Source organism: Sus scrofa, chromosome 18 (assembly GCF_000003025.6).
Source record: "Sus scrofa isolate TJ Tabasco breed Duroc chromosome 18, Sscrofa11.1, whole genome shotgun sequence".
Lineage (NCBI taxonomy): Eukaryota > Metazoa > Chordata > Mammalia > Artiodactyla > Suidae > Sus > Sus scrofa.
In genome coordinates this window covers 6,052,657-6,309,174 of record NC_010460.4, presented here as the reverse complement: position 1 = coordinate 6,309,174, position 256,518 = coordinate 6,052,657, and the positions used below count along the sequence as shown (strand labels likewise).

Here is a 256,518-nt window from a genome sequence, read left to right as displayed (position 1 = left end):
GGAACCCATGCTGGAAATGGGCAGGATTCAGGGGAAACTCAAATCGATAACAAACAGGTCAAGGAACCGCGTTACATCTGAGCGACAGGACAAGTCAGTCAAATCTAAGGATGATGGGGAGACAGGCTTCTCACTGATGGAGGGGGATACGAACATGGAAAGGGTGAAAGCGGAATAAACCCTGAGGCCCTGAATGGGCATTGGAGCTCTGTGAACCCAGGGAGAGAACACGTATAAAGGACTTTGTCTGTGTCCCTCCTGCTGTCCCCACGGACTGGGCTGGAAGCAGTCACGCTCCAGTCAAGGACAGTTCACATCCAAATCCGGTTTCCACATAACCCTCTCCCTGAAAGGAACCAGGGCTTCTTGGAGGAATGGCGAATTCGACCCCTAGCCTGGGAAACTCCATATGCCACAAGAGCAGCCCTAAAAAAATTTTTTTAATGTATTTAATTTTTTATTTAAATTTTAAAATATTTTTAAAATAATATATACACAGGGAGAAAGATGGATAAAGCTTTGTTGTGTTTTTCGTCTTTTTTAGGGCCGCACCTGTGGCATATGGAGGTTCCCAGGCTAGGGGTCGAATCGGAGCTGTAGCCGCCGGCCTACACCAGAGCTGCAGCAGCAACACCGGTTCTGAGCCGCATCTGCAGCCTACACCACAGCTCACCACAACACCAGAGCCTTAACCCACTGAGCGAGGCCAGGTATCGAACCCGCAACCTCATGGTTCCTAGTTGGATTCGTGTCCACTGCACCACGATGGGAACTCCATATACCAATTATATCTTAATAAAACCGCTGAAAATTTAACATAAAAAAATAAAGGGATATGGTATGAACAAATCTTGTGATGAGGGCATTTTAACCAAGTCACAACTTCCCACATTCAAGAACTGCATCATAAGAAGGAAAATACTGCATCTAAGTAATTCAGTAGTAAGTGTTATACTAAAAATGATGAAGACCAAGAGAAAGAGAGGAAAACATTATTTCAAAATAAGAACACACAGGAGGAGTTGCCCTCATGGCTCAGTGGTTAACGAACCTGACTAGCATCCATGAGGATGCAAGTTCGATCCCTGGCTTCGCTCAGTGGGTTAAGGATCCAGATGCTGCGAGCCGTGGTGTATGTTGCAGAGATAGCTCGGATCCGAGTTGCTGTGGCTGTGGCATAGGCCGGCAGCAACAGCTCCAATTAGCCCCCTAGCCTGGGAATCTCCATTTGCCGCAGGCACAGCCCTAAAAAGACAAAAGACCAAAAAAAGAAAGAAAGAAAGAAAAGAAAAGGCAACATATTGAAAAGAAGAAAATATTTGCAAATCATGTATCTGATAAGGGGTTAATACTCAATGAATCAAGAGCTCAAACACCTTAACAGCAAAAAAACAAACAAACAAACAAAACCCATACTAAATCAAGGGTATATGTCACACTTTTTAAAAAGGAGGGCTCAAGCTGTCCCGGAGCTTTTTCCCTCGACATCTCCACGCTCTCCTTTCCTCAAGGATTTCCAGGCGCTGAAGACTGGTTTTTTCTGGGCTCCCCTTCTTTGCTCCTTTGGGGAGAAGCTGAGCTTTCCCGGCGCCGCCGCTGGCTGGGCGCTAGGTGGCGCTGCTGCTCCCTTAGCCTCTCCCCGCCCCCACAATACAAGGAGCGGAGGTGTCCTCACCACAAGAGGTTCCTCTGCCTTCCTGTTGTTTGCACCCCTGGGTCCAAATTCAAGGTCCAGACAGGTGCATCTGGGGAGGCCTGGGCGGGGTGGAACGCTACCGAGTGCCCAGATGCCGGCGTCTTCTCCAAAGCCCAGCATTCACATCGTATTCGTTTACTTCTTCCCCTCCTCTCCTCGGGGGTCCATTCCTCCTCCAGGACCTTTAAGGACGTGTGTTCAGCCGGTTCCCAAACCTCCTGGTTGTCTCGGCCCCCCTGGTGGTTCAGTCCTGAATGTGAAGAGACAGCAACACGTTCGCCAGAAAGAGCACCCGCCCCAAAGTATCCCTGACCCAGGAAGTTGCTGCGGGTGTGGCCAAAAAAAAAAATTTTTTTTTTTTTTAAGTACAACAGTCCTATTGTTGAAAGGAGAGAAGCACCAGGGAAAGAAGCACAGATCTGTTGAATTAGTGAGTTATTTTATTCACTAATAAATTAGAAATAGATTAGTTTCCTCTTGTCTGTAGTTGAAGTAAGAGAACCATCTCCAACTAGGGTAAGCATGACAGGAGACCGTATTGTCAGCCCAGGGGGCTGTCTCTGCATAACTGGCCATAACAAGAGAATGGGGATGGGGGGGAGGTGTGGGCGGGCCATGAACTATTTCTGGAATCTTGGTACCACACACACCATTACCCATCTCTCGGTCGGAGAAAGATAACCAGAGACAGGTGGGAATCACAGAAGTAGCTTTAGGAAGTGACAAGCTCAGAGTTCCCGTTGTGGCTCAGTGGGTTAAGGACCCAACTGGAATCCATGAGGATGCGGGTCGGATCCCTGGCCTCGCTCAGGGGGTTAAGGATCCGGCATTGCCACCCGCTGTGTCGTGCATCACAGATGTGGCTCAGATCTGGCGTTGCTGTGGCCGTGTGGTCAGGGGGCAGCTGCAGCTCCAAGTTGAACTGTTAGCCCAGGAACTTCCATAGTGGTTGTATCAGCTTACATTCCCACCAATAGTGCAGGAGGGTTCCCTTTTCTCCACACTGATGATTAAATAAAATAAAAAGAAGGAAAAAATGAAGTGACAGGCTCAACACTTTGGCTGCCATTCAAGAGGAACCCCCCCACCCTGCCCCCGGCCAATCAGACTTGGCCGTCAAACTCAGCAGGTAAACAAGGCGCAAGGAGAAGGCACAGAATCCTGCTTCCTCCCAGATCCCCCCGCTGCGCCAACTTTCTACTCCATTCTCCAGGGGGAGACAAGGGGAAAATTAATCTGCCCACAGGTACAGCTTGTTTCCCCCCGCCCCCCCCCACGCCCACCCCACCTCTCCTCCCAGGCTAGTGCCAAATCTGAGACAGTTTGGGCTTTAAAGGAGGCTCACAGAAGAGCCCTGCACCCCACCCCACCCCACCCCGACCCCTACCCCCACGCCTGCCTTCTGCTGTAGTCTCCCCTACAGGCATTGGGGCCACCCCCGGTTGACAGCTGCTGTGAACTTGCTGGCCTCTGCTGGTGTTCCTGCTTGCCTACACCTTCCCCCCGGACTCCAGAGAGGCAGGATTATTCTGGTGTTTCTGATATTCAAGGGATGTTAATTAAGCAAAGGTTTGCATTGTGCTTAACGGTCCAGAAACCTGGCTGAATAGCTTTTATTTTTACGGCAGTAAGAAGGTCACATCTTAACGCTTTCATCTTAACACCATCAAGACAAACTTGGGCAAAGCACTTTCATAACCACAAATACAAAGTGTAAAACATCAACAATTTTTATCCTAGCCCGTGGTTTTTTCACTTTGAGATTATCTGAACGGTGTTTCAAGCTGTGAAACTGCTAAGAGACAAAAGATGGCGCATGTCTCTTAAAAGGAAAAGGAAAATACCAAATCTTGCAGCACTAGAGGGAAAATCTACTCTCCTTAAACTGAAAAAGGAAATTCAATTCAGTGGAAAATAACTTCTGGGGAGTTCTCATCATGGCTTAGCAGTTACAAACCCACCGAGTATCCATGAGGTTGCAGGTTCGATCCCTGGCCTCGCTCAATGGGTTAAGGATCCTGTGTTGCTGTGGCTGTGGTGTAGGCCAGCAGCTGTAGCTCCTATTAGACCTCTAGCCTGGGAACCTCCCTATGCCACGGGTGTGGCCCAAAAAGTGAAAAAAAAAAACACAAAGAGTAGTTTGCACCCCAAGCCACAGCCATCTCTGCTTCCACACCAGAATTCCTGGCTGTGATCTGTGAGCGAGCCATGTTAGCAAGAGAGAAGGGTCAGCACGAGAGTGAAGCCCCAAGGACCTGGCTGCTGGTTCCCAACCGAGGGTCTGAGGCCCAGCAGGAAGCTCTGATAAGTTGGGTCACTGCAGGAAAAATTTATAGCCAAGAAGTAATTGAAAAGATTTTGTGTGTGTGTGTGTTTAGGGCCGCACCCCCAGCATATGGAGTGGGTTAAGGATCTGGCATTGCTGTGGCTGTGGTGTAAGCTGGCAGCTACAGCTCCTATTCGACCCCTAGCGTGGGAACCTCCGTATGCAGAGGGTGCGGCCCTAAAAAGACCAAAAAATAAATAACCAACAGTGGAGTCTGCTCTCAGTGTTATTAAGGCCCAGTGGACTCAGGTGTAGGAGACAAACCCTGGGGCGCTCAGCACAGAGTCCCCTGAAGTCAGGGACCTGGCGGCTGGGGTGACAGAGGCGCTTAGCAACAAGCAAGGCAGACATTCCAGAGACCAAGGTTATGGGAGGCATGTCGAGCCCTGCTTTGGGGACGGAGGGAGGAAGTGGGGTTCCCAGACCCAGCAGCCTGGAGGCTGGACCCCAGGGGCATCTGTCCGCAGCTGGAGACGGATGGTCGCCCCAATATCTCGGCAGGGCCTCCCGCCCTCAGACACAGCCACAGCCACAGGGCCTGTCCCCAGAGAGACAGAGGAGGGGAGGGTCCCAGGACCTGCCCAGCAGGTGGAAAAGCCTCCGTTTCCACTTGGCTCCTCATCCAGCTCAGACTGTTCGATAAACTGCCTCCTGCCACGTTGGCCCCCAAGAGGCGGGACCCATGGTGCTGAGACAGGAACGCCAAGGGGGGTGACCCGAAGTCCCATCTGTGGGGCTAACCTCCGGAAGGGGGATGCCTAGCCACACCCTCTGGGGAGGGCAGACTGATCTTCAGGGTCATTTTTGCCTATGATTTGCCTCCCAGGTGGCCCAGACAGGCCCACCGTCCTCTGGCAGCTCGCAGGTCCCAGAATATAGGGACAGCGACAGGGACACGCCAGGGCTGCCTGGAATGTGCTGTTGGGGGGGGTCCCCAGGAGGGGGACCCTTGTTAGACACCTGCCTCCCATCCCATCTGCACCTGGGAAGGCCTGGACCCTGGGGTGGGGCTGGGGAGTTGCTGTGCGTTTTCCCCGGGACAGGCCACAGTCCCAGCTGTGCTGGAGGAGATGCTGGCAGGCGCCCCCAGGCCAGGCTCCCCACCCAATCCGGACCCCAAAGGACCCCCCCCCCGCAAGAGAAGTGAACAGAGAGAACACGGGGGCTGACCCTGCCAGCCCCAGCTCCCCTCCTCCCCACAGCAGACAGACTGTTTTGTTTGTGGCTCTTCCACTTCCAGGTGGCGATGCAAATGCGACAACAGAGGGCGGACCAGACTAAACATAATAAGACCATGACGACACGGAAGCCTGGCGATCTAGGGAAACCAGAACCTGCTGCTTTGAGGGGTCTTTCAGGAATAGGCAGCAGTGTAGGGCCGCCTGGGTCAGAGAGAGCATTTTCCGGAAGGGGGGTGGGGGTGGGGCGGTACTATGACCACACCGAGGGTCCCCCTGTCTCAGGGCAGCGTCAACAGGTGCTAGGGTTTCTTTAAGAATTTTCTCATTTGTGGCGTTTCCATCATGGCTCGATGCTAACGAACCTGACCTGCATCCATGAGGACTCGAGTTCGATCCCTGGCCTCGATCAGTGGATTAAGGATGAAGCATTGCCGTGAGCTGTGGTGTAGGTCGCAGACGAGGCTCGGATCCCTCGTTGCTGTGGCTGTGGTGTAGGGCCGCTACAGCTCCTATTCGACCCCTAGCCTTCCCACTCTCTGAGTTCTGATCTCAGGGAAGCAGGACTCTAACCCCAGGGACCCGCAGGCAGGAGCACCCCCACCCCAGCCTCCTTGGGAGGTAGAGGGCCTGGGCCAGGCCAGCTCCACCAACAAACACCACCTGAGTTTGTGCAACTCACACACCTCTGAGATGTAGTTTCATCGGCCCTTAAATGACTGAGTTCCTTCCTGCCAGCCTGAGGCGCACGGCTCCTGCACTGGGGGGTGCTCTTCAGGCCCCCAAGATCTCATCTCCTCTTCCTGCTCTAGCTCCTCCACACAGGCTGCCCCCCTCATCCTGACCCTGGGGCTCCTCTATCTGCCCCCCCGGACTCCCCCGACTCCTCCCCCTACAGGTCCTGACTCCCACCACCCCTCCCCCTACGGGCCCTCCCCTGGGAAAGCCAAGGACCCTCATCAATCTGTGGAAGCCCATCGCTTCCCAGGTAACACCGACCGCCCCGCACAGCAGGTGTCTGTCTCATTCCTGCTCCTGGTTAAAGCTGGAGAAGAGTATCTTCCTGCGCTGGGACCCTGTGCTTCTCCCCCGAAGCCTCCGCTGTCTTGCCTTAGTGACATAGGGTCCCGCTTATCACACAGGCCAGGGCACGGACACAATGTCAGGGCTGGAAGATGTCCCAGGCCTCCTGTTTCAAATGCACCCCAGAAAGAGAAAGCGCGCACCGGTCACACACCGTCCGTGGCCAGACTGGGTGCAAACCTGTGTGCCCGAGTGCCAGGGGGTCTTTCCACCAAATCTCTACAGTTTCTAAACCTCCAAGGCTGGTTTTTGTGACTTGAGCTCTGTCTGCTCTGGACACGGTGGGCCGTTGGGGCTGGTAGCAGCAGTCAGCAGAAGGAAGCATTCATCAGCTCCCCCACACTTGGCCGGCGGCTGCAGCCACCACAAATCCATTAGCTGCCAGGTTAGGCTCCCTTGATGTTCATTTCCTGCTTGGAGAGCCAGTGAGTCATCTTCCTCTCGCTTCTCCTCGTCTAACTATTGCTCTGAAACCAGAGTCTGCAGAAGGAGAGGTCACATGGAATCCTTTATTTAGTACAGAAGTTCTCAGCCTGGGGGCGGGGCGCACGGAGCACGGGGAGCGAGAAACAGCCCCTGATGGTTCTGAGAACGCACCTGAGCCCGGACGCTCGGTGCAGCCAGGAATTCCTGGAGTTCTCAAAGGTCCGCTGACGCTCTGGATTTTGGAGCACTCATTTTGTCCGTTGGCTGAAAGATGACTTGGGGGTTGTGGTCAACTTCGTGAGCTGGGGTGCGCACGGCTGGTAGAAGCCCGGCAGCCCAGGAAAGCGTCCCCGCTTAAGCGCTTCGCCTGCTGTCTGCCGCATGTCCAGCAGGTGGCGCAGGACCCCTTAGCCGTCAGCTCCCAAGAGTTGTCCGGCAGGTGTTCACCTTGAACCCCGCAGAGACGGAAAATGCCCACGGGTGCAAGGCTATGGCTTAACCAAATAATGTTTCCATTGGGACTAAGTTCAGCCAAATTTAATAGAAAAATATAACAGCGACATTAGCAAGAAAATAGTTTTATTTGTTTCTATGTGAAAAGCAGCCCTGGGCTGGAGGAGGAGCTCCATGAAGACATATTCAGGGTGCAGCCTCCTTCCTTTTCAACAGCAGCCACCTAGGATATGGACCTGGGCTTCCTAGTCCAAAGTGACTGCTGGAGCTCCAGCCATCACATCTGAGTACCATGTGGAAGATAGAGTATGGCAGGAGGACAGCTGGGCCAGAGGGTCTGGCGGGGAGGTAAGGACTCAGACAGGATGTCGGCTTGAGCAGAAGCCCAGCGAAGAGAAACATCATGCTCTGCATTGGGAACTGCAAAGTTCCACATGGCTGGAGGAAGAGAAAAAGGTGGGACTTGCCATGTAAGACTCAGAGGGCCCTTGGGATTTCCTTGAGGCTGGAAGGCCCCAGCAGTGGGTGGAGGCAGTGGGATCCATGATTGTACAAGAGAACAACCAGGAGGGTGGGTTTAAGAGGAACCAAAGTGGAGGCAGAGAGACCCTTTACAACTCGGAAAGTATTCCTGCCCTCGAGACAGAAGACACTAAATCAGGGTGGGGGTGGGAGGGTTAGAACAAGAGGCAGATTCCAGAACAATCCAGGAAGTAAAGCCAGGTGTGGTGACAGGATGCAGAGAAGGAAGGAAAGGGAATAACCCTTGGGGCTTCGAGCCTGGGTGCAGAGATGGGTCAGCAACCCAGAGAGGGACCCCAGGGTGAGGAGGGGAGGAGAGGGGGGGGGCTGTTGTGATGAATGAGGAGGGGAGGTCAGGCCAAGGGCACACACGCCTAGAGCATGGACCCCTAGGCGGAGAAAGCCCAGCTTGGGGCAGGGGCAGCCTAGGGGAGACGGCAGGTGAGGAGGCTTTGGAGAGGGGCCAAAGTTGGAGCCTGAAGGCTGAGAAAATGAGAGACAGGAGAGAGACAGAGACACAGAGAGAGAGAGAGAGAGAGAGAGAGAAAGGGAAAGAGAAAGACAGAGAGGGAGACTGAGAGACAGACAGACAGAGACACAGACGGAGAGCCAGCGCACACCTGGGGAGGCAGGCTGAGCCCCCGCCCCCTCAAGGGGAGGCATCCTTTGCCGTCTTCCACCTGCCACCCTCCTCGTGGCGCCTCTCCCTTTAGCTCCTCATGACCACTCATATCTGCTGTTTTGCACTTCTCAGGACCATTTTGGTTGCAAGTGATAAAAACCCAGCCTGAATGAGGTTGAGGAAAAAGAGACAGGCTTTGAAAAGCCGTCGGGCATCACTCCCAGTGACGCTGGGCGAAAGGACCAGAACCTGGAGAAGGACCGACCCGCTGGGACCCAGGACTGGACGGCCGCCAGAGGCCACTGTCCAGACCTCCTGCCTGAGCCTCCCCGGCCGGAGTCCATTCTCACCAGAGGAGAGTTCCACGGGCGGGGGTCGAAGCCCGCCGCCTGAGAGGGAGTGGTGCGGTCCTCCAGGGCCCTTTGCACATTCCCCATGACACTTTTTGACCGGGATCCTTGGAGCGAGGGCAGTGGGCAGGAGCTGCAAGGAATCTGCGACTCACCCTCAACTTGATTGGGGTGAGAAAGGGCCGTGCCCGCCCAGAGGAGTGTGCCAGAAACCACGGACAAGACGTGTCAGCAGCCCTAAGTCAGCCGGTCCCCAGCAGGAGCCTCCTCCCCAGCTGAGGCTCCCCTCTCTCCCCTTCTCTGCCCTCTTTCTCCTCCCCCCTCCCCCGCCCACCCCCAACTCCCCGCCCCCCCACCCTTGGCCCAGGGCGTCCCCCTCCCTGCTCTTCCAGCCCCCTCTCCCTCTAGATTTCGAAGCCCTCCAATACTTTCCACATTTTTCTTCCACCGGGACAATGATGATCCCCATAGTTACCTGAGCCCAGAGCTAAACACAACTCTTATCTAAACTCAGGGTCTGGCCAGTGCCAAGCAGGACAGGGCTGTCACCTCCGGCTCCGGGCGCTCCGTGGCTCCCAAGGCCACCAAAGACAGCGGCATGCGCTCTCTTGGCAGCCTTGTCACAGCTGAGTCACCCTGAGTTTTTGTTTCCATAAAACACGTTTTAAAGTTTATAAAGGGAGTTCCCGTCGTGGCTCACTGGTTAACGAATCCGACTAGGAACCGTGAGGTTGCAGGTTTGATCCCTGGCCTCGCTCAGTGGGTTAAGGATCTGATGTTGCCGTGAGCTGTGGTGTAGGTCACAGACACGGCTCAGATCCCACGTTGCTGTGGCTGTGGTGTAGACCGGCAGCTACGACTCTCACTTGACCCCTTGCCTGGGAACTTCCTTATGCCGCAGGTGTGGCCCCCAAAAAAATAAATAAATAAAAATCATTAGTAAGAGAGAGTGGAACCAAGGCCTAGGATGTCTTGTCCCACAAGATATTAACGTAGTTTATAACAAGTGAACGGAAGAGGGCACAGAATCCTCTTTAGCTTTTTTCTTTTTTCGCTGCCCCACTGCATTTGGAGTTCTCAGACCAGGGATCAGAACCAAGCTGCTGGTGCGACCTATGCCCTATACCACAGCTGTGGCAACGCCAGATCTTTTCACCTGCTGTGCCAGGCCAGAGACGGAACCTGCACCTGGCACTGCAGAGATGCCAGGGATCCTGTTGCCCCAGAGCGGGACCTTCCTTACATCGCTTCCCTAGAAACCTTTGCACGCTCGCTGCTTGACGCTATCTCTGCGAGAGCTCAGAGGAGGCCCCCTTCTCAATTCCCCCAACGAGGACCGGAACAGTGCAGTCATTGTCATCAATCCACGTGGGCAGAAAGAACGGGTGCAGCCAGACTCCCTGGAGAAAAGCAGTGATGTGGCTGCAACCCCCGAGTGTCCGGCACCCGCCCCTCTCGGCATCTCCACTCCTGAGGGCAGAGACTGGGAGGTGGTGGGGCACCACCATGCCGGGCACAGGGGGACCTGCTCCGGGGAGGGGCTCATCACCACCGGGGGTGGCAGCCAATTATTCCGCGATGTGCCCTTCACTGGAAAATAGAGGGATTCGGTTCAGAAAATCCACGCGGACTATTGTGTCTCTTAGAAAGTGGACGCTTTCACGGGCTGCCTTATAAGCAGAGCCCAGGTTGAGCCTAGCTGGGACTATAAGGAGGGAAGCGCCTCTGAGAGTGGGTCCAGGAGGGGGGGTTGGGGCTCTATTCTCGGGCTAGGGCTGCCGGATCAAAGTACCTCGGACAGGGTGGTTGTACCACGGAGCTTTATTTCCTTACTTCTTCCATTGCAGAGGCTGGAAGTCCAAGATCAAGGTGTCACAGAGCTGACCTCTGAGGCTTCTCTGCCCGGAATTATGCCGTCCTCCCTCCGCGTCCTCACATGACCTTCCCTCTGCATGTGTCGTGTCCTAACTGCCTCTTTTTGTTTGTTTGTTTGTTGCCAGGCATGGGGCCGAATCAGAACTGCAGCTGCCAGCCTATGCCACAGCCACAGCAATGCCAGATCTGAGCCACATCTGTGACTTCTGTTGCAGTTTGTGGCAACGCCAGATCCTCAAACCCCTGAATGAGGCCAAGGATCCAGCTGGCATGCTGAGGGATACTAATCAGGTTCTTAACCCGCTGAGCCACAGCAGGAACTCCCAAACCTCCTCTTCTTATAAGGACACCAGCCATATTGGATTAGAACTCACCCATATGACCTCATGTTCTCTTTCTTTTTCTTTTCTTTTCTTTTTTTTTTTTTTTTTTTTTTTTTTTTTTTTTTTTTGGCCTTCACACAGCATGTGGAAGTTCCCAGGCCAGGGATTGAACTCATGCCACAGCAGCCACACGAGCTGCTGCAGTGACAACACCAGATCCTTAACCTGCTGCACCACAGAGAACTCCTGACCTCATTTTATCTGAATTACCGCTTTAAAGGCTCATCTCCAAATACAGTCACATTCTGAAGTACGAGGGGTCAGAGCTTCAACCTATTAATTTGGGGAGGGAGGGAGGAGGCACAATTCAACCCATAATAGGAGCTTAAGAAATGTGGTGGATACCAGCTTTCATGGAGCGTGTATTAGAGAAAAGGCAGGGATTAAAGCCCTAAGCTGTGTCAGGTCCACTGAAACTAGAGAGCTTAGACCTGCAGAACAAATCGGCAGAGAGCTGTAACCTTCTCCAGAATGACCTCGCAATGCAGGGATCACACAGTGGGAAGCAGTGTGGCCTGCAGGGCACCTGTGAGAGCCAGGCACGCTTGCAAAACCCTCAGAGCCAGCAGCCCACTCCTAGGGATTTTTTAAGAGATAATCAGAAAATTCTCAAAGATGCTTACCCAAGACGTTTTGCTACAGCCCTACACATAATATCAAAAATTAGGGTGTTCCCACTGTGGCTCAGAGGAAACGAACCCAATTAGCATCTCTGAGGATGCCTGGACCCACTCAGTGAGTTGAGGATCTGGCGTTGGCACAAGCTGCAGCCTAAGTTGCAGACGCTGCTCAGATCCCACCTTGCTGTGGCTGTGGTGTAGGCCAGCAGCTGCAGCTCCAATTCAACCCCTAGCCTGGGAACCTCAATATGCCGCAGGTGCAGCCCTAAAAACAAAACAAAAGGCAAAAAAAAAAAGATTTCAGAGTCCGGAGGACCCCCAATTCCTCCCCTGAGGGGTAACCAAAGGCCGAAACACTGCAGGCTGGTAAAGTCAGCGAGCCCAGGCCACTGGTGAGGGCCGTGGTGCCAATTGTTGTCAGCATCTCAAGATTACATCCTGCAAGGAGTGGCTGATGTAATGAGCAGGATGTAACCCACCCTTACCTCCTGCAAGGGTGGGTTTATGGAGTTGTTGATGACATAGAACCAATGGATGGAAAGTACAGGAAGACAGGTTTAGCCTAGTAACAGACAATGTCCAATAAAGGAGATTATGCTTCGTTCCGGTCAGAGGTCCATCCATCTGAGATTCATTTCCTGTGGATATGATGGAATAGTCCAAGGGTAAGGAATGTATATATAGCCCTAGCCCCAATTCTCTCCCACAGTTTTTCGTCTCTGTAAGCCTTTTCTTATTTCCTTCATTTCTCTGATATATTTAGCTATTTCTTGTAGAAACATCTTTCCCACTGCCAACCTCCCCTCCCTATCCTCTAGGTCATGACCCCAGGTCCTCCCCCGATCCTGGCCTGAGTCCAAAAGCTTGAAAAGCCCCTTTCCCGATATTCCCACTGAGGCAATGTTGGTTTGCATGAAAGGAATTGTGATGAGATAATAATTCGAAGGACAACGCAGACAGAAAGCTTAGCATGTTTAGGGAGTAAAGAGACCTGACATGCCGAAGACCCTATGCTCACCCAGTGTCCCTGTGCTGCCTTCTGTTTCCCAGCATCCTTTGCATTTAGGGGGAGCGGCGGACCCGTCTCCACCCCAGGGATGAGGAGCTGAGGTGTCCCTTCCAGCACCACAGGGTGCCAACTATAGAGATGCATGTTGAGAGGACAGAGCCAATAAGCAGAAGCTACTCAGTCCCTGTCACAGCATGAGCACAGCTGCCTGGGCTTTGCACTCACAAGAAATTAAGCCTCTGAGATTTTGGAGTTTGCCTGCTCTGGCAGCTACCATTGCTTAACCTAATGATCTGCCAAGCTTTTTCACACATCCTTTAAACTTCCAGAACTGCGTGTGGGGAGCTGAGAGGACTCCTATTTTGTGGATGCAGTAACTGAGGTTCTGAGACTTTTAAGTTGTATCTCCAAAGATAAATAACTGGCATGGATTGGAGCTCATATTTGAACCCAAATCTGTCTGAGGCCAAAGCAAATCTTTCCATCAGTGCCTTTCTTAAAAAAAGTGTCGTCCCACACGACATTGCAAATCAACTCCACTCCAATAAAATACACTTTTAAAAAAGACTGCAGTCCCAAACTGATTTTGTTTGTTAGGGATTTAGCCCCTCCCCGAAACCCAGCTCCACGTGGCCCTATTTCCACTGAGTGGGAAAAGTACAAGTTAACAAATTCCGATTTTTTAAGTTTACAAGGTTAATTTTTTCCCGCATGAAAGTGCTCTGGACCCTAACCGTCATAAACCTCCTGAAAATATCTGGTCCAGGAAAAACTTGCCTGCTGCAAATAATATTCAGAGCTATACAAAATGTACACAAAAGTCCTAGAGCATAAAAATGAAAGGATGGCAGATGAAAAGCAGTCATCACAAATGTGCTGGAATGAACAGATGAAAATTGTATCCAAATATTTTGCCATGAATTTTTTTAATTTAATGAAGCAACAGCTCAAGAAAGAGATGGTGGGGGGGGAACAGTAAGATATGAAAAGTGAGCTGGCAAACTTCAGAAAAGAATAAAATCAAAAATAAAATCATCGATGGGGAGAAAAGGGAACCCTCCTGCACTGTTGGTGGGAATGTAAGCTGCTACAACCACTACGGAGAATAGTATTGGAAGTATCTTCAAAAACTGTACATAGAACTACCATATGACCCAGCAATCCCACTCTTGGGCATACATCCGGACAAAACTCTACTTAAAAAAAAAACACATGCACCCACATGTTCATTACAGCACTATTCACAATAGCCAAGACATGGAAATAACCCAAATGTCCACTGATAGATGATTGGATCAGGAAGATGTGGTATATATACACAATGGAATACTACTCGGCCATAAAAAAGAACAAAATAACGCCATTTGCAGCAACATGGATGGAATTAGAGACCCTCATCCTGAGTGAGGTAAGTCAGAAAAAGAAAGACAAATACCATATGATATCACTTATAACTGGAATCTAATATACAGCATAAAGGAATCTTTCCAAAGGAAAGAAAATCATGGACTTGGAGAATAGACTTGTGGTTGCCAAGGGGGAAGGGGAGGGAGTGGGAGAGACTGGGAGCTTGGGGTCAATAGATGCAGAATGTTGCCTTCGGGATGGATGAGCAATGGGATCCTGCTGTGTAGCCCTGGGAACTCTGTCTAGTCACTTATGATGGAACACGTAATGTGAGAAAAAAGAATGTGTACATGTATGTGTAAGTGGGTCACCATGCTGTGCAGTAGAAAAAAATATATATGTAAATAAATGATAAAAATAAAAAATAGGAGTTCCCATCGTGGCTCAGTGGTTAACGAATCTGACTAGGAACCATGAGGTTCTGGGTTCGATCCCTGGCCTTGCTCAGTGGGTTGAGGATCTGGCGTTGCCGTGAGCTGTGGTGTAGGCTGCAGATGTGGTTCAGATCCCTCGTTGCTGTGGCTCTGGTGTAGGCCGGTGGCGACGGCTCTGATTTGACCCCTAGCCTGGGAACCTCCGTATGCTGCGGGAGTGGCCCAAGAAATGGCAAAAAGACAAAAAATAAAATAAAAAATAAGTAAATAAAAATAAATAAATAAAATCACCACAGAAAACGAAGATAAAACACGAAGCAGTGTAAGAGAAACTAGACATGGAAAAGGACACATAGGACATGAATCAGAAAGGAGAGCAGGACATGAATCCTGTCATGGCGCATCGGAAACAAATCTGACTAGAATCCACGAGGACGCAGGTTCGATCCCTGGCCTCGCTCAGTGGGTTAAGGATCCGGCCTTGCCATGAGCTGTGCTGTGGTTTGCAGATGCAGCTCAGATCTGGCGTGGCTGTGGCTGTGGCTGTGGTGTAGGCCATTGGCTACAGCTCTAATTGGACCCTTAGCCTGGGAACCTCCATATGCTGCAGGTGCAGCCCTAAAAAGACAAAGAAAAAAAAAAGACAAACAAAAGCAACAAAACAAATATCTAAATAAATACTTAATTTTTTATTTTAAAATTTTATACATTTATATATAATTTTAAATGTTTTAATTAAATAGTTAATAGATATCTAAATAATTCATTTGCATTTCCCTAATGAGATAAAACACTTTCTCGTGTTTATTGGCCATGTGACTTTCCTCTTTAGTAATGTGCCTGTTCTCTCCTTTTATCCGTTCTTCTATTGGTTTGTCTGCCTTTTTCTTACTGATTTATAGGGTTTCTTTGTGCACCCTAAATGTGAGTCTTTTGTAGGCTATAAGTACTGCAAATGCCTTCTTCCACTCTGTGGCTTAGCTTTTTACTCTCTTAAAGATTCTTTTTTTTTTTTTTTTTTTTTTGTCTTTTTGCTATTTCTTTGGGCCGCTCCTGCGGCATATGGAGGTTCCCAGGCTAGGGGTCGAATCGGAGCTGTAGCCACCCGCCTACGCCAGAGCCACAGCAACGTGGGATCCGAGCCGAGTCTGCAACCTACACCACAGCTCACGGCAACACCGGATCGTTAACCCACTGAGCAAGGGCAGGGACCGAACCCGCAACAGCAACCTGAGCTGCGGCCGACGGGTTCTTAATCCACTGCGCCACAGCGGGAACTCCATTGTCCTATTTTTTTTAAGCATAAAATCACTTCCTTGGTTAGAAGTAATCTGAAGTACAACACCGTCGTGATGAATAAGAGATTTGATAAGAAGTCCATGGATGCCGATGAAGACTTGGCAACCACTTTATAAACAGCCAGTCTGTGTGTTGAATCCCTTTCTGGTCCACGTCGCTAGAGGTGCTCCTTTGGTGTGCAGCTTAAGCCTGCCTGATACCCTCGATGGACAAAGGAACAGAGGGAAAGCAGACTAGACAGATCAAGTTACCAGATGAAGAGGAGAAATCAAAAGGAGAAAGACCAGAAGGGGAAGAAGAATGTGGGAAGATACACAGAGACAGAAATATGCTTACGAGAACAGACGCAAGTGCCCGAGGGATCCAAAAGCCCCATCCATTAGAGTCCCAGGGCGATGCTCCGTGTAAGAGTCAAACGAAGTCCGGCGGCATCCGGCCTGGGCGTGCTGGTGGCCATGGCAGGAGACTGAGTGACGACTTGCTGCTGATGTCGCAGTGAAGGGCTGACTTGTTCTGAGGTTGGTGGGAAGCTGGTAGGACGTCAGCCAACAACGAGACTGTTGAGAATGGGGAAGGCTAGCCTGGGACAGACTGGGCGATTGTGAGATTTCGGAGAATAAACAGCTAGCTCTACCAGAACAGGCGACCTCAGATCCCAAACATTCGACATGTGATTTCCAGCAGAGTTAAAGTTCCTGGAAAAGCTCTTCGAATCTTTTCAAAATGAGGCATAAAGGCAAAGGGCATATTAATCAGGCATAAGACCGTGTCAACAAGCTAGGCCATTTCGCCCATGTATTCGCTGGGAAGCAGCTGGAAATGCTCTGAAGACATAAAAACACTGCCCAGAAATGGTGAGTTGGAATGGAGTTGTTGTTGTTATTGTTTTTAAAAGAGACGGATGAAAAAAAAAGAAGAAGAAGAAAAGAAAAAATAAAAGAGATGGATGAGAGGTGGGCCTTGAGGTGAACAGAGAGGTACAGTTATAACAGTTCTATTTATAAGTCAGAAAAGTTCCTTGGGATATTTCTAGACTGCTGAGAATTTGGCTGACACCCCATGCAAGAGCTGGGACACTCAACTATGCACATCCAATTAATTAAATAACCAGTGCATCCACCTGAACTGGTGGATGTGACTGATTTACTTTGAGCTGCCAAGCAAGTGCCTGTGGGCGATGGAATAATGGCCCCAGACAGACAGAGAGAATTTATAGCCCTTGGCACCTATTCTGACTCCTTGCTTCCTTCCCCGCATGGGTGAAGGTTTCGGGCTTTTAAAAAGAAGCTCATTTGTAGGGATTCAACGGTCAGAAGAGGGAGCACAGAGCAGTTCTTTCTGGCTCCCCATTCACTGGGGCCAGAGATAGAGGCCTTCTCTTTGACAGCTTTTCAGGTCACAGACTTCCTAAGGATGGCAGAGGCCCCAGCCTCACGCAAAGTCCACGAGGCGACTCGCCCAGAGGAGACCTCCAAGGGCACAGCAGAGCCGCAAGAGGAGCCCGGAACCGATGAAGCACTTGTCTCCAAGGCCCTGGCTGAATCACGGCCACATGCTTCTCGCTTGATGAGGAGATAGGAAGACCTTAAATCTTCTGACTCCCTTCTTTGGGAGACGTTTTTATTTCTCATTACCCTAGAAATCCCATTATATCTTTATTTAGCCCAAGACTCTTGTACCGAGTGGAAGAGCACCCCCTAAATGTCCATGTGCACCTGTACCTGGGAATGTGGCTTTACTGGAAATAGGGTCTTTGCAGATGTCATCAGGGTAAGATGGGGTCATATTGGATCAGATGGACCCTAAGCCAATGACTGGTGACTTCAGGAGAAGAGACACAGACCCAGACCCAGAGAGAATGTCCCGTGAAGACAGAGGCAGAGCCAGGAACTCTGCAGCCACAGGCCAAGGATGGCAGCCACCAGAGCGAGAAGAGGCAAGAAGGATTCTTCCTTAGACCCTTCGGAGGGGGCGTGGCCTGCCAACACCTTCCCACTTCTGGCCTCCACAACTGGGGGAGAATGCATTTCTTTGGTTTTAAGCCAGCAAGCGTGTGGGACTTTGTTACAGAAGTCCTGGGATACTGAACACAACCCCTAATCCTTATTATGTTTGTTCAGTATGTGTCCTTTTAGACACATTGTCCTGGAGAGGACATTTCTAACACACAGGATACTGGGATCACTTGGTATTTCACTGGTACCCCCAGATACATACTTACACTTCAAATGTCTTTCTTTTTTTTTTTTTTTTTTTTTTTTTTTTTGTCTTTTTAGGGCCTCACTCGTGGCATATGGAAGTTCCCAGGCTAGGGACGGAATCGGAGCCATAGCTTCTGCCCTACGCTACAGCTCATTACCACTGAGCTTCGACGGGAACTCCTAAATTTTATTAATAATTTCAATTAATAAAATGTATGTGATGGGAGTTCCCGTCATGGAGCAGTGGAAATGAATCCAATTAGGAACCATGAGGTTGCAAGTTCAATGCCTGGCCTCGCTCAGTGGGTTAAGGTTCTGGCATTGCTGTGGCTGTGGTGTAGGCAGGCAGCTATAGCTCCGATTAGACCCCTAGCCTGGGAAGCTCCATATGCCTTGGGTGCGGCCCTAAAAAAAAAAAAAAGAAAGAAAATGTATGGGATGAATATACATGGCCCATATTTTTTGGCCACACCCACTGCATACAGAAATTCCCGTGGCAGGGATCAAACCCACGCCACAGCAGTGACCCTTAACCACTAGGCCACCAGGGAACACCGGCTCATCTTTTTTTTAACTTCCCCAAACCTCTTCATAAAAAGAGGATAGGAGTTAACCTCCATAGCAGGTTAAGGATCCAGTGTTTTCTCTGCGGCAGCTTGGGGTCTCTGCAGAGGCGCAGGTTCCATCCCTGGGCCCAGCACAGTGAGTTAAAGCATTGCCGCAGCTGTGGCTCAGATTCACTCTCTGGCCTGGGAGGTTCCATGGGCCGGAGGAGCAGCCATTAAAAAAAGAATAAAACAAAATAAAACAGAAGATATAATAGGCAATTAAAAATCTTAAAAGTCATAACTTGCCATCTTAATACTCAGCAAAGTCGAATTCAGGCCAAAGAAACAAAGTAAGACACTGCATAATTCTGAGTCTGCAGAGCGTAATGAAGATTTAGTGGTAATACTATGTAGGCATGCGATGACTTAGCAATAACTTTCACAAAGCAGAAACTGTGGGAGAGGACTGAAGAAATATACAGAATCACATTAAAAAAAAAAAAAAACCACAAGAAGTATTTAGAACATGTATCTCAAACCAGATGAGCCAGAGCTAGAGGAGATGCCTGAAGAAAGCTTAAAAACCCAAACCGTTAAGGTTGGTCTTATAGAGAAATTGATTGACAAGGGTGGGTGCTGTAATGTGGCACCCATTTTCCATCCGAAAGGAAAGATTTAATTCCCCAGCTACTGCAGGTGCCACCAGAAGATGGCCCTCGGCTGTCAGCCCTCTGGTAGGTCTATCCCAGCAGAAGAAAACTGCCTGGTCCAAGGTCGTACCTCCTCCCAGAGCAGCCCTCATCTAATGCTGGACAACGTGGAGGATAAACAGCCCTGCCCATGATCCCAACTCAGAGCATCTCTGAAGGACCTTCCCAGCTCCCGAGCCCCCTTTGGGCTTAGCTGGGTCCTCTGTCAAGATGGCTCAATTTGTCCCTCTGCCCAATCCTGCTTCCTTCCTGTCCAAATATCATTCTTTTTTTTTTTTGCTTTTAGGGCCGCATTCATGGCATATGGAAGTTCCCTGGTTAGGGGTCAAATAGGAGCTGTAGCTGCCGGCCTACACCACGGCCACAGCAACATGCGATCTGAGCCACATCTGCAACCTACATAGAGCCCATGGCAATGCCGGAACCTTAACCCACTAAGCAAGGCCAGGGATCAAACCCGAATCCTCATGGATACCCGTTGGATTCATTTCTGCAGCACCACAACGAGAACTCCCCAAGTATCATTCTTTAACGAAGGCCTTACAGGTTAGTCTGTCTCAGAGTGTGTTCCCGGAGAATTCAACTAGTGACAGAAACATACAACTTAAAAATACACTGAGTACAATTTCTCACCTGCCAAATTGGGCCCAAGGCCAAAAGTGTGACACCGTACTCCATTGGCAAGGCGAGAGGAAGAAGTGCTTCTCCATGACTGGTGGGAAATTTAGTAATCTTACACAATTACACAGGCAGTAACCTTTTGGGAACTTATCCCAAAGATAAGAGATGTGTGCCCAAGGCTGTTGGTTGTAGCACAACTTTGTAAGAACAGCAAAGGGCTGGAAACCCACGGCAACCAGGAAGGGAATGGTTCGGGACACAAAGCACATCCATGTGCTGGGGCCTGGGAGCCATGAAACAGAGTGACAGGTGTCTATTCCTACTAATATGGAAGCCCTCCAGATAATAAGTGAAAAAACAAGGGAGAGAAAAACGTGCTGGTAACCTTTCATCCACCTAAAAATAGAACTAGATAGACAGATACAGACAGACCTTTGCTTCCTTTTTAAAACCGTGGGAGTTTCCCTTGTGGCTCAGTAGTAACAAACGCAACTAGTATGCATGAGGACATGGGTTCGATCCCTGGCTTCACTCAGTGGGTTAAGGATCTGGCGCGGCTGTGGCTGTGGTGTGGGCCAGCAGCTGCTGCTCTGATTCAACCCCTAGGCTGGGACCATCCATATGTCAAGGGTGCAGCCCTAAAAAGATAGATAAATAAATAAATAAATACAAACCATGGAAGGGAGAGTTCTCATGGTGGCTCCGTGGGTTATGACCCCAACAAATATCCATGAGGATGCAGGTTCAATCCCTGACCTCGCTCAGTGGGTTAAGGACCCAGGGTTGCCATGGTGTAGACAGACAGCTGCAGCTGCAATTCGAACTAGCCTGGGAACTTCTATATGCCTCACGTGCAGCCCTAAAAAGGTAAATAAATAAATAATTTTTTTAAAAATTTTTAAATAAAAACCATGGAAGGAGGCACAAATATGCCTTAACGGTTATCAAGAGTAGAGGAAGGGAACAGGATAGAGGAGACAGAAGAGAAACTAGACATCTTTGAATGTACCCTGTTTGGTAAATTCAACCTCAGAATTAAACTTAAAAGGTAAGCCCTAGAAATGAAAAGGGAAATTATACAAATGAACCATAATTATGCAACATAACCACCAGTTGGTAATATAACCTCCCAAGAAGGAATTATTCCCAGTGACTTAAGCACCGTCATTTGACTCGATACCCCTAGGGGATACACTGTGAGGACAGAAAGAACTCCGAAAATATCACAAGCTGTTTCCTGTAATCGTATTGTTAGCTGCCGTGGTTCGTATTGTAACTCAGAGACTGCTGTGTGTGTGCACGTTGTGGGATAAAGCAAATGCATAATTAGAATCGGTACCATAAAGCGTCAGGACTTTGAGTGTGAGGAAAAAGGAGATAAAAATGTGAGATCCAGGAGGTGAAATTAAAACTCTATCGTTCTGAATAAGAATTAGTAATATCAGTATAAACACGCTCTACATTTTCTCTCTTAAAACTAATACATATTTCCAAGCTATGGCCCCTGAAAGGGCTCAAAAGCCATGACCAGTCTAGTGGCAATGAGCATCTCTGTCTGTAAATACATTTTCCATTAAAAAAAGAACCAGGATTCGGAGTTCTCACCATGTCACCACACAATGGGATCAGCGGCGTCTCTGCAGTGCCAGGACGTGGGTTCCATCCCCAGCCCAGTGCAATGGGTTAAAGGACTCAGTGTTACCACAACTGCAGCATAGGTTGCAACCATAGTTCAGATCTAATTCCTGGCCTGGGAACTCCATATGCCGCGGGATGACCACAAAAAAAAAAAAAAAAAAAAAGATTCACTGGAGGAATGGCTATTCCCAAGATCAAAACAGGAATGTACCCAATACTTTGTCTGGAACACCCTGTCAAGTCGTAAAACAAGGGAACTATCAAGACACCTAGGGTCGTGTCAAAATAACTCAGGAACCAACTGGAGTTAAGCTCCCAAAGATGGAAACATGTGACCATTAATTAATAACTACAAAAGATGCAGGCTCTGCTGTGGCCTTTCCTGCCTCCTCTGCTGAGAGACTTTCTCAGACGGCCCCTCACTTCATCTCAACTTCAGTCTCAGCCCCGTCTTCAAGGAATTTATAGTAGTGTTAGGAAGACAAGACTCGCACGCATTTCTGTTTTATCTTGCCAAAGGTGAAAAATGCCACCTTCTCCGCAATAGCAACCAGTAAAACATATCCTCAAAATAACTTGGCTTCTATCAGGTCTGTTTCATAATTTGTAACCCTTAACGAGAGCTTTTAAATTCTACTTGAAAATAGACTCACCGACATAGAAAACCAACTTATGGTTACCAAACGGGAAGGGATAAACTGGGAGTGTGGGATTAACATGTAATACATAATGTAACTTATAATACATATAAAATAGAAAAATAGCAGGAACTTACTGCATTGCACAGGGAACTATATTCAATATCTTGTAATAATGGATAATGGGAAAGAATACGTATATGTGGGTGCGTATAACTGAATCGCTTTGCTGAACACCTGAAATTAACACAACATCGTAAATCAACGATACTTCAGGTTTTTTTTAATTTACCAAAGAAAAAGATGTGAAGGAAAAAAAAAACGTAAAAAGAACAACTCCATCATTTATCATTCATTTCCAGACCTCTTTGCTCTCCCTCTGGCTCTCCGGAGAGCAGGTGGCTCTCCGGTCCACAACAGTGTGCCGGCTGGTCTAACTGGACCTTCCTGCTATGGCTGGTCCATTCTGCTGTGAACTAAAAATATTTGTGCCCCCCAAAATTCATATATTAACACCTAATCCTGGTGTTCCCTGATAGTTCAGGGGGTTAAGGGTTCAGCATTGTCATTGCCGTGGCTTGGGTGGCTGCTGTGGCATGGGCTTGATCCCTGATCTGGAAACTCCTGCATGCCATGGGTGTGGCCCCAAAATAAATTAATTAAATTTTAAAAAAAGAAATGGAAAATTAAAAAAAAAACCTAATCCCCAAAGTGATGACAGCGTTAGAATGGGGGGGGGCCTTTAGGAGGTGAGGGTGTCATAAGGGTGGAGCCCTCGTGAAGGGGGTTAGTGCCCTTGTGAAAGATGCCCCAAGAGCTCCCACACCCCTTCAGCCACCTGAGGACGGCCATCCATGAACCAGGAAGCAGGTCTCTCCAGGCAGAGCCTTGCTCCAGACTTCTCTGTCTTCAGAACTGTAAGAAATAAGGAGTTCCCGTCACAGCTCAGCAGGAACCTAACTAGGATCCATGAGGACGTGGGTTCGATTCCTGCCCTCAATCAGTGGGTTAGGGATCCAGCACTGCCGTGAGCTGTGGTGTGGGTCGCAGACCCGGCTTGGATCTGGCGTTGCTGTGGCTGTGGTTTAGGCCTGTGGCTACAGATCCAATTCAGCCCCCTAAAACCTCCATATGCCGCAGGTGCAGCCCTAAAAAAAAAAACAAAAAAAAAAACTGTGAAAAATAAATTTCTTTGTTTGCAAACCATCCGGTCTGTGGTGTGTCTGTTACAGCAGCCGGAACTAAGACGCCTCCGGCCCCCAGAAATCCTCCAGGTGCTGGAGTCTGAATGCCTGTTGTTCCCGCCTCTCACTCCCAGCCAGGCACCCTCACAGAGCCCCTGGAGCAGCAGTTCCTAGTGACCTGGCCCCACCCACAACTGTGCAGGTGCCATCGTGCCTCTGGGTATGACTTAGGTTGGATTGTCCTCAGACCGGTCCTACCTGAGGAGTCAGGGGGCTTCAGGAAAATGGGAACTTCCCAAGAGGGTCTTGGAAGGACTGAGAAGGCGGTCAGTGAGAAAGGCCCTGACGAGGAAGTGGCCGAGACCTTGGGACTGGGATGCCTGAGAGCAGCTTTGAGGTTGTTTCAGGGGCTGTGCGGAGAGATGACTTCCCCAGCGTTCACAGTGGCCCCCAACAGCTTGACTCATCATCCCCTACAGGCAGCGGCTTGTGGTTCACGGTGCTCTGGGATCATGAGGAGGGGGCAGTGTCCACCTTGAGTCAGGGGGGCTGGAAGACAGGTGGTAGCAGGCACAGGAGCTACCTACCACCCGCTCTGAGGACAGATGCCTGCAGGGACGCAAGTCCCAGGGGGGTTGGCCCAGAACAGAAGCCTCGCGCCTGAAGTCGCCCCAGAGACGTGGCGAGGGAACGGACACAGCCTACGCCCCTCAGGACAAGGCTCCAGCCGCTTCTCGGCATCCTAAGGGAAGGAGTCCCAGGGCGGGGGGATGCGGGGCAGCTGGATCACGGCACTGATCGCTGTTTAACCTCGTTCCTCACGCTCCTGTCACTAACCCTGAGAATAACACCTCTGTGGCCCCTCGGAGGCCCTCGTCAAGCCACACCTCCCTGCGTGACGGTTCACGGTCCAGGTGCCTAAGGCAGCCCTCTACGTCCATCTTGCCACCTGCTAGGAGTCTCAATCCACGGAGGCCTCTTCGGACTGTGAGCTCAGCTCCGTTTGACCTTCCTGGTGGCCTGAAGATCGAGTTCTCTCTGATCCCCCAGCTGTCATCGCCTGGCGGAGCAGACAGAGGAAGCAAAGCCGTGACATGTGGCTGCCTCGTGCCGCTGGCCCTGTCCAGACTGTTTCCCTAATGACGGATTCTCTTGCCAGTAAGCATCGAAGTCTTTTGCAGCCAGACCTTATGCTATTGCTAATTTTAAAATAATGGTAAGACAGTTGAGCTAAATTCTTCTGCTCTGGTTTCTAAGCGATGGCTCTTGCCAACTTCCAAGACACTCATAAGGTGTGATTAGAAAATAATGAAGCTAATTATTTAAACAAATGCCTCAGAATGCATTCTTTTTTTTTTTTTTTTGAAAGACCAAAGTTAACCAAAAAAAAAAAAAAGGCCTTGACCTGTACCTAGACTTTCAGAAAATAAAGTATCAGGAATCACTTTATTTTAAATACCCCTGGGACAAGAAAATCAAGATAAATTGAGGCTTTGTAGGGTCTAATAACATGCACTTATACGGCTCAAGAAGCCTGTGAAGGGTCAGTCTTTTACTAAATCTTCATTGATTTTTATACCAGCCACTCCTGTCTGATATTCGATTATCTAAAAATATTTCCAAATAATCACTTTGGAAGGCCCTATACTTCAAATTTGTTTTGACATTTTTTGAGCACTTGGATTGATTGTGTGCTTTGTATGGTCCCCGTGTTATCAGACCAGCAGGAGGCCTACGAGGAGACTGCCTCTTCCCATGTGAGCCTCATGGTGCCCCAAGCAGCCAAGTCCAGCCCCCTTCCTCTTCCACCAGACGAGCCACCCCCTGGGGGAAAGGGGAAAGACCTGAAGTTGGAACAGAAAGGCCCCAGGAGGAATTGATCTCAGCCAGGACATCAAACGACAAAAGAGCAGCCACACAGAGGGAGGCGAGCAGGAGCCTTCCAGGCCACAGCCAGTTGGGACCTAGAGATGAGGCAGCACATGCTGGCAAAGTGCCTGCCATGTCCCCAGCCTCACGAGAGAGGCCTGTCAGGGAGATGCCAAGATGAATGGGACTCTACAGAGAACAGTATGGAGGTTCCTTAAAAGACTCAAAACAGAACTACCGTATGATCCTGCAATCCCACTCCTGAGCATATATCCAGAGAAAACTCTAATTTGAAAAGATGCCTACACCCCTGTGTTCACTGCAGCACTATTTACAATAGCCAAGACATGGAAACAACCTAAATGTCCATCAACAGATGGATGGATAAAGAAGATGTGGTACATGTATATACACAGTGGAATATTACTCAGCCATGAAAAAGAATGAAATCATGCCATTTGCAGCAACATGGATGGCCCTAGACATTATCATACTAAGTGAAGTAAGTCAGAAAGAGAAAGACAAATGCCATATGATGTCACTTACATGTGAAATCTAAAAAAATGATGCAAATGGACTTCTTTACAAAATAAAAAGAGAGTCACAGACTATGAAAACAAACCCACTACTATATATAAAATAGATAACTCACAAGGACCTACTGTGTAACACAGGGAACTCTATTCACTATTCTGTAATGACCCATATGGGAAAAGAATCTGAAAAAGAATGGATTTGTGTATATGGAAAACTGAATCATGTTGCTGTACACCTCAAAGTAGCACAACATTGTAAATCAGCTATACTCCAATACAAAAGAAAATTTTTTTTAATTTTTAAAAAGATGAGCAGGAGTTCCCGTTATGACTCAGTGGATTAAAAACCCGACATAGGAGTTCCCGTCGTGGCGCAGTGGTTAACGAATCCGACTAGGAACCATGAGGTTGTGGGTTCGGTTCCTGCCCTTGCTCAGTGGGTTAAGGATCCGGCGTTGCCATGAGCTGTGGTGTAGGTTGCAGACGCGGCTCGGATCCCGCGTTGCTGTGGCTCTGGCGTAGGCCGGTGGCTACAGCTCTGATTCAACCCCTAGCCTGGGAATCTCCATATGCCGCGGGAGCAGCCCAAGAAATAGCAACAACAACAACAGACAAAAGACAAAAGACAAAAAAAAAAAAAAAAACGACATAGTACCCGGTCCAATCCCTGGCCTCACTCGGTGGGTTAAGGAGCCAGCATTGTCCCGAGCTGCAGCATAGGTCACACATGAGGCTCAGATCCCACATTGCTGTGGCTGTGGCATAGGCTGGTAGCTGTGGCTCCGATTTGACCCCTAGCCTGGAAACCTCCATATGCCACAGGTGCAGCCCTCAAAAGACAAAAAAAAATCTAAAATATTAACAAAGATGAGCAGTACTCAGCGGGTCCCCTTTCAAGGACAGGCAGGCTGTGTGGGGTGCTAGCAAAAGCCTGAGCCAAGTGCAAGAGAAGGTTTAGATCAACTGAGACACCTAGAGAGGTCCTCCTGGAGGAGGTGACATCTGAGCTCGGACTCAAAGGAGGGAAGGGTTTCTTCAGGCCACGAAGGACAGATTTACGAGAGGAGGGAGAGACAGGCAAAGGCAGTGAGAGCTCAAGCACAGTTAACAGAAGGTGATCTCGTGTCCCTGGAGTCTCAAACACGTGGCAGGAGGAGGTGTAAGGGCAGGTACATCTGGAAAGGAAGACAAGAACCCCCTGTGCCAAGAGAGCATGGAGGGCTTTGTTCTGCAGGCAGAGAAGGGAGCCGTCTGGGCACGCTCCAGTCTAGGTGCTCCTGCCATGTAGGCAGTGGGGTGGCACAGAGGGCCTGGCCCAGGACCTCCTCCTCTGCACTGTGGCAGAACCGACCCTGGAAAAGTCAGCAGGCCGCAGGGGCTCCTTCAAGAGGTATGGACAGGCAGGGACGTGCCATCTATTAGGGGACAAGCTTGCTGAGATGGGACGCAGAGGCAGGGGCTCCCCAAAGCTCGGGGGAGTGATAGCCAGCACAGGAGGTCCAGCTGTCCCCAGGATGCCCACCAGAAGAGATTCCAGCCCCAGAGGGCACCAGACAAGTTCCATAATCATAACTCAGAGCCAAGACCAATCTCCGTGCGCTGAGCCGAGCCAACAGAAGGGGGTGGAAGATGTCAACAGCGGGGACCAGCAACCACACTGCCGCGAGAATAATGCGCGCCACGAAGGATGGGCTCCATGTGACCCATGACTCCTATTTGTACCTGAAATGTGAGAGCTGCTGCTGCCTGGGCTGAGCAGCGGCAGGGTCCAGGTGAGGACAGGTGCGGGGGCAAACTTGCCTAAACCTCCGCACCACAAAGGGAATTTCCTGGTGATTTCTATTAAAAAAAAAAAAAAAGCGAGATGGACCTTAAAAGAACTGGCAACGCATGGGGAACAAAGGTGGTCTCTGGAGGAAAACAGCCTGAGGTGAGGCTGTGACCCCAGCTGGCCCACAGAAGGACCCCCCCCCAAACACACCTGAGAGCCTGCCCGGCCCCAATGAGGCAGCAGGACCCTGTGAGGTACAGCCAGCCCAGGGCTGGGGCCCCGCAATGGGCTCTATACAGACTTCGGCCTTGAGCAGACCCTGCCCAAGAACTTGATCCAGCCCAACAGAGGCACAGCTGCCGTTCACAGTGCCATTAATGTGCTGGGTGGAGCATGGTCCCCGAGAAGGGTGCGGCCACCTGGCCAGGGGAGGGGAGGGCCAGAGCGGGCATTGTCCCCAGAATGTGCTCTGAGGGTCACTGCAGCCCCTCCTGTTGCAGCCCAGAGCTGTGCACTGCCACCTGCCACCATCAGTCAGTCGCTGAGTCTTATTCTCCTCGCGTGGATTAGTGACACCCAGGCACCCACCTCTGTGGGTTGTTAGGGGTTAAATGACACAGCTGGGTGAGAGGAACCATCAGTAAAAGGAGCCACGGTGACCTTTGTCCCCTGCCCACCCTCAAATTTCAGTGGCAGCTCCTGGCAGGAACCTGGCACTGGTGTCCCAATGACACTGGACGCTCCTTCAACTAGACTGAGCGGACTGACCCCGGGCACCCAAGTGCTTCCATGGAGAACAAGCATTTAGAGGCTTCCCCTCTGCTGGCCCAGCCCCCACCCCGAGCCCAGATGTGTGCACCTGCCCACACCCACCCACACCCACCCACACACTCATCCCAGGCAGTGCCCTCACCTGGTGGCAGGTAGCCGCCTGTGAGGGTTACCATGGTGCCCCAGAGGAATAGCCAGTATCGAACCTGATACAAAGCCTAGAGGGTGTGGGCAGAGGCTTCCTCCCCCTCTCCTTCCCAGGCCCACAAACACCCAGCCTTGACTCTAGGGGTTTGACTCTCAGGGCTGGACCCCTAGCCCCTCCCACCCCCTCCCAGCACCCCCCAGCCTTCACCCTGAACAGAGCGGTGTGAAGTGGGGCCGAGCTCCCCGGATGAAGAGGCTGTAAGGTCAGGACGGATGGTAAGAGGGATGGAGACAGTGCCAGAGGGCAGGGTCTTGTCAGCACCTTGGCCCCAGTGTGCCAAAGGCAGAGAGCTCCATCTGTTCCTTCAGGTCTCACCATCAGCCTCCCCATGGCCTCTGCCTGTGTCCGCCGAGATGCTGATGAGATGCTGAGCTGACCCTGAATCTAGGGCATCCCCCCCTGCCAGCTAGACCCTCACACGCTATCCATCAGGAAGGTCTGAGTGTGAGCTCCCAAACCATGAACAGATGTGTGCTCACGCTCCTGTGTACACACACATACACATGTGGCGGAGCCTAACACGCAAAGACACCCGGGGTGTCCTCCTTCTCCCTGTCTTTATGTCCCATGCCTGTCTTCCAGGGCCTGGCCCCCAGGGCACACTGAACTCACAGAGGGACAGGGGCCCCCCTCCCTGGTCATGCCCTGGGGCTGAGGGATGGGCAGGGGAGCCAGGGCCCTGGTGCAGAAGCACGGGGAACTCCTCTCCCACTCAGGCTGGTGGCTCAGAGGTCAGGGTCTCCTCCTAACACCGCCCCATCCCAGGCACCAGGAGCAATGTTCGTCTTCAAAGCAAGGTCAGCACACCACCCCCAAGGCTCAGGGGTTGGAGGATTAAGGGGTCCTGGGAGCCTTGGGCAGCACGATTGCCTGCCCCCAGAACTGCCCACTGGCTCCTCCTGCTGGCTGGCAGCTGCCCTGCCTCGGCCACTGCACAGGGGCTCGTCTGGAAGGCTATGTGTGTACACAAGACCAGCACCTGTGCACACACTTGCACACACAAGGCCACCACCCTTGACTAGGCCCAGGGCATCTGTTCTGTCCTGTTCCTCCAATCACGGGAATGAGACACCCTGAAACTTCCACCCTCTTCAGGCAGCTCCTCTGGGTGAGGGTCACCCGGTGACCAAAGGACAGAGGTGACCAAGGTGAGGCCCATCTGCAGCCAGACACCAGGGGAGCTCTGGTCAGGGCTGAGAAAACCCACATGCCTGGAGACGCTTCCCTATGGGGACCCAATTATAGAGGGTCCGTGTGGGTCGGGGTTAAGGTCAAGATAAGGTGACGATGGGGTTTGGCCAATACAGCCTAAGGGTAAAGTCAGTGTGGGCTGGGTTCACAGACCATGTGAGGGACAGGAGCACAGCCGCATCACCAGTCAGCGTGGGGCCAGCTTCAGGGGCCAGTGTGCCACCCACTGGAGCACCACAACCCCAAGGGGCGGGACTCCAGGCCTGGCATCCCATCAGGACAACCTGTTTTCAGACCAGTCCAGGCGGCTCTCTGCTCCCCCAAATCCCAGACACTCAGAACCAGGGCCCTCCAGAGGCGAGAAGCCCTGGAGGTGTCAGCCCCCAAGGGGCATCCCCACTGCACGCACCCCACACCCAGAGCTGCCCCCGCAGGCCCTATGCACACAGACAGCCCAGCCCGGATTCCCGCGGAAAGGCCAGTGCACGTGACATTGAATGTGAACGTGGGATACGCTGTGCTGATGCTGCACCCTCCCAGCACCGCTGGAGTCTCCTCTGGATAATTATTTATTATTCATAGTCATCAGCATCTTCATTAATTATTCATATGATCCTTAATTATTATCCTTAACAATAAGAGCAGTAAATAGCAGAAAAGTCCTTGAGGTGCCTAAGGCCCAGGGCCGGGTGCCTCCGGGCAGTTAGACCAGCTACTGCCCCCGGGACAGTGGGGGGGGCCACAGACCCTCCAACCACGGCCCGGCCCTGCCCCTGCCCCCACACCGGGGCCCAGGGGACCACAGGAGAAGCTGGTCCCAAGGGCTGGGGGAGGCGCTGTGCCTTCCTGGTCCTCTCCCCTCCGCGGCCAGGGCCTCCTGGGCAGGGCCTCCACGGGGAGGGGCCCAGGCGGTGCGCTGAACCCTGGGTGAGCCACGTGTCCACACTGAGCAGCCCCACTAACTTCCCGGGTCTGAGCCGTGTCTGTGCAGGGGCTGGGAGGTGAGGGCCCCCAGCTGGCCCGGCAGGGAGAGGCGTCGAGCGGGGCCATCTTGGGGTAGCTCCTCGCACGCCATGAACTGGGAAACCTGCAAAGAAAACGGAGTGTGAGGAGCTCCCGTCGCGGCTCAGAGGTAACAAACCCAACTAGTATCCAGGAAGACGCAGGTTCGATCCCTGGCCCTGTTCAGTGGGTTAAGGATCTGGCGTTGCCGTGAGCTGTGGTGTAGGTCTCAGATGTGGCTCGGATGCACTGTTGCTGTGGCTGTGGTGTAGGCCGGCAGCTGCAGCTGATTCAACCCCTAACCTGGGCGCCTCCATATGCCGCAGATGCGGCCCTAAAAAAACCAAAGAGAAAAAAAAAAACGGAGTATGGGAAGCTCGGAGTGGAGGGGGGTCAGGTTCACAGGACAGAGAGGGTCTGGAGGCTCTGGGGACAGACAGAAAACGGCTGCAGGGGACAAGGAGAAGGGTCAAGGCAGGCAGAGCCGGTCTCCAACCACAAAAGGGAGGCCTGAGGCTGGCAGAGCAGAAACGCACTCCCTGTGGGCCAGAGCCAAACCCGACAGCTGGGGGCCCGGGAGCAGGTGCCCGAGGCTGGGAATAACCCGAGGCCAGAGCCGCTTCCCTCCCCAGGGTACACAGCAGCTGAATCCAAACCCAACCTGGAATAAGGAGCCCTGAGCTGGCACAGCTGGACAGAGAGAAATATGGTTCTGTCCTTCAATCTAGAAAGAACTCGGGGACCTAGAAACAGGCGGGCTGGCAGCCAGGCCTCGGAAGGCCAGGGAGAGCGCCAGGGCCGGCGGGAGGGGCTCTGTGGGTGCTGCCGAGTCTGCTGGGAGATCTCCGCGGGGGCGGCTGTGAAAGGAGACTGGCACATTCGCTGACGTGGGCCTGGTGTCTGCAAACAGGAGCAGGCAGCATATGGGAGGGGAGCAGATGCCAGGGGAAGGGGGAAGCAGATCCCCGCCACCTCCGGTCGCCAGAGGAGCCCCCTTCTTGGGGCCCAGTCCCAGCTGCCCTGTCAGGAGGCTGGGAACACACATGTCCACTCAGGAAGGGACAAAGGGCCACAGAGGCCCTTGTCCGGCAGAAGGGGAGTGATGCGGGCCGTAAGTGCTACCCTGGGGCTCAGCCAAAGCCTTCAGGACAACCCAGCAAAGTGCCGAGCGTGCGCGCTTTGGGTTGGCAGTAGAGCCAGACCCAGCGGGTGTCAGTCACAGCAGGGACCTGGGACCCTGTCGCAATGGCGCGCTGGCACATAGCACCCACCACCAGGCCTCGGGCTCAGCAGCCCCCTCACTCCCAGCCACGACACAGGCACCTGATCGGGCCATTCAGGTGACTCTGGGGGAGCGCATGCCACCCAGCCTGCCGGCCTCCCTGGCGCAGCTGTCTGGGGGCTCTGTTTCGGGGCTCCCCTGCCTTGCTCTGTGCTCACGGCTCCTGGATACAGCCTGGAGGAGGGCAGGAGGAGGGTGGGAGGAGGCTGGGGCCCAAGGCCAAGGGAAAAGGACAGCAAAGCAGGTCTGGGGTGGAAGCGGGGCAGAAGAGGCAGCGCCCCGGCTCGAGGAGCTTACCTGAGAAAGCGAGTCCAGGGTGAGGGTGGGGATGGGGCTGACGGGCAGCAGAGGGGACGTGGAGGCGGGGCCAGGCCCCGGGGTGGTCACAGCACTGTAGGCAGGGGGAACCAGTGTCATCTGCCTCTGCAGCAGCTGCAGGACGGTGGCCATGTCTGCACTCAGCCGGGTCTCCAGCCTGGGGCAAGAAGGAGGCGGGTGCCCTGGGTCTCAGGCAAGTGGAGACACCAGTGACTAGGACTTCGGGACCACCCTAGGGACAGCCAGCTGGTCAACCCCAGGCCCCCTCTTCATTCTAGGTGTGGCGGCCCCTGGCTCAGCTCTGAACACAAGGAGAGGATCAGGCTGCTGGACACACAGACAGGCCTAGACAGAGCAGACCCCACCTCCACCCTACAACACTGCTGGAAACCCGCAGCCCACACGCCCTACACCTACTGGCCCATCTCCCCAGACGTACGCAGCGAGGCCTCAGCTGGATCCCAGGGACCACCCTCACCTGTTGAGCTGCCTCTGGAGGGCATCCAGCCTGCTCTCCACGTCGCCCCGGGGCCGCCGGCCGGGGCTGGAAAGAGGGATGTTGAGGAGGCTGGGGGCGGGGGCAGGGGCAGGGCAGCGAGGCAGCTCCTGGTACTGGCGGCCCCGGCTGTCCCCCCAAAAGCTGAAGATGTTGGACACTCCTGAGAAGGCGCCTGGAGCCAAAGAGCTGGGTTGAGGCCGGGGCAGAGGCCACATCCCGTCCGCCCCGGGTGGCCCTCACCCTACCTGACAGTGGGTTACAAGTGTCGCTGCTCTTCTCCACGTCCTCGGTCAGGGGGTCCCCACCCGGCAGCTCTCCGGGGGGCCTGGGGCTGGAGAAGGGCACCAGGCGGAGGGGGCTGGAGCTGCGGCCTGGGCCCTCATCCTCACTGCTCTCGGGGCTGGAGGGGCCGCTGGACAGGCTCTCCCCCCACGGTCCCCCCTGCTGGCCCCGGCCACTCGGCCCTGCCCCCGCCCGGCTCGGCCCCAAGGCTGACACCTCCCCTGGCTGTTCCGGGTCTGTGGGAAACAGAGAACGGGCCTCAGAGTGGGCAGGAGGCACAGGAGGGGACAGGAGGGACAGGAGGGAGGGGAGGGGACCAGAGAAGGTCTGGAAGGTTTGCCCCATGTTTCTTCTGCTCCCTTCCCCCGCTTTCAAGAGGACCGAGGACTCCAAGGACGGGACCAGTGGTCTCTGCCCACTGGCTGCCCCAGCCCGGGCGGGGACACCGCTGGCGGGGCTCCCTGGCCCCAGGCGCCCCCCGTGCTGACCTCCTTGCCCCCCTCACCCCTGCGCGCAGCAAGACGCTGGGAGTTGAGGACCAAAGAAACCTGGGCAGGCCCTGCCCCGGGGGTGGAAGGGGGCTTCCTGGAAGAGGCCCTCCAGCGGGCCTGAAAGCGTGGACAGCGATCCGACATCTGGGTGAGGCGCGGGGCCCTGACGCTAGGGGCAGAAAGGCCTCCGGAGATGCCACATGGAGCAGAGCCGTCGACCCCACCTCCCCACCACCCCCGCCCACCTCTCACCTGGGCCCCGCCCTCGCCCCTCCCTTCCCCGCCCCTCCCCTCCCCCGCCTCACCCTTGTCCGTGCGCCTGCGGAAGGACAGCTTGCGCTTGCGTTGCCTGTTGAAGCCGCCCTCCAGCTCCGTGCTGCCGGGAGAGCCGGGGATCATGTTGGTCTGGAACCGAGAGTGGTGTCAGGGCCCTTCTGCGCCCTCCTGCCTTGCCGGGTCCACCCGGACTCTCTTATTAACAGAGAAGGTGGGGCTGGGCGTGCTCCCTCTGGGGCTGTGAGCTCTGCCCCAGGGCCAGGGCTGAGGCTGGGACTGTGGCATCCTGGTCTGCCCCAGATCCCATCTGACAGATGAGAGACAAGCCCAGAGAGAGGGTCGCCCAGGGAAGCGACAGGTGCATCCCGCCGCACTGCCCACTCACATCTCGCAGGTTGAAGGTGATCTCCAGGCTGGACCAGAAGTGGTCGGAGAACTCTGGGTACATGTCCAGCACCTCCAGCAGGTCGTCCCGGTGGATCTTGTGGAGGTCGCAGTAGGTGAGGGCCCGCACATCCCCGTTGGACTTCCCGGGCCGCGCGTACAGGTTCAGAGGCTCTCCAAAGATGTCGTTCTTCCCTGGAGGCCACCGAGAGGGGGGCTCAGCCCCTGGGTGACAACAGAGGCAGCAGGCGCCTGTCTTCGGGGCATTCTTACCTTGGTCACACCCAGCCAGGTCCCAGCCCCCAGGGCCAGGGAAGCACCAGCCAGCCCCGTCCTCCCCCCAGCTCCCAAAGGCAGGACGTGCAGTGCAGTGCCCTGGGGTACAGTGCGGGACCCTTGTGCCTCTCAGCTACTGGGCCAGCCGGCGGCAGATGCCCAGCTCGGCCCATGGCCCTGGCTTCCTTGGGTTCTAACTCCACTGGGAGCCCCCCTCAAAGCCCATGTCCCAGTCACCATCCTGACCAGTCACTGCACGCTCATAAACACTGTCCTTCAAGCTACAGATCACAACACAGTAGTGAATCGAGGACCAGCCTTTTGCTTACTGAAACAAAATAGGACGGCATAGCTTAGCACAAACCAGAATGTAGTAAGGAGACTGCTGTTTAGTGAAACTCCGGTTTCAGTTGTGTTTGGGAGTGTCTGTGGCATATGTGTGTGTGCCGAACTGAGAAATAAAAATCTAAAAAGGCCCACCGTGACACACCTGCCCTGGGCCAAAAGAAGGACAGGCAGAGGGCAGGCGGTCCCCAGGGCCCAGGCACACCTGCCCACCTGCCCACCTGCACAGGTAGGGCAGGAAGGAAGGGGTGAGGGATGGAGGCGGGCAGGACTCCCTGGGTTTTGGAGGGAAGGCCTGGTGGTATTGCCCGAGGCTGCGGGAACCACGTGGCCCTTAGTAAAATCAGCTGCATGACCTCCCTCCACTGCCCTCCTCAGAGCATCTGGATTTGGTCCTGTTTTAAGGAGCAAGAATGTCACTGTCCTCTTCTCTGAAGAGACCCCAGGGGGAAACAGGACCTGAGAACCCCCAGGGTTCAGCAGCCCAACCCCGTGCAGGGCTCCTCTCCACAGCCCCCTCGGAAGGCCTGAGCTCGGGTGAATTCAAGGAGCCCCAGGTCCCCGTGGGCATTCCCAGCTCCAGAGCCCCAACAGCCGTGTCCCTAGGGGGCTCGGATCTCTCCAGGCCGGGAAGGGCACTTCGGGCCCAGCTCCCGGTCCCTGCCGTACCCAGGATGGCCACGACGACGTCGCCCCGCAGGATCTCGATGGAGCCCCGGGAGATGAAGTAGAGGGCGGTGAGCAGGTCCCCGGCGTGCACCAGCGTGTCCCCCGGTGGCGCGTGCGTCGTCTTGAACTTCATGGCCAGGGCCCGCAGGCAGCCCTTGGTGGCCCCGCGGAAGGGCTTACAGTGCTGCAGCAGCGAGCGGTTCAGGTGCAGGCAGATGTCAGCCTGCAGGCACTCCGGGAAGCCCTTCAGCACCTGGGGGCGGGGGGCCGGCTCAGCACACCCTCTCCCGGGACCCCACTCGCACCCCCACCCGGAGATCCAGCAGGGATCTACCAGGGTGCCCACTCTAGCTCCCCCTCTTCTGGCTGGGCACCCCTGGGGACACCACCCCCCTGCTCTAACCTCCCAGTCCTTACATGCGTGAGGCCTGGAAACCGGCTCCTGCCTGGGGTTGTTGCAAAGCTTAAACACAACCACCTAGAGCCTGGTCTAGCACCTGCCCCCAAATGAGAGCTCTCCTGGGAAACAGGCTCCATGAGCAGCAGGAGGTGAGGGCCTCTCAGGGTCCTGCCCGGCACTAACTGGCACCACCTGCACGTGGAGCGTGACTCTGGCTGCCCCAAGGAGTTCCCGTCATCACCCTGCTCCCTCCAGTCCACCACCACCAGCCCACGGCCAAGCCCAGTGGCCTCACTGCATTCATGTCGATGCCGTTGGTGTAGGACCAGGCGTGCTGGAAATACTCCTCGAGGCGCTGGCGCAGCGGGTTGGGGATCTGGTGGAAGCGGATGAACTCCCGCACCCGGAGCATCTGCGTGTGGTAGCGGGCAGTGCCCGAGTACAGCCGCTGGATGATGGCCGACACGTTGCCGAAGATGCTGGCGTACATGAGGGCTGGGGGCGGGGTGGGTGGGGCCGTCAGCATCTGAGGGACCCCGCCCGCCCGTGCACCAGGTCAGTGACACACGCAGTCACGTCTCAGGGTAAGCACACACGCCAAGATGCACAAACGCGGAAGCCGGGGCACACGCGCCCCTCGGCTCCGCCTTGCGCCTCTACCTGCGTGTCCCGCCCCCAAATACCCCGTGATGGAGGCCCCCGGGGCCTCTGCGTCCCAGAGCCCCACTCGGGCCCCTCTAGCCCGCTCCCTCTCTTCGGACGAAGGCGCTTCCCAGACCCCGGGCCACGGGCTGGCCTCCTCGCCCGCCCCAGGGGCGCACTCACAGCCGATGAGCATGACACAGATGGAGAAGATCTTCTCGGAGTTGGTGTTGGGCGAGACATTGCCAAAGCCCACGCTGGTGAGGCTGCTGAAGGTGAAGTACAGGGCGGTGACGTACTTGTCCTTGATGGAGGGGCCGCCCAGGCCGCTGCTGTTGTAGGGCTTGCCGATCTGGTCGCCGAGGTTGTGCAGCCAGCCGATGTGGGAGTCCATGTTCGGCTGCTCCATGTTGCCGATGGCGTACCAGATGCAGGCCAGCCAGTGCGCGATGAGCGCGAAGGTGCACATGAGCAGGAAGAGCACGGCCGCCCCGTACTCCGAGTAGCGGTCCAGCTTCCTCGCCACGCGCACCAGCCGGAGCAGCCGTGCCGTCTTCAGCAGCCCGATCAGCTGTGGGGGGCGGGGGCGGGGGTTGGGGGGGAGGCGGCGATGTTCAGCGAGGGGGGCAAAGGAGGCGTGGGGGTGCTGCGGCTCTCCGGGGCGTAAGACCCTCGAAGACATCTCCCAGAACCTCCTCATCATAGAAGCACCTCCCACGCTGGGCCCAGCACAGAGCCCCATTAATCGCTCTGCGACAAAGGGCTCACGGTCCCCGTGGCGAGAGTGAGGAAACGGGGCCTCCGAGAGGGACCCCCACTCTCAGGGTCCTCGCCAGAGCGCCCACTAGCTTCAGAGCGCCCTCGTCTGAATTAGAAGACAGCGGCCACGCTGGACAGACGCCTTAGGGAAAGGCGAGGCCCTGCAACCAGCGAGGGGCTCATACGGATCAGGAAGCAGGCACGGGTCACCTGGGGCCTGGCCGTGCCCCTGCCGCCCTCCTTCTCGCGCCTTCCCCGCCGGCCCCGCCACCTCCCACCCGCTGCCCTCCCTTTGCCCCCGCCTCCTTGCCAGCCCACCTCCTCAGAGCCAGAGCCGAAGATGAGCAGGTCGAAGGGGATGGCGGCCACCATGTCGATGAGGAACCAGCCCTTGAAGTAGTGGACGGCGATGCGGCCGGGGTGGCTGACCACCTCCTCGTTGGCGTTGACGTAGGTGGTGCGGAAGTTGATGAGGATGTCCACGATGAACATGATGTCCACGATGAGGTCCACCACGGCCAGCGGCTGGCAGGCGTAGCCGCAGTCGGGCGCCTGGGAGCCCTCCTCCGTCTCCTTCAGCAGGAAGGCGGCCGAGTAGGGCGTGAAGACGGCCGTGTAGATGACCAGCAGCAGGATGAGCCAGTCCCACACGGCCTTGAAGGGGCTGTAGTGCAGGATGGTCCAGCGGTGGATGCGTGGCGCCTGCAGCTTGTACTCCGGCAGCACGTCGGCCCCCAGGGACAGGACCTGGGCGGGCAGGGAAGGTGGAGGTAAGAGCAGAGGCTGTCCAGCCGGGGACATGATGTCTGGGCAGGGGAGGCCAGGCCACGGGCCCTCCAGAGAAGAGGTCACGCAGAGTGAGGGGGGAGGCCCACCCCCAGCCAAGCGGCCAAGCCACTGAGCAGCCCTTGACCTGGGCACTATGGTTCCCCAGGTGGCACGGGACCTGGAGGGCTACCTGAGTGCAGGGACCGGGCAGTAGCCCGCCAGTACTGCCGGCACTGCCGACCCATGGCTGCGGGTATAACTCCCACTCTGCGATCCCACCCACCCCCCTAACCCCACCCAGACATCCCACCCACGCCACGGGCTCCATCCAGAAAATGCTCCAAGGATACAGCTCCCAGCCTGGGCAATGTAAATGGTGCTGGTCACTGCAGTTCCTGACCAGTCCCACTGCTGGTGGCCCAGAGACGAAGGGCCTAAATGTCCCTTCATGCCACTGGCCCAAGGATACCAGCCACCCAGACTCAGGCCCCTTGGCATCCAGGGGAGAGAGACCAAAACACCCGCTCCCCCCTCGGTACTCGCCCTGGCCCGGGGCAGCCGTTCAGCAGTGACCACCCAGCCCTTCACAGGCTGACCTTGCGTCCTGTTCCCCCTCCCCATCCCTCGGGCAGAGGCAGGCTCACCATCCAGACCAGGTGGCAGCAGCCAAACCCCTCTCTCCCCTCAAGCCGAACCACGAAGAGCTGAGGCCAGCTTTCCCTCGCTATCGTGGGAGCCTCATCTGTCCCCCTGCGGCCTCCACCTGTCCCCCCTTCCCCCCAGAATCCCCCAAACGCTCCCAGCCTGGCCGGTACTAGGGCCAGAGCTCACATCCTCAGGCCTCCGTGCTGGGAGGGCCATGGTGGGTGGAGCCTCAGAAACTCCTGTTCACATTCAAGCTGGGGATCCCTTGGAATCGCCCTCGCCAGATGGACTGTCTGGAGGACATCTCCCTAGAAGTAACTGGAAGCTGAGAGGGCCCTAATTAGGGGTGTGTCCACCCCACCAGGTGTGCACACGCACGTGTGTGCACACACACACACACACACGTGGGACAAGCCAGGGAAGTCAGACCTGGAGCCGCACACCTCATCTTACAGGGAGCCGGGCTCAGCTCTGCCACCCCCGTGCCACCGTCGGCCTGTGTGGGACCTCCCGTGACCTACGTCTCACAGAACAGGAAAGCTCATTTAAGCCAAACCCTGGGTCCTCCCCTGTGGCTGGGAAGGATGCCCCCCACCTGAACCCCAGCTTCAAGGAGCCCGAGAGCCAAGGCAGAGAGAGTTCAGGTGCCCGGTGATGGTGGCAGGGGTGGGATTCTTGGACTCAGCCCTGCACCACCACCAGCTCCCCCTCCACCTCCTCCCTGAGTCCCTGGCTCTCTGACAGAAGCCCCTGCTGGTAGAGAGGTGGCTCCCAGAAGGTGTCTACAGAATCATAAGCCTGGGCCACCAGCACCTCAGGCTGCCCAGAGGAGGTGAGCCAGGTGCCTGGCCCAGCCTGTCTTCCCCACTCACCCAGTGGCCTCTGACTCCCAGCCTCCTCAGGCTCCAACCCCAACCCCGGACCCCAGAGGCAGCCCACGCCTCCCTGGCCTGGCCCACTCCCAACACCCAGTGCTGGAGGGGCGGAGCCACAGTGCCTCCGTGCCAGGCCCGCTGCCACCCGCCCGCCGCTGGGGGAGGTGGGGTGGAGGCAGAGGCAGCTCCCCTCCTCCCCGGTCTCCCTGCCATCCTCTCCGGGCACCCATTTCACTCCTGTCCTCCTTCTCTACCTTTCGCATTTCAAGCTGGAAGACTGGGCCGTGGGAGCCCAAGGAGAGGGGAGGCCCTGGTAAGAAAAACCCTGTCCACCAAGGCCCAGCGGGCCTGAAGAGCAAGCTGGAGCCAAGGGTGGGATGAGCGGGACCAGAGCCCCCTTGGCACCCCAAACCATCCTGCATCTCAGAAGCCCCAGCCCCGGAGGAAGGGGGAGGGGCTGGGGGGTCACCTACCTCCTGGGCTACCAGGCTGGAGATGCGCACGGCCCGCCTCACCCGGCCTTTCCGGGCCCTGGGCTGCAGAGCCCCTGTCCTGCTCGCCTTGCCCGCTGGGGCCGCCATGGAGGACTTGGCTCCCCCCAGCCTGCCTGCCCTGGGGCCCGAGGAGGGCCCAGCCAGCGCCTCACCTGCACCCCAACAGCAGTTCCAGCCCAGTCTGCGCCCCAGAGACGGGCGGCCTGGCTCCCAGGGCAGCCTCTGGCAGGAAGCCCGGGTCGCTGGGGCTGGGCCTCAGGGCTGGGGTCACCCTGGCAGTGAGCGTGGACAGCAGCCCGCCTGGCTCGGGCTGCCCATGGTCCCCTGGTGCGGGCCCCGCTGCCCGGGTGCTGCGCTCTGCCCGCTGCCAGCCCAGCAGCGGCGCCGCGGTCGGAACCTCGGCTCCTCCGGGCGGCCCCTCCTCCTCCCAGGTCCCCACCCCCACCCCGCCACACTGGGCTCCCCCGCCCGGCCCGGCCCAGCCCGGCCCGAGGCCCCCTCCCCCGCGGCCGGCTCTGGGCTCCTGCAGCAGCCGCTCCCGCAGCCCGCGCCCCTCCCCCTCCCCCGGGCGGCCCGGGCCTGTCACCGCAGATTAATGGTCTCCCCGACACCCCCGCCCCGCCGGTCCAGTGCCCAGCCAGCCAGAGTCAGACAGATACCCAGAGATGGAGAGGCCTCCCGGTGACCAAAAAGCCAGGAACACACGCGCACGCTGACACACACCGACCCAAAAGCACAGACCGCAACACGACAGCACAAACCGTGGGCACAAGAGCAGGGCAGACGCCCGGCGGGGGGGGGGGGGGGGGGGGAAGGGCCCTCCAGGTGGAAACATGAGAGGCGGGGGCGGGAGAGGGTGAGGAGGAGGCTTCCAGATATGGGGCCTAGGGTGTGGAGGAACGTTCTGGAGTCAAGGCCAAGGGGCTGGAGACCTGGCAGGAACCCAGACAACCAGAGGCAGCAGCGGGAGCAGAGCCAGGAGGAGGGACGAGGAGGAGCAGACGGATGGCTCCCTCGCTCGGGCCAACTCTGTGGATGGGGCAGGAGGAGGCAACGGGGACAGAGGCGAGGCAGGTGTGGGGCAGGAGCCCCCCACCCCCAACACCCGGGTGTCCCTGGCTTCTCACCCTTAACCCTACCCCCACCCCCAAGGCCACGACAGGAAGGAGCTGGGATGGACCGGACAGTGCGGGCAGTGCAGACAATCCTGCTGCCAAGAGGGGGCAGAAGACCAGGCTGGCCTGGCCGCCAGGCAGTGGTGGGCACTGCCCCCCAAGGCTGGCAACCCTCTCCAGGGGTTCCTTCCCTCTGAATCTGTGCACCCGCACCATACCCTCCCCTCCCCACGTGCGAAGGCAACTCTCCTCTCCTGTGGAGACAGAGGCAACTCTAGGCCATCTTGGCCCTGGCCCTGGGTCCCCACCCTCTGCCTGGCTCATCACAGGGGCCTCGAAGAACCAGGACCGACCCCTGACCTTGGCCCCTGTGGCCACTTCTAATTTAAAGCCTCCTGTTGGACTGCCCCCCGCAACTGTCCTCACCACACCCTGCCAAGAGACCCTGCTGTGCCCCTTGGCTGCCTCCTCCCACCCACCCCGCCCCTCCCAGAAGTCCAGCCTCACCCACCCTGCCCTCCCTGAGCCTCATCAACCTGGCCTCTGTATCTGCCTCCTCCCCTCCATCTGATCTTCTCTGGGACCTCTCAGACTGTTCTCTCATCTCAGCTCTGAAACTCCTCCCCCAGGCCAGCCAGCACGCCTGCCACCTCCGGGAAGCCCTCACTGACGGCACCCCTCCACTGGGACTTCTGACCGCAGGCCACTCCCATCCCCTTCCAAGTTCCTCCCAGGTAAGCAGAGAGCCAGGGAGCTGGGCGCCTACCTGGGTGACCTTCTCAGTGACGTTATGGGTCCGCTCCTTTATCTTGGGGGCTATGATCTCCCGGTCACTGGTGGGCGAAGCCAGGAAGGGGTCGCCCTTGAGGTCCACAAAGTTGAGGGTGATTTGGGGAATCTTGCTAATGGTGCGGTAGCGCACGAGATCCGAATCTGATGTGGAGTTAAGCAGGCCACTGCGCAGGGGGTGCATGGCCCCTGGGGTGGAGGGGAAGAGAGATCAGGGAGGCAGGGGGTGGGGGCGGGTGGAGGAGCGGGGCTGTCAGGTCCCGGATGTAGAGCTAAGGCGGAGACAGGCCTTGCGTGAATGGACCATGGGGTTGAGCCAGTCAAGGAGGGCGGCTCCGGAGACAGGGGCAGAGTCACTGAGACACCAGGGAGGCTAGACCCCTCCCACTTTAAAGAAGCACAGAGTGACACACCGCTGTGATGCAACTTTGAGCTAAGGACGTTGGAGAGCCGCCATAAGGGTCTGTTCTAGGGTACTGGCAGCGGGCCAGAGGCCCAGGTGGTGGCAGGGACCCAGACTCCCTGCGGGCCTCCTTGCTCCAGGAGGGCCTGGGAGAGCCAGCTCCACGGACCACCACCGGCTCTGAGAGTGGAAGAACGCCATGGGATGAAGGCAGGTTTAATGGAGTAAAAGGCCACTTAATGGGATTAAATAAACGCTTAATGGGATTTCCATCTCCCAGGCCCACAGGACCGGCCGGAGAGGGAGGAAGCTGAGGTCCTGGAAGAGGCAGGCCTGCGAGAGGGGACTCGGGCCGGCCGGGCAGTCCTGGCAGGGGTGGGGCCGACCCTCACCGGTGCTGGCGTGGCGCGGTGGAGGGGGCAGCGCCCCAGCGCGCATGGCCTCGATGTCATCCGCCGACGAGGCGCGGCGCACGCTGGCGCAGCTCTCTCGGGAGCGCGTCCGAGCCAGGCTGCAGCTGGAGCCGGAGCCGTCGGGGTTGAGGCTGTGCGCCCGGGGCGACGGGTGCGGCCCGGGAGCGCAGGCGGGCGGTGAGCCGGAGCCCACGAGCGCGCGCCGCTCCTCCGCCGGCCCGATCCCGGCCACGTGGTTGTCCATGGCTGTCACCTCGTCCAGGGCCAGCGACTCACTGCTAGGCGCCGCGGGCGTCAGGTCCACGTCCACCACCACGGCCCCCGGGGCGCCTGCACTGCCCGCGCCACCCGGCCGCACCGGCGTCTCCCGGGCGGTCAAGGCCAGCAGCGCAGGCAGCTTCAAGCGGAAGGTCTTGGCGCGGCCTGCGGGGAGAGGGGAGACGCGGGGTCGCCAGCAACCCCGGAGAGGGCAAGGCTTAGGGGCAGTAGCCCCAGTCACCAAGAGGAGGAGGGAGGGAAAGCCAGAGAAAGTCCCCATAGATAGCCGGCAGCAGCCCTCCCGCCCTACTCCTACGCCCAGAACTCGTCTCCAACAAAGTCTTATCTAAAGTCTTATGACTCTGACAATAATAAACCGCCATTTCTTGAGCCTCATCACCAGCGAGCTCGGCAGAAACCATCTGGGACTCTCACAACTGCACGTGTGGGCATAGTTATCTCCATCTGAGACTTAAGGAAACGTCTGGGAGTTCCCGCCGTGGCTCAGTGGTTACTGAATCTGACTAGGAACCATGAGGTTTCGGGTTTGATCCCTGGCCTTGCTCAGTGGGTTAACGATCCAGCATTGCCGTGAGCTGTGGTGTAGGTGGCAGACGCGGCTCAGATCCCACGTTGCTGTGGCTCTGGCGTCGGCCGGCGGCTACAGCTCCGATTGGAACCCCTAGCCTGGGAAGCTCCACATGTCGTTGGAGCGGCTCAAGAAAAGGCAAAAAGACCCAAAAAAAAAAAAAAAAAAAAAAGGAAACGTCTGCATCCCTGGGTTCTGTGATTTGCTGGAGGTCACACAGTAAATGCCAGGAAATCTGGATGGAGGAGGGATGCCTCGGGTTCCCGCAGTACCCTGCCCCACCGCCGCCTCACAGATGGCGCCCGTGGAACTGGTAGGGCCAGCGGGATGTGGGGGGTTATTTATTTATTTACTTACTTCTGAAGCATGCAGAAGTTCAAGGGCCAGAGATCGAACCCACGCCACAGCAGCGCCTCCAGCCCCAGCAGTGACAATGCCAGATCCTTAACCCACTGAGCCACCAGGGAACTCCCAGGGCCAGCGTTATTAATTTTATTTTAGTGACTTTTGTTTTTCCATTATAGCTGGTTTACAGTGTTCTGTCAGTTTTCTGTACATGTATACATTCTAATGCTGTCATCTTCGAGCTTGAGACACCAAGAAGGGGTTTCTTTTGCTTTGATTCTGAGAGAACATTTACAATTAAATCCAAAAAGGCCATGGCGGGGGAGGAGGAGGTCTCTGCCTTTGAGTCTCGGGAGGATGAGGGGAGGCCTCCTGGCTCCAGCCACAGGGAACAATCCCCTCCCATCCTCTTCTCAATCAGCCACGGCCACAGCGGGGAGCTGCCAGTCCAGGATCGAGGACCAGAGGCAGAAACTTCACAGGGTTGAGTCCATGCGCAAGACACAGCTTTCTCATGAGCAGTGGGAGCCGCTCAGAAGTGGCCGGGGCCATCTGGGAAGGGCGCCTTCCCCATCCCTGGGGCTGGAGAGGCCCACTCCCAGGGGAATGCTGTGGCGGGAACCCAAGCAGCTGAAGCTACGAAACCCGTCGCGATCCTGCCCCCAAAGACCTGTGGATCCCGGCTCGAGCAGTCACCCCGCCCCACCTGTCCATCCTGAGCCAGAGGGCACCAGCTGTCTCCTCCGTGTCCTTTCCCCCATCTTTGCATCCCTTCCTACAGAGCATCGGCCTCGGGTAGCCTCAGGGCCCCAGGGAAGGGAAACCACGTATCCCTGCACCAGCTGGAGGCGCAGCTGCACTCACCTGGGGCCAGCCAGCTGGTGGGAGGGGCGCGGTGGTTGGTGTCACGGGCGGGGGACCCCACCATGTCCTTCTCCATCACCACCTCAAAGTTGAGGATGAACATGATGACAGCCCCATCTTCATTCTTCACGGGCACCACGTCCACCAGGCACAGGAAGCAGCTCCCTGTAGAGCAGAGACACGGGCCACCGTGATACCAGGCGGGATGGACCCCCGAACCTGAAGCGGCCTGTCCCCTTCTGCCCCTCCCCCAGGGCTCCTACACAAGGTCCCCCCCCAACACACACTTCTCGCCCAGTCCCGCCTCCTGCCGTGCACCTGCCAGCTTCTTCCCCAGTCAGCTGCCCCAGCTTTCCGCTCTCGAAGCTCTCCCCTGGCTCTGCTGGCCTTGTGTCTCCAGCCCTCTCTCCCCCCGCCACCCCCACCCCCGTGCATTTTCTCCTCCCACCGGCTTCTGCTCCTTTCTTCCTGCATTGTCTCATTTTTTCCCCCATCTTCTCACTGTATCTTTGTTTTTTCTCATGCAAGGCAGTGCAGCCTGGTGGTTAAGCCCACAGACTTTAGGCCCAGAAGCTCGGGGTTCAAATCCCAGCTCTGCTGCCCAGTCATTTCTGCGACTTTTTTCTTCTTCTTTTTTAATGGCCGCACCTGTAGCATGTGAAAGCTCCCTGGCCAGGGACTGAATCCAAGCCACAGCTCATAGCTGTGACATACACCACCGCTGCAGCAACACTGGATCCTTTAACCTACTGCACTAGGCTAGGGATCGAACCTGCACCTCTCAGCAACCCAAGCCACTGCAGTCAGATTCTTAACCCACTGCACCACAGCAGGAACTCGCTCATTTCTCTGATTTTTTTTTTCTTTTTTTTTTTTTTTTTTTTTTTTGCTTTTTAGGGCCACACCCGTGACATATGGAGGTTCCCAGACTAGGGGTCGAACGGGAGCCGGCCCCCTACGCCACAGCCACAGCAACGACAGATCCAAGCCATGTCTGCAACCTACACCACAGCTCATAGCAACACCAGATCCTTAACCCACTGAGTGAGGCCAGGGATCGAACCCGCAACTTCATGGTTCCTAGTTGGATTCATTTCCACTGTGCCACCACAGGAACTCCCCATTTTTCTGAAATTTTAACCTGCCTGTGCCTCATTTTCCTCATCTACAAAATGGGAATGATAATGATTCTTTCCTCGTGAGTTAAATATTAAATAAGTCAACATGTGCCAGCTGCCTAGGGCAACGCCTGGCGTGCACTGAACGCTGTAGACAGGTTAGCGGTTACCGTCTCTGTTTCTGTCGTTGCTGTCTCTACACTGGTACCCAGCTGGTGGTCATCCATGACAAGTTCAGAAATTGAGAGCAAGTGTTTCAAAACCTTTACAGCAAGTTACTATTGCCACAATATCCAGGCGTGTGACTGTTTGTTTTGGCTTTTTAGGGCCACAGGTGTGGCATATGGAAGTTCCGAGGCTAGGGGTTGAATCAGAGATGCAGCTGCTAGCCTACACCACAGCCACAGCAACACGGGATGCAAGCGGCATCTGCGACCCACACCACAGCTCACAGCAACGCCAGATCCTTAACCCACTGAGCGAGGCCAGGGATCGAACCCACATCTTCAGGGATGCTAGTTGGGTTCGTTACTGCTGAGCCATGACAGGAATTGCCAAGCACGTGACTTTTGTATTTCACACAAGCATTGGTCTATGACATGTTAGAAATAAAACTGACCCTTCACCAGAGTCAAGAAGCGCTGCTTTTAGATCTTTCATCTCTGTATCTCGTCCTCTCTGGTCTTGATTTTTTTTCTCCCTCTTAATCTCTCTCTCTCTCTGACCATCAGAGCCCCTATTTCAGGTGATATGGCCGAATGTACCCAGTCTGTCTCTGCTCCCTGTCACCTCTGCTCTGTCACCCCTGCTCCTTGTCACCTCCACTCCTTGTCCAATGCATGGCCCTCCTCTCTGCCGATTTCTGAAAGAGACCCTGGTGTGCTCTCAGTCTCCACCCAAAGGCCCAGCTCAGAACCCTCGCCCGCGGGAAGCCCTCGCTGATGCAGCAGGAAAGGGCATCAGCATCCCGGTCCTCCCTCTCCCTGGACCCTGTGGGAGCCAAGCACATTCCTCATCTTCTCTCCCTGGGCAGACACTTCTCTCCCTGTCTCGGCTCCCCCAGGCTCACTGTCTTCAAACTGCAGGGACCTGACTCCCCAGTGTCTACGTTCTCTTGGAAGGGCCTGGCACCCAGAGCAGTGCACGAGGGAGCAGGCACTGGCCAGTGGTGTTGGTGATGAGGCAGCGCTAATGCTGGGTGCAGGGTCAAGGGTCAAGACTGGAGGAGAGGAAGTGGCTGGGGTGAGCTGAGTCAAGGCCAACAACCTGGAGGGGCCAGCAGCCCATGGGGCCCTGGGGGGCAGGTGCAGCTTCACCATGGACCTGAGGAGGCCAGACACAAAAGGGCTGGTTCCTGGGAGACGCTGGCCAGGCTCAGGGAAGACTTGCTGGGACAGGGCTGAAAGGGGGAAGCAGATCGGCGATTCTAGCAGCTGTGGGATTAATCTTCTAGAAGATCCTCTGAAACCGACGGCAACGGGATGGCACTGAGATGAGGGGGGACGGGGCCAGGGAAGGGGCTGGCCAGGAATTCTCCGCCCCACCCCAAAGCCCTTCCACTCACCGCATCCCAGGCCCTCATGGCTCTGCCAGCGGGACCTGAGCTGGGGGGCTCTTTCTGGGTCTCCCTCCAGTAGGTGTCGTTCCTGCCCCCTGACCTCCGGCCTCTGACACGGCCCACTGAAGCACGGCTGTGGTGTCAGGAGCTGCAGGAGGCCGGGCCCAGCTGGAGACCGTTTGGCACCCAGACAGCCCGCCCAGAGTTTATGCCCTAATATGGTGATGGCCAGCAGCGGCCTGAACAGGGACTGGCCCTCGCAGGGACCAAGGAGAAGCCAGAGACCAGGAAATCTTAGCCCTGCAGACCCCCTAACACCCACCCCAGGGATCCGAGCCATCCAGGCCCCTGATCCCCGATCCAACTCATCTCAGATAAATCCAGAGTCTGGAAACCTCATGAGCCCAGCCCTTCAGGATGGTCTGGGGATCCCGCCCCCAGGGCACAGCCTCAGGATTTTGAACTTGAGGCCTCCACGCCCCACACCCACTTCGGTTCCAACTTCTCAGCAAGAGAGGCCAGAACGGCAGCCCAGACAGCCCAGGACCGGGCTTCCAGGATTGCCACCCACCCGCCGCCAGACACAAGGACTCCAGATACTAGCCCCCCCAGAAGCACAGGCCGGCTCACACCCACTCACACTCAGAGCGCCCCCCCTTTGTCGACATTCAAGGAATTTTTCTTTCAAATAAGTCTGGAAAAGCCCTTGTTATTCCAAAAATGTGAACTGGAGCCCTGCCTGAGGACTGGGGTGGGTCAGCCCCAGCTGCTGTTTTCCAGGGGACGTGGAAGGAAAGAAGGTGATGCTGGGGTCAGCCACTATCCCCTGGGGCTCGGCCACCCTGCCCGGCTGCCTGGGTCTTCTGGGAGCTGCCCTCTCACCCACCCTGAGCTCTTCGGCCAGATCTCCCAGCGGACCCCACCCCATCACTGGCTGGAATTAAGGCGGGTGGAGGTCCCTGGGGCAGCTGGAGGTCAGCAGGCCAGGGGAGGTGCACAGGGACGGAGGGAACGGGGCGTCGCCCAGAACAAACGGCAGCCTGCAGGCCATGGGGCTCTGACCTTCACACATCTCGGCAGAGAAGAAATGTTGCGAGTCGGTAGCTGGGCTGCCTCCCGGGAGCCCTCGGCCGGCCCCGCACGCCTGCACCCGGCCTCGCCCTCCAGGAGCCCGCGCCCACCTAGCCAGGCCCTGCTCATCCCTCTGCTCCTCTGGTCCCTCCGACTCTGGTCCCGGAGCCGAGGCCGACCTCAGCCCGGAGCTGGCGGAGCTGCAGTTCCGCCGAGCGCCGCTGGATGGCAGGCACGGCCCGCGCTCCCGAGGCCGCCGGCGCCTGCAGCGCTTGGGAAGGAGCAAACACGGACTGCAGGGGAGCGGGGAGCGGAGGACCCCGGCCCCGCCTACAGAAAGCCCCGGGGTTCCCGGGCGCAAAGCGGCGGTGGGGCACAGGCGAAGGAGTTAAGCGGCCCTTGGCGCATTGCATCAGAATGACTTCGGGCAAGTCGCCTGCCCTCCCAGAGTCTCAGGCTGCTTATCTGCCACACCTGGAGGTGGCCACGCCCCCCAGTCCTGGCGGGAAGGACAGGACACCTGCGAAGCAGGAGCCGGGAGGAGAGAGGTCTACAAAAAGTGCGAAAAAGGAGGGAGTTCCCCCTGTGGCACGGCGGGTTAAGGACCTCGCGTTGTCTCTTCAGCAGCTTGGGTCACTGCTGGGGTGGGGGTTCAATCCCCAGCCCAGCACAGGGGGTTAAGGATCCGCCGTTGCCGCAGCTGTGGTGTAGGTCACAGCTGCGGCTGAGATTCAGTTCCTGGCCTGGGGAATTTCCATAGGCTACAAGTGCAGCCACTAAAAAATAATGAATTAAAGGGAGGAGGAAAGGGAAAGGCAGGGGGTGGGCCTCAAGGACACAGCGGCCCCCAGGGCCAGCCTGGCTCAGGCGGCTGAAGAACACCCTCCTCAGACCCGCCAGCCCCAGCCCCGGCTGAAGTCCCCAGCTCGGGGTGAGGAGGCTGGATGCCCAGCCTTTGCCTGACTCCTGGGCTCAGGGCACCCTGGGCCCCGTGGGGATGGAGACCAGGAGCAGAGAGCTGATGGTGGCTGACAGCCACACACGGACAGGCTCCTCTGCACCATGGAGCATAACAGCCACAGAGGTCATGCCCATCAAGGAAGGCCACTGAGGAAGGGAGAAAGGGGAGGCCCCGGGGACCCAGGCCTGTCCACCTGCCAGGTGCAGCAGGTGGAGTTCCCCCTGAGCTCGGGGAAGGGTGCCATCTTCATCAGAACGCAATGTTGGCTTGCTCTCATCTGGTACCAACCCACGCCCCACAGTACACCCAGGGGCATTGTCTCCACCCAACATCCCAACCCATCCGGGGTGGGCCCCAGGCAGGAGCTGCCCTCAGCTTCTTCAAAGGAAAGGCTTGCCGGGGACCTGAGTGTCCTTGGATGAGCTTGAGGTCTGAGTCTCTAGAGGCTCGTCTGCAAAACTAGGTGTCATCACAGCTCCTTCGCAGGTGGCTCCATCCCCACTGAATATTCACCGAGCACACGCAGAGGAGCGTGTAGGACGTGGTGAACAGAGCAGCCTGTCACCGCCCTCACTGAGCCAAGGACTCCACAGGACCCCAGTCCGGAGTTGGAGATGACACGGCAGAGAGAGGGGTTCGGGGGAGCTGAGCCAGGCTCCGGCAAGGTGGACCCTGGGCACCTGCTGTGTGACTGTGGGCAGGTCGCCCACCTCTCTGAGCTTCAGATTCCCTGTGGGTACTGCAGGGACAAGTAAGCCCTGCCCCAGGTGCCAGATGAGATGACAGATGGTATTGTGGAAGCATCCAGGGCTGTAACCAGGTAGGGTGCCAGGTCCTTGCGGGGAAGGTGACCTCAGGGAGGCAGCCACCCTCGTCCCGGTTGCCGTCCTGCCTTGCTGGAGCAGGAGGAGCTGGGCCCAAAGTCACACTGAGGGCAGGAGGCTGGGGCTCCAGGCGGCCTGTCCGCCCCCAGGCAGAGGCTGTCTCCGCTGGCGGCCCAGGGCTGTGCAGTGTCAGGTTATATTTAGCCTGGTGGCGGCGACAGGAAGATGCAGCAGGAGCTGCTCCTGGCCGGGGGCCACCGTGTCGCTAACACTGCTCTCATGGGCAGGGGGCCAGGGGAAGGCCAGGGACACTGCAGGCCCCGGGGACAGAGCAGGGGAGCCTGAGAGGCCAGTCAGTGAATGAGTGTGTGTGTGTGTGCATGTGCATGTGCGTGTGCATGTGTGTGTGTATGAAGGGGGTGCAATCCTATCCCCCTGAAGCACAGACAGACTTCCTCGGGGAAACTCGCTGCAGGGTGGGGGCTGGGAAGCCACCGTCCAGACCCCAAATCCCACAGAAAGACCCTCTCCAGGCAGACCCCTCACCAGCCCTTTCAGCCTAGCACCTTCCCAGGGGCCTTGGGGGCCTCTGTGAGTCATCGGGACCCCCACCCAAACCCACCGCCTGTGGCCTGTGCTGCCAGCTTTCCCCGGGGCCACTGCGATGGCCTCGGGAGTGGGGCTCTTTCTAGAAAAGCTCTGGGGCTCAGCCCCACCCGCCCTCTGGGGACGCAGCCTCTTCGTCTATAAACTGGGAGTCACAGCCCTGCCCTGCTCCACAAAAGCCCGGGAAGGTGAAACCAGGCCATGTTTATTCGGAGAAAGCTTCTCCTCGTGGCTCCAGCCCATTCCCCGCCTCCCGGAGGCCTCTGCCACTGTAACTCCCTCCTCCTGCTTCCTGCAGCCTGCCCTCCTCAGAACCGCACAGGATCCCCTGCTCCCAGCCGCGTCACAGCCCTCAGCCTGCGCCCCCATCCCCACACACCCAGCAGGCTGGCCTCACGGCCCCTCCAGTACACCCCAGCTCCACAGACCCTCCCACTCCCCACAGCCCCACGCTGCTTCCCCCCAGGCCCCCAAGGACCCCCTCTACGAAGATTTTCTTGACTCCTCCATCCGGCCCCCGTGGATGTTTCCCATCGAGAACTCTTCTAGAAAACTGTATCCCTAACGTGGGGTGCCTGTATGCTGGCTTCTGGGGTGAGCTTCCTCCCTCCCCCCACCCAGAGCCGGAGCCCCGAGGCCAGGGTCAGGCTGGCCTCACCAGACCGGACGTGCTGGGGAAGCAGGTGCCTGAGCGCTGAGCGCGGACGCGGGGCAGGGACCCTCGCTGATGCAGGTGTGGACAGGGCCATCTCCCCCCTCTTTAAGTGCCCTTTCAGACCCAGAGCCACTGACTGTCCTTTCATAAGAGGATTTGCCCCTTTCAAGCCCACCCCGAGCCTGGACAGCAGTCAGAACCCCCACGGGAGTCACGTGGTATCTTCTGCTGCAGCACTTTAAACCCGGTCAACAGCATGGAACCCGTGGGCTGACGACCCAGGAATCCGGACAAGGGGCCAAGGTGGGCCTGAGCCTCAGACCCCTACCTGCCCTCTTCACGAGACACCCATACAGCCTGGCATGGGCAGCAAGGGCACACAGAACCACAGGCCCCAGGAGACACGGAAGGTCCCTGCCCTCCTCCAGGGCTTGGCAAGCTTCTAGAACAGGGTTCCCTCCTTGGCTGCCAGCATTTCCCAGAGAGCCTGTCCCACCAGCCACCCATCGGCCACGGCTTCTCAACCATTAAACCAAGACTCACAATGCTCCCTGACCCACAGGACCAGGACCGACAAGTAAATACAAGTGCAGGTGACAGGCTGCCGAAAAGACAGATGGAACGTTCCAGCATCTACACAGATGGCAGTGACCCAAACATTAACAGAGAAAACCAGCGTTATTTGCAGACGATATGATCGCCTCCTTAGAGAACCAATAAAATCAACAGATAAACAATGAGGACCAGCAAATAATGAGTTCATCCAACAAGACTGCCAAATTCAAGGTCAGCCCACAGAACATATAGCATTTCTCTCCACCAGCATTAAGCTATTAGAAGAGATGTCAAAAATAAGCTCTCTCTCATAATAGCAGCAAAAACTATGAAGTGTCTAGGAACAGACCAAGAATGCATGAGGCCTCTATGTGGGGAGAAAAGAGTCACACCTGAGTTCTCTGGTGACACAGGAGGTTAGGGACCTGGCACTGTCACTGTGGCTCAGGTTGCCAGTATGTTGAGGGTTCGATCCCTGGTCTGGGAACTTAGGCATGCTGAGGGCATAGTGCAGGTTCAATCCCCAGCCTGGAGTAGTCGGTTAAGGATCTGGCATTGCCACCGCTATGGCAGAGGTCACAGTGGCAGCTCAGATGGGACTCCTGGCCTGGGAATTTCCATATGCCGAGGGTGTGGCCAAAAAAAAAAAAAAAAAAAAGCTTAAACTAATAAAGGATACTGAAATAATCTGATAAGTGGAGAGACACTCCAGACTCTTAGATTGGACCAATGTTATAAAGATGCCAATTCTCCCCCGAATTAACCTATAAAACCAATCTAATTCTAATCAAGATACTAGTAGGCTAGGGTTTTTCTTCCCAGGAATTTGATAAACTTTCTCTAAAATTTATAAACATACGTCAACATTTCAAAAAAAGAATAGAGAGGAGTCCCCATTGTGGCTCAGTGGTTAATGAACCCAACTGGTAACCATGAGGACATGGGTTCGATCCCTGTCCTCGATCAGTGGGTTAAGGATCCAGCATTGCTGTGAGCTGTGGTGTAGGTAGCAGATGAGGCTCGGATCCCGCGTTGCTGTGGCTGTGGCGTAGGCCGGCAGCTGCAGCTCCGATTCGACCCCTAGCCTGGGAACCTCCAGGTGCCATGGGTGCGGCCCTAAAAATACAAAAAAGAAAAAAAAAAAAAGAATGGAGAGGGAAGACTTGCCTTTCAGATACTAAAACATACTAACTGCCTTTTTTTTTTTTTTGTCTTTTGTCTTTTGTCTTCTTAGGGCCGCACCTGAGGCATTTGGAGGTTCCCAAGCTAGGGGTGGAATCAGAGCTGCAGTCGTCAGCCTACACCACAGCCACAGCAATGCCAAATATTTGGAACGAAACAGAACTCAAAGACAGCTCCGTGGATATACGGGAAATTAACCCATGATAAGGGTGGCCCCACCAATCAATGGAAAAGAATAGGCTATTTATTAGGCGTGTTGGGAAAATTGGCTCAGTACATGGAAAAAATACAACTTGATCTCTCTTTGACACCACAGAGGTAGGCTCAGGGTGGATTAAAGACCCAGCTGAGAAAGGTAAAACAATTAAGTTAGTAGGAGAAAATGCAGACCTTTGCAACCTCAGGACAGTCAAGGATTTCTTAAACAAGACTTTAAAAGCACAAAGCAAGCCAAAAATTCATGCAGGTTTGTTTGCAGCAAAATTAAGTATCTTTGCTGGATAAACTTGACAGATGACTGAATGGGAGCAGATATTTGCAATATCTTGATCAAAAGCAATTAATGTCAAGACTGCAAATTGGAGGAGTTCCCGTCGTGGCTCAGCGGAAACAAATCCAGCTAGTATCCATGAGGAGGCAAGTTCCATCCCTGGCCTCACTCAGTGGGTTAAGGATCTGGCGTTGCGGCGAGCTGCTGTGTAGGTTGCAGACACGGCTCAGATCCCAGGTTGCTGTGGCTGTGGTGTAGGCCAGTGGCTACAGCTCTGATTCGACCCCTAACATGGGAACCTCCATATGCCGAGGGTGTGGCCTTAAAAAGACCAAAAACAAAAAAAAAGAGACTGCAAATTAGGTATTTAACTGCATGCATTTGTATTTTTAAAATCCACAAGCAACTCCTGCAAATCAATGAGAACAAGAGACAGCAGCTTCATAGAAAAGTGAGCAAAGAATATGAGCAGGCAATTCACAGGAAAGAAACCTGAACAGCTTGGACTCGCACGAAATCAAAGAAATGCAAATTAAGGCAGCAAGATATCACTTTCACCTATTAAACTGGCATAAATTAGAAAGGTGGATAATGCCAGGAGTGGCAGAGCTGCAGGGGAGTAGGAATCTCATGCTGTGCTTAGGAGGGCGGGGATGGTGCAGCCCTGCTCAGGTACAGTCAGTCTGACAGTACTTGGTGGAATTAAGTAGGCACATACTCGGAGTTCCCGTCACGACTCAGAGGTTAACGAACCCGACTGGCCTCCATGAGGATGCAGGTTCGATCCCTGGCCTCGCTCAGCAGGTTAAGGATCCAGCATTGCCATGAGCTGTGGTATAGGTCATAGATGTGGCTCGGATCCAGCATTGCTGTGGCTGTCATGCAGGCCGGCAGCTACAGCTCCAATTCGACCCCTCGCCTGGGAACTTCCCTGTGCCACGGGTGCGGCCCTAAAAAGACCAAAAAAAAAAAAGTATGCACGTTCTCTGTGAGCCAGCAATTCCACTCCTGGGGATCAACCCCAAGCGCATCCTCACACGAGTTCAGAAGGGGCCGTGGATGAGGACGTTCACCGCGGCATCATTTACAGAGACAATCTGGAGGGCCCTCCACCCCGTCTGGAGGTGGGTGCGAGCACCCCGATACAGACGCTAGACTCAACGTCAAGGAACAACCTGGGGGACTTCCAGGCGTATTCCTGTGTGACAAAAGCGAACACCGGAATACAATATAGAGCACATATCATTTACATAAATTAAACCTATACGCAGCCAGACAAAACACACATTTTGCAAGACCATATGCAAGCCACACATTCTCAGGAAGTACTTTTGAATGGTTGCCTAAGGCAAGGGTAATGGGCCGGGAGTGAGAAAAAAGGAAAAGGAGAAAACTCAGTGAAAGGGAGAGAAACAACCCATAACACAAATGCTTTGGTTTCCATAATGTGGGGAAGAGGCGGGAGCGGGAGCCGGCAGAAGCCTGGCAGAGAGAGGGAGAGGCAGGCAGGCAGGACGCGGGCAGGGCACAGGCAGGGTTGGCTGGCCGAGACCTTCAGCCATCCGGGTGCCACCCTGCCTGATGGCGAGGAGAATGCCAAGAGCCCTGCACTCGACACTGCTTTGCATCTATCCTCTTCTTTGCTGAACCTCCCCCAGCAGGACCCGGAAGGCAAGGTGTTACGATCCTACTTAGTGAACGGGGAATTGCAGCTCTGGGAACCCAAGATAAACCCCAAACTTTCTGAGACCCTGAGCCCACCATGCCTCCACCATGGCCCTTCAAGGGGAGTCAGGCTGCGCAATGGTGTTCCGGGCTGGACGGGACAAGAGGAAAGAGGAAAACCCAGAATAGAGTTCCCGCTTGGGCACCTCCCAGCTAGTAGGTCCCCTTAGCCTTTCTTTTCTTTGATTATTTTTCCTTTTTCTTTTTACAGCCACACCCACAGCATATGGAGGTTCCCAGGCGAGGGGTCGAATCAGAGCTACAGCCGCCGGCCTACACCACAGCCACAGCAATGCCAGATCTGAGCCGCATCTGTGACCTACACTGCAGCTTGCAGCATCGCCAGATCCTCAACCCACAGAGCGAGGCCAGGGATCGAACCTGCATCCTCACGACACTATGCCAGGTTGACCCGCTGAGCCACAATGGGAACTCCCCCTTTAGCCTAAGTGAGAGTTTGGCTCCTGTAAAGCGACGGAGAGGAGGCTCCCTCTGAGGACCACCTGCTGCAAAGCATGCATCTCGGCTTGCAGACTAGAAGGGCAGTCACAGCAGGGAGGGTGCCTGCGAGCGCTGGTTGTGCAGCCGCTGCCACCCCGCCCCCAGCTCTGCTCCCTTCCTCTTCCATCCATCTCTGAGCTGGGAAGGCTGGGAATCCCCAGATGCCTTTCCTGTACCCCACAATGTCCCCCCCCACAGAGCAAGGCTGAAGGATTCCCAGCTCTCGCGGTGGCCACCTCAGGCCACCTCTCCCGGGCCCACCTCCTGGCCCTGAGAGCGTCTGCATCCTCTGGGACCCCTCCCAGCCCTGGCGTTCTTCTTTTTTTTTTTTTTTTGGCCACGCTCAAGGCATGCAGAAGCTTCTGAGCCAGGGATCGACCAGCGCCACAGCAGTAACCAGAGCCACGGCAGTGACCCTTCACCCACGGAGCCATCAGGAAACTCCCTGGCATTCTAAGGCTTTTCAAGAGGGAGAGACTGAGGCCCAGAGATAGGAAGTGATTTGTCCAAGGTCACACAGCAAGTCTATGACCAAACCCAAAACAAGCTCTCAAGGCTCTGACTCCCTGTATAGAGATTCTGTAACACAGCACACTGGCCACCACATTCGTTCAATCATTCATTCACTCAGCAAGCACTGAGCTCCCCCTATGCAGTAGACCCATAGATACAACAGAGAGCAAAACAGACAGGGCGCTGTCTGCCCTCTCGGAGCCGGTGGGGGAGGGGGCCACGGCAACCTCACCCAGAACTGGGAGCGAGGGAGATGGTCAGTCAAGGAGAAGACACCACCCAGCCCTCAAGGTGCTTCTAGTCCAGTAGATACGCGGTCAACACGGAGAGGGTCCATTTGAGGCCAACCACCGTCCACAGCACGGACATCTTTATGGACCCTGGACTGAGGACAGGAAGGGACTTTAGGGGGACAATGGTTCATCCAAAGCCTCTCCCACACTCATCGCTGTCCCAGGTGTCCCCTCTTCGGGACCTGACCCCCCAGCCTCTTGGCCTCCTCTCTGCACTGAGGGCTAGCTATTTCCGTGCTCCTGCTTACGGGGAGAGGTGATGAGAGGGACAGACCCCCTTTTTTTTCTTTTTAGGGCCACACCCAAGGCCTATAGAAGTTCCCTGGCTAGGGGTTGAATTGGAGCTAGAGCTGCTAGCCTACATCACAGCTCACAGCAATGCCGGATCCTTAACCCACTGAGCGAGGCCAGGTATCGAACCTGCATCCTCATGGATGCTAGTCAGGTTCTTAACCCCCTGAGCCACATCGGGAACTCCAAGAGACGGTCTTTTTAAAGAAAAAGGTTGGAGTTCCCGTCGTGGCGCAGGGGTTCACGAATCCAACTAGGAACCATGAGGTTGCGAGTTCGATCCCTGGCCTTGCTCAGTGGGTTAAGGATCCAGCGTTGCCGTGAGCTGTGGTATAGGTTACAGACGCAGCTCGGATCCCGTGTTGCTATGGGTCTGGCATAGGCCAGCGGCTACAGTCTGATTAGACCCCTAGCCTGGGAACCACCATATGCCACAGGAAGCGGCCCTAGAAAAGGCAAAAAGGCAGAAAGAAAGGAAGGAAGGAAGGAAGAAAAAGGTTCCTTCTCCACCACAGGGAGAAGGTCCCAATGGAGGCATTTCGGGCGCTGTCAGGGAAGATGTTTAGTTGTGAAAGGACTTTTTTGGACCATTTCAAGTCCCTCTGCCCTGAAAGCAGCCACCTCTGGGCAGAAAAGAGGCTGAGTCTCCCCCGTCTCACACCCCCATGCTGGCCCTCCTGCTGTCCATGCCTCCCTCCCCCCAGAGCCCAAGGCCACCATCAAACTCTGCTCCCACCCCAGACAGCTCTGCGCAAATATTTACATAGCTCCTCTAGGGGCTACAGCAGACGCAACATGGTGGAGCCACCCTTCTGATGCTCTCCAGACCCCAGAGGAGGCCAGGGGTTGCCCACACCCTCAGGGGGGGCAGGCCTGGCAGGCCCCCAAGGTGGGACTGGGACAGGGAGCCCCGGAGCAGGCCAGGGCACCTTGCCCCTGCTCAAGGATGATCCCTCCCTGGAGCCCCTGGAGCTGCAGGGGGAAGGCACTGCGAGGGGAAAGCTGCTGGGCCCCGAGGCAGCCCCCTGCCCCGCTCCTGGCCACCATCCTGCAGGTGCCCTCACCTGCCTGGCCCCAAGCTGCCCCCAACCCTGACCAGAAGGCCCAAGGTGGAGGGAGACCCCTGATGGCTTCCCCACCCCCCTAAGAAAAGTGCTACCTGTGTCTAACTGCAGTCACCTTGGTTTGCTTATCTCAAGGACATGGAACACACCCGGGCACCGGCCTCCGTCTGACCCGCCTACCAGCCTCAACACACCCAAGGGCTCCTTCACCAGCTCCCCAGACTGATGGGGGGCGGAGACCTGAGGATCGCAGCCTGGATGCCTGGAGCGGATGGAGAGCGAGTGTCTGAGCTTGGGGCCATGAGGGAGCTGGGGGTGGTGTCACAACAAAGAGTCTGATTTCGGGGACCAGGAGGAGATGGTGAAATGGACTGGGCTGCGTGAAGGACACTGGTGCCGGGGTACCTGCCTGAGCCTCTGGGAAGCTGAGGTCTGAGTCTGGGGACCACCAACCCGTGGGTGTGAGGCCACCTCTGGGGCTCTGGCTCCCCTCTGGCTCTGGGGACACTGGGGAGCACACTGGCCCTCCGGTCTCCGCCCCTCCCCCAGCCCACAGCTCAGCTGTTGCCGTGGGGGCCCCCCCGCTGACCCTGTTACCATGGCAACCGGCCCGCAGCTGGAGTGGAGAAGCCGACAGACTCTTCTCTAGAGACACCCCCATCCCCACCCAAGCACAAGGCCCCCAGGGACACAAGGACGTGGAGACCAGGACAGGACAGGCAGAGGTATAGGGAGCTGGACAGAGATGGGAGATGGAGCCCAGAGAGGCGGAGGAGGCCACCAGGGCCGCGGGAGAGAGGCACGGAGGAAGGCTCGGGGTGCTGACGGTAGGGAAGAAGAGAGACAGCTGCAGGGCGAGGAGATAAAGACCAGGGAAAGGCGGCAGGGAGGCCTGAGCCGAGGGGAGAGGCCCGGAGACACGGGCTGAGCGCGGAGGGGGCTGGGCAGAGGGACGGAAACAAAGAGTCAGGAGAACACAAGGGACAGGAGCGGGGACCCGGGCCAGGCCTGGCAGGAGGAGGGGAGCATGTGAGGTGGAGTCACGCTCCAAGGGGCCCCCAGCCCATTCCAGGGCGACGTGGGAATGCAGGTGTGTGCCAAGGTGCCACCCAGACCCCACGAGGATGCCACCCCCTGGCAGCCGCACGCCTCTGGGCCCTGCTCCCAACTCCACCTTAATCCTCGGCCTGATGTGAACAGGCACAGGCACGAGGCCAGTGAGCCCCTGGCACCTCGTGTCTCTCCCTCCAGCCCACGCCCCCCAGTCTGGCCTCCCCACCTCCCAGCAGTCCCAGCAGCTAAATAATGGGGCTGTCTGGCTCCAGGCCCTGACACTGCACAGAGCTGGGCTAGAGGCACCGACACGGCACAGCTGTCCACGGCGGCGCCTGCCAGCAAAAGGCCCCACCTCCTTCCCAGCCACCCACCTCCCCAGAGCTGAAGCCCAGGGACCCACTCTGCTGTGACCAGCCCAGGCCAAGACCCTGAGAAAGGCCTGGACAGAAACAAGGGGTGGCACTGGCATTTATCACTTCTGCCTCCCGCCTCTACCCGGGCCCAAGACTGTGAGCACATGCACACCTGCACCCAGAGCCCAGGTCGGGCACAGAGATCTGCCCGAGGGGCTGAGCAGAGGGATAGGGAGGCAGGCGGAGGAACACTGTCTGCACCCTGGGCCTCAAGTGCCAGGACAGGTAGGGCCCACACCACCTGAGGGCCAAGGCCAGCCTGTTGGCCAAAAGGAGAGACCTGACTGCCATGGGAAAAGGTGAGAGCAGAGGAGGGGGCAGGCACAGACCGCTGGCACGGGATTTTCTGGGTCACAACCCCATTTGGGTTTTTTTGTTGTTTGTTTGTTTGTTTGTCTTTTTAGGGCCGTACCCACGGCATATGGAAGTTCCCAGGCTAAGGGTCAAGTCAGAGCTGCAGCTGCCAGCCTACCCCACAGCTCACAGCAACACTAGATCCTTAACCCACTGAACAAGGCCAGGGATCAAACCTGCATGCTCATGGATCCTAGTTGGATTCATTACTGCTGAGCCAAACGGGAACTCCCCACAACCCCATTTGGAGTACTACCCTAAGGTGGGGAAAGAGGCTGAACTTGGGTAGGAGGCCTGGGTGCCAGTCCCACTCCCACCCTTATTCCCTGGTAACTGGACCTCAGCTTCTCAGTTTTTCCGTCTGTTACTTGAGCGGGCTGGATTAAGTGATCCTGAGTCACAAGGATTCCATGACAGCACCTCTGCAGAAGGGGTCTCATGGCCACCGCCTCCCAAAGGAGCCACCAGCTCCTCACATACTGCAGCAAAGATAGCAGCACTCAGGCCCCACCACCCAGGGCCCCAGCAAGCACACTATCCCAGAAGCAGAAACAGGCTGAAGGCAGTAACCAGCTTGGCCCATATCACAGAATTTGTTAGACCTGAACCCATTCTTTACATTACACTGATGGTTTGCAAACTTCTAAAATAAAAGTGTGCATAAAGGAACATGCAGTATATAGATATACCTGTGACTACTTCATGTCATTTTTAATATATGACAGCACAGTGAGAGAGGACAGGGCTTGGATCAGACAGATAGGGGTTCCATTCCCAGCTCGGTACTCTTTAGGGAGGTTTCTCTATCTCCCTGAACCTCACTTTCCTCATCCACAAAATGGAAAAATAACAGTATCTACCTCCCAGGGTTGTTGTGAAGATTCCACGAGATGACACACATGAAATACTTCGCCCAGCGTCCAGTGCATAGAAGGCATCCACTGATATTAACTAGTACTGGATAACGATAACCTGGCAGTTATAAAAGCAGATCTGCTCTAAGGTTCTGGGGAGACATTGGTGAAGAGCCAGAAAGAAGGCCCTGCCTTGAGAGTTTTCACCTAGTCTCCCAGCCCCTGCCTTCGAGCCAGAACACGCATTTGCTGTGAGCAAACCCTCTTCCATGGGGCCCCAGGGACTGTCCCCACCTCTAATTCTATCCAGGAATCTCACGGCTGGGCACCCCTGCAAAAGCAGGGCCGTCAGGTCATGTAAGCCCTTGCAGGGAGACCTCGGCCAACCCTGAGCCTCCAGGGAAGGTTCTAAGGGACAGGGCCTGAGGCCTACATGGGCTGCAGGCTCACCCTTCCCCCAGGGAGAGGCACAGAGTGCTCTCTACAGCAGGAAAGCTCGCTGTGGGCAGGCGCCTCCTCCGTCTTGTACACTGTTCCATCTCCCAGACCTTTTGCTGCACCTGATTCACAGGGTTCAGGAAAGGCTCATTAGATGCACACTGGTGAGCATCAGGGTTCAGGCACCTGTCGGCAGTCCAGTGGCACTTTCTGGAGCCCCCTCCCCAGCCCTCTGATACCTGCAGGTCCCCCAAAGCCCTGCTGCACTGCCCTCGCTGAGCAGAGCCCACCCCACCAGGGCAGCCCAGGGCCAGGCGCGGTGTGGGAGCAGCCCCGCCCAGAGCTCTGTTTATCCGCTCTCCGGAAGCCCAGAGCAGCTGGGCCGGGAGGCGGTGGCTGAGCAGAGACACCTGGCGCAGGAAGGGGTGGCGGGCGGGGTGCGCAAAAGATGAGACAAAGGGAACTGAGGTTGTGGGGAAAGGCACACACCTCCGGCCAGGTGCAGCTCAGGTGCAGAAGAAAGACGGGCCAGGAGAGCGGGAGCCGATAGCGAGCCAGCCCTCCCCCGCCTCGCCCCCCCGGGACAAGTCCCCAGACCAGTCACCCGGCAGGTGCTGCCCTAGGGTAGCTAGAAGCCGGTGACTGGAGGTCAGCGCCCAGCCGCCGGCCTGGACACCTACTACTTCTGTCCACGCACGCACCTGCCATGCCAGTACTGCCGTTAAACTCCAACCCACTTAGCTCAACTTGCCCACATCTGCCCAGGGAGGAAACAACCAGAGGCGCCAGACCCGCAGCCAGGCAGCCCCTTGGTCATCCCCTAAAGCACCCCACCAGAGTACTTCAGGTAAAGAGAACCTGGCCGCCTTGCAGCCGGAATACCCAACCCGCGCCTCCCACCTGGCCCACCTCAAAGGTTTCCGCTAGAGTCACGCCCCCATGGAACCCTCCGGCCAATCTCCGGCAGCCCCCAACTCCCAGGCCCCGCCCCCACCCTCGGCCCCGCCCCGCCCCGCCCCGCCCCGCCCCAGCCCGCGCCTACCATCTTTCCGGTAGAAGGCAATCTCCACTTTGCGCTCCTCCGCGCCCAGCAGGGCCTGCGCGATCTGCGCGGCGGCGCGGCGCTGCGTGCGCGGCCCATGCAGGAAGTCGCAGGTGCACGGTCGCTGCATCACCTCGGCCCGCGAGTAGCCGCACAGCTCGCAGAAGCCGTCGTTGCAGTAGATGACAGCGCAGTTCTCCACCCGAGCGTTGGCGATGATGAACTTGCGGCCTGGGGGGGCGGGGATAAGAGGGCACGTGAGCAAGGACCCCAGCCTGCCCGGCTCCCAGCCCTTCCCCGCATTCTCTTGTCATACATAGCTGCCCGCTGGGGAACTCCCCGCCCCAGGGAGCACCACGGGGACCAGCGCCCCCAGCAGGGGACGAACGCAGCTGTACCCGACACAGGTGCCTCGGCCGGCCTGGCGGCGCACCCCCTCCCTCGCCCGGCCCGCGGGCTGGCTGCGCGGCTTCCCCCTGGCCGGCTGCCAGCGGCCCGCCGCCCCCTCTACGCCCGGGGCCGAGGCCAGCCTGGGCGGGTGTCAGCAACGCGTGTCAGCAGCCGCGGCGGAGGGATAAACACTGGGCCTGGAGACGGAGCCTGGGAAGGGCCAGAGATGGCGGCCAGCCTTCCCTTTGCACCGGCTCCGGCTCCTCTTCTGACCCCAGCTCTCTAGACTGGGAGGCGCTCCCTGGGCACTCCGTACCCTGGGGATCCCTAGGAAATCACTCCCCCAAGTATCTGCAGACACTGCCAGGGCAGTGCTTCCGGGGACTTCTGCACCCGCTCCAAGGGCAGTCAGCTGCTGGGGAGTGGGCGCCAGGAAGGATGAGGGAAGCAGTGCCACGTGAGCACTTAGCACTTTTCTCTCATGTGTTACTTTGACAGCCCTATCATAATCCTCGTTTTATAGATGAAGAAACCGAGGCTCAAAAGAAGTTCATGTCCTCATCTTACAGCTTGCAAAAGACAGGGCCAGCTTTGAACCTGGGTCTGCAGAAGGTGAGGCATACGCTGAGGGTCAGAGGCAGAAAGCCAAGGTCATAGGGAACAAGGAAAGGGACCTGCAGCTCCAAACCCTGGCAACACCCAGAGCCCAGGGCCAGCCTGACAGAGTGCCCCACTTGGAAGCAGGGAAAGGGGATCTCCCCCAGGAAGGTGAGGTCCCCCAGTGGACTCACTGCAGCTAGACTCAGCTCACGCCCTCCACACCTGCCCTGAGAGCCAGGCTGGTGGGTGAGCAGCAGGGAGGCAGCAGCCCCAGCTTGTGCCAGGAAAGATGCTCTGGGGATAAGAGCTTTTTATAAACACAGAGGTTTGTGGCCACTTTGGCCTTACCCTGGGGCTTTCAGGAGCAGTCAGAACTCTGCCCCCTCCCTCCCCAGTGGGCACAGCCCTCAGGCTGCAGCCCTCGGGCAATCTCAAGGGTAAGGCCCAGGCTGCTGCATCAGGATCTGGCCTCCTCCCGCCTTCCTCCCCTCCCTTACTCTGGCCTCTGGGAAGTTACTTTCTGAAGTTGGGTCATCTTTAGGTCGGTTGCCCAAGCCCCCTAAAACTCCCAGGCAGCCATCGACCCCAGAAAGCAGGGCTCCCTGTCCCAGGAAAAGACCCCCGGACTCAGCCTCCATCTCCACCTGAGCCCAAGGCAGTCCCCGGTACCAGCCACATATGCACCAGCTGCGGAGAGGAAAAACCACCTGGCCCCCACTCCCAGGCTGGGAGAGAAGAGCCTGTTTCTTCGAAGGCAGGCCCCACCCCCACCTCCTTCACTGAGCTTCTGGAATAACCAAATCAGAAGGGACCTAAAGGACCCCTTCGGCCGCCCCCTCCTTCCCAGATGTGGAAGAGTCACTCAAGGTCACACAGCTGGCAGTAGCAGAAGTGGGGCCAGAAGGCAGGCCCCCAGGTCCTAGCCCAGGCTCTTCTCCTGCCTACAGTCTCCTGGAGCTTTTGGGGAAAGGAGGGCCTCACCACCCTCCACCATGGCCGTCTCCTCCCCCTCAGGATCAGCTTGTTCCTCTGCTTCAGACAATGCTGCCCGTCCAACCGACCCCTCCCTCCCCCCACCACGCTTACAAGCACACGTTGTCCTGTGCTCACAGGGTCATGGGCAAGGAATGTCACCCGCTCCCAGGGCCCTTGGCAGTCACACCCACCACAGCACATGCAGCCTTGGGGACAGGCACACGTATGCCAGGAGGGTGCAAACACCCATACGCAGAACATTCACCTAGCCCGGGACACTTCTGGAAGCGTCCCCTACTGGGCCAGCATGAGGGGTGCTGTAGTCTGAATAAAGGGGCCCAGGACAGGAAGAGCAACAACATGGGGTCACTGAACGGAACCCGTTAGACCCCCCCAGAGCCCAGCTTCAGCCCTAGCTCCCTCTCACCCCAGGGTCCACAGTTCCCTGCCTTGTCAAAGATACCTCCCCACTGCCCATGCAGGGTCGAACGCATGGGTGACACATACGCACACCCAAGAGCAGGTTAGGCACCGACCCTACAATGCTTGGCTTGCACTCCGGCAGCACAGTCAGGACTGGCACATGCAGGGTGCTCTTAGGATCCCACAGTTTGGGCCATGTACATTCTCCTGGTCTTGCCCCCGCCCGGCCCCATTCACATCCAGATGCCCAGAGTTAGGGCTCCCTGCACACTCAGGGCGTCGCATACACTCCCCCGATCCGATCCGGAAGCCTAAACTGAGCCTCCCGCCGCGCGCCCCAACACCAGGCCCCTTGGTCCCGAAGCCCACAGCCCCCAGCACCAAGGCTCGCCCCGCACGACCCCTGGCTGGCGCCTTGGGGCCGGCAGCCCCCACGGACTCACTTGCGGGCTGCACACGGCCCGGGCACGCCCCCCAGCCGCACTCCGGCGAGCTCGGCCCGCCCCCAGAGCCCCCTCCCCTCGGGCCCCCTCCCCCACTCACTCTGGCCCTCAAACTTGCGGATGATGGTGTCCAGGAAGGTGTTCTGCGGCGCGACGTGGCCCCTCCGCACCGGCATCCTGAGCCCATGGGCGGGCCGGGCGGGCCCCCACCCACCCCGGCCCGGCCCGGCCCAACACAGGCTTCGGGTAGCCCGGCCCGGCCGTGGCCCCCGCACCCCGCGGCCAGGCAGAGCACGGGCGGGGCCGGGACTGGGTTGCGGGCGCCGGGTCTCCGCTCGGCGCCGCCTCTGAACCGCGGGCCGGGCCTGGAGCTGCCTGAGCTCGGGCCGCCCGGCCGCCCGCACACCTGTCTGCCGGCCCCAGCCGAGCCGCGGGCCCCGCTCCGCCGCGTCCTCGCGCTGGGTTCCGCCCGCCCGAGCGCCGGGCTCCCGGCTCCCGGCTCCCGCCCGCCGCGCCGACAGCCGCTCCGGCGCCCGCGGCTCGGGCTGCGCCTGCGGCTCGGCCCGGCCGCGGAAGGGTTAACGCGGCGCGCGCCCCTCGGGCTCCGGCCCCCGCCTCCCGGCCCCCTCCCGCCCGCCGCGCGCCCGCAGCGCCGCCCTCTCCCCCCACACACCCCGCGCGCCCGCCCTTCCCATTGGCTGAGCCGCGCCGAGGGCTCCCCCCAACCCCAGCCCCTCGCTCAGCCCCAGAGCCCCCAGGACTCGCGCGCCCCAGGAGGGGGAAGGGACCTTTAGGTAGGGGAACCGTGAGGACAGGTGCGACGGCCGGCCCCGAGGCGGCCAGGGACGAGACCGGGGATTCCTCTCTCCTCCGCCCCCGCTGGAAGGGCTGTGGCACCGGACTTGAAGGGAGAGGGCCGGCCCCTTGTGCCCGGTCCCCCTCCACGCCGAGCGCTGGCTCGTACACACTGCATGTGCTCAAGGCCCAATGTAGGTGACACGGGCAAAGCCTAGGCCCTGGGAGGACGCGCCCGGGGTCAGCGGAGACCCGAGAAAGGTGAAGGGCAAGACAATCTGGAGGCCCCCAGACCACCAATTTTTGAGATAAGGGTGGGTGAGATTTAGGAGGGGCGCGCCCCCCTAAAAACACATACACACGCAGAGCCCTGTCTGGGGTTATTCCAGGCCCTCCTGTACAGAGAGGGCCATTCGGACAAGAGTTTTGGCCTCCTCGCTGCGGGATCAAAGAGGCCCCTGAACGCGAGGTTCCAGCCTGGGGATCCCCTTGTGCGAAGGGCCCGCCCTCCCTCTGCAGCGCGGGGCCAGCCGAGCAGGCCCAATCCGCGGCCTCGGGGCCCTGCGGCGCTGCGGCGGCCCAGCCCCTCGGAAAACCCTGGCCTAGCCGCAGGCCCCTCCCCCCGGCCAGCTGGCTCCCTCCAGCTGCAGCTCCCTTATTTAGGCAAGGAGGCCTGAGGATGCTCACGGGCAGGCCGGGTGTCTGCCCACAGCCTGCCCACCGCCTGCCTGGGTCTCACTGAGGGTCTCCTGGGCGCCATGTTCCCGGCCTGAGCAAGCCAGGCAGGGCCTCAGGACCGCCAGGGCCGGGAGGCGAGTGTTGACAGCTGAGCTGGCGGGTGGGGAGGAGTCGGCAACAGAGCAGCCGCCAGGGTCGCCTCCCCTGCAGCCGCATCAGAGACCCGGGCGGCGAGATGGATGGGGCCATGTGGGGCCCTTGAGGGCTTGCAGCTGCCTCTGTCCTTGGAGCAAGGGGGTGGGTCTTGTCACCAGGGAGAACTGTCATGGGATGTGGAGGGAGGAGAGGGACAAAGGGCAGGGAAAGAAGCCGCTCTGGAAGGAGAAAGGCCTGGAGGAACAGGTCTTGGTGAGACCACCCCACCCAGACTTTCCCCTTTCACCCAGGAGCAAAAAGAGGCAAACCCTGGGGCCAGATGGGGCCACTGGCCAGAAGATGACGCCCCTTTTCTATTTGCTGGTGGGTGGGCAGTGACTCAGGGAGGCAGCCAGTGGGAGAGAAGGAGGTGGCTCCACCAGCTGATGCTAAAAAAGACCCGAGGCTCTTGCCTGTACAGTCATTTCTTCGGCCCTCTCCACCTCCGGCAGCTTCCTCGCTCACACTTGAAGATGCCCAAGGCCTTCTGTGGCACAGACTCTGCCTCCTCTGTGACCTGGCATCGGGCACACGAATCCATCTGGGTACCGGGAGGAACCCAGTTGATGACTGGCCCAGTTCCTCCTCCACCCTGCAACCACCTCCCCCCCTGGATGCTGCTTGGTCCCTGTCACATCCAGGGTGATTCACCTGCAAGCAGGGTCAAGGGATTGAGAAAGTGAGAAAGGGCCTGCGGTGAGAAGAGGCGTGGGGAGAGAGGCCTCAGACAGGGCCATCTGTCGCAGAGAACCAGGCCGAGGGGAAGGGGGCTTCTCATCTAGCCTGGCCAGCTGTCCACGCTGAAGTACCCAGGTGCCCAGGACAGGCCTCTGATCCTCCAGTTAGAGGGGAGAAATGGAAACAGAGTAGCCCTCCTCCTGTGCATAGAGGCGGCAGCCAAGGAGAGCTGTTCCCTTGGCTAAGGAAAGGCCAATCTCTCTCTCTGTCTCTCTCTCTGTCTCTCTCTCTCTCTCTCTCTCTGTCTCTCTCTCTGTCTCTCTCTCTGTCTCTCTCTCTCTCTCTCTCTCTGTCTCTCTCTCTCTCTCTCTCACACACACACACACACACACACACACACCCCTCACTCAGAAGTCAAAGCTGAATGCACATCACTGACTTTCTGGAAGCCGAGGAGAGGGCCTGAAGGCCGTCCTGCTGAGCCACCCCCATGGCCAAGGACTGGGACAAGGAAGAGAAACTGTGGGAAGAGGATGGATGAGCTCACCCCCAAGGCACCCTTCCTGGAACCACAGGTGCCAGGCCCCATGGGGTAAGGGGCAGCACAGGGGCTGAGAGAGAAGCCTACCCTGCCCCCCACCTCCACTCCCCCTAGATCCCGCAGGAAGAGGAAAATGCTCAACCTTAATACCCAGAGCAACCGGAGCCCGCCCCAACCCCACTGGGGCTCGCTGAGCCATTCGCAGGGATCAGTCCCGGGAAGAGCTCTGCCCCACCGCCTGTGACTGTGACCGCCACTGTGATGGAGGGAGGGAGGGAGGGAGGGAGCGGCTGTACTGACCACGAGACACGGAGGCACCTCCCAGCTCCCACAAGAGACAATTTAGGGAGAAAAGACTTTGGAGAACATCCTGCCCACCCCGCTCTGTGCTCCGTCTGAGGGCTCCTGTCCTGGGAGGACAAAAAAAGGAATCAAAGCCTGCCCTGCTGGTGGAATGCCAAGGACCAGCAGAGAGGCAGCCAAAATGGGGCCCAAGAGAGCCAGTGACAATCACAGGGGACCCCAGAGAGCAGTTCCAGTCAGGTGGGCGCAGGAAAGACAGCTTGTGGAACGGCTTCTCAGAAACCCCGAGGGACTGAAGGCAGAGTGATCCCTTGCTGCTCAGGGAGAAACAGCCAGCACGGTGGGGCCTGTGTTTCTGTGGGTGACTGGGTCCTGAGAAGGAAGATCTCAGAAATGAACTGGGCTTGAGGAGAGGATGATCAGAGAAGCAGCATGTTTCTCTCCAGAAGCGGGGTGCTCAGAGCTTGCTGAGAGCAGGAGGGGGGGGAGGGAGGGACCCGGCACAGAGCCCTAGCCTGGAGCCAGAGATCGTCCCTTGTCCCTCGGGACCACCTGCAGCTCCACATGCAGTGATCCTGTCAACCCCCTGTCGTAACCAAGGTCTTCCCCCACCACCCCGACACCCACCATTGCTGAGACTTCTCCCTGCCCTGCTGATATCCAAAGAAGCAGCTAAGGTGCTAAAGACTGGGATTCAGGACGCCTGACTTTTAATTCTGGTTCTCTTCCTAGTGGCATCAAGAAATATTTACTGGGGGGTCTCCTTGGTCCTGGGCCCTATGCCAGACACTGGGAGGGACAGGAGGGACAAGCCAGCCTCCCTCCTCCAGGGACTCACGGTCTACTGAGGCTGGAGAGAGGCAGTGTGCAGACAGCAACTGCAGTCTGCAGAGGTGCCCTAGGATTTCAGGAGGTGGCTTGCTTTCAACTGGAGGAGTCTGGGAAGACCTTGTGAGGGGACAGGGTTTCGGAGCAGTTCTTGAAGATTGAGGTTGGGCAGGAGAGAAGCACTGCACGTAGAAGGGACAACATGACCGAAGGTCTAGAGAGTGGAACCTGAAGATCAGGTCTGGGGACAAAACAGCTTGGTATGGTGCCCGTGGAGCCATAGGCTGGAGCCATTCACGGAGGGCTGAAGGGTACAGATTTTATCCTGTTTGCAGAAGAACAGCAGTAGCAGCTGAACTGTATTGTCCTGAATACAGAAATCATGTCTTTGTACAGATCCCAGCATATGGCTTGTGTCTGATGAAGGTCTGTTAAATTAATGAAATGCTTGGAGTGGAGTTCCCGTCATGGCTCAGTGGTGAACGAATCCGACTAGGAACCATGAGGTTGCGGGTTTGATCCCTGGCCTCGCTCAGTAGGTGAAGGATCCCACAGTGCCGTGGGCTGTGGTGTAGGTCACAGACGCGGCTTGGATCCTGAATTGCTGTGGCTCTGGCGTAGGCCGGTGGCTATAGCTCTGATTAGACCCCTAGCCTGGGAACCTCCAGGCGGGAGCGGCCCTAGGTAAGGCAAAAAGACAAAAGAAAGAAAGAAAGAAAGAAAAAGAAAGAAAGAAAGGAAGGAAGGAAGGAAGGAAGAAAGAAAGGAAGGAAGGAAGGAAGGAAGAAAGAAAGAAAGAAAGAAAGAAAGGAGGGAGGGAGGGAGGGAGGGGACGAAGAAAGAAGGAAAGAAAAGAAATGCTTAGAGAACTTTGGAGAAACTGAGACAGATACAAAATGTTTCGGCTACCAAACCCCAATGACTTAAATCCATGACGGCATCTCTTCTGTTCAGGATTTCTTGGGCAAGTTCAGCCGGGACCACTTGTGTCTGCTCCACTCAACTTGGAACCGAAAGGCTCATTCACTCACGTTTGCTGGTTGCTTCTGGCTGTCAGCTGCGACTCAGGACTGAGGCCAGAATGCCTACATGAAGGCCAGAGTGCCTTTCCTCGTGGCTGCCTGGCTGCCTCACAGCGTGGTGGCTGGGTTCCAAGGGCAAGTGTCCCAAGAGAGGTCCAGGCAGCAGCTGTACCACCTTTCATAACTTAACCTGCAAAGTCACATAAAATAACTTCTGCCATAACCATGGCCCATCAGAGTCAAAGAAAGGAACATAGACCCCCCTGCTTCTCCAAGGAGGCGTGTCACTGACATAAGAAAAGCATGAGCAATGGGATCTAGTGGCATGACCGTATTGGAAGAATATAATCTGCCACGTGAGGCTATGCACTAGTCCAGGGAGAGATATGGAAGACTTGAACTGGGTCAGAGGTGATGGAAAGGGGCCCATTTGTTGGGTAACTTTAGGAGGATCAGTAAATCTCACTTTCCTTACCTGTAAAATGAGGAGATCAAACAAGCTGATCCCTGAGATCCCTTCCAGCCCCAACAGTGAATGACTCCTTAACTCTACCCAACCATGATCTCCATCCATCCATCATTCCTCCATTTTCCCTTGATATCCATCTCATCTCCACCTCCTCCTCCTGCCTCTACTCTCTGATCCTCGGTGCCCTTGAGGCCAAGGGTCACTCCACAGATAGGACCCTGATCATCCCACCTGTTTACCTCAGACTAAAAATAAGAGGAGTTGGAGACAGCTTAAGGGCCAGGTGAGAAGGCCCTCGGGTCCATCCATCTCCCACTCCACCCCGCTGTGTGCTGCTCACTGTAGGATCTCCTGAAAACAGACAGACAATACCGTATGGACTCCACCTGCCAGGAGATCATGGTCTCACTGGGGAGAGAGACTCAATGGGCATGAAATGTCTTGAAAATGATCTGCTGTGATCCTGTGCTACTGACAATATGCGCAAGGGAATCCAGAGGACATAGGGCTCTGAGTGGGCTGTGGCAGCCAGGAGGGCTTCCTGGGGATGCTTGCTCCTCCTGGAGTGTGAGGGTTTTCCTGGGCACAGAAGAAGGGCGTGAACATCTTCCTAAAGCAAGATGCCCACAGGAGGCAAGTGTTGAGGTCTCACCCTGATCTATTTACCCTCAACTGAAAAAGAGGAGGGGCTGGCTCAGGTTTACACTGCCTGAGAACTCAACAGCCATCTGCCACCTTGATTTAAAGATGGGGTGTTCCCTTGTGGCACACGGGTTAAGGATGCGGCATTGTCACTGCTGTGGCTTCAGTCAAAAAATTTTTAATTTTTAAAAACAAAGATGGAGCTCAGCCTCCCCAGACCCAAGAAGGGGCTCAGGTGAAGCTCCAAAACCTAGCAAGTAGCAGAAGCTCCAGAATTCTTATTTAGGAGGTCCTGATGAGAAGGGAAAACCTAATGACGAAGGGGGGGGTCTAGGACACTTACCTGGAGGCTGAATTTGCATGTATTCTTTTAGAATAAGTATTTACTAAGCACCTACTATTTACCTGACACTGTCATACGATGTGTGGTGGTGGTTGTTGTTGAATTACGCCCTCGGAGTTTGCAGAATGAGTACACTGTTTTGACATTGATTGGGGGTTTATTTTAGAGTGTCTTTGAGAGACTGAAAAATATCAAGGAACAAGCCATGTTTTAGTGCCACGCCGCAGGGGAAGCTGGCCTGGCAGGCAAGCCCAAGCTCTCTTGGCTGCCCAGGAGCTCTGTCTCTGTCCAAGGTGCTGAAAGCACTTCATGCCAGGCTCAGCAGGAAACCAGGGAGGGCAGCTCAGGTGACCAAGGCTGGGGCTCTTCTCCAGACACAGTGAATTATACAGTCACCCCAAATGATGAAAATGCTTCTGGAACTGGACAGTAGCCCCAGGAGGCAAAATATGGTGACTCAAGAGCTGGCTTTGCCAGGGGAGTTCCTGTTGTGGCTCAGTGGAAACGAATCCAACTAGCAGCCATGAGGATGCAGGTTCAGTCCCTGGCCTTGATCCATGGGTTGGGGAACCAGCATTGCCATGAGCTGTGGTGTAGGTCACAGATGTGGCTCAGATCCCACATTGCAGTGGCTGTGGCTGTGGCTTAGGCCAGCAGCTATAGCTCTGATTTGACCCCTAGCCTGGGAACTTCCATATGCTATGGGTGCAGCCCCAAAAAGTAAAAAAAGAGAGAGAGAGCTGGTTTGCCATGAGTTCCCATTGTGGCTCAGCAGATTACGAATCCAACTAGTATCCATGAGGATGTGAGTTTGATCCCTGGCCTCATTCAGTGGGTTAAGGACCCAGCATTGTCATGAGTGGCAGAGTAGGTCATGGATGTGGCTTGGATCCGTCATTGCTGTGGCTGTGGCTTCTGGTGTAGGCAGCTGTAGCTCAATTCAGTCCTTAGCCTGGAAACTTCCATATGCCGAAGGAGCCACCAAAAAAAAAAAAAAAAAAAAATAGAGCTGGGCTTGTCAGTCGGCACTAGGAAGCCTCTTCCTCCTCACCCCATCAAGTCATCAAGGAAAAGATATGAGTCCTCCTCTTCTGAAGTTTACATTTGCCGCTCTTTCCCTTGAAGGTTTCTGTTGCTTTCTGAAAAACTAGAGCCAGAAAGAAAGGCTTTCATATTTTAGATGAGAAAACAGACTCAGCAGGGCAGCCCCTTCCTCAAGATTGTGCCACAAATGAGAAACAGAGGCAGGTCCCCCAGTTCCCAGTCAGGTGATTTCTCCCATTACACACACCAGGCAAAGTCGGGGGTCATCTACCACATATAACAAGAGCTAAAAGAACTTGAGAATTCAAGATGTGTTTGTTTGTGTGCCTGAGGGAGAGAGGACACAAGACCTAGAGCGTTCTAGATGCCGAGGTGGCTATGCCAGCTCTCCAGAACTGTTCCTGGTTCATTTTGCTAAACTCATCAGGCCGAATTTAGAGGCTGCTCCAGCTTGGGTGGAAGGGATAGCATGGGAATGCCAGCTCAACACTAACTCCATATCCTGAAGGGCTTCTATCCCTGTGCATGAATTAACAGCCAACGTGAAGGACCAGAAAAGAGAACTCAAGTCCAACCCGATCTCCCACCCCATCATCTCCCCAATATACTCACAGACAATTATCCATCACTTTCTATGTCTCCCATGCTGTGAGAGACCCCTCGAGAAATACATGACATACAATCCAGCCCCCAGGCCTTTAAAAGTCTGCAATTAGTTGGAAAGAAAACAGACTCACACAAGAATAGATCATATTACAGGAGCCGAATACAAATAATGGCAGCCAACAAGATAAAGTCACATGGTCGTAGATCTCAAGTGCCAAGAAGTAGTTCAGACCCTGAATGCTGACTTCAGAACAGGGACAGATCATTTTAAGGCTGGAAAGGGACGGGAAGGCTTCACAAAGCAACAGGGTTTAAGAGGAAATCGGCTGAGCTGAGAGCAGAGATCAGGACACCTCACCTCTGTCCCTCTGGAGAAGAGCAGTCCAGCATGAGGCCTTTCCTAGGAAAATAAAGCTGGTGAGGGTGTGAAAGTGACAGCGGTGGCCAATCACAGGGCAGGGGCCCAGAATGTCCCAGAAGCCAGGATTCTTTGTCCCAAGGAAAAGAAAAGGCTTGGAGAGCTCCCTCTTCTGGACCTACAAGGCAGAACACCATCGAAACTAGGCTCCTTTTAAATCAGCGTGTGGACCTGCTTGACAGCAGCCTAGACGGAAATTAAGGAAGCTGGACAACAGAATGAGGACACAGAAAAGGCCCAGATCACCATCAACAGCAAATATACCAGGAATCACTGGTTTGCTCCTCATTGGGAGTCAAACGGCTTATTATCAGGTTGAGAGGACACAAAGAGAAAGCACACAGTGACTGCAGGTGTATCAGGGTTCGGGATCAGGTTCTCTATCTTACAAATTAGTGGCACAGATATAAAGGCTTCTCCTCCCTCCCCTTTGGAGAGAGAGCCTGCCCTACCCCTGCCCCAGGGCACCTGCCAATCCCCAGTGATGGTTGCTACGGAATTTCCATGCTGGGCACACTGGATGCTCAAAGCCCCAGTTCCCGAGAGACCCAGCACCACAGCAACCACACCAGGAAACTGGGCCAGCCTGAGGGATTGAAAGAGAGACAAGGGGAAGAGGAGGAGGGAGGAAGGGAGTGGGTCTTGTCAGACTAATCCTTAACAACCACGACCTTCTACGTAGAAAACCCCCCCTGGCCTGACACAGGGACCCCCATAGTCATCAACCAAGAACCCTCAGCCCGACCCTAAAAATGCCCCATCTCCCCTCTGGATCCCAGGAACAAAGGGCAATTATTTGAAGACTCCATGAATGTGAAAACATTCAAATCCACCAGGTTCTTGGTCCAAATTCACTTTGGAAGGGCAGGAGCCAAAAGAGGAGACAGGTCAAGGAGTGAGCCCCAGGTCATGGTGCCCAAGGGCTTCTGCCCATGCAGACACACAACCCCCACACACCACCTCAGATGTACCCACCCATCCACACACAGGCACTCACAGGCACAGACCCCACTCAGGGCTGTGGTTCAGAAAGAAGATTTTAAACCTTAAGGAGGGAATTCTTGTTGTGGCTCAGTGGGTTATGATCCCAACGTAGTATCCATGGGGATACGGGTTCAATCCCTGGTCTCACTCAGTGGGTTAAGCATCCGGCCTTGCTGTCAGCTCTGGTGGACATCACAGATGCGGCTTGGATCCAGTGCCGCTGCGGCTGTGGCGTAGGCGTAGGTGGGCAGCTGTAGCTTCAATTCAACCCCTAGCCTGGGGATGGGGTTCCATATGCCCCGGGTGTGGACCTAAATAAATAAACAAACCTCAAGGAGAATCAAGACCTAGAGAGATAGGTTTTCCCTCAGGAAGTTAGTGCCCCTTCTCCAGGCAAGGGAGGCCCCTGTCCCTCCCTGGGTAAGCTCTCGGGAGTCTCGAAGGCCTTTCAGCCCCGTGACTTTCCTACCAGTCTGAGGGCCAGGAAGCAGAAGAGTCTCCATGACAGGGCGGATGCACCCTAGGGAGCCCACCTGTAGGTCCAGATGGCTCTACCTGCACCCCCGCCCCCAGCAGCATCAGAACAGCCTCCTCTCACGAGAGCCCCAGGGCACCTGCAGCTCACGCCCAGGCCCCGCTAGACGTGCTCCTTGCACCTTCAGTTAGTTCCCCACACCCACGTGGTCTGCACAGGTACAGGGAGGTTTCCGGGGAAGGCACCCATCCTCCTGAGTCACAGCATCAGGAACTTCAGGTTTAATGTAGATGGCCCACTTCAGGTCCCAGAGGGCTGGTGTGGACCCACCCTCCCAGCCAGGCCAGAGGCTCAGGCCACTGTCCCTGGCTCCTCCTCGGTGGCATCGTCTGAGGGTCTGGCTGGCTGAGCTCAGGCCTTTGCTCCAGCAGCTCCTCTTCGGCTCTCTGCTGCCTCCATGTGGCTTCCTCAAGCACAGACAGGCTGCTTGATGGCACCCCAGTGCCCGCCAGGAGCCCTTTCCAGGCGAGACAAGGGCTTCCAAAGCCTGAGCCCTGAACACCCCCAGGCCCTGCCCAAAGCCCTTCCCCAAACATCCAGCCTCCACCTTGCAGTCTGGAAGCTCAGGAAGCCTCTCCTTCCCAACATGAGTTATATCCTGAGGAGGATGGAGGCCTCCCCCAGCTGCTCCCTTCCCCTCGCCCGCTTCCCGCCTCCCTACCCCCTTTCCCCTCGGCTCCCCACCCAGGCTTGCCAGCAGGCAGGAAGGAAGCGGCTCATAGTGCGGAGGGTGGGGCACTTCCAGCTCACACTGAACAACCCCGGGCTGGGCTATAAAGGACCAGGGCCTTCCGCTCCCATCACCCGCCACCCACACCCTCCACAGCCCCAACACCCCCCACCCCCCCCACCCCCGGAGCAAGGCCTTTCCTCCCCCCAAGGTTGGAGCATCACACCCCAAGCTCTGCACAGCTTTCAGCTCTGAGCAGGAAAGCAGGGCTAAGGCTTGCTCCCTTCTGAGCCAAGGGCCTGGCCACTCACCCACAGAAGGGTCTGTCACCCTCACTGACCAGGGTTGATGGGGCTGGGGGCTAGGCTGGCCTCCCCCATGTCAGAAAATACAGCCACTGTCAGAGACCAAAGGGCTAGATTCCCAAAAGGTGTCGCTCCAAGGCCCCTTCCAGCTTGAAATCCCATGATTTAAAATTGAGTCAAAAAAAAAACAAACAAGGGGTTCCCGTTGTGGAGCAGTAGTTGACAAATCCGACTAGGAACCATGAGGTTGCAAGTTCAATCCCTGGCGGTGCTCAGTGGGTTAAGGATCCGACGTTGCCGTGAGCTGTGGTATAGGTTGCAGACGCGGCTCGGATCCCGCGTTGCTGTGGCTCTGGCGTAGGCCGGTGGCTACAGCTCCGATTGGACCCCTCGCCCAGGAACCTATATATGCTGTGGGTGCAGCCCTAGAAAAAAAGACAGAAAAAAAAAGTTAAAAATAAAAAATTAAATTAAATTAAATTAAAAGTCTTTCCTATCCGTGGAAACTCAACTGTGTGGGGTTTGAAAAAAAAATTTTTTCAGAAATTACTCTTTAAAATGCATTTGCTTGGAGTTCCCTAGTGGCCTAGGTGGGTAAGGATCCAAGTGTCACTACTGTGGTGCAGGTTCAATCCCTGGCCTGGGGACTTCTTCATGCAACAGGAAAAGTCAAGAAAGAAAGAAAGAGGGGAGTTCCCATTGTAGTGCAGCAGAAACGAATCCAACTAGGATCCATGAGGATGAGGGTTCGTTCCATCCCTGGCCTTGCTCAGTGGGTCAGGGATCCTGCGTTGATGTGAGCTGTGGTGTAGGCCAGCAACTGTAGATCCAGGTCAGCCCCTAGCCTGGGAACTTCCATATGCCTCAGGTGCAGCCCTAAAAAGCCAAAAAAGAAAGGGAAAGAAAGAAAGAAAGAAAGAAAGAAAGAAAGAAAGAAAGAAAGAAAGAAAGAAAGAAAGAAAGAAAGAAAGAAAGAAAGAAAGAAGGAAGGAAGGAAGGAAGGAAGGAAGGAAGGAAGGAAGGAAGGAAGGAAGGAAGGAAGGAAGGAAGAGCATTTGCTAAGAACAGTCAGCCACTGAGACACATAAGCCTAAATGCCCAATGGGGATGGCTGGCAAAGAGGAAGGCAGAGCCTGGGGAGGGACAGAAAAGACCCCCTCCCAGAGGCAGAATAATCAAAAACCGTCCCTTGATGGAGATGAGGCTATGCAGGGCAATGTTGGCCGAAACTCCAGGAAAAGCAGCCAAAGGGAAACTCCCCGGCAGTAGAAGCCACACTTGACTTTCTCTCGCTCTACTTTTTCTCCCTCTCTTCCTAAACCCTCTGCCAGGGCTCCCTCTGCCTAGATCCACACCCGTTCAGGTCCACTCCAGCCCCTGCCATCAAAGCAGCTGCACTGAACGGTCCCCTGCCTCCCTGTGGCCGGAGAAGGCCCCCTCTTGTGGTCATCACCTTACCAGGCCAAGCCCTCCTTCTGCCCACCCAGACCCACCAGCTCCCTCCTCAGGGGCCCCTTTCCAACTGCCTCTAGGACACAGCTGTGGCCCCCTGGGCATCTGCACGCATTTGCAGCTGAACAAGCCAATGTTCACCAAGCACTGACTGGGCGCAGGGGACTCAAGCCTGGTAGGATCCCAAATGATCAGAACCGGCTCTGTCCGTCCAGAGCACACAAGTTCACTTAAGGGAAATGAGACCCAGAGCGAGCTGCCTAAGACCTGCCCCTGGAGGAAACAGAGCACGCGATGATTCCGTGGCCTGGGGGGTGTGGAGAAAGGAGCTCGAAGAAGGTCTCACGAGGAAACATAGTGGGGCCACGAGTTGGTCAGGTCCTCCAGGAAGCACACCGAGAAGAAACAGGAAGCTTAGGAGATTCATGCCTGTGAAAAGTACCCAGGAGGCAGGGGAAAGCCTCTGGCTCAGGATGCAGGGCTGGCATCTGTGAAAGGAGAGGGGAAGGAGGACCAGATGAGGACAGCCTCAGACCACAGTGAGTGCTGAGTGGCCTCACCGAGGAAGCAGAAGGGCCACGGGAGCGCTGCCCGTGGAGGCCTTTGGTGAGCAGCCACGGCAAGCCCGCCTACCCCCTACCCCGGGCTCAGGGACTGTCGGGCACCCTGGGGGAGCACGTGGTCCTGGTTTGGCTGCTGGACAGATTCTGAGGCCATCACCCCTGCACCTCCTACAGCGGGTTCTCGCTGGGCAGGAGGCCTCCTGAGCTGCCAAGGCTGGGCCATGAGGAAGGAAAAGAAAGATCTTTAGGCAGAGGGCAAAGGGAGAGGAGGAGGCAGCAGCAGAAGCGAGGGCCCCGGGGACAGGGAGACACAAGGACCATTTGGGAATCTGTGTGGAAGCCGATTAGTCCAGAACAGAGCGGAGCATGAGAGCAGCCCATCTGGGAAACTGCGGGCTGGGCCAGTGTGTTGGAGTGACCTTGACCTTGAGTTGATGGCGTCAAGGAGAGCCAAAGCATGAGGTTAGCCCCGATTTCGAGATGAATCTGGGAGCAGAGTGGCCCACGGATGGGAGGGGAGACGCCAAGGTCAGGAGACCACAGGGATGGGCTGTGGTCAGTGTTGCAGGCAGGACGTCATGGAGACTTCAGCCCCTCCTTGCTTGTTGCCACCTTGTCCCCGAGGAGGCCAGCCACAGTACTGTTCCCCGGGATGTGGAAAGGAGAGTCATTCTCAGTCATGGGCAGGTTAGGTGGGGACTGAATGGGAGCCAGACATGGGGTCTGTCGGCTTCAACCGCAGTGAGGGAACAGGTCTGGGAGGCAGGGGCCTGCGTCCCATTTCCGGCCTCAATGCGAGAAGGGGGAGAGGGGGGTGGGGTCTCAGGCTCCAGCCATGGGGGTCAGGCCGGGAGTGAGCACGGCCTCGCAATGCTGCATCACTTGGCTGAGGGAGGGCAGCAAAGCCTTCTGGGAGCCCAGGAGTTCAGGCCTGTCCATGTTTACAAGGCCCCCCACCCTCCTCCCCCCGACTCTGGCAGACCCCACCTTCTTGGTGTGACCCCAGAACTCAGCACAGCCTGTTCCTTCCGGCTGGTCCGCCCGCCCGCCCCCCACCCAGGCCCACACCAATCATATTCTCCGTTGTTTTTCAAAGGAGTCCGGCCAAGACAAATCGACATGTTTGTTTATCTGCCGGTCTGCCTCCCCTTGTCTCTGCCTATCCCAGTCTCTCAACTTCCGTTTCTTTCTCGAAGGTCCTCTTAGTCTCTGGGGTCTCCAATCCACGAGGCTTGGACCTCTGCAGAGCCAGGTGCCCCAGCTCATGGTCCTTCTCCAGCCCCTGGATGGCCTAGAACTACAAACCCCAGCATGCACTACTACTCAAGGTGCCTGAAGCATGCCTGTGCGTGCCACCTGCATTCTGGGACTCGTAGTTTCCTATGCTCTCGCTAGGGCTTCGAGATCTCCCCCGTGGGCAGTCTCCGCCTCTAGCCCTGACTGCGGAGTCTATATGCTGACCTCCCGCCCCCAGGGAAGCATGCGTCACTGGATGACAACGTGGGGGCGGAGGCCCTGGATGGCAGCTTCCTGCTCTTTTGTGTCCCCCACTTGAGTCACAGGGGGTGGAGGTTCCAGGAAAGTGGGGCTGGGAGGGAAAGGGATCCCCGAATGATAGAGCCAAGGACAAAGGGTCAGTGCATCCTTGCTAGGCCTGTATCCCCAAGAACCCCAAAGGACTGAAAGGTAGGGGTCCAGGAGCAGAGACGGAGGCAGGGAGCACCGGGGAGATTCCTACGGTCGCTCAAAGTCTGGGGATCATCGCCTGCTCCCGATACAGTGCCCACCTTCTGCCCACCCCCTCAGGGCAAGGCCAGCAAGGGCGATATGGAAGGCCTCCCCTCCAGTCAGACGCCTGGGTTCCCACTTATCATCCCTCGGCCTTAGAGCAGAGCCCAGGCATCCGGCCCCCCAGCCTCTGGGCCTGTGGGCATGGAGCCGAGGTTTCGAGCCTCCCAGCCAGCCTGGTTCCTGTCCCATTGTGTGTGGGGCAAGGGCGGAGCGAGGGCCAGCAGCGCAGAGCCCCTCCCACTGCCCCCTCCCCTTCTTAAGGAAAAGACTCCGGCTCTGCCCGGAGCAACAGAGCTGACGCCTGGCCAAAGCCAACATGGGCAACTTGAAGAGCGTGGCCCAGGAGCCCGGGCCACCCTGTGGCCTGGGGCTGGGGCTGGGCCTCGGGCTGTGCGGCAAGCAGGGCCCGGCCTCCCCAGCACCTGAGGCCAGCCAGGCACCGGCACCCGCTCCCGCGCCGGCGCCAGACCACAGGTGAGGGCCACGGAGGCTGGAAACAGGTGGCAGGAGGGCGGGTGTCAAGGCCCGAAGACCGGGCTCAGAAGGGCTGGAACCTGCAGCCCAGTCAGGGCCATGTCACCAAGCCGAAAGGCTGTCAGCGTGGAAGAACAGGATGGTCAGGGAGGCTCAGGGGACCCGGCCCAGGGCCAGCAGGCCACGGACGAGAGTCAGGGGTAAGGGTGCCAGCTTTCCAGGTGCAAATGGCCAGGCCATGAATGCTGCCCTGCTGACGAGAGCTGTTTGACTCTGAGCAAGTGCCTTAACCTCTCTGAGCCTCCATTTATATAAAATATGGATATAGCAGTACTTACCCCACGGGGTTTTTGTAGGTTTCTAGTTCGCGGCAAGACTTCAACAAACACCATGATTATTTAGCAGGAGAAGAAAGGAGCTGGGGAGCAGGTACAAGGAGATGAAAGGATGGGGGAGAGAGTTGGGCTGGAAAACTGAGGCCCTCCGTGAGGGACTAAGAAGGCAGGGCAGCTGGGCCCTCGTCCCCTGCTCCGGTCGCCTCCTCCCACCAGCCATCTACCCCAGGACTGACCCTGCAGCCCAGCCTCCAGAAGGGGCCCCTCTGGGGCAGAGGTCCCTGGGACTAGGAAGGCCACAGCCCAAGGCCAGGTGGGGCACCAGGCCAGGCAGAGGAGCTCAGTGGGGAAGGGCTCAGGGGCCAGGGGCCCTGGCGCACAGACGCACCAGAGGCCTGAGTCCCTCCCTTCCTCCCCAAGGCTGGGCTGGCGGCTCTGGGAGGAAGTGATAAGGCCTCTGAGGCTTCCCTTCACAGGACGGCTACTGTCAGGAGGGGTGTGAGCGAGCGAGCGGGAAATCTGGGCTGAGGAATCCCAGCTGGGGCTTCCTTGCCTGGGCCCCCAGCTCCCTCTGCTCAGGGCTGGGTCCGGCTCAACCTCTGGGGCTTGGACACCCTGTGCCGGAGTGGGGGGGGCAGTGGTCATGAGGACCCAGCCATGGGCCAGGGGCTCAGGATCCCAGTGCCACCACCCCAGCAGCCCCGGGGTCTGGCTGAGCATTGCCGAGAAGAGTGAGACGGGCCTGGGTACAGAGGGGACCGTCCTTTCCCAGGCGCCCCCTGAGCCTCAGATGGCACCTCTGTAAAAGGGGCACCGTACTGTGTACCTCCTAAGGCAGTCATAAGGGCTGTGAGAAAAGGTAAGAAAACACACGGGGAGTTCCCGCTGTGGTACAGTAGATTAAGACTCTGACTGCAGCAGCTCCAGTCCCTGTGAAGGCTCAGGTTCCATGTTTGACCCAGAGCGGTGGTTAAAGGACCCAGCGCTGTCACTGTGCGGCGTAGGTCATAGCTGTGGATCAGATTCAATCCCTGGCCCGGGAACTTGCTTGTGCCACGGGTGCAGCTATAAAAACAAACAAACAAACAAAAAAACAGAAAAGAAAAAGAAGGCCCATGGGAAGCCAGCAATAAGTCACTGGATTCGTCACGCTGTTGGGGGGGTCTCCAGAGCGGCCGAAGGTGACACGCTTCTCTCTCATGACCCCAGCCCGGCTCCCAACAGCCCCCCGCTCACCCGGCCCCCAGAGGGGCCCAAGTTCCCTCGCGTGAAGAACTGGGAAGTGGGGAGCATCACCTACGACACTCTGTGCGCTCAGTCACAGCAGGTGAGGCCCGAACCCCTCGGCCCAGTCCGGGTCCAGGAGGCTGAGGCCAGGCCCCTCCGGAGCCGGCCCCTGGTGTCCAGGAGGAGAGGAGACCGGGCCGAACCGGAGGGCTGAGGGATGTGCAGGGGACGTGGATCACACTCAGCCTCCAGCCCTGGCCATTTCTGCCCCCTTCTGCCCGAGCCCCGCCTCCCCGTTATTTCCAGTCTTAGCCCAGGCCCCGTCCACCTCCCTTCCGGACCCTCGTTCCCTCTGCCCCAGACTCCACCTCCAGGCCCCAGGCCCACGGCCCCTGCGCCCCCATGTGGTCCTGACTTTTGTGCCACCTGCTCGCTCGCCTCCCCCGCCCCCAACCCAGGACGGGCCCTGCACCCCCAGACGCTGCCTGGGGTCCCTGGTATTTCCACGGAAGCTGCAGAGCAGACCCTCCCAGGGCCCTCCACCCACGGAGCAACTGCTGAGCCAGGCCAGGGACTTCATCAACCAGTACTACAGCTCCATCAAGAGGTGAGACCCTCCGCTGAGACCCGCAGCCCATCCTTGTCCTCCAGCCTGGGTCCTGTCGAGACCTAGAAATGGTGACAGGTCCCCCCAGGACCACTCCCATTCCTCCCATCCTGACCCCACGCAGGGCTCAACACCCACCATGCCACCCTCCCCCCAACACTCACACAAGCCAGGGGGCTCCCCCACCCATGACTTCCTCCTGCTCCCCTTCCTCTCCAGGAGCGGCTCACAGGCCCACGAGCAGCGTCTTCAGGAGGTAGAAGCCGAGGTGGCAGCCACCGGCACTTATCAGCTTCGAGAGAATGAGCTGGTGTTTGGGGCCAAGCAGGCCTGGCGCAACGCTCCCCGCTGTGTGGGCCGGATCCAGTGGGGGAAGCTGCAGGTGTGGCAGGCTAGCAAACCGTCCGTGTGGGGACTGGGGGACACAGAAGAGGAAAAGAGGGTGTGGTGGCTCCTGAGGTTTCAGGGAAGGGGGAGTCGGGGGGGAGTGGGAGATGCCTGTCCGTTCCCTTAGAAACTGGTACCCAGGGTCTGTGCAGGTGCAGGTGGTCAGGGAGCCTCCGCGGAGGAGAAAGAGCCCTGGTTCGCAGCTTGGGACACCCCCAGCCCGGAGACAGGGCCATGACTCCCTGCCCTACCTCCTCCCCTGCTCCTGGGGCTGACACTCAACAGTCCCATCTCCCTCCTGTCCCCTACCCTGGGGGCTCAGGTGTTCGATGCTCGGGACTGCAGCTCTGCACAGGAGATGTTCACCTACATCTGCAACCACATCAAGTACGCCACCAACCGGGGCAACCTTCGGTGAGTGTCCCCAACCCTGCTCGAGGCCCCGCCCCTCCCCCTGCCGCCACCGCCGCTGCTGCCGCCAGGTGGTGAGGTTGGGATCTGACTAGCTCTTGTCCCCACATCAGCTCGGCCATCACAGTGTTCCCCCAGCGCACTCCAGGCCGCGGGGACTTCCGGATCTGGAACAGCCAACTGGTGCGCTATGCAGGCTACAGGCAGCAGGACGGCTCCGTGCGGGGGGACCCAGCCAACGTGGAGATCACCGAGGTGGGCACAGGGAGGCAGAGGAGGGGGAAGCCATCCCATGAAGGGTGAGGTAAGGGGGTCCAGTCGAGAGCCGTCAGTGAGGAGTTCTCGCTGTGGCACCATGGGATCAGCTGTGCCTCTGCAGCACCAGGACGCAGGTTCAATTCCACCCGGCACAGTGGGTTCTGGCATTGCCACAGCTACGGCATAGGTCACAACTGCTGCTCGGATCGGACCCTAATTCCAAATGCAAAGGGGTGGCCAAAAATGGGAGGAAAAAAAAAAAAAAGGAGCTCCAGTGGTGACTCAGCGGAAATGAATCTGACTAGCATCCATGAGGACACAGGTTCGACCCCTGGCCTCGCTCAGCAGGTTAGGGATCCGGCGTTGCCGTGAGCTGTGGTGTAGGTCGAAGACGTCGCTCGGATCTGGCATTGCTGTGACTGTGGTGTAGGATGGCGGCTGCAGCTCTGATTTGACCCCTAGCCTGGGAACCTCCATAGGCCCCAGGTGGGGCCCTAAGAAGACCAAAAAAAAAAAAAAAAAAAAAGAGCAGTCAGTGAAGCAGGGACAGGAGATGCCAAAGAAGGGACCCCTCAGACCCAGCTCTGTCCTTGCTCCCTGCAGCTCTGCATCCAGCACGGCTGGACCCCAGGAAACGGCCGCTTTGATGTGCTGCCCCTGCTGCTCCAGGCCCCAGACGAGCCTCCAGAACTCTTTGCTTTGCCCCCTGAGCTGGTCCTCGAGGTGCCCCTGGAACATCCCACGTGAGCACGAGAGGGACTGGGTCCCACGGAGGAGGGGGCTGCCCAGGGGGGTGGCCAGGCCAGTGAGGCTCCGCTGGGGCTCACCCTACACCTTGGCATCCACAGGCTGGAGTGGTTCGCGGCCCTGGGCTTGCGCTGGTATGCCCTCCCAGCAGTGTCCAACATGCTGCTGGAAATCGGGGGCCTGGAGTTCCCAGCGGCCCCCTTCAGCGGCTGGTACATGAGCACAGAGATTGGCACCCGGAACCTGTGCGATCCTCACCGCTACAACATTCTGGAGGTGAGGACCAGCGGCGCTGCGGGGGGAGGGCAGGGAGCTGCATGCCCACCCCCTCGGGCTGACATCGGATCCACAGGATGTCGGTCACAGGGAGAATCTGAGCGAAGTCAGATCTAGTTCTAGTCTGCCTCCTAAACTAGGGCTGCGGAGGAAGGTGCTGGAAGCACCAAGGCTGGGGCTGGTGCCTTCGGGTGAATGTGTGGTTCTTCATCTGGAGGTTGGATCTATAGGTCTACATAGCTGTCATCAGGTTCTCAAGGCGGATCTTGACTCGAAGCATGTTAAAAACCCACTTTAGAGATGAGACCTTAAGACCCAGGGCTGAGCAGTACCTGGCCCCAGGTTCCTCTCTGCTCTGTGGTGCCTCTGCAGGCAAGAACCTGAATCAGCCCCAAATGAAGCAGTCAGGCCTCCTGACGGCCACCCATCCCCTCCCCCACTCCCACTGCCTAACTGGAGACCAGATGCTCTCCACCCACCCCCGCCTCCCCCACCCCTGCCAATGCCATGTGCCTTGCTCCCAGGATGTGGCCGTCTGCATGGACCTGGACACCCGGACCACCTCCTCCCTGTGGAAAGACAAGGCAGCTGTGGAAATCAACCTGGCTGTGCTGCACAGTTACCAGGTACACAGGCCCTGACCAGCCAGGAGCACATGGGACCGGAGCTGAGGCAGCTAGAAGGAGTTCGAGAGCCCCACACGGGGCACATCGGGCCTCCACTTCTGTTGTTTTGTTTTCTTTTCTTTTCTTTTTTCTTAGGCCACACCTCCGGCATATGGACGTTCCCAGGGTAGGGTCGAATTGGAACTGTAGCTGTCAGCCTAGGCCACAGCCATAGGAAGGTGGGATCCGAGCCGCGTCTGCGACCTACACCACAGCTCAGGGCAACTCTGGATCCTTAACCCACTGAGGAAGGCCAGGGGCTGAACCCACATCCTCACGGATACCAGTCAGTTTCTTAACCCACTGAGCCACAAGGGGAACTCCCGGGCCTGCAGTGCCGCGGGGATGCAGTACAGCGTCCCAGGCGCTACCACGTGGGGGCCCAGCGGATCAGCGCATGCTCAGTAATCCCCTCCCAGGGCATGCTGGGTATCGCGATGTGGGACCCGCTGGCTTCTAGAAACTGTAATTCCAGGATGAAGGGCAGGCTGAGCGCTGGAATTTGAGGAAAGTGGTGCCTGCTGAGCACTCAAGTGGGGTCTCAGGAGTTTGGGCAGTTTTGGTGGGGGGCACGCAGATGGCGGAGATGGGAGCACGACCTCGCCTGCCGCAGCAGTTACAGGCGACACTGTGGTTTGAGGTGAGGGAAGTGCAGGGTCTGGGGGCCGCGTCTGAGCCCCTCCCTCGTCCCCCGCCTCCCCGCAGCTGGCCAAAGTGACCATTGTGGACCATCACGCCGCCACGGCCTCCTTCATGAAGCACCTGGAGAACGAGCAGAAGGCCAGGGGCGGCTGCCCTGCCGACTGGGCCTGGATCGTGCCCCCCATCTCGGGCAGCCTCACGCCCGTCTTCCACCAGGAGATGGTCAACTATGTCCTGTCCCCGGCCTTCCGCTACCAGGTGACCGCCCCGCCAGCTCTAACGGAGCAGCCCCCAGGGGCCTCCAACCTTTGCGTTTTTTTCCCTCACTTCTCCCTCCCCTCCCGCCCCCACCCTCACCCCCATCACTTCTCTGCAGCCAGACCCCTGGAAAGGGAGCGCAGCCAAGGGCACCGGCATCGCCAGAAAGAAGACGTTTAAGGAAGTGGCCAAGTAGGTGCCCTGGGAGTGCTGCCCTTCCCCCACACCCAGGGGGCTCCCCGCCCCTCCACACCCACCGCGACCTTACTTGGGGCACACGCGCGCGCTTGGGGAGGCCCTGGCTCCGTGCGCCTGGGACCCCCTCACCCCACCCTGGCTCACTCCCAGCGCGGTGAAGATCTCGGCCTCACTCATGGGCACCGTGATGGCGAAGCGAGTGAAGGCGACAATTCTGTACGCCTCCGAGACCGGCCGGGCCCAGAGTTACGCACAGCAGCTGGGGAGGCTCTTCCGGAAGGCTTTCGACCCCCGGGTAGGACTGAGCCCCTAGGGCAGGGGTCTGAAGTGGGGGGGGGGAAATGGCCTCTGTCCCATCTTCAGACACACCTGGAGGACAGGAAAGGGTCACAAGTCAGGGCCCAAGAGGAACCCCAGAATCTGAGTCGGGACCTGCGGAGGGGTGGGGGCGAGGGGGGAGCAAAGAGTGAGAAGGACCAGGGCAGTCAGCCCGCAGGACATCTGTCCTTTCCTTGCCTGTAGGTCCTGTGCATGGATGAGTATGACGTGGTGTCCTTGGAGCACGAGACGCTGGTGTTGGTGGTAACCAGCACCTTTGGGAACGGGGATCCCCCAGAGAATGGAGAGGTGAGGGGCCCCTGGGAATGAGGGGCGGGGCCGTACTGGAGCGCTGAGCAGGACTCCCGCCCCCACGATGGAAATCAGAGATGCCCTGAGAGGCCCCCACAGCCGGAGCGTGGACCCGAGGGCCTGCCAAGCCACACTCCAGGGCCATCCTTGTGGCTGCACCCCCCCCACCTGCCACACACACACACACACACACACACACACACACACACACACACACACACACCCCTGCTTACTGGGTTCCAAGTCTTTTCCATTATCAATCAGAGTAAGTGCTTAATAAGTGGAAGGCACTTTCTGGCTGGCCAGACAGTGACAAGTGGGAAAGACAACACCTAAAATGAGATCTCAGCTTTGTCTCTTCTTTTTTTTGTTTTTGGTCTTTTTGCCATTTTCTTGGGCCGCTCCCGCGGCATATGGAGGTTCGCAGGCTAGGGGTTGAATCAGAGCTGTGGCTGCCAGCCTCCGCCAGAGCCACAGCAACTCGGGATCCAAGCCTTGTCTGCGACCTACACCACAGCTCACGGCAACGCCGGATCCTTAACCCACTGAGCAAGGCCAGGGATCGAACCCGCAACCTCATGGTTCCTAGTTGGATTCGTTAACCACTGAGCCACGATGGGAACTCCTGTCTCTTCTTTTCTTAATGAAAGAAAAAGAGCACCGCTCAGATGCCAACAGAGATTAGGGAACTTCACTTTCTAAACAAATCCTGGAAGAAACAAACTAGAGTCCTACCCTTGAATGTTTTGTTTTGTTTTGTTTTGTTTTTGCTTTTTGAGGGCTGCACTACCGGCATATGGAAGTTCCCAGGCTAAGGGTCCAATCAGAGCTACAGCTGCCGGCCTAAACCACAGCCACAGCAACACCAGATCTGGGCCGCATCTATGACCTACACTATAGTTCTCGGCAAAGCTTGACCCTTAACCCACTGAGCGAGGCCAGGGATTGAACCTGCATCCTCATGGATACTCGTCAGGTTTGTTACCACTGAGCCACAGCAAGAACTCCCGAATACTCTGTTGTTAACCATCATCTCTGCTGCTTCTCTGTCTCTGGCTGCCCCTCGCTACTCATTTCTGGGGCCTTTATCTGTTTCTGCTTCTAAATGCCTTCTCAGCATTAAGTACCCCGGAGCAGAATTCTGAAGGAAGCCTTCCCCCTTACCTTGCTGCCCGTTTCAGTCCTTCTGATCTGCCTTTTAAAGAAAAATAGAGCAATTCCTGTGGTGGCTCAGTGGGTTAAAAATCCGACTGCTATCCATGAGGATGCAGGTTCGATCACTCAGTGGGTTAAAGGATCTGGCTTTGCTGCAGCTGGGCTCAGATTCAATCCCTAGCCCGGGAACTTCCATATGCCAAGGGTGTGGCTGAAAAAGAAAAAGAAAGAAAAATAGAGTTTCTAACTTTTATAGTGTAAAAGTAATATTTACATCCATGTGACCCACAGTCATAGCTAAACATTTTTATCACTTAGAAAGTCCCCTTGTTAATTCCCCAGGTCAGCCCGCTTCCCCATCTCCCACCAAAGGTGACCACTCTCCTGACTTCTGTCACCTGTTCTAGAACAACCTAGATGGTGGGGGGCTGCAGCATGGTATTCTGGCTTCTTTCCCTCAGCCTGTTTCGGAGGTTCCTCTCACTGTTGAGTGATTCAGGGGTTCATTCCTGTCCACGGCGGAGTGGCGCCTGGGGCATAAACAGTTTATTTCCCCCCACCCCCCACCCCCGCTGACGGACACCTGGGCTGTTTCCAGCACTTGGCTATTGTGAATTAAGCTGTTATGAACATTCTTGTGCAAGGCTTTTGTGGCCTTATGTTTTCATTTCTCTTGGACAAATACTTAAGAGTGGGATGTCTGGGTCAGTGGGTAGATATGTGTTCACTTCTTAAAATTTATTTTATTTATTTTTTTAATTTTTTGGTCTTTTTAGAGCTGCACCCACAGCATATGGAGGTTTCCAGGCTAGGAGTCGAATCAGAGCTGCAACTGCTGGCCTACACCACAGCAACCTGGGATCCGAGCCGCATCTGCGACCTACACCACAGCTCAAGGCAACGCTGGATCCTTAACCCACTGAGTGAGGCCAGGAATCGAACCCATGTCCTTATGGATACTAGTTGGGTTCATTAACCACTAAGCCATAACAGGAACTCCTACTTTTTTTTTTAATGAAACTGCCAAAGACTCAAACAGATTGAACTGCACACTAGTTCTGTGCATTTCAATGTGTGTGTACATCTCACCTTGAATTTTTTTTTAATGGAGCAAACCTAGGAATTTGCCCCACAGAAAAAGGCATATATTCACTAACACAAACAAGAATATTTATAGCAGCACTGTTCATGATATCTCCACACTGGAAACAATTCAGATAACTCTCAACCATAGACTGGAGAAATGCATCATTGGCTATTCAAAGGAAATGCAACAACAAGGGCGAACAGATTTCAACCACACTCAGCAAAATAGATGAATCTCAAACATCATGTAGAGGGAAAGGAGCCAGACACAAAAGGATCAGTCCATAGGACTCTGCGTTAAGTTCAGAAACAGGCAAAACTAATCCATGGTGTTTTAATCAGGAGAGTGGGTATTTAACAGGGGGGGCGGGGTGGGGGGTGAGCACGAAGGTGACAGGTGACCTCTGGGGTGCTGGTGATGTTTCTTGATGGGCTGCTGATTACACCAGTAGGTTCCATTTGTGAAAATCTATAAAGCTGTGTGTTTGGGGAGTTCTGTCGTGGCTCAGCAGAAATGAATCTGACTAGCATCCATGAGGATGCAGGTTCAATCCCTGGCCTCACTCAGTGGTTTAAGGATCCGGCATTGCCATGAGCCGAGGTGTAGGTCGCAGATGCGGCTTGGATCTCACCTTGCTTTGGCTGTGGTATAGGCTGGCAGCTAAAGTTCCAATTTGACTCCTAGCCTGGGAACCTCCATGCGCCTCGGGTGTGGCCCCCCCAAAAAAAAGACAAAAAAAAAAACTGCGTTTATAACATGTGGCTTTTCTGTAGGTACATTGCACTTCAAGAAAATGTTCAGAAAATAAAATAAAGGTAGTACATGCTAGTTACAGTGAACCCATAAACCCAGCACCTAAATGCACCTGCAGTTAACTCAGGGATGTTATGGCCTTGCCATGTGTTGTTTTTTCCTGTGTAAAGGTTGTTGCACGTAGTTCTAAGCTGTTTCCCGGGCAGCACGTGACACGTCTCAGCCTTTTAGAAGATGTCAGTGTCACCAGCGATCACGGCAATGCAGGGAGATCGAGAGCTGGTTTCTCCCTATTGCATCGGCTAAAGCGTTAGCGGCTGGTCACAGCCAGTGTCGAGAGGAGGGAGGAAGGAGGAAACCGTCCTCCCGATGCTGGACGGCTTGACCGTCCCATCAAGCTTTTAAATCCTATGACTCAGCAATTCTGCTCCTAAGAGCTACCCTGTGAAATATGCAAAGGAGGAAGCACATGGATATGAGTGGTTGAGCAGTGTCCGGAGACCATCCAGATGTCCTCAGTCGGGGGAGTCGGGTACACGATGGTACCTCCAAGTGATGGGCTACTATGTAATCATTCCAAAGAATGAGGCCAGTCTTGGTGTGTGGACCTAGAAGGACATCCATGATAGGTTATTGACAAAAAGCATGCAAGTAAAATATAGTCCCCTCTTTATTTTTTATTCTATTTTATATTTTTAGGGCCACACCTGCAGCATATGGAAGTTCCCGGGCTAGGGGTCGAATTGGAACTATAGCTGCCGGCCTACACCGCAGCCACAGCAACGCAGGACCTACACCACAGCTCATGGCAACACTGAACCCTTAACCCACTGAGCAGGGCCAGGGAGTGAACTCTCATTCTCCTGGATCCTAGTTGGGTTCACTAACCGCTGAGCCGCGAAGGGAACTCCCCCGTTTTTATTTTAAAAAACTAAACTGTAAATACAGATGTGTGTGTAAGTGCAACGAAGCAGGCAGGGCTCAAGGGGTAAACAGCTGTCCGTGGTCCACAGCGGGGGTGTGAGGCTGGAGGCAGGACGAGGGCAGAGTTGCTCTTCTATTACTTTACACCCTCCCGCAGCATTTTCATTGGATGCCGACACTTCCTCTCCGCAGAGTTTCGCAGCAGCCCTGATGGAGATGTCGGGCCCCTACAACGGCTCCCCTCGGCCTGAACAGCACAGGTGAGTGGGGGTGGGGGTGATGGGGGCGGGAGAGGAGGGGGCAGTGAGGCATTTGGAGACGCAAAAGGAAAGGAGATCTAGAAGTTCCCCTTGTGGCTCAGCGGTAACAAGACCAACTAGTGTCCATGGGGATGTGGGTTTGGTCCCTGTCCCGCTCAGTGTGTTAAGGATCTGGCATGCAGCTCGGATCCCAGGTGTAGGCCGGCAGCTGCAGCTCTGATTTGGCCCCCAGCCTGGGAACTCCCATGTGCTGCCAGTGTAAAAAAAAAAAAAGGAAAGAAAGAAAAGGGGTCTAAAGAGGTCTTCCTCTGGGCAACAGGTAATTTTCCCAACAAGCTGAGGACACATGAGCAGAGACGTGGGAGACCTTCTTCCTTGAGGCCTGCCCACTCGCTGTCCCCAGGACTCTTGAAGGGCCAGTCGGTCCTGAGGTCACCTTCAGAGAGAGGAGGGGGGAGGCCAGGCCGGAGGCTGAGAGACACCTGGAACACGGGCCCTCAGCCCCAATCCCGAGTCTGCTTCAGGGAGCGAAGCCAGCTCCAAAGGCGGAGACCCTGAGGCTGTCCCCTGCTGGGTCTGGCCCCGGAATTGTCTCCAGTGCCCTGTGACACCCTTGTCTTCGTCCTCTCTTGCAGGAGTTACAAAATCCGCTTCAATAGCGTTTCCTGCTCAGACCCGCTGGTGTCCTCCTGGCGGCGGAAGAGGAAGGAATCCAGTAACACAGACAGCGCGGGGGCGCTGGGGACCCTCAGGTCTGGGGAGCCTCAGAGAGGGGAGCTGCGGAGCTGGGGGGACAGCTGCCTGTGGCACACAGGGGAGGGACGAGGTGGACCCCAGTAACGGCTCCCTGCACCCCAGGTTCTGTGTGTTCGGGCTGGGCTCCCGGGCATACCCCCACTTCTGTGCCTTTGCTCGTGCGGTGGACACACGGCTAGAAGAGCTGGGTGGGGAGCGCCTGCTCCAGCTGGGCCAGGGCGACGAGCTGTGCGGCCAGGAGGAGGCCTTTCGAGGCTGGGCCCAGGCCGCCTTCCAGGTGAGCCCCCAGGCCTGGCCGACATTTCACTCCCGCCACCCTCCAGCCCCAGTTCAGACTCACTCCCACCTGGACACCTGCCCCGAGACCTGCAGCCCTGAAGCCAGGGCCTCAGCAGTGCCCTGACTCATTTGGTCCCCTGGCTCATCCCGTTCCTCCAAAATCCACCTGCAACCTGCCACTGCCCTTTTGGCTGATTCCTGAACGGTGAGGGACAGCATGGCCCTGACAGTGTGGGAGGAGACTGGCCTAGGCGGAAGAGAGCAGCCAGGAAGCCTAGGGCAGGCCCAGGCTGCCCCCCACCCCAGGTGGGCGCCGAGGGCGGGGGTGCAGGGGCAGGATGGAGGAAGAAGGGTAGGAGCAAGAGAGGATTAGACATGGGCTTTTCCTGTGGTGCCGCAGATTAAGGATTCAGCCTTGTCACTGCAGTGGCTTGGGTCCAGGTTCGATCCCTGGCCTGGGAAATTCCGTGTGCCACAAGTGTGGCCAAAAACAGAGAGGGTGAGAGAGAGGCAAGGGCTGAAGCTGAGAAACTACGGGAAGTCAGAGGCCAGACAGGCTTGGGGTGGTCCCTGGACTGGAGGGAGTCCTGGGTTCTGGGCGTGGGGCTGGTTCTAGGAGGGGCTGGTCCCGGGGCTGTGACTTTCTGATTCTGGGCTTCCTGCAGAGCCACTCTGACTGGGCTGGGAACTAGGCCTGGAGATGAACAGGGCTCCTTCTCCCAGTCCTGACACAGCTCTGAGCCAGGGTCCCGAGGCTGGGGCTCAGCAGCCCTGACCTGATGGCGAGGAGGAGGGCAGCGTCCTAGGAGGCGGGCTGGGGAGGGCGGCGGCACAGGTGCGGGGATCGCTGGGGGCAGGAGGAGGAGAGGGATTGGAGAACAAGACTAAAGAATCCCGACACACAGTAGCGACAGGAAGCTGGGATTGGGGCAAGAGAAAGGAGGAGCATGGCCTGAGGTTTGGGGACATGGGGACACGACATTAGAGGCACAAGGTCAACTGGAGGAGCTTCCAGCCCAAAGCAGGAAGGCTCTGAGCTAAGCAGGGTGGCAGCGGTGGGGGTAGGAAGGAAGGGAGGGGGCCAAGGAAGGAAGGAAGAGATACAAGACCTTCCACGCACAAAAGAAAGATTAACAGGACCAGCGATACGGGGTGGGAGGGAGGGAGCGACCAGTTCTGGGGAGGATACACACCCTTCCCGGGGGGCCAGCCCCTGCTGTGCTGTGCAGCGGAGGACACGCCAGCCAGAGACCCTTCCCGTGGCCACCAGAATTCTGTGTGCCACTCCAGGAGCACGTAAGGGCTTTACATAAACTATCTCATTGAACCCCAGTGGGTCTTTAAGGAGGCGTAGAGATTGAAGCTGATAAGTATAGAAGCCAGGACAGGAACTCAGTTCCGAAGGCATGGATGCGTTCACTGAGGGCTCCCGTGTGCCAAGAGCTGTGCGCCACGGGCTATGAGATTCAAGCCAGAGTAACTAGCAAGTGGCGGTGACACATGCAAAGGAATAGCCAGCACAGCAGCTGAACCCAAAATGGGCTGAGGATCACAGTGCCGTCAGGCCCAGCCCTGTTTCTGGTCCCTTTGTTCCAGCCCCCAGGGCTGCCTCCCCCACAGGAGCGAGCCTCCAATGGGCACCGCTGCTCCGGCAGCCCCGGGAATGGAAGGGGGCAACCAGGGACCCAACAGGCCCAGCTCCACCTCCCCGCCAGCCCTGCTAAGCTAAGGTGGGCTCAGGTGCTCCCCAGCCCTCACCTCCCACCCCCAGGCCTCCTGTGAGACTTTCTGCGTGGGGGAGGATGCCAAGGCTGCCGCACGGGACATCTTCAGCCCCAAACGGAGCTGGAAACGCCAGAGATACCGGCTGAGCGCCCAGGCGGAGGGCCTCCAGCTGCTGCCAGGTACGCCCCAACGTCCCCGACTCTCTGGACTCCCTGCGGTCCTCAGACTGACCTGATCAGGGGCCAGGCCCCGGTCCCTGGCTCAGTCCGTCTCATTTGCCCCCCACCCCCTAGGCCTGGTCCATGTGCACAGGCGGAAAATGTTCCAGGCTACGGTCCTCTCGGTGGAAAACCTACAAAGCAGCAAGTCCACGTGAGAAGGGCCCCCCCAACCCGTCCCTGCCCCTCCCTCCCCAGAGCTGCACCCCCTCCCCCAGCCCTCCTCTAACTGCCCCTCCTCTCTCCCATCCCCAGCCGGGCCACGATCCTGGTGCGCCTGGACACTGAAGGCCAGGAGGGGCTCCAGTACCAGCCGGGGGACCACATAGGCATCTGCCCGCCCAACCGGCCAGGCCTCGTGGAGGCGCTGCTGAGCCGTGTGGAGGACCCGCCACCGCCCACCGAGCCTGTGGCAGTGGAGCAGCTAGAGAAGGGCAGCCCTGGTGAGCGCGGTGTGGTCTGGGGCGTGACAGTGAGAAGCACTCCATCCCTTTGGCTCCAGAGTCCTCTCAGGTTCAGGACCTGGCAGAAGGCTGCCACCTTCACTCATGGCCACTGTGTTGCCTCGTGCCAAGCTAGTCCTGCTGGAGTCTCCTTTTTCAGAACCCAAACCTACACCCCCCATTAAAAGCCATCCCCTGCCTCTGGGCACCTCCCAAAGGCTTCCCCGGCAGCCTAGCCTGCTCTGTAGCTGGCAGTGGGTCTCTTCTGCTGCACCAGTGCCTGGAAATTCAAATAAGCTGAGCGAGCAAGGGGCAGGAGCCCAGAGAACCGAATCCAGCAGGGACCCTCAAACACACACACATACACAGAGGCTGCCCAGACAGGCCCACTACCACTGTTCACGGGCTTGGTCTCCCATGAGGCGCCATGAGGTGTGGCTCGTCCTCGTGTACTCCCCAAGCAGTCAGAGCCCCAGACGATGCAGTTCTGGCATGGCCGCCTCCTCAGAACTCCCCGTGCACCCCCCAGGTGGCCCTCCTCCCAGCTGGGTGCGGGACCCCCGGCTGCCCCCGTGCACACTGCGCCAGGCTCTCACCTTCTTCCTGGACATCACCTCCCCGCCCAGCCCTCGGCTTCTTCGGCTGCTCAGCACCCTGGCTGAAGAGCCCAGCGAACAGCAGGAGCTTGAGACCCTCAGCCAGGTTGGGAGCTACCCCGGGGCAGGGGGCGGGGGGGGGAGGGGGAGCAGGGGCCAGTGAGGCAGGATGGGCAGGGGGAGGGGAACCCACCTGGCTCTAAGGAGTTCCTGTTCATCTCTGTATTCTCAGGCCTTAAAGAGACACAGAAAAGGTGCCTCCAGAGATGTTTGCTGGCCTCAAAATTCCCACTGTGGCTCAGCAGGTTAAGAACCTGATGAGTATCCACGAGGATGCAGGTTCAATCCCTGGCCTCACTCAGTGGGTTAAGGATCCAGCATTGCTGCCAGCTGCAGTGTAGGTCACATATGCAACTTGGATCTGGTGTTGCTGTGGCTGTGGCGTAGGCTGGCAGCTGCAGCTCCGATTCGACCCCTGACCCAGGAACTTCTATATGCCATGGGCGCAGCCCTAAAAAGACCAAAAAAAAAAAAAAAGAGAGAGAGAGAGAGAGACAAAGAGAAATGCTCGTTGGCCTGCACTGAGGATGGAGAAACCCCAAGGAGGCTCAGCCCCGGAGGGGTCGAGAAGGGAAGTCAACAGGCCAACAGGCAGGGCCAGGAGGTCCCAAGCTCACTGCCCCCTCCCTGCCCCTGCCAGGACCCCCGGCGCTATGAGGAGTGGAAGTGGTTCCGCTGCCCCACGCTGCTGGAGGTGCTGGAGCAGTTTCCATCCGTGGCACTGCCCGCCCCGCTGCTCCTCACCCAGCTGCCTCTGCTCCAGCCCCGGTACTACTCCGTGAGCTCGGCGCCCAGCACCTACCCGGGAGAGATCCACCTCACAGTTGCAGTGCTGGCCTACAGGACCCAAGGTGAGGCTGGGGAGGAGGGGCGGGGCCGGGGTCACAGGGGACCCCGGGATGGACCTCTTACTGGCCCGCTCCTTCTCCAACCGCCTAGATGGGCTGGGCCCCCTGCACTATGGAGTCTGCTCCACGTGGCTGAGCCAGCTCAAGCCTGGAGACCCTGTACCCTGCTTCATCAGGGCGTAAGTGAGCGCTGCGGGGGTGGGGTGGGAGGGGCCCCGAGAGTGTCTGTGCAAGCGGGGTGGACCGAGTGCCACTTGGATGGATGGGGACAGATGGAGGAATCAGTGGGTGATGGCGCAGGGTGAGCTTTGGTGAAGGGTTGTTGGGAGCAGAGGATCCCCCCACACACAACATATCAAGGGCAGGGCATCCAGTTAAGCCACTTTAGAACTCTGGCTAAGCTTTGGGCCTTTCAGGACTTAGGGTCCTGCCTGGAAACTGCAGTTCCCAGAGACGGGGCTAGGATTCAACCCAGCAGGCCCTCCTGCCATCCTTGGGGTTGGCCTGATGTTGGCAGGCATGGTACCAGGAACTGCAGCGGGTCTGCATTTAGTCCAGGAAGAACTAGTTAAGTGACCACAGTATCACTGAGGACTCAAAGGGAAGGATCTCAGGATCCCTGAGAGGCATGTGCTGTGTTCAGAAGTCTTGCCCCATCCAGCACCCAGGAGCTGAGAGTCTCAAGTGGGACAAAGAAGAGTTCCCAGGATGTCACCAGCTGGGTCCAGTGACCCAAACCCACCCAAGAGGCTAAATTACAAATAAACAGCCAATCTAGTGAATATAAACCAAATACCAATGTTGAGGCTATAGTTTAAAATAAAGACACCAGGAGTTCCCGTTGTAGCTCAGCGGATTAAGAACCCAACTAGTATCCATGAGAACGCGGGTTCAATCCCTGGCCTTGCTCAGTAGGTTAAGGATCTGGCGTCGCCACAAACTGCAATGTAGGTCACAGACATGGCTCGGATCTGGCATTGCTGTGGCTGTGGCGTAGGCTGGCAGCTGCAGCGCCAATTTGACCCCTAGCCCAGGAACCTCCATAAGCCTCAGGTATGGACCTAAAAATAATAATACACACTCTCAGCAAACCCATTATGAACAAAAAAACTACCTGTCCTGTCCTTACTCATACTTTATATGTCCTAAACGGAGACACCAAAACATTCAATTCAAATTTAAGCTTTATTTCCTTTGACCCAACCTCCAGAAATCACAGGTCCAAGGAGTCTCTGCCTATAAGCAGAGTTCTTTTATTAAACACACTGCTTACTGAGCCAGACACAAGCATTAACTCGTTTTCAGTGGAAGTTGAGCTCTCCTCTTTCCACCCTGCTGAGGCTGAGGAGAATGGGGGAGGCGGGGAAGCAAAGCGCGCCTGATGGAGGATCTCTTGACTAGGGCTCCCTCCTTCCGGCTGCCACCTGATCCCAGCTTGCCCTGCATCCTGGTGGGCCCAGGCACAGGCATTGCCCCCTTCCGGGGATTCTGGCAGGAGCGGCTGCATGACATTGAGAGCAAAGGTGAGGCTGGGGCCAGGGGAATGCCTGGAGGGCAGGAGGGAGTCACACAATTTAAGGACGGGGGTGAGGGTGGGGAAGCAGAAAATAGAACAGAGGTGAAGAGAAGCTAATTAGACCGATGGGTGGAGGGCCTGCAGGCAAGGGTAGTGCCCTGCTGGTCTGGGTTTCTGCGCCAGGCACAAAGTAGGTGTTGGATTGCACTAAGAACAAAGGGAACCATGGACTTCTCTTGTGGCACAGCTACTTAAGGATCCGACGTTGTCACTACATCGGTTTGGGTCACTGCTGTGGCTCAAGTTCCCTGACCTGGGAATTTCTACATGCCACAAGTGTGGCCAAAAAAAAAAGAGGGGGGAAGAAAGGGAACCAGAAGTCTGGAGAATATAGGGCTGGGACTCAGAAGGTGGACATGCCCCAGGTGGACTCTGGACTGTGCCTGGGGTGTGTCTGAGTCCCAAGGAAGCTTCACGGTATTCAGTTGGGGCATGGGGTGCCCAGGAGAGCTGATAAATCAAAAGAATGGGGCTGTGACCAGGAGGCAAGTATAGAGTTCAGGAACCGAAGGTGTCCGAGAAGATGGGGATGGAGCGGGGTTGGGGCTGCTCTCCGACGGCAGTGTTAGACCGCACAGAGGGCACGGATTCTGAGTCAGAAGCGCCAATTGTAGCACATTGTCACCACTGGCCCTTCCACCAGAGGGAACCACCAACTCCTGTGTCCCTCCGCTTCTCCAAATCGGGGCCAGGCAGGGTCTCTAGGAAAGTACCCTGCACCCTCCTAGAGCCGAACAACTCAGAGTGGTGGTTCTGCCCGAAAGGGTGGGCTGTCAGCCTGGGGAGGGTGGCCTGCGTGAGGGAGCTCTCCCAAGCCGCAGCCGTGCTTGCAGGGCTGCAGCCCGCCCCCATGACCTTGGTGTTCGGCTGCCGATGCTCCCAGCTCGACCATCTCTACCGCGACGAGGTGCAGGATGCCCAGCAGCGCGGGGTGTTTGGACGCGTCCTCACCGCCTTCTCCCGGGAACCCGACAGCCCTAAGGTGCGGGACCCTGAGCGCGCAGGGGTAACTCGAAGCCAGGGACAAGGGAAGAACCGACGTGCGCTCCAGCGGGACGCCCGGGGCCTGGCCGGCCCCGCCCTCTGCAGTGTGCACCCTCCGCTTGGCTCCTCAGCTCCCACCCCAGCGGCACTGAGACACCCGCCCCGCGCGGCCCCACCCTGTGCCAAGGTCCCTTTCGGCCTCACCCACGCACATCCAAGCCCGGCCCCTTGCTTGGCTTGGTCTCTCTAGGCTCCACCCCCGCGTACCTAGGCCCCGACCTGGTGTGCCCCGAATCTTTCCACACCCAGGGCTCTCCTTACCCCCTACCCCCGGGGCCGGCCCGCCAGGGTCTGCCCCTAACCCGCCTCCCCTCAGACCTACGTGCAGGACATCCTGAGGACGGAGCTGGCTGCTGAGGTGCACCGCGTGCTGTGCCTCGAGCGGGGCCACATGTTTGTCTGCGGCGACGTCACCATGGCAACCAGCGTCCTGCAGACGGTGCAGCGCATCTTGGCGACGGAGGGCAACATGGAGCTGGACGAGGCCGGCGACGTCATCGGCGTGCTGCGGGTGCGGAGGGGCGGGGCCCTGGCGGGGCGGCAGCGGGGCGGGGCCCACGGCGGCTCCCAGCGCCCGCGGGGGCTGTGACCTTCCGCCCTCTTTCCCCGCAGGATCAGCAACGCTATCACGAGGACATTTTCGGGCTCACGCTGCGCACCCAGGAGGTGACAAGCCGCATACGCACCCAGAGCTTTTCCCTGCAGGAGCGACATCTGCGGGGCGCAGTGCCCTGGGCGTTCGACCCTCCCGGCCCAGACACTCCTGGCCCCTGAGAGCCCTCTCGCTTTCCACCCCGGTTCCCCGGAGAGTGGCCGTCAGTCCACTCCGAAGCTGCCACTCTCCTGTTGGCCTGACCAGGACCAGGCACCTCTTCCTCCCCTCCCGAGGTGCCTCCCCACTGCTGTCCAGAGTCTGCAGAGACTGGCCTTATTCCTGGGACTCTCTCTCTCCCCCCACCTGTTTCCCTCCCTTGGGTCTGAGTAACCGGAAGCCCCTCCCAGCAGTGGTATTCCGGAGACTAGAGTCAGCCCTTCGGTGGAGTTAGGTGAATTTTAGATTCCCCTCACCTCTCTCAGGAGTATCTCTCTCATCTCATCTTAAAACCTGATCTGTAAATCATTTAAATATTTATTACTGGAGATTCACCGTAATAGACTGGACCGGAAGTTACCAGAGCTACTGAGACTGCTTCCTGACCCAGAGTTGTCAATACAGTTAAGAGAGTGACAGGCTTTGTTTTTGAACTTGTGCAGACGGTGGGGGTGGTAATTCTTTGACAAGGAGCCTGTCCTACACGCTCCTCTTCCACCCAGCCCTCTACATGCGTGCTTTCCAGCCAATCAGAAGCAGTCACCAGCTGCCAGGAGTGGGAATTTTAGGACTAAGGTCACAAGATGTGCAGCACAGCCAGGAGCAACCTTTACTGCGTGTTTAAGACAGGATGGGGGCCACACCCACTTCCTCAGACGTCACCCCACTGTGAACTCCAAAAACATCAGGGCTTGCCAGTCTTTCCACTTAGTCCGTGCTCCTCCACCAGTCCCGTGGGAGCCTGAAAGCCAGGGGACCTAGAAGAACCTACTGCCCTTTGGCTCCAGTTTTTTGTCCCCTTATGTGTAACTTGGCCTCCACCTTGGCCCTGTCCTCTAACTTGAGGTCCCTTGGGAACGTCTTCCCCGGGCCAGATGGTTGTCCCCTTAGCCCCTCCACGTGGGGACTGTCTCTGAGACACGTTTCCTGATGCCTGGGGCATCTCCTCTCCTACGCTTTCTCTGCTCTCTGGGGCGAGTTCATCATTGACTCCCAAGTCCTGCCCAACTAAAGCATCCCTGGGGGTCTTTAAAGAGGGCTCGGTGTGTCCTTCCACTCCACCTCGTCCCATCTCCTGTTGAGAAGCCAGGGAACCTGGAGTGGGGAGGAGAAAGCGCTTGGCTAGGGGTCCGGGGGGCGGGGGGTGGGTGGGTTCCAGGGATGATCACCCCCATCCCCCCACATTCCCACCACTGTTCCCATCCCTCCAAGTCTGACTCCTCCCAATGTCCTACTCATCCTCCCTGCCCCCCCCAGCCCCCACCCCAGGCCCAGTCACCAATACTGACCCTGAGGGCTCTCTCCCCTCAGTCGGTGCTAGCGGCCTGGCCAGGCTCCTTCTGGGTGTCCGTAGTTTCCTGAAACCCTCCAGGGAACAGATTCTGGGTTCTCTGGGTTCTCCACTGCTGTCTGGGGCTGGAGGCAGGACTGGAGCCTGGTGAGAAAAGCCATCAGCTGGGCCGTGCCGTGATGCCTGCTGTTTACCCTGGGTCTGTCCCCTGCGCACCCTGATGGCCTCACCGTCACTTGACCAGGATGGCTTCTCCTCATCCGGTGAGAGTGTTTGCGAGGGGCTGGACCAGGGCCTGGACAGGGAGGAGGCTGAAGCCTCGCCCCACAGTTCCTGCTGCTGCTGCTGATGGAGCTAAATAGAGGGGAGATGACTGAAGGGGCGCCCTCCCACCCCAGGGGCCTAGTGCGGAGAGTGTCCAAACCTCCTCCTCCAGCTCCTACCGGGCAAGTCCTTACGTTCCAGCCCACCCCTCACTCTGCATTTCACCCAGGGCCTTTCTCTCCATCCACTCACCTGGTGCAGGTAGATGGCATGGAGACTGATCTCGGCAGATGCAAGCTCTGGAAGCTGGGCCAGCTTCTGGCCCCCAGTCCCTCCTGGGGATACACAGCTAGAACAGAGGGCGCAGTAGTTCAAAAAGACAGCCCCACCCACCCACCATGCCCCATGGGGAGGGCCAGGCTTCATCTCCCCTTCCTGATCACCCCCAGCCCAGGCCCCTGCCCGCTTCTCCTGGAGGATCAGCCCCACCACCCCTCACCTTGAGTCCTGGGCCATTCGGGAAATGGAGGCCAGGAGGCTGGCCGTGGCCGCAGCCCGGCTGGGGCCTGTGGGGCTCAGGTCCTGCGGGGGCAGGAGGGGCTGCCCCAAGAGGTTGGCCAGGAAGGCCTCTGGCTGTGATCCAAGAGAGGAGAGGGTCAGCAGAGAGGACCGAAGGGGAGGGAGGAGGTGGGGAAGGCAGGAGCGCAGGCAGGACTAGCGAGTAGCTCGATACCCTCTCGCGCGTGGGGTGAGGCACAGGGAGGGGATGGGAGCAGCAGGGTACCGAGGGCAGAAGGGCAGGCCTGGCTTCAACTCACCAGAGGTGAGGAAGAGTTGCTGAGGACCCCGGGGGTGGGGGGGCTGCGAACCGAGCTGGCGCCCCAGGCGGCTGCATCTTGCTGTACCCGGCCTCGAAGATGCCCCAGGAACTTGGAGCTGTGGCCTGGCGGGCACCATTGCGGATGAACCAGGGAGAACCTCATCAAGGAAAGTTCAGTCTTGCCATCCTCGGCGCGCTGGGACAGCGAGGCCTCCGTCTGTCCCTCTGAGAGCCACTGAAAGCAACGACCATCCTTCAGGGGCTGCGAACGCGGCTTAGCAGGAAACACTAGCCCCATGTTCCGGGTAAAAGGCAGCCACAATGCGGACTTGGTCAAGGTCATCCCAAAACACAGCAGCAGAGCAGAACCTGGGTCCAGACCCGCCAGCACTAGGATTCGGCATGGGCTCAGTGTTCTGCCAACCTGTGCACGCAGGGGATGCCAGGGCCTGGGTGGGAAAACCCGCCCTTACTCCAGCCTCATCCACTTGACCAAGTTGTTTCTCAGCCTCTCTGGTGGTCCCTGCTCTCATTCACCGGTGTTACGCCGTGCTGGGGACTCTGTTAGGGCCCTACTCATACCATCTCATGTAATCCTTCTAACAGCCCTGCCCCTTGGCTCCTCATGACCCTCATTTGCTAAAGGAGGGCTCTAAGGGGCAGGGAGGTGAAGTGACTGGCTCAAGGTCACAGGTGGCAAGCAGTGGAGCTGGGGGTGGAACTCAGCTCTGCTTTGAGTGAGGAAAGCAAACGCCTATTTAACCACAACCCCGCGCAGCCAGGGAAAGGCCCTAACCTGAGGGTGGCCATGGCGCTTCACATCCATAAGGGCAAAGGAGCAGACATCCCCAACCCCGGCCACATCCACGGTGAAGTGATGAAAAAAGTCAATAATCTCCAAGGCACGGGGGCGAAACCAGAAGAGCAGAAACAGTGGGGTGAGGAGAGGGGACAGGAGCTCCTCCATGAGGGAGACCTGGGGAAGCAGGGGTGACGCTGAGAAGGTTGCTAAGGGCAACCGAATCCGCCAGGCAGGAAACCTCCAACCCGGTCATTCCCCGACTCCGAGGCTAGTCAGCCCGGAGCCGTTGTTCCCGCCCTTCCCCAGACCAAGCGGGCAGCAGAGCCTCCTCTGCAGCCCGCAGCCCCCCTTTCAGCCTGGACCCTCACCGCTCGGTATTGCAACAGCCGCGCCATCTGCCGGTAAGCGCCGGTCCTTTCGGCAGGGCGGGTCTCCTCCGGGAGGTAGTGCATGTGGGCCAAGGCCGCCTGCAGCAGGAGCTGCGGTGAACGACTTTGGCCCTGCTCATCCGGAATGAAAGACCTAGAGGGCAGGATCGGGGTGGAGAAGGAGCCAGCGGTTCAGGAGCGGGTGGGATGCGGGGCGGGGCGGGGCTCCCGGGTCGGGGAGGAGGCTCCCGCGGTGGAAGGGGTAGAAATTCTCCGAGGGCTCAGCCCGGGATCCCAGGAATGCCCCCCTCCGGGCATCTCCCCGCGCACCTGGCCACGGTGGCCAAGACCCCGAGCGCGGTCATGGCGGCGAGCACGTGCTCCACGGCGAGCACGTCCTCGTCGTAGACGGTGAGCACGAGCAGCGCGGCGAAGAGCGCGCCGGCGAAGAAGACGAGCTGGCGGGCCAGCAGCGCCACCAGGGGCGCGGGCGGCGCGGCGGCGCGCAGGAAGGCGGCGGCCGGACGGTAGGCGCGGGCCAGGCGCGCGCGCAGCTCGTGCGGCAGCTCGTTGAAGTGGCGCAGCTGCAGGCGGGCCAGGCGGGACCAGCGGCGCGTCCCCAGCGCGCCGGGCTCGCGCCGCAGCAGCTCGGTGTGGCTGTAGAAGGCGTGCAGCACCTGCCAGGCCAGCACCAGGGGGCTCAGGGCCAGGTTCACGGCGGCCAGCAGCAGCACCGTGCGCCGCCAGCGCGAGGCCAGGGCGGCCCGCTGGTCGCTGCGCTTGTAGGCGTCGGGCAGCTCCCAGCCGCCGCGGAAAAGCGAGAAGGGCCCGCGGAAGAGGAGCAGGTCGACGTTGAGCGCCAGGCCGCGGCTGAGGAAGGCCGCCGTGCCTCCCCAGGGCAGCGGGCAGCGGGCCGGCAGCAGGCCCTTGTTGGCCAGCGCCACCTGGTAGTTGGTGTAGCGCAGGATGCGGTGGTGGACGTCCAGCTCCGTCAACGGCCTCGGCTGCACGCACAGCCCCCCGCTCCGCTGCAGCGTCAGGAGGCGGGACTGCACCTCCGCCCAGGGCACGTAGCTCAGCTCCTCCTGAGGAGAGGGAACAGCTGAGCTGAGCGCCAGCGACCCGGATTCCCCTCCACGGAGATGCTCAAAGACCCCGAGGTGACCAGACCTACAGCCCCCAGTGCCGCCGCGCCCCCCTCCCCCACTGTCCTCACCCAGTGCCCCCGGGGCGTGAAACCTGTCACCTTTCCCCTTCTGCCCTCTTGCCCTCCAGTAACCTTGTCACTAACGAGGGACACCTTCATCTCCTCTTCTGATCTGTGTTCCTCAGCACCTCCCCCCGCCCCACTCCTGAGGCCTTGAGTCGTGTGCTTCCCAGGGACCCTGCAGAAGCTACACTCCACGGGTATTTGAGCTCAGCTCCTTAAGAGCAGACTTTCCTGACACCGCCACCCCCGTCCCCACAGCCCTACAGGTAGGTAGAAGGCACATCACAGGTGCAGTAACAAGGAAGTCTGTCTTTCCCAGTCCGAGGCGCCGAAGCCTCACCGCCTTTCACCTGGCCGTGCTGGGAGACGCCAAGCCCCATCCAACTCCATCAGATTAACCTAAGTCAATGGCCAGGTCCACATCTGGGGTGGGGGCTGTCAGATCTCACTCGGATCCCATCTGCAAACCTCATTTTAGCCCAGTTTCACCCAGCTTCCCCAGTTCAGCTTAGTCAAGTCCCTCCAGGCCAGCCTCTCCAGTCCACCCCAGGGTCTCCCTTCCACTGGAAGGAATAGGGGATGAAGGGGAAGAAGGAAGGAGAAAGAGAAGGGTCAGCTGCCTCCTGGAGGAGACTTGGTCCAGCTCCTGGCCTTCCCTGCCTCCATCCCCAGCCCTCTCGACTCTTTCCTGTGCTATGGCTGGTGCTCCCCTATTCAAGGGGGCTTTCCAGAACGTCTCCCTTTTGCTGCACAAGAGGGCTGTGCAGAAGGGAAGCAAGGAAAGTTGGCTGCAGAAGGTAGCCTTTGCCTTAAAGAAAGAACTAGGGCAGTTCCCGTTGTGGCACAAAGGGATTGCCTGCATCTTGGGAGCACTGGGACACAGGTTCCACCCCCGGCCTGGCACAATGGGTTAAGGATCCGGCGTTGCTGCTGCTGCTGCTGCTGCAGCTTAGTCACAGCTACTGCTCAGATCTGATCTGATCGGCCTGGAAACTCCAAGTGCCACAGGGTGGCCAAAAGAGAAAAAGAAAAAAAGAAAGAACTTGGGTACAGATCCAGAAGGAGTATGAGCAAGATGGGAAGGAAAAAAAGAGCAAAGCGTGATGAGGACAGTGAAGGGGTCCGGGAAGGAGCTTCCTGCAAACTGGGGCAGGGCCAGAAAGGTGGGGAGGGGAGGGCCTGAGCACTCAGTTTCAAGCTGGGGGGGATCCACCTCCTCACTGCTGCCCGTGTGCTCATCGCTCCCCACTCCTTCCTGCACGGGGCTTGGCATGCCTCCCCACTGCCGTCCTTCCCCATGTCAGGTAAGCCAGATCACTGCCCTTCCAAAAGTACCCATTGTTGGGACCACAAGCATCATCTTCCATAACTATTGAAACCAACTAAGCGCCAACAGTAAGGACCTTGTGTTAGAAGTGGGAGGTACCCCACCCTCTAACATTATTCGGGGCCCAGAGTAGGTGTCAGGCCAACTGCCCTCTGCCCTCTTCCCAGTGGATCCCTGACTATACGGGCGCCCCCCTCCTCCCCATCCTCGCCCCCCACCCCCGACACAGCACCCTTCCACAGACACACTCGCCCAACTCACGGGGGGGATGTGCAGTGCCTCCCTGTAAAACACCTGGACGTCCCAGTAGCCGCAGAGGTTGCAGACTGAGCGAAGCAGCTGGAACAGCCAGAAGGCAGCAGCCAGGATCAGAAGAAAGACCAGCAGGGGGCTGGAGTGGATCCTGTGTGGGGTGGGCCAGACAGCGAGAGAAAGTAGGGGACCCTACGTTCTCAAGGGAGACTAGGGTTTTTTTGTTTTTTGTTTTTTGTTTTTTTGTCTTTTTAGGGTCACAGCCGCAGCATATAGAGGTTCCCAGGCTACGGGTTGAACTGGAGCTATAGCTACCGGCCTACACCACAGCCACAGCCACGCCAGATCCAAGCTGCATCTGCAACCTACACCACAGCTCCCGGCAACACTGGATCTTTAACCCACTGAGCGAGGCCAAGGATCAAACCCGCATCCTCGTGGATGCTAGTCGGGTTCATTAACCGCTCAGCCACGACAGGAACTCCAGGAGACTCGTCTTGGAGAGCGATGACGGTCCTGGAGGGGGGACCCAGCCAAACCAGTGGTTCTCGAAGTGTGGGCCCAGGGCATTCCCAGACCCTTGCAGTGTCTGCAAGGTCACATTTTTTCAGATGATATTAAAGTTTTCTGTCATTTTCATTCTTACTCTCCCAAGAGTATATACAGTGGACTTTTCCAGAGGCTTTGTGACATCGTATTAACAGCCAGTAGAATTGTGCTTGTGCATTCTTAGGTTTTAAAGCTGTTCTCAGCTCTAATCGCTAGCAAGGTAAATATAGAAAGACATGATTCTCATAAACAAAAGCTCTTGGAAGTTGGATTCTCAACCAATTTAAAGCTGTAGGAAAGATGTCCTGACAGCAGAAATTGACAGAACACTGTAAATTAACTCTAATTTAAAAAAATTTTTAAGGAGTTCCTGTTGTGGCGCAGAGGACATGAATCCAACTTATAACCCGGAGGCTGCGGGTTCCATCCCTGGCCTCGCTCAGTGGGTTAAGGATTCAGCGTTGCCAGGAGCTGTGGTGTAGGTCGCAGACAGAGCTCAGATCCCGCGTTGCTGTGGCTGTGGGGGTGTAGGCCGGCAGCTACAGCTCTGATTCCACACCTAGCCTGGGAACCTCCATATGCCTCGAGTGCAACCCTAAAAAGCAACAAAAATAAAAATAAACAATTTTAATAAAAAAGATGTCCTGAGACCATAAACTTAGAGAAGAGTTGGTCTAGACCAGGAACAAGAGGAGAAGGGGCTTTTGTCTGCTGATCTCCCCGTCACCTCCCTCCCCGCTGTCACTCACCGCTGGGCACACTGGGATGAGGGGAGGATGGCATCCGACAAGGTCACTTTGCTGTGGAGCAGCCCAGGGCTTGTCCGGTTGTTTGGTTGGTTGGCAAAGAGGACGTTGTAATCCACACAGCGAAGGAGAAATGTTGTGAAGGTGACAATGAAAACGAATTGTCTGGGACAGCAGGGAGGGTAGAGATCAGGCCTGAGGGCTGACTGGCTGGGCTCCTGCCCCCGCCTCCAGGCCTGCCCGCTTAATCCAGCCTGCTGAGCCCCTGGGCTGCCTGGGGAGGCATGCAGGGGACTAGAAGCAGCAGGCCCTACTGATGACGCGAGAGGGAGAGCTGGGGGTCTGGGACAAGCATCTCACCCCAGCTGGAAGACATCCTCCAGCAGGATACAGGCAAAGCCGCTCCTCTGGTGGTAGCTGTAGATGTGGCGGCGCGTCAAGAAATGAGCCTGAGGCATGATGGGCTTTTCCTGAGGATGATGCCTCCCCCTCCCAGGTCCCCAACCCACGGTGCCCGTCTCCCAGCCTCCCATGCCACTGCTGCCAAGCCAAGCACAAAAGGATATCTTGGTGAAGAAGCTGTCCAGGTTCTGGATGTGGTGCCAGGAGCCTGGGCACAGAGGAGAGAGCGTTGGGAGCTGGCAGTCACCTGGCTGGTTCTCCATGCCCTCAAGCCACTGCCAGAGGCCCAGGCAGGGGAAACTCTGGAGCCCCCAGGCCCTCCCAGCCCCACACCCACCCGATTACCTCGGAGCCCTTCAGGCACGTGAAGCAGGGGCTGCTGCTCCTCCCCGTGGAGGGGTGACTCCTGAGACCCCTCAGGGTCGCAGTCCTCCAGGCGCTCATAATCCTGCTCAGGGATCAGAGGGCCTATCCGCAGCCCAGGGGGGTCCTGGGGGCATTGGCGTGGGGGATGGGGAGTCACCGAGGCCAGGGGAGGGGCAGAGTGGGAACCCCAGGAGGGGGGAGCGGAGATGGGTGTCGTCTCGGGCTGGACCTGCGAGGCTGGGATGGCTGGGGTGGGGAGGGCACTGTGGCAGAGCTGAGGAGCCCCTGGGGCCTGCGCCACCGGGCAGGGGGGCCCAGGGGCTGAGGGAGGAGCTGAGGAAGGGGCCCTTCTTGCGTGAGGGGCAGGAGACAGAGAGAAGACGGAGACCCTCCCCACCCCAGGCCCCCGACGTGGAGGGGGAGGAAGAGGAGGTGGTGGCGTGGGGAGGAGGGGCACTGATCCAGGCCCCAGGTCTCCCCACCGCCCCAACCGCCCCCTGGTCCCCCCCCAACCCATTCGCCTCACCATCAGGCCAGCGGCTTCTCCTGAAAGCTTGGAAGGAAGGGACCTGCTGTTGCTTCCAACGAGGTCTGGGTTGCTGAGCAGGGACTTCAACGAGGAAGGTGACAACAACAGCTCGTGACTCAGTGAGGGCAGGCCTCAGGCGTCCCAACTCGCAGTCACCTGCCTGGCCACTCACGCACCTTCCAGGGCAACCTGTGGCCAAACCTCTTAAGGCCCCACCCCCCCACCTGGCCGGGCATCAGCTGCTGAAGGGGAGCGGACAGACAAGATTGCATGGGGGAGGCCAGAGAGAAGAACTTACTAACAAAAGCGAAAAGAATCCCATCAAGGATTATAGGGCAGGAGCTCCTTTTGGGTTCAGGGGGTTAAGAACCAAACTAGTCTCCATGAGGACTGCCGGTTCGATCCCAGGCCTCACTCAGTGGGTTAAGGATCTGGCCGGCATTGCCATGAGCTACAGATGCAGCTCGGACCTGGTGTTGGTGTTGCTGTGGCTGTAGCATAGGCTGGCAGCTGCAGCTCCACCTTGACCCCTAAAAAAAAAGGATTAGAGGAAAAAAATACCCTTATCACCCCTCCCTACATCCATACACACATAGAATGATAAGGAAGAATAAAAAGAAAAGAGCGGAAAAAGGCTTGTGTTTCGTGGCTGATGCTCCTAAGGAAGGAAAAAGGGGAGACTGGCTGACTCTGCGCCAGGTTGGGGCAAACTGGGGGGAAGGGAGTGAAGAGAGGAGGGGCAGACAGCTGGGGTGTGAGATGGGTTTTAGCGCTAGCAGGAGAAAAGCGGCATTCCGGAGTCGTCTCATGGGGCAACGGGCTACGGATCTGGTGTTTTCACTCCAGTGGCTTGGGTCACCGCTGTGGCTTGGGTTCAGTCCCTCGCCTGGGAACTTCCACATGCCCCAGGGGAATTCGCCAAAAAAATAAAGATAAAAAAACCCAAAGGTTTTTTGTTTTGTTTTGCTTTTGCTTTTGCTTTTTTTAGGGCCGCGCCCACAGCATATGGAGGTTCCCAGGCTAGGGGTCCAATCAGAGGTGTAGATGCCAGCCTATGCCACAGTCACAGCAACTTGGGATCCGAGCCACGTCTTCAACCTACACCACAGCGCACAGCAACGCCGGATCCTTAATTCGCTGAGCGAGGCCAGGGATCGAACCCGCAACCTCATGGTTCCTAGTTGGATTCATTTCTGATGCGCCACGATGGGAACTCCAGAGTTTTGTTTTTTTTTGTTTTTTTTGTTTTTTTAAGAGTAAAACAGTGGGTTTCCTTGGAAAGTCCATTGTGTTTATTTATTTAAATTCTTGAAACCCTCTCCTCCAAGTTTTGATCCAGTTTCTTGGGCCCCCTCGGAGTCAGGGCTGACCCAGCAGAGGGCAGCTGAGGATCTGGAATTTGGATGGATAATTTGGGTGCCCCATGGATGAGCTGACTATGTTGAGTCCTTTGTTGCCACCTGAAGGAGGAGGCGGAGGTCTAGGCAGCTGGTTTGGTGGCTTGTCCAACGCCATTCTTGAGGCCCTGAGTCATCAGCTTCCTACTGAAGCCCATTCCTGCGGTGCTGACTCAGTCACCCAGGTGCCAGGACCTCCTGGGCTTAGGCCCGAGGGCTGATGTAAGGACCAGTGTCCAGGAAACACAGTGAGGGAGGAACAGAGGGCCTCCCAGATTGTCCACTGGAGGAACTAACTTAGAGGCAATCATGAAGTTGCCCACACAATTTGAGTCTAGATATGTCTCTTGGGAGTTCCTGTCGTGGCGCAGTGGTTAACGAATCGGACTAGGAACCATGAGGTTGCGGGTTCAGTCCCTGCCCTTGCTCAGTGGGTTAACCATCCGGCGTTGCCCTGAGCTGTGGTGTAGGTCGCAGAGGTGGCTCAGATCCCACGTTGCTGTGGCTCTGGCGTAGGCCGGTGGCTACAGCTCCGATTGGACCTCTAGCCTGGAAACCTCCATATGCCGAGGGAGCAGCCCAAGAAATAGCAGAAAGACCAAAAAAAAAAAAAAAAAAAAAAAAAAAAGATATGTCTGTTTTTCTCCTGCGCCTCCTTCTGGGAGGGGAATTATCATACTGATACCGGAAAGATGATACTGGAATCTGGGTTTTTGTTCACAGCAGTTGAAGCATGAACTCCTCGAATACACAGGCAGCAAGCAAGCAAAGTCTTTATTAAAGGAAAGCGATTATCTCCCAGGGCTGCTGGGAGGGGGGAGAAGAGGCCCCTTTCTCTCTTGTCCTATAGGGGTTTTGATTCCATAAAGATGGGGTGGTATCAACGTGGAGTCCAGAAAGATGTGGCTTTCTCCCATTGGCCTTGTTCAATTACCTATATCAGTCCTTGTCCAATAGGGCTTCTGGGTTGGAAATGTCCCAAAAGTTTAATGGTTTTTTTTGTCCTTTTCTTTCCTTAGATTAAGTCACCATTCCTCTCATTCCTTTTTTATCAGTTGAGGAGTGGGCTAGAGGTCCTCATTTCCTACAGTAAACAAAGTCTGTGGGGAATGTGCATTTCCTATAATAAAACAAGGCCTGTGGAGATGTTACTCCCTGGAGCCCTTAAGCCACAAAGGTTAATCAATGGCCATATCAAAGAATGCATCCAAGCCCTTGCTCCTACACTGACTACCTGAGTTATCATTCTGCCTCAAGATTACCTCAGGACTTGTGTAGTTTTATCCCTGAGCAAGAGGCAGAGCTATGAAAACAAGACCCCTAGGCCCAAAATGGAACTCCAAGCCACAGAAGGGCTAGGAAGCGACCAAGGTCTCTAGGAGACATCTGTCAACTGGGCTATGTGGGATCTTCTCTGGTCTCCCCACAACCTCACTCACTGCCAGCACCCAGCCCAACCACAATCTAATCCAGGCACATTTTCCTACCCAGATACACTCCAGATTCTCTGGGGGACAGCCTCCCTACCACTGCCCCCAATTCAATTTATTATTAACATATTAACAGGACACTTTTCCGTGCCAGGCCATTTGGAGGAAAGGAGGGGACAGGTGAATGAGACACAGCCCAAAGGAAGTCACAGCCCAGTGCAGAAGCAACTATGCAAACAAATGATTACACAGAAAAAGTAAATCGGTGCTAAACGAAGGTGCAAAAGCTACTGTGAGGAAGACATCTGTGGCAGAGATGGAACCGGGGTGGTGCCTTGATAAGCCACATCACCTCCCTATCAGCAACTCTAAACCACTGTGCGGAGGGAGCGAATCGGAATCACTAGGGAGTTTTTTTTTTTTTTTTTCCCCCAAGTGGTTGCCCTCCCCGGAGCTCTGAACAGCGGAGTGGGTGGCAAAGCACGTGCACATATTTTGAAAAAACGAATTCCGTCCCTTCCTCTCCCAGAACCAGCGCTCTACATTCCCTGGAGACTCCGGGACATCTACAGTCCTCCACGAGTACCCGCAAGGGAATGGCCTTGTGGTCAGCAGCTGACGCGTTGCTGTGGAAACGCCGAAGAGGAGGGCGCACTCCGCACACCTTTAAAACTGCACTCCAGAGCCAAAGCGGGTCGAGGGAGGAGGGGGGAATCCCAACTGCTCGGCTCCTCCCAGAGCTGGGGGCCGGCGACAGGCACCTCTCTCCAATCAGAGTTGCAGAAGCAAACGGGTGAGCAAGGTTTTCTCCAATCATAGCTTGCGATGATATTGATGCTTCTTTCCGCCAATCACCCCGAGCCGCGAGAGGGCTGTCGGGATGGGAGCCTGAGCCAACATGGACGCCTCAGTGGGATAAGGGTGAGCCGCCGTTGTCGGTCGCTCTTGTTCTCTCCTCATCATGTTGGTCCACTTATTTCGGGTTGGGATTCGCGGTGGCCCTGTCCGAGGCAAGCCACTACTACCCTTCCGCTTCCAGACATTCTCGGCCGTCAGGTAAAAAGGGTCAAACCTACTGGGAGCGCGGGCCATTGATCCGCCGGCAGGGCGTGGGGCCCGCCGGGAGATGGAGTCCGGGGCTCGCGCAAGGCCTGCTGGGAGTTGTAGGCTGGCCCGGCCCGGGTTTGGGCGTCAGTACCCCAGGGATTGGCCTTAATTATTTACAGCGACTACCCAGGTGCCAGCAGGAGACTTGGCGCGTCAGTACCCGCGTGTGGGCTGGACGGAGGGGGCGCTCTGGGTCTTTGACCACACCGAGCCTGTTCTCCCCACCAGGGGGCGCCGTGCTGCCCAGGTGTTGGGACTCCGTTTCCGGCCCCTTGTCCTCGTTCTTGGTATTGGTCTATGGATGTGGACAAAAATTATTAGTGTCCAGAGACATTTGGTGCTGCTCTTGTTCCAAAGCTTCAGTGTGAACTGAACAAAAATGGTTCCTAAATATGGATACTTTGAGCAGAAATAGTCAGTTTAGTAACACGTCTGTATGTGTTCTTGTATGTTCGCGCTACACACGTTAGTTCCAAAAGAGCAAGACACAGGTGGGAAATGAGCAGGACCCTGAAACTGACTGCGCTGTAAATGCTTTATGGCAAGAGACCGATTTCTTTCTAATCGTGGAGTGAAGAGCTTGAGGGCCAAGCAGGCAGCAGATTCGCAGGAGCAGGTGGATGTAGACTCGTGTCATTTGGAAAGCCCTTCTGATTGATGGGGTCAGGAGCTGGGCTGAGCTAGATCTAGAAGTGCCGGTGCTGGGAAGTAATCCCCCAGTTCTTGGCAGTGACCAAGCTCTGCTTAGAGCCTTCGTTTGGAGAAGATGAGAAAAGTTGGAAAGTGGCCATGGTAAATTTTCCTAAGGACTCTTCTCAAGCCTTTTAAGGCTTGAGAAGAGTCCTTAGGAAAAGAGAAAGAGTGTTGATGTTATTTAAACCAGAGCGAAACCCAAGGAAAGAGGTCAAATAATATTCTAGTATTTGTGTGTTCATGGTGCAATGTTTTTCATATGTTCAAGTCATAACACATTAGATGATTAAGTGAATTTAGTGAGTCCAGACTATTTGAAAGTGAATATAGGAGTTCCTTGGTGGCTCAGCGGGTTAAGGATATGGTGTTGTCACTGCTGCGGTGCTGGTTGGATCCCAGGCCCAGGAAATTTCACATGCTGCAAGTGCAACCAAAACCAAGAAAATAAAAAATAAAAGTGAATGTATTAGAGTACATGCATGTTAAAAGAGAAATTAGGGAAAGTTTTATTTTGTGAAGCATTTCAATTTTCTGTGACATACATATGTTCATTTTGCTGGGTCACAATGTAGTGTATTTCTGGGCATTCCCGTTGTGGCTCAGCTGCAGGTTAAGAACCTGAGTAGTATCCATGAGGATGTGGGTTCAATCCTAGGCCTCACTCAGTGGGTTAAAGGGTCTGACGTTGCCGTGAGCTGTGGTGTAAGTTGGATCTGGTGTTGCTGCAGCTATGGCATAGGCCGGCAGCTACAGCTCTGATTCAACCCCTAGCCTGGGAACCTTTAGCAGGTGTGGCCCTAAAAAGACAAGCTGTTATTACTGGAGCCCTTAAGCCACAAATGTTAATCAATGGCCATATCACAGAATGCATCCAAGCCCATGCTCCTACACTGACTACCTGAGTTTTATATATATATATATATATATATATATATATAGTCTAATGGGGAAGTGGAGCATTTGCACAGGACAGAAGGAGGGTGAGTCTCTCTCTTTAAATTTTGGATGGATTTAAAGTACACGGTGGAAAACAGGCAGGTGGATGGGGTGGGGGAGGCTCAGTATAGAGACCTCATTGAAACAAGGGAAGGATGAGATGGAGTCTGCAGTTAGGAGAGTCTGGAAATATGAAAGTCTGTCATAGTAGAGGAAAAACGTCTCATCTGTTTGTTCGTGAAAAGCCTGTCTCCATCAATAATCTCCTTTGTACTTTTGAGCACCCTACCTGCCATATACCCTTGGCCAGATAACTTCTGCTTCCAACAGGCCTCCGTGTGGCCACTCCATTCCTTCTCCAGCCCACTCCTCTCTGCTGCGATCCTTTTGTTTTGTGTTTGTTTTTCTTTTTAGGGCCACACTCGTGGCATATGGAAGTTCCAAGGCTAGGGGTCCAATCAGAGATGCAGCTGCCGGCCTACACCACAGCCACAGCAACACTGGATCCTTAACCCCCTGAACGAGGCCAGGAAGCAAACTTGCATCCTCATGGATACTAGTTGGGTTCTTAACCCACTGAGCCACAATGGGAACTCCTGTTTTGGGTTTTTTGGGGGACATAGTCGAGGCATGTGGAAGTTCCTGGGCCGGGGATTGAACCCATGCCACAGCATCGACTCAAGCCTCTGCAGTGACAACGCCAGATCCTTAACCTGCTGTGATCTTTATTTTTTTTTTTTTTTTGTCTTTTGTCTTTTTTGTTGTTGTTGTTGTTGTTGTTGCTATTTCTTGGGCCGCTCCCACGGCATATGGAGGTTCCCAGGCTAGGGGTTGAATCGGAGCTGTAGCCACAGGCCTACGCCAGAGCCACAGCAACGTGGGATCCGAGCCGCGTCTGCAACCTACACCACAGCTCATGGCAACGCCGGATCGTTAACCCACTGAGCAAGGGCAGGGACCGAACCCGCCACCTCATGGTTCCTAGTCGGATTTGTTTTTTTGTTTTTTTTTTTTTTTTTTTTTTTTTTTTTTGTCTTTTTGATACTTCTTTGGGCCGCTTCCGCGGCATGTGGAGGTTCCCAGGCTAGGGGTCTAATCGGAACTGTAGCCACCGGCCTACGCCAGAGCCACAGCAACGCAGGATCCGAGCTGAGTCTGCAATCTACACCACAGCTCACGGCAACGCCGGATCGTCCACCCACTGAGCAAGTGCAGGGACCGAACCCGCAACCTCATGGTTCCTAGTCGGATTCGTTAACCACTGCGCCACGGCGGGAACTCCCCCTAGTCGGATTTGTTAACCACTGCGCCACGACGGGAACTCCTGCTGTGATCTTTAAAATGCAAATCTGGGAGTTCCCATTGTGGCTCATTGGTAATGAACCCAACTAATATCTATGAGGACGTGGGTTCCATCTCTGGCCCCACTCAGTGGGTTAAAAAAAGGCAAATCCCGGAGTTCCCGTCGTGGCGCAGTGGTTAATGAATCCAACTAGGAACCATGAGGTTTCGGGTTCGATCCCTGGCCTCGATCAGTGGATTAAGGATCTGGCATTGCCGTGAGCTGTGGTGTAGGTCGCAGACGCGGCTTGGATCCTGTGTGGCTGTGGCTGTGGCGTAGACTGATGGCTACAGTTCCAATTAGCCTGGGAACCTCCATATGCCGCGGGAGCGGCCCAAGAAATAGCAAAAAGACAAAAAAATTTAAAAAATAATAAAAAAAATAAAAAGGACCATATACGACTCCTCTGCCTTCACCCCAGCCCCTGCCCTTGGCAGGCTTTGTCATTAGCCGTTTGTGTGTCCTTTCCCACCCCCACCCCCGCCGACACACACACACACACGCTTGCGCGCGCTTAATCGCCACGAGGGTGATAGTTTGGTCTGTCCGGTTCGCCCCTGTCTGTTCCCCGTGCCCCGGAACAGTAGGCTCACGACCCTCCGTTGCCACATGCAGGTAGTGAAACGGCAGGAAAGAGGTGGCTTGGCCTGTCCCAGATGACAGGATCCCTTACTTGGCTTTTGAGTTCTCATCCTTCCTTCCGCTGATGGGGAGTCTGGCACCCTCTCCTCCCACGCGCCGTTGTATGAGCGCTCGAGCCCCGGGAGACCCAAGGCGATGGCTGTAGAAGCTTCTGACTATGGTCACAAGACTTGGGTCCAGTCTTGAACCTGCCGCCCGTGACCTCGGGCTCGTCCCACGTGGCAGACTAGAATGAGCCTGGGTTCTGCACTCAGACAGCAGGGTTCCTCTCTTGTCCCAGTTCTGCTGCTTGGGGACACATGACTTCACCTCTCCGTCCAGGCCCAGGGCACGCTCGCTCTCTGAGCCGCTTTTGCTGGGAACACCCATGTTCTCCAGCCCCGGGGTCCTCAAGTCTGAGGGAGCAGGGCTGGGAGACGGTCACTGACCCAGAGGGAGCACACCTTTACCTCTCAACGACCCGCCGCCATCTCCTCCCTGAGCTGCTCTCCGCTGTGTGTGTCTCGCTCCGGAACCGAGGTTGCTTAAGGGCTGGCAGGAGCGGGGCCGCTGCTCTGTAGAGGGCATGGCCAGCGGGGCCTTTAGCCGTCAGTGCCCTTCTCTCCCGACAGGTCCTCCGATGGCCGCGCCAGTTCCTGCCTCCTTGGGGCCGTGGCTCGGCTGCAGTCCCAGCTCCGGGCCCGTCTCCCTCGAGCGCCCCCAGCTCCCGGCCGGAGCCCCTCTGCCTGGTGCTGGGTTGGGGGGGTCCTCCTGGGCCCCGTGGTTCTGAGTAAGTGCCCCCGCCTTGGCCTTGTGGCACTGTGTGAGGCAGAAGAGGCCCCTCCCGCCTCCTCCAGACCCTGTGTCGTGGAGCCCCGCTTTAACTGGAAGCTCTTCTGGCACTTTCTGCGCCCCCACCTGCTGGTCCTTGGGGCAGCCGTCGTGGTGAGGTCTTCTCCCCAACCCCCCACACCAGGGTCAGGGAAGGATCCAGCCAGGGGGTTGCAGGCCTCCTGCGTGGCTGAGTCTCAGAGGAGACCCCGGGAGGCAGCAGGGCCGGCTGGCTCGGGGACAGGGGCCAAGGGGCACCAGGAGGACTTCCCCAGGGTGGCTGGGCGGATAGGGTGCAGGGGTCCCCAGGGGCCGGCAGCTGGGCTTTCACTCTCAGAGAGACACTGGAGCTGCAAAACCTGGCCAGCAGAGGCAGAGGAAGGGCCCAGGTCAGGGCCGGGTTTGGGGACGAGCACGGTCCCTCCAAACACTTGTGCCCTCCCCCAAGCTGGCACTGGGTGCGGCCCTGGTGAATGTGCAGATCCCCCTGCTCCTGGGTCAGCTGGTGGAGATCGTGGCCAAGTACACAAGGGACCACGTGGGCAGCTTCCTGACCGAGTCCCGGAGCCTCAGCAGCCAGCTGCTCGCCCTCTATGGCCTCCAGGTACAGCAGAGGGGTGGGCCTGGGGGCCCCTGGGGGAGCCACCTGGGCACCCCTGAGAACCTGGCCTCTCTCCCAGGGCCTGTTGACCTTCGGGTACCTGGTGCTGCTGTCCCGCATCGGCGAGCACATGGCCGTGGACATGCGGAGGGCGCTCTTCAGCAACCTGCTCCAGTACCGCCAGCCCCGGGGTGGGCTGGGGAGGGGGCGAGGTGCCCCAGGGGGACCTGGGGGAATGTCTGGGGGCAGGGCCTCCTCCTGAGGTGCTGTCTCCCTCTTTTCCCCCACCTGTGCCCCCCACCCTGTCCCACCCCAGACAAGACATTGCTTTCTTTGATGCTAAAAAGACGGGGCAGCTGGTGAGCCGATTGACAACTGACGTGCAGGAGTTTAAATCATCCTTCAAACTTGTCATCTCCCAGGTCAGTGCCCCTGGTCCCCCCACGCTCACACACACACACACACACACACACACACACTCTCTCTCTCTCTCTCTCTCTCTCTCTCTCTCTCTCTCTCCCCCTAGGGGGTGCCCCTGGCCAGCCCTGCCCTACCCTGCCCTGCTCTTGGGCCCTGAGCCTAGGCTTGCATGGAAGCAAGAAGCCTGCTGTCTGAGGGTGTGGGTGGCAGAATGGGGGCGTTCACGGGAGGGAGGTGCTGTGGGGGTGTCCAAGGTCAGGACAGGCTGCCTCTCCTGCTCCGAAATCCCGCCTCCCCGGAAAACCTTCCCTAGAACTCAGCCAAGAGCTCTTCCTGGCCCAGCTTTGCCGAGAGCAGAATCCCTGCCTGGCCCCCAGAACGCCTGGCCCGCTGACGGGAGAGTGAGCGGTGGCCTTCGGCTGCATCCCTGATGTCCTCTCCTCATCCCCCCACATTGCCACTGAAGCTGCAGGATCCTGCTGGGCCCTGACCCACAGCCACTCCTGGGCAGCGTTGCCCAGCCATTGCCTTTTTTCTTCTTCTTTTTTTTTTTTTTTTTTAGGGGCAACACCTGCATCACGTGGAAGTTCCCAGGCTAGGGATCAAATTGGAGCCAGATTGTGACCTACACCACAGCTCATGGTAATGCCAGATCCTTAACCCACCAACTGAGGCCAGGGATTGAACGCATGTCCTCATGGATACTAGTTGGGTTTGTAAACCGCCGAGCCGTGACAGGAACTCTAGGCCCTTGTCTTTTTGTTCAGTTTGTAGAGCAGAAAGGAAGGAAAGTGGGATTTGTCCAAGGGAAGGATGCCTTGGTCCAGAGGCCTTCTCACCCCGTCACTTAATGCCTGCTGGTCAAGAAAGGCTCATGTGGAACTCCTGTCATGGCTCAGTGGTTAACGAACTCGACTAGGAACCATGAGGTTTCAGGTTCGATCCCTGGCCTTGCTCAGTGGGTTAAGGATCCAGTGTTGCCGTGAGCTGTGGTGTAGGTCGCAGACGTGGCTCAGATCTGGCATTGCTGTGTTTGTGGTGTAGGCCGGCAGTTGTAGCTCCAGTTCGACCCCTAGCCTGGGAACCTCCATGTGCTGCTGGTGCGGCCCTAAGATGACAATAAGACAAAAAGAAAAGAAAAGAAAAGAAAAGGAAGGGTTATGGGAGTTCCTGTCATGGCTCAGTGGTAATGCACCTGACTAGTATCCATGAGGATGTGGGTTCAATCCCTGGCCCTGATCAGTGGGTTAAGGACCTGGCGTTGCCATGAGCTGTGATGTAGGTCACAGACGCGGCTCGGATCTGGCATCACTGTGGCTCTGGTGTAGGCTGGCAGCTACAGCTCCAGTTTGTCCCCTAGGCTGGGAACCTCTATATGCCACGGGTGCGGCCCTAAAAAGACAAAAAAAAAGAGAGAAAGGGTTATGTTCTGTGACCGGTAGACTGTCGGTTGGCTTCTCGGGAGTCAGACCTGTGGCCTTGGCCTTGTGAGTGCAGAGCTAGCTGTAGCCAGGTGACTCTTGGGAAAGTGCCCCATGTCGTGATGCTGATGCCAGACAGCCTGCCTGTCCACTCCCCAGGGGCTGCGGAGCTGCACCCAGGTGGCCGGCTGCCTGGTGTCCCTGTCCATGCTGTCCACACGCCTCACGCTGCTGCTGATGGTGGCCACGCCTGCTCTGATGGGAGCTGGTACCCTGATGGGCTCAGCGCTCAGAAAGTTGTCTCGCCAGTGTCAGGAGCAGGTACCAGAATTCCCTCCCATCCTCACCCCCGCTTCTCTCTGCCTTGTGCTGCTGTATCACCCCTCCCCATCTCCAGCCCAGCTCCCTAACTTCTGGACCCCATGCAGGTTGCCAGGGCAACAGGTGTGGCAGATGAGGCCCTGGGCAACGTTCGGACCGTGCGAGCCTTCGCCATGGAGCAGAGGGAAGAGGAGTGAGTCCTGAGCGGGGGTGGAGCACAGAGCAGGAGGGGCCCCCCAAATGCATCTCCACCCACCCCATGCCCCACCTGCCCCCTTCCTGAGGGCTGGGCTCCGCCTCCATCCGCAGGCGCTATGGAGCGGAGCTGGAGGAGTCCCGCTGCAAGGCGGAGCAGCTGGGCAGAGGCATCGCCCTGTTCCAAGGGCTCTCCAACATCGCCTTCAACTGTGAGTGAGCCGCCCACCTGGGGACCCGGGTCGAGGCTGGGGGTGAGCTCCAAGGATTGAGGGCCGAGCCCCAGCCAGGCGGGCTAGGGGCAGCTCTGCACCCGTCTGATGTCCTTCAGGCGTCTGTCGAATGCCAGTGAGCCGGTCTGGGTAGGTAGGCCCAGTGTCACCACAGAGCTGTGTGCCAGGTGCTGCTGGGCTGCCTGGGAGGGAGCCATGAGGTGCCCCCAACCCACTTGTTCCCAAATGAAGAAACAGAGGCAGAGACCATGCTGGTGACTTGCTGAGATTCCAGGAAGCTGGGACCCTGGCCGGGGCTGGAACAGGGACCATCACGTGGGCCAGGCTCTGTCCTCCATGCTCCGCTGCCTCTTCCCTGACCGCATGCTTCCCCCACGCAGGCATGGTCCTGGGCACCCTATTTATCGGGGGCTCCCTGGTGGCCGGACAGCAGTTGACCGGCGGAGACCTCATGTCCTTCCTGGTGGCCTCCCAAACGGTGCAGAGGTGAGTGTGCGGCCGATCTCATCCCTAAGCAGCCTGGCTGGGTCAGGGACGGGGCACCCGTCTGCTCCGAGCACAGCTCCCCAACTCCCCGCCAGGAGCCCCTACCGCCACCAGGGCCCACTTGGGGCTGGCAGCAGCCCCTCCAGCCCAGCTCCCTGACTGTACCCTCTGAGATGCACTTGTCATCTTCAGCTTCCAAGCAACCAGAAGTTTCCTTGATAAGCCCGTTTTTTTTTTTTTTTTTTTTTGTCCTTTTGTCCTTTTGTCTTTTTGTCTTTTTTAGGCTGCACCAGCGGCATACGGAGGTTCCCAGGTGAGGGGTTCAATTGGAGCTGTAGCCCTGGCCTACACCACAGCCACAGCAACTCAGGATCCAAGCCACGTCTGCAACCTACACCACAGCTCACGGCAGTGCTGGATCCTCAACCCACTGAGTGAGGCCAGGGATTGAACCCACAACCTCATGGTGCCTAGTTGGATTCATTTCCACTGCGCCACAATGAGAACTCCAGATCATCTCTATTTTACAAAACTGAAATGCTCTGCCTCTGTACCCTGGTGACCCTCCCCAGCCCCTGACAGCCGCGTTCTGCTTTCTGTCTCTGTGAGTCTCCCTCCTCTAGGTCCTCATACAGGTGGGATCACAGGGTGTCTGTCTCCTTGTGACGGCAGGTTTCACTCTGTAACGTCCCCAGTTCACGCATGTCGGAGCAGGTGTCAGAATTGCCTTCCTTTTTAAGGCGGAATTAAACTCTACATGTGGGAGTTCCCACGGTGGCTCAGTGGTAACAAACCTGACTAGTATCCATGAGGACACAGGTTCAATCCCTGGCCTCCTCAGTGGGTTAAGGATCCAGCATTGTCATGAGCTGTGTTGTAGGCCGCAGACATGGTTTGGATCCCGTGCTGCTGTGGCCGTGGCGTAGGCCTGCAGCTGCAGCTCTGATTGGACCCCTAGCCTGGGAACTTCCATATGCCGTGGGTGTGGCCCTAAAAAGACAAAAAATAAAATAAACTCCACATGTGGCTAGGCCATCTTTTTTTGTTTTGTTTTGTCTTTTTGCCTTTTCTAGGGCCGCTCCCACGGCATATGGAAGGGGTCCAATCAGAGCTGTAGCCACTGGCCTACGCCATGGCCACAGCAACACAGGATCCAAGCCGTGTCTGTGGCCTACAACACAGCTCATGACAACACCGGATCCTTAACCCACTGAGTGAGGCCAGGGATCGAACCCGCAACCTCATGGTTCCTAGTCAGATGTGTTAACCAGTGGGCCACAACGGAAACTCCAATGGCTAGGCCATCTTTGACACTTTTCCAGAACTGGCCTGCCATCCTCTGCCTGCCCTTCCCCTGCATTCCCCCCACCCCGCCCCCCGGGCTCACTGTCCACTGCTCCACTGGCCCCGCCTGCCCATGGGCACTAGAGCTCCCAGCTGCTCTGGCACAGGAGCACCGAGGAGACAGCCTACTGTCCCTTCCAAGCTAAGCACTGGTAGTTTCCTCTGCTATTTCTCTTTACTTTGATTCCCCTCCTCACCCCCCACATACCACGTAGACCAAACACACACAAAATATAACAATACGGTAGATAAATACCTAGAGTGCACATGTTGTAACAGATAACTGAGTGCAGACCTGTGTCCCCCCTACCGCCAAGAGAACATCCGCCCAGACGCCCTCTGGGGCCTTTCCTCCTCCCTCCCGAGTCCAGGGGTCCCCCTGCTGGCTCTGTTCCGTGTCTGACCACCTGTGTGTGCGTTAGCCGTTGCTTCCAGAATCCCTCACCCTTATCACCATCCGGGCAGAACGGTGCCAAGTCAGAGGCAGGCCCCAAACCCAGCAACGTTCTTCAAAGACCAGAGTCCACCCATCTTGGCTCAGGGCTCCCTGGGCCTGCTGGGACCCTCTCTGGTTCTGCACAACCTCGTTCCTCCCTTTCCAGAGGCCCAGGGATGGTTCTGTGGTGGTCTTGGTTCTAAGAGGCTCTGACTCTTGTGTTGATGGAACTTCGGGTCCCCCTCCCCCCCACCCCCAGTACGGACAGGGACAAACACCCCTGGCACCCTTTCCGCGGCCTCCATGGGGCTGTGGCAGAAAGTCCCCGTCCGGGGAGGGCAGCACACATCCCAGGCCTGGTCCTCCATCCTCAGACTGGCCTTCCCCGGGCGCCCTCTGCTTTCCAGCCTGGTGCTGACCCTCTCTCACCCCTCTGCCCAGCCAGCTGGCAGAGTTCTATTAGACTCCAAAAAGGCTCTCCCGCAGCCACAGGTCCTGGGCCCAGGCTTTTGGGGGCCCTCACCACACAGATTCTTTGTCACCCGCTTTAGAGGACTTGGGTCTCATTAAAGAAGCTGCTGTTTCCTCTGGGGTCCGGCAGGGGAGGGTGGGAGAGGGGAGGGAGGCAGCCCTGCCCGGACTTCAGGCGGCCTCGACCTCGGGCCCCATCCTAGGTGTTCTTTTTGGTGGCACGGGTCCCCTGGAAGAGACCGGGAGGTGCCCAGACAGACCACTGGCAGGGCCAGGCCGCCTGGCCGGCATCCAGCCTGGGCCCCACTGGGGCTGGACACCTCCATCCCCACCCCCAGCCCGGAGGGGCCTCCAGGAAGAGTGAGGCCTGAGGCCGCATGCGCCTGGTTTTCATCCGCTGCCCGGCACCGGCGCCTCTGCCAGACCCTAATGGCTCTCAGGTCTCTTGTGGAGAATGTGCTCCCTCCCATCAACAGACACTCCGTCCCTTCTGGTGCCTCCCGCTCCCTTTGGCAAGTGCTCTGAGCCGCTTCCTGGCTGCTCCTCCTCCCGCCCCCCAGCTGGGGCTGGAAGACTGAGACTGCTGGGCAGGCAGGCCTTCCTCCTCTTCAAGGGACCTGGTGCACGATCACAGACGCACAGTCACGGGCCCGGACCAGTTGGGGACTGGTGACTAAGGAGCAGTGACTCACCTTCCTCCTAGCAGCTGGCAGCCTGCATGACAGAAGAGGCCACCCACTGGACAGATGCACCCTTGTGCCCTCGCTCCCACAGGGCGAGCCCACAAGAAGTGTCTTCAGGGAGTTCTGTCCTGTTCGGGGCCCCTCCAGGGATCCCCTGGGCTCCGGCGTCTTCTTTCTTTCTGCAGAAAGATTAACATTCGCCTCTCCGCCTGCATTAGACCTTGCTTCCTCGGAACGGGACAGCCTTGGGTCCCACCCCCTTGGTGGGTCTCCTGGTCCCTCCCTCTGTGCCCCGGGCTGCAGGCGCCTGCCTTCCGGGCCCCTTTCCTCCCTGAAGCCCCGGTCCTCAGGCAGTGGACCGTGATCAGCCCTGCCCCTGCCAGGAGAGAGCGGGCTCTGAAAGGAGAAGCAGGAGTTCCCATTGTGGCTCAACTGTAATGAACCCAACTAGTACCCAGGAGGATGCCGGTTCGATCCCTGGCCTCAATGGTTGGAATTGGGGATCCAGTGTTGCCGTGAGCTGTGGTGTAGGTCACAGGCAGGGCTCAGATCCTGTGTGGCTGTGGTGTAGGCCTGTAGCTGCAGCTCTGATTCAGCTCCTAGCCTGGGAACCTCCATGTACCGTGGGTGCAGCCCTAAAAAGGAGAAACAACTCAGCAGGTGGTCTTACCCAGTGTTGCTGGATCCCTGGCTCCTGGGGCCTCAGTTTCAGGAGCAATCTCTGCATTTGGCTGCAGGCCACCTGTTTCTCTGGCTCCATCCACTTCTCTCAGGCCCTCCCTGTGCCCACTCTTATCTTCTCCTCTGCCCATAGGTCCATGGCCAACCTCTCTGTCCTGTTTGGTCAGGTGAGTAGCAGTGTCACGGGTGGCTACGGGCGTCGGGATCAGCCATCGACGTCACTTGTGTGCTGTGGGAACCGGGTGTTGGTGGGGTGGGGAGCAGAGAGGCTGCTATAAGCCCCTCCCCTTCCCCTCCCACCCCCTCCTCCGTCACCACAGATGAACCCCCTCCCCAGGTGGTGCGGGGGCTCAGCGCGGGCGCCCGAGTCTTCGAGTACATGACTCTGAGCCCCTACATCCCGCTGTCCGGGGGCTGCTGCATCCCCAGGGAGCACCTGCGCGGCTCCATCTCATTTCACGACGTCTGCTTCAGGTGAGCGGCAGCGGGTGGACGCAGGGCTAGTTCTGTCTGGGCTGAGGACGGGAGAGGGACGCTGTCCGGCGACCTGTGTGTATCTGTGTCTCCCTTTCAATAAGCGGGGTGGGGGGGGGGTTCAGGGAGCCTGCAGGATAGACCAGGGCAACAAGGGGCCTGGAACCTGGTCTGACTGAGGGTCTCTTGGCTCCTCCCAGTTACCCCTGCCGCCCGGGCTTCCAGGTGCTCAAGGACTTCACCCTCACGCTGCCTCCAGGCAAGATCGTGGCCCTCGTGGGCCAGTCTGGGGGAGGTAAGGGGAGCCCGCCCCCCTCCCACCCTGCGGTTCCTCCCCCTCCCACGCAGCTACTCTCCCTTCTACCTTGCGGCTCCTCCCCCGTCTACCCCGATCCATCGTTCCCCCCACCCCGGGACTCCTCCCTGTGGTAGCCTCTCTGTCGAATGGAAGCAGGGGTCCTTCCACTGCTCCCCGGGGGCCCCTTTCTGCCGGGACACCGCGCCCTCTCCCTGACTGCCTGTCTCCCAACCCCAACCTCCAGGGAAGACGACCGTGGCGTCCCTGCTTGAGCGCTTCTACGACCCCACGGCGGGCGTGGTGACGCTGGATGGGCGGGACCTGCGCACCCTCGACCCCTCCTGGCTGCGCGGCCAGGTCATCGGCTTCATCAGCCAGGTGCCTGCTTCTCTCCGCCCTTGCGGCCTGGGCCTTTTCGCCTTCCCACCCACCTCACCTGCTGCTCTCTTGGGCGGGGGCGCGACGGACTGTCGTCACTGGTCCCCAGCCCTCTTCGGGGCCTGGCACTCAGCGCTGCTCTTGGGATTCTGTTCCTTGATTAAAAAGGAACAAGCAGGTGGGAGCAGGATGGCCGTTTTAGGATCCCTGGGTTCTGATGACCCTGTAGGTTCCAGAAGGTCTAGACCCCCACATGGTGTTGCCGGGGGTAGGGGTGGGGGCTGGTGGCCCTTCTCCGCACTAAGCAGGGACCCGCGGCCCTGGTCTGAAGCGCCTGCTCCATCACTTTCCCACAAAGGGCCACCTGCACCCGCACGTGGACGAAGGGTACCCCTTTGGGAGGAGGAAACCAAACTGAAACCCCCTCCCTGCCCTTCTCCCCAAAGAGGAAGGACCCTGCCTGGCCATATGGCCTTGCTCCCCCACCAACGTCCACTCCAGTCCTTCCTGAGAGGCTCCGAGCCCCGCAGGGTGCTGGGCCTCCCCCGCATTGGACCTCACGGTCTTTACTGGACCTGTGACTTTGACGCGCCCTGCCTGCCCTTAAGGGGTCCTGATGCACCTGTCAGTGGGCTTGGGGCCATGTCGGAGTGTTTCCTGGGGACCCTTCACCTCCCGCCTCCAGGAGCCGGTCCTGTTCGGAACAACCATCATGGAGAACATCCGTTTTGGGAAGCTGGATGCCTCTGACGACGAGGTCTACGCAGCGGCCCGGGCAGCCAACGCGCACGAGTTCATCACCAGCTTCCCTGAGGGCTACAGCACCATCGTGGGTGAGTCGGGGGAGGCATCCTGCTCGGGTCTGCAGGCCCTCGGGTGAGGACAGGAACACGGTCATGGGGTCGGGGGAGACCAGGCCACAGCCGTGGCCCTGGGGGAGGCCAGGCCTGTGTGGTTCAGGCACAAGCAGGCTGCAGAGCCAGGAGCGTGCTGGGGACACAAGTGAGCCATGCCGTGGGGACTCGAGAGCTCACCAGGTCAGCTCCCAAAACCTGACCAGAAGCAAGGGGGTGTTGTCTCCTTGTGCTTGTTTAGTCTCTGGCCCTGCTCCCTTCCCACTTCTTAGCCGTTAATCTAAAGGTGTCTTTTGTTTTGTTTTGTCTTTTTGCCTTTTCTAGGGCCGCTCCCGCGGCATATGGAGGTTCCCAGGCTAGGGGTCTAATCAGAGCTGTAGCCACCGGTGTACAACAGCCACAGCAACGCAGGATCCAGCCTCGTCTGCAACCTACACCACAGCTCACGGCAACGCCAGATCCTTAACCCACTGATCAAGGCCAGGGATCGAACCTGCAACCTCATGGTCCCTAGTCGGATTCGTTAACCACTGTGCCATGGCAGGAACTTCTAAAGGCGTCTTGTTATCTGTAGATTGACCAGGTTGAGCAGGACTCTCTCCTGACTGACTTAGAAGAGGCTCAGGTGCTTTTGGAACATTGAAATAGAGTAGATCACACTAGACTCTTCGTGGTGCAGTTGCAGCCTCGTGTGTTCGTCTCAGAGGTCTTCTTTTCAGCCTTTGGGGCTGTGTTTATCAGCCAGGGTCTCTTGGCTCTGTTGCAGAATGCTCCAGCACATCTCACGATGCAGGCATATCCAAGGTTCTGAACCCTTCTCGAAACTTAGGCCTCCGTCTGGCTGAGTGGGGCCCCCACTGAGTGGAGCCGACTTCCGTGTTCTGTGGGCTCACCCCTGACTGGAGGGGCCCACACATGGCACCCTTGGGCACTTTCCTTGTACCTCCGACCTGGCGCCCTCCTGGGCTCGTCTGGGCTTCAGTCTGTCCTCTCTGCTCAGTGACTGATGTCACCTTGAGGCTCTTTTTGGCTCCCAGGCCTCTGCTGTTCTCTGGGTGTTGTGGACCCCAAGCGTGACCTTCCCGGAAGGCCCAGGCAGATTCTGAATCCCACTGTGCCGCCAGCGCCCCAGGAGCCTGCGTCTGGGTCCGGGGTAACCCCACAGCAGCAGAGATCCAGGAGCCCAGGAGAAGGTGGCCGGAGCTGCAGGGAGTCAGGCCCGTCATGGCTCTGAGCCCCTAGTGAATGAGGGGAGCACGGCACCTCCTCTGAGCAGCACTGAGCCCCTCCGTGTGCACAACCCCTGTCATCCTGTGTGAGTGTGAGCTCACTTTTACGCAGGGACATGGGATCTGGGTGCTGCCGGGCACCGCCCCCACTCTCAGAGAGGGAGGACCAGTGCACACAGGGCCAGACTGAGCCCCTCTGCAAGGCCACCCCAAGTGCAAAGCTGAGCATTGCTTCAGGCCTCCACCCTGTCGCCTTCCCCTCCAGGTGAGCGGGGTGCCACTTTGTCTGGTGGCCAGAAGCAGCGCCTGGCCATCGCCCGAGCGCTCATCAAGCAGCCCACAGTGCTGATCCTGGATGAGGCGACCAGCGCGCTGGACTCAGAGTCTGAGAGGGTGGTGCAGGAGGCCCTGGACCGCGCCAGCGCCGGCCGCACTGTGCTGGTCATCGCCCACCGGCTCAGCACGGTGCGGGGGGCCCACCAGATCGTCGTCATGGCCCACGGCCAAGTCTGCGAGGTCAGCCGGGCCCCAGGGAAGGGGCAGTCGTGGGCTGGGGTGGCTCAGCTGGACTGTGTGAGGGTCCAGCCTGGCCCAGGGTTTGGGGGTCGTATTCTGGAAGCAGCACCCGTGGATTCAGGAGTCCCTCCCCTTAAATGAGCCCTAGCCTCTCAGGGTCCCAGTTTCTTTCTCTGTCCCTTTGGGGAATGGGGGTGCAGAGCCAGCAGAGCTACAATGTGGCTCCCAGGATCAAAGGGGAAAGTTCTCGGGCAGGTGTTCAGAGCTGGGGGAGGGGCCCAGGGCTGAGGACAGAGCACCAGGGATCCTGATCAAGGAGCAGCCACGGCAGCCCCCCCAGAGTCTGGGTCTGCAGCAGGGCTCCCAGTCCCCCAGGCCTTGTTGAAGCCAAAGCTGAGGGGGTTTGCCAGGGCACTGGGCCCTGTAAGGGAGACGGGACAGTCCAGCTCAGCAGGGAGGAGGTGCTGACAGATACAGACGCGCCAGTGGTGACCTGTCACCCACTGTGCTTTGGTTTCACAGTATCCTCTGGGGGGGGACAGTGGCATCGGGAAGATGAGCCCAACAGCTGCTAAGAAGCTGGCCCTCCGAGCTCTGTGCTGGGTGGGCTGACCGTCTCCCCTCCTCCCCTGCAGGTGGGGACCCACGAGGAGCTCCTGAGGAAAGGCGGGCTGTATTCGGAGCTCATCCGGAGACAGGCCCTGGATGGCCCGGCTCCTGAGACGCCCAGAGGCCCCAGGAACCGGCACCCCAAGTCCTGAGAGGTCTGGTCCCCGCCGAGCATCTGTGCCCAGGGCCAGGCTCAGCTTGGGGGAACCCCTGGGGTGGGAGCCCCCAGGAGAGCCGGTCTCCTGGGGCGGGGGGCGGCTGCCTTGCTCCCCCGCTCACAATAAAATCCGGGCCAGGACTGCTGGGCCCACTCCCCCACTGCCAGCCTGCCCCCCTCCACCAGAGCTGAGAGTCCTGCTGCACAGAGGAGGAGGCCAAGTCCCCAGGCCCCTGCTCTGGCCCCTCCCTTCGCCGGGCCCTCCCCACCCCCCACCAGCCTGGCCGCCTGCAGGTATCAGACCGCAGCTGCAGGGATCTGTGCAGCGGCACGGGGTGGGGGTGGGGGTCACACCTATGCCAGACCTCACCCTCCTCCTCTGACCCCAGTGACACGCCTCTGGGGCCCTGGGGACAGGAGAACCCGCCTGAGTCAACCCTTCAAACCCGCAGTCCCCATCCTGGGAACAACTTCTCCTTGTTCCTTTAAGGTCCTTTGTCTAGATTTGCCCTCTCGCCCGGACGCCTGACACGCCCGCTGGCCCTTGGGGGGCGGGAGAGGGCAGGTGGCTGTGGTCTGTTCCACACGAAGCGCCCGGGGGCCAGGCTGTCTCACCACTGCCCTGGCCCCATGCTCCTCGAGTCTGTCACCAGATGAGATTGTGGTCTCCCCCCCCACAAGAGGACACCGCCTCTGAAAGGGACAAAGGAGGACCCCAAAGCCCAGCCACAGGAGTACAGAGTGTGAGCTGACTTTTGGGGCTGACAGTCACCTAAGCACAAAGGCACGGTTGGCATCATGCTCTGGGCTGACAACACATAAAATCAATCCACATCACTGCCAGCCTCTGAGAGAGGTCCCCTGGAGCAGGTGGGACCAGAGCCTCACCTGGAAAGAGGACGCCCCGGCCACCCAGGTGGCACGAGCCTGTGGCCGCAAAGGTGTGAACCGTGTGGGGCAGGACTCCCGTCCGCTTCCGGGGACCTAGGAGCAGCCGGGACTTCCCACCAGCCCTGCTCGGCTCCCAGGACCTCACCCCTCCTGTCTTGCTCCTGCTCCTGTCCATTCCCATCACGAAACCTTCCCCTTCGCTGCCAGTCCGGCCGAGGACTCCCCTGAACCTGCACCCTGGCGTGAGCAGGAGGGCTTGCCCAGGCCAGACCTTCGAGGGCAGCCAGACCTTTTGGTTTACCCCATGGCGTAGGAGGGTGAGGCCACGTCTCCAGGGTGGCAGCCAGGTGTGGGATGGAGCAGGGGCAGCTGTGACTGGAGGCCAGTCTGGAGGAGGGTGCAGCGGCTCAGGTGTGAGTGCAGGAGCCAGAAGTGGGAGTCCCCATAGGCTCTTTTCGGTTTAGGATCAGATGCTGTTTTAGGGACAAAGCATTGGCCACAGCCACCCTGATTTGATATCCTGCTTTCTTCCTGATGAGAGGTCGTGATGCAGGAAGCAGAGCGAGGGCTGGCTCTGGGGTGCTTTGCAGCTAAATGCCTCCCTAGTGAGGGCAGCCGAGGGTGGGCCCCAACTCCTCGGCCAGGTTCGCACTGTCTTGCCCGGTCCCTCAAGGGAGAGCCAGCCAGGCCAGCTCCTACTCTCCCGGCCACAGCCGCAGCCTCCTGCCCCCCAAGACCTTCTGACACCAGATGCTGGCTCTCTCCTCAGGGCGGCCTCTCTGAACCCGCTCCCCCTTAGGGCTGTAGTGAGGTCCATGGCGAGCGGGAAGCCCCTGCTGTCAGCCACACACTTGCTGTGTGGCCTTAACCTTGACCTTGGCTGCTGCAGCTATGCCACATGGATAGTAAGCGCAGCTGTACTCAGTTTTGAGAGCTGGTTTTAGGAGTTTAAATGGAATAATCTGTGGTAACGTGCTTAAAACACACTGCTACAGCCTCAAAAGCTGGTTACACCTGTGCAATAAACTGTTATTCACTCCTTCAAGATGTGTGTTCGTTGGAGTTCCCCAGTGGCCTAGCAGTGAAGGAACCCGCATTGTCACTGCTGTGGCTTGGGTCGCTACTGTGGCGCAGGTTTGATCCTTGGCCTGGGAATTTCTGCCTGCCACAGGTGTAGCCAAAACACCCACAGTGGTTCATTAAGCACCTACTGCCAGGGGCCGCCGTGTCTGCCAGAAAGCGAGGACCTCCCTGCTCCCGTGAGACCTGCAGCCTTGTCAGGACCAATGGGAGGCCAGGCGAGTGCAGCGCGGCGAGATTGCGTGCGCTTGAGCTTGATGAACCGCGTTGTTGCGCTCACTGCCAAGCCTGCCGCCACCAACCCACAGACTCAGTGCTCAGTGGGAGGACACGGAGTGGATAGGAATTTCAGTAAATGAGTGAAGATAAACCTGCTTCCTCTCAGGCCTGCGGTGCAGCAGCTCCCAGCTCCCCAGGGCTCAGTGAGTGTTTAACCGAACACAGGGCTCCATGTACCTTGGCAGCTACGGCTGTCAACTGCCCGGCCTCTGTCCCCTGTACCTTGGGTCTGCAAGACACTCGGTCCCACTCGAGGCCAGTGAGCACCAACCTTGCGGCCGCAGCTCTGCTTTCCGGGGGTGTCTGCGCCAGCCGCTGGGATCGTGCTCCCTGCCTGGCCCACCGTCCCCTCTGGAAATCTGAGGCATCTTCAGATGCCCCCGTTCTGCCCTCTCACAGCCCACGTTGCCATGCTGTGTAGGCACCACGGCCCAGGGCACTGCAGCTGGTTCGGGGCAGTGTCTCTACCTCTAGGAGGGCCTCTTGGTGAAACAGGTGCCCTCCCGTGTTCCTGCTGGGAGCGCAAAGTGGTGTCATGCCTACAGAGGGGGATTTTGTGGTGTCTATCAAATGACCCTGGCCTTTGCCTCTGTTCCATCTCTGGGAGTTTACGCCTCTGCAGTGGTGCTGAGAACACCATTGTTTGTCACGGAAGACTGGAAACCCCCAGTGTCCATCCATAGGGGTGTGGTTGTTAGGAATCCACATAAATGAAATGGTTTGCAGCCACTTAAAAACGTGGAAGTTTTCCAGCCAGGTCCTAGATAGCACACGGTCACCAGAACATGCTATCGAGTGAAAAAAGATGTGAAAGCAGGAGTTCCCGCTGTGGTGCAAAAAGATTGATGGCATCTTGGGAATACTGGAACACAGGTTCGATCCCCGGCCCAGCACCATGGGTTACGGTTCTGGCATTGCCGCAGCTGCAGCTTAGATCACAACTACAGCTCAGATCTGATCCCTGGCCCTGGAACTCCATGTGCCACAGCATGGCCGAAAAGGGACAGAAAAGAAAGATACAAAAAAAAAGACATGAAATCATAGGGATGCATATTACCGGGAGGGTCGCAGGGGGCACTCATGTCCTACCTGGACGGAGCCCAGTGTCACTATGGCAGCCAGCCTCCCAGACAGGAGGCGGGGAGGAGGGTCTCTGGAGACAGACCACTTCTGGACACGGGGCCATCGAGTGTAGGCTGGGATGCTGGGGGCTCAGAAAGAAGAGTCTGCTGATGCCGAAGTTCCCACCACTTTCCAGCTTGGTCAGGAGCCAGCTCCGCTCTTTGTGAAAGAGCAAATGATCCAGGGTGAGGTCAGCGGGAAGGGAGAAGGGGGGGGCTGGCCGAGGGTCAGCGAGAGACCCTCAGGCCGGACAGCAGGGGCTGCAGCTGGGAACCTAGAGGGCCTGAGGGCACCCCCAGCCCCAACTTATCTCCGGGCTCCCCTGCAGCCCCATCCAGGATTGCTGTGGTTTCCTGCTGGCGCCTCTGGTCTCCACAGCCATGGCCCCCCCACGCGGCATTAATGGCTCAGCCTGGGGCCCCAGGGACCTCCCCCGCCCCCAAGACTGCTCTGCCGGCCCCCCAGCCCCCTCACCGCTGAAACCCAATCCTCTGCAGCAGCTCAGGATCAGCAGAACAGCCTCCAGCAGAGCGAGCCACGCCAGCCACGCCGGCTGCATCCTACCTGGCCTCTGCTGCGGAGCCCCCAGCCTGGAGAAGGCTGAGCTGGACCCGCCAGGCCACCACGTCCGGTCTCGAAAGGCCAGTGCCTCCCCACCTGTCCTCCACCCTCTCCTCTCCTTGCCGACCCTCCTAATCCCCTCTCAGCCCCTCCCAGTCCTCGGAGCGACCCTCTCCTTCCTTCCAAGCCCCTGTAGCCTGGGCACCACCCCCCAGCCCTCTCGGTACCCTCACCCCGGGCTCCAGCCATGAAGCCCCCCTCAGGGCCCGAGGAGGCCCAGCGGCCCGCCTCCGACATCCGAGTGTTCGCCAGCAACTGCTCGATGCACGGCCTGGGCCACATCTTTGGCCCAGGGGGCCTGACCCCACGCCGGGGACTGTGGGCCGCAGCCGTGCTCCTATCGCTGGCCACCTTCCTCTACCAGGTGGCAGGGAGGGTGCGCTACTATGGGGAGTTCCACCACGAGACAGCCCTGGAGGAGCGCGAGAGCCACCGGCTCACCTTCCCGGCTGTGACCCTGTGCAACATCAACGCGCTGCGCCGCTCACGCCTCACGCCCAACGACCTGCACTGGGCTGGGCCCGGGCTGCTGGGCCTGGAGCCCGCGGAGCACGCCGCCTACCTGCGCGCCCTGGGCCGGCCCCCCGCGCCGCCCGGCTTCATGCCCAGCCCCAGCTACGACGTGGCCCGGCTCTACGCCCGGGCTGGGCATGCCCTCGAGGACATGCTCCTAGACTGCCGCTACCGAGGCTGGCCCTGCGGCCCTGAGAACTTCACCACGGTGAGCTGGCCGCCCCGCCCGCCCAGCCAGGGAGCCTGGAGCCCCGGCCAGCCCAGCCTGGCCGGCCCAGCCTCCCCCAAAGCCAGGGAACCTTAACACCTGTGCTGGAGGAGCCTTTCCTGCCCAGCTAGGCCACAGCTGCCCCACCCCGCCAGTGGCTTTCTCTTCTGCCCGGGAAGCCATCCTCTTCAGGGCCCCCCCTGCCCCTCAGCCGGACTGCAGTGTGTAAGGTCATGCGTCCCAGCAAGGGGTGCTCACAGGCTGGCCCTGGGCCGTGGAGGCCCACTCCTGGGGGGCGGGGTTGGGGGGGGTCTGGTGTTCTAGGGCAGGAGACCCCTCTCTCTGCCAGGGGGAGGGCACTTGTTTTCCCTCTGCCTCTTCAACATCCTGCCACACCTGGAGGCGGGCAACTGGGAGCCTCTTCCCTTTATGCCAGTCTCCAAAGAAACACTTGCCCTGGGCTGGGGGCCAAGGGTGAGGAATTGGAGTGACGGGAGCCAAGGAGGCCCCAGCTGCATGTGCCCATGTGAGGGAGGGTCTGGGGGCATTAGGAGGTAGGCTTCGAGAGTTCCCGCTGTGACTCAGAGGGAAGGAACCCAACTAGTATCCATAGGGAGGTGGGTTCCATCCCTGGCTCTGCTCAGTGGGTTAAGGACTCAGTGTTCCCACGAGCTGTGGCGTCAGCGGGCAGCTGCAGGTCTGATTTGACCGCTAACCTGGGAATTTCCATATGCCGTGGGTGTGGCCCTAAGGAAAAAAAAAAAGGATGTGGGCGCCAGTGTGCTAAGAAGAGACCCAAATAGAGGATGGGGGTGGGGGGTGGAGGAGAGGTCCCCACAGCCCTGGTGTTGGCCTGGGGGAAGGGCTGGCTGCTGAGCTCTGTCATCTGTCTGCCCCTCCCCCCAAGATCTTCACCAAGATGGGGCAATGCTACACTTTTAACTCCGGCGCCAACGGGGCAGAGCTTCTCACCACCCCCAAGGGCGGGATGGGCAGCGGGCTGGAGGTCATGCTGGACGTGCAGCAGGATGAGTATCTGCCCGTGTGGAGAGACGTGGGTATGAGATCGCGGGTGCGAGGCTGGGGAGCGGCGTAATGGGGTGCCAAAGGCACTGGGCCGGAGAGGAGGTGTGGGGAGGGCCCTGAAGGCTGGCCTTTCCTGGGAGAAAGGGACAGGGTTAGCTGGTCACAGTCCTGGGGAGAGGTGGCCGCAGCATAGGCTCCCCCTTTCCCAGCAGAGGAGACCCCTTTTGAGGTAGGGATCCGAGTGCAGATCCACAGTCAGGAGGAGCCACCACTCATCGACCAGCTGGGCTTCGGGGTGGCCCCCGGCTACCAGACTTTTGTGTCCTGCCAGAAGCAGCAAGTATCCTCCCTGGCACCTTCAAAACTTCCCCGGGCTCCCAACCCCCTCCTCCGCCCACATTACCTGGAACCTCAACCCCAGTGGCCTCACATTCTGTGGGGCCCACACTCCCCCCACAGCCTCCTTAACCCGCCCCTCTACAGCTGAGCTTCCTGCCACCACCCTGGGGTGACTGCAGCTCTGTACCTCTGGACCCTGACTTTGAGCCAGAACCCTCTGATCCTCTGGGTCCTTCCAGTCCCAGCCCGGTCCCAAGCCCTCCCTATACTCTAATGGGGTGTCGCCTGGCTTGCCAGACTCGCTTTGTGACTCGGAAGTGCGGCTGCCGAATGATGCATATGCCTGGTAAGGGGCGGGCGGCAGCGGGAGGAGGGCGTCCGGGGCTGGGGTGGGGTGGGGAGGCCGGTCCGCGCCTGATCCTGACTCCCCGACTCCTCCGCCCGGCCCCAGGCGGCGCGCCAGTGTGCAGCCCCCAGCAGTACAAGGACTGTGCCCACCCCGCGCTGGGTAAGCGGCACGCCTCCCCCGCGTCCCGTCCCCACCCCGCTCCACCCGGCCCGCGACCCCGATCCGGCCCCGAGGGCAGCCGTGACCCTGGCGCCTGTGGCCGGCAGACGCCATGCTGCGGCAGGACGTGTGCACCTGCCCCAACCCCTGCGCCACCACGCGCTACGCCAAGGAGCTCTCCATGGTGCGGATCCCGAGCCGCGCCTCTGCCCGCTACCTGGCCCGGAAGCACAACCGCAGCGAGGCCTACATCGAGTGAGCCTGCAGGCCCGGGGGCGGGGCGGGGGCGCTGCTCCGGGCCCAGCCATCCTGCCCACACCCGGGTGGTACACCAGGCTACAGGTCACCCCATCATCACGGGGCTGGGGACTCTGGGCAAGCTGCTCAACCTTTCCGACTTTGGCTCTTCTGAAAATGGGAACAGTGACGCCCCGCCCCAGGGTCCACAGACCAGAGGGAACGGGGCACCTGTTCCTGCCAGCAGCCGGCACCAGCGGTGTCCAGCGAACGCTCCCGGCGTCTCTCTTCCCAGGGAGAACGTGCTAGTGCTGGACATCTTCTTCGAGGCCCTCAACTACGAGACAGTGGAGCAGAAGAAGGCCTACGAGGTGTCCGAGCTGCTAGGTGTGTGGTGTGTGTAGGTCCATTGTGCGCACAGGCGCCCTGAGGTCTGGAGTGTTGTGGACAGAGCAGGTAGCTGTGAGCTGACTGGTGACCTGGTCTCCGCAGGGGACATTGGGGGCCAGATGGGGCTGTTCATCGGGGCCAGCCTGCTCACTATCCTTGAGATCTTGGACTTCCTCTGCGAGGTGGGCCTGGGCCCTGGCTGGGGGCGGGGGCACAAATCCAGCCACAGGATCCCGGACCTCACCACGGCTTGCCCCCAGGTGTTCCGGGACCGAGTCCTGGGATACTTCTGGAAACGAAAGCGCTCCCAAAGGCACTCCAGCACCAATCTGGTAACAGCACCCTAACCTTCCCCTGCCATCCCTGGTGTGGGTGCCCAGCCCCCACCCCAATGTAGACCCCCCTCCCCACGGAGCTGAGAAAGAGGAGGGCATGCCCTGACCTTGCTGGGCCCCGGGAGGGTGGACCCCTCTGCACCTCTGACCCGCTCCCTCCTCCCACAGCTTCAGGAAGGCCTGGGCAGCCATGGAACCCAAGCTCCCCACCTCAGCCTGGGTCTCAGGTAACAAAGAAGTGGCCCCCCAAGGTCAAGGGAGGAGGGGCAGGCCCAGTCCAGAGGGCAAGTTGTTTCAGGCCTGGGGGCAGGGGCAGGGCGCTGAGTGCGAGGCCTCCTGTCCCAGTGCCGTGGTCTGTGTCTCCCCAGGCCTCCCCCTGCCGTCCCCAAGACGCTCTCTGCCTCCCACCGCACGGGCTACCTGGTCACCCAGCTCTAGACTCAGTGTCCTCAGGGCCGCACCTTGACATCCCGGACACGTGTCCTCGCTGTTTTCACCCCAAATAAAGTTCTAGTGCATCAGCCTCAGCTGCTCCTCTCTCAGGCTGACTGGCCAGGCCCAAGCCAGCCCTTCTCAGGCACAAGACCTCTGCAGCCATCATCCAGCAGACACCGTGTCTGGAATGTTAACCCCAGGAACTGTTCCTCTGAGAGAAGGGCAGAAACGAGCCTGGTCCCCTGCCCCTCCATGTGGATGAGTCTGTCAAACTGACATCTCGGAGCCCTGAGCCCAAAGCCAGGTGTGAAGGCAGGAGGAGGCGGTGGCAGGACAACTGTCCAGGCCCTCTAAGGGAAAGGCTGCAAGAAGGCTCTGATCCTGCGTGTGGCAAGGAGGGAGCGGGGGCAGGACAGGAGGAGATGGGGGCAGGTCCACTTCCAAGAACACCAGCTGTCAGCCTATCTTATGAGATCAGGATTCTTTTTTTTTTTTTTTTTTTTTTGGCTTTTTAGGGCCGTGCCCTTGGCATATGGAAGTTCCCAGGCTAGGGGGTGAATTGGAGCTGCAGCTGCTGGCCACAGCCACAGCCACACGGGATCCTTAACCCACTGAGCAAGGCCAGGGATCCAACCACATCCTCGTGGATGCAGTGGGTTTGTTACCACTGAGCCACAGTGGGAACTCTGAGATCAGGACTCTTTGTCTCACATGTGGGATCGAGTCCCAGCTTGCCCCTCCCTGCTCGGAACGGCTCCCCGCCCGCCCCGCAGCCTCCTCACAGAGCTGAAGCCTCAGCGGGAGAGGGGGCTGTTCTCCCTGCCCATCCCACCCGTAAGCACGCACCCAGGCCCGCCTTCCCTGCACCTTCTCTGACCCTCACTGTAGGGGAGAGGGTGTCCCCAGCCACAGCCGTGGGTCTCTCCTGTCCCAGCCCGCAGGCCTGGGTGTGTGTGGCGGGGGAAAGAACAGATCCACGCAGGATAAAGAGAACCTTAAAGAGACGCCCGGGGTTTCCTGCCCTTTCCGGTGCAGGCCCATCCCTGCTCTGACCCTGGCGGCCTAACCGTCAGGACCGGCGCGTCCGGGCAGAGGAGAAAGGGATGTGTCCAAGTTCATAAGCACACGTGGGGGGGACAGTGCGGCCCCCCAGCACAGACACAAGGGGTAAGGGTCATAGCCTCCAACCCCCAGCCTCCGGCCACGCAGAGGAGCAGAGCAAGGCCCAGACAGGTGGGCTGTGTTGCAGCTGGAGGCAGGGGTGGAGGGGGTGGTGATGCCAAGAAGAGCCCCTCCCCCCGCACCCCTCCCCCCCCCACCATGTTACCGCCACATGAGCCAGACTGTGGGAAAGGAGCCAATTTATGAAATTAAATAAAGTCCGCAGGGGGCATGAAGAACACAGGTGAGGGCACCTCCACCCTGGCCAGGCCCAGCACAGCTGGAGCTCGGCTCACCGTGAGTCCCCGCCCGTCCTCCCCTCCCTGGAGGGGCTTAAATAGGCCAGGCCCCAGCCTGGCAGCCTAGGGGGGGCAGAAGTCAGAGAAGTAGGGGTGCTGCAAGGCCTCTTCTGCGGAGATGCGCTGGACCGGGTTACACTTCAGGAGGTTCTGGAGGCACAGAAGGTGAGGCGGGTTCAGGCTCTGAGCCCCGGGCTGCCCTGTCCCTCCCGACAGTGTCCCGGCCCCACCCTCCCCCTGCCCTTGGTCACCTGCAGCAGGTCCCTCCCTGTGGCATTGAGCTTGGGCACGACGTTCACCAGGGACGTTGTGGCTGGGTACATCGGGTAGGGCTGTGGGGTCGGGGAGAGTCAGAGCAGGGGTGTGGGGGTGTGGAGGCCATGGGGAACCAAGGGGGGCCCCTGATGGGCCATGCACCACCCCCATCCCCCATCGCACCTTATAGTCTGGCAGCTTGGTCATGGCGGGCCACTGCTCCTCGGTCGGTGTCCCCAGCAGTGTGTCCACGGGGTCAAGGATCACTCCGGTGGACGGGCAGGTGAGGGGCTCTTCCCCACACCCACCCCCGCCCTCCTGACCCTATCCCCCAGCCCACGACAGGAGCGAGCCCCGCACGTGCGACTCACATACGCGGGCAGCCCCACCTGCATGCTGTTTTCTCTGGCCAAGTGCTTCACAGTCGTTAACGACCCTGACCTATGCCCTGATGTCCGGGGTCCCTAAAGAAGCAGCAGGCCTCCCCTGCTCTCATCCTGCGCCTTGCAGCTCCTTCATCCCAAGCCTGCAGCTCTCTTCTGGAGGGAGCCGTACTTGCCAGCGGGGCAGTGCGCCCCCTGCCCTGTGACCACCAGCGTGTCCACCACCCTTGGCCCTCAGGAGAAGCCCTGAGCACCCCCTGGTCCTGGCCCAGCCCACAGCCACCCTCAGTGCCTGCATTCTGGGGCCTGCGGCTTCCCATGCGCCCCACCCGGAGGGCTGGAGGGATGGCAGATGCGAGGATATCGGAAGATCCTTTTGAGCTGGTCGTCAACGTCGTTGCCGGGAAAGAGAGGCCGGCCGGCATTGGCCAGCTCTGGGGGGAGAGGAGCCGACATGAGAAGAAGCCTCGCTCCCATGGCACCCTCTGGACCTTCCAGCCCCCCCCGGGGGGCTCCTCGGACCCTGTCTGTCCCCTCAAACGGGAGAGAGTGCCTCTGCAGACCCCAGCACGTCACCTGCGAAGATGCAGCCGGCCGACCACATGTCGATGGATGTGGAGTAGAGCTTGGCCCCAAAGAGGACATCCGGCGGGCGGTACCACAGCGTGACCACCTGGAGAAGACCCCACCCGCGGGGACCCCCGATTAGAGGGCCGGGGAGGAGTCCGGGCCTGGGGGCTGAGGGATGCTGGGTGGGGACTCCGTCAGCCCGTGTCCCAGCCCGCTTCCCCTGGAGCTCACCTCAGCCGAGTAACAGCGAACAGGGATGCCAAAGGCTCGAGCCAAACCAAAATCTGCCAACTTCAGCTCCCCGTTCTGAGGCAGACGCAAGGGCCAGGGAGAGGGCTCTTCAGTGGCCTGGTGGCAGGTCCTGCACTCCCACCTTCCCGCCCAGCTCCCCTCGTCCCGAGCCAGCCTGTGGCTCCGCCCTCCGAGGTCCTACCCTCTCCCCAGAGGTACCCTGTTTATGAGCAGGTTCTGAGGCTTCAGGTCCCTGTGTAGCACATTTCGGCTGTGACAGAATCCCAGGCCTTTTAGCAGCTGGAAAAGGAATGACTGGGGGCGGGGGACAGGCGGGGAGGTCACCGGACCCTCTGGGTAGGAAGCCCGCCCAGCCCCGCATCACCACACGTACCGCACCCCTCTTCGCCCTCCGCGCTGCCTTGAAGCCCCCTGGTCTTAGAGCCCCAAGATCAGCGCGACATCACCCTTTACTCTCAGGGAGCTGCTCTGCTCTGTGCTGGGCACGAAAACAGTGGACGGGGGCCCTGGTCCCCATCTTTCTGGAACTTTTTTTTTTTGTCTTTTTAGGGCCACACCTGCGGCATATGGAGACTCCCAGGCTAGGGGTTTAATTGGAGCTGTAGCCACCGGCCTACACCACAGCAACGCGGGATACGAGCCGCGTCTACAACCTACACCACAGCTCACGGCAATGCCGGATCCTTAACCCACTCAGCGAGGCCAGGGATCGAACCCGCAACCTCATGGTTCCTAGTCGGAGTTGTTTATTCGTTTCCACTGTGCCACGACGGGAACTCCTCAGCGGGCCTTTCCCCCGTTCTAGCCCGCGTTAATCCCTCCTCCGCCTGGCCTCACTGAACTCGGACGGGCAGAAGCTTCAGCGTGTGTATTGCTGTATGTTATTATTCAGCACTTCTTTCCCCGGAACCTGGGACAAGGCACCTGGTCTTGGACCTAGAACAGTGCCTGACACACGGCAAAGCATCCGAGAAGTGTTTGCTGCTTGAAAGAATCTCTCGGAAGCTCATTTCCCCATCCCTCAAATGTAAATCCCATCACTGACATCAGAATGTCACTGTCAGGCCAAAGAGACCACGTGAAAACACTTGCTTAAGACACGGAGGCCCTGGAGGCAGAAACGGCATTTTCTCCTTCCCTCCTCCAGGGAGCGTCGGTGTGCCCCTTGGCTGTGCACCTGTGCAGGGCCCGAACTCAGCGCTCAGAGAGCATGTTCACTGAATATGGACTCCAACCCCAGCCTCAGAGGATTCCCAGGACGCCCGTTCCCTCACCTTCACAATTTCAGGATCTAGGTCACCATTGCAGCTGTCGAAATACTTCTTAAGATCCTAAAAAGGGATGGGGGTGGGGGAACCAGAGTTTAACAAACCTCAGTCTGGGTCCCTCTGCCGTCCCAGGGGTGCTGTCCCTCAAGCCCCCCTTTCACCTGGTCACAGAACTCGAAAACCAACGTCAGCTTCTTGTCGCTATGCAGGACATCATGGAGCCTAGGAAGAGGGGAAGGCTCAGCCAGGCGGGGCCACCAATTTGCACTTAATATCCCCATATCAGCCAGCCCATCTCTGAAGCCCCCCACCTCCTCCAACCAAGCCCGCAGGCAAGGCAGACCCCGCCCATTGACGCACCTGACAATGTTCTTGTGCTTCAGCTCTTTGAGGAGGCAGATTTCCCGAAGGGCAGAACTTGGCACTCCCTACACATTGGAGGGGACCAGATGAGCAACAATCATGTGACACCCAGCCGAGGCCCTCAACCCCTCCCTGGCCCCAATGCCCCAGTCCTACCTCATCATCGTCATCCAGCCTCACCCGTTTCAGAGCCACAATCTCATGAGTCTCCCGGTTTTTGGCCTTGAACACTGTTCCATAGGTGCCTAGAGGCAGGAGGTCCGTGGTGAGGGAAAGGATGCGGCGCCCTTCCCCAACCAAGGAAGTCCCTCCGGGAGAGCGGGCAGCGTGGGAGTGTGTTATTTCTGCTGCCAGGAGGAGTAAGGGGGAGAGATTCAGGGTGAGGGCTGGGCATGGATGAGCTTTGTGAGTGGGGATGTGGCAGAGAGGTGTCTGCAGATGATTCAAGGGTGTCTGCGAAGGGGAGGGGAATGGCTTGCCAGAGTGAGGTCCCCAGTAAAGGCCGAGCTTCTGGAAGGTCTGGAAATAGTGAGCAAAGGTTTGGGAGAGAGATGAGGGCCGGCAGGAACATTGAGGTTGGAGGTTTACAGCAAGAACTGAGGCTGGTGAGGTTCTGCAAGTGGTGCCGAGGAGAGGGTAGGAAATGCAGGAGGGGCAGAGGTTGGGAGGGCGGTCTCCAGGGAGTGCTAAGCTCGGGAGGGGGTCATCTATGGGATTTGCTAATGGGGAGGATTGGTGTCTGCACGGAGTGTTGAGCTAGGGACCAGGGCTGCAGCTGAGGTCGGAGTCTGTGGGTATGGCTGACGGTAGGAGAGCCAGGGCTGCAAGGAATGGTGAAGGGTCTGCAGAAGAAGATCTTGCAGGAACAGCTCGTGGCCCCATTACCTTCCCCAATCTTCTCCAGTTTCTCGTATTTCTGCATCGCGGCAGCCGCGCGGGGACCCTTGCGGGCCCTGGTTCTAAGACTCCGGGCCGGCGGTGCAGAGGAGGCGGCACCCCAGCCTCCGGCCCTGCCCCGCCCTCCTGCCTGTGCATGGGTTTCTGGGGCTTGTAGTCCTAGGAAGCAGGTTTCCCAGTAACGTCCGGGGTCTAAAACAACAAGAAGACTACAACCCCCAGCAGGCTGCGTTCAGGCTCTATGCAGCACTCGCCTCCCGGGACTCCTGTTCGACCGCGGAGGCGAACCTTGGACTTCAAGACCCAGAAAGCATCGCGTGTCCGCTTTCCCGGCTCCCCGCCGTCGCACGCGGCTCCCAGTGTGCCCCGCTCGTGTTATTTCTTTCAGTGATTACAACCTTCTTTCGAAAAGGATTTCTCCAGGACTACACGTTCCAGAATGCAGCGGGGGTGTAGGGTGGGGCGCTTTCTAACGTTGGCGGCCTGCTTCTGGAGACCAGGTGGCCCTGCTCTGACCCGGTTGATGATGTCGAGGTCCCAACGATCCCCTGACAATCTCAGCACGAGTTTCCACTTATCCCTAAGGCCATCCGGTGACCTCAGGTGTGATTGGGGAGTGGCTCTGAGCCAAGTCTTGCTGCTGATGACTTCACAGGGACCAGCTGACCGCAGGGCTGGAAAGAGAAGCAGGTGTGACCCATTGGAGACTGGGTTTATCTTACGTCAGAGACTTCTCTCTCCTCTGGGCCCCGTTTGTTGTTGCAGAGCCCGCCCAACTCCAGTTTTTCTCTACATTCGCTGATATCCGGAGGCAAGCTGGCTGGAGCACTGGGAGTTCCACCCCCCACCCCCCACCAGTCTGCAGAGCTGGGGTCCGCAGGAGTCGGCCAGGGTGTGGCCGAGGGCTGGCAGGTTGGTTACTGCCCTCAACAGACAGAATCACAGACAGATGCTACACTTGAAGCAGCCTTGACCTCATCCCTTAAGGAGTTGATTATAGATTTTCTTGCGGCTTCTCTCTAATTGTCTCATGATTGCATTCTTGAGGTCTGTGAACTGGACGAAAACTGCCCCAAACAGCACTCCTAAAGTTGGTGCTAAACATTTGTTAATTAACCCGTTTATGTCTTAACGTTTTTCTGCATACACAATGCTGTACTTTACCCGGTAGTTGACTAAAGAAGAGAAGCCAAACATATATTGCTTATCTGGAAAAATTTATAATTTATTTGAGAAAACCAGAAGTACACACAGATCTTTAAATGACAGGTGATGACTATGAATAGGGTTTGAGGAGGGAGGTCCCTCCAGGGAATCTCTCCCAGGCAGAAGTTCCTCGGGTTTGGAAAGCCTGCGTCAGCCAAGGGTAACGGGCACCCGGGCTCCAGCCGTCATCACCCCTCTGGTCCCGCTCCCCGTCCTCTTGGCGAAGACAGGGTCTTTCTTGGAGACACTGGGGATACTCGGAGTGGGAGGCGGGGGCCAACTGCGGGCGCGAGAGAATCCTGACCCCCGATGCATTTATATTTCAACTTCCTCGGCCCCAAATTTCCTGATCATCTTTGTGCCTCAATTTTCCTGCCCGAGATCCCCTCTTTTCCGCCCAGAGGTGCCTCATCGGCCCAAGAGACGGCGTCCTCCGGGCGCCCGAGCCCCGTGCGGGGAAGGCCGCCGCTGCAGACTCGCAGGGCCGAGCAGAGCAGCAGAGGGGGCGGCCTCCCACGCTCTGGGCTTCTAGAGCGGGGCCGTGCCTGGAAGCGCGCCTCCGCCCCCGGGTCTTGGCCCCCGCTCCCCGCCTCCTAGCCCGCTGCGCCGGGGCCGCGCACGGTGCGCCGGGGGGCGCGCACGCAGGGGGCTGGCCTGCCCGCGACGCGGGGGAAAGTTGAGTTGGGAGAAGTTTGAGCGGCGGGGGCGCGCCCCAAGGTGGGCACGGGGAGGTCGCCGGGCGCGCGCGAGGGCGCCAGAGGCCGGGGAGAGACCCCGAGACCCCAGAACCACAAAGTCCAGAGGAAGCGGGTAAGCAGAGAGGTGGCGGCGGGGAGGGCCAGGGCCGCGGAGGGAGGAAGGGAGGGGGAAGGAAAGGGGGGAACTCGGGACTCGGAGCGGGGAGGGAGTGGAAGTGCAGGAAAGGGCGGAGACTGAGGCGCGGGGAAGCGAGGTCTTGGGGAGAAGGATGGGGAGGCGAGCCGAGTGATCGCTGGTCGGAAGCGAGATCCAGGGTCCGCTTCTTAGAGTTCCCTAAGCAAGGGTGCCGCGCCCCCTGCCACCAGGAGGGGGTAGTCGCTGGGAGGCGCTGCCAGCCCTCCCAACTCCTGGGCGGGCTCCAGACACCCCTCCCCGGCGACCCCCTACTCTATTCAGGCCCGTCCAGCGAGCCCTGCCTAGCGGTTGCCCCAAGTCTCTGCCTCCGATCTCCGGGTTGGGAGGCAGAGGCGGGAAGGGGGGTGGCGGGTCAGGTCAGGACAAGGGATCCGGCAGAAAAAGGAGCAGCTGGGTGGGGATGGAAAAGGCGAGCCCGGAGCGATCGACCTGACTCCTGGGGGGCTGGCTTGTCTGGGTGGGGAGCTCTGCGCTGGGTGTGGGTGGCGGCGCTGTCTGCAATCCAGGGTCCACTTTACCCTCCTCCGTCCACCCCCAATCCCCGCCAGCCACACACCGGAGAGCTGTGGAATGTGCGAATTCACTTGGGAGGTGGTTAATGCCCATGTGGGGGTCCGGAGTGCTAATCCCTTGGGCTGGGGGAGAGACGCTAATCCTCCGGGCCGGTCAGGGCTGGTCCCCGGAATGTGCCCCCACCCCGGATTATCGGCACCGATGCTCTGGACAGAAGTTGCTTTGTGTTCTGCGACGGCGGGGGAGGGGGCGGGGGAGGGACGGAGGTAAAGGGAGGAGGGGAGGATGGAGGAGCACACTGAGGGCACAGCCTGGAGGTGGGAGCCGGGCATCTGCAGGTGCTCAGGACACTCCTTCCCAGACCGGGTCTCCTCCCTCGGTGCCCCTTCCCCACCCGGGACGTGCCCTAGCGGAGGGCCTGCTAGGGGGAGGTGAAGGCTGTGGTCAGCTGAGTTGGGATGCCGGCCAGGAATGTGTCACTCCAGGCTCCCCACCCTGGACTGACCCCCGGACCTACATTGTCTGATCCTCCACTGACCTGTCTTACCCCGCCCGGGCCCTAAATCCAGGAACCCCGCCTCCCCAACAGCACACCGGGAAGCTTCACTACCTTTGCCTTCCCAGAGCCCCTGCTGCTCCCTGTGCTCCCCCCGTAGGAACACGTACCCCAGGTTGCACTGGTCAGGTTCCCCAACCGCAGCTCTTCTGCTCCCCTCCCTGTACACGCGGTGTCCTCCCCAGACACCCCTACAGTCACAGTCAGGAGGGCGTCAGCCCTGCCTCTCAGATTTTCCTGGCTCTGGCCTAGGGGAGGGGAGGGAGCCGACGGCCCCGGGGGCTGAACGTCGAGTCTCTGTGCCCACCCCCCTCCCCCGCCGTCACGTGCCCCTCCCCCATTATAAAGCGCTGCCGGCCTGGGCCGCCGGCTGCCCTTCCTCCCTCCCACTGAGTGAGTTGGGCTCCTGCCCCTCCCCCGGGAGCCCCCTCGGGGCTGGGCTTTCTTCAGAGGAAGGGGCCAGGCCAGCGGCCCCCTTGCTTTGCCGGTTTTGGGCGCTCTCCAGATCTTTCTCTCCTTTCCTCCCACCTCCTCCTCCAGTCTCTGCCCCACGGGGGTGTTTCACTCTCCCAGCACACCCCTCTCTGGGCTCAGCCGCCTCGGAGTGCCAGGCCACTGCTCCGGCCCTGGCTCTGCCTGTCCTCCCCACTTCCTCTGACCCCCCTCCCTGCTCTCTGCTGCTTTCTCTGCAGGTCGGGCCTTGACTCCTTCTCCCCCCACCCCAGCTCTCCCCCTACCCCAGCTCTCCCCCATCCTGCTCTCTCCCCCTCACTTTCTCTTAGTCTCTTGGCCCTTTGTGGCCTCCTGAGCCTGTCTCGTGTTCCTCTCTTTTCCTCCTGTAAATGACTTTTGGCTCCCCCCACCCCCTGACCCTCCAAGGGCCCTTCAGAGGGTTCTGCCCAGCCAGGAGACCCCTCGCAGCCAGTGGCCTTCTGCCCTCCCTGGGACTGGGCATGGGGGGCTGTGCGATGCTGGGGTGCCCCTCGCTGGCCTGGCCCCCTCTCATGCAGTGATCTGTCCCCCCCACCCCCGACCTGCCTGCCCAGGTTATGCCGCCGCCTTGTTGCCCTGAAAGCCGCAGCTACAGCGAGAAGGGCTAAGATTTGGCCATGAGCAGCGCCCCCCGGCGCCCTGCCTTGGGCGCAGACTCTTTCCGCACTGTGAGTATGTTTTTCCGTACTGCCCTTCTCTGTCCCTCTCCGCCCGGGGTGCTCTGGCCAGGGGTGAGGGTCTGCATCAAACAGCAGCGTGTGTGTTTGGAGAGGCCCGAGCGGAGGGGAACCTGTGATGAACTTGGGAGGGACACTGCCATCCCTGTCCCTGTCTGGACCTTGCACAGGGGCTGGTATTGGTGGGGGATCAGGCCGCTTCCAGCCTGGGGAGGGAGTTGAGGCTCTGTTTCCTGAAGACCTGGGTGGTTGTTGAGCCTCAAAGAGAGAGGAACTTTGGGAACCCTGGGTCTCTAACTCAGCGCCACCCCCCCCAACCCCCGCTGGGTCTTTGAGGCAGCCAGCACCTCTGCTGCACAGTAGTTCTGGGCAGACGGCCCCGCCCTCGCCCCACGTGCCAGCCAGGCCCACCCCTCCTGGTCCCCACGTGGCCACTGCCCCACGTGGCCCCCTCCTGATTTTCCTGGGAAGGGTAATGATTAACCCCCCCGGGTGCCATTATCAGCCCCTTATTGGTCACTTCGGCTCAGTGGGGCACGTGACCGGGAAGGGGCACCAGCCAGTCCCCTCCCCCTCCTTCCCAAGTTCACCCCTGCCGGCCATGGACTTCCTCCTGAGGCCTCAGGTGCGAGGGGTTCGCGACCCTCCTCCCCCCACCCTGGGCTAGCTCCCTTCATTGCTGCTCGCTTCAGCCACCTCTCACCTTCTCCCGTGTGCTCATTCTGGTGAGAGTGGGGCCCAGTGCTTGGGGGGAGCGGGGCCAGAGCTGCCGAGGTGGGCTGGGCAGAAGCAGGCCCCTGCTCCTGCATCTTCTTGTATCCAGTATCCCTGCCACCGCTGGCTGCTCCCTTCCCCACCTCGAGTCTCCCCTGGGGCCCGCCCCTCTGCCCAGCCCACCTTCCCTTGCTCTTCTTCCTCTCCTACCCCTGCCCTTGGAGAGCCCGATGCCCTTCAAGCCCAGAAACCCTTGAGCAAATATTTGGTGGTGCCTGGAGCTGAGACCGGCAGAGGGGGGCTGGGGGGCTGGACCGAGGCCGCAGGCTGGGCGGCCGGCTGCTTAACTAGGCTGAGCTCTCCAGAGCGCCACCGCAGTCCTGCCGCTCAGCTCCTGCAGGATGACTCAGGTGGGGGGAAAGTAGGGGGGCGGGGCCAGGCAGCTCCCGAGGCGGGACTCTGTGGGGGATGGGGGGAGCCGATGGGGTGTCCTGCTGCTAAAGGGGGTGGGGGGGACTCTCCGGTCAAGGCGAGGCACTGCATCTCTACAGCCTTGTCCAGGAGCTGGGCTGCAGTTTGATGAGACCAAGCCCCGGCACTTAGCCCAGAGCCCTGCAGAAGTTACTCTCGAGGCTCAGTAGCGGTGCCCCAGCCGAGGGGTGGTGTTCACTGCTCTCAGCCACGGGAACCCCCAGATCACACACCCTGGGGGACACAGCCTCTCCGCGGAGGCTTCCAGGCAGACCCTTCCACCTGCCCTAGAATTGACTGGAATCATGATAGTCAGCCAGGGTCCCGTTAGCCCAGAACGTAGGGGACAGGCTGCTGGGGGACGTGGGGGGTGGTCTGGGTCCCTGGCACTTGGGGGGGGCAGCTGGGGGAGGAGGCGCTGGAGGCAGGGTGAGGTTTCGTGGGTTCTCAGGGCCCCTTCCTCTTCACAGCCAGAGCCGGAGAGCTTGGGCCCCGTGACGCCGGGGTTCCCTGAGCAGGAGGAGGATGAACTTCACCGCACCCTGGGCGTGGAGCGGTTTGAGGAGATCCTGCAGGAGGCCGGGTCTCGAGGAGGGGAGGAGCCGGGCCGGAGCTACGGGGAGGAAGACTTCGAATGTGAGGGGGGTCGGGAAGCAGGGCCGAGGGGGAGGCAGGGGTGCTCTGGCTTGATGGCCTGGCGGGTGGGGCCGGGGGCTGGGCAGCTGGGGAGGGAAGCTGTGCCCGCCGGCAGCCAGGACCCCTCCTCCCTGCAGACCACCGCCAGTCCTCCCACCACATCCACCACCCACTGTCCACCCACCTGCCTCCGGACACCCGGCGCCGAAAGACAGCCCAGGGCTCAGGCCGGAAGCCGCGCAGGCGCCCTGGAGCCTCCGCCACCGGGGAGACCCCTACCATCGAGGAGGGCGAGGAAGAGGAAGATGAGGCCAGTGAGGCTGAGGGGGCCCGGGCCCTCACCCAGCCGTCCCCTGCCTCTACACCCTCTTCAGTGCAGGTGAGCGGGGCGGGGCTCCTGGAGACGCCTGTGGGGCCCCTGGCCTGGCCTCACTTGCTCACGGGGTTCCCTGTTCTAGTTCTTTCTCCAGGAGGATGAAGGCACAGACCGGAAGGCAGAAACGACTAGTCCCTCTCCCCCTCCGCCAGTGCCGCACCAGGAGGCAGCTCCCCGGGCCACCAATGGGGCCCAGACTGGGTAAGTGTCCCCACACAGAGACCTCCCCTGCTGGCATCAGTGAGGTGAGGTGGGGAAAAAAGGCTGAGCCTTGAAATCACCAGTCTGGGGTGCAAATCCTGGTCCTGCCCCTGGGATCTGACTCTGGACAAGCAGCGATGTCTCTGAGCCCCATTTCCGCATCTCTAAACCAAGAATAATGGACGCTTTCTCGCAGGGCGGTAGAGGGATTAAAGGGTGGTGTGAATTAGAGTCTAAGTATGGTTTAGCCTGGCCTGGAACAGACGTGCTGTCTGAGCGGCCTCCTCCCACCCCGCTGCCCCCCCACCAGCCCTGCCCACGGCCTCAGGTGGAGCAGCATCGAACACTGGATCAGGGCCCATAGGTGACCTCTGGGCACATCCTGGGGCCTCAGGTGTGTGAGACAAATAAGAGGCCCCCCAGCCTCACTCTTGGGGGCGGTCCAGTCCACCCTGCTTGTCGCGCAAAATGACGTCAGAACAAGGTCCTGAGTCAGATGACCTGGCTCAGGCGTAGTGTCGGTACCAGCAGGTGATTGGAGTTTGGGGATGTTAGCCAGAGAAGGCTTCCCGGAGGAGATCACTTTGGACTAGGTTTCAAGGTCACGGCTATCACCTCCCTGTTGTTTAATGGGTACCAGGCGGTGTGAAGGGCTCAGGGAGTGAAGGGCAGTTGCCCCTCCTGGGCGGCATGGACTAGCTGAGGACAGGCAGTGTGGATGGAGCTGGGTCCACACAGGCCGTCTGCACTGGGGTGCAGGCCCGTGGGGGGCTGGAAGGCCAGGAGGAGATGGGGGAGCCTCGGAGAGAGCTTGGCATTGGAAAAGTGGGTCAGATCTGGGGGCAGATCTGAGGGCACAGAAGGTGTGTGTAGGCAGAGAAAGCCTGGCCGGGGAGGGACTGGTCACGGGCGGGGGACGGAGGCGTAAAGCTGTGGGAGGCGCCACATGCCCGGACAATGGTTGACAGTGGTTGACAGGGACCCACTGGCAATGGCAGAGAGAAAGGAGGCAGCCCAGTTTGGGGCACAGGAGCAGAAGCTGGAATCTGCAAGGGACAAGGTCACATCCTCGCGACTGGGGGGAGCGGGGCAGAGGTGGCCAGTTTCAAAGGCCCCTTTGCGAGGACTTCACTCCATTGCGTTAGAAACCTGGGGCCCTGTGAACCTCAAGTCCATGGGCAGGGGTATTCCCCGGGCGGGGAAGCAGGGCCCGGGGCGTCCGTTAGGAGCAGGCCCTGCTCTGGATCCTTTTCCGGACTTCACCTCTCCCCGCACCCCGGAAGGCTGGCCTCAGCTCCATTTTGCTGCCAAGTTTGTTTATGTGTGGTTGCTTGATTGGCGAGGCCAGTAAAGGCTCGAGCCAAATTTATTTATTTTTTGCCCTTTTTTTTTCCCCCCGAGCCAAATTGAAATGCTGCAGTCTGCATCCAGCATCCGCTCCCTTTCACATCCACACCCACCAAGAGTGGGAGTGCAGAGGGTGGGATCCAGGGGGCTCCCATTCCTGGGTTGCTCCTGTGCGGCTCCTGGCCAAGGCGGAGGGGCCAGGCTGCTCAGGCTCATGGCTGCTTTTGTCTGTCCAGGGCTCCAGTGGAAGAGGTGGCGGCGGTGGCCAGTGGTACTGCCGGAGGTGACGATGGGGGTGCCTCTGGGCGCCCCCTGACCAAAGCCCAGCCCGGGCACCGCAGCTATAACCTGCAGGAGAGGAGGCGCATTGGCAGCATGACGGGGGTTGAGCAGGCACTGCTGCCCCGGGTCCCGACGGATGAGAGCGAGGCCCAGACACTGGCCACGGCTGACCTTGACCTCATGAAAAGTGAGTGCCAGGACGGGGCCAAGCCCGGGGGTGTGGGTGAGAGAAGGGGGCGCCTGACCCTGTCCCTCCACCCCCAGGTCACAGGTTCGAGGACGTTCCTGGGGTACGGCGACACTTGGTACGGAAGAATGCCAAAGGGTCTGCGCAGAGTGGCCGGGAAGGGCGAGAGCCTGGCCCCACGCCTCGGGCCCGGCCCCGGGCCCCTCACAAGCCCCACGAGGTAGTTTCTCTGCTTCACGCTCTTCTGCCTCCTCCCTGTCCATCTTCTCTCCTCAGCCCCTTCCCACCTCAGACCCGCTATAATCCCCAGCACCAGGGTTGCCGTCTGTGGTTGTGAAGGTTGAACACTGCACAAGAGTGCAACAGACACACTTCAGCAGCACTGATTTTTTTTTTTTTTCCCCCTATTTTTGGCTGCCCTGTGGCATATGGAGCTGCTGGGCCAGGGATCAGATCCGAGCCGCAGTTACAACCTACAGCTATTGCCCCGCAGCTATGTAAACACCAGATCCTTAACCCCTGTGCGAGGCCAGGCATCGAACCTGTGCCCCAGCATTCCAGAGACGCTGCTGATCCATTGCGCCACAGCGGGAACTCTGATTTTTTCTTTTTAACTGAGACAGTGGCTGTGCTGTATTCTGTTAGTCTCGGATATACAACACAGCGATTCAGCAGTTTAAATATATTCCAAAACGTTTGCTCTGGTAAGTCTAGTAAGTGTCCTCATACAAAGTTACTAGGATGCTTTTACTGACCTGCAGTGGCTGCCGTGGGTATCATGGTTCTGGTTCACGTCTTCGGCCCGTCGATGTCTGCATCAGAGCCATGTGCTGGCAGCTGGCAGTGAGGTGTCTGAGGACAGTTTGGGCCAGAGGCAGCTCTGTGGAGCAGCACACTTTGTTTTTCAGAATCCGGTCACTTCTGTGCTCATCCATCCTCCCGCAGCCTGTGAAGATGATGGCCCAGGCGGCATCAACCACAAATCAGGGGCCGCTCGACTGCTTAGCGAGGCTGCTGCCCGTCTTAGACTCCAGGGTTCTGGCCCTGAACTCTGACCCTTCCAGGGGATTTGTTTTTGTTTTGTTTTTTACCTTTTTGATTGTGGCTGAACAGACACACAGGAATGTACACCTGGGTGAAGGGTGCAGCTCCGTGATGCTTTGCACGAGTAAACACCTGGCTGGCCCTACCTAGATGTGGGACGTTTCCCACAATCAGAAAGTTCCTCCAGGCCTCTGCCTAGTTAGCAGCCTCAGAGAGGGCCCTCACTGTCACTTCATTAGTTTTGCCATTTCTTTTTTTCTTTTTCTTTTTTTGGCTACACCTGTGGCATGTAGAAGTTCCCAGGCCAGGGATCAAACCTGCACCACAGCTGTGACCCGAACCACAGCAGTGACCCAAACCACAGCAGCAGTGACACCAGATCCTTAACTGCTAGACCACCAGGGAACTCCTTTTTTTTTTTTTTTTTTTTTTTTTGTCTTTTTGCCTTTTCTTGGGCCACACCCGCGGCATATGGAGGTTCCCAGGCTAGGGGTCGAATCAGAGCTGTAGCCGCCGGCCTACACCACAGCCACAGCAACTCGGGACCCGAGCCGCGTCTGTGACCTACACCACAGCTCACAGCAACGCCAGATCCTTAACCCGCTGAGCAAGGCCAGGGATCGAACCCGCAACCTCATGGTTCCTAGTCGGATTTGTTAACCACTGCACCACGACGGGAACTCCATTTTTGCCATTTGGCATATAAATGGAATTCTATAAAATTCCAGGGTGGGGGCGAGGGTGGTGATCACGCATCAGACACTTACTGTGAGTCCCATTCTGAGTGTTGTGTGTAGTTTTTCTTTTAACCCCCCTTAGCGCCCTTGGAGGTGGGTGGTCTGACTGCCAGCTTCCAGGGAGGTCTCAGGTGGGTTAGGCACTCGTCCAGGTTCGGTGCCTAGGCCAGTGTCCTCCGAGGTCACAGGCCCCATCCGGCCACGCCCTCTCATCTCCCCGCAAGGTGTTCGTGGAGCTGAACGAGTTGCTGCTGGACAAAAACCAGGAGCCTCAGTGGCGGGAGACGGCGCGCTGGATCAAATTCGAGGAGGACGTGGAGGAGGAGACGGAGCGCTGGGGGAAGCCCCACGTGGCCTCCCTCTCGTTCCGCAGCCTCCTGGAGCTCCGCCGGACCCTGGCCCACGGTAACCTGCGCCCCGCCCCATCCCCGCCCCGGGAACTCCCTCTGCCCCTACCCGTTCTCTGAGGACCAAATGGTCCCAAATTTGTCTTGAGCAACAGGGTGCGTAATGTCACCAGAGCCCAGGAGGGAGCATCTCCTGTCATGATGTCACCTCTCATGAGGCCTGCCGTTCCTCGGGCTCTGTCGTTGGGTGACCGCAGGGCAGGACTGACCCTCCTCTCTTGTCTGGCATCTTCAGCAAGCAGCTTCTCTAAGTGATATTTTGAGATAACTGAAGCTGGTATGTGTTGGATGCTGCAGTGTGGTTAAACAGTTTTGGTGGAACGCTTTCTGAAATTCTCGAGCCCCCGGGGGAGTGTGATCTAACCTGCAGGAGGAGTACACACCACTGCATGAGCACGGATGCAGGATTCGCGAGCTCTCTGCCCCAAGTTCTGCTCTTTGCTTCGCTTCCTTTTTCCTGTTGGGGAATCACTCCCAGTTGCCGTTGGCAGGCCTGTTTCTTAGCAGCTGAGAAACCTGCTGGCAGAATTGTTTGCAAACTAGAAGTAAATAGGCTCCGAGTGCGGCTTCAGGGCTTTGGGGAAAGTGCCAAAGGGCAACTGCTTTATCGCCAGGCTTCGAGATCTCAGACTTGGCTGCTCAGGGTTCTGTTTGTTCTTTAGTTCTGTGTTCCCTCTGAGTTGACCTTGACTGAAAAAAATGACCTAGTGACTTTTTAAAGGACCGTCATTTCTATATGAAGTGGCAGCTCAGAGCAGTGAGGGGCGGAGGGATCTAGAAACTGTCCTTGAGAAGCTGCTGAATTTGGGGACGTGGAGGAGCCCAGGGTGGAGGGGGATGTCTTCAGCTGGCTCCAGGGCTGTCACGAGGGCTCCAGAGGGCGGAACTGGGACCCTCGCGTGGACGTGGGGGGAGACAGCACACGTGCACTTCACTCGCAGGGAGGAGCAGTCTGGCCCGAGGGGGTGGTCTGGGGCACTTCTGCTGCGTGCTCCTCAGGAGGGGCGTCTGGGCAAGGCCCGACCCAGGTGTCCTTTCCAATAGCTGGGGTTCCGTGGCCTCTGCTGAGCCCCCCAACATTCCTGAGGGGAAGTGGGGGGGAAGAAGGCAGGGGTCAGAGAGGCAGTGGGACTTGGCATCGAGGTGGAGCTGGGCCGTGCTCCGTGACCTGCGGGCAGGTGCTCCATGCCCTGGACTGCGCTTACGTGGCTGCCCCTGGTCCTGGCTCCCCCCGCCCCCTTCCCACCCTCGCGTCTTGCCTGGGGATGAAGGCCCCTCCGTGGGCTCCTTCTATTCCAGGGGCTGTGCTCTTGGATCTGGACCAGCAGACCCTGCCTGGCGTGGCCCACCAGGTGGTGGAGCAGATGGTCATCTCTGACCAGATCAAGGCCGAGGACAGAGCCAACGTGCTGAGGGCCCTGCTTCTGAAACACAGGTACGGCCTGCCTGGCCCGGTCCCGGCCGCCGCTCTTCCCCCCCCTGCCTGCCTCTCACCTCCCTGCCTGCTCCCTGCAGCCACCCCAGCGACGAGAAGGACTTCTCCTTCCCCCGCAACATCTCCGCCGGCTCCCTGGGCTCCCTCCTGGGGCATCACCACGGCCAGGGGGCTGAGAGCGACCCCCACGTCACGGAGCCTCTCATCGGAGGCATTCCTGAGACCCGGCTGGAGGTGGAGCGAGAGGTGAGGGCAGAGGCGGGGCACTGCTGAGGTCAGGTCCGGCCACCGCAGCGGGTGCAGGACCAGGAGTGAGCTGGGCGGAACACGCAGTGGGAGGGCCACTGGGCTGAGCTCCGTTCTGTTCACCCAGCGAGAGCTGCCTCCCCCGGCTCCTCCGGCTGGTATCACCCGCTCCAAGTCCAAGCACGAGCTGAAGCTGCTAGAGAAGATCCCGGAGAACGCTGAGGCCACGGTGGTCCTCGTGGGTATGTGGGGCAGGTCCTGGGGCAGGGGTCGGGGGGCGACCTCTGCCCTGCTCTTGCCCACGGCCGCTGCACACCCCTAGGCTGCGTGGAGTTCCTCTCCCGCCCCACCATGGCCTTCGTGCGGCTGCGGGAGGCGGTGGAGCTGGACGCGGTGCTGGAGGTGCCCGTGCCCGTGCGCTTCCTCTTCCTGCTGCTGGGCCCGAGCAGCGCCAACATGGACTACCATGAGATCGGCCGCTCCATCTCCACCCTCATGTCCGACAAGGTCAGCCGCTCCCCGGCTGGGTCCCCCACCTCCACCTTGCCCAGCCCGGCTTCCGGCCCCCTGGCCCTCGCCCTGCATCCTCACGGCTCCCGGTCCTGCTCTGGCAGCAATTCCACGAGGCAGCCTACCTGGCAGATGAGCGTGAGGACCTGCTGACCGCCATCAACGCCTTCCTGGACTGCAGCGTGGTGCTGCCGCCCTCGGAGGTGCAGGGCGAGGAGCTGCTGCGGTCTGTTGCTCACTTCCAGCGCCAGATGCTCAAGAAGCGAGAGGAGCAGGGCCGGCTCCTGCCCGCGGGGGCCGGCCTAGAGCCCAAGTCGGCCCAAGATAAGGGTACGGGCCAGTGCAGGCGGGGCGTGGGGAGGGGTGTCAGGTCCAGGCCGCCCAGGTCGGGGCTTGGGGTTAGGGTTGTGGGTGGTGTGTGGCACGGAGGAGAGCGGGGCGGGCGGGCCCAGGGCAGCGACGGGTGCCCTGATGGAGGCCCGGGTTGCAGCGCTCCTGCAGATGGTAGAGGCGGCAGGTGCAGTGGAAGACGATCCCCTACGGCGGACGGGCCGGCCTTTCGGGGGGCTGATCCGAGACGTGAGGCGCCGCTACCCCCACTACCTGAGTGACTTCCGAGACGCGCTGGATCCCCAGTGCCTGGCTGCTGTCATCTTCATCTACTTCGCGGCCCTGTCTCCTGCCATCACCTTTGGGGGGCTGCTGGGTAAGGAGAGGCTTTGGGTCGGGGGCGGGGAGCACACAGGCCCTCGGCCGCCGGCTCCTGAGGGTTCCTGCCGCCCTAGGGGAGAAGACACACGACCTGATTGGGGTGTCGGAGCTGATCATGTCCACCGCGCTCCAGGGCGTGATCTTCTGCTTGTTGGGGGCCCAGCCGCTGCTGGTGATCGGCTTCTCGGGGCCCCTGCTGGTCTTCGAGGAGGCCTTCTTCTCGGTGAGGGCCCACAGGCTACTGGGGCTGGCTTTCCTGCCCCACTCAGCTGCCTCTCCTCCTGCCCGAACATGCCCGCCCACGCCCGCCCTGTGACCCCCCCCCACCCCCGCCCCCGACCTGACAGCCGCCCCTCTCCAGTTCTGCACCAGCAACAACCTGGAGTACCTGGTGGGCCGTGTGTGGATCGGCTTCTGGCTGGTGCTGCTGGCCCTGCTCATGGTGGCGCTGGAGGGGAGCTTCCTGGTGCGCTTCGTCTCCCGCTTCACCCAGGAGATCTTCGCCTTCCTCATCTCCCTCATCTTCATCTACGAGACCTTCTACAAGCTGGTGAAGGTGGGCAGGCCCTCACGGGGACTGGCCCGGGAGGGGTGAGGCTTCGGGACTGGAAGGAGCGGGGGGCGTCCTGCCCCTTTGTTAACCCCCCTAATTGTGAGGTGAGGCTGCAGCCTCAGAGCCCGCAGAGCCCAGGCTGCTCCTTCCGCGTGTACCCCCACACCCACCCTCCCTGTCCCCAGGGCTTCAGATCAGTCTTTAAAACTCACATATTTACAAAACAAAAACAAAAAGGAGTTGCCATTGTGGCTCAGCAGTAACGAACCCGACTAGTATCTGTGAGGATGTGGGTTCAATCCCTGGCCTCGCTCAGTGGGTTAAGGATCGGCGTTGCTGTGGCTGTGGTGTAGACCAGCAGCTGTAGCTCCGATTGGACCCCTAGCCTGGGAGCCTCCATGTGCTGCAGGTGCGGCAGGAAAAAAGATGACAATGGAGTTCCCATCGTGGCGCAGTGGTTAATGAATCCGACTAGGAACCATGAGGTTGCGGGTTCGATCCCTGGCCTTGCTTAGTGGGTTAAGGATCTGGCGTTGCCGTGAGCTGTGGTGTAGGTTGCAGACGTGGCTTGGATCCCGCGTTGCTGTGGGTGTGGCATACGCCAGTGGCTACAGCTCGGATTAGACCCCTAGCCTGGGAACCTCCATATGCCGCGACAGTGGCCCAAGAAATGGCAAAAAAGGCAAAAAAAAAAAAAAAAAAAAAGGAAAAAAAGATGACAAACACAGTCATAGTCTGGGCAGGAGACCCACATCTGTACCCGAGTCAGGGTCAGGGGACATGCCCCCAAGGTCCACCATGCTCCCAGCTGCGTCCCAGGTTAGACCAGACCCCCAGCTGTCTTGTACCCGCCTTTGGCCACCTCGGTCATGTTCTTAATAAGACAAGATCCTTTAGGGCAGACCGGCCGCCCCAACCCCACCTGTCCCACCCGGCGTGTGGCTGAGTGCCGGGTACCTCCTGACGGAGTCCTTCGTCCTCTCCCAGATCTTCCAGGAGCACCCCCTCCACGGCTGTTCGGTCTCCAACAGCTCCGAGGCAGACAGTGGCGAGAACGCCACGTGGGCCAGAGCAGCAGCCACAACGCAGCCGGGGAACGGGAGCTCGGCCGGGCCGGCAGGGCCATCTGGGCAGGGGCGGCCCCGGGGCCAGCCCAACACGGCCCTGCTGTCACTCGTGCTCATGGCCGGCACCTTCTTCATCGCCTTCTTCCTGCGCAAATTCAAGAATAGCCGGTTCTTCCCTGGCCGGGTGTGTGGGCGGGCAGGTGGGAGGGAGGTGGGCACTGGGGGCGGGAAGGGGGGCTGACTCGGAATCAGGACCCGAGTGAGGCGTGGGGCCGCTGAGCGCGGTGCTCGCCCACAGGTACGGCGAGTGATCGGGGACTTCGGGGTGCCCATCGCCATCCTCATCATGGTGCTCGTGGATTACAGTATTGAGGACACCTACACCCAGGTACGGTGGCGCTCGCGCAGCCCTGCGGAGCCCCCATCTCCACAGCTGCCTGGAACCTGGGCGGACACGGCGAGCCCCGTGCAGCTCAGGGCACTGCCTCCAGGGTTCAGCGGCCCCCGGCCCCGCCCTCTGTCCCGCAGAAGCTGAGCGTGCCCAGCGGATTCTCAGTGACAGCCCCCGAGAAGCGGGGCTGGGTCATCAACCCCCTGGGGGAGAACAGCCCCTTCCCCGCGTGGATGATGGTTGCCAGCCTGCTGCCTGCCGTCTTGGTCTTCATCCTCATCTTTATGGAGACGCAGATCACCACGTGAGTGGTCCTGGCCGCAGGGCGCCCTGCGTGTGGCGGGGCTGGAGCCCTCGCTGGGCCGGCTGCTGGAGTTTATTTTGTGGGCAGCAGGCGTTTGCTTAGAGGGGCAGCGTGCAGGCTGGGAGCTGTCCAGGAGGGTGGGGAGGGCCCCTCGGACAGGACTCAGCTCCACGATGGAACCCTGGTCCTGACGGAACGGGCAGGGACCACCGCATTCCGAAAGCAGACAGAGGCGACTGACTCGGCGCTCTGGCGAGACCCAGTTGCCTGCCACGCCGGGCCCGGTGCTCCTGGTGCTCAGCGCGCGCCTGTCCCCGCTCAGGCTGATCATCTCCAAGAAGGAGCGCATGCTGCAGAAGGGCTCCGGCTTCCACCTGGACCTGCTGCTCATCGTGGCCATGGGCGGCATCTGTGCCCTCTTTGGCCTGCCCTGGTTGGCGGCTGCCACCGTCCGCTCCGTCACGCACGCCAACGCACTCACGGTCATGAGCAAGGCCGTGGCGCCTGGGGACAAGCCCAAGATCCAGGAGGTCAAGGAGCAGCGGGTGACAGGGCTGCTGGTGGCCCTGCTCGTGGGTATGTTGGCCTCTTGCCCCTGGCCTTCCCTGAGGGGTCTTGGGACCCCTGCGGGGGAGAGCCCTGGGGCCAGCTCTTTCTCCTCCTCCTCCCCCAGGCCTCTCCTTGGTCATCGGGGATCTGCTTCGGCAGATCCCCCTGGCTGTGCTCTTTGGGATTTTCCTGTACATGGGTGTCACCTCCCTTAACGGAATCCAGTTCTACGAGCGGCTGCACCTGCTGCTCATGCCACCCAAACACCACCCAGACGTCACCTACGTCAAGAAGGTGAGACCTGGCTCGCAAGAGCCCCATGCCTCTGCCCCTTCCTGGTCTGTGTGGGTCACCCTCCAGCCCCCCACCTGCCCACTTTGGCCAGCCACCCTTCAGCCTGTGCAGACCCGGCTTTGGTAAGCATCCGAGAAGGCCCTTCCCTCCCCAGCCCTGTGGGGGGAAGGGTCGTCACCCTCTGATGGGGCAGCCTAGACGGCCCACGAGGGACCAGGGCCCTCGACAGCTGGGGAGACGCCTGGGCTCACCCTCTCGCCCCGGCCCCACTCCCCCACCCCTAGGTTCGGACCCTCCGTATGCACCTGTTCACGGCCCTGCAGCTGCTCTGCCTGGCCCTGCTCTGGGCCGTCATGTCCACGGCCGCCTCCCTGGCCTTCCCCTTCATCCTCATCCTCACGGTGCCGCTGCGCATGGTCGTGCTCACCCGCATCTTCACCGAGCGGGAGATGAAATGCGTAAGACTTCCTGCCGCCCCTCTCCCGCCCCGGCTGCCCTGTCTGCGGTCCCTGCTGAGGCCGATGCCAACCCTCCTGACGCTGCCCTCCCCCACAGCTGGATGCTAATGAGGCCGAGCCGGTGTTCGATGAGCGGGAGGGTGTGGACGAGTACAACGAGATGCCCATGCCTGTGTAGCTGCTGCCTGGACGGACAGCCGAGGGACTGATGGACAGAGGGAACGGGGCTGGGGGGTGCTCTCCCCACCCACCTCCCTCCTCCTTTTTATTTAAGTGAATAATTTAAAGTCCCCTTCCCCCCTTCCCCCTCCCCGCAGTAAAGTGCTTCGGCCCCACCTATCCGAGGCCTCCGGTGGTGTGTGTGTCTCCGCTGGGCGCGAAGGAAGAGAAGCGGGGAGCCCAGCCCACTCCACGCGAGAAACGAGATATGCAACGGGGGAAGAAGGGGGCTTTAATGACAAATCAAAACAGAGAGTCAAAGTGCAAATTGTCCGCCCCCCATGGGGGGGCCATCGTGGACCCCGTGTGCACCCCCTCACCCCCCTTCCGGCCCCCAGCGGAGGCCCAGGGCCTGGAGCTTCTGCCTCAGGTAGCTCTTGAGTTGGGGCAGGCCTCTCTGGGACTCCAGTTCCTCGAAGGGGAGCTGCAGGGAAGAGGGCAGCAGGTTGCCCATAGGACCTGCGGGCGCGGGGTTGGGGGAGGGTGGAGGCCACACTCGCTGAGTGTCCCCAGGGATGGGGTGGGGAGGTTCTCACCGGCAGGAGCTGGTAGCCCATCAGGCCCAGGTGCCGCTCCCGCAGGGCCCGGGAGCCCAGCAGCACTCTGCCATCCCGGCAAAAATGCCAGCGTTCCCGCAGCGTCAGCACCACCCTGCCGAAGTGACTACGGCTCAGAGCCGCTTCCACGAAGGCAGGCGAGGCTCTCCCACCCTCTCCCCTTACCTTTGGGCAGGGTCTTGGGTTGCGTGGGGACAGGACCTGGGAGGATATGGCAGGAAGGGGTCCTGGGTTCTCACAGGAAGCACAGCACCAGAGCTGCTGACACACAGCAGGAAGTCTGCAGAGCAGGGAGAGAAAGAGCCATGGGCTTTGAGCAGAGGCTCCGAGAGCTGGCAGGCCGCTAGCCCACCTGGAGCTCACCTGTGCAGTAGCCTGGAGGCACGGTCAGGTCCTGCCGGTACTTCTCCTCCCCCAGCAGCTGGCGCAGCCCCTCTGCTACTATATCCTTGTGGCTGAGGGGAGAGGGACACGGCATTGGAAAGCGCCCAGCTGTCCTGCCTAATTCCATGCCCCTAGGAAATGCCTTCTCTGCTCTGCCTTATGACTGCTCAGAGCACACCAGCATGGACGGTTCAGCCCCCAGGCTGGTCTCCTTTGCAGCTGGGCCCTCCCCTCCGCCAAGTTGCCCCATCCACCTGTACTTGCAGCGGGCGCGGTCGGTGATGAGTGGCTGGGGGAAGATGGGCACTTGCTGCCTTCGGGGAAGGCGGGGACCCCGGTATCCCGGGAGCTCCAGCTCCACGGCTGTGTCCAGCAGGGAGAGGTAGCGCCGCATGATCAGGGCGTGAGGGGTGCCTGCAGGGAAGCAGGAGCGAGGCTTCTTGGGCTGCAGACCCCACCCTGCTGGCCCCCCCGGCCCCCGGCCCCCTGGGACCCAGCCAGCCCTCCAGTCTCCGCACCACTGATGTGATTGATGAAACCTGGGGAAAAGACAAAGCGCAGGGCTCGGAAGGGCAGGCACCGCAGCTGGCACAGTGACATCAAGATGTTGACAGTTGCCAGGGGGGCCACCCCTGCTTCCCGAGCCAGGATCCTCTCGAGGCAGGGCATAAACTGCTCTTCCAGAGGCAGGTAGTTCAGCCGCCCAAAGGGCAGGACCAACTTCTGGACCACCTGTGGAGCAAAAGCAGCCCATCACCCAGCAGGAAAGGTTTCAACATCCTTCACAAGCTGAACCTCAGGGAGGCGTGGCTGCAAGCTTAGGACGTCACCGTGAAGGCAGGACAGCCCCTCTACATACACACCAGAAGTCCCGCAGCGTAAGCAGTGCTTGAGTCCCACGTGATTAGTCTCCAAACGCAGGAGACACAGCTGTGGGATCTGCCATGAAGGCAGCTAGGTCAGGGGTAAGAGTGTTTGGAAGACGGCAGTAAACCAGGCATACGAGCTGGGGAGGTGGACAAGCCAAAGAGGGTGTGGGCAAAGAAGGAACCCCACCGCACAGAGCAGAGGGCCTAGTGGGGGCTGCCTGCTGCAGGAAGCAGCTGCCCATCAAGCCGGATGGGGGTGGGGGGTGTTGGCCTGAGGGGGTGTCTGAGGATGACTGGGAGAGGAGCCGTGAAGGTGGGAGGTGGTCCCACCTTGCTGTTGAGCTGGGCTTCCTGGACCACCAAAAAGTGAGCAATAGCTTCCAGAAGCTGGGGTTCCCGCAACCGGTGGCGGGCCAGGTGCTGGGCCAGGAGCACCATCACTTGGGGAGTCAGTTCCTCTGGCCTGGCCTCTGTGAAGAACAGCCTCTTAAGCTGGACCCTAAGGCCGGACACCACCACCTGCCTCCTCCTTAGCTCCCCTCCGCCCATCAACCTTAACCCCCTCCGGCACCTGCCAGGCTGCGGATGAGGTGCTGCTGTGGATGCCGCAGGAAACGGGGGCAGCTCAAAGCAGCTTCCAACCTTTGCCCACCATGAAGGACAGGTTGCGGAGAGGGAGGCGGCTTCGAATGGAGGCGGCACCTGCGCTCCTGTTCCAGGGCACGCACCAGGGGCCCATCTGATGGGAAGCCTGAGAGGGAGAGGGTCAGTGGAGGCAGGCCTGGCAACGGGGTTGCTCTGCTCTGCTCCAGTCCTGGAGTCTAGCTAGTGAATTCCCCACCCTTTCACCTCCATTTCCTGGGCTGGAAGGTTTGCTATAGAGAATGTACATGTGTGGACATGCTGGAGAAATGCAAAAAACCACATGAACTAAGGTATCAGAACAGACGGAGGGTAAGGCCTTATACAAAGATGGCAAGTAAGTTCTCATGTCTTGCCAATGGTGACAAGTGGCAGAGGCTTCCTAGAACACTGCACTAGAAGGGAGCTGGAGTGGCACCCCAGCTAAGCCGCAGTGAATGTGCCGTTCCTGGCAAAGCCTGAAAGGTGGGTTCTGTCAGTGATCTTGGGTCCTCTACCGTTCTCTCCTCTCCATTAACACCCACCCCCAGACACCCTCCTCACCAAGTAAGACTGCGAGGTGCAGACACACGTGGATGGTGTGAATGTCAAAGGAGGGGCAGTTTCGGATGATGAGCTGACTCAAGTCCTGTAGTGTGGCCTGCTCCACGGGAGGGGGCCGTGGCTGGGACCCCAAGAGCTGACCCAGGCGACGAAGTGCCACAAGGTAGTGGTGGGCGTGGACCTTGGTGGGGTTCTGGCCCAGCCAGCGCAGCAGCTCCCCAGGGCTCCTTGCCTGTTCCAGAAGCCGCTGCAGCCCCTGCACAGGGCCTACATGGGAGCCTCCTCCAGGAGGCCGGTCCCCCCACTTGCTGGGCCCCAGACAGTAGGGCTGTACTGGCGGGAGCAGCAGCAGGCCAGAGAGCCGAGCGCTGGAGGCCTGGGCAGAGAGCAGGACTCGAAGCATGGAGTTGGGTGATGGAGACCCTGAGGGGTGGCCCAGAAAAGGGGGTGAGGTATTCTCCAAAGGGGAGAAAGGCCAGCTCTCTGCTCCTCACCTCACACTCCCCATCCAGAGGGGCCTGGGGTCGGAGCAACCCAGACTCAGGTTCGCCCTTCTTTGTGGCTACGCTGGTCCTCCACCCCACCCGCACCTCTCTGCCTCCTTCTACCCTTTGAGACAGCAAGCGAATCCTTCAGTGTTCTCGGCGTAGGGATATTCACAAAGCAACGCCACATACATGCTCTCCTCTGATCCTCCTGTGAGAAGGCAGGCAGGGCCAGCATCATCTCGCTTTCACAGGTGGAGAAACCAAGGCCCAGAAAGGCGAAGGGGTTAAGTTAAGCCCGAGGTCACGCATCTGGTTAGTGGTCGCGCTCAGCCTGGAGCCCAGCTCGCCCCAACGATACGCCCTCCCGACCACCTCCCCCTCCCGTAGGAGGCGGCGGCGGCGGCACGGAGGGTGGAACGCGGGATCCGCAGCCAGACGGTCCTGGGTTCCATGCTGGGCGCTCCCACTTACCAGCTGCGTGACCTTGGACAAGTGGCTTCGTCTCTCTGCCCAAGCCTCCTCGCCCGTGAAACGAGAACGCAGCGCCCACCTCGGAGGGCGCAGCTTTGCTATGGCGCGGAGTCGGTGGTGTCAGGGGGCCCCACACCCACCCGGCCAGGGGATGCCAGGAGACCGTAGTCACGGCCACCAACGCCAACTCCCGCCGCCCTCCCGCAGCCCGCCCCTCAGGCGCCACCCCTACATGACTCCCCGGGCCCCGCGCAGATCGCTCCCTCAGTCGGTCTCGGGGCCCGAGAGCCGGGCTCCCCCCGCGGCCTCCTCATCGGCGGGCCACCGAGTCCGCCATCTTCCCAGCAGCCCCCGGATCGCCGCCCAGACGCCAATCGCGGCACGGTCCTCCGCCAGCGGAGACGTGGCTCCCGTCAGGCCCCGCGCGCCAGGGTGCCGCGCGCCCCGCCCCCTGCTTCTGGGAAGCTGCGCGCGCGGCTCCGGGGCGGGGGCGGGACTAGGAGCGGGGCGGAGCCCAAGGGCGAGGAGCCGAGGATGCAGCGAAAAGCAGAGGGGAAGTCGGCAGCCAGCCTGGGCAGGTTGGGCAGGGCGAAGTGCCTGGTAAGTGGGAGCGCCCAGCACGGAACCTAGGACCGTCCGGCTGCGGATCCCGCGTTCTACCGTCTTTCTCCCAGTGGGCAGGAGCTCCCTGCCCCACGGGCCCACACAGGCAGGCACACACCAAGAGTGAAAACTTCACAGTTATTTAATCTGCACATGTTCCAGAGAACCCCCTCCTTCCCACCCACGCTCCCGTCCTTGGGTCCCTAAATCAGCTCAAGATGCTCTCAGGGACTAGAGGTGGCTGGGTTTTCAGGCAGAACACTAAGAAGGGCCTAGGGGCGTGGCCGGGCTCTGCCCAGGGCCGAGGCAGCGACAGCAGCTGTCTGACCCGGAGGAGCTGACTGTCCGTGGGGGCTGAGGGCCAGCAGCCCCAGAAGGTGGCCCAGAGCCATGAAGGTCACAGGGAGGGGCCTCCGCCGGCCCCCGGAGCGCTCTGCGGCGCAGGGCTGGGCTCCAGGGTAGTGGGAAGAGGCAAGTGGGAGAGGCCGGCCGGGGCAGACAGCAGCTCCCACCGTGTCGTGGGGAGCAAGGTCCGGAGGGGCCAGCGACACTGCCAAGAGCCCGTGGAGGCACTACGGGCGGTACATGGCAAAGGCCAGGAGACTGAGGAGTAGGGTGAAGCCGGCCAGACCCAGGGTGGCTGTCAGGGGAAAGAAGGGCCGGTACTGGATCTGGCAGTACCAGAGCAGCAGCAGCAGCAGCAGGAGCAGGGGCAGCAGGAGGCTGCCTACCTCCAGCCCGGAGGGGCCTGGCTCTGACCCCGGTGGGCAGGGTGGGTGTGGGGGACCCACCCGGGTGGACACGTGGCAGTGGAGAACGCAGTTGGGAGGGAGGTGAAGGCTGCCCAGGGTCTGGGTGTCGTCTCCTAGCAGCTGCCCTTGGTAGATGAGTCGCACGTGCTGCTCCCGTCCGGGAAACTGGGTCCTGAGGAGAGAGGGACCTGGGTAATAGAGCAGGTCTCAGGCAATCCTGGCCCCTCGCCCAGAACAACTCTCTCACTTCTCTCCTCCACCTACCACCCAGGGCTCCCTCCGCAGGGGCCTCTCCTGCTTCAGAGGAACAATACCGTGTGAGTGGCTTGGGGACCTCAGTTCCCATCAGCATCTCTGGTGGCCCTTCCACGCTGTGACCATTCCCACCCGACTCATTACCACTTCAACCCCGTCCTCTTCCCAGCTTACCTTTTCAGGGAGCCAATGGTGTCGTGGGGCCAGGCCCTGGCCACCTGCTCTGAATCGTTGAGGAATTTCAGCCGTAGCACGAGGGGCTCTTGGGGGGAGTCCTGGGGTGGCGGTGTGGCCGGGAGCCCCATGCCAGACTCTGGCTGTGCAGCCTGACCTCTGTGTCTCAGGCTCGGGGTCTCAGCTCCTGGGGCCTCCCCTCTGATGCTGTCAGTGACCGCCATGGCTTCGCTGGGCTGTGTTGATGGTGGGGTCCCTGATGGCTGGGACAGTGGATCCACGCCCTCGGCAGTGTGTGTTGAGACCCAGGCGAGAGCCAGCACCAGAAGGCAGGCAAGCACCGCGAAAAGGATGGTCACCTCATCACCCACCCCTTCAATCAGGGCCATGGCACCTGCCTTGCCCGCTGGGCTACCGAGCTGGAGAGGCACAAAGAACCCATGAGGGGCTGGCTCAGCCTCCAAGAGCCCTCTGAACTTCAGGGGCGTCCGACCCCACCCCACTACAACTCTCCCACAGTCCCAATTCCTTTGCCCACTTAGCCACACCCCACCCTGGGACACAGACTGCTCTCCCTCTTGCTTGCCCCAGACTTGGGTCACATGCCCCTTCCCATCACCAAACCCCAAGTCCTAATTTTTTGTAACCTAAGTTCTAGGTCTTTAACCAGCTCTCCAATTCACCCACATCCTACTCAGAGGTCAGGCCTTGACCTTCTAAGCAACCTCTCCCCTAAATTCAACCCCCATCAAACTTCACCCCAAAGCTTACCTATTCTTTCCATCTAATTCATCCCAAAGTTTATCTATTCCTCCATCACTAAAGTTTCTCCAAGGGGGAAGAAAAAGGTCTCCAGACACACACAGACACACAAAAGGCTTTCCTCCACGAACACACACACACACACACACACACACACACACACACACACACACACACAGCACACCCCCGCCCCTTTACTATTTACCCAAACCTCCCACCCGTAACACGATACAGTTTCCTAAAGCTTCCCCACGTCGAAACGAGCCCTTTGGCAAACTGGAATCTCCGAGGGTCGCTGCTCCCCACCGCAACTCGGCCCCCCTCGGTCCACTCAAACTCCACCCCGAGTCGGCCCAGTTCCGCGCCTCCTCTTAGACGCCTCTCCAAACCTAGCCCGCAGCAGGACCCCAGATACCGCCGGAATCCGAGACTTTAGCCTCCCCACCCCCATCCTCCATCACCCCTCCCATCTTCCCGCCCGCCCCCCAACCCCAGCGGCGGGAGTGCCAGACCGATCCCGGGGCGGGGCGAGCGGGGGCCAGCTGGCGGGGGCGGCGGGGTGGGCGCGGTCAGAACGCAGGACTCACCGCCCGGCTCCGCCAGCTCCATAGCGGACCCTCGGGCACTTCCGGGCGGGAGGTGGCGAGGTCGCAGACACCTGGAGGCACCCTCCGCTTCCCCGCCGTGCGAAGTATTGTGGGACTTGTAGTCCAGCGCGGTGCGCAGTCCCCGCCTTCCGCGCTGCGGATCCACGGGCAGGACTCGGCTGTCTCGTCCCAGTGCCCGCAAATTGCTGAGGGGACGGCGGGGTTGGGTTTGGGGGGTGTGCTCTCCCGTAGAGGTTTGGGCGACAGCAGGGACAGCCCCCTGCCCGGGGCAGTTGGGGCATCTGTTACTCCAGAAACCAGCGTTAGCTGGAGCTTGTTAGAGCACCACTGTTTCCAGAAGCAGCATCGGGGAAGCTCGAGTGGATCCTACCTTGGCCTACTCTTCTTTCTTTTTACAGCCGCACCTGCGGCACATGGGTGTTCCCAGGCTAGGGGTCGAATAGGAGCTGCACCTGCCGGGCTGCACCACAGCCTTAGCAACACCAGATACGAGCTGCATCTGCGACCTACACCACAGCTCACAACGCTGGATCCTTAACCCTCTGAGTGAGGCCAGGGATCCATGCCACATCCTCACACTGTGTCGGGTTTTTAATCCGCTGAGCCACAACAAGAACTTTAAGTCAGAGTGGACCCCAGAAGTCATCCTGGATCCTCCAAATTGACTCTTCAGCCCAGCGCCCAGTATCCATGGGCTTCCCCACCAGGCTGGCCACGGTGGCTTGGGCTGCTTATTTACCAGGTCCCCTCCTCCCCTTTCCCCCGAAAGACTGTGCAAGAGGCATAGACTTTGGAACGTGGCACAAATGCTGATCCCTTATCCTGTGCTTATCAACTATGTGACCTTGGGTGCTTTACTGAATGTCTTTGAACCTAAATTTCTCTGTTCCCAACACATACCTCAAAAGGCAATTGTGGAGTTCCTGTTGTAGCTCAGCGGGTTAAGAATCTGACTAATCGACCCCTAGCCTGGGAACCTCCATATGCCACAGGAGTGGCCCTAGAAAGGGCAAAAAGACAAAAAAAAGAATCTGGCTAGTATCCATCAAGATGCAGGTTTGATCCCTGGCCTCACTCAGTGGGTTAAGCATCCATCGTTTCCATGAGCTGTGGTGTAGGTCACAGACTCGGCTCTGATCTGGCGTGGCTGTGGCTGTGGCGTAGGCCAGCAGCTGCAGCTCCGATTTGATCCCTAGCCTGGGAACCTCCATACGCCTCAGGTATGGCCCTAAAAGAATAAAAAATACAAAAAAAATTTTTTTAAAGGCAATTGCAAGAAAAATTAGGTGTTTTATTAAATAAGTGTGAAAATTATGCAGAGGAGCTGTCACACGGTGGATATTTGTTCACTTAGTATTAGAACACTCCTTCCACCCAGATCTTAGAGTGTTGCTATGTAGGGGATGTCGAGCCTCAGCCTGGCCTGGGCCCATTCCTTTCCGTGGGTTTTTCTCTCCTTTCTCTGGGCTCCTATAGCCACAGAGATCTCACATCCTTGATTTTACAGGCCAGTCTTTTTTTTTTTTTTTCTTTTTCCTGCTTGCACCTGCGGCATGCAGAAGTTCCCAGGGCCAGGAATCCATCCTGTTCCACAGCACTGACAACTTGGATCCTTAACCCACTGAACCACCAGGGAACTCTATAAGCCAAACTTAATTAAAACTAATATAACCTGTGTTCCAAAGGCAGATACCTTCTTGTGGGAGCAAGCTCTCCAAATGTTGCATTGGGGCTGTTTAGATTTATAACATACAGAACTATCTGTCTCTCATTCCTTCCCTCCCACTTATTCATTTATTCTAGAAATATTTATTAAATGTATACTAAGTGCCAGGCCGGAATGAGAAGCTGGGAATACAGTGGTGAATCAGACCCTATGCCTGCATGTGGCTCCTTTCCTAATAGAAGAGACAGGTGATTAGCCAAACAGGTAGGTGCTGGCGGCCAGGGCAACACTTTGGAGGGCTCTTTACCTTTAGCATTTCTGCTGGAAGATACCTGTGCAACCTTCTTGCTGTCAATTCTAATTAAGCATCTAAAAGATATGTTAGATATTGCTTTTAGTCTTACAGAACACAGGCGTTCTTGTCGTGACTCAGCAATTAACGAACCCGACTAGGATCCATGAGGATGTGGGTTCGATCCCTGGCCTTGCTCAGGGGGTTAAGAATCCAGTGTTGCCATGAGCTGTGGTGTAGGTCACAGACGCGGCTTGGATCTGGTGTTGCTGTGGCTGTGGTGTAGACTGTCTGCTGTAGCTCCCATTCATCCCCTAGCCTGGGAACGTCCACATGCCGCAGGTGCAGCCCTAAAAAGACCAAATTTAAAAAATTAAATAAAAAATTAAACAAAGACTTACAGAACATCATCAAGCTAGGTGTTCTGTGCAACCACTATATGTTGCAGATGATGCCCAGAGAGGGTGCAAGACATTCTCAAGGTCAAGCAGGCAGGCAGAACCATATCTCTCAGGAGCTGGGATGAACTTCCACCAGTTTTTTTTTGCAAGGTACAAGACACCTTATCAATGGTGACTGGGTTGGTACTGGGGTCGAGTTGTGTGGGTAGCTGAGTGGTGGGCGACTATGCTGGGAAAAGACCCAGCTTGGTCTGGGTATGTACAAAGGATGATATGTATCACCTGTACCAGAGGACACTGGGGTGTAGTCCCAGCAGGCGACTGGGGCCAGTGCCTTGCACATGCCACTTCTTAGGGCTTTTAGGAAAGGAGGGAGTGGGGGCAGCCAGCAGAGCCCTCTACAGCTTTGGCAATGGGGACGCAGAGGAAGGAGGACAATGAAGGGAGCTCCCTGGCTCCTGAGTGGACAGGAACACAGGCTGGACAAAGGAGGGAGGACAAGGAAGATTGAGCTGGTCATCTGGATTCTGCTGGGGGCCTTGAATGGGGTGCACGGGCCTCCCACGCATAATATCCGATTCCTTTCCCGTCTTCTTTACCCCTTCCAGTGGGGTCCAGCAGCGTTCCTCAAATCCTCCCCCAGTCGGACAGTGGAGATCTTCTAGGAGAGGCCGGAAGGTAAGACTGGGGACGCTGTTGTTTGAACGTGTCCTTTCCAAGGGCCCCACAGATGAAACTCCCAGGAAGAAACGGAAATAGAAGCGGGAACCCAGATTTCCAGCCTCTGGCTGCGGCGGCAACAGAGGGTCCAGGGAGGGCCAGAGAGAACGCTGGCTTGGACTGGCCTCGGGGCCCAGGGCCCGGGGAGCCAGTATGGCCCTGAAGGCAGGGAGATGTAAAGCAGGCGCAGCTGGGCCTGGGCCGGCGACCCTCCTCGGCCAATCAGCCGCCTTCATCAGCACCCTCTGGCGCCGGGCACTGTTCGGGCGCTGCCCAGAGATCGGGCACCCCACCCAGGCCAGCGCAGGGCGGCGAAAGCGACAGCTGGGGCCGAGAGGAGGGCCCGGCAGCTGTCCGCTCCAAGCGAGTGGCCCCTGCGCCGCGTGTGGGTGGGGGCTGGAGAGGAGGCGGAAGGGCCAGGGCTGGGTGGGAGGGGCCCGGCCGCTGGGGCTGGAGCGCGCCGCTCGGGGGTGGAGGCTGCAGAGCCAGCGAGCTAGCGAGGGGCGGGGGCGGCGGGGAGGGGGGCTCGGGCTGCGTGTGCCGGAGCCGGCGGGGGCGGCGGTGCGTGCGCATGACGCGGGGGGAGGGCCCGGGCCGCGCGCTCCCGGTCCCGTTGTTGTTGCCGCGGGAGGCTGCTCCGAGGCGGCGGGATCGCGGCGCCTGGAAGCGCCCGGCAGCAGCGGCCACAGCGTGCGCGGCGGCGCCTCCCGGCCTCGGCCCCCGGCCCCCGGCCCCATGCACTAGCCCCGCGCCGCCGGCTCCGTAGTCCCGGCCCCGCCAGCCCCGCGCGCCCGCCCGCCGCCGCCGCCGCCGCAGCGCCGCCCCCGGCCCCGGCCGGGCCCGCCTCGGGCCCCGCGGCTCCGGAGCCATGAACTTCCAGGCAGGCGGGGGGCAGAGCCCGCAGCAGCAGCCGAGCCTGGCGGCGCCGGGGGGCGGCGGCGGTGGCGGCGGCGGCGCGGGGGGTAGCGGGCAGTTCGGCGGCGCAGGGCCGGGGGCCGGGGGCGGCGGCGGCCCCTCGCAGCAGCTGGCCGGCGGGCCCCCCCAGCAGTTCGCGCTCTCCAACTCGGCGGCCATCCGGGCCGAGATCCAGCGTTTCGAGTCCGTGCATCCCAATATCTACGCCATCTACGACCTGATCGAGCGCATCGAGGACCTGGCGCTGCAGAACCAGATCCGGGAGCACGTCATCTCCATCGAGGGTGAGCGGAGCCGGGGGCTGCGGGAGCTGGGGCGCGGTGGCCCCTCAGGCGCCGGCTGGGCTTTGAGGGCCCGTTCTGGCCATGCTTTCCCCGTCGGGGGTCCTGGCGCGCCTGAGGTCGGGGCCACGCGGTTTGCTGAGCGCCGGCGCTGCAGGGCCAGCGGCCAGGCTTCGCCATTTCTCGTCCAGGAACATTGAGGGGCTGGGGGCAGGTCCCGTGCCAGGGGACACGTTCTGACCTTAGAGGTCTAGGGCGGGTGGGTGGTGTCGCTCCTGGGACAGGTGCGCTCGGAGCCGCAGAGGTTCCAGGGGCTTGGGGCCAGGTCTGATCAGGCATGGTCGAGGAGGGTGGGCGCGGCAGAGGGCCTCGGCGGGCCGGGAGGTGGGGCCGCTGCCGGAGAGGCATCTCAGCCGCTGCCCCGGCCCTGTCCGCGGCGGAGCGGTGGATCCGAGCTTCCCGTTAGTGGATGGCAGCGTTCCCGGGCCCAGCGCCCATGGGCCCCGAAGGGTGGCGCTCACCGCGGCTCCCTCTGCCGACGCACACCCCCGACGCTGCCGCGGCCAGGAGGGCGCGGGCCAGGCCTGGCTCGGGGCTTGGACGCCCGGGCCGCGTGGGAGGCGCCGGCCCGGCCAGTGGCGCCGCGCGCCGACCGCTGCTCTCCAAGGAGGCGCGGGCTCGGGGCTGCTGGGCGCTGACCAACCTCCAGGGCACCAGGCATTGGAAACTGGAACCCCGGGGCACTGCGCTGCCCAGCGCTCCTTTCTCTATGCTCTCTAGGGCCCTGAGCTTCGGCTGCCGAGGGGCTGAGGAAGTGGGTGCGCGCTGCTGGCAGATGTGCGGGGACTCTGGTGTGGTGGGGCCAGGCCCCAGTGGCATGGTGACCTTTGAGCGCCATTGGGCAGATGGGCCTGGTCCCAGGCCATCTGCTTCCTCCTCTGGCTCTGTTCAAAAGGGGTCGCCCGCCAGCAGGTGGTGGGTTCTGCCTTAGTGGAAGTGCAGGAAGAGTGCAGGGCCTCTGGCTGGAGAACTGGAGTTGTGGTCAGGGGCTTGTCCACTGCTTGGGCCTCACACTTGGGGCCACACTCTCGTCTTTATCTCTGTGTGTGAAGCGCTGAGGGCTCCTTCACCCGAACTCTCCCTTTCTGCTTTCAGAGGTCCCCATGGGCCAAGAAGGAGCTTTTGGTCTTTGGGGAGGGGGGGGTTCAGGGACCCCATTTAGAGCTGGCTTCCTGCTCTTGTAGATTTCAGTCTGACTTCTGTCATGTCCCCAGCGGGCTCCTCTTGCCTCTCAAGGCTGAGTTCCCTGTGAACTAATTAGGTGACAGAAAAAACTCATTAGCATGGATCTGAGTAAATGGCCTGAATCATCGGTGTGGCTGGGGACCAGGAGATGGCGTTTGCCTGAGCCAGGGGCCCCAAAGAGAGAAGATGACCAGTTTTTCCTCCTGAATCTGAAGGGGTGGGGAGGGGAGAGCTGCTGTTCCCTGCAGCTTCACTGTTCCTCCAGAGAAAGTAAGAGAAATTCCCACCCCCACCCCCACTGCTCTTTTCGGAGGGGAACGAGCCTTGGTGGGACAGCCGCAGGAGGAGTGAAGGAGGGTGTCTGGAGCAGGGGGAGGCAGGATTCAGCAGGATTCCACATCTAACTCCAGCTCCCTTAACACACACACACACACACACACACACACACACACAGCCTGGCTGGGCATCTTCTGGGATGTAAAGGGGTTTTTCACCGCCCCGCCCCCGTCTTGAATTCAACATGACAAGCTGAATTTCCAAGCTGAGTTCTTGGAGCCCTCCCCCGTGACCAACTTCCCCACTGCGGTTTGGAAGTACCCCATGTACCGTCTGTTTAGCCTGGAAGCTTGGTGGCACCATCACAGATCCTGGGACCCGATGTCTCATTGTCACCAGGCCCAGCTGCTCCTCACACATCCGTTCCCAGCTCTCGTGGTCCCTGCTTCCCTGCTCTTTCTTGGCAAGGCCTCCCACCTCTTTCTTCCTCCTCTTCCCCCTTTCCCCCGCCCAGGCTCTTCCCTGGAACCCATCTTTATTACCCACCGCACCCCTGCTTTCCCACTTCTGTCGCCCCAGCTTTTCTGCTGTAGGCAGGCATCGAAAAAAAGAAAAAAAGCCCAGAAAACTCCTTCTCCAATTTCTGCCCTATATCCTTCCTCTCTCCATCTGCCAAACCATATTGCTGCTGTCCTGCAAAGCAGCGTCCCTGTCTTCTTTCTCCGTAGAAGGAGGAAAGCAGGCTCTTGGGCGGGCGTTTCCCTGTTCGCTCCGAGCCTGATGGAGCCCCCGTGCCAGGGCCCAGCAGACCTGGGTCCAGGCTGTTACATAAACACATTCACCGCCTGGGAGGCTGATCCCGTGTTTACTAGTGGATGAGCGTCTCGGTGGGAAGGGGTGACATCTTTCTGGGGTGTATTAAGCCTCCCTCCGTGATGCTTCAGTGAAGGGCGTGTTTGTCCCAGTTCTGAAGGTGACCCGGGAGATGCGGTCAGGATGCGTTTGGGACTGAGGAAGTGCCCTGGCACCTTCCCCTCCTGCCCCCTCTCTGCTTCTCTCAGCCCCCCTGATCCGGTGGCCGGGGTGGGAGGAAGCAGAGGAACTTTCAGCTTTCCTGTGTTTCAGGACGGGATTTGAAGGCAGGCAGACCATCTTGAAAAGTTCCTTTTCCCACCAAAGGCCGAGGAAGGCGAAAACCTGTCTACTCTCTGGTCTTAAGAAACGGAAGAAGTAGAAGCAGGAGCTGGGACAGGGGGACAGATCGCTCACCTCGAGTGGAGCCTTCCAGCCCATCTGACCTCCCCGCTGGGGATGGACGCAGGGCTCAGGGGAGCGAGGGACCCAAGCCGTTACAGGCGGGGACCCCACGCGGGGCCTCAGCCAGGAGCCGGCTGGCAGGGAGGGGAGCTCCCAGGACTCGCTCAGGTGTCCTGGTCGTGTCCTAGAAAGAGGGCTGCGGAGGATCTGGGCCTCGGTCCAGGTAGGGGACAGCCTGGGCATGCAGAACACAAGGATGCCAGACCAAACGGGAGCCGAGATGCACTGTTGGGAAGAGCAGCCCTTGGGGGCCCAGCAGGTGGCCTGGAAAGGCCAGCTGGCCCCTGAGTCCATGCGAGCCCTGGGGAGGGGTCTGCTGAGGGGAGGCCCACAGGGAGGTCCTGGAAGCGGACCGTGGTCAAGGGTGACTACTGCTGTGGCAGGAACCTGGCTTTGTCAACTACGTGACTTGTTCCTGTGGCCCTTGGTGTCCCCCCAAGGGAGTTAAGCAGTGAAGTTTCTTGGATGGTCCAGCGCCCGGCTGGCCTAACCCTTCAGACTCTCCCTCATTCATGGGGCACCGTCTGCCTGCCTCTGTGTGCCCCGGGAGTGGTGAATTCTAGGACTCAGGTTCAGAGCCAGCCTAGACAGAAAAGGGGCCTGGAACTGTGGGGGTTGGCTGGAGGGGCGGCCTCAGCAGCCACATCCTTCCTTGCAGGCTCGGCCTGCCTGGGGCTTTAGCATCTGTCTGCTGCTTCCTCTGCGTCCTTTGCTGAGATCCTAGTGGCGGCCCCGTGATGCAGAGAAAATTGTGCCCATTTTGGAGACAGAGACGCTCTCTCCTCGGCTCATTTGCTCTCTTCCTGCTCCTTGGGGGCGGGGGGGGGCGGTTCCCCAGCCGGCTGATAACACCCACCGTGCAACTTGCTCCACTACGCATGCCTCAAGCTCCCTCTGAGGCATCTAATTTGGTGGGTTGGGATGGGGGCCCAGGAATCTGCATTTGCGACATCCCCAGGCCATTTTGGTGATTAGTTGGTGTAGGGAATGGGTGCCTGGTTGGGGCTGGTTACTTAGGACTTGGCACAAAAGAGCTCTAGGAATTCCGAAGAAGAGGAGATCCTTGTGGGTGCCAGGGGCCGGGGAAAGCTGTATTTGCTCCAGATAGATTTATTTAGCGCCTACTGTGTGGCCCAGTTGCATCTAGCACAGTGGAACGCAGGTGGGGAGGGAAGGGCCCGAGCCAGAACTCTGGACCCTGAGGGTGAATGGATCAGCCTGTACGAGGTGCAGAGGTGGGGGGTGGGAGTGGCAGGAATGAAGCCCAGATTTTAAGAAAAACAAGGCAAAGATTTAGAGACTGGGGGAGACTCATCAAGACCCCAAGCCTGCAGGAACTCGGGGGGCAGTGAGTGGGTCACCCCCACCACCACCACCAACCATTGAGCCGTCGTTCACTCCAGCGCTCTGCCAGCTGGAAGATACTGTACAGATAAGACAATCCTTACCCCTAAGTACCCCGTGGCTGGCACGTGCCAGCAGTTTCCTTTGCCATTTATTTCTTTAACTGATTGTGTGTGCCAGGCGTGGGGGCTGGGAGATGCTCGGTGCAGAGGAAACAGGTTTACAAAGATGGCAGGGACAGTGGAGGCACACTGCAGGCTTCAAGGAGCAGCTGGCTGGTCTGCATGGCTGGAGCCTTGAGTCCATGGGGCACAGACAGGAGGCCCCTGGTCTGGGCGTTTGGAACGCTTTATTCCATATTCATGTATTTACGCCCTGCCGCACTCCAGGGCACCATTTGAGGTGACACTTAGGCCTGGGGGAGGTGGGCTGTCATGGAAGGGTCGGAGCAGGGGCCGTAAGGTAGGTGGCATTTGAGATGGTGCCCTGCAGACAGGATCAGAGGGAGCAGGGCCACCCGGAGACCCGGAGGGAGGAGACGTGGATTAGTGAGCTCTTCGTGTCCTCACGGCTGTGCACTTGACTGTGAAGCCCTCTTTAGCAGCTGTTGGTGAGCCTCTGGCCTCAGAACCTCCGGAGTGGACGGAGGATGGGGGCCCTAGCCTGGGGGAGCTGAGGCTGGGGGAGGCAGACCTGGAGCCCTGAGAATGCCTGTGTCCCTGCACAGCAAAGCCCGAACACCCGGCCGGGCCCCTTTGGCTTGCCCCATTCTTGCTCTCGCTTTCTCTCTCTCTTTTTTTTTTTTTTTTTGGTCTTTTTAGGACTGCACCTGCAGCATATGGAAATTCCCAGGCTAGGGATCGAATGGGAGCTGCAGCTGCTGGCCTACAGGCAGCTATACAGGATCTGAGCCGCATCTGTGACTTACACCACAGCTCACAGCAGTGCCGGATCCTTAATGCCCTGAGCTAGGCCAGGGATCGAACCAGCATCCTCAAGGATACTAGTTGGGTTCATTACTGCTGAGCCACAACAGGAACTCCCTGAAATCTTTTTTTTTTTTTTTTTTCTGTCTTTTTAGGGCCGCACCTACAGCATGTGGAGGTTCCCAGGCTAGGGGTCAAATCAGAGCTACAGCCGCTGGCCTACACCACAGCCACGCAGGATCCGAGCCGCGTCTTTGACCTACACCACAGCTCGTGGCAACGCCGGATCCTTTAACCCACTGAGGGAGTCCAAGGATGGAACCTGCGTCCTCATGGATGTAGTCAGATCCATTTCCGCTGCGCCACGATGGGAACTGCCCGCCCCCCACCCCCGGCTTTTTTTTTAACATGCCTGTAGCTCCAGGTGAGTTGAACTGGGTCGCGTTCCTCCTGACACCTAGCTGGCCACTCCGTGGGCCAAGGGTGAGGGGCAGCTGATTTTGGAGCCTGGAGTTGAGCACTAGGGTTACAGAAGCGAGAAGGGGAGGGGACCTGGGACACGGCTGGGCTGTGTAGTCTTCTCCTGGGTCACATTCCTTGCCTGCCTGCCTGCCAGAGATCGTCCTGAGACCCCTGTAATCCTGTGCGGTCTTCCCGGGTGTGCCAGAAGCATCTCCGTTTTGCAAATGAAATAGCCCAGGACTTCGATGGAGTCACTTCCCGAAGGCCCCACAAGGAGCTGCAGAGCCAGGGGCCTGACTCGCTTTGCCAGCTTCAAGCCTGGCGCTTTTCCCCTCGCACAGACGGGATGGCCTGAGCCTTGCTGGGCCAGGCTGGGTGCCCAGTCAACCCTCTTGGGTGTCCCCAAGGCAGGCTTTTGACCTCGACCCAGAGCTCTTCCTGCCAGTTTTCTTCTGCAGGTCTTAAATCCCCAGCTGAGCGGCAGCTCCTGGAGGGGTCTTTCCCTCCTGTGAGCAGCGCGGACCTTGTGTGTAGAAGAAAGATATTTGATCAAGAAACACTCTAAGAAATTCCCACTGTGGCTCCGTGGGTTAAGAATCTGACTAGTGTCCATGAGGATACAGGTTCAATCCCTGGCCTTGCTCAGTGGGTTAAGGATCTGGCATTGCTGTGGCTGTGGTGTAGGCTGTCAGCTGAGGCTCTGATTGGACCCCTAGGCTGGGAACTTCCACATGCTGTGGGTGCGGGCTTAAAAGGAAATTCAAAAAAAAAAAGAAAAGAAAGAAAGAAACACTTCAAAGTATTTGAACATTTAACACATTTAAATTAAATATGTGTTTATTTTTTAAGTTATTTCTTTTTTGGCCATGCCTACAGCATGTGGAAGTTCCTAGGCCAGGGATCAAACCTGAGCCACAGCTGTAACCAGACCCACAGCAGTGACAATGCTGGCTCCTTAACCCACCGAGCCACGAGGGAACTCCTAAATAGATGACAAACTAATGCATACTTGTTATTGCACATTCAGATGTGGAAGGAAGGAGAAGAAGCCTGTGTTCCCTTCCCTGCCCCATTCCTGCTCTTGTCTGTCTGTCTGATGTGCATCCTTCCGGTCTGCTTCTGTCCCACGCATACCTACCACCTACAACTCCGTGATCGATGATGTTACTGACGTTTTCCAGCAAAAGTGAGAGTTCTATGGAAAATACTCCGCTGGGGAAAGGGTATTGGAGACTCTGAGTCATGAACAGCCTCTGTGTTCATGCCCCCCCGCCCCCGCCGCCCTGGCTGCACCCCCAACTGTCTGCATCCCCCCATCTGGCAGCTCCCTGCCAGGCAGTCAGGATAGCTGGGTTCTTGTGCCTGTTTTGCCGCTGACTGGCAGTGAGAACTCGCCAGGTCACAGGGTCACACCTTCCCTTCCTCCCCAGGGGCCTGTCCCCCAGGACTGAGTTCTGGTCGCATCTGCACAGCCCGCCCCGATCCCGCACCCGAGTATCTGGGCCGTCTTGGTCTTGGCTCTCTGGCCTTGGATCCCTGGTCCAGGCAGCGTGGGCTTTGTTCAGTGTGAGGTTCTGAGCACCGACTTCTTGCTCACAGCCTGGGACACGCGCTGCCCGGGAGCCTTCCAAGGGCTGCTCATTGAAGAGGTCCTGGGCCTCTGTTTCCTCGGGTGAGACGGGGGTTAATAAGAACTCGAGGGAGCGGGGCGCGACAGGTGCCGAGGGTGGGGCCCGGCACAGAGCAAGTGCCCCGGGACGTGCCGTCGTGATCTGGAGAGGCTGTGTGGTGCCCCGCGCAGGGCTGGGCATGCGATCCCAGTCTCCTGGGACATAGATCTTTGCACACTTGTCTATTTCCTTTGGACAGATGCCCAAGAAAAAGAACATGGTAGGGCTGTTGGCAAGTAGGACTTTTTGGGACTTTTGCTACATACACTTCTCTGCAGGAAGGCCGTTCCTGTCCTGATAGAGAAAGAGAAATGATGAAATGATTTTTGTGGTGGTTTTATTTTGTGTGTATTTGACTGCTAGTGAAGAGTCAGCATTAAACCAAATTTTGTGTGTCCTTTATATTTGGTTCAATTCTGTCCATATCCTTTATTCATCTTTCTCTTGGTTTGTTATTCTTTTTTTTATTCTGGGTAAGACAGTCTTTGGGGTTTTTTTGGGGTGCGCTGCGGTGACATGTGGAAGTTCCCAGGCCAGAGACCCAACTCAAGCCACAGCAGCGACCTGAGCTGCTGCAGTGACAACCCCAGGTCCTTAACCCACTTCGCCACAAAGCAACTCCCAACAGTTTTAATGTCTTGGGGTCGATCAGGCGCACACAGCCGTTTGTTGGAGGTCTTAGTCTCTTGGGTAGGCCTTCCTGGGGCCCCGGGCCCAGCTGGCCAAGCGTCCTCTCGGCACTGAGATGAGTGAGCCCACACCACATGGTTCCAGAGGGATGTGCCTTTGCTGTTTTTGTGCCTGTTTATAGTGTGTATTTTCTTTCTCTTTGCCTCTGTTGATGCCCCCGCCTAGAGCACTTTCTCTTTGCCTTTTAATTTGATGTTTTGATGGCTTGCGAACCTGGAGCCTGGCTCATAGAGTGGGATTCGCGCCTAGTCACGGCCCCTCCGTGTGTCTGTGGTGGTGGGGGTTGGGCAGGTGGCCAGGAGGTCTGGACCCCACTCGAGGCTCCTGCTCTGCTCCCGTGGGAGCTCTCAGCCCCTCCTCTGTGTGTGGTCCCTTCCAGGGAGGGCCGATGCCCTTCCCTGCCCGGCGGACGTTTGTGTTACACAGGCCCTAAGTGAAGGCCCTTCGGTGAGAAGTGCTGTGAAGACTCGGCGGCTTTCAGTGCTTCTGCAGCACCCCCCTTGTCTTTGTTGTTGCGTCTAGACCCTTCTAGATGGTTTTTCGTTGGAAGACGTAAAATGAAGCCTGGGTGTCATTCCTTCTCTGTCTCGGGGTAGTGGGTACCGTCGCTCTGGAGCCAGGCTGCCCTGATTTAAATGCCTAACTCTCAGGAGCTGTGTGATCTGGGTGAGTTCCGGAAGCTGTCTGTGCCTTGGCTTCCTTGTTGCTCAAGTGAAGGAGCGTAAAGTATGTTAACTCTTGCAAAGCTTTTAGACCTGCTCCTCCAGCCGCACGTCCTCCAGCCATGCTCCCAAAGCCAAGCGGGAGAACCAGAGGAGCAGAGTTTGGGGTGAGTTGGTCTAGCCTGGCAGGCACCCCCCACTGCCAGCAGGGGTGCCAGGTCTGGGTTTGCCAGAAGTTCCAGCCGATGGGCGCGGACCCTGGACCACAGCTGCTCACGAGCACTGTGTCACACAGGCACGCACCATCACTTCCAGTTGATTGTTTGCTTGTCGATGAAAATATTTCCTCTAATTCAGCACCAACTACATATGTGAGTCACGTGTACATTTAAATTTTCAAGGAGCCATATGAAGAAAGTAAAAAAAGTGAAATTAATTTTAATAATGTGTTCTATTTAATCCAATATGTCCAATATATTATTTACACGTGTAATTAATATAAAGAATTTAAGGAGTTCCTGTTGTGGCACAGCAGAAATGAATCCGACTAGGAACCATGAAGTGGCGGGTTCCATCCCTGGCTTCGCTCAGTGGGTTAGGGATCCGGCGTTGCCATAAGCTGTGGTATAGTTCGCAGATATGGCTTGGATCCTGCGTTGCCGTGGCTGTGGTGTAGCCCAGTGGCTACAGCTCCAATTAGACCCCTAGCCTGGGAACCTCGATATGCCACGAGTGCGGCCCTAAAAGGACAAAAGACAAAAAAAAAAAAAAAAAAAAAAGGAATTTAAAATGAGATACCGTATGGAGTTCCTCTCATGGCTCAGTGAGTTAAGAACCCCACTGGTATCCAGGATTTGATCCCTGGCCTCGCTCAGTGGGTTGGGGATCCAGCGTTGCTGTGAGCTGTGGGATAGGTCACAGACGTGGCTTGGATCCCGAGTTGATGTGGCTGTAGTGTAGCCTGGCAGCTGTAGCTCCAGTTCGACCCCTAGCGTGGGAACCTCCATGTGCTGCAGGTGCGGCCCTAAAAAGACAAAAAAAAAAGTGATACTCCATTCTTTGCAGCTTTTTGTCACCATGGATTTTCTTGAAACCTAGAAGTACCCTGTTGAGAGGGCTTGGCCATGTGATGTGTTCTTGCTGAGGGTTCTTGGGCTCGGCGTGGGGGGACCCTCGCAATTCGCACAGTTGTGCTCGAGGTGAAAGGTGGGGAGCCAGCCGGGGCCTCGCTCTCCGGCAAGGAGATGGAGGAGGGGGCTACTGTCTGGGGGCGTCACGTCCAGGCCTCCCTTGTCAGCATCTTGATGGTGACCGGGCTGGCCCCGCGCCCCAGTGTGGCTCTCGTCACTTGGTTTGGCGGGTTCATCCCGTGTGGCTGCTGCTCTGCTCTCCTTGTGTCCCCGCCTGCCCCCTCCCATGACTGTCACAGTCACAGCCGGAGGAACTAGGTGAGCGGAGGGGAGGTGGCAGGGAGAGGCCCTTCCATCTGCCGCGGATCCCCCCAGCTGAGTTGGGGGGTCCAGTGCTGGACCGCAAGCTGCACCCCTTTAGGGAATAGCGCACCAGGGATGTGGACCAGGCAGCCCCGCCCAGCCCTTGCCCTGCGGGCCAAGGATGGAAGCAACTGACCCAAGATTCAAGGTCACTGCTCGGCAGCAGGGCTGGTGGGGCCCCCAGGCCCTTTTGCCTCACGGTGGCCTCCTGTCAGGTCACAGAGGAGAGGCGGGCTAGGTGATCTGCCAGCCCTGTGCCCCTCGGCTGCAACCCACCGCCGTGGTGCCGGGATGTGTCACCAGCAGATGTCAGGCTGTTCCCCTCACCCCATCCTGGCGTTTTAGGTAGGAGCTGTTTTTGTAAGCATGTTTTTTTTTTTTTTTTTGGTTTGTGTTTTGTCTTTGTGCTGAGTAATGCGGAAAGGCTATAAACATACACGTACTCTTGGCAAACATGTGGCACAGAGTAAGGCCCCTCTCAGCCAGCAGCCCGGGTTGCTGGCTTCTTCGCAGCTCCACCCCTCAGCCCACAACCAGCCTTGAATTAGGGAGACCGTCCCCTCCCCTCACCCCCACTTAGAGAGGAGACTGCGGTGGAGCCGCCCAGGAAGGAGCGTCCTGTTGTTGCAGCAATAAACCCCAGATCTCCTCCAGCCCCTGCTTGTTAACCTTTGTCCAGAGAGCCAGTGGGGAAGCTCCGATGGCCTGGGCTGGCAGGCCGTTGGTGACATCTGGGCTGGGATGTCCTGAGCCCCTCTAGCCAACCCGGAGGAGAGAGGGGCTGTCGTCCTGCAGCGCTCCCATTCTCTCCCAGCCTGTCCCTCTGGGGGGACACGCCGTCCTGAACCCTCCCATCCCTTCCTGGGCCCCCTGTCCCCTGCTGGCTGTGACCCTTGGGCTGTGCCACTCGCAGTGGGTCCTGAGCCACACAGCAGCCCTTCCAGAGCCGTTATTGCCCTTCACTGGTGCAAAGAGCTGGGATCTAAACCTGCCTCTGTCCTGCTTCCCCCGGGGCCACCTTTCCCGTTCAACGCCCTGCTCTGTTGGGTGTTCCGCCAGCGTTCCCTAGTCTGGTCTCTTGTGGGGCCAGGGCGCTCTCTGCCTGGCTGGCGTTTGTCCCGAGGTGGTGTCTGCCTGGCTTGCTGCTTCCCTTCTTGATGCTGAGCCAGTGGCGGGCAGGCCTTGGGCCCCCAGCCCAGGGCCAGCCTGGCAGGTACCAATGACCAGGGCCCTCCCTGCCTTGTAACCGGCTCAGGAGCCCTGTCAGGCCTGGAGGTCGCTCAGGGAGCCCTGGCCTGTATCACACTGCTCTGTCCCCTCCAGGGCCCGGTGGAGCCCCCTCCCAGCCTGGCAGTCCTGCTGCCCCGGGCAGCAGAGGGCACAGGGGGGCTGTGGGCTGTCCGGCACCTGAGGTGAGCTTTGCAGCCCCTGGAGCAGAGCAGGAGGGGGCTGAGCTTCTCTCTCCCAGGCCCTTGCCTCCCTCCGCCTCGCCCCCTGGCTCGGGCCCCGCCTGGGGTGACTGGGAGGAGGGCGGCAGTGCGTCAGTTTCTCTGTCCTCCTCCCTCCTCGAGGGGTCAGAGCTGGGTCAGAGCTGAGAGGTTCTCAGAGCACAGTGTCTGCCTTCTGGCGCGTGCTTCTGACCCTCAGTCGGCTCAGGCCCTAAACCCCGCCACCTGCCCCAGGGCATGTGGGCTCGGCCAGGTTCCAGCGCAACTGTGTGACCCTTGCCTGGTGATCGTGGGCCTCTGTGGGCACGGTGGTGGGGGGCAAGGCCCCATGCAGGTCAGAGGCAGTCAGTTGGGTCCAGTTTGGGGGCACCAGGGCCAGAAACATGGAGACCCTGACTCAAGTCCAAACAGCTTAACACAGACCCCCTGAGGGGCAGGGGCTCCGGGAGGCCCGGTAGGGAATCCTTCTCTGTCTGCAAGAGAAAATCCATCCTGGAGAGTAAGGGGCCATCCAGCCCTCTCATCTCTTGGTCCTGAAAGCCAGGGTGGATGGAGTTCCCCAGCAGCCTGGTGGTTAAAGGTCCAGCATTGTCACTGCTGTGGCTTGGGTTCCATCCCTGGCCTGGGATCTTTTGGGAGTGGGAGGAGGAGGAGGAGGCTCTTGTGAAGCCGGTATTGGGTGCCTTGGCCATTGCCCCAGCCTTTCCTTCCCAGGGCGCCCCTGCACTTGATCGAGGGTAAAACATGTCTTTGGCAAGCAGGGCGCAGGTCCTAGCAGTGCCCGGGGCAGCCGAGCTGGGAGTGGGCTGTGCACGGGGCTCCTCTGCTCTGAGCAGGAGAGGACGGGCTGGGTGATGCTGAGTTGGCACCCAAGAAACATCATGTATCTGAAAGAACGTGCCATGTGCCAGGGCCTCGATGGGGTTTCTACTGGGCGCCCCAGCGTGGAGGGACGGCGGGGCGGGGGTGGAGCGCTGCGGCGTGCCTGGCTGCCTCCATAGGCCCCGCGAGACACTGTTTTACTGGAGTCGTGATTTTATTATCAACATTGCTGGCGTAGTGTGTTTTTAAACTGCTCAAACGTGCCACCCCACACTCCAACACTTTGTTTGTGCTGCAAATGTCGCATGATTGACAGCTCTTGCTGCGGGTGCTGGGGAGCTGCAGGGTTCTGAGCTGAGGGTGGCAGGATCAGATCTGGTGTTCTCAGAAAGAACAGAACTGAAAAGAGGCACAGAGCTGTTAAGGAATTTGCCGAAGGTTGCTCCCCTCACAGTGGCAGAGGCTGGACCTGGACCTCGGAAATGTGGTCTCAGATTCTGTGGGCTGAGCCTGCATATGCTGCAGCACTGTGCCAAAGATAAAGCTTTTCAAAATACAGGAGGGGAGTTCCCACTGTGGCTCAGTGGTAATGAACTTGACTAGTATCCTTGAGGATGCGGGTTTGATTCCTGGTCCCACACAGTGGATTAAAGCTCTGGCGTTGCCCTGAGCTATGGTGTTGGTCGAAGTACGGCTCAGATCCAGAGTTGCTGTGGCAGTGGTGTAGACCAGTAGCTGCAGCTCTGATTTGACCCCTGGCCTGGGAACCTCCATATGCCACAGGTGTGGCCCTAAAAAGCAAAATGAAAAACAAAAAAACAGAAAAAGGAAGTTCCCATTGTGGCACAGCGGAAATGAATTCGACTAGGAACCACGAGGTTGCGGGTTTGATCGGTCAGTGGGTTAAGGATCTGGCGTTGCCGTGACCTGTGGTGTAGGTCACAACGTTGCTCGGATCTGGCGTTACTGTGGCTCTGGCGTAGGCCGGCTGTAACAGCTCCGATTAGACCCCTAGCCTGGGAACCTCCATATGCCACAGGTGTGGCCCTAAAAAGACAAAAAAAAAAAAAGAGAGAAAAATTAAAGATATTGTCCAATCTTGGGATAAGAGGGATCCTTTTAAGCCAGACAGGAAACCCAGAATTTATAGAGGGAAGGAATGATAGATTCCCCCCCACCCTGGGGAGTCTTTTATTTTGCAAAATGACCACCTTGAAATATTTCAGGGTTAACACTCAGCCCGTTTGCTTTCTCTCTTTCTCACATACACGTTTTTGGCGGAGGCGATGGGCTGTAGTTGTAGCCGTGATGCCCCCCCCCACCCTGCGTGCCCCCAGCACTTCAGCAGTCAGACCTTCCCCCTAAAATAATACCAGTGTCACAGCTAAGAAGATGAGCGGGAATTCTCAGCCATCACTGAAAAGCTCATCCATAACCAAATGTCCTTACTTTTTTCCCCAAATAGCTTTTTTTTTTTTCCCCACACCTGCGCCATGCAGAAGTTCCTGGGCCAGAGATTGAACTTTCACCACAGCACTGGCTCCAGCCACAGCAGTGGCCACCACGCCAGATCCTTAAGTGGCTGAGCTACCAGGGAACTCCCCAAATGTCTTATATAACATTTTTATTTTTCCAAACCAGAATGGTACAGGAACTCAAACTCTTGAGGAATCTGGGCCAGGTTTCTTTTTATTTCTTTTTTTTTTTTTTGTGGCCGTATCCATGGCATGTGGAAGTTCCCAGGCCAGGGATCAAACCCACGCCCTGGCAGTTGCTGCAGTGACACACTGCTGGATCCTTAACCCGCTGCATGCACCACAAGGGACCTCTGGGGCTGGGTTTCTTAGAAGGTCATGCTCCAATTTGGGTGCTGCGGCCGCTGTTTAACTTGTTCCTCTCTCCCCCTGCTGCCCGTGACCCGAAGTGAGGTCCAGGGGCTTGATGAAATCCAGGTTAAACCCAGGAATCCCTCTGACTGTGTAACATCAGGCCCCGCTGGTAGTGATATTAAGGAGACCTGGAATCCTGGAGGTCGGTTGCCTCTGCCTTTGTCATTCACAGGTAATCTGTGGGGTGAACCACTGCAGCTCGGAAATAAACTGCTCCTAGCAGCTTTCATTCACTGGTTTCCACAGGCATCAGTGATCTTGCTGAAATCTGTCATGTTAGTGTCACCATGTGGCGATTTTCTCCGCTGGACTTTTCTTCTGCAAGTGTTAGCTGGTTTCTGTGTGGAGAAGAGCCCCACCCCCACCCCGACTGTTTTTTGGGGATCCCTCTTGCCTCGTGGATTTTTGTTGTTGCGGCCGTTCAGATGTTAGAATCAATTACAAATTTAACAGATTTAATTGCAATTTTGTAGAATAGAGTAGGAGAATTTGCTTGGCACGTACATATGCCAGATAAGTGATTGAGATGCTTGTGATAACAAAGAGTTCCTCTAAGTTGTTAAAAAAAGATTTTTTAAACCCTAAAGACAAGTGGGCAAAGAATAGGGCCAGTTTAGAGAAGAGGAGATGCAAATTGTTGATGACTGTGAAAAGGTGCTTAGCCTTAAGAATACTCAGAGGGGAGTTCCTGATGTGGCTCAGAGGGTTAAGAACCTGACATAGCATTCATGAGATGTGGGTTTGATCCCTGGCCTTGCTCAGTGGGTTAAGGATCCGGCATTGCCACAAGCTGCGGTGTAGGTCGAAGATGTGCCTCAGATCTGGTGTTGCCGTGGCTGTGATGTAGCCCAGCAGCTGCAGCTCCAATTCGACCCCTAGCCTGGGAACTTCCATATGCCTGTGGCCATAAAAAGAAAAAAAGCATACTCAGAATGGAGTTCCTGCAGTGGTGCAGCAAGTTAAGGATCTGGCCTTGTCTATGCAGCGGCTCAGTTGGCTGCTCTTAGCACGGGTTCGATTCCCAGCCCAGTACAGTGGGTCGAGGATCCGGCGTTGCTGCAGTTTCCGTGCAGGTCACAGCTGTGGCTTAGATTTGATCCCTGGCCTGGGAACTTCACCATACCACCAATGTGGCCCAAAACAAAACACAACAAAGACTGCTCGGGGAAATGCAAGTCAGAAGAGCGAGGTACTGGGTTCTTTGTTCAGTATCGGCAAGCAAGCCAGCCAGCTGGTAACTTGAGATGCTGGGGAGAGCGGCAGAACGGGCATCGTCCTCGTATGCTACTGGTGGGGGAACCAGGGGATGAGTTGCTGCCTCCTATTTGGGGAAGTAATCACCCATTATCTATGAACATGAAAAATTGATGTTTTTCTTCGAACCCAGCTGTCCTCTTTTGGAGCATGTAATCCACGGAAAGAAAACGCACAGGTATACAGGTGTTGATTACAGCCTTGCTTGTAGAGGTTAAAAAAAAAAAAGGAAGCAACCTGAATGGCCCTCAGTAGGGAGAGGGCTGGGTGATGGATGGGACACATGTACTGCGAAATACGATGATCCCGAAGCATGAGCGAGGCCCATACCCACGGACCAGGGCTGGCTGCCAGAGCGTTCCAGAAGCACTTGCTCCTCGCTGCCCAGGCTGGCTGCTGTGGTGAAGTGCTCGAGGTCAAGTCCTAGCATTGGGATCTTGATGGGGAGTGGACACTCATTCTGGAAGCTTCCATGTGAAGGAGAGGGCAGGGGGCCGAGGGCCAAGGGCAGCTTTCTGAGCGTGATTCGCATGTGCCTTTTTACCCTGAAATGCAATTCTCAAAGGATGGACGGAGTGTACATTTACTCCATTGGTCACAGCCCACTCTCTTCTTTTGAGTCCACCCGGAGCTGGAGGTGGAAGGTTCTCGTGAGCCCTCGTTAGGGTCTGGGTGCCGACCCAGAGTGGTTGCACATGTGGAGGCGCGGGGGCCTTTGGGGACCGAGGGTGCGGCCGGCGAGCTGGAACCCACCCGTCTTGCTGGCGAGCCATTTCTTCCCTTGTCCCGCCCTCACCCGCAGGTGGAATGGTCTTCTGTTGGCGTTTCTTTTTACGAAAGTAGTATATTCTCTACAAACATTTTAGGAAACAGTGAAATACACATCTTGAAGAAAAGCAGAAAAAGGCAGGAAAAAAAAGTCACTGTGGGTTCTGACTGTGACGCCCGCCTCTGTCCTCATTTCGAGATGATCCTTTTCCTGCGTGGTTTTTACGTGGGTCCATGTTGCGTACAATTTTGTATCTTGCTTTTTTGTTTTTATTTTATTATTTTATTTTCTTGGCAGAGGAAAGCAGAGGCGTGATGTGGGAATCTCAGTTCCCAGACCAGGGTTTGAACCCGGACCACAGTGGTCAAAGCATCGCATCCTAACCACTAGACCCCCAGGGAGCTGTAGCTTGCTCCTTTCTTTTTTTAAAAAAAGATTATTAATGTTGCTGCCGTGCTAAGCAAAAAAGTCTGCAGATGTTATTTTTATTTTATTGTTTTGTTTTTTAGGACCATATCTGTGGCATATGGAGGTTCCCAGGCGAGGGGTCGAATGGGAGCTACAGCTGCCCGCCTGCGCCACAGCCACAGCCATGCCAGATCCAAGCCGCGACTTCGACCTACGCCACAGCGCACAGCAACACTGGATCCCTGACCCACTGAGCGAGGCCAGGGATCGAACCCGCATCCTCATGGATACTAGTTGGATTCATTTCCGCTGCGCCACATGGGGAACTCCTCTGTGGGTGTTAGTTTAAGTGATTGTATGATGTCCCACCATTGGAGACATGTCACTTACTCCGTTATTTCCTTAGTGGACTCTCTGGTTGCTTTTCACTCTTTGGAAGTGCTGGACTTCTCTGGGCCTTGATCTTTATGTCCATGTCAGACAAGCTCTGTAGGTGTCCCTATGGCTTTAGTACGAGGGGCAAAGGGCTAAGCTGGGGGGAAGAGAGATCACACATGAGCTTCCCAGCCTCGGGCCTCCCAGACACAAAAGTCATGTTAAGCTTTGATAGGTGAGAAGTAGAACTTTTGTTTTTTAGGGCCATACCTGAGGCATACGGAAGTTCCCGGGCTAGGGGTGGAATCGGAGCAGCAGCTGCCGGTCTACACCACAGCCACAGCAAGGCCGCATCTGAGCTGCCTCTGTGACCTACACCACAGCTCTTGGCAACACCAGATCCTTGACCCCCTGGGCAAGGCCAGGGATTGAACCCACATCCTCATGGATGCCGGTCGGGTTTGTTTCCACCGAGCCACAGCAGGAACTCCCTGGAACGTCATTTCTGATTTCTAGCTCTTTGAGTCCCACGTGAGAGTGAGTGCTTTCATTTGTACTTTCTTTTGGGGGGGCCCATGACAGTGGCCTGCACAAGTTTCTGGGCCAGGAATTGAACTTGCACCACAGCAGTGACAACAGCAGATCCTTCACCCGCTGTGCCAACCGGGGGACTCCCATTCGTACTTTCTTGCTTTGAGATTTTATGTGTTTTGTCTGTGTGCTTTGTATGTTACTAGTGATATTAACCCATTCGCATAGTGACATTTTTTTCCAGGTGCTGGCTTCTCTTTAGTTATATTTCCCTTAGAATTGTCACAGTTTTAAAAAATCATTCAGGACTTTATTTATTTTTTGGCCACATCTGCACATGCCGAAGTTCCCAGACCAGGGATCAAACCCACACCACAGTGGTGACAATATTGGATCCTTAACCTCTAGGCCACCAGGGAACTCGAGGACTTTATTTTTATATGGCAAATCTATTGGTCTTTGCATCCTTTAATCCAAGGAGCCTTGTTGCAAATTGCATCCTGCCTCTTCCTTTTCTGCAGCCCAGCACAGCCACCCCTGTGGCTTAGCCACAGCTCCGTACAGACTCTGTGGCTGGTGGGCTTCCCCTGGCTGCCCGGCCAAGCTGTGCGGGCTTGGCGTGGTTGGGGTAGGAGCTGGCAGCTCAGATCCGATGCCTCAGGGAGGAAGTGGGCTGAGTGAGGCAGGTGCACAGAGGAGCACAGGTGAAGATGCCAAGAGGGGAGGCAGAGGACACCGGCCCACGTGGGGTCTCCAGGCTGTGCATGGGCATCTGTGAAGATGGCTTGTAGGGACCCTCTGCCTCTGCCCTGCGTGTCATCCCGGCTGCACAGTTGTTGCTGACAGACCGGGACCCTGGCTCTCTGGGGAGGGTCCTGCCAGGGGGCTCCTGGTCAGCCCTGCCTGTGGTGTCAGCGCTGCGTGGAGCACAGCAGCTCTGCATGTGACCTTGACCTCTGCGTCCTTCTCATCTTGCAGCCAAGGGCCCTGTGGGGAGTCTCTGGACTGCCACGTGGCCCTGGCAGCCTACAGAGCTCCCTCTGAGTCTCCTCTGTGAGCCCCCACGTGGTCACCAGGGTCCCCTGACACTGTTTCATGGTGATGGCATGGCCCCCGGGGGTCCAGGCCTGAGAGCTGACCGGCTGGTGGGTCAGTGAGTCATCAGGGTGAAGACAAGATGAGAGTAAAATTAAGATGAAAGTCTTGGAGTTCCTGCCGTGGCGCAGTGGTTAACGAATCCGACTAGGAACCATGAGGTAGCAGGTTCGGTCCCTGGCCTTGCTCAGTGGGTTAAGGATCTGGCGTTGCCGTGAGCTGTGGTGTAGGTCACAGACGCGGCTCGGATCCCGCGTTGCTGTGGCTCTGGCGTAAGCCGATGGCTATAGCTCCGATTAGACCCCTAGCCTGGGAACCTCCATATGCCGCGGGAGCGGCCCAAGAAATAGCAAAAAGACAAAAAAAAAAAAAAAAAGTGAAAGTCTTGGTCCTTGACGGCACTGAGGTTGCGTGTGCGACATCACCTCCTACCTGCTGCCCATCTCGAGGGCAGTGCCTCCCTGGAGCAAGGATGTCAAAAAGATCCTGGAAGAGACTTCCCTGGTGGCTCAGCGGGTTAGGAATCCAGTGGTGTCACTGCTGTGGTTCTGGCTTCCGCTCTGGTGCAGGTTCCAGCTCTGGCCCTGAAACTTCGGCATGCTGCAGGTGCAGCCAACAACAGCAACAACGAAAAGAAGGTCCTGGATGGCGGGGGCAACGAGGAGGATGACAGCTGGCCCAACAAGGTCATCGGGGAGCTGAACAGAAAGAACGCAGAGGGCGACATGGCCCAGCAGGCGGGATCCGCATCGCTGGTGGGGCTGTGCCCACCCCGCCCCCTGGGATCTGCAGCTCGTGCTTCGGGTTCTGCCCCTGGCACAGCAGAGAAGAAAGACAGAAGAAGGAGGAGTCTCATGACAACATGGGGTTTGGGCTTTTTGAGTCCTGCTTCTCCGCCCATGAAGCCTTTGTCACAAGCATTTAAAAAAAAGGAAGAGAAGGCCCGAAACCCAACTGCTGCCAGCCTCACCGAGGTTCTGACTCCTCGTTGCTCTGTGATGCGGGAGAACTGGTGGGGCTGGGAGCGCTTGCTGGTGTTTAAAAGAAAACCGTGCAGTTGAATCGGCTGCGTCGGGGGTTGGGGGGCAGCCCGGTGCCCCCAGGGAGCTGCAGCCCGGTGGTCTGGCATGTGTCCTGGGCTGTGGGAGGCATGGCTCTCAGTAGGATGTTCGTTCAGCACGCGTCGCCGGGGACCTGAGGGCTCGGGAAGACAGGGGTCACCCAGGGGCGGACAAACCTCCCGCTTCCGGAGGGTGGCCCGGCCCCTCTGTGCTGGCTACGTGGCGGGATCGGGAGGTGTGCCGAGGGCCCGTCAGCCCCAGAGAGCACCCTACCTGTGTGTCGGGGTTGCTTCTCCTTTGTAAGTGCCACGCGCGCCTGGGGGGTTAGCTTGTGGACCTGCATCCGTCCCTGGTTCGGATCCAGGGCTGCGAGAGTGGGAGTTGGAGAAGGTTGTTTGGAAGGTGGGTGAGGAAGAACCCCCGGGGGCGTCCTTTGGAAAGGAGGGTCCCTGGCTGGGAAGGGCAAGGCTGGAGCACGCTGATGTGGGTGCCAGGCGGGAGGAAAGGAAGCTAGGTCGGGGCTGCTTGTAAGATGCGCTTCTGTGTCAGCAGAAATCTCACCAGGCCCGGGGCCAGACAGCTGGCCTGGGTTGGATTGCCAGCCTCCACCACCAGCTGTCACCTGAGGCAAGTTTTTGGCACCTGTGCCTCAGATTCCTCATCGGTAAAGTGGGGAGATTAACAGTACCTCTCAGGAGTTCCTACCTGTGGCAGTTAACCAACCCGAGTAGCATCCGTGAGGACGCAGGTTCAATCCCTGGCCTCGCTCAGCAGGTTAAGGATCTGGCATTGCTGTGAGCTGTGGTGTAGGTCGCAGATGCAGCTCAGATCTGGCGTTGCTGTGGTGTAGGCCAGCGGCTACAGCTCCGATTTGACGCCTAGCCTGGAAACCTCCATATGCCGCAGGTGCCCCCTAAAAAGACAAAAACAAACAAAAAAAACAGTACCTCTCAGAGTTCCTCTTGTGGCTCAGGTTAAGGACCTGACATCTCTGTGAGGATGTGGATTCGATCCCTGGCCTGATTTACTGGGTTAAGGATCCCACGTTGCCATGAGCTGCAATGTAGGTCACAGATGCGGCTCGGATCCATTGTCGCTGTGGCTGTGGTGTGGGCCAGCAGCTGCAGCTCCTATTCGACCCCTGGCCTGTGAACTTCCACATGCAGCAAGTGTGGTGAAAAGAAAACAAAACAGTACCTTTTTCAAGGGGTTAAATGCATCAAAATGTGTGAGGTGCTCAGAGTGGGGCTGTCATATTCAGTAAGTAGCCATTATTATGACCGGTGGTGTCCCCTGTGGCCGCTGTTGTCTTGAGTGTATAAGGCACCAAAGTGGCCCTGCTGGCCGGAGGGCTGGCTCTGAGCCACAGGCACAGGTATCTTCGACCTTCATGTGCCCAGGAGCTCAGGCTCTGGGCTCCCGTGAGGTGAGAGCAGGTTAGATATTAGCATCTACAGAAGGCACGAGATGAACTGGGGATGAGGACAGGAGGCCAGGTCTGGGCATATGTGTTGTTGGATGCTGGGGGGAACGGGCAGGCTTGGCCTTGGCAGTGGGGCAGAGCCCAGGGTCTCAGTGTCAGCCCCGCATTCAGAATCTGTAATGAGATTTCAGATGCTTTTAAACTTTGTCTATCAGACTCTCAAAGTACCCAAGTCTCTTTAAAAAAAAAATTTTTTTTTTGGCCATGGCACAGCATGTAGAAGTTCCTGGGCCGGGAGCCACAGCAGTGACAATGCCTAGTCCTTAACAGCTAGGCTACCAGAGAACTCCTATCTGAGTCTTTTCTTTCTTTTTCTTTTTCTTTTCTTTTTTGAAGTTCCTAGGCTAGGGGTGGAGTCAGAGCTGCAGCTGCTAGCCTACACCAGCTGCAATGCCAGATCCAAGCCACTTCTGTGACCTACACCACAGCTCATGGCCAGATCCTTAACCCGCTGAGTGGGGCCAGGAATCGAACCTTCGTCCTCGTAGATGCTAGTCAGATTCATTTCTGTTGCGCCACCACAGGAACTCCCTGGAGTCTTTCCTTAATAGTGTACCCGGCTCCTCAGCTCCCCTTCCCTTGAGACCCTGCACTTAGACATCTGGACTAGAGTTCCCAGGTGGGGGTGCCACCGGCAGCAGCCATTCAGTTTCTGCAGCTCTTCCATCTGGGATTGAAAGTAGTTCAATTATATGAATATTGTATTGTGTCTTCCCTTTATTAAAATATTTTACTTTTGTAAAAATAAGATGGAGGCAAACTTTCATTAGAATGGGGATATTGCTGACAAGGAATGAAGATCCAGAAGTTCCCGTTGTGGCCTAGTGGTTAACGAATCCGACTAGTATCCATGAGGACCTGGGTTCTATCCCTGGCCTCGCTCAGTGGGTTGGGGATCCCGCGTTGCCGTGAACTGTGGTGTAGGTTGCAGACTCAGCTCAGATCTGGCGTTGCTGTGGCTATGATGTAGGCCGGCAGCTGTAGCTCCGATTAGACCCCTAGCCTGGGAACCTCCATATGTGGCGAGTGCAGCCCTAAAACAAAAAGACCAAAAAAAAGGAATCAAGATCCACAAATCGAATGCATTCTAGAAGCCTGTTGGACAGGAAGAGGCAGATTTTTAGCTCATGGGACTGTCCTTCAGTTTTGAAGGATGAGAACATTTAAAGAAACTCAGGAGGGGAGTTCCCGTCGTGGCGCAGCAGAAATGAATCTGACTAACATCCATGAGGATGCGGGTTCAATCCCTGGCCTCGCTCAGTGGATTAAGGATCCAGTGTTGCCATGAGCTATGGTATATAATAGGACTCAGACACAGCTTGGATCCTGTGTTGCTGTGGTGTAGGCCAGCAGCTACAGCTCCGATTCGACCCCTAGCCTAGCCTGGGAACCTCCATATGCCGTGGGTGCGGCCCTAAAAAGCCAAAAAATAAAATAAAATAAAAAAGAGAAATGCAGGAAATGTGTCAAAATTGGGATGAAAAGGCCAAGTGCCACAAGGGAGTGTGCACTTTTATTTTCTGAGTCCAGCAACCCGTCTGTCCACGGCAGTGAGGCTCACCACCCCCCCAGAGCCCTTGGAAGTTTCTGAGGATTTCGGGGTACACACGTTGTTCCCCTCTTTCGGGGAGAGCTGTTGAAAGGCAGCGGACTTTTCTCGGCGTTGCTTGTGGTCCTCAGCCTATGCATGCTTGCTGGTCTGCGCAGGGAGCTGTGTCTGCTGTCGGGTCCCTTCGGGGTTTTAAGGATGTGGCAGAGGAGGGGGCAGTGGGGGGCGTGCAGGGGCCTGTGCTTGCCCAGAGCTTGTGGACCGGAAGGACAATGAAGAAGCCGCTCTTGGTGCTCAAAGGGCCATTTGCGGGCTGGGATGACTCTGCCTCCATCCTCTCAGCTCTCCGTGGGGGGTGGGGAACGCAGCCGCTGGGGAGCTCGCTGAACTTGGGAGACGGCGCAGAATCCGTGGCTTCTCTGCGAGGGGCCTGGGGGGTCCCATCTCTGCGCAGGAGCTGCCCCCTGAGTCTGTAGCTTTCGTAGGTTTTAACATTCCTCTGAAGGCGCCTGGGAAGACCTGCTCCGGGCGTCTCTCCTTGGCTCACCGATGGCCGTCCTCCCCCCGAGTCTCTCCACTTCCCTCTATGTGTGTCTCTGCGTCCACATTGCCCCTTTTTATAAGGACACCGGTCCTATGGGCATAGGGCCCACCCTACCCCGGGGTGACCTCATCTTAGCTGATGATATTGGCAACCGCCTTATTTCCAAATAAGGTCACATTCTAAGGTTTGGGGGGTTAGGACTTCAAAATATGAGTTTGGGTTGGGGGCGGGGACACAGTTCAGCCCATTACCAGCCTTCATCAGATTTTCAGAGACAGAGGTGATCCAGCAGGGCCTCGGGGATCTCTGAGGTCCCCCTCTGCAGTCTCTCAGAGGAGATGGAGGGACCAGTAATCCACGGGCCTTAGCTGATGTGGAGCCGCTCGGGTGTCCAGCTAGATGTCCCAGTTGAAGAAAGCTGACGCTGGCCTAAGTCCTTCCTGCGTCCAGTGGGACTCTCCCGTGCAGTAGGAACGGCTCCTTTGACTGACCGCCTGCATGTGCCGGGCACCGTGCTGGACCCTCCCTGCTCACATCACTGGACTTGGTAGCAACTTCAGCTGGAAAGGGGTTGTCCCTAGTTTACAGACTACACCCCGAGGCCTGGTGTGGTTGATGGGCACACAGCTAGTAGGTGCCAGAGGCTGAATTTGAACCCAGGTCTCTTGACTCCAGAGCACGGGTCTTGCCAGAGCACCCCATGTCTCTTGACTTGGCGTCTGATTTTGGCTGTGAATTGTCTCAAAGCCTGCCTCCCTCCCTACAAGGGGAAACAAAAGCCAGAGTTCGAAGCTGCTGCTGCAAAGACTGTCCGTCCGTCCGTCCATTCACTCATGCATTCGTTCATCACAGAATCACCGCACACCTCCTGCGTGCCTGGCCATGTCCTAGTGGGGTAGCATTAAACACACCAGAAAAATATCTGTGAGGGATGAAGGTTTGATGAATGTTGTGACAGCTGTGGACAAGTCTGCAAACGTGGCCATGGCTGTGAGTGGCAGGTTGTGGCGGAGACTGGAGACCAGAGCAACCGGGGGTGGGCAGCCCAGCATCTCTGCAGACTCCCTAATCCCCTGCCTGGAGACCTGCCCAAAGAGCTCGGCGCTTACTGGACACCCGCTGGCCTCAGGCACCCCAGGGTGTGGCCTTCACTGCCTCCTCAGCTGTGTGGTTCAGGGGCTTGGCCACCCTGCCCGGCCGCTCACCACGGACCACTGCCGGGGTCCCCACTGCCATCGTCAGCTCCCTGGATGCAGGAAGATGTTTTGCTGCCACCTTGTGGGCAAGAAGATCCCAACCAGTGTTGGAGGACCCTGTGGCTCTGGGACCACTCTGGGCTTGGGAAGAAGCCGCAGCCTTGGGCTTTCAGGAAAAAGCTAGCCCTTTCTGGGCTCCAGGAAGGACCTGCACAGGCGGTCTGTGGCTGCACGGCCTCCGCTGGGCACACCTCCACACTTATCAATGGATCACCCAGCAAATACTTGAAAGAGACTAGGTACAAGGTCCTGTGGATTCCTGGGCTGGAGGCCGCCCTTGCTCTTCCTCCCACCAGCATGCTGCTCCTGCGCCCTCCCCTCGCAGGGGTCTTTCTCTTTCTCCCCAGACACCCTGGGTTTGGTAGCGCAGCCCCGCCACCCCCAGGCCATGGTTGCACATGCAAGCACCTTCTTTCAGGTCTGCTTAGCAGGTGCAGCTCACCAACTGTGGGTACGTCTAGAGTCAACTCTTCTGATTTGGCAGCGCTCAGTGCTCAGCCTCTGCACGCTCAGCCTCCAGGGAAGCGGCTCCATCCTTACCCAGAATGTACACTGCAGGCGTTGCAAGAGATTGCGTCTTTAGTGGCCCCAGAAACTTGCATGCGGTCTTACCCCTACACGGCAGGTTCAGCCTGATGTTTCTGATGACCTTCAGAATCAGAGAACTGCCATGAGGACTAGTTTTATGGGATTTCTGTACGGTTTACATGGTCCTAGCCTGGAGCTTTTTAGGATGGTGCTAATTTCCTTTGGGCTGTGTGCAGTGAGCCAGAGCAGAATCTTGTCAGATGGAACTCAGAGACTTGTCCCTGCCCCGAGGGACAAGGAAAAGAGGTGTGTGCCTGCGCTGACCTTTTTGGCTGGCCGGCCTATATTTATGTGTAGGCAGACGTCCTTCTCTGGCTGGTTTTCCTGAGTCAGGAGCGGTTTCTGGGAAGAGGGAATAGGAAGGAGGGGACCAGATGAGGAAGAGGAAGCTGTTCCAGGTTTGGGGGGTGACCCAGGCTGAGCTTTTTGCCTAGAGAGCTGTAGGCGCAGCGGGAGCTGGGAGCTGCTGTGTCCTCTGAGGATGTAAGATGCTCTTTCACCTCCTGGACTGGGCACTGCTGCCTGCCTTCCTGCAGCCCGTGTGTATATGTGTGTGTGTGTGTGTGTGTGTGTGTTTAAGTCACTGGGGGCCTTTTCTTCTATCCCACTCTGCTTCTCTCCCCCGAGGTAGCCAGCTGGGTTCTAAAGCAGCCCCTCGCTGGTTGGGCGCCTTGTACCCCATCTACCCGCAGTCCCCGCTTGTCTCCGATAGCTGCTGGCCTGTGCTTGCATTTTCCTTGGCTTGGGGGGGAGGGTTTGGAAGGAGCAGCCTGATCTTTGGGGGAGGGGTAACCGTGTATGTGTTTGTGGGGTGGGGGGACAGACACACAGGAAGATAGGGAAGTTTGGTGTGTGAGACTTAACCTTGGGAATGTGAGTCAGGATTCCTGGGTTGCGTTCTTGTCTCCACGCCTGCAGGATTCTGGGAAAGGCTCTTCTGCAGAACCGTCTATTATGTGGGGGCTCTGCACCCCACGGAGGAAGAGGCCATCCTCATCACTGTTAATAACCAGTCCCAGGGAAACCCCACATCACCCCTCACCCCTGCGCCTCTCCAGGCCCGGGAGATCCAGCCCAGGACTTGGGAGTTTCCGGCGCTGGGTTCCGAGGGAGCACCTAGGATGGAGAGGCCCTGCCTTCCTCAGGCATTCCCCCCCCCCCCAGCCCCTCAGGAATGTGCCACTTTTATCTTGTACTTTGCTTCTGACCAGGACTGGGGAATTCTAAAGCACAGAGGAACAGGCACGTTGGGATTTGGCTTGGACTGGGGGCGGAGGGCGGGGTGTGTGTGTGTGGAAACTTGGGCATATGTCTTTAGAGGAAACGCAAAGCCCCCTCATCCTTGCCGCCACCTAAACTGGTTTCTCCTGATCTGCCTGTGGCCTGTGTGGATTGTGATAAACTGGCTCATCTCCGGGGCCTCGGAAGGGACTGTCTTTAATTGCAGTGGAGAGCCCGGCGCCGTCCCCCTGCCCCTGGCCCGGGGCGAGCCCTGTGTTTCATGAGTGTCTGGAGCAGCCCCCACTCGTGGAATTCAAAGGGCGTTGGGACCGGTGCTACAGCCTGAAGCTTCACCTCTGCCCGGCCAGCCCACCTCTGGGCAGCCTCTGGACAGGAGGTGAGAACCAGCAAGCCAGAGGAGCCTGGAGACTTGAGGAACACAGAGGTGACTCACTCGTCCACAACTGTATGGTCCCCGTCCAGAGGTGACCTTTTGATATTCCCTTGCCCTTAAGCGGGACGACACTTAACCTAGTCCAGATGACTTTATAATCTCCAAGGAAGACGGCAGCCCGGGTCATTAACAGAAGAGCTGATTGAAAACATCCAGCAACTCCCAACCCCAGCATGTCTCCGCCAAAAGCCAAGAGGGGCTCTCTCCCGTTGAGGCTCCCCGTTTTCCAGATGAGACTGGAGCCCAGAGTCGGCACACGACCTGCCTCCTGACTCATAATTTAGGCTTCTCCTGATTCCCACTCTGGCCGATCCCCTTCTGCTCCTTCCCTGGAGAAAGGGCACATGGCCCGCTTCTCTCCCAAACCGAGCCCCGAGCCCCACGCGCGGCGGGCCGAGGACTGTTCATTTCTTTGGCCTGCTCTTAATGACAGCTCCTCACCTACCTGCCCAACCGAGGAGGAGCCCTGGGCTGGAATTTCCTGTTTTCTGAGGGCTCCGGGGCTGCCCCGGCAGGCCGGCTCCCTTGCCGCCGCCGTTCCTGGGTGTTCCAGGCCGGGCTTGCCGCCTCGCTCTCGGTGCTGGGCTGGCTCCCAGCCTCTCCAGGTCTGGGCTTGCCGGCTGCGAGGTGGAGGCGTTGAGGGACTCGATCGGCCGACACCAGGTGCCCAAAGGCCGGAGGTCCGTGCGCCCCGGCCGCGGCCCCGGCCCGGGCCCAGCCCCGCGCCCCTCGCCATGGGCCTGGCCTTCGCCCGCGGGCCCTGAGCATGGAGCGGGGCTGGCCGCCGGCGGACAGCTGCAGCCGGGAGCGGCCCGCCGCCTGCCGCCGCGCCCTCAGCGTCTGCGACTCGCTAGACCTGCACGGCGCCCCGGCCGGCCGCGCCGCCTCCGCCCTGCAGGCCGCCCTGTGCGCCGCGCGCGAGCAGCCGGCGCGACCGCGGAGCGTGTGCTCTGGCGGCCCGGGGCCAACGCCGCCGGCGCCCGGCGCCCGGAGCCTGCTGCTCGGCTTCTTGCGCCCACGCCTCGGCCGCCGCGGCCCCGCCGACGGCTGCCCGCCGGTTCCCGGGCCCGCGCTCTCGGGGCGCCCGGGCTCGGCCGCGCCCAGCCCGGCGCCCAGCCCCGCTCCCAGCCCCGCGCCGGCCCGGCGCAGCCGCCCGCGGGGGCCCAGGCGCCGCGGCCCACCAGCATGACGTTCCTGGAGGTGAACCGTCTGGAGCTGGCGGCCGAGGCCGAGGCCGCGGGCGCGGGGCTGGGCCGCGCGGGCAGCGCGGGCTTCCTGCGGGGCGCCTCGCTGTGGAGCAGCCAGCGCTGGCAGGTGCTGCGGGGCGGGCGCGGCGCCCCGAGCCCCCGGCGCGGCCTGTCGGCGCTCAGGAAGAGCTTCAGCTTCCGCCTGCGCCGCGGCCAGGAGATCCGGCGCGCCGAGTCCGGGCTGCTGCCCCGGGCGCGCACCCGCAGCGACGGCGACGCCAGCTCCCTGGGCGCCTTCCCCAGCCGCCGCGACCTGCTGCTGGGCGCCGAGGCCCCGCGCGCCGCGCCGGAGCCCGGCCGCCCCCGCACCGCCGCCGGCCTCTGGAGGCTGCTCATCAGCCGCTTCCGCCGGAGGGAGCCGGCGCCCGCGCCCGCGCCGGCCGAGCCGCTGTGGACCCGCCGAGCGGCCCCGGCACCCGGGCTCCTGGGCGCGCCGAGCGGTAAGCGGGTGTCCTCTCCGGTTGGAGTCCGGGGTCGAGAGCGGGTGCGAAACAAACCGGGAACCTACCTGCTCCCTGGGAGCGGTGGGCGTGCCGCGTGGGCCGGGGGCTGCGGCCGGGGCTGGCCGAGGGAGCTAGCGTGGGGCTGGAGAAGTGGCCGCGGCCGAGGACGACTTCCAGGCGCGTCCAGGCAGGGCCGCGCGGCGCCAGCACTGGCCCTAGCGCGGGGGCGTGAGAGCAGGACGGCAAGGCCCCTTGCCCACTTTGGGTGCGTGTGGAATGGGGGCCGGGAGGGATGGAGACGCTCTGGGTGGGACTAGTTCGCAGCATTTCTAGAGCCCTTACTTCTAGCTGCCTTTGCAGATGAGTTTAGCGACTGTTTATGGACCTGGTGGGCATAACTACTTTTTGAGTTAGTCTGGGGAGGGGGAGCTGGCCAGAGGACGGCCATTACTACCTAATGGATAAAGAAGAGGGGCCTGGCCACGGCAGGGCTCTGAGTAGCTGAAGTCAGGCAGGAGCTGAGGATGGATGGGAGAGGAGCCGGGAAGGCAGGTCTCTGGCAAAGAAAGGGTGGTGGCCTCCTGCCAAGGAGGAGCCCGGGGAGGAGGGCCAGCTGGGCGGGGCAGATCGCTCCCTGCTGGACCTGCCTCGCACACAACTGGGCCAGGTAAGGGCTCCTCCCTCTAGACGGGTTCCTGGAATGTGGTGGGCGGCCCCACCCCAGAGGGTGAGCTGTTTCTACTCGCTACACAGGCTGCCCCCCAGCCTGGCTTGGGTCTGGCAGGGAACCTACTGCAGCAGCCTCTCACCAGGTGGGGGGTCACCTGGCCCCGTGTGGCTCTAGGCGGGAACTCCTCACCTTGCTGCAGTGATAGTAGCCAGGGGAACAGAGAACTGTCCTTATTCTGTTCCAGTGTGAAAGAACTTTTCCTGCTGCCCCCTAGGGAAGTGGGCATGAGGGTTGTTTTCTGGCTTGGCCTAGGAAGAGGCAGTGTAGGGACAGCTGATGGTGGAGAGCAAAGGTGTGTGTGCGCGCCGTCCCAGTCCTGACGGGTGGCCTTCTCTCCTGCAGACTCCTTTGTGAACAGCCAGGAGTGGACCCTGAGCCGTTCAGTGCCGGAGCTTAAAGTGGTGAGTGAGGCCCGTGGGAGTTGCAGGCAGTCCTGGGGCTGGGGGTGCGGGCTGGAGTGAGGGGCCAGCACTGCCTCCCCGCCTCCAGTCCGCTCCTTCTCTAGGCTTGGCCTCTCCCCGCAACCCCTCTCTTCCCGATCGCTCTTTCCTTTCCCATCTTCAGCACTGGCCCTCCTCCTTCCCAACGGGTTTGCCTCTCCTGCCCCATGTCCTTCCTCCTGCCTTCTGACCGCTGCTCTCACGCCTTCCTCTCCCGCAGGGCATTGTGGGGAACCTGTCTAGTGGGAAGTCGGCCCTGGTGCACCGCTATCTGACGGGGACCTATGTCCAGGAGGAGTCCCCTGAAGGTGAGCGTGACGGGCTGGCCTGGGCTCTGCGGCTGCGCTCTGCTTCCCGCTGTCTGTGGGGGGGCCTCATCCCCTCATCCCCTCGTCCTTCTCAGTCCTCTCGTCTCTTCCGTCGGAAGCGGGGGGTTTCTCCTCTGTTGGGCCCCCGTGGGCTCACTCTTCTGGTTTGAGGCCTGACCTTGCCCTCTGTCCTAGGGGGTCGGTTTAAGAAGGAGATTGTGGTGGATGGCCAGAGTTACCTGCTGCTGATCCGAGATGAAGGAGGCCCCCCTGAGCTCCAGGTGAGGCTCTTGCCCCAGCCTGGCCGGTGGCGCCCCTTTCTCAAGGTTCCCAGTTGGGACTGGGCAAGGCGGCACGTGGGGAGCAGGCGGTGACATTCACCTGGACAGGTGAGAGTGGTAATTCTGCTCGGTCCCCCCTAGTTTGCTGCCTGGGTGGACGCGGTGGTGTTTGTGTTCAGCCTGGAGGATGAAATCAGCTTCCAGACAGTGTACAACTACTTCCTGCGGCTCTGCAGCTTCCGCAACGCCAGCGAGGTGCCCATGGTGCTGGTGGGCACACAGGGTGAGCAGGCCTCAGGCGTCGCTCAGGGCTGTGGGTCCCCAGGTGGGCAGGTGTGAGGAAGCCCAGCTCCCCAGCCTCTCCCGGTGCTGAACCAGCCCTTGTCATGTCAGCCCAGAGCTGGCGCCTCCTCTCTGCTCCGTACACACTGGGTCTTCCCCGGCTAAGATCCTGCCATCCGTGCGGCAATGACATCCACATTTTTTGAGATGGATAAACAGAGGGGCTGGCTCATTTCCACTCAGTGAGTCGGTGGCGGAGCTGGAACAAGGCCCAGACACCCGGGGTCTCATGTTCCCTGTTGTCCGCTGCCCAGGCTCTTTGCCCACCCACCTTCTGGCCACATGGCCCCCCAGTGGCCCCAGCTCCCCAGCAGGCTGAGTCAGTCCCCACCCTCCTGCCTCCAACAGACGCCATCAGTGCCGCCAACCCGCGGGTCATTGACGACAGCCGGGCCCGCAAGCTGTCCACAGACCTGAAGCGCTGCACCTACTACGAGACGTGCGCCACCTACGGGCTCAACGTGGAGCGCGTCTTCCAGGACGGTAACTCAGGCACCCGGGGATGCTCCCCCGAGCAGGGCGGGGGGGCGGTCCGGCCAGCTCTGGGGGGCGGCTCTCAGCTGGGCTCCTCCCTCCTCCCCAGAGGGGTAACTGACTCTGCTGTCCCCTGCAGTGGCCCAGAAGGTAGTGGCCTTGCGGAAGAAGCAGCAGCTGGCCATCGGGCCCTGCAAGTCACTGCCCAACTCCCCCAGCCACTCGGCCGTGTCCGCCGCCTCCATCCCGGCCGTGCACATCAACCAGGTGCGGCCAGCCTCCCCCCTCCCACCGCACGCTCTCCCTGCCTCTCCATCCTGTCTGTCTTGCCTGCCTGTCCCCCACCTCGTCTGGTCCCCCGCCTTGCGGCTGGTTTGAACGCATCGGTTCCCATAGCCTGCACAATGGGCCTGGCCTGGCCTCATCTGTACCCTTTGGTGACTGCCTTCCTGCTAGTTGTCCATCCCCGCGTGACACTCTGCTCGCCCCACAGCCGCATCAGTTAAGGCAGCCTTTGCTCTCATCAGCCCCCTTACGGCTGTCTCAGGACCCCCTTCCCTCGGTGCCACGCTCGGGAGGCACAGAGGCGTTCCTGGAGGCCTGCTAGGGACCAGGCCAGGGCAGAAACCGTGCAGGCCTGCCCCCTTCACCTGCTGGCCCTTCTCGCAGTGTTTGCATATAGAAGGGCAGCACTCAGCCCACAAGGACCAGTGGCATTCATGCCACGTACGGGAGTGGGGGTGTTCCGAGCCAGGTCCTGCCCCTGGTCCGCCCAGAAAACCACTTGGACACCTGCCCGCTTCCTGGGCCTACTGCCTGGTTATTTTTTGGCCCTTGGCACCCAGGCCATTGCTTCTGTAACTATTTCCCAGTTGGTCCCCTGCTCTGCGGAAAGCCCTGGGCTGTCACAGGTGTGCGTGACTGAGCGGTCAAGCTGACAGCCACTCCTTCACTTCTGCCAAGAGCCATCGTCTTTCCAGCTCACCCCCCAACTCCTGCTGCATCAGCCTTCTGACGACAGCCTGGTGGCTGTTCCAGAGAGCCCTCCCTTGAGCGCTTTAGGGGGCGTCAGGGATTTCCCCCTAAGCATTTCCACGTGGAAGAAAGGGGGAGCCGGGGGTCTTTCTTCACTGTCTTTGCGCACGTCTGCCTCAGCCGCAGAATTCAGCTGTGCCCAATGGGCCCTGCCCTGGCTGGGGACCCTGCCCGCCAAGGCCAGCAGCTCAGGTGTTTTGCTCCTTTTGTGCGGGTTAGGATTCGAGGAGGCTGCCAGCACGCATCCTCTACTGAGTGATCACCTAACAGGCCTTTGGAGGACGGCCTTGTCCTACTGCCTGAGTCTCTCTAGTCCTGGAGTAGACCTGCCTGGCGCCTGCTGCCTCTGTCCTCCGGTGCTCCGCCTCCCTTCCCTGCTGCTCGCCCAGTGGCAGACCCAGCTGTTCTGCTCTCTGCCCGCCCCTCCCGCATCTCTGGCCCTGTCACACACACCCAAGCCCTGCCCTGGCCTCCTGCAGCCTTGATATTTGTCACTGACTTAGGGAGCTCATCCAGGGTGACCTGCCACCTGGCGTCACACCCACCTGTGAGCCAAGACTCCGCGGTCTGTTCTCTTCCAGCTTCTGTCACTGATTCTCACCTACTAGTCCTTGCCTCTGATTCAGCTCCTACAGAGTGGCCCCTGCTGGGCCCTAGTCGGGCAGCAGTGACAACTGGCTCCTGCTGGCCTCCAGGCCACATGACCTTTCTCCTTGGTACCATCTGTTGGAACTAGCGGCCCCTCCGCTGCCCCGTGCCCCCCAGGCCAGGTGTCCCTGCCGAAGGGTTCCCAGCTCCCACCTGCCAGCCGCCCCGTGCCCCACCCAGAGCCTCCCTCAGCAGCCCTCTCTGTCCTTAGGCCACGAATGGCGGCAGCAGCGCCTTCAGCGACTACTCATCCTCAGTCCCCTCCACCCCCAGCATCAGCCAGCGGGAGCTGCGCATCGAGACCATCGCTGCCTCCTCCACCCCCACACCCATCCGCAAGCAGTCCAAGCGGCGCTCCAACATCTTCACGGTACGTGCCCGCCCCTCCCGCCTGCCCAGTGGCCTTCACTGAACAGGCAGGGCCGAGCCCCCAGCCCCCGGCCAGGAGGGTGCAGGCGGGAGCCAGGACGATGCCACCTGCCATCTCTGCATCCACACAGTCACGCGCCGCCTCCCTGGGCTCTTTGCCGGGGCCCCTATCTGCCCCCTGATCCGTCCCCTGACTCTGCCAGGCTGTTCCTCTGAGGCCGCAGGGGCTGCCCGCAGTATACCCACCCAGGCCCGCCTCTAGGCATCACGCACTCTCCCGATCCCGTAGGGCTTCTTGGCCAGCTGGAGGGATCTTTGCCCGCGTCTGCTCTAATTCCGAGACTCCCTTGATTCCGCAGTTGTGGGCTGAGGCCCAAGGCTCCTCAAAGCGTTAGCCAGCAGAGCTAGAACAGGGCCCAGGGCTCCTGGTCCGCTCTTTCCACTCTCCCACGCTTCCCACTTGCAGCTGAGATCGGCCTAACGAGGCCTAGATGTCTTTTCCATCTCCTGATTCCCGGCCTCGGTCCCCAGGCTCGTCCTCTCTCCCCGTCCCTGCAGCCCTTGCCCCCAAGGGCCCGCGTGCCTTCCGCTCTGGGGCCCAGCCCAGCAGCTCTTGGGTGCCCTGAGCCTGCATCTGACATGCAGAGCCCGCCCCTACACTCTCACCCTCCAGCTGGGACTTTGCTGGGCCATTCCGGGAGTCTTGGGTCAGACACAGGTGGAGGAGCTGCCCATGTGGGCTCTCAGGAGATCGCCCCATCCTTCCTTCTGCGTCACCGCACGCGCCTCTTTCTGAGCATCAGAGCTTGGCTTTCTGCCCGGCTCTGTGTCCAGCCTGGCAGGTCAGGCCCCGGCCAGGCTCTCAGGAACCCTGCCCAGACAGAGCCAGTGCCCCTTGCTCCTCGCCTCCGCCCGCCCAGCGCACTTCCCCCTGGGCTGCCTGCCTCTGCCCACCCCCTGCCTGCCACACGCGCTCCCCGTCCATTGCTGACGGACCCTCTTGCCACTGACACTTGCTGCCGTGCGTCACCCCCCAGCCCTGCCCCTGCCTGGACCCGCAGCTTCTCATTTCTGTTCACACCCGTTGAGACCCACAGCGCCTTGGGCTGCCTGCTTGTGCCCGCACCGCGTGCTGCTGCTGCTGCTGAGCCCGTTTGCAGTCACTGCCGTCCATGCCCTTGGCACCCGCTCCCTGACATCCTGCCTCTGTCACCTGCTCCCTCCACACCATTCTTCACCTCCCACCCTCCTCTGCTGCTAGTCGTGCAACACCCCAGGGCACACTCCCTCCCGCAGCCTCCAGCCCGCGGGCACCTTGGTACTCTCTGCCCTGCGCTCTGCTGCCTGCCCCACCGTGCTGCCTCTGCCTGCCCCCCTCGCCGCGTGTCCTCGGCACAGCCGCCCCCCAGGCCCTTTCATTCTCTTCATCTTCACTGTGGCGACCTTATTTTTTTCTTGCCATTGTCTCCCTGGTGACCTCACTCGCGCCATTGTCCCCGAGGCGGCCTCCAGACACGTCCGTCTCTAGAGGTGCATCTCGGGACCTCCCCTTCTCATCGTCGCTGCGGGGCCTCCCCCTCGCCCTCACCGCCCTCCCCAGCAGGGCCACGCCTGTCCTGTGGCTGGTGCCCTTGTGACTCTCCCTCTGGACGTGGCCGCTGACGTCCCCATCTGCCCCATGACTTCATGTGCTCGTTTGGTTCCACTCTTGCCCGGCTCCCGTCCTGAAGGGGCACCCCTCGGGGCTCCCAGGGACCCTCTGGTGGTTGGGGGCCTCTGCTCGCCAGCCTGGCTGCACCCCGCTCCCTATGACCGGCTCTTCTGTCTGGGGACCTGGGGGCAGCGGGCCCATCCACCTTCCTCCTTCCTCCCTGGGCCGGAGGGGCAGAGGCTGTGGCGCCCAGGAGAGGCCCCGGGGCAGGCGCTGATGGGGAGCTGCAGGCAGTGGCCCCCGGCCCAGCCCGGCCTGGCCCTTGCTGCTCCTTTGGCTGTGCTCCCCACGCCGCCGCCGCAGTCCTTGGCCTCTTCCTTGAGCTCTTGGCTCCAGGCAGCCGGGGAGAACAGGAGGGACGTGGGGCCCGGAGTGGAGAACACTCCCCGCTGAGATGGACTGTCCGGCCCGCCCGCCGCCGCCGCCGCTGCCTCCTCCTCCTCCTCCTCCTCCTCCTCCTCTTCATCCCGCTGCCACCTCGCCCCAGGCGCCTGGGTCTCTGCCCTCACCAGTGCTGACCGACTGTGCGGGGCTTGAGTATAACTTGCCAAAATCTTTATTCTTTCGATATTTGCAGATATGTGCCACTGTTTCCAACTTTTCATCAACAAAAAGGCCTTTCCAACTCCTTCCAAATTAGAAGACCAGGTGGTGACACACAGCACCTCTGGACATTCTCCCCTGTGCGGGGCCGGAGGCGGGCCGGGCCCTGGGACTGCTCTCAGATGAGAAGCGGCCGCCGTGCTCCCCACTCCAGAGACCCACAGGAACCTTTGTAACTAACCCCCACCCCCAGGGAAGGCTAGGAACGCCGGAGCCCGCGGCTGGGGGCTGCCGGGGACCAGGCCCGGCTGGACGCGCTGCGCCAGGCTTGCTGCATGGAGAAGAAGGGAGCTCGGCCCCACGCCCGGCGCCGGCCAGCGCGACGAGGCCCAGAGGCCGGGGGGCGTCCGAGCGCCCGGCCGGTCGGCAGCCCAGCTGCTCCTGGGGGAGCTCCCCCGCCCCTCCCCTCCTCTGCTCCTTCCTGCATGGACTTCTGCCGTTCCTGCTCCGCTCCGGACGCCGCAGCCACGCCGCGCTTGCCTTCCCCTCTCTTGGCCTCCCATTTCCTAGGATCCGCATTCGGGCGGGCTCTGCCCCAGGAGCCCGGCGGGGGCGCAGGGCCTCTTCTGGCCTCTCTCCTCTCTCTCTCCATCCACTGTGCCCCTCGGGCCTCGCTGCCGTGCTCGGCGCAGCGTGCCGTGCGGCGTCTGTGCCGCAGACGGGCCACTGCCCGCTCACTTCTGGACTTTGCTCTCCCTGGTTGTCGTGCCCGAGCTCCCGGCCATCCCTCAGCCCCACCGTCCACCTCTCCTGGCCCTTCCCTCTTACGCCCCAGCCCCTGGGCTGCGCGCTCCTCACGCCCTCGGTATCTCGTGTCCTTGCTCTTTTGTAAGGGGCGGGCCCGGCCCAGTGACCTGTGCTGCTCTGTATGGTGCCGTGTGTAAGAATAAACCCGTTGGAATACTCGTGGTCTCAGTTCCTTCCCGGTCCCGCCGCCCCGGCCCTGTCCCACTCGCTAGGGCCTGCCCAGGAGGAGGGAGGATGGGAGGGCTGGCTGGGGACTCCTGGCGGGCAGCTGACCCGCAGACGCCGGGCCCGTTTAACACGCCTCTTCTTTTCTCTTGCAGTCTCGGAAGGGTGCCGACGTGGACCGGGAGAAGAAAGCCGCCGAGTGCAAGGTGGACAGCATTGGGAGTGGTCGGGCCATCCCCATCAAACAGGTCAGCACTCCCTCCCCCTGGGGCTGGAGAGGAGCTGAGATGAGGCCCAGGAAATGCTAGAGGACGCTTCCTTTTCCGGGGCCTCTGGAAGGTGGTGTGAGGGGCCAGCGCCCTGCCGCGGCCAGGCCTGAGCACTTAACAGGGCAAGTTCTGCTGAGAGCCCATCACTGGGCAGGGTGGCAGAGCCTTACCGGGCCTGGGCTCTGCCGCGTCCCCCTCACCACCACCAGGGGGCAGCAGAGAGCCACCTGCCATCCTCAGCAGCTCTTTGCTGGTGATGGTTGCAGCGTTGGGCCACCCTGGAGGAGGATTTGGCCTCTCTGGCCTTCCTCTTCTTTAAAAAGGAGCCAGTTCACAAAAGAGTACCTTCGTAAGTGTGGTTGAAGGGCATGTCGCTGAGGGCTGGTCCTACTCTGGGTTCATCAGCGCAGCCTTGCTGTGTGAGCCTCTGTTCTTGAGTAAAGAAGAAACTTAGTGGAGGGACCACATCCTGGTATGGTCTCTCCGCCACCTCCTTTCTGAGTCACTGCCTGGGCTGCCTGATGTTGGATCCTCCCAGACCTCCTGTTGTGGGTCTCTGTGCTGGAAAAAGACGTTGAGTGATGGAGGGCGTCTTTGTGCAGAGTTGATGATGTGCTGGCTGGGGCTCAGGACTGCTGAGCTGGACTGAGGTGGAGCCAGGTTTCTCTCTGGAGCTTGGGTGAGAGCCAGCTGGCTGAGGTGCCCACGAGGATAGGTGGCAGTGGCCTGGTGGTGAGTCCGAGGTACCCCCCAGAATGCTGTTCTTTTCACTGATTTTGGGAGCCGGTGATTAGAGATGCCGTAGCTACGGAGGCCGTAATGTCAGGATTAGACCCCAGAGGAGGTTGGGTGGCCAGAGCAGCAGAGGTCAGCCTGGCCAGGCCCTGTGGTCAGGTTTGGCCCTCTAGGCTCGGGCTTCTGGAGCCTGTAGACAATGTGACGCGAATTCTTGTGTTAAAAAGCAAAGGTCCTTTTTATTTATTTATTTTTTTATGGCCGCACCTGCGGCCTGTGGAAGTTCCCGGGTGAAGAATTGAATCCGAGCTTCAGCTGTGGCAACACGGGATCCTTTTAACCACTGCCCCAGGCTGGGGAGGGGCCCCTAGCTTCAGCAGTGACCCAAGCCACTGCAGTCGGATTCTTAACCCACAGCACCACAGCAGAAACTCTGAAGATCCCTTTAGAATGGGGAGCCTGGGAGGAGTTTCAGGGCCCAGAGGACAGTGGGGAATGCTTCAGCCCTCCCCTGAACTGTCACCGCAATGATGTCTGGCAGGGACCACTCTGGGGTGGGGGTCAGCCTGCCTGGGGATGGGGGGAGGGGCTCAGAGGAGTAGAAGCAGCCATCACCCCCCACCTACTGTGTGTGTCTGGGTGTATAATTGGTCCAAAAACCTGTTGATAGCATGATCTCGCGTGTCTCTGGGGTTGTGCCAACCAAGCGCCTCCTCACAGGGCCGCTCGCCAGGCCAGGCCTGCAAGCATGCTCCAGGCAGGGGACTCTCACTCCCTGCTTTGGGGCGTGTCCTTTCTGGATACACACACACCCTAGCTTTGAGACAGGTGGAGCCCCAAACGCTCCCCTTCCTGTCTGGGGTTTGGCCCAATTTGTCCGTTGCCTGACTCTCCCATGGGGAGGGGAAGCGGGGCAGTGGGGTGGCGGATGAAGCCTCATGAACTTGCACTTAGGGTTCTGATCTGCCTGGAGGTGAAGAGGGGGTCAGCTAGGTTACTAGAGTGTCGCAGGCCCCTAAACCTCGGGGACCCTGAGGAGGAGGAACGCGGCCAGGAAGCCGTGGGGGGTGTGCCTGCTCCTGGGACGGGGCGTCCATGGCTCTCCCCCTCTCCCGAGGTTCCTTGCGCCACCCCCGCTTCCCCGCAGCCCAGGGCCGGTCTAACCCCTTTCCCGCCCTCCTGTCCCCTTCTTCCCATTCCGTTGCTTTCCCCCCCCCCCACTCCTGCTGGGAGTGGAGATTGCATTTCAGTTGCCATTTGCATTCCCAATCAATCCGGACTCCGCAATTAAGCCGGCTGGCGGAGCTGGGAGGGAGGCGGCGGCGGGAACGGGTCCTCTGGGGGCTGTCGCCTCCGCACCGCTCCCATTCCGCCCCAGATTGCTTCCTGCTCCGCCGTGCGCAGCCGGCCGACCAGGGAGGGGCGCAGGAACCCCTGGAGCTCGCGCTCCCTCCTCGCCAAGCCGGCCGCCCGACGGCCGGGGCGCGGGGAGGGCGGGGCGCGCGGGGCCGCGCAGGTGATTGGCGGCCGAGCCGGCGGGGGCGGCGGGCGGCGCGGGGCGGCCCTCCCACGCCCCGGCTAACGAGCCGGCGTCATTAGCGCCGCCCGCGCGCCTAGGCCGCCCCCGGAGCGGGCCGCGGGGAAGGAGGGCGGCCTTCTGGGCGGGCAGGGGCCTCCTCGCGTCCTGACTCCGGAGTTGCTGCTTCGAGTGGGCCTCCCCCCCCGACCCCCCGGTGAGCACCCCCCACCCCGAGCCTCTCTCCATCGGCCCAGGAAGCAGAGGCCCAGGCGGTCGCCCCACTTGGCCCATGTTGGGGGCAGAAGGGGAAGCGGAGCCCGGCGTCTTTGCCCCTTGACCAGGAGCAGGGGCTGGACCGGGAGGGAAGGCGCTGAAGCAGGTGACGGGACAGAGAAGGGCGAGGGGCCGGGGGCTGGGGTGTGAGGGGTCAGAGAGCAGAGGCCCCTGGGACTCCCCAGCCCTTCCTGGGGGAGCGCCGGGAGCCTCCTCCAGAGTTAGGCAGTTGTCAGCACTCAGGAGAGAGGGAGCCCGAACCGTCCCGCTCCTGGCCTGTGAGGGCATGGATGCTGCGGTCAGAGGCAGGTCACCGGGCCTCCTTCACAGACTAGGAAGCAGGGGCCCGATTGCTTTCTGGGGGGTTCCCGCCGCCCGGGATCCAGTGAAGGTCCCGTCCACACCACTGGGCTTCAGAAGCTCCTGGTGAGCCAGGCGGGTGTGGTAGCAGCAGGGGCCGCACCTCCCATGGCTGCAATTGTTTGGGGGCAGGAGGAGGAGGAGAGAGGAAGGCAGGGGGGTAGCCAGGATGTGGAACCTCTGTTGAGAAGCGCTGCGGGGATTTAGGGCCCTTTCTGACCTCCACCTGGGCCCGGCTGGCTGCGGGGCGAGGGCGGGCGGGAACCCAGAGCACCTGTTGCTGACCTCAGCCCTCAGGCTGAGCCCTGGGTGGGGGCGGGGGTCATGGAACCAGGTTTACCCAATTGCTTGACTCCCACTTCGGCTTGTCTGAGGGCAGCGCTTTCCCCACCTGAAGGAGAGCCCGGCCCGAGGGCTCTGGCGGCTCCTCCTCCAGGACCCGCTGGAGTGGACCTGCTCCCGCCCAGCAGGGCCATCCTGGCTGTGGGCTCCCCGCCAGGGGTTCGGTCCCGGAATCTCCAGGAAGCGCTGCCTCTTCTCAGCCCTCCTGAGTGTGGGAAGGGGCCCCGCAGGATGGAGGCCAGTCCTGGGGGGGCTCTGGTCACCCCAAGCTCCATCCTTAGTCGTCGTCTCGTGCTGGTTCAGGGCGTGAGCCAGTGGGGGGTGTGGGTGTTCACCCCCACTTTGAGCACCTCTGTCGGCCACACGGTCTCTGCTGGCTTCCCCTCTGCCCACCGGCTGTCTCTCGGGCAGTGTTGCAGTGCTGAGAGTGTGTCGATGAAGAAAGCGCCCAAGTCCTCGCCCCACGAGCCCTTGTTCCTCCTAATGCCCACACACCCCCACAGCCAGCGGCTTATCGGATCACACAGGAGATTCGGTTGCTGGGCTCTGTGGCCAGGTCCTATCGCTGCTGGCCTTGGGGGCGCCTGGGGCATTCTGCAGACAGAATTTTCTGCCCTACTTTGGGGCTGCCACAGGGCATGGAGGCCAGGGTCCTCCTGCGGCCTCTGTGCCCTGTGCCACCCCATGCCTGAGATCACGGGAGCAGCACTGCTGGGAGGCCGACTGAACCCCCGCCTCCCGCTGCCGACATAGCTCCACATCCAGGGGAAGAGGACTCCCCCTCCTGGGACAGTGGCCCACGGTCACTGGGGAATTGGGCCCCAGGCCTGGGGACAGTCAGGGCAGCGGAGTTCCATGCACGGGTTCACTCAGCTGGTTCTCCCTGGTTCAGCTTTCGTCCCGCACAGCCTCTCTGTGCAGATTAGCACAGTGACCCGGGAGGACAGGGGACGGAGAACGTTGTCACCTATTGACACTTGAGGCCTTTCCCCTGCCCGTGACATGTGGGCCTGGCCCCTGATGCTGACCCAGCCTCTGTCCTCAGGGCATCCTGCTGAAGCGGAGTGGCAAGTCCTTGAACAAGGAGTGGAAGAAGAAGTACGTGACTCTGTGTGACAACGGGCTGCTCACGTACCACCCCAGCCTGCATGTGAGTCGGGGGCTGGGGCCTGGGGGGAGACCAGAACCTGGGGGTCGGGGGTGGGGGGAAGCAGGCCTTAGTTCACAAAGACCTTGCCTTGAGAAAGTGTCTTCTTTGGAGTCTCGGGAGCTGCACAGACCCTGAGACCCAGGCCCGGGCCGACCCCGCACTGAAGCTCTGAGTCTTGACTGAGCCCCCGGGGATGGACAAGCCCCCTCCTGGGCTGGGCCCGTGTGTGGAGTCTCAGCCTGCACTCTAGTTGTTTCAAGGGCTGGCTTGGGCCTCTTCACGTGGAATTGCACCAGGTGGGGGTGCTGGTGTTGCCAAAAGTTGTCTTTAGGGGAGCCACACCAGTGGGTACCCCTGGGCTCTTGGGGTGCCAGAGAGCAGAGGGCAGTTAAGCCAGGGCTGCCGGGGTGGTTCAGGGCCAGGAGAGGCCCCCTTGGGAAGAGGAGAGTCGGGGGGCGCAGTTTGTGGGCAGAGGTGTCTGGAGGGGGGTGCAGTGACTGTAGAGTGGCCCCCATGGCAGCTCCCCCACCCTTCCTTCCTCCCTTCCCCTCACCGCGTGGCTCCAGCACACAGCTGTCACCAGAATCCATCTCTGTCACCACCCCACTGTGGGGCTAATGAGTTCTCCTGCGAAGCCCCTCAAGCACAGCACGTGGGCCGGTCCCACCTCCAGCCCGGGGGCCCCGGGCCTGCCTTGGAGGGTCCCCAGCCTGCCTTTAAATCTGCTCAAGGTGTTGGGGGGCCCGACCTGAGAGGTGCTGGGGTCCATGGTTCAGCCAGAGCCCAGCTGAGAGCCCCGCCCAGGGCTGCTGACAGAGCCCACCCGCCCGCTTTGGGCCTTTCCAGCCCAGCCCGGCCCTCCTGGGCTCCTCCGGACCCACCTTCTCTGGCACTGACCCTTCCCAGGCTCAGCGTAGATGCTTTTTTCCCAGCGCCCCTTACTCCTCGGGCTGGGAGCTGGTGTCAGGATATGGGGGGTGGACGGAGTGGGGGGCCACAGCCTGGGGGTCTTAGGGATTTAGCACAAAGGCTCCTGGGCGCCGTCCTCTCCCCTGTCCTCGCCTCCTCCTCACACAAGACCTGGTCCCACTGCCGAGTCCCTGGCAGGCGAGGGGCAGCAAGGCTGCCAGGCAGAGCCGACCCAGAGGCCAGTGGTGTGGGAAGCGGGAGCGTCCGCTGGCGCAGCAGGAAGCGCAGAACCCCCGCATTGCCCAGTGGAGAGCGTCTGGGGCCCCCTTGCTCCCTGCGCCCACAGCCCGGGCGGCCGCCCATGTCCTGCTCAGGCACCTCCTGGCCTGGTGGGCTGGGCACCGGCCTGTCGGAGCCTCTGTTTCCCACCTGCATGGCAGTGGCCTTTGCCGTCCTCTCTGCCGCATCCTCACCTGTTCCTCCTGCTTCCCTGGCTGCGTGCCATCCTCTGGCCCCGCTGCTCGTCCCCACGCCCCAGAGAGAGGAGAGAGAGGGATGGTAGTAGGGTCACGGGATGGGGAAGACGGCGCCGGGTGTTGGCTTAGGGTTTGGTTGCAGTTTAGGAGGTGAGCGTGGAGGCCCGAGGGGTTGCTGTTTTACACACGGCCTGGCAGCCTGGAGCAGAGGCGTGGGGCTTGTCGGATCGTCCGTCACCCAGCCAGTGGCTGAGCTGAGACTCAGTCCCACGACGTTGACTCTAAGCAGGACCCGGTTTTTCTGCGCATTCCAGGAGCACCTCCCTTCGAGGCTGCCTGCGAAAGTGGCTGGCGAGTTACCATCAGGGCGAGCGGGGCTGGTGGAGGGGGCCGGCGGCCTGCGGGTCAGCTGGGGGGCCGGTCGCCCTCAGGGTCCCTTCCAGCATCGCACTCTTGAGCCGTGTGTGACTTAGCGTGTCAGGGGCATGGGACAGGATCTGGGTGGAGGAGCTAGCAGGCCTGTCATTGCTTTATTGCGAGGCGACTCTAAGGCTGTGGCTCTGCCAGCCGCTGCTGGGCCCCTCGTGCCCTCCTGGCCACAGGACGTGGTGGAGAGGTTGAGGGAACGGCCACTTTGGGAGCGAGGGCTCCCATCCTTCGCCCTGGAGTTGTCAGCTCCGAGGTCAAAGTGGCTGACCTTCCCCCACTCCTTCTGTGCTGGATGCCAGGAGCAGTGGGCACGTGCAGGTGGCACCCTCCCTGCCCTGTAGGCGCCTCTTGTCCTTCAGGGAACGCAAATCCGATTCAGGATGGTGGTGACAGTGCAAGTTCAGTGAAGGCCGAGCCGAGGGGCTCCATGTGTGCAGCCGGCAGAGGGGGGTCCGAGTTCCTTCCCAGCAGAGGCTGCTTTGCCCGGATTGCCCCTTGCCCGCCCCTTGGTGTCTGGGTTTCCCTTTCTGGGTGCCAGCCACTCACATGTTGCTGGCTCACCTGCCTCCTGGTGGCCGCGTCTTCCAACCTGAGCAAGAGTCTGAGCTGCCAGCTGTGAACAGGGCCCCCACCGGTGAGCTGCCCGGCTTCTCTGGGAGGCTCCCTCCTGTTGGGGAGCTGGCGGGGAAGGCCCCTCGGGAGCTCTGGACACACACGGGGCTCTCAGCCTGGTTCCCTCTCTTCCTCGGGGCGGCCCTTGCCTGAGACCCGAGGACCTCAGGGCTGGTGACCCGCCCGCTGATGGAGGCCGGTCCGGCCCGTGGGGACAGGCCAGGCGTGCAGGGGAAGGGCTGGTGGGCACGTCTGGAGCCTCGTGCCCAGTTCTCGCCTGGCCCAAGAGAGCCCGCCACAGCCTCCCCCATTTTGCAGCCAGCGGAGCCATTCACACAATCACCTTCTGTTAATTCTATCTGCAACATCAATTAAATTGTTTGTAGAAACTAATTGAATGTGGCTTAATCACACATCTTAATAGCTTTCCACGCTCTGAACTCGTTGTTAATTCCAGTAATAAAACGAGATGAGAACGCTGGCTGGGTAATTAGCGAGGAGGCTGGGGAAGAAATTGCTGTTTGATGGTGGGTAATAAAGGCAGCCGTGGTGACCGCTCTCCTGAGCAGCCGCTGCCGCCGCCACCGCCGAGCTCCCCGTTCTGCTGACGGAGGGAAACGCTGTGGCTCGGCCCCTGACGTCCCTGTCCCTGCTGCTGCTGCTCGAGCTCCTTGCCACGCTCTTCTCGGGGCCAGGCTCCAGCTCTCAGCCTGGCCCCGGAGCTGGCTGGGCCTGGGGCATGGAGCCGGGAGCTCCGGGTGCTGGCCTGGCCCCCAGGACGAGTGCCTGTCCGGGCGGGTCAGAGATGCTCAGGGGGCTGGTCCTTTCCCCTCACGGTGGTTTGTGGCCCCTCGGCCATGGTCACAGTCCCTCTGTGCAGCTCTTTTTCTTGGACTAGGGTCAGCTTCTCCCGCCGTGTCCCAGCCTGGGCGTCCCTGGGCTGTGGTGGGGCCTGAAAACTGTTGCAGCTGCTGTGACCTCCTTGTGAACTAGAGCAGCCCGGGCCCCGCCCCCAGGAGAGGGACTGCAGCTGCGCCTTTGGCCCAGCCAGCTGTTGACAGTTGTCTGGAGCAGCCGATCTAAGATGCGCTTGTGTGCGGGGACCTGGGGTGGGCACATGCGGAAGCCGGGTTGGTGGCCTGGTGGGGCCTGGCGTGAGGAAGGCCCAGGTGGTGGAGTCACACACGGGCTGCGGGGCAGAACGCAGGCCCAAGCGGCGCCTGGGCGGGGAGGCCGCGCGTACTGGAGGAGGGATGGATTGAGGGGGTCTGGGGGGCTGGGAGGGGCTCGGGCTGGGGACAGCACCCTGGCAGCACTCAGCAGAGTGGGGGTGAGAGGGGCCAGAGACTGGCCTCGCTGGCTTCTCAGTGCTGTTGCTCTCTGTGGTTCCGAGACGTGAAGCGAGCTCCCTGTGAGCAGGGGGAGTCCAGGCACCCAGCAGCACCCAGGTGGTGGCGGGAGGGCACAGATGCAGGGAAGGGAGCGCCCCGCCTCTGGCTGGCCAGGCTTCTCTAGTCCTTCTGAGGGGCCGGCTGCCAGTGAAGGTGACAGAGCTGCTTGGAGAGTAAGTGACTCCAGGCCCAGCCAGGCCTCCTGGAGCCGGGCTTGGCCGGTGAGGCCAGCATGCTTGCATCGGAGGTGTCCCGTCCTCCCCTTGGTCCGCTCGCTGAGCCCTGCTGCCCTGCCCTGCCGGGAATTCCAGCCTGGCCACAGGAGCGCAAGAGGGGCTGGCGCTGGGGGCCCTCTCCTCCTTCTCACTCCTCGTCCCAGCTGGAACCTTCTCTTGGATCCCTGATGGTCATTCAGAGTGAGAGGCAGCCCCGGAGCCCCTGGTCAGCCCGCCCTGGCCCTGCTTCCCTAAAGGCAGCACTCCCCACGGACTCTTTTTTATTTTTGTCTCTTTTTTGGTTGCCCTGTGGCATATGGAGTTCCAGGGCCAGGGGTCAGATCTGAGCCACAGTTGCAACCTACGTCGCAGCTGTGGCAACACCAGATCCTTTAACCTGCTGTGCCAGGCCAGGCAATCAAACCTGTCTCCTGGTGCTGCGGAAATGCTGCTGATCCTGTTGTGCCACAGCAGGAACTTCTCCATCCACATTTTTTTTTTCTTTCTTTTTTCTTTGTTTTATCTTTTTAGGGCTGCGCCTGCAGCAGTGAGGATACCAGGCTAGGGGTACCTAATGGAGGGTACCAGGCTAGGGGTTGAATTGGAGCTATAGCTGCCGGCCTACACCACAGCCACAGCAACGCAGGATTCGAGCCACATCTGTGCCCCACACCACAGCTCATGGCAACGCCGGATCCTTAACCCACTGAGCTAGGCCAGGGATCGAACCTGTGTCCTAATGGATACTAGTTGGGTTCATTACTGCTGAGCCACAGCAGGAATTCCTGCATCCGCTCTTAAGCAGACAACATTGTCCTTTTTTCCCCTGAAGGTGGTAGGCGAGGGGGTAGAAGGCCTGGGTGACCGGCAGTGGTGGGTGAGAGAGAGGGTTGGGGCCTGGAAGGACCCGAAGGCTTGGGCTGAGCTGGGAACAGGGAGGTGCTCTGGGTGCAGAACGTCTCAGAGGTGCTCCTGAGGGAGGAAGGAGAGGAGGCAGTCCTGAGTCTGATGCCTGGAATCCCGTCCCGAGTTGGGTTGGTGCCACTGGCCGGGGTTCTGCTCTTGAGTGGAAGCTCTTGCCACATTGTAGCGAGGTTGTCAGCTGGGAACTGCCACCCAGGAGCTCGCTGGTGCTGGCGGCTTGGAGACAGGAGTCAGCAAAGCAGGAGAGTGGGGTCCAGGCTGGGCAAGGATGCTTTGCAAACCCCACCCTGCCAGCTGCCACCCTCCAGGGAGGGGTGTCCCAGGCTGGGGTCGAGCAGCTGGAATGGGGGCTCAGAGCACCCAGTGGCTTTTGCTCTCTGGTGCCCCTTCCACTCCCGGGCCCTCGGCTGCGGACCTGAGGCAGGGCTCGTTCCTGGGCTGAGGGAGGCGTCTGCCTGGGGAAGCTGAAAAGCCTGGGCTTGAACCTGGGTCTGTCACCTTCTCGTTGTGTGACCTCGGGCGGGTTGGCCTTTGTCAGCCTCGCTTACTTCACCTGTAAAGTGAATGCAGTGACCGCGTCCTCCTCGGTCACGCTGAGGACGACGTGAGGTAACGTATGAAACGCAGGTGCAACGTGCCGCTCTGGGGCGCGGACCCCTGGCTCGTGAGCGGGCGGGTGATGTGACGGCCATAGTGGTTCTCGTTGCCGGTCGAAGCCCCTGGAACCAGGGACTTGCCTCGGCATCCCTAAGAGCAGCAGAAAGCATCCAAGGCTTTTAACTTCAACAAATATTTATTGTCAGGCATTATTCTAAGCACTGGGGGCTGCTTAGGCTCTAAAAGCTCTTGAAACCTGAGTGGTGGTGGGAGCTTCTGAAAATAGGGCTGAAGCCCTCGGGGACCCGGAGCCCGGGGCAGCCCTCTCGTCCAGATGCCATGGAGCCTGTCCTTTCCTCTCCTCGGCCCCGCAGGCCCTCTCCCCCAAGTCCCTTCTTGGTCCGGCACTTGGCCTCATCTGCGTCGCCTCCTGGGCCGTCCTTCCTTGGGAGCCCCGCGCCTCAGCTCTTGGCTCCAAACCCGGTGGCCCCCGCTCCTGCTTGAGGCTCCCTGGGCTGCAGCCAGGCAGACTAGGAGGCGAGCCGTGGACTCCCCAGAACTTGGGCTCTTCCCATCCCAGCAGCGCAGAGGGTCAGAGTTGGGAGGGTCAGAGGCGGGGTGCTGCCGAAGGGTGGCCGGTGCTGACGAGTCTTTGTGCTTCTCCTCCGCGTGGCCGCAGGATTACATGCAGAACATCCACGGCAAGGAGATCGACCTGCTGCGGACGACGGTCAAGGTGCCTGGGAAGCGCCTGCCCCGAGCCACGCCGGCCACAGCCCCGGGCACCAGTCCCCGGGCCAACGGGCTGGCCCTGGAGCGGAGTAACACGCAGCTGGGTGCGGGCGCAGGTGAGGTGACTGCGGGGGCGGGGGTGTGGCGTCGGGGGCCAGTGTGGCCTCCTTCCCCTGGAGGGGTGGAGCGGGCCACCATGGGGCCTGGGAAGGTCGGCGTCATGGGGCTGCAAATAGGCGTGCCACCCAGTGTCCTGCTTCGGGCTCGGCTCAGCCAAATGCGTTCGCCGAAAGCCGGCCCTCGTGGCATTAGTAGAGGTAGCAGCCAGGGGACAGCCTTGCAGTGGTTTGGAGGTCAGAACAGGAACAAGATAGCCTCGTGCAGACAGGTGGCCTCAGCGTCTGGAGCCAAGGCAGGGGATGGTGGGGACAGGACCTCTGGCGCCAGGGCCACATCTCAGCCAGGCTTGCCCCGTGGGCAGGGAGGGAGGCGGCAGGGGACAGCGCTGCCCGAAATGAGCCTGGTAACTGTCCTTTGGTCTGCCGTGAAGGTGAGGGGTCTCTGCTCAGGGGAGACCGAGCTTAGGGAGAAGCTGGGGGCCGAGCCGACTGCCACGCGTCCAGCATCAGGAGAAACGTGGAGCCTGAGAGGCTGAGCCTGAGGTGGGGCAGCTCTGCCTGGACCAGCTCTTGCCCAGGCAGGTGATTCTGTGGATTGAGGAAAGACCCTCCCTGGCTCCTAAGCCACTTGGCTCCTCGGGGGGCTTTTGCCCTCCCACACCCCGTCCCCGTGGTCCAGATCCACCTTGGCTTCTGGAGCCCTCCTCCCAGGACCTCAGTGTCCCTGATGTTGTCCTGCCAAATAGGGTCTCGTCTTCCTGGGGCCCAGAAACAGCTGGTGGAGACACTGTCCCCACCCCCGGTGTCAGCTCCTAGCGCAGGGTACCGCTTTCCCCAGAGGGCGCGTGGAGGTGCCCTGCGGTGACAGGAGGCTGGTGCCGGACTTTTGGGGCCGGGGGCTGGGTGCTTATGTCCCTGGAGTGGATGGACTGACTCCGTGGGATTGTCCCAGGCACTGTACTCACAGGGCCATCGAGACGCTCTGGGTTAAGTGGGGTGGGCGTGAGGGGCCTCCTGAGTGTGCTCCTGGTTGGAGGTGAGGGCACACTCACCCACGTAATTGCCAGCACCCACCCATACCCGCCCACCCTGCCGCTGTGGCCACCCATCACCCAGTCTGCTGGCGCTGGAAGAGGCGAGCAGAGGGCGCGGACACCGCTGACCGAGGGCCCCGGTCTCAAAAGCCTGGGAAGTCGAGGTTCTCATCCCGTTTTCGGACCGAGGAAACAAGGGTTCGGAGAGGTTAGATAACCTGTCTGCGACACCCCGCAGGAAGTGGTAGCGCCGGGCATGGCCCTGAGCGCGCCTGACTCGGAAAGCTGTTGCGTCCAAGCCACCCCGGGCTCGGAAAGAGGCCCTTGAGTTATGCGGAGACCGGGCTAGTGGATGGAGGGAGGAAAGGGAGCGAGGACCAGAGAGATGGGGGGTGCGCTCCGGACTGGGGGTCAGACCCACTGGCAAAACTGGCCACCGCGGCCCGCAGTGCTCCGGCTGGAGTAGGGCAGGGTTGGGGACCTCCCCGAGCTGCATCCGGGAAGGCGGGAGGTGAGGGGCAGCCTCTGGGCAGGCCTGGGGTCCCTCCCATTGCACTGAGGACAGAGCCGGGGAGGAAGGCTTTTCTGGAAGGCAGGCAGCCGAGGCCAGAGGGCCTGTTCCTCAGAGGCAGGGGAACAGTAAGACACTCTGTCCTGTCACCTTCCCGGGCCCCGAAGGCCTTCACCTGGGGAGCAGAAGCGTGCGTGGACAAGGGGGCTGCGGCACACGCACCCACCAGCCGCGCCCGGGTCCCCAGAACACAGGGCCAGGCGCCGCCCGAGCCGCGCCCCCGCGCTGCGCGCTGACACCGACCTCGCGCGCACACACATGTCTCCGCTCACCGGGCGATGTTAACATCTCATTATCTTTGTTACTGTAATTACATTATCCGCTGCTTTATGCAGAATTATCCTCCGAGGACTAATTGATGGCTCCATGTTTAATTCATTAATCATTAGCATCAAATTCGACAATTACAGTGCACACTGATTGTGGGATTGCAGGCGTAATGAGGGGAGAATTAACAAAGAAAAGGGAAAGCACTCTCCCTCCCTCGGGGTTCGGGGCTGGGGGGCCTGGGGAGGAAGTGGTTCCGTGATGGCGAAGGCTGGGGCTGGGGCCCCAGGGGCGAGAGGTCTGGAACCCGGGAGGAGATGGGAACAGGTGAGGGGTGCTGAGAGGTAGGAGCCGGGGCCGCTCCCTGGAAGGGGCCTGACGGGGAGGGGGGGACACCCCGAGAAAGGCCAAATTTGCGGGGCCTGGTAGGCAGAGTGGGAGGGCACGGAAGGGGTGCCCCTCGCTGTGAGTCGGCACTTAGTGTGTGTCTGCTCCTGCCTTGGGTGTTATGACAGATACAAGAGAAACACAAAACTGGGCCCCGCCTTGCAGTGTCGTCTGTTCCCAGAGCATCAGGGAGGCCTGGCCTGCTCCTTTACCTTCTAGTGGCTTCAGCTCAGAGCTTCCTGTCCCTCAAGCTTCTAGAAACTTGACCTGTTGTGCTTGCGGGGCTGGTCCGAGGCCCCAGTCTGCCACTGGCTGCCTCCGGCTTTGTCCAGCTCCAGGTGCCACCTCTGTCCTCAGGTCCTACCGCCATCCTCAGACCTCCCTGGCCTTGGCCTTCTGGCCTCAGGCCCTGCCCTGAATTAGGTGACTGAGGAGGGGCCGCGTTGGGGCTCAGCTGTTCCCATCATCTTTTCACAAGCGACAGGAGGCCTGGCGAGGGCGCATGCCTGCTGCCCGCCCTGCACCCTGGCCTCGGCGCTCCTGGAGCCACGGGTTCCCTCGGCTCTGCCGTTCTTCCCCGATGGGAGACGAGAGATTAATTTTCTCCAGCCCTACAGGATAATTACTAATACTAATTAGACATAATTACTTGAATTTGATACACTTATTTCTCGTCAGAATGGCAGCAAGGCTGAGGCACAGCAGACGGCATCCGCGGCCTGGCACGTGGGCGTGGGGTCTGACCAGGAGGGCAGGGGCTGGGATGGCCAAGGAGAGGGCTCGGCAGTGATGGGGAGTCAGCCCCTGCCCCCCGCTTCTGGCTCCCCAGCCCAGGGAGGGGACAGAGGTATGCCTGTGTGTCCTTGGAGAGAGGAAGGGCGTGAAGCCTGCTCCCAGGGGGGCCCGTGAGAGGCCTCTGGTCTCCAGGGAGCCTGGCCAGGATCAGGCGAGCCCAGAGCCCCTCATCTGGGGTCAGCATCCTGCTGGCGTTCCCCCAGTTCTGCCTGTGGCCGTGCTGTCAGGAGAGTCTGTGGGTGCTCCCAACCCCCGCCCCGGCCTCCCCTCCCAGTCTGACCCTTCCACCCCCAGGTGCCCCCCACTCGGCCAGCAGCCCGGCCTGGGCTGGCCCGCGCCCAGAGGGGCTGCACCAGCGCTCCTGCTCCATTTCCAGTGCCGACCAGTGGAGTGAGGCTGCTGCCCTGCCCCCAGGTACGCTGGAGCGGTTAAGCCAGAGGAGGGCGAGCCGGGGAGGCCGAGCCGGGGAACGGGCCCGCGGAGCCCTCCAGGGCTGCTGCGGAGTCTGCGCACTGCAGGGCCGGTGCCCCCCGGGGGACCTGGAGGCGGGCGTCTAGCCCCGTGCTTTCCCTGGGCCCTGCCAGCGGCTGGCGCTAGAGACCCTCCTTCCGCAGCTCTGCCCGCCCACGGCTGTCCCCAGGCGGCGCTGGTGGCGCCCGCATCCCCATCAGCCCCCTGCGCAGCCAGCTCATCAGCCTCGCCGCGGGGGACGGGGAGCGGCTGGGGCGGTCGGAGGCTGCGGGCTTTGAACATGCGTGGAGACGGGGTCAGGGAGTTGTCCTTCCCGCGCCGCCTCCTGGGATTCGGGCCTCGGTTAGAACCCCTCCCTGTCCCGCCCCCACCCCTGCTCCCTCGCTCTTCTCGCTGTCGGTGGCCCTGCTCACCTCCACGCTTCTCCCGCCTCTTCCAAAAGCACCTCCCCGCATCCTCACCCTTTGCCCCGAATCCATCAGCAGGTCTGGAGCCTAAAGGGAAGTGGGCACAACTCTGCCCTCCTTTCCTCTTGGGGTGAGGCTCCCCTGGGGGCCTGGCACACCTGCCGCTCCCCGTCCCCTGTGCGTCTCCCTGCTTTGCATCCCGGAGACGCATCCCAGGCCCCCACCCCCGTGGGAGCGCTGGCCCCCAGCTCTGACCTGGGGGAGGCGCTGGGCACCCACAGCCTGGCCCGGCCCGGCCCAGCCCCCCAGGGGGTGGCCGTGCATGAAGGCCTGGGAGGGGAGCCCTTCCGGGGTCGCGGCCCATGCTGTGGGCCCCTCTGTGGAGCCTGGAAGGAGGAAGGCAGGCAGGGAGGGAGGGCGCGCGTCTGCCTCTAATGAAGTTTGACATTTAGTGGTGAGCGCCGGGCGGGGTGTGGGAGACGGGAGCTTGATTAGCGCGCTCTAATTGACAGTAATTAGGCAGCTCCCTGATTGTTTCTAATTCTGCTATTAATTGTGAGGAGCGGGGAGTGTGATTGAGGATAAATTTGGTGCGGAGCTGCTGGGGCTTCAGCGCCCTGTGAGCGAGCTCCCTGGCCGCCTTCCACCCTCCGGGCTGCAGAAGCAACACGCTCTCGCCCCCACCCTCTCTTCCTCCACCGTGGGACGCCTCGGGGTGGGACTTGCTGGGCAGACCCCTTCCGGGGCTGGGCCAGGGCGTGCGGGGTTCAATGGCCCCGCTGCAGTTCAGGGGGGAGCCCCCAGCGCCCAGGGCAGGACCGTGCTCGCCCCTCCCTTGGCCCACACGTCTCCACTCTCCCTCACCAGCCAGTGGCCCCGCTGAGGTGCTCGGTTCCAGCCCCAAGCTGGAGCCTCCCCCATCTCCCCACTCCAACCGGAAGAAGCACCGGAGGAAAAAGAGCACCGGGACCCCCCGACCAGACGGCCCCAGCAGTGCTGCTGAAGGTTAGGGGGCCCCCAGGGAAACCGGGGCACAGGAGGTGGGCAGCGGGACTTGGGGGTAGTACCCGAAAGGTAACAGCCTTCTCTCTATTCCATTAAGCCCTTTCTAAGAATGAGTCCCAGGAAAAGCAGCTCCACAACTTTTGGTCGCCTAGACCTGGTATCTTAGAAAAGCTCTTTCTTCCACCTGACTTAAAGCCTTTTGGTTAAAATGGGAGCTTAGTCCCTTTACTGTTCTAGAAGGTAAAAGACAGGCTGCTACTCCAAGAGCTCATCCCAAACTTGCGGGCAGGCCCTGTTTTCTGTGTCTCTTGTATCACCCACTGGGTTTCGTGAGTGCTGGGCGCGAAATAGGTGCTTAGTACATGTGCATGTTGGGCTAAGTCTCTCCTTAGCCGCCTTTAGGCTGTGGGGTTCCAGCTTCTCGAACGTTTTTCCACAGGTCCCTTCTCATAATCCTTTATTAATCATAGGGCTGCTGCTCTGGCTTCCCCCGAGAGTCCTGAGCAGGCCTCCTCGCTGCTGGGAGTCCCTTGCTTCTAGATGAGTGTAACTTACACTGATGCACAGTTGCTGGTTTCTGCTCGGATTGTCAGGGTTAGGGGTGTGGGTGGACGGGGGAAGACCACCTCCAGGGGAAGAGCCAGCTCTCCCAGCCAGCCACCCGGCAAGGGGTCCACCTGTACCCTGGAACCGAGCCCCCACGGCTGGTCGAGGTGATGTAGTTTGGAGACGGCTGGAAGCAGGGCGAGGTGGGATGGTGGAGCCCGGGGGAAGAAAGGGACCAGTTTGTTTATGAAGACAGTTCCGTTAAGGGCGCCTTAGAGCAAGAGCCTGGCAGGAGGACTTCCGGGGGACGTTGGCGTTGCTGGGTGCGAGCCTGCCCTAGAAGAACGTGTGGCTCACCCGTGGGCCTCCATATGGGCACCTGGCGCTCCGGCCCCCTCGGCTCTCATGCTGCTGTTAGGAATCTCTTGCCCATGGGGTGGTGACCACGGGAGTGGAATTCACGTGGCCTGTCGTCGAGGGGCCTGGGGAGCAGAGCGTAGCATGGTTTCACCACGTGGCTTGGGGTCACAGTTCAGCTCACAGTGCTTGTCACTGCAGATGTCCTCAGGTCCCTGTCTGCTCACGCAGCCCAGTTCGTTAGTGGAGGACACCCCCTCCTCTCGCCATCCGCTTGGCCTCCCTGCCTGCCTGTGCCAGGGTGGCGGGGGAGGGGCCGGCTCCCAGGAGCCCCACGCTGACGCCGTCAGGAATATTGGGTTTAATGAGCTGCAAAATGAGGCGGCTGCAGCTGACATGTACGGATGGTGCCCGCACCCGCCTCCCCCCAGCACCGCCTCCGAGCGCCCATCACGCCCTCTCCACATGCTCGGCGCCGCTTTCTCCAGGAAGCACCCTCGGGTTTCCAGACCCATTCCTGGCAGTGCCCAGGATGTCCCACCTGGGCACCCACCCTCACTTTTTCACGCAGGCGCCACAGGTGCCTAGGGCAGTGGTTTGAAGGCCACAGGATTCCTCCTTGGAATCTGCCTTGGAGCACGTGGTCCTTGAGGCAGGGGGCTGGGAGTGGATGGACTTGTGGCCTGGCCGTGTCCCTGGACGGGCAAGCCGACAAGGGCCCTCCCTTGATGACGGTACGTGTCCCTGTGCCCACAGAGGCGGAGGAGTCGTTTGAGTTTGTGGTGGTGTCGCTCACCGGGCAGACGTGGCACTTCGAGGCCTCGACGGCAGAGGAGCGGGAGCTGTGGGTGCAGAGCGTGCAGGCCCAGATCCTCGCCAGCCTACAGGGCTGCCGCAGTGCTAAGGACAAGGTTGGCACGGGGGCCAGGGGTGGGGTGGGACCCTACCTTTGCCATGTGACTGACCAGCCACCCCTCTCCCCGCGAGGCAGACCCGACTGGGGAACCAGAACTCGGCGCTGGCGGTGCAGGCCGTCCGCACCGTTCGCGGCAACAGCTTCTGCATCGACTGTGACGCCCCCAGTGAGTGCCGGGGGGCGACGGGGTCTGGGTTGAGGGTGGCAAGAGGGCGCTTGGCCGGCTTTCTAGAGGGAGCATCTCCAGAGGCTTCTAGCAGGCCGAGAAAGGGGGTTGGGGGGCTCGCTTGGCGGCCTGGCAAGGGGCTCATCTGGCTGCCCGTGGGTCTCATCATGCCTTCTCCCCAGACCCAGACTGGGCCAGCCTGAACCTGGGCGCCCTCATGTGCATCGAGTGCTCGGGGACCCACCGGCACTTGGGGGCTCACCTGTCGCGGGTCCGCTCCCTCGACCTCGACGACTGGCCGCCTGAGCTGCTGGCCGTCATGACCGCCATGGGCAATGCCCTGGCCAACAGCGTCTGGGAGGGGGCCCTGGATGGCTACGCGAAGCCGGGGCCCGACGCCTGCAGGTGAGGGGATGGGGCTCCGAGGCCGGCCAGGGAGGGAGGGAGGGGACGAGGGGGGTCCTGCCCGTGGGGGGGCCCGGGATGGTGCCAGGGGGCCGTGACAGTGCTACAAGGGTTAAGAGTGGCCGTTGTCGCTCTGCTTGGCAGTTGGCCCCTGGGGGTGCCCCTCCCCCCGCCTGTCACTCAGCCTCACAACAACGGGCCCTTTCTGAGCCCTTATCAGCAGGTCAGGGGGCCAGCAGGCCGCGCATGCGCAGGCCCCTATCGCTCTGTGGCTCCAAGGCCACGGCCAAGCTCGGAGATGGGGAGAATGGGCGACAGATAGGGTGTGCGTGGCCCCCGGTGCGGGCCCCCACCTCCTTGGTTGCTGCAGGGCCAGATAAGCCTCCGTGGGGGCCCTGCCTGGAATCCGCCTGCCCTCTCAGCCCCCCACGGCCCCGGGGGCCTCCCCTTCCCCTCGGTTCCTTTTCTGCCTCTTCCACACCCTTTGGTTACCCGCTGCCCCCCGACCGCCATCGGGGTCTGGGCTCGTCTCTGCGTCTCTGCTCCGCCACCTTCTCTCCCAGTCTCCCCCCTCGCCCCCGTGACCACCCTCCCCGGCCCCACCTGCTCACGGTCAGGGTCACCGTGCCGACCCTGTGCCTGCAGGGAGGAGAAGGAGCGCTGGATCCGGGCCAAGTACGAGCAGAAGCTCTTCCTGGCCCCGCTGCCGAGCTCGGACGTGCCGCTGGGGCAGCAGCTGCTGCGGGCCGTGGTGGAGGACGACCTGCGGCTGCTGGTGATGCTCCTGGCCCACGGGTCCAAGGAAGAGGTGAACGAGACCTACGGGGACGGGGACGGGCGAACCGCCCTGCACCTCTCCAGCGCCATGGCCAACGTCGTCTTCACGCAGCTGCTCATCTGGGTGAGTGGCGGCCTGGCCGTCCCGGGCCCAGCCTTGCGGGCCCCTCTCACCTCCCTGGTGTCCTTCCCGCCCCAGCCCTCTCCTTTTTGTCCCCGAGAGCCCAGGCCTGTCCTGTGTGTCCCGCCCGCGGTAAGCGTGTGCTTTCCTCTGCAGTACGGGGTGGACGTGCGGAGCCGGGACGCCCGGGGCCTGACCCCGCTGGCCTACGCACGCCGGGCCGGCAGCCAGGAGTGTGCGGACATCCTGATCCAGCACGGCTGCCCCAGCGAGGGCTGCGCCTTAGCCCCGGCCCCCAGCCGAGAGCCCGCCAACGGCACCAACGCGTCCGCGGAGCTGCACCGAAGCCCAAGCATCCTGTAAGGCCCAGGAAGAGGGCAGAGGGGCTGAAAGGACACCTGGGCCGGGGGCCCCACCTCCCTGCAGGCCCTGGGGTGGCAGAGACACAGAGACTGAGACGCAGGGACGTGCAGGAGGGAAGGAGGAGAGGAGAATGGGCAGAGGCAGCGAGAAGAGCCGACGGGGGAGGGGAACGAAGGAGCCGAGACAGGCTGCGGCTCAGGACATCGGCGACGGCCCCCTGCCCTACGGCGCCACCCAGAAGGGACAGGACCCTTGGGAGGTGCTGGGAGGAGAAGGGGCAGGACCTCGCCCTCCTCCAGACTCCTACCTTCTAGCGCCTGCCCCCTGCAGCCTCTCCGGAGACGGAGCCTGGGCGGCAGCGGCTGGGTGACCTGCAAGTCCTGTGTAAATGTGTACATTGGAATATTTATGTTTGTGTACATATCTGGTGTGTTTGTGTGTGTGTGTGTGTGTGCGCGTGCGTGACGAGCCAATAAACCAGACTGCGTGTGGCCTTGTCCTCCTGTGTCTCCTTGCTCTTCCTGAGACACTCCTCGTCACTCCTGGGTCCCTGGCTTCTCATCCTCACTGTGCCTTAAGGAGTCTCTTCTCCCCTCAACCCCTCTGCCGGGCAGGTGCTGGTGTTGGCAGTGAACCTGACCCCTGAGGCAGGGGGCGCGGTGAGCTCTGTGCTCCCTGCTGTGAGCTTCCTGCGCTGCCCCCACCCACCGACCACTGGCGGCTTTTCCGCTGGTTTCCTTATTTCCATTCGTGTTCTATCCAGTAAGCGCATGTCACACCCTGAGCTGGCCAGAGCTCACCCAGACCAGAGACCCGCTTCCTAGGAGCCTGGGAACCCGGGGCTCCTCCAGTCAGTGCCCGGGAAGAGGAGTCTCAGGACGGCGTGGGATGAGTGGCTGCACATTTCTTAGGTCAGTGCTTCTCCTGGGACACAGGCCTCGGCTTTGCTCTGGAGGAACAGGGAGGAGGTGGGTCCCCAGTGGCAGAGCAGCCCCCTGGCTCCCACCAGCATCTTCCCAAACTGGGGGCAGAGGCCAGAGCTGCTGCTTTTCCCCTGACTACCCCTTGGTGGTTCCAGAAAGAAGACCAGGGGCCCCTCTGTACCTGTGCTGCAGGCTGAGGACCTGCTGGGTCAGGGCCCCGCCTCCAGGAAGCCTGCTCTTCCCTCTCCTGGAGCCGCTCCGCTGACAACCCTGCTACATTGGGTGTGGTGGCTGGCGCTCTGCATGGGCACTTGCCTGTGTGGCAGTAAATTAACCAAGTAACGCTATTCAGAGAGGAAACCAGATTTTATTTTCTTGGTCCACAGCCCCTTTTACCAGGCTGATACGAACCTTAAGCAAAGATAAGGGCAGAATAAAGATGGGGCCGGGGGTGGCGCGGAAGATGGGTTCCCGGGCTCAGAAAATACTAGCAGCAGTCACCTCCAGCTTCCCTAAAGAAGCTGCTCGGCAGCTGAAGACTGCAGGGTATGGTTTAGGAAGCTTCAGAGGTAAATCCAGGGGGGGAGAAAAAGGCAGATTGGGGCCTCGGGTGTGCTAGTTCTCCTGCCCCACCTTCCCTCCCTGGGGGCACAGAGGGCATCCGTGCCAGCCCTGGCTACACCTGGAGACATGAGTCCTGACAGCAAAGTGACGACAGCTCCTGGGATCCTCGACCTCTGCCTGGCTCCTGTCCTAAAAAGACTCTCACCCTGTAGGTTCCCTAGGTGGGTGTCAGACAGCCTTGGCCTGGAGCAGGAACGGGCCAGGCTGGACCACAGTTTTCGGCCTGATTCTCCAGATTTGCTGAAATTCAGTCAAAAGCGAGAGAAGACCCTGGACCCACGGGCCCCGGCTGCTGCGTTGCATGTGCTTGAGGAGGAGAGGACGGCCCTGGAAGGCCTGTCTCAGTCTCACCAGAAGAGCAGCAGCCTGACCCCTAGGGAGGGCAGGAGGCTGGCCGGGGACTTGGCTGAGCGGCCTCCCTCCCTGTCTGGCCTTGCCTCACTCGGAGCCCATTTCTCTTCTCTACGGCTCTGTTCTGCTCCAGCTCTCCTCCCAAAGCAACACGGCCCATGAGGCCGTGTTAGCCACCATGCCAGCGTCCGTGGGCTTCTCTGGGAATTCCCTGTGCCCACGCGGCCGCTCCCGTCTGTACCGGACAGGAGCCCGTCGGTGAAGGCAGGGAAAATGGCAAGTGGCTTTTGGTTGTCCCCTTTCCCTTTCAGTCCTGTTTCCTGCAAGTGCCCGCAAAGCCTCACGTCCCTGCGTTTACTTGGTCCTCTGTGAATGCTGTTAGTTTGCTCACAGAATTCCAACCCCAGAGCCTCTAATTCCTGTCTCTCTAGCTTCCCCCACAGCACATACCTTCCAGAACCATCCGATTCATCCCACCTCATCCACTTTGCAGTGGCTCTTCTCGACCAGCCTCATAACCTGAGGACACGGGATCCCAAGCTTGGGAACTGCGGGTGCACCATGGGTGCGGTATCAGCAGAGACCTGCTCAGCCTCTCACGTCTGGACTGTCGGGGGTGGACCAAGCTGCCGTGTCCTCCACATAGAGAGGGGTTCACGGGTGACCAGGGGGCCCCAGCCTGCGCCAGTCCTGCCCAGGACTGGTAACCTCCGCCTGCACAGCCTGCACACCCCTGAGCTGGCCTCGGTCAAGTTCATTTCCCCTCGTTGACCAAAGGCGGTGAAGCCTCGGCCCTGAAGTCCGCCCTCTTGTCCAGGGAGCAGAGAGCAGAGGTGCAGAAGCTTCTGCTTGCTTACTGTGCAGAGGCTACAGCAGGCGCGGGACAGGCTGGCTGGGCAGGGGTGGGGACAGAAGTGGAGGTAGATGACACAGGGGACATGAGGCCGGAGGCTTCTAAGGAGGTTTCTAAGGTCCCGTTGCGCGTCTCTGCACGTCCCTGTGCTACAGACAGGCACGACGGTGCCCCTTCGGTGCTAGGAAGGAACTGAACTCAGGCCGAAGACCGAGGGACCAGGCTTCCCCAGTCCTGGCGGGGGTGCGGACAGCACAGGCCGAAAGCGCCATATGTACAAACTTTACACGAAATAAATAAGGAGCTGTCATCGGCGTGGCCGCGTCTCCCCTGGAATTCTCCCACCCCCGTCAGAAGCCAGGCCAGAGCCTTTGCCAGGAACCTTCGAGGCCCCGGCCTTTCAGAACCCACTCCCTCCCCGGGAGTCCGCCTCAGGCCACCCGGACAGTGAGGACGGGGCCCCGCTCGCGCTGAGGGCCCCTGGAATGGCTCGGGGCCTCGTGCCCACACCTGAGCACCCCAGAGCCCGACATCGCCGCGCCCCTCCGAGGGTGACAGCACAGTGGGGGCGCCCCGCGGTCCCCGGGGCCCTACCCCGGTCTGAGCCTCCTGGCGTCCCTCAGGGCCGGGCCCCCTGCTCCATCTGCTGGTGCTGGCTCCGGACGGCAAAGCGGTTGACGTGCACAGGGATGGGCACCACGATCTTGGGGTTTCTCACGGGCTCCCCGGAGCGGCTGCTCACATTGCCGGCTTTGATGCGCTTCCACTTGGCCCGCCGGTTCTGGAACCAGATCTTGACCTGCACCTCGCTGAGCTTGAGGGCGTGTGCGATCTGGGACCGCTCGGTCAAGCTCAGGTACTTCTTGCAGTGAAACTCCTTCTCCAGCTCCAGAAGCTGCTCGCTGGTGAAGGCCGTGCGCCGCCGCCGGCTTTTGCCCCCAGGAGCTGTGACCCCCGCTGCTGCCACCGCTGCTGCCGGGGCCCCCTCCTCAGCGCCAGTCCCCAGGCTTCCCTTTAGCTTCGGTTTAGGGCCCAGGAGCGCCCCGGGGCCCCCCGCAGAACCGTCCAGGTAACCGTCGTCCTCGCTGTCACCGCCCGAGCCCTCTTCCTCCGGCTCGCTGCCTGCCGGGTCTCCCGCGGGCGCCTCCAGCTTGTCCTCATCTGAGCTGTACACCTTCCCCTCGGCTGCGGGCGGGGAGGACCGGCCGATGCGGGGAGAGGCAGACAGGTTGGCGGGGCCCGTGGCCAGGTGTGGACAGCAGGGAGAGGTGCAGGCGTGGAGCAGATGTCAGGGGAAGGGAGGGGGACGTGGGCGGGCGGGGGGGGGAGGTTTGGGAAGACAAAGAAATGGGAAGAAAGGTATTAACCAGCACAGACTTCACCACGGCAAAGTCGGGGAGGCACGGGGCATCTGGCATAGAGCGCCATTCCCAGGGCTGGGCACCCCCCCTGCCGCCACCACCAGCTCCGTACCAGCTACCTTCCTGGCTTCCTCCAAACCCAGACATGCAGCCGCAGGTCCCAGGATGGAGCGCTGTGGAACCAGGCTTAGGATCCTTCTAGTGGCCGGAGGTAGGAGGGCACTACAGGCCAGAGTAGAATTGGCTTTTGGGAGTTCCCATTGTGGCTCGGAGGTAATGAGCCTGACTAGGATCCATGAGGGTGTGGGTTTAATCCTGGGCCTCGCTCAGTGGGTTAAAGAGCCGCTGCTGCTGTGAGCCGTGGTGGAGGTCGCAGACCTGGCTCGGATCCTGAGTTTCTGTGGCTGTGGGCTAGGCCGGTGGCTGCGGCTCCCATTGGACCCCTAGCCTGGGAATTTCCATGTGCCACAGGTGCGGCCCTAAAAAAACAAAAAAACAAAATAAAAGAAGTGACTTTTGCAGGACAGAGTGGGAGACCCAGCTGTCACCTTTGCTATTCCCCCAGGACCCCTCACCTGGCCTGGCGGGACGAGACAAGTACTCACCTCTCTTCCGTCTCCCTCCCTTCCCTCTCCCCTCTCAATTCCAGATGGAAAGTTCAGGGCCATCTGATCCACCCCCCGCCCCCCAGTCAGGGTCCTTCGACCTGTTACCCAAGGACGTGAGAGTTGGAAGCTTTCCTATACCTCACCTTCCCAGCTCCCCTCAACCAGACCACCCAGCCCGGAGTGGGGAGCCCTCCCTGCCACATGCCGCCTGCTCAGCGGCCAGATTTTTCCGCCACTTACTTAGCCCCCCAGGATCCTTTCTTCCTTAATTTTAAAAAGACGTCATCACGTTTCCACCGTCCCTCTTTCCTAGCCAAGTTTGCTGAGAAGCACAAGCAGCTGCTTTCTGTGCATTTTCAGAATCCTGAGGACCCTGAGCTTGGTGCCAGTTGAGAGAACGGGAAGGAATGTGGGAGAAGGAGGAAGAAACGCACGTGCAGCGAAGGTGAAACACAGAGAGGGACGCGGGCAGGGAGAAACGGACAGCAGATGACTGCTTAGGTGTCTTCCCAGGCATAGAAACAGTTTAAGCCATACATAGTTCTGAAATGTAATTCAACCACTGGCTTTAAGCATCTCATCAGAGCTGCAAATCACGTATTACAAATGGTTTTAGTGTTGGAGTTTTACAGACTCCCTTATGTTGTGCCTGAAGGACCAATAAACAGTGGAACAACAAAAATCAAAAGAAAACCAACCAATTAGAAAAGAGAATAAGAAACAAACACTCCTCCTACACTGTTGGTGGGAATGTAAACTGGTGCACCCAGTACGAAAACAGTACAGAGGTGCCTCAAAAAAAAAAAAAAAAAAAGAGTTGCCATATGATCCAGCTATCCTAGTCCTGGGCATGTATCTTGACAAAACTATAATTTGAAAAGATATATGCCCCTGTAGGCTCATCTCAGCACTGTTTACAATAATCAAGACAAGGAAACAACCTAAATGCCCACCAAGAGATGAATGGATAAAGAAGACATGGTATATATATATATACAATGGAATATTACTCAGCCACAAAAAAGAACAAAATCATGCCATTCACAGCAACATGGATGGACCTAGAGATTCTCATACTAAGTGAAGTAAGTCAGAAAGAGAAAGATACCGTATGATATCACTTACATGTGGAATCTAAAACAGGACGCAAATGAACCTCTCTCCAAAACAGAAACAGCCTCTAGACATAGAGAACCAACTTGGGGTTGCCAAGGGGAAAGGAGGCACAGGAGAGATGGACAGGGAGTTTGGGATCAGCAGATGCAAAGCAGCGTCACAGGATGAATAAACAACAGGGTCCTACTGAACAGCACAGGGCACTATATTCAGCATCCTGTGACGAACCGTAATGCAAAAGAAGGTGGAAAAATGTACATAGATGTGTAACTGAATCACGTTGCTAGACGGTAGAAATTAACAACATTGTAAACCTTTGACAAAATAATAAAAAAAAAATACACCCATCTAGAAGAGAGAACAAGAGAAAATGGGTCATCCGCAAAGTGAGCAGTCACCTCCTTATCAATGGAGTTCTCTGTAAAGGGGGAGGCTTTGCCGATGGCGGGGCGCATCCATCTACATCACCACGTACCATGCGCATGCTTAGAAGCACAGTCTGAGGCTGCAAATACAACCCCAAGAAAAGTGCCTTCGGGAGTAGTGATGTGCTTCACAAGAGAACAAGGAGGTGGGCGAGCTTGGCTGGGGTGCCTCTCTGCCCCCAACATCCGCCTGATCTCCAGCAAGGACGTCCCAGGACCTCCAGGACCCGCCCAGGAACTTTCAGTTCCCTTCTCGGTCCCCAGAGTTGTCCTTTCTCCTCGCTGTGTAATCCACACCTGTTCCTTTTCCTCAGGAACCACATGTCCACCTTCCTTAGTGGCCAGAATCACCCACCTGCCCAGATCACCCACCTGTCACACCCCAAAGGTGTTGTGCTCCCCCTGCCCTGCCTTTTCATGCTGCATCTAACCTCCAAACCTAAGTGGCCACATCCGATGCTGCCCCTGCTGGCGGCACCCTCCCCCAGCAGGGGGCTGCGCTCTCTAACAGCTCGCTGCCCAAGCGCCCCGGGCACCCAGCTCCGTGCGCGCTGGCCACAGAGGGCGTGCCCCTCCCTGTCCTCACCTCCCTCCACCCCAGGCTTTCCTCGTCCCCTCCTCCCGAGCCAAAACCTGTGTTATTTCCGCAAGATTCACCTCCGTGGTCTCTTCTTTCATCACATTGATGCCCTTCTCGGCGCTGTTTATTTTCTGCCTCCCCAGAGCTCAAGCTCAACACAGCCTTGGCCTTCCTTGCTCAGGGGGTCAAGGATCTGAACTCTCCATCTTTCTCCTGAGCCAGGCTGTCCCCATCAGAACCCACATCTCTCTCATCTCGGTCGACAGTAACTCCAACCTCCCTGCCGTTCCAACCACACCCCCACTCTCTCTCACCACCCGGGCCCAACCCTTGGTTTTTAAGTTAGCTCCTGCCCCTGACTTCTCACCACTCCTCTGCGGTCCGAGTCACCTCATCATCGCTTACCTGATTCATGGGCATCTTCTCCAAACTGGTTTCCTGGCTTCTGCCCCGCCTCCCCCGTTCTTCTCTGATCCTGCACTGGCTTCTTGGGCTCCTTCAGGTCTTTATCAGTGAGCCCATCTCTGACCATCCTTTTTAAACTCCTAGCACGCCTAGCTCCCTTCTCTGCTCTACTCGTTGCTATAGTACATGTCATCAACTTTACCCATTTTTTTTTTTTGTCTTTTTATCTTGTTTAGGGCCGCACCTGCAGCATATGGAAGTTCCCAGGCTAGGGGTCCAATTGGAGCTGTAGCCGCGGGCCTACACCACAGCCACAGCAAGGCGACCTACATACACCACAGCTCACAGCAACGCCGGATCCTTAACCCACTGAGCGGGGCCAGGGATCGAACCCAAGTCCTCATGGATACTAGTTGGGTTTGTTAACCGCTGAGCCACAACAGGAACTCCTGTCCATTTATTTTATCGGCTATCTCTTCCTTGTAGAATAAGCTCCATGAAGGTAGCCACAGCTGTGCCGACACTGGATCCTAAACCTGATACACCAGATGGGAACTTCCTACAACACACACACACACAGTTATTTATTTACTTTTTTACTGCTGTACAGCATCTAGAATATTGCCTGCACAGAGTAGGCGCTGAAGACACACTTGTTCATTAAAGGAAAGAAGCTACTCCCCAAGCATTTCCTCACTCTCCATTTCTGCACCTCCTTTCTCAAGCCTCTCCTAAAATATTCCCCACGACCCTGCTCCAGGCAGAAAACACTCTCTCCATGAAGATTATTCTCCCCCTTCTGCAGTAGGCCCTCTGCTCCCACATCTGCTGGAGAAGACCCCATATGCGGTGGGAATCTATAGGATCTTAAGCTAAAAGAAATCAAGAACAATCCCCAATGTCATTACTAAACCCTCTAACATTTCATTTCTAATTTTTATTTAATTTTTTGGGTCATGCCCACGGCATGTGGAAGCTCCCAGGCCAGGGATCGAGCCCAAGCCACAGCAGTGACAACGCTGGATACTTCACCTGCTGAGCCACAGGGAACTCCAATTCCTTTCTTTCTTTCACCTTTTAGGGCCACACCTGCGCGCATATGGAGTTTCCCAGGCTAGAGGTCCAATCAGAGCTGTAGCTGGCGGCCTACACCACAGTCACAGCAACGCCAGATCCAAGACAGGTCTGTGACCTACACACCACAGCTCGCGGCAACGCCAGATCTTTTAACCCACTGAGCGGGGCCAGGGATCAAACACACGTCCTCGTGGATACTAGTAGGGTTCTTAACCCACTGAGCCACAATGGGAACTCCTCCAATTTCTAATTTTTAAAATGTGGTTTGCAGTAAACAGTAACAGCAAGGATAACAAGAGCTTGTAAAAACTCAGCCCAATATTACAGTACTTTAAACAGCTGCTGCAAAGGTAGAAACTGGATTTCAGGGCTTGAAGGATGAAATCATTGAGCACAGCTCCAAGCACCGGGGGGGTGGGGGGCTGTCTAATAAATCTATGTTGATGATGACTGAGATGAGGTGCCCAGGTCCCTTGATCTGGAATCATCCATCCCCCTGACTTCAGACAGGTTCCATCAAATCAAGCGCACATGTGCTGCTTTTTTTTTTTTTTTTTTTTTGGTATTTTTGCCTTTTCTAGGGCCGTTCACGCGGCATATGGAAGTTCCCAGGCTAGGGGTCAAATCAGAGCTACAGCTGCCAGCCTACACCAGAGCCACAGCAACGCGGGATCTGAGCCTCGTCTGCAACCTACACCACAGCTCACGGCAACGCCAGATCGTTAACCCACTGAGCAAGGCCAGGGATCGAACCCGCAAGCTCATGGTTCCTAGTCAGATTCATTAACCACTGCGCCATGACGGGAACTCCCACATGTGCTGCTTTTAAAGCCATACCAGAAGCACTGGCTCCCAGGCTCTCTTGGTTACTTGATCCCAGTGGGATCCTGCGTGGCAGGCAGAGAGTCTCTCTCCGAGCTGTTATGATCGGACCATTGAGGGGTCTGATAACAACTCCTGCAAGGACTGGGGGTGGGGAAATCGAAGCAACTGGGAGAGGGAAATAGGGCTAGTTCGCAGAGAGCGGGTCTGGGACAGTGAGTGAGGCAGGAGGAGTGGGACAGAGAAGGGAAGAGCAGGCAGAGAGAGGACCAGGCCAAGAGAGAGCTGGGCAGACAGGGTGGCAGAGTTAAAGGATGAGCCAGAGAAAGTGGAAGGGCTGAAACGTTTAGAGAGAGAAATGGGAGGAAAAATTGAATCAGGGGAGGAAAAAAAAGAGTAAAAAGTGGGGGGAAAAAAGCCACAAAATGCTCTACCTTTTCCGCCCTAAACACCGATACACATGGAGCCCTGCTAGTTGTTCTTTGCTCCACCAACAGAGGGCGCCCTTTAGAGGGCTGGACCCAAAGTGATGGAAACGTCCAAGACGAGGAGCCACACCGCAGGCCTGGAACGGCCTTACTGTTTTCTCATGAATTAGCCAAAAAATAAATGTAGATGATTTCCTTTTATCCAATTCATAGTATTAATAGTAAACATACTCAACACAAAAACTGCACATGGAAAAATGTGGTTTTGACTAAAAATTGACAGAAACACATCTTGTTGATAAAATTTCTATTTGCGAGATTTGATTTAGAAATAGTTGGAGCCAGTAGATACAATGTCCATAAGAGTAAAAGTCTACCTGCAGATGCCCTATAATTGGTTGACATGAACAAAAATACTTGATCAACAAGGCATCCCTGAAAATTTTACACGGGAAATAATGATTCTGGAGAGAATAATTTTAGCCAAAGGAGAAATGTTTCATTGGACCTAATCTGACTGTGCTCGTAGGAAGGCCAAACAGATAGAGGTTCTGTTCTCTGTATGAAAACGACTTTACTGGTGACATAAGAGTACATTTGAGGGGGGAAGAGAGAAATCGGTACTTTGGGATTAACGTATACCCGCTACTATATATACAACAGATAACCAGCAAGGACCTACTGTATAGAACAGGGAACTCACTCCATGTCTTGCAATAACCTATTGTGGAAAAGAATCTGAAAAAGAATACGTAAGGGAGTTCCCTGGTGGTCTAGTGGTTAGGACCCAGCGCTTTGACTGCTGCGGCCCGGGTTCAACGTCTGGTCTGGGAACTAAGATCCCACATTCAGCTGCTGCATGCTGCAGCCAAAAAAAAAATCAAAAATTTTAATTAAAAAAAAAATATATATATACACACACAAACACATGCACACATATATAACTGAATGTCTTCGCTGTACACTTAAAACTTACACAATATTATAAATCAGCTATATCTTAATAAAAAAAAAAGGATATATTGTTTTCAGCTTGTTCCCTCCAGGTAAGTGTACAGAGTCTGTGAAAAAACCCTGGGGCAGCGAGGACAGCCGGGAACCTCTAGGGATCACGTGAGTCCCTCCTTCATCCCAGGGAGCAGAAGTCGCAGGGTTGGAACCACAGCAATTGTAGAGTCCACGCCACGGCATCATTCCCACCCACGAGCAGCTCTCAGGCTCCAGGCACTGCCAGGCACTTCTTCCTGGAGGAGGAGGAGCCCTCACTTGCTAAGCAGCCAGGTCGGACTGGGGAGGCAAGTCAGACTCCAGCAGAAAGTAGCACTGGATTTGCCCGGCTCCCCAGGGTCCTGGCGTGGAAACTGCCCAGGGGCTGGAGGACCATGTAGGCCCCCAGCTCCGGGAACGGGCAGAGCCCCTGTGCCCTCGTCTCTCATCGGTCTGCTCAGCTCTTGCTGACCTAAAACCAAGTCAGCATTAGGCCCAGAGGAGAAGCCCCTCCCCCACAGTTCTGATTTCTCTTCCTTCCGTCAAAAACCCGCTACCTTCACACGCCCCAAACCCCCGGCCCCCCGGACCACTACCCAGCCTCCTGAAGGCAAAACCAATTTGGGTGGGAGCAAAGGTGGGGAAAAAAACAGACATCCCTCAAAATCCACTCACGTTGGCTATCACCTTCACTTCTTTCTTCTGGGCTGTGCCCACCGCATGTGGCAGTTCCCAAGCCAGGGATCAAACTTGTGCCACGGCACTGACCCAGCCACAGCAGTGACAAGGCTGGACCCTTAACCTGCTGAGCCGCCAGGGAACTCCTGCCACCTTCCTTTCTAAACCCTCATTTCATCGTCATGCCCAGTATGTAATTGTTTCTCTGTTCTTTTTGGAGACAGCACTTTCATCTTTTAGAGAAACGAGCTCACATCCCATGTGTTCACTCTCCCCATTCATTTCATGCCCCCCCCACTCCCTCCAATAATGTGAGGTACGGTAAGGAAAATTCATTTTCACTTTCTCTCTCTCTCTTTCACTTTTAGCATGACTCTTCAGCATTCTTTTTGTTTTGTTTTGTTTTACTTATTTATTTTTTTAGGGCCGCACCCCTGGCACATGGAAGTTGCCTACGCCACAGCCACAGCCATGCCAGAGCCAAGCTACCTCTGCGACCTACACCACAGCTTGTGGCAACGCCAGATCCTTAACCCACTGGGCTGGGCCAGGGGAACTCCTTTTCAGCATTCTTTACTCCAAATTGACATGAGCACCTGCTCTGCTCAGCATCACTGCCATCCAGAACCCCACCCCACCCCACCCTCCCCCGCCGGCTTCCCAACCAGTTCCTGGCGCTTCCCTGCGGCCCCAGCTCAGAGCCCCCTCAGGGTAACTGACACTGCCATTGTCATTGCCAAGAGCCTCGTGCATGACCTTTCGCCTTCCCAAACACTTTCACACGTATTATTTCATCTCCAAGCAACTTGCAGACATAGAGTTGACCTGTTAGCGGTAGTAACAGGAGGTGAGTCACCTTATTTTCAGGTGAAAAGAACTGAGTCTCAAAGAGGTTAAATGACCTTTCCCCATCACACAGCTCAAGACAGATTCGTGTCCAGAATCCTGGTTTCCCACATCTCCAGTCAGGGCTCTTTCTGTCCTTCCCAGTAAGACAGCTCTTCCCCCGCTCCAGTAACTTCCTTCCCCGGCGCCTCCCAGCAAATCCAGCCTCAGTTTAGGCCGTGCCCCTTCCACTGCCCACGCCAGGCACCTGGTCACCCATGCTGCCCTTCGCCTTCTCAGACAAGGCTCTTGAAAACGCCACAGGAGAGGCCTCACGCGCCAAATGTCGCCTTTGTCCCCAACAGGCCATGTCTCCCATCCTTCCCCAAGACAAAACTCCCACGGGATCTTTCGCTTTTTTCCCCTTCTTCTGTCCTTATGGGTTTGTATGATGTAATCTCACCAGTCAGCATTTCTTTCCTTTAGAAATGTATTCTCTCATAAAAAATAACACTGTCCATTTACGGGAACAGGTTTTTTCCTTTCTATTTAGGGCCGCACCTGCGGCACGTGGGAGTTCCCGGGCCAGGGGTTGAATCGGAGCTGCAGCTGCCAGCCTCCACTACGGTTCTCAACAACGCTGGATACTTAAGCCACTGAGTGAGGCCAGGGATCGAACCCGCATCCTCACAGAGATAGCATCGGATCCCTAACCCACTGAGTCACAATGGGAACTCCAACAGTTTTGTTTTAATATCAATTTTCTCTAGCATCTTGTGTACGATGGCCTCTCCCATCTCTCAAGGACAGCTCTTGCTTGTCCAGGAATCAGCTTCATTGCGGAATAGAAATTCGTCTCCCAGGAGGAGGGGAGGGGTGGGGTGGACAGGGAGTTTGGGGTCAGTAGATGCAAACTATTGCATTTAGAAGGGGTAAGCAATGAGGTCCCGCTGTACAGCACAGGGAACTCGATCCCATCATTTGTGAACGAACATGATGGAAGATAATATGAGAAAGAGAATGTATATGTGTGTGTGACTGGGTCGCTTTGCCATGCAGCAGAAATTGACAGAACATTGTAAATCAACTACCCTTGAATTAAAAAAGAAATTTAAGGTGAAAAAGAAAAAAAATTCTTCTCCCATCTGCATCTCTCTCGCCTTCCTGATTCACAGCGGTCCCAGGGGCCCAGCCCAGTATCCAGCCCCCAGGACTGCTTACCCAGCCACGGAGAAGGCTTTCCTCCCTAACATGGAAAGGGAACTGAAGGCACCTTCTCCTCTTTCTGGTGGATTGGGCACCTGTTTGGCGGCTGGGCCTGCCCAGCACCCCTTCCCCCTTGTGCACCCCCTTCTGTTGGCCACGGCTCCCCATCCACTGCCCAGGTCAGCGGGCTGCCATCACATCACAAGGTGGGGACCTTCACCGCCACACAGGAGGGCCACCGGGATCTGACCCCCCCGGGGACTTGACCCAAGCTCGTGAACCAATCATCCTGGGATTCTACACACCCTGGAATCCACTGGGGTGCCAACCTGATGACAAAAATTTAGAGCTGCTTCTGCTTGTGCCCTCCCTTTCCTCCCAGAAGGAGGGAACGAGGCGACGGCAGAGAGAGGAGCCAGACAAGAGCAAGAAAAAAGCCCCTTTGCTTTTCTGGATTCCCCTCCTGTATTTCACGGGATGTGAATCAATACACGCCCATTTTAGCCTAAATTAGGGCTGAGCTACTGTCACTAGCAGCCCCAAGAGTTCTGATGCCACACCCCACACCCGGCTGTAAACAGAAATGACAATAATCGAGTGACTCCAGGGAAAGTCGGCCCCTCCCCGCACCGCCACACATTTCCCATCTGAAATCATTTTTCCGAAAACGGTGGGAAGGAACCCAGGTCCTCCTCAAATTATTCGTAGTCTCACCAGATAAAATTCCACATGTTTGAAATTTAAGTTTTTAAATAATCCACCTGAGTGCGAATTTTTTTACTCCAAAGGCTGAGCCCCTAATACTAAGCTGAGAGACAAGGGATTTTGATGAAGGAAAAAGGAGAGGTTTGGGGCAGTCTGTTTGCTTATTTTTGTTTATTTGCCTGTTTTCCTGGAGAGAAAGGTAGCCCAGGCCTCAGTGGGACACAGCAGAAGGGCTTGGGGCACCATGTCCACAGGGTGTCTACACAGAGTGTCTCAGCAAAATGTGAGACAGGAAAGCTGAAAGAGGGAGTTCCCTGGTGGCTCAGCGGGTTAGGGATCTGGTGTTGAACCTGCTAAGGAGTGGGTTTCATCCCTGGCCCAGGAACATGCTGCAAGCACAGCCAAAATAAAAATAAAAAGAGAGAGAGAGAAAGAGCCAAAGACAAAATTTGAAATCTACCCTTATTAGATTTGTACAATGTCCTCTCCTGGCCTCTCCCATGTAAACGGTCCTTGGGATACAGGGCTACCTCTGTCATCGCCCCCAGGAATATTTGCCCTTTGCAGCACAGTAAGCGTCACCTGTTGCAACGCCTAGTAAGGCGGTCTTCCCCAGCTGAATTCCCGGGATGGCTGCCCGTATTCCCAGTGCATGGATACTACCCATCATTTCTTGCAAACCTATTACTTCAGGATGCTGGGCCAATATCTTCTCATTGAACCCTTAACTCCGCGAGGTAGCTGCTGTGGCCCTTACGGTATGGGTGAGAAAAACAGAGACTTCGGACGCTAGTATTTTGCTGTCAATCACCAAAAGGGTGGAGCCATGCTCTGTGCCCCAAACCTGTGTTCACTCCCTCTGGGCTGCACCCAGCTCTCTGTCATCACTGAAGGAAAAAGGGACTGAAGCCCACGGTCACCCTGTCATCCAGCCTGTACTGGATGGAGAAGGAACACGGAAGACCAGGAACCGACCTCAGCTTTTCTTTTTCTCACTCCCTGGCGGGCACGGCTTCCTTCCGCATTGTGTCAAATCCGTCATAAGTGATCCCCAATCTTTGTGTGGCCTTTTGGCCTCTTCCCACCTTTATTAAACGTTCCTCTCATTCAATATGATGGCTGTGCGTGGCCATGGCTCAGGTGACACCACTGGATCCCCGATGGCAGGGCCTTTTCCCTCCTAAGTGCAGCCTGGTTTCACTCGAGATGTCTGTGCCTGAGGCTGCCTCCTCCTGGTCGGCTCCTGACCACAACACTGAGAAGCCTGGAATCTCCTCCATCCCTCTGCCCAGGAATCTTTTGTTGTCGTTGTTGTTGTCTATGTTCCCAGGCCAGGGGTCAAATCAGAGCTGTTGCCGCTGGCCTCCACCACAACCACAGCAATGTGGATCCGAGCCGCATCTGTGACCTACACCACAGCTCACGGCAGCGCCAGATCCTTAACCCACTGAGCGAGGCCAGGGATCGAACCCGCGTCCTCATGGATGCTAGTCTGATTCATCTCCGCTGAGCCACGATTGGAACTCCAGGAATCTTTTTTTTTTTTTTTTTTTTTTTTAAAGGAAACAATTCATGAACAAATGTATCCTTACAGATAAAACAGAGTGGTGGAGCTGGAAGTGAGCTTAGAGATCCTCGAACTCAAACCCCTACTTTCACTGATGAGGAAGCTGAGACACAGAGAGTGTGACGGGCCAGGACCACGCCGTCTCACACCTCCGGTGTCTGCAGAACCGTCACATCCATTCTGGCATGAAGCACTTCCTACCTGCACTCTCGGGACAGTTTCATCCTCCTCGCCCTCGTGCAGCCCCGTATCACCCTTCTCCCTGCTGCTTCCAACACGGAGTCCCAGTTTATCCAGCACTGCTCCTCGAGCACCGCTTCCTCCGTAGTTCACAGTCAAGCCATCGGCTCCTGTTCCCCCAGCTCTCAAGTACTCTCCTGTTCCCCCATCCTCATCCCCCCACAGTGCTTTTTACTCGTGATCCTGGCTCTGCTAGTCCTGGCAGCTCCCCCCCATCAAGCCCCCCACCCGATCGCCACCACCCCGGCCTCGGTTCTAATTCAGACGTTGCCTCTCATCCCTGGAGGAGTATTCCTTTTGCTTCCACAGGGATGGGCAGGGGGTGAAGGCACTGTTTCCTGGCCACGGGCTGCACAGTGCTGTCTCTTCCTACCACATCCGAATTCTGCTCGTGAAGGTCACTCTTCTGTCACACCAAGTTCGAGCCTCTCTTTCCCCATCACTCTCCCAAAGAGCACACGCAACCTGCCCCACGTGACTCCGAGCCACGCCGTTCTCCCAGCAGGAGCAGCGTATTGCCGGTGAAACCCCCAGCCTCCTCTGCCCCCCCCTGCTTTGTCCAGACCTGCTGCTTTGTCCTTCTCACCGTCACCACTGCAGCCAGGGCACACCCCCTTCCTGGGAGCCCTGGCCTCGTCGCGGGTCCAGACCCCAGCACAGCCCGTCCCGTTCCCTCCGGGTCAGAGTTCTCTCCCACAGACAAACTCTTCCCTTCTCATCGTTTCTCTTGAAGCGTCTCTCTTTTCGTGCATCTACTCCACCGCTTTCTCATCGCTGTTTCCTAATTCCCGATCCACTTCCCCGCCAAGATCCTTCTTTCCGTTATTTCCAAGGCAAAAGCCTCGCTCTCCTTGCAGCCCACTGTAACATCAGTCTCAACGCAAAGCCCTCGCTTGTCATATTATGTTCCTCCTTCTCTCCAGTGAAAAGACTTCCCCCTCATTATTCCAATAACCATCTCTCTCCTGTTATTCCCAGTATGGATTATTCGTGCCCATCCCTCTACATATAAGAATTAAGCTCCTGGAGTTCTCCCGTGGTGCAGTGGGTTAAGGATCCAGCATTGTGACTGCAGCAGCTTGCGTCACTGCTGTGGCACAGGTTCGATCTCTGGCCTCCTGGCCTGGGAACGTCCACATTCCATGGCTGCAGCCAAAAAAAAAAAAAAAAAAAAAAAAAAAAAAAAGGAATTATGCTCCTAATCATTTATAATCTGCATCCTCAGCATGCTCATCCTTTACAGAGGCCACGGCAGAGATCCAGTCTGTCTGCCAGCCTTCCCAGTGTTGCCTTCACTACGGCACAGGGCATCTCAGCAGCCCAGTCCCAGCCTCCCGATAAAATGTTCCACTGTTGTTCCTGAGATCCCTCTCTCTCTCAACCACAGCTTCTTAACCCTTTTTGTGCCATGAACTCTCTGATAGTCCAACAAAGCCCATGAATCCCTTCTCAGAATAATGTTTTTGGAGTTCCCTGGTGGCCTAGCAGTTAAAGAACCAGCATTCTCACTGCCATGGCACAGGTTCCATCCCTGGCCCAGGAACTTCCCCATGATGTGGAAGCAGCCAAAAAGAAAAAAAAAAAGAATAATGCTTTTAGGTGTATAACATAAAACACGTAATGTTAAGTTAGGAGCCAAATATACACACTGTAGTTACCAACTATTTTAAGAGAATTTGAAATATAATCACTTGTTTCTTATTTAATTTGCTAAACAACAAGATGTCTTTGAAGATTATAAGTTCCTATGAAAATATTGTGATTTCTATTGGTGGCAAAAAACCTCAGGTTCTGTTGAAACCACTCTGCTTTCCAGCCTATCTTCATCATTAAGGGAAGTGCCAATTTTTAGGGGGAAGTTAGTAGAAATAAAGACGCAATTTTTTCCCCACCCGTAATTGAAAAGACCTCCTCACAAGAGGTGAAGTCCATGGTGACAGCTCGACCTTAAATGCTGAGGCTAGAAAAATAAGCTTTTAATTCTATGAAATTGAAAGGAATGTTAAAAGCCACCTGCACTAAAATGTTTACGTTACAGATGAGGAAACTGAAGCCTAGAGAAGCTAAAAGACTTTGAGCCAATCTTCTATAGCCAGAGCCACAGCCACGCCAGATCTGAGCCACGTCTGCGACCTACACCACAGCGTGTGGCAACACCGGATCCTTAACCCACGGAGTGAGACCAGGGATCGAACCCGAAACCTCATGGTTCCTAGTCAGGTTTGTTTCCACTGCACCACGACGGAAACTCCCAATCTCCTGTAGCATCTTAAAAACACCACTAAGGCAGTAACAGATACACAATAAGTGTGCCCCGAATGGAACTGAGCGGCTTGCCAGAGCTGTACAGCTAATGAGTGACAACGCTGAGATCTGAACCCACGCGTCACGATGCCTAAATAAACGTTCCTTCAGTCCTGTTCAGTTAATGCAACATTTGCCTTTCGATAAATGTCACTGGAGCCATCACTCTCCCTGTAGGCTCGTCCTCAAAATTCCTAGGAAAACACTCTCCATCACTCCCAGAACCATCTCCATCCCGTTTCTTACAGCAGAAGTCTCTGTTCCAAGTCCCAAATCATCCCCTGCTTTACTCTCAAGAGCAAACTGATCTTCGTCATAACGGATGATACCTATTCTGACAGTGCTGGACGGTCACCCACCACACTTGCCGGTGACAACCAGGTGCCTCGCTGACAGCGATCAGCATTCGACTGTCTATCGCAGCCCCAGGAGGTCTCCCCCGTGTCCTGGTACCGTGTCCACTGCTGCTGCTAACCTCCGTTCAGAAACGAGCACAGCTCTTCCCGGTTAGTTTTTAAAAACACCGTTCACGGCGCTGCCGTCTCCCAGGTTTGCCGCGTCAGTCTCTTTTCTATACCGTCTCGACCACCGATGTTCTTTTCTTCACCAGGCTCAAGGCCGGCTTTATCTTTCATCTCAGTCTCTCACTGTACTTTCAGCGTCAATCCTGCAATGACATTCATCCCTCTCCTCTCAACTATTTGTTCTCGGGCAATCCAGCCCTTTGCAGGAGCAACGAATCATTGCTCAGGACACCTGTAACTTAAAGTTTTCTTCTGCGTTTCTCCCAACAGACAGCTCTTTGCATCCTCCCCCATTACGTAGCATCCTCGTCACCTGTCCTCCTTGTGACATGCATTTGCACCACATCGTCTGGGCAGCTTTGATAGCTCAGTCGGAGCTCACACACGCCTCCACATACAAGATTATTTCTGCCCATCCCATCCCAGGCAGAAATCTCTTTTTCTCCTGTTCATTTAAGGGCTTACTGCTCTCTTCTCTCCATATTCCTAAAGCATTGAGGACTTTGCCGTCTACCCAGTTGAAACTCCCTTTCCCCCAATCCCTTTCACGTGACTGTTCCTACACGTCTCTAGGTCTTTTGTGTTGAGTATGGACCATACGTGCTACTGAGCACCTGAAACATAGCTGGGCTGAACTGAGATGCGCTGCAGGTGTAAAATACACTCTGGATTTCAAAGACTTAGTCTGCAAAGAGGATATAACACATGTCATTAAATTCTTTTCTGTTGATTGATGCTGAAATAATATTTTGGACACATTGGGTTAAAGAAACCATATTATACAATTAATTTCACCTGTCTCATTTTACGTTTTGAACGTGGCTCATTATTTTAAAGACCTAAAAGACTTGTTGGCCCTATTCTGGGCTCTTCTGTTTATTCATACTTTTAAATCTCATTCAAAATTCAAAATTCTTTTTTCTCTCTCCTACTAGGACACCTTCTCCAAGTATCCCTACTGCTCCCACACTCCGAATCTAGCATGGTTTCCAATATCCCGTCCTCAATACCTTTTCTATGTAATTATTTCTGCACATAGTATCTCTTCTGGCCTCATAAGATAGCTTCCACCCCTGCAAGCACATCATGATAAAGTTCTGCTGTCTTCTTCAGCAGTTCTAGTACCAACTGGGTGTTATCTGTCTCCACTCTCAGCAACGTTTTTAGATACGGTCCTAAATCCCAACAAAAAGAACTTCGCTCATCATCGTCCAAAGTGGCAGATTTTCACGGTAATTTCACTAAAAGGGCTAGTAATTACACAACACTAGACACATGTAAATGAAGAATTTCAGACCCATGTCACCCCTGCACACTGGGGCAGCAAGTCTTCCTCTGTCGTGGCAAAGGTACCACTCCTTCTCCCAACTCTGCTCATGTGGAGGTTTCATCCCATTTTTCGCCCCGGGAACTCTCTGACTTCACGCTAAATGCTCTCACGCAATCCTCAAAGTGGAGTAGGCATCTTCCCACCACTTTCAGCGTGGGGCCATGTGTCATCACCCCCCCCCCAAACCGATCTGACGTCTAACGTTTCTGAAATTGCCTTTTCTGTCCTCAACTATTTTAGGGAAACGTCAGGATTGGAAAGGGAGACACGAGGGCGGGGCGAGGCGAGGCGAGCTTGCTCCAAGAATGATAAGGAGGAGCCGTCGCCAGCAAGCCCCCCCATGCATCCTCCTCTTCGAATGCTCCTGAAATCTCTCCTCACAGCTCAGCCCCAGAAGCCCCTCGGTAAACCCTCTATGTGTATCTCTTCCCAAAATGAGCCATCACCTTGACGTCAACACTTCCCCAAACTCTTCCTCCCTAAGGTTCCCTTCCCATCATTCTTCGCAAAGAAATCCCTTGTCTGTACTCCGAGAACAGCAATCAATCTCCTTCGGCTTCCAGCAATTTCTTCAGGTGAGGAAGCTCTTTCCTTCATCCTTCTCTCTATAAAAATTCCAGTTTCCTATCATTCCCAGCATAACATTTTTAAAACCTTTTTAAAAGTTACTCCCGGGAGTTCTCCTGTGGCACAGCGGGTCCAGGGTCGGCCATTGTCACTGCAGCGGCTGGGGTCACTGCAGTGGCGCAGGTTCACTCCCTGGCCCGGTCACCTCCACATGCCCCGGGTGTGGCTTAAAAAAAAAAAAATTTACTCTGTGTGTGGAAACTTTTCCCTGGTTCCTACTAGGGTATTTATTTAGCTCCTTTCAAATCCTCTCAAGACAGAACTCTTCCACACACACACACACACACTCTTCTGGCCCAGAAATACTGTTCCGTTTTCATCAGCCAAGGCTGGAACCCTGCACTCATCATCCCCATCGACGGCCCTCTGCTCTCTCACGTTCCCTCTGGAGAATGTGGGCACGCTGCTCGTTCGCTCGTCCTTTCCTCTCTCCTACCCTCAATATGTCTCTTCTGTTCTTTCCCTCTGCTATTCCTTCCTCTCTCTCTCTCTCTCAATGTCTGGCTTTACAGCCAACATTCTACCTGCTTCAGAAAAGAGCCCCCACTATACAAAGGGGTCAAAATAAGAACTGAGGGGAAGCTGAACGAGGAGGCCGGGTGTCTCCCCATGCCAGGGGGCTACCCCCCAGCCCCGCCCCCTCAGTGCATCCCTTCCTCCGGGGGGTGTCCGGTTCTGTCCTCCGGGCTCCTACTGCCTCCAAAGCCAACCTTCTGATGCCCGCCTTGCCCTCTCTGCCTGGGGACTATCCTGTTCCCCACCCCCACAGACCCTTGCCTCTTCCCATCGCCCTGTCGGCTGCTCCTCCCCCCACATCTTGTGGACATCTCCTCCCACCTTCCAGTCCTCCCTAGGGATGCTCAGACTTCAGTCTGTGGCTCCTCCTGGTCCAACCAGTGGGCAAAAGACAGGAGCCGAATCCCCAAAGCCAAAGGGCCCAGGCTAAAGGGGAAAGAAGAGGAAAGCAGATTCTACAGCAGCCCTTGGGGTCGAGATGTATTAGCCCCTTGGACAATTTCAAGGAAGGGCCCAGAAACCTATCCAGGAGTTGCTCTCTCCTAGCCAAGGACAAAAGGACTCCTGCATCTATCTCCGTGTCTCCCCTCGGGTGGCCCCCAGGCCCCCTGGGGTCACTTCCACCTGCCAAGCTGGGTGTGTGAAGCAGAGTCAGGTTCATTCTGATGCTAAAGAACTTGAAGCTTCAGGAAGCCCACACTCGCACGCAGCAGTCCCCGTTTTCCCTTCACTAGAGCCCACCCACCAAATCCTATAAGCTTTGGATCTCAGCACACCTGAACCTGCTCCTGGATAGCGGAAAGCCTCTCCAGCTTCTAGGGATTAAGGATAGGTAGGGAGGCCTGTTTAGAGGGATTCTAAACAGGTTTCGGTTTGAAGACACTTGCCTCTGTGGGGAGAAGGCCTCCTGGAGGGGCCAGGGTTCCTGAATTAGCTCTTAGCTGGATCTCACTGGTTCCAGAATCTTAGGTGGATTCTGGACTCCAGGCCACACCCAACCCTCTTCAGCCTCTCGCCTTTCCCTCGGTCTCCCAATCAAGCCCAGCCGGTCCCCTGCCAGCTAATCATCTTTTAGGACCCCTAGTTTGTTCCTCAAGCTTCGCTCTACCTGGGCCAATTCAGAAGTGCCCTCTACAACTGAGAGGAAAGCCGGCCATCAACACCTGCCGGCACCACTTTAAGACCCTCCCTTTGCCCCTGAGGTCTCGGAAGCCCTCCCTGAACTGACAGCTGCCTCACTGTATCCCCCCAGGGGTCCTGCCGCCGTCCCCAGGCATCCCACACTCGCCGCCTCTCTATTCCCCGCAGAGGAGAAAAATGAAGGGGTTCCGAGGAGGAGACGGGGGAGCCGCGGCTGCAGGGCCGGCTACTGGGAGGAAAGGCACTAATCTGGCGGGCAGCTCTGGGAGGCGCTTGGTGAGGCGTCGGGCACTCTGGAGACAGAGCAGGGCGGCCCTCCTGGGACCTAGAGGTGCCGCGTTGGGAACGGAAGTGGAGGGGGTTCCGCAGAACCCGCCACCGGGGGGTCTAGGATTCCAGGGCTCCAGGCAGGTGCCGAGGTTCGGAGCCGGCGGCGGGCAGGGGTTTCCAGGTGAACGAGCCTCCCGCCCGGCGCCCCGTCGGCCGCAGCACTTACCCGGCAGACTTGGGAAAGTCTCTGAGAAGTGCGGAGGCGGGGGCGGCGGGGGCTCTGCCACTTTCTCCCGGGCGGGCAGCAGCTCTTCGGCTTCCAGCCCGCCCTCCGGGCGTCGGCCGCCCGGCTCGGGGTTGTTTCGGGCGGCGGTGGCGGCGGCCGCGGCGGCGGCGGCGGCGGCGGCGAGCTCCGGGGGCCCGTAGAAGGCGTCGGGCGGCTCCGCGAAGCTGGGCAGCGCGGTGGTCAGCGCCACCATCGAGGGCACGGCCTGGCCCAGCCCCGCGCAGAAGGTGTTGGTGAGGCGGCCGGCGAAGGAGGCGAGCGGGGCCAGGGGCGGGAGGCCGGCGGGCAGCGGCGCGGGGGCCAGCGCCTGCGGCAGCACGAGCGGCCGGTAGGGCATGAACATGGGGTAGCCGGTGTAGAGCAAGTGGCCGGAGCGCGGCGGCGGGGGCCCGATCAGCGAGTCGATGGAGAAGGCAGTGCCCGGGCCCCCGCCGCTGCCCCCGGGGGCGCCCCCGCCTCCGGCTCTCTGCATCGCGCCCGGAGCTGCGGCCGCCCCGGGGCGCTCCCCTCCGGGCGCCGCCGTGCGCCCCGCGGCTCGGGCGCCCCGCGCGGACACGCAGGGCTCGCTCCCTGGCTCCCGGGCCGAGGTGGCGGCGGGGCGCGGGCTCGGCGCAGTGTGGCTCCGGCGCGGCGCTCCCTCGCTCTCATAAGGAGGGAGGGGGCGGGCGAGCGGGCGGGCTGGGGGTGTCGCCCTCCGGACTCATCCATCTTCCTCAAATTACGCTTCACTTCCTCCCTCCGCCCGCAGCCGCCGCGCCCGGCTCCCGCTCCCTCCGCAGAGCCCGTTCCCAGCGGCCCGGCCGGCCGGCCCGGGACCCCCGCCCGCCCCCGCAGCCCAACCAACTATTATTAATGGAGATTGATGAGGCCGGACACGCCGCTTTGTGAAAGTTTGCGGCGGACGAGAAGGCGGCCGCAGCTGCCGGGCCGGTGCCCCGCCCTCCACCCAGCCCGGCCCCCCCGCCCCCCCAGCCCCGGGCGCCGACTGGGAGCAGGGACTGGGAGGTGGCCCCGGCGGGGACCGAGCGCGCGGCGGGGCTGGACCGCAGAGCCCCCCGCCCCGGGCGCCGCCCTCCTTCGGACTCCGGGCCAGTCCCCCGAGCGCGCCTCCCCGCCGGCCGGCCCGCCCGCCCGCGACGTCCCCTCCTCGGCCCCCGGGCGGACGGCGCGGCGCGGCGGGCGGGACGGGACCTCGGCGCCCCCTCGGGCGGCGAGGCGGGGACGGCAGGGGGCGCGCTCGGCCGCCGGGCGCCGCGGCTCCAGGGCCTCTCAACGCCGGGCCCTTTCCGTCCCCGGTGGAGCCAAGTCCCCCTCTCTCCTCCCGGCTCGGGCTCTTCCTCACTCTCTCCTCCGTCGCGGACCCCCGAGTCCCTCACGCTGGCCTCTGTGGCTAATTTCCTCGAGTGCCCACACTCTGCCAAGGACTTACCATTCCTCTCACTTTCCTCCCTCCCTCTTCCTCCCCCTTCCCTTTCCTGCCCTCGTTTCTGTCCCTGTCCTACTCGATTGTTCCTCTTTCTCACACCCCATCCCGGTCCGCCTCATTCTACACCCCCCCCCCATTTCTCGCCTGTATCTCTGTCTCGTCTGTCTGCTTGTCTGTCTATCTCTGCCTCCCTCCCTCGCGCTCTCTCCCTCTCCTGCGCTATTAATTTCCCTGATTGGCTCCCCGACTCCAGCGCCGCTGATGAGCCCTATTCATTCCGGGCCTGACACTCTCGACCTGCCCTGGCTGATTGCTGGGGGCTGGCCCCAGGAGCGCTGATGAGCCCCAAGGGTCAGCGGCGCTAATTATCCGCTAATTGCGGATGACTCTGCTCACCTCCCCCCTTCTCAGTCGCAGCGATGGCGGCGCCTTTTACCCTCCCCCTCCTCCCGATTCCCAGAAGTAAGAGTTGACAATCTGGAGGCAAAAAGTCACGGGCACTTTTGGTTGATAGCAGGGTCGGGTCCGCGGAGCCTAAGGCTTTTAGGACAGGCGAGTCAGCAGAAGAAGAGTGACGGGAACTTCGGGAGACAGAATAAGCCTGGCCAGCTCAACGAGGGTCATCTGGGCACTGGGAAACAGTTCTTCAAGTGGGGCCAAGGAGAGGCAGGCAAGTTGGGATTAATAATAGCGAAGCCAGGCACGTTTAGGAAGCTGCAGTCTAAACAGGGGAAGTTATTTGGTTCAGAGGAAAACCTACACCAGCATCTCAGAGTCTCAAGACTGTGCAGGACAGGAGGAAGCTCTGGATCTCAGTGACCTTTGTCCAGTTCAGGGGTGTTGTGTTGGTCTATGAACACCACTCACGTTAAGCTGAGGCATTACCCTGTCACCACACACGGTCACCAGAGTGGGACAGAAGAGGGTGGGGTCCAAGGAGCTTTCTTTGGTTATGCTTGGCTGATGATACATGCGTCCAAGAGGTAAGGGGAGAGAAGTGTGGTTTCGGCGCAATCCTGATCCATCTTGGGCTCTACAATCAACTCAGTGAAACTTCTGGGGGACGAGTCTGGTGGGAAGATGTCGGCATGGAAAGAAGAGATGCCTTAAGTCTGGGAGCACCAACTCACTGCCAATGTACAAGGATAACCCTTATCCGTCCTCCTAAAGATATTTTTCGGAACTCTTTGTAAAATTAACCAAGCACTCCCTGGTACCAATATGGAAGACCAGACTTCAACGTGTATTGTAGGGAGTTCCCGTTGTGGTTCATCAGGTTAGGAACCCGACTAGTATCCATGAGGATGTGGGTTCAGTCCCTAGCCTCCCTAAGTGGGTTAAGGATCCGGCATTGCCATGAGCTGTGGTGTAGTTTGCAGATCCGGCTTGGATCCTGCCTGGCTGTGGCTGTGGCAATGGCCGGCAGCTGTACCTCCAATTTGACCCCTGGCCTGGGAACTTCCATGTGCCACAGGTGTTACCCTAAAAGGAAAAAAGGTGTATTGTATTTTGGAGTTCCCACCGTGGCACAGTGGGTTAAGAATCTGGCCGCAGCAGCTAGGGTTGTTACAGAGGTGTGGGTTTGACTACAGTTACGGTGTGGTGGGTAAAAGGAGCCGGTTGTTGCTGCAGCTGTGGTGTAAGTTGCAGCTGCAGCTCGGATTCAATCCCTGGCCTGGGAATTTCCATATGCCTCAGTTGTGGCCAAAAAAGAAAAAAAAAAAAGGTGTACGGTATTGTACTTCAAAAGTGACGGGTCAGTACTTGGTGTGATGGCTTTGCAGTGCTGGGTACATAATAGAGGCTTATTGGCTTGAAACATTAATGAGGAAACTTTGGGCTACCATCACGGCAATTAAAGCTGGATGAGCAGTAACAACACCAATCAAATAAAGGCTTTTTTTTTTGGTCTTTTTAAAGGCTGCACCTGTGGCATATGGAAGTTTCCAGGCTAGGGGGTCAAATCAGCTACAGCTGCTGGCCTCTGCCACAGCCACAGCAAGGAAAGATCCAAGCTGTATCTGCAATCTACACCACAGCCCAAAGCAATACCAGATCCTTAACCCGCTGAGCAAGGCCAGGGATCGAACCCACATCCACATGGATCCTAGTCAAGTTCATTACCACTGAGCCACAACAGGAACTTCCACGAGAGCCATTTTTAAAGTAAGTGCAGTCTCTTTTTGCACAGGTAATAAAATCATCTAGTATCAAATTCCCGAAGCTCAAGATGATATATATTAAAATATCTCCCTAAAAAGAAAAGAAAAGGAAAGAAATCTCTCTCCCACTAGTCCCCCCCCCAGTAAAAGACCGTTTTCATCAGCGTGTCACTCTTTGGCGAGATAGATGGATCATGCATTGTCAAAGACCCAAGGTTAAAGAGCTTTTGATCATGAAGGCGTGTGTCGCCTAGTCAAGCAGGAGCCTATTGCACAGAACTACACTCAGCAAAGCGGAAGTCTCGGCTCAGGCTGGCACAGAGAGTAAAAGACTTAAAGCTTGTTGCCAACAAATTCCAGTGGGCCACCAACTCCGAAATAAGTGAGACTCCAGGACGTTGTACGGCCCTGGCGGGTGCATTTGTTAGATACCGTGTATGTTCTAACCTATTTGTATCCTCAGTGTGTTCCCTGGCCATGCCGGGGCCATGAAATACGACTTCTGCATAGTCCTTGTCATTCAGTAGCTAAACCAGGGTAAAAACCCTCTCCGACACAGTGGCAAGTGAAGCAGGGCATTTCCATTCCCTGCCCTTGCCTGGGACTCATGTCACATGGTACATGGAAGAGACCATTGGCTGGAGTAAAAAGACCTGAAGTTAAGCTCCTGTTCTAACCCCTCAGTGGCTCATGTGACATGGGCCCCTTTTTGACTTAAATTCTCCACCCCTGAATGAGAGCAATGAACATCAACTCTGCCTAGTCAAAAAGCCAGTGCAGGAGTTCCCGTCACGGCTCGGAGGAAACGAATCTGACTAGCATCCCCGAAGATGCAGGTTCGATTCCTGGGGGCCTCCCTCAGTGGGTTAAGGATTGGGTCTTTCCGTGAGCTGTGGTGTAGGTCTCAGACACGGCTCGAATCTGGCGTTGCTGTGACTCTGGCATAGGCCGGCAGCTACCGCTCTGATTTGACCCCTAGCCTGGGAACCTCCTAATGCCACCCACGAGTGTGGCCCTAAAAAAGACCAAAACAACAACAACAACAAAAAACCCTGGTGCAGGGATCAAGTGACTATGAGGAAAGAGCCTTCAAACCCAGTTCTGCCTTCACTAAGTAGACAAAGAAGAGCAGGCCAATTAGGGAAGACCCCCCCCCCCAAATCAGTGCTCTCCAAAAACAGCCTCTTGCTCTCTCATCAGTACCAAGGACAGAAGCGATCGCTATGCAACCTGAACAGAGCTGGCTCCTTTCTGTACTAGGAAGAAAACTCTGTGGTTCTCCTACTGAATCGTGAAGGGGCCGATGTAGGTCAGCACTTGTTATTGTCTAAAGAGGAATTCTGACAGTACTTCTGTAATTGTGCTAACTTGTCGCACTCTCTCTCCTCCACCAGTTGGGGAGATGCTTCCACAGAGGAATTTTACTTTGAATCTACCCTCTCCGCTTGTGCCCATGTTGATGCCATCACCTGGCCTCCCCCTCACGGATTGGAAGCCCGCACCCAGAAAGAACCAGGTGTTCTTAAATCAGATCCAAATATACCTTCGCCTCACTCATTAGCGGGAGAGGGTCCACTTTCGGTGGGGAGCGTCGGGCCCTGTCCGCGGGTACCCTCTGGTGGCAGCAGCGCGCAACTGCGTCACCGCGAAAGAGGTGCGGAGTACTGCAGCGCCCCCTGGCGTTGGTCCGGGAGACGCGCGGAGGGCAAAGGAAGTGGACAGGTGAGCCATCCAAGGGCTAGGGGGCTAGGCGCTTGCAGGGCACTTAACTGCGAGAACACTGGGTGGGCGGGTGAATTGTACAGGAGAGCCTTAGCGTCCAGTATGCACACGTGCAGGTTCGTGTATGTGTGTTGCATCCAGGTACTTGAACCCTGTGTATCCTTGTGTTAAATGTGTGCCGATTGCATGTGCGCACGCGATACACGCGGGTAGGTTGATGGTGGGGAGGTCCGCGCTTCCAGTGCAGGGCGGAGTCCTCACGGAGGCGTGAAATTGGTTTGGAGCAAACACATTACGGAAAGCAATTACCGGGGAGAGGTTCTGGGCCCGCGGGACCCGCAGCCAGGAGGCTGAGGAGGAAGCTTCCCGGCTTGCAAGAGTGTCTGGATGTCTAACCCCAGAGAGGACCTTCCTAACACTGCCCCGCGAAGGGGAGAACGTGGGACGCTGGGCAGCAGCCTCTCACATTGACCACCTTAGAGTGCCTCTCTTCCTTAAAAAGGCATCAGACAAGGAACTAATGCACGCCAGCTACGGTCAGATATCCTTTGCCCGCCTGAAAATTTTCGGAGAAGCACTCCCCCTCTTCTGTGAGGTTTCCCAGGCCCCTGCCCCTGTTGCTCGCCTTCCTCCTCAGGAGCCCTCTGCTCCTGCTCCCACAGGTCTTTTGTATTCACTTCATTGCCCCTTGTATTTGAACTAGTTATTCACACAGTTGTTTCTCAGACTAGATGGAAAATTCACTGGGGGTGGGAGCAGGTCTCCGTCACAGCTGTACATCTAGTGCCTAAAACCTGGAACTCAGGAAGCACAAAGTGAATGATGTGGAGGGAATGAACTAGAATTTCCATCCAAATGCTTAAAGAGGACCAGCTCAGGAAAGTCATCCCCTTGAGAGTCAGGATTCTCCTGGGACGGAGCTTTAAACATTTTTCACATGCTGACGACCCCGCATGTACATGCCCGGGCCTGCCCTCATCCCTGAATTCCACAGTCGTAGATCCAAATGGCCATGAAATCCAGCCTCTGTGAAATGTCCAAACACGCCTCTGATTCTCCCCTCCACCTGCCCTTTTCTCACCTTTCCCACCTTAGTAATTAGCGCCAGCCACCCAGTTTTGTTCAGCCAAAAAAGGGGGGGGGGAAGCCATCCTGGATTATGCTCTCCTCCTTCAGCCCCCACATCTACGCCATCAGCAAGTGCCACTGAGTCTCCAAAGAGGCTCCCAGGTCTCACTGACTGCTTTCCCATCTCTGCCTGGACTCCAGCAGTAGGAGGAGTCTGCTTCCTAACCGTCTGGGATTCCCCCCCCCCCCCCCCCCCCCCCCGCTTCCCCCAAGCCACTCAGCAGCCAGAGTCATCTTTCAAAATGGAAATCAGTTCATGTCTCTCCCCTGCTCTTCCCCACTCCACTTATATGGCTGGCTCCTCCT

At 58.4% G+C, this 256,518-nt stretch overlaps 11 protein-coding genes across 42 annotated transcripts; 5 read left to right on the top strand and 6 right to left on the bottom strand.

Annotated features, from left to right (window-relative positions):
* On the bottom strand, positions 30,021-66,349 carry KCNH2 (potassium voltage-gated channel subfamily H member 2). 8 transcript variants are annotated; one of them, XM_021078757.1, is made up of 15 exons: positions 65,876-66,349; positions 62,257-62,487; positions 44,693-44,857; positions 42,616-43,059; positions 41,798-42,009; positions 37,453-37,881; positions 36,559-36,946; positions 36,029-36,228; positions 35,334-35,586; positions 34,045-34,268; positions 33,689-33,788; positions 32,856-33,128; positions 32,590-32,782; positions 32,091-32,268; positions 30,021-30,596 (listed from the first exon to the last, which is right to left on the bottom strand). In XM_021078757.1, the coding sequence occupies exons 2-15, from the start codon at positions 62,384-62,386 to the stop codon at positions 30,468-30,470; spliced, it is 3,318 nt and encodes a 1,105-aa protein (XP_020934416.1). In that variant the 5' UTR covers positions 62,387-62,487; positions 65,876-66,349; the 3' UTR covers positions 30,021-30,467. The 8 variants fall into 8 exon arrangements, with proteins under 8 accessions (XP_020934416.1, XP_020934417.1, XP_020934420.1 ...); XM_021078758.1 differs by having other exon boundaries at positions 34,045-34,238; positions 65,876-66,348; XM_021078761.1 differs by lacking the exon at positions 65,876-66,349 and adding an exon at positions 65,188-65,646 and having other exon boundaries at positions 34,045-34,238.
* On the top strand, positions 80,263-99,957 carry NOS3 (nitric oxide synthase 3). Its single transcript, NM_214295.1, is given in 26 exon segments — positions 80,263-80,423; positions 81,968-82,085; positions 82,444-82,592; positions 82,812-82,974; positions 83,302-83,393; positions 83,504-83,645; positions 84,252-84,391; positions 84,497-84,671; positions 85,196-85,297; positions 86,042-86,236; positions 86,355-86,428; positions 86,585-86,729; positions 86,957-87,061; positions 91,176-91,243; positions 91,879-91,995; positions 92,102-92,276; positions 94,050-94,182; positions 94,297-94,375; positions 94,477-94,664; positions 95,194-95,366; positions 95,961-96,171; positions 96,260-96,347; positions 97,570-97,691; positions 98,578-98,726; positions 99,105-99,299; positions 99,401-99,957. Coding segments are annotated over 26 exon segments (3,618 nt in total). The 5' UTR covers positions 80,263-80,265; the 3' UTR covers positions 99,563-99,957.
* ATG9B (autophagy related 9B) lies at positions 100,187-108,929 on the bottom strand. Of its 3 annotated transcripts, XM_021078467.1 has the most exons (14): positions 107,976-108,925; positions 107,795-107,838; positions 107,589-107,653; positions 107,232-107,393; positions 105,943-106,084; positions 103,475-104,229; positions 103,145-103,298; positions 102,771-102,950; positions 101,973-102,209; positions 101,654-101,787; positions 101,407-101,503; positions 101,121-101,244; positions 100,889-101,034; positions 100,187-100,694 (listed from the first exon to the last, which is right to left on the bottom strand). In XM_021078467.1, the coding sequence occupies exons 1-13, from the start codon at positions 108,523-108,525 to the stop codon at positions 100,907-100,909; spliced, it is 2,772 nt and encodes a 923-aa protein (XP_020934126.1). In that variant the 5' UTR covers positions 108,526-108,925; the 3' UTR covers positions 100,187-100,694; positions 100,889-100,906.
* Positions 112,163-130,625, top strand: ABCB8 (ATP binding cassette subfamily B member 8). 2 transcript variants are annotated; one of them, XM_003360079.5, is made up of 16 exons: positions 112,209-112,408; positions 116,684-116,996; positions 117,331-117,486; positions 117,563-117,657; positions 117,800-117,905; positions 119,484-119,645; positions 119,753-119,838; positions 119,955-120,052; positions 120,454-120,559; positions 124,308-124,341; positions 124,512-124,648; positions 124,849-124,943; positions 125,191-125,324; positions 126,010-126,157; positions 127,673-127,923; positions 128,559-130,625. In XM_003360079.5, the coding sequence occupies exons 1-16, from the start codon at positions 112,314-112,316 to the stop codon at positions 128,682-128,684; spliced, it is 2,142 nt and encodes a 713-aa protein (XP_003360127.3). In that variant the 5' UTR covers positions 112,209-112,313; the 3' UTR covers positions 128,685-130,625. The 2 variants fall into 2 exon arrangements, with proteins under 2 accessions (XP_013846190.2, XP_003360127.3); XM_013990736.2 differs by lacking the exon at positions 116,684-116,996 and having other exon boundaries at positions 112,163-112,408.
* ASIC3 (acid sensing ion channel subunit 3) lies at positions 128,735-136,765 on the top strand. 4 transcript variants are annotated; one of them, XM_013990733.2, is made up of 11 exons: positions 128,735-133,403; positions 134,311-134,461; positions 134,642-134,769; positions 134,913-135,114; positions 135,220-135,276; positions 135,384-135,531; positions 135,809-135,900; positions 136,006-136,085; positions 136,164-136,235; positions 136,407-136,465; positions 136,607-136,755. In XM_013990733.2, exons 1-11 carry the CDS (start codon positions 132,870-132,872, stop codon positions 136,674-136,676), a joined length of 1,593 nt encoding a protein of 530 aa, XP_013846187.1. In that variant the 5' UTR covers positions 128,735-132,869; the 3' UTR covers positions 136,677-136,755. The 4 variants fall into 4 exon arrangements, with proteins under 4 accessions (XP_013846187.1, XP_013846186.1, XP_020934529.1 ...); XM_013990732.2 differs by having other exon boundaries at positions 131,949-133,403; positions 134,639-134,769; positions 136,607-136,765; XM_021078870.1 differs by having other exon boundaries at positions 131,949-133,403; positions 136,584-136,761.
* CDK5 (cyclin dependent kinase 5) lies at positions 138,018-142,261 on the bottom strand. Of its 2 annotated transcripts, NM_001044621.3 has the most exon segments (12): positions 138,018-138,283; positions 138,385-138,465; positions 138,572-138,632; positions 139,136-139,205; positions 139,348-139,444; positions 139,573-139,647; positions 139,792-139,887; positions 140,868-140,924; positions 141,023-141,083; positions 141,222-141,289; positions 141,381-141,469; positions 142,110-142,210. In NM_001044621.3, coding segments are annotated over 12 exon segments (879 nt in total). In that variant the 5' UTR covers positions 142,147-142,210; the 3' UTR covers positions 138,018-138,196.
* SLC4A2 (solute carrier family 4 member 2) lies at positions 142,553-159,716 on the top strand. Of its 4 annotated transcripts, none has more exons than XM_021078861.1 (23): positions 142,553-143,033; positions 146,337-146,450; positions 148,115-148,280; positions 148,418-148,659; positions 148,739-148,857; positions 150,441-150,673; positions 150,751-150,893; positions 152,679-152,859; positions 154,161-154,296; positions 154,377-154,542; positions 154,670-154,784; positions 154,865-155,049; positions 155,157-155,382; positions 155,543-155,758; positions 155,838-155,986; positions 156,125-156,319; positions 157,304-157,567; positions 157,682-157,771; positions 157,912-158,078; positions 158,401-158,654; positions 158,752-158,921; positions 159,206-159,379; positions 159,477-159,716. In XM_021078861.1, the coding sequence occupies exons 2-23, from the start codon at positions 146,400-146,402 to the stop codon at positions 159,555-159,557; spliced, it is 3,723 nt and encodes a 1,240-aa protein (XP_020934520.1). In that variant the 5' UTR covers positions 142,553-143,033; positions 146,337-146,399; the 3' UTR covers positions 159,558-159,716. The 4 variants fall into 4 exon arrangements, with proteins under 4 accessions (XP_020934520.1, XP_020934519.1, XP_020934518.1 ...); XM_021078860.1 differs by lacking the exon at positions 142,553-143,033 and adding an exon at positions 143,955-144,137; XM_021078859.1 differs by lacking the exons at positions 142,553-143,033; positions 146,337-146,450 and adding an exon at positions 146,991-147,084.
* Positions 159,808-163,986, bottom strand: FASTK (Fas activated serine/threonine kinase). 6 transcript variants are annotated; one of them, XM_005657686.3, is made up of 10 exons: positions 163,553-163,986; positions 162,594-163,016; positions 161,980-162,159; positions 161,739-161,878; positions 161,058-161,271; positions 160,794-160,953; positions 160,519-160,610; positions 160,321-160,435; positions 160,135-160,249; positions 159,808-160,022 (listed from the first exon to the last, which is right to left on the bottom strand). In XM_005657686.3, exons 2-10 carry the CDS (start codon positions 162,994-162,996, stop codon positions 159,915-159,917), a joined length of 1,527 nt encoding a protein of 508 aa, XP_005657743.1. In that variant the 5' UTR covers positions 162,997-163,016; positions 163,553-163,986; the 3' UTR covers positions 159,808-159,914.
* AGAP3 (ArfGAP with GTPase domain, ankyrin repeat and PH domain 3) lies at positions 164,060-227,495 on the top strand. Of its 10 annotated transcripts, XM_021078866.1 has the most exons (19): positions 164,069-164,152; positions 168,510-168,636; positions 169,113-169,215; positions 169,674-169,743; positions 200,576-200,634; positions 200,894-200,981; positions 201,177-201,262; positions 201,404-201,545; positions 201,953-202,087; positions 202,218-202,345; positions 203,973-204,131; positions 207,512-207,604; positions 211,900-212,004; positions 218,237-218,405; positions 225,005-225,159; positions 225,240-225,330; positions 225,513-225,735; positions 226,381-226,636; positions 226,790-227,495. In XM_021078866.1, the coding sequence occupies exons 8-19, from the start codon at positions 201,524-201,526 to the stop codon at positions 226,994-226,996; spliced, it is 1,743 nt and encodes a 580-aa protein (XP_020934525.1). In that variant the 5' UTR covers positions 164,069-164,152; positions 168,510-168,636; positions 169,113-169,215; positions 169,674-169,743; positions 200,576-200,634; positions 200,894-200,981; positions 201,177-201,262; positions 201,404-201,523; the 3' UTR covers positions 226,997-227,495. The 10 variants fall into 10 exon arrangements, with proteins under 10 accessions (XP_020934527.1, XP_020934526.1, XP_020934525.1 ...); XM_021078868.1 differs by lacking the exon at positions 168,510-168,636 and having other exon boundaries at positions 164,060-164,152; XM_005657693.3 differs by lacking the exons at positions 164,069-164,152; positions 168,510-168,636; positions 169,113-169,215; positions 169,674-169,743 and adding exons at positions 170,639-170,984; positions 221,757-221,876; positions 223,208-223,345.
* On the bottom strand, positions 164,280-166,724 carry TMUB1 (transmembrane and ubiquitin like domain containing 1). The gene is made up of 3 exons (NM_001244336.1): positions 166,686-166,724; positions 165,337-165,755; positions 164,280-165,079 (listed from the first exon to the last, which is right to left on the bottom strand). Exons 2-3 carry the CDS (start codon positions 165,723-165,725, stop codon positions 164,728-164,730), a joined length of 741 nt encoding a protein of 246 aa, NP_001231265.1. The 5' UTR covers positions 165,726-165,755; positions 166,686-166,724; the 3' UTR covers positions 164,280-164,727.
* GBX1 (gastrulation brain homeobox 1) lies at positions 228,267-250,287 on the bottom strand. Its single transcript, XM_003360076.4, has 2 exons — positions 249,715-250,287; positions 228,267-230,932 (listed from the first exon to the last, which is right to left on the bottom strand). Exons 1-2 carry the CDS (start codon positions 250,244-250,246, stop codon positions 230,367-230,369), a joined length of 1,098 nt encoding a protein of 365 aa, XP_003360124.1. The 5' UTR covers positions 250,247-250,287; the 3' UTR covers positions 228,267-230,366.

Bases quoted from the DNA above. Each gene is read 5' to 3' on its own strand.
- TMUB1 (NM_001244336.1), bottom strand. From the start codon at position 165,725: ATGGCCCTGATTGAAGGGGTGGGTGATGAGGTGACCATCCTTTTCGCG. The intron at 165,080-165,336 runs GTAAGCTGGGAA...CTCTCTCCTCAG, and splicing joins ACCATTGGCTCCCTGAAAAG to GACCCAGTTTCCCGGACGGG.
- AGAP3 (XM_005657693.3), top strand. From the start codon at position 170,654: ATGAACTTCCAGGCAGGCGGGGGGCAGAGCCCGCAGCAGCAGCCGAGC. The intron at 170,985-200,575 runs GTGAGCGGAGCC...TCTCTCCTGCAG, and splicing joins GCACGTCATCTCCATCGAGG to ACTCCTTTGTGAACAGCCAG. The intron at 202,346-203,972 runs GTGCGGCCAGCC...CTCTGTCCTTAG, and splicing joins CGGCCGTGCACATCAACCAG to GCCACGAATGGCGGCAGCAG.
- SLC4A2 (XM_021078861.1), top strand. From the start codon at position 146,400: ATGAGCAGCGCCCCCCGGCGCCCTGCCTTGGGCGCAGACTCTTTCCGC. The intron at 155,050-155,156 runs GTCAGCCGCTCC...CTGCTCTGGCAG, and splicing joins CCACCCTCATGTCCGACAAG to CAATTCCACGAGGCAGCCTA. The intron at 157,772-157,911 runs GTACGGTGGCGC...TCTGTCCCGCAG, and splicing joins TTGAGGACACCTACACCCAG to AAGCTGAGCGTGCCCAGCGG.
- FASTK (XM_013990725.1), bottom strand. From the start codon at position 163,319: ATGATGCTGGCCCTGCCTGCCTTCTCACAGGAGGATCAGAGGAGAGCA. The intron at 160,611-160,793 runs GTGGATGGGGCA...CTCTCCCCTCAG, and splicing joins CGCGCCCGCTGCAAGTACAG to CCACAAGGATATAGTAGCAG. The intron at 160,436-160,518 runs GTGAGCTCCAGG...CCTGCTCTGCAG, and splicing joins GCCTCCAGGCTACTGCACAG to ACTTCCTGCTGTGTGTCAGC.
- ASIC3 (XM_021078870.1), top strand. From the start codon at position 132,870: ATGAAGCCCCCCTCAGGGCCCGAGGAGGCCCAGCGGCCCGCCTCCGAC. The intron at 135,901-136,005 runs GTGTGTGGTGTG...TGGTCTCCGCAG, and splicing joins CGAGGTGTCCGAGCTGCTAG to GGGACATTGGGGGCCAGATG. The intron at 136,466-136,583 runs GTAACAAAGAAG...CTCCTGTCCCAG, and splicing joins CACCTCAGCCTGGGTCTCAG to TGCCGTGGTCTGTGTCTCCC.
- GBX1 (XM_003360076.4), bottom strand. From the start codon at position 250,246: ATGCAGAGAGCCGGAGGCGGGGGCGCCCCCGGGGGCAGCGGCGGGGGC. The intron at 230,933-249,714 runs GTAAGTGCTGCG...CCCCGCCCGCAG, and splicing joins GACTTTCCCAAGTCTGCCGG to CCGAGGGGAAGGTGTACAGC.
- KCNH2 (XM_021078759.1), bottom strand. From the start codon at position 47,708: ATGGCTCGGATCCCTGGGGTGGGTGTTAGGGGGTCTGCAGGGCTAAGA. The intron at 42,010-42,615 runs GTGAGGGTCGGC...CCTCCACCCCAG, and splicing joins ACCGCGCCACGCCAGCACCG to GGGCCATGCACCCCCTGCGC. The intron at 34,269-35,333 runs GTACGGCAGGGA...GTTGTCACCCAG, and splicing joins CGTCGTCGTGGCCATCCTGG to GGGCTGAGCCCCCCTCTCGG.
- CDK5 (XM_013990728.2), bottom strand. From the start codon at position 142,146: ATGCAGAAATACGAGAAACTGGAGAAGATTGGGGAAG. The intron at 141,290-141,380 runs GTAGGACTGGGG...TCCAATGTGTAG, and splicing joins GGCTGGATGACGATGATGAG to GGAGTGCCAAGTTCTGCCCT. The intron at 139,445-139,572 runs GTGAGCTCCAGG...GGTCTTCTCCAG, and splicing joins TTCGCTGTTACTCGGCTGAG to GTGGTCACGCTGTGGTACCG.
- ABCB8 (XM_003360079.5), top strand. From the start codon at position 112,314: ATGTTGGTCCACTTATTTCGGGTTGGGATTCGCGGTGGCCCTGTCCGA. The intron at 112,409-116,683 runs GTAAAAAGGGTC...CTCTCCCGACAG, and splicing joins CAGACATTCTCGGCCGTCAG to GTCCTCCGATGGCCGCGCCA. The intron at 124,342-124,511 runs GTGAGTAGCAGT...CCCCCTCCCCAG, and splicing joins TCTCTGTCCTGTTTGGTCAG to GTGGTGCGGGGGCTCAGCGC.
- ATG9B (XM_021078467.1), bottom strand. From the start codon at position 108,525: ATGGTGAGGCGAATGGGTTGGGGGGGGACCAGGGGGCGGTTGGGGCGG. The intron at 107,839-107,975 runs GTAATCGGGTGG...CTCTGTGCCCAG, and splicing joins CGTGCCTGAAGGGCTCCGAG to GCTCCTGGCACCACATCCAG. The intron at 107,654-107,794 runs ATATCCTTTTGT...ACGCGCCGCCAC, and splicing joins TGGACAGCTTCTTCACCAAG to ATCTACAGCTACCACCAGAG.